This window comes from Lithobates pipiens, unplaced genomic scaffold, assembly GCF_037356315.1.
Source record: "Lithobates pipiens isolate NorthernLeopardFrog02 unplaced genomic scaffold, aLitPip1_a1.2 Scaffold_8, whole genome shotgun sequence".
Lineage (NCBI taxonomy): Eukaryota > Metazoa > Chordata > Amphibia > Anura > Ranidae > Lithobates > Lithobates pipiens.
Genome location: NW_027507903.1, coordinates 390,797,123 through 391,085,480, shown reverse-complemented (window position 1 = coordinate 391,085,480; position 288,358 = coordinate 390,797,123). Strand labels below are relative to the sequence as shown.

Here is a 288,358-nt window from a genome sequence, read left to right as displayed (position 1 = left end):
TATCTACAACCAGAGCCACAATGAGTTTCACTAACAACCATTTAAGAAAAATCAGTGCGTAAAACTCCATACGAAGCACTTTTCTGTGACTACATATTGGAACAGGGCTCTTGTGTTTGGGGCATTGTGTAACCAGATTCACTTTAATGAAATGGTCTAGAAACTACTTGATGGAAACTCAATATTTTTGAAACATTTCTTAATACACATAGACATTGAGATTAAAATAGTCTTTGTTCTTGGTCTGACAATTTTGAGCTCTGTTTAGGGTTAGATGGGTTAGATGTGGATTTGTGTGGCACTGCCCTATTTTCATTTGGCCCACTGGAATGTGCTCCTCCCTCTTAATAACAAAGTAAAACATTTCTGATTACTGACTGGTTAGCTCTCTCTTGTGTTCCATTGCTGGTGAGAAAGTGCTTCCTGTTTTGGGCAATGTGGGAACTGGGTTAAATCTTCCAGATGAAACTAGGAGCATCAGAGTGGCCACTTCTCTACTTTTAATGCTTTTTTTTTTTTTATTCTTTATTTATGGATTGCAGGTAATACGGAAGTAAATTGTAAAAGAAACAATAGTCACCCAGTTCTCTTATTACATTGAATAAAATATTCATTACATGGTGGGGAGCATTTGGTAGCATATCGTATTACATCAGTATCAGACCTAGAGGCCATAACACCAATTGTCTTCTGTGGTCCTCCCGCCTAGTACTTTATACTAATTCGGCTCCTCGGAGTGGTCCCCGTTAGGCCGACCCAGAGGGGCCTTCGTCAATGGCTTGGTATCACTCGCAGAATGGAAAGCCCAGTCGGGGCCACACCCAAGGCCGACAGTCTTTAGTAAGAAAACTGGTTAAATAGTACGATAAGGCCCTTGCAATCACCAGTTATTTTTATTGGGATTGGGGGGTAAGGGAGAGGGAATGGGAGGGGGTAAGGGAGAGGGAATGGGAGGGGGGTAGGAAGGTAGAGGATAAGAGAAGAACAAAAAAAAAGGGGGGATGGGGTAAGTTGGATCAAAAGGTAGGAAGGGAACAAAGAGGGTGGGGTCCTTAGGTGGAGAGAAAGACTGGGGGGACCCTGGTGGCATGCCCAGACCGGGATCATCCCTCTGCTCTCTTGCCAAGGCTCACAAATAAGTTCTGTATGCATCGGAATACCTAAACAGGTTCCAAGGCATCCATCAAGCGGTGTGTTTCTCCTCTCTATCACTCAGGGATGATGTAAGCTGTTCCATTCGATAGATGTCGCAAACTCTTGCAAACCATTGAGATACTGTCGGGGCGGCCTGCTGCTTCTTTATACTAGGTATACATGCCCTGGCTGCATTCAGGAGGTGTTTTAATAGCGACTTACGAAATTTCTTACCCGAGAGTGGAGTCAGGTTAAGGAAGATCGCTGCTGGATTATCCCTAAGATCAATAGCTGTGAGGTCAAGTATAATCTTGATGACTTGCCCTCAGAAATGGGACAATTGCAGGCACTCCCAGAATATATGAAGCAGCGTACCCGCGTGCGCGCTGCATCTCCAACACACTGGACTGTGCCTAGTGAACATGGCTGCCAGGACTGTGGGAATCCTGTACCAGCGAGTCAAAATCTTATATGTGATTTCTTGGTATTTGCTGCACAAAGAAGACTTGTGTGCAAAAAGAAGTACCCGAGTCTTTTGTTCCGTTGAGAATTTGACATCAAGGTCCCTCTCCCACTTTCTGATAAACGGCGGGTCTCCCCGAGATAAAAGGTCCAGTAGAATCAGTTACGATTGGGAAAGAGATCCACGGATCGGCCCCTCACCCAGACACAGGTCTTCGAATGGTGTCAAGGGTCTGCGGAAGTCCTCACTGTTAGGTAAGGACTTCAGAAAGTGAGAGAGCTGGGCCAGTTTCCACCTGCCCATGGTAGTGTTCCCCAGCGGCTCATACATAGTCAGGACATTCTTCCATGCCCTCGAGCCCAGAAAGTGGGAAGCTCTTATCAGGTCTTGGTCTTGATTGAGGCGAAAGGACCTGTTTACCGTACCCGGCTCAAAGTGTGGGTGTCCAATGATAGGAGTCATGGGCGAGGGAAAGCTGGGCATCCCTGCCAGGGAGAAGTATCTGGCTATTTCCCTTAACGTAGGCTCAATAAGGGGGTGCGCCAGCGTTAACCCTATAGAGCCAGGCCCACTCCAGGGTAATCCCTCAATAGGGAAGGGTATGGATTCTCGCTCAAGACGAACCCACAGCTTGTCCTCCAAGTGCCTGCACCAGTCAACCGTCCTGTTCATATGAACAGCTGTATAGTACCAAGCCGGGTCTGGGAGTCCAATCCCTCCCCTGTGTTTCGGTCTAAGCAGTAAGGTTCGGCTGAGCCTCGGGGGCTTGCCTTGCCATACATATCTGATAAAGATGGATCGTAGTGCCCTGAAGAATGACTGGGGGATCCGTACTGGCAAGGCCTGCATAAGGTACAGAAGTCGCGGCATTACATTCATTTTGAGCACATTACATCTTCCAAACCAGGAGGTTGCCAAAAGTGACCATCTCTCCAGGTCTGAGGTAAAGGTTTCCAGGAGGGGCTGGAAATTCAGTCGGAAAACATGTTGCGGGTCTGGGGGTATCCTAGTCCCCAGGTATTGTATGGCCTGAGGTGCTCAGCGAAAGGGGAAGTTATTGCTCATACGCGTCTGAACGTTGGGAGGTATGGAGACATTAAGTGCCTCCGATTTCTGCAAATTGATTTTGAAGTCAGATAGAGCTCCATATCGTCTTATTTCTGAGAGTAGAATCGGTAGCGTGGTGTGCGGCTCTGAGACGTAAAACAAGAGATCATCAGCAAAGGCAGCGACCTTGTGATGATATGATGAGGTTTCCAATCCCTTGATATCCGCGATAAGTCTAATATGATGGAGTAGGGGCTCAATAGAGAGTACAAACAGGAGGGGGGACAAAGGACATCCTTGCCTCGTCCCATTGCCAATAGTGAAGCGAGACGAGGCAATCCCATTGACCCTGACCACCGCTGTCGGCGAGGAGTATAGAGCCGTTATCCAAGAGAGCATGGGAGGAGGGACCCCCAGGCGTCGCAGGGTGGCTAGCAGAAAAGGCCAGCTCACCCTCTCAAACTCCTTTTCGGCGTCAACTGATAGCAGCATAAGCGGAACTTTAAGGCGCCTGGCTCGTTCTATGACATTCACAGTCCTGGTGGTGCTGTCTCTGGCTTCCCTGTTACGAATAAACCCCACCGGATCTAAGGGTATCAGGCGTTGAATAGGTGCCAGTCGTTCCGCCAATATTTTAGTAAACAGTTTCAGGTCACAATTCAGGAGGGAGATAGGTCTGTAACTAGCACAGAGAAGTGTGTCTTTCTCTGGTTTGGGTATGACCAAAATGCTTGCCTGCAAAAGTTCTGGCGGGATAGGCTGGCCCTTCAATATGGCATTAAAGGCCGAGACAAAGGGTGAGGCCAGCAAGGAGTGCAATGTCTTATAGTAAGGGACTGTGAATCTATCCGGGCTAGGCGCCTTGCCCCTGGGGGAGTCCCTCAGGGCAGCTGACAGTTCCTCCGGTGAGATCGGTTGGGAGAGCGACTCCATCTCCTCCGGCGTAAGGGAGGGGAGGTTCGCTGAAGTCAGATACGCTTCGATGGCGGTTGATTGGACCTGAAGGGTGTCCACTGACGCCTGAGGGTGCAGGTTGTAGAGGGCCTCATAGAAAGAGCTAAGGCATTCCGCAATGTCCCTGGAATCATGAAGTTTGGCGCCTGCGGGGGGGATATGGCCGGGATGAAAGACGCGTTCCATTGGGCTCGTAGGGCATTCGCTAAGGACCTACTACATTTGTCCCCATACTCGTAGTACATTCTACGCACCCACATGAGTCTATTTTTCGCTTGAAAGAGGGAGAATTCTCTAATTTGCTCCCTGAGGTCCTTCACTTCTGCATCCAGTGTGCCAGTCGGCAGAGATTTGTGTCTCTGTTCACACGCATGTAATTTAGAGATAAGGTCAGAGAGAGCTTTGGTTCTAGCAACCTTGAGTCTGTGCCCATGCTTAATAAGAATGCCCCTAATGTAACATTTATGGGCAGCCCAGACCGTAAGAGGGTTGGGGTCTGAGTCCTGATTGTTCTGAAAGAAGCCTTTTATTTCCCGGAGCAAATCTGAGTGGGTCTCTGTGTCCTTCAGAAGAGACTCATTTAGTCGCCACCATGACTGGCCGCGCGATTCCGGTTGAAGCTTCAGCGCCAAGGAAATTGGTGCATGGTCGGACAAAGCAATATGTCCGATCTGAGCATCAGAAACCAGCGGGAGGGCGTTGTGGGCTACCAAGTACAGGTCTATGCGCGAATAGGAGCCGTGAACAGCAGAGAAGAAAGAGTAGTCTTTTTCCTGCGGGTGGAGGGTGTGCCAGACGTCTATCAGTCGGTGAGAGTGGATCAGGTCTCTTATTTGGGCACGTGTTCTCACAGATAGAGCAGAGGTGCCCGTCGATGAGTCCCTGCGGGGATCTAGGGTGAGGTTAAGATCTCCCCCAACAATCAGGGTGCCTTCCGAGAATGCAGCCAGGGCAGCAAGGCACGCATCTAGAGCAGGCAGCTGGCCAACATTTGGCATATAAAGGTTAGCAAGGGTAAAGGTTTGCGAGTATAGTGTACCCTTAAGGAAGAGGTATCTCCCTTCACTATCAGTCTGAATGTCCAACAGCTTCCATGGTAAGTTTTTAGTTAGGAGGATACACACCCCCTTCGATTTTGATGCAGAAGAGGTGCTATGGTAGACTATAGGGAAATGTTTGCTTTACAGCCTTGGTATTTGGTCGGTCCTGAAATGGGTCTCCTGCAGGAAAGCTACCTGGGGCTTCATTCGCCACAGCTCCGCTAGGCAGCTGGACCTTTTTTCAGGTATATTTAGCCCTTTGACATTCCAGGAAACCAGCTTCAGGGCCATAGCAACCTCTGTACCAGTCTTGGGCTCACCACCAGGGTCCGGAATTAGGGAAAAATCAAAGGTTAAAGAAAAGGTGGAACAAAGAGGGCGGGCGGGGGGGGGGGGCTAGAAGGAGTCCCAACTTAAAAAAGGGAAGGGACAGGGGTAGAGGTAAGGGCAGATCGGGGAAATTCTAATGCTCTTAACGGAGAAAGCCTGCCGGCTAAGGCAGCGAGGCCTATTGGGGGTAGGAGTAGGTCACTGTAGAGGGAGGAACTCATCAGTGCGGTACCCCTCCAGTAGCCCTTGGTCATTGCAGCCACATGTGGGCCTGGAGAACATTAAAACAAAGTAAGAACAATTAACTATAACAAACATTACAGTGCAGAGTATACTAGTCCCCACACCACCCAGGTTCCAGCCCCCCTCCCTCCCCCCAATCCCCCCCCCTTGCCACGTGGAGGAGGAGAGAAAAAAAAGGGGGGGGAGCACCCCCAGTCAGGCAGGTCCACAGGTCTCATGGCTGTTCAGATTGGTATTCCGCCTCTTCCAGAGGTCCCTGGGTGGCCGACCATTCCGCGACACTCAGTTCTGTAGGCAGCAATAAAGTAATGGGGGGGGGAAGATCGCCAGAGGGTGAACGGGCAGCACGGGCAATTTTCCTACAAAGGCTGCTGTCTCACTGATGGTGTCCTAGGGGGCCTGTAGACCGACAATTACGCAATAGTCATAGGCAGCCGTCTCCAGGCCAGGCCCTTGTCTAGGTGCTGGTTTGTTCGGGCCCTTTGATCCTCTCTCCCCTCCCTCCCCCGGGATCCTCTGTGGTGAACTCTGGTAAGGATGGAACCGGGTGTCTCTCGGGTATAATAGTAAACAAAAAGCAATGTTCTCCAGGCGTCAAAATATGGGGGGAAGCATTACTCAGGGTTCACGATCTTGAGGTGCTTGCGATCTCCGGCGGTGGGGTCGGCGGTTTCTCCTCGACCTCTGAGGCCTGGCCGGTGGGCTGAACTCGGCGGCTGCAGTGCTTTGGGGGACAACAAACACCAGCCAATCAGGTATAGCGATCGGTGGTAGACCCAGCACGTCCAAGAAAGATAGAACCTCAGTGGGGTGTTGTAGTGTAACGGGCCTACCATTTTTGCGCACTATGAGATGAAATGGGTGACCCCACTTGTAGGGTATCCTCTGTTCATTCAACTTCTCCAGGAGGGGCCGTAGGCAGTGTCTCATCTGAAGGGTCCTCCGAGAGACGTCCGGCAGTAGAGTAATCTGCGCACCGTCAAAGTCTATGCTGCCTTTGCGCCACACTGCTTGTAGAACATCCTCTTTTATGGAATAAATATGGAGGCAGAACAGAACGTCACGCGGCCTGCCCTCAGTGGGGCCTCTGGCTCCCATGGTCCTGTGGACTCGGTCAATGGTGATCTCTGTATCAGCAGGGCGGTCTAGGCAAGCATTAAAGATGGCCGTGACCGTTACTTTAAGGTCAGCTTGACCAGTAGCTTCAGGAAAGTCTCTGATCCTAATATTGCGTCTGCGATTGCGATTTTCAAGGTTGTCTACCAGCAAGTGCAGCTGTGTGACTCTGTCAGTCAGGGTGTCTTGTGTGCCTTTCAAGCCAGTTAAATCAGTGTTCAATGAGGTCACATCACTCACTAAGGTTGCCACTCGGGTGTTCGTGGCCGCCACCTCCTGCTTAACTCCCGCTATCTCGTTCCGCAGCGTTGTCTTAATCCTGGCCGCCAAGCAGCTAAAGTCCTCCTTTGTGGGAAGATTCTGCAGCAGGGTCCACACTGTTCTGTCTCCCAGGAGGGTGGAAGGATGAAACACCTGCGCTCCCCCCTGCATGTCTGTGGCAGAGACTAGCTGGCTGCGCGGCTCCATAATGGGGGAACCGCTGTGGGACGGCCCCTGTGAGAGCTGCAACCCACGGGGAAACCATGGCGGTAGGCCGCTATGCTCCAGGCTGCCCAGGGATGCCAGGGACAGTGAGCGGGGGAGGCATGGAGATAGACGCTGGGCGGGGAGAACGGAGGCAGGTCGTGGGTGTGCTGTGTCCCTCTCTCACCTTCTCCTGGCGGCGCTAGGCTGGACACGCAGGAGGCTGCGGGTGCCATCTTGGCTGGATCGGGCGTGGAGGCCGGAGTCTGGAGCGGGACAAGGTATGTGTCCATACCACCGTTAGATGCGTCTCCGCCGGTACGGCTGCCGGTCATCCGCGTGCTGCAAGGCCAGGGGTGTTGAAATGTGCGGCTAGACTGTAGTGTAGGGCTACGGAGGGGTCACGGACCGGGAGCTCACAAGATGTGCGTCCTCACTCCTCCATGCCGAGACCACGCCCCCTACTTTTAATGTTTTCAACTCAGTCAAACCACAGTACTTTACTTTGTTTTAGTACATGTACGTGCTTCCTAGTTTGACCAAGGTGAGAAGCAGATCATCTACAACCAGAGCAACAATGAGTTTCACTAATAACCATTTCAGAAAAATCAGTGCGTAAAACTCCAAACGGAGCACTTTCCTGTGACTACATATTGGAACAGTGCTCTTGTGTTTGGGGCATTGTGTAACCAGACTCACTTTGACGGAATGGTCCAGAAACTACTTGATGGAAACTCAATTTTTTTAAACATTTCTTATACACATAGACAATGAGATGAAATTAGTCTTTGTTCTTGGTCTGACAATTTTGAGATAGTAATACGATATCCAATAATTATTTGTGGTAGAGTTGATTAAACAAAATGAACTTTACTTTTACATGGGTTCTTTTTATGTCTGCAGATAAGTAAAAAAAAGCAATGTCTTGTATTTTACAAGAATATCTTGTATTTTCATTGCTATAGAACTCTTGATTCAGGTTTCTTTCAAGAAATTTTAAAGCATGCAAATATTTATTGATTCTTAGTTACAATGCCTTTTTGCTTAAATCTAACTGACAACTTGGTCCATATATTATTTTTTATTTGTTGCGCTATAAACAAAAAAAAGAGCGTCAATTTTGAAAAAAAATGCATTCTTTTTTACTTTTTGCTTTAATAAATATCCCCCAAAAATATATATATATATATATATATAAAACATTTTCTTCAGTTTAGGCCTATACGTATTCTTCTACATATTTTTGGTAAAAAGAATCTCAATAAGCGATTATTGATTGGTTTGTGCAAAATATATAGCGTTTACAAAATAGGGGATAGTTTTATGGCAATTTTATTAATACATTTTTTTTACTAGTAATGGCGGTGATCAGCGATTTTTATTGTAATTGCGACATTATGATAGACACATCAGACATTTTTGACACATTTTTGGGACCATTGACATTTATACAGCAATCAGTGCTATACAAATGCACTGATTCCTGTGTAAATGACACTGGCAGTGAAGGGGTTAACCAGGGGGTGGTAGTGTAGGGGGCTAAATGTGTCCTAGGGGCGTGTTACTAAGTGTGGAGGTGTGGCTATGTGTTATTGAACATTGATCTCTGCTCCAATCACAGGGAGCAGAGATCAGTGTCCCTTGTTGCTAGGCAGAACGGGGAGATGCTGTTTACTTCTGCATCTACCCTTTCAGCTGCCCCGTGAGATGATCGTAGGTAACCCTGTGGCGATTGAGTCCGTGGGACCCGCAGTTGGACTCACGGGGGTCCCGACCAGCACGTGCGCACGCCGCCGTCAGCACCCATGTGATGGCACGGCAGCAATTTCAAATGGACGTACCTGTATGCCAACTTGCCTGTACATGCCATTTTGCTGACGTACATCATCGTGCGCCGGTCGGAAAGCACTTAAAGGAGCAGTGATTTTAATGATGCTTAAAGTGAAACAATGACATTGAAGAATTCCTTTAAATATAGTGCCGGGGGGTCCCCTCGGGTTGGATTCACACCTATACATTTTTAGTGCTTTTTGCATTTTGCAGATTTGCACTACAGTCCATTTAACATGGTTTCCTATGGAACATATTCTGTAGTGCAAATCTGCAAAACGCAAAAAGCACAAAAAATGCATAGATGTGAATCCAGCCTTAATCTGGCAGTAAAGTGGCACATCTGTACTGTGTACAGAACCTGCTGCAGCAAAACTGACATTTATCAAGAAAAAAAATGACAATACATCTTCTGCCAAAAGAAAATTATTTTGATACTTTTGTCCCATCTTACATGACCCAAAACAAAGTTCTCTCTTGTGTTCCATTGCTGGTCAGAACGTGCTTCCTGTCTTTCGGCAATGTGGAAACTGGGTTAAATCTCTATTTTTAATGCTTTCAACTCAATCAAACCACAGTACTTTGTTTTAGTACATGTAAGTTCTTCCTAGTTTGACCAAGGTGAGAAGCAGATTACCTACTACCAGAGCCACAATGAGTTTCACTAACAACCATTTCAGAAAAAACATTTCTGTGACTGCATATTGAAACAGTGCTCTTGGGTTTGGGGCATTGTGTAACCAGATTCACTTTGACGGAATGGTCCAGAAACTACTTGATGGAAACTCAATTTCTTTGAAACATTTCTTAATACACATAGACATTGAGATGAAAATAATCTTTGTTCTTGGCCTGACAATGTTGAGATGTGTTTAGGGTAGATAGTAATACGATTTCCAATAGTTATTTGTGGTAGAGTTGATTAAACAAAAGGAAATTTGCTTTTACATAGGTGCTTTTTATGTCCACAGATAAGTCAAACAAAAGCAATGTCTTGTATTTTACAAGAATAATAGGATTTTTTGTACTCACCATAAAATCCCTTTCTCTGTAGTTCACTGACTGACACTGCTCCTCTCTTAGACCATTGGGTTGTTAGGCAACCTTCAGGAGAGGACTAGACATAACATGTTAACATGTAATAATAAAACTAGAACTTTCTAGTTCCACCCAAGGGGTGGTCCCTTAGTTAACAACCCCACAGCCTGCATTGCAGCTTCAGTTTGTCAACAAGCAGTATAACGTAGAGAAAAATAGGAGGGGCTGGTGCTGTGTCAGTCAGTGAACTACAGAGAAGAAGATTTTACGGTGAGTAAAAAAAAATCCTATTTTCTCTTACGTTCACCAACTGACTCAGCTCCTCTCCTAGACCATTGGGACATCCCCAAGCAGTGCTAAAACGAGGGGTGGGAAAGCAGCATAAAACTTCACCCACAATGGCATTTGGGAACTAGTATAAAAACTTTACCCACAAAAACAACAGCGTGTGGGAATAACCAAAAGTTTTTTAAACCACAAAAAAACAGGGTGCTCCTCAACTGAGAGTCACTACCTCCAAGCCACACCAGAACTGCGGCAACAAATGCAACAGTGCTGTACTTAAAGGTACGTGTAAGTGCAATTGCAATTATACAGTCGCTTGCAAAATTTGCGGCCAAAACAGGCATCAGCCGATGCACTGACATCTACCTTGTAGAATTTTGTACAAGTGTGAACAGATGAACAAGTCGCTGCTTGACACACTTGAGCGACAGGCGCTTGATGTCGGAAGGCCCAAGACATTCCGATCGCCCTTGTGGAGTGGGCCATGACCGGAAAGGGGGGCACCTGCCCCTTTAAGGAGTAGGCCTTTACTACAATCTGTCTGATTCACCTGGAAATGGTGGCCAACAAGACCGCCATGCCTTTTTTGGACCAGCCACCGAAACAAACAAGGAGTCTAACTTCTGAAAGGGAGTCGTAGCAGTGCCAAGTGCTAGACCTTAGTAGTTCAAAAAACATGGATCAATAAAGTGACTAGTGCAAATACCACACACGGCATATATATATATATGGTGATTAATAAATATTCATGACAAGAATATGCAACCCAAAAAAAACACGTCCGTAAGATAAAGTGCTTGGTGCCAGTAAATCCAAACGATGAATTAAACAATAAAGCAGTCCAAATAGTGAAAAATTTGTAAATGCTGCTGGGGCAACATTCAGACATAAAACATTCCAACATAGTGTGCTGTGCAAATCATGCAGGCTAATCAGTGCCACACTCCTTCTTTTCCCTCCGTTGGATAAGTGGATGGATGTCCCCTTACCTTACAGCTGTAAGGTTACAGCCTGTATCAACATGTATTAACCTCAATAGGGGTTTCCTCACATCTTATACCACGGTGTCTTGAGACGAATATACCTCACAAAGTACAAAAGATGGTACTGGATAGTGTAGTAAGTTTTAAACTCCAATGTTTATTTGATAAAAGAATTATCAGGTTACTCACATTTAGTATTACAAAACAGGCATCAGTGTAATCAAAGACGAGCGGCTGGCTTGGACGTCACTTCCGGTGTCTCTCTCTCTCTTTCCGATGCGTGTTCATCACCGTCACATGACTTCATCAGGGAATAGATAGAGAGAAGGAAGTGTCCCTTATAAACGCTAATTTGATTGCTACGGCGGCCATTTTATTGGAGTCCGGTAACCGGAAGTTCCATCGCGGCCATTTTCTTGTATATCATGCACCAATAATGTGCTTAGACAATAGTAAATTAAAAGCAAAATAGATTAATTGCCATGGCCACCATTTTATTATAGTCTGATGACTAAAAAGTTCAACATTTTTTAAAACTATATTGTGCGCCAGACATGCTATAAACATGAAAGGTCTTTTTTGGAGAGAGGCAGGGAGAATTACCCAGCAAGAAATACCGAAAAAGGGAGATATCCAAGAAGAACTCCAGAAAGAAGAGAGGACGGAGAGGAGGTAAGAGACTTAAAAAAAAAAGAGAATAAAAGGAAAAGGAATCTTCAATCTTAGTGGTAAACAATTAACGCATGAAGAGATCGGAACATTGGATAAAGGCCTCAAATATGCCCCGGTAAAAAATCTGGACAAGTTTCAAGCATATATAGGAATACAAAAATATGTGAGGAAACTGAATATTAAAAAATATATTTCCAATAACCCTTACAGACCCAAAGCAATCAATGGAAGTGATGATGTTACACACAGTACTTTGAGGAATAAATCCATTTTTAATCCGTCAGTAAGGATAGTAAGCATGCTGATGTATTTAAAAGAATTGTGACTGATGAGCTAAAGACATTGAGAATTAAAAAGAAGGAAGAACCCAAACATATAAAGAATGGGATTCAGAAATTGATCAAAAGAAAGGATTTAGTAATTTGCCCTGCGGATAAAGGGGGAGGTATTGTAGTGCTTTCTAAAGAACAATACAGTCTCAGCATGGACTCTCTCTTACCAGGGCCGTCTTTAAGGCAGGGCAAAAGGGTCAGCTGCCCTGGGCCCTGTCATTGTTGTGGGGCCCAAAGTAGCTGCCTCATACTTGCCAACTATCCCAGTTTAAATCTCCTTGTCCCTTGAAGTTTTAGCCCTGTTGTTGTGTACAGATGACTCACCTGCAGACCCTGTGTTTACATGTAAATAACTGGCATTCATATGTAAATAGCAGTGGCATTACTAAGCAAATAGCTGTGGCCAGCTGCATTGGTATGTAAATAAAGGTGGCATTCATATGTATATCATGCTTCCCTGCAGTGAGAAGATGCTGTGCTGTAACCTCTAGCAATCAGTGAACAGTATTACTGTACAGTAATCTCTAGCAACGAATTAACAAGCAGAAATCATTTGCTGTAACCTCTAGCAACTAATCAGTGAGCCGTAATGTGTGCTGTAACTTCTAGCAACCAGTCAGTAAGCAGTAATGATATGCTGTAACCTCTGGCAATCAATCACAATTGCTGCCTGATCTGATAGAGTTAACTGATTTTAAGTCCAGCTTCTATTTATTGTATGTCTCAGAGCAGGTGGAGAGTGAAATTGCATGGGAGGGGGCCCCCCAATTTTTTTTTGCCCGGGGTCCAATCAATATTAAAGACGGCCCTGTCTCTTACAAGATGCCAACACCTATAGTCACCTATTAGGCAATCCAATGCATAAGTGTAGAAAGGCACTGGAACAAGTGGTAAACTTAGGCCTAAAAAGACAGATTTTGAATAAAAAAGAGGCAAAATACCTTATACCCGAATCATGTCACACTCCTATCACACTCCTATCATTTATTCTGTCCCGAAGATCCATAAAGATCCATAAAGACCAAAAGAACCCTCCACCAAGACCCATAGTAAATGGGATTGACTCACTGACATCATGTATGGGGCAATATATTGATTTCTACCTTCAACCTGCAGTCCAAAAAACTCAAGCCTACTTAAGGGATACCAAACACATGTTACAATTATTGGACAACTTACCTATAAGTGAAGAACCATGGCTATTGGCAACGGCAGATGTATCCTCGCTGTATACAGTTATCCCGCATGCGAAGCGGTGAAATGGGGCCTAAGGAAACATACATCTCTTCCCTGTAGTCAGAGGAAGTACATCATCAAATGCCTCGATTTCGTTTTAAAAAATAGTTATTTTTGGTATAATCTAACCTATTATTTCCAAAAAACGGGAGTGGCAATGGGAGACAAATTTGCCCCCAGTGTAGCGGGTCTATTCATGGCAAAGTGGGAGGAAGAGGAAGTATTTATGGATGTACCAGAAAACCTCCATATATACAGAAGAAACAACAACGATAGAAACATCCATCTCACTTGGGAAATAAGCGATAAACAAATTAATTTTCTAGATCTTGAAATCATACAGAATAATAACACTCTTTCCTCTAGAACACATTTCAAAGAGGTTGATAGAAACAGCTACTTACCACTGGAGAGTTGCCACCACTGGAGAGTTGCCACCACAGGAATTGGATATTTAATATACCGAAAGGACAGCTTATGCGGATACGTAGAAACTGCATGGACAAGACATCTTTTAAATCACAAGCGGACATTTTGAGGTCCAAATTTTTAGAGAAAGGCTATAACAGTGAGTTTATCAACAAAGAAGATTAAAGAGGTTGCAGACATAGATCGGAAAGCATTAATGGAGGATAAACCAAAACAGGAGGCTCCATTGGATTCAGTACCTATCATCCTGGATTATAACATTCAATATAAGGATGTAGAAAAAATAATTAGACGTAATTGGAATATCCTGCTGGCAGACAGACAATTACAGCAAATACTTCCCCCAAAGCCAAAATTTGTGTATAGACGGGCCCCGACTATCCGTGATAGGATAGTGAAAAACATCCCAGATCCCCCCCAAAAATAATTTCACATTTTTTTCAGGGAAGGGTTTTTTTCCTTGCAAATGATGCTTTGCGTGCACAAAAAACAAATGTCAAAATTTGAAAAGAAAAAATGTCACTTCCACATCTACAGGAAATTTGTATGAGATTAAAAATTTAATTTGCTGTAATACTGAAGGGGCAGTTTATGCACTTGAATGTAGTTGCAGCCTCCAGTATGTAGGCCGCACTAAGAGACCTTTGAAAATCCGGTTGAAAGAACGTGTACAAAACATTATAAAGGGGTTCGACAAGCATAGTGTGTCAAGACACTTTGCGACTGTTCATAATAGGGACCCCTCTCAGTTAAAATTTTGGGGTATAGAATCCTACGTTAGACATTGGCGGGGTAGCCATAAAGTAAGAACCTTAAGCCAACTTGAATCCAAGTGGATTTTTATTTTGGATACCTTTGCACCACAGGGCTTAAATATAGACTTCGACCTAAATTGTTTTATTAGTGATTTTTAGAAAAAGCATCTTTTGGTTTTTATACACACTCTCTATTTTTATACATTTTATATATATACTACCTTAAACTTATTCTCTGAATTTATTTAGACCAAGCTCCCAGAAATGGTGATAAATACATTTATATATACCATCATAATGATGATTACTTTGACAACATTAGTTATTATATACGTTGCGTGGGTCTCTTCCCCCTTCTTTTTTTTTTTTTTAGTGTATATATTGTTTGATATTTTTTATATATATATATATATATATATATATATATATATATATATATATTTTATAACATTTTTTAGCAATTTTTAGTGTGTATCCAATTAGTTTATTTTCTTTTAATAATTTTAAATAAAGGACATTTTTTAGCATTTATATGTATGTAATAGGATTATACACACTTCCGGTGTCACCAAACCTCTGACCGCTATACCATATATATATGTTTTCTTATATATCATTCTAAAACGTGGTTTATAGCATGTCTGGCACACAATATAGTTTTAAAAAATGGCAGGAATTTTACTTTTTAGTCATTGGACTATAATAAAATGGGGGCCATGGCAATTAATCTATTTTGCTTTTAATTTACTATTGTCTAAGCACATTTTTGGTGCATGATATACAAGAAAATGGCCGCAATGGAACTTCCGGTTACCGGACTTCAATAAAATGGCCGCCGTAGCAATCAAATTAGGGTTTATAAGGGACACTTCCTTCTCTCTGTCTATTCCCTGATGAAGTCACGTGACAGTGACGAACGTGCGTTGGAAAGAGAGAGAGAGACACCAGAAGTGACGTCCAAGCCTGCCGCTCGTCTTTGTTTACACTGATTCCTGTTTTGTAATACTAAACGTGAGTAACCTGATAATTCTTTTATCAAATAAACATTGGAGTTTAAAACTTACTACACTATCCAGTACCATCTTTTGTACTTTGTGAGGTATATTCGTCCCAAGACACCGTGGTATAAGATGTGAGGAAACCCCTGTTGCGGTTAATACATGTTGATACACGCTGTAACCTTACAGCTGTAAGGTAAGGGGACATCCATCCACTTATCCAACGGAGGGAAAAGAAGGAGTGTGGCACTGATTAGCCTGCATGATTTGCACAGCACACTACATTGGAATGTTTTATGTGTGAATGTTGCGCCAGCAGCATTTACACATTTTTCACTATTTGGACTGCTTTATTGTTTAATTCTTCGTTTGGATTTACTGGCACCAAGTACTTTATCTTACAGACTTGTTTTTTTTGGGTTGCATATTCTTGCCATGAATATTTATTAATCACCATATATATATATATATATATATATATATATATATATATATATATATATATATATATATATATATATATATATATATATATATATATATATGCCGTGTGTGGTATTTGCACTAGTCACTTTATTGATCCATGTTTTTTGCACTACTAAGTTCTAGCACTTGGCACTTTATCTCATAGTGGAACTGCCTTTTCAGCACATGTGCACTTTGATTTCATATATATGTTGTGAAGTATTACTAATATTTGGCCATTACTTTGTTACCATTTTAATTGAACTGGGCACGTTTTATATAGTGGACTATTATTATTCATTTAATGGTAACTTACCCTCCAGCACTTATCATTAATTTACTTTTTTCAAATTTCTTACTTATTCGCATAATTCCCCCTCACCTCCCCTCCCCCTCCCTCCCATCCCCCATACCCTTATACGGTGCAGCACTACCACACTTATACACATTTATCCTATTAGGGTAAGAGTTTACCCTTATCCAGTGCATGCAGCAGTACTCCATCTCCCTTTGTATTGTTTATGTTTGGCCAGCGCAGAGGTACTACACACATTACAGGGCTGATATTTGTCCTTTAATGGTGCTTAACGCCAATTTCTGGTCTACTCCTTTCTGAAGAAACAGCAGGATCCTTGAAATAGTAAAGGAACGTGGATGCCATCCTTTCTCCTCACACATGGAGATGTAGGCCTTCCAGGCACAATGGAGTCTGCGTACCAGGGACGCTGGGGCAATCAGTATTACTGGAATCCCCATGGCCTCCACTCTGCGGAGCAGACTTGGCAACAGTTTCAGCAGAGGAAAGGCATGGATCAGCTGGTACTGATCCCACGGAGCAACCAGTGCGTCTGACGCGTCTGCCCAAGGATCTCTTGTCCTGGACACCAGTCTCTGTGCTTTCTGATTGAGACGGGAGGCCAGAAGATCCACGTCTGGTGTGCCCCATCGCAGGCACAGTAGCCTGAATACCTCTGGGTGCAATGCCCATTCTCCTGGGTCCAGCATCTGGCGACTTAGATAGTCCGCCTGCCAGTTCTCCACTCCTGGGATGTAAATGGCCGACAGAGCCGGTACATGCCGCTTTGCCCACTGAAGGATGTGAGCGACCTCCCGTGCGGCGGCTGAGCTTCTTGTTCCTCCTTGGTGATTGACGTATGCCACAGCCATGGTGTTGTCTGACTGGACCCTGATCGGATGCCCTCGAAGTCTTATCAACCATGTGGAAAGGCATAGCCTGATCGCTCTGAGTTCGAGCAGATTGATCGGCAACTTAGATTCATCCACCGACCAGAGGCCCTGGGTTGACTATACACCCATTACTCCACCCCAACCGGATAGGCTGGTGTGCGTTCTGATCACTGTCCATTTCAGAGGTAGGAACGACTTCCTGGACTGAAGTGTCGGGGACCTCAGCCACCAGAGCAGGGAATCCCTGAATAACTGGCTCACCTGAATCTGCTGATCCAGGAACAAAGGAGATTTGTCCCATTTTGTCAAAATCTCCTTCTGCAGAACTCTGGTGTGAAACTGGGCATATGGTACTGCCTCAAAGGAGGCCACCATGAGCCCCAGGACTCGCATGCAGAAGCCTAGCGATCATCAACAGTTTTACCGCGGCTCTGAGAGTCTGCAGCTTGTCTGAAGGGAGAAACACTCTCGCTTCCATGGAGTCCAGCAGTAAGCCCAGGTAGTCCAAATGCTGAGTCGGCACAATCACTGACTTTTTTAGGTTCAACAGCCACCCAAATTCCTGCAGGGTCTGCATGGTGATCGCCACATCCTCCTCTAACTTTGAGGTGGAAGATGCTCTCCGGAGGACATCATCTAGGTACCCCGCGATTGCGATCCCGCATTGCCACAGCAACTCCAAAACAGGAGCCAATACCTTGCTAATGACTCGGGGGGCCGATGTCAAACCAAAGGGGAGAGCCACAAACTGGTAGTGGGTAGGGATGAGCCGAACACCCCCCGGTTCGGTTCGCACCAGAACTTTCGAACGGACCCCACGTTCGAAACGAACGTTAGAACCCCATTGAAGTCTATGGGACTCGAACGTTCGAAATGGAAAGTGCTAATTTTAACGGCTAATATGCAAGATACTATCCTAAAAAGGGTTTGGGGACCTGACTCCTGCCTCAGGGGACATGGGTCAATGCAAAAAAAGGTTTTAAAAACAGCCGTTTTGGCGGGAGCACTGATTTTAATGATGATTAAAGTGAAAAAAAAAATATTCCTTTAAATATGGTGCCTGGGGGGTGTCTGTAGTATGCCTGTGAAGTGCCACGTGTTTCCCGTGTTTAGAACAGTCCCTGCACAAAATGACATTAAACGGAAATAACACCATTTAAAACTGCTTGCGGTTTTAATGTTATATCTGGTTCCTGCAATATGGTTGAAAATCATTCAGAAAAATGGCATGGGTAGCCCTCCCTGCCCATTACCAGCCTATTTGGGTCTTGTACGCATATTAAGGGGAACCCCATACCCATATTAAAAAAAGGAAATGCGTGTGGCCCCCAGGCCCTATATACTCAGAACAGCAGTATACAGGCGGTGCAAACAAGACAGGGACTGTGTAGGTTTGTTGTGTTAAGTTGAATCTGTTTGTAATTTTCAACTGGTACATTTTTAAAGTGTAGCTCCAGTCAAAAAAAACTATTTTTAAGCTTTTTGGAAAACATAGGGAAGGGTTATCACCCCTGTATAATTTGTTTTGTCGTAAATCTTTTTTCATCTCACTTGCTGCTGTCTGATGTTTGTAAGTTGGATGTTAGTAAGTAGGGGCCTGCCCTATATGCTCTGCAGAAATGGCGGAACAAGGTGTTGGTTTTGCCACAACATTGTAAGCCCTGAAAGTGACTCTTCGTGGGCGCTGGAGCGCCCTGCTGTGAACGATTATATCAAGAATTGTAATTACATGCCATTGTTGAACAGTGGTAGAAAAAAACACTATAAGTCCTCACCGTTACTCTGGGTGGGCACAGGAAGGGGCCCTCCTGTGAAATATTATATCAAGAATTGTAATTACATGTCCCTGTTAAACAGGGGCAGAAAAATTGGGCCTTAGGCACTGGTGCCATCACACTGCAACCTCTGCCATATACTCTAGTTTTATTGCAGGAATTAGCCCTGCTGCAAAGCATTGCATCAAAAATTGTACTTAAACGCCCCTGTTAAACAGGGGCAGAAAAATTGGGCCTTAGGCACTGGTGCTGGTGCCACCACACTCCAACCTCTGCCATATACTCTAGTTTTATTGCAGGAATTAGCCCTGCTGCAAAGCATTGCATCAAAAATTGTAATTAAACGCCCCTGTTAAACAGGGGCAGAAAAATTGGGCCTTAGGCACTGGTGCTGGTGCCACCACACTCCAACCTCTGCCATATACTCTAGTTTTATTGCAGGAATTAGCCCTGCTGCAAAGCATTGCATCAAAAATTGTAATTAAACGCCCCTGTTAAACAGGGGCAGAAAAATTGGGCTGCTGGCATCACCCAGAACCAAAAATGTTCTTCCAACATATCAGCGGAGGAGGAAGAGGATAGACAATCAACATAACAGGACAGTCACTCAGCATCAGCATAGGCAGTCTTGAAGGGATGTGGTATTTCAAAAAAAATTATTCGGTTACATCAGCTTCAGGTGCTTGGTAGCTGTGGGTGATCCAAGACTGATTCATCTTGATGAAGGTCAGTCGATCAACTGATTCGATGGACAGGCGCACCCTGTGATCGGTAACAAAGCCACCAGCAGCACTGAAGGTGCGTTCCGAAAGAACGCTGGATGCAGGACAGGCCAGTAGCTCAATTGCATACTGTGCAAGCTCTGGCCAGTGATCCATCCTCAAGACCCAGTAAGCCAGAGGATTTTCAGTGGGAAAGGTGTCCAAGTCTGACCTTGCCCCTAGGTATTCCTGCACCATGTAAATTAGACGCTGGCGATGGGTGCTGGAACCAATCATACCTTGGGGCTGCGGACTAAAAAATTGTCTGAAAGCATCAGTCAGACGGCCACCTTCTCCACCACTCCTTCTGACTGATGCCTCAGCAACACGTTGTCCAGGACCAGGAGTTTGTGACCTCCCAGTCTCTGGGAACGCGTTGCACAGAGCTTTCTGCAAGGCCTCCCGGAGATGTCTCATCCTCTGCTCCCTCTGCGATGGCAAGATAAGGTCGGCAACCTTACCCTTGTACCGTGGATCAAGGAGAGTGGCCAGCCAGTAATGGTCCCTCTCCTTGATCCGAAGAATACGATGATCCTTCCGCAGGCTTTGCAGGATCAGGGAGGCCATGCAGCGTAGGTTAGCTGAGGCATTCGGTCCGGAGTCCTCTGGGTCACTAAGGACAACATGATCCGCAGCTACCTCCTCCCAGCCACGTACAAGTCCACGTGTTTCTTGGGACTGTAAATCATCCCTATAAGACTGCTGCTGCTGATGCTTATGCTGAGTGCCAGCCTCCACCTCCATGCTGACACAATCATCCTCCTCCTCCTCTTCCTCCTCCTCACCCTCTTCCTGTGTGATGGGTGGCACAGCAGGAACACTGTCTGGATAAAGGGGGCCTTGAGAGGCAAGGAAGTCCTCCTCTTCCTGCCTCTGTTCTGCCTCAAGTGCCCTGTCCATTATTCCGCACAGCGTATGCTCCAAGAGGTGGACAAGAGGTACAGTGTCACTGATGCATGCACTGTCACTGCTCACCATCCTTGTGGCCTCCTCAAATGGTGACAGGACAGTGCATGCATCCCTGATCATGCCCCACTGGCGTGGTGAGAAAAAACCAAGCTCCCCTGACCCTGTCCTGGTGCCGTAGTCGCACAGGTACTCATTGATTGCCCTCTGCTGCGTGTGCAGCCGCTGCAGCATGGCCAATGTTGAGTTCCATCTGGTGGGCATGTCACATATAAGGCGGTTCTTGGGCAGGTTCAACTCCTTTTGGAGCTCAGCCAGCCGAGCACAGGCATTAAATGATCGGCGGAAATGCACACAGACTTTCCTGGCCTGCTTCAGGACATCATGTAAGCCGGGGTACCTGCCCAAGAACCGCTGCACCACCAGGTTAAGGACGTGAGCTACACAGGGCACATGGGTCAGTTGTCCCTGTCAGAGGCCGAAGAGGAGGTTGGTGCCATTGTCGCAAACCACCATTCCTGGCTTAAGCTGGCGTGGCGTCAACCACCTCTCGGCCTGCCCCTGCAGAGCTGACAAAACATCCGCCCCAGTGTGGCTCCTGTCCCCCAAACAAACCAGCGCAAGCACGGCATGGCATCGTTTTGCCTGCGTACTTGCGTAGCCCCTGGAACGCCTACGGAGCACCGCTGGTTCTGAGGACAGAGCACTGGAAGAGGCCATGGAGGAAGAAGAAGAGGAGGGGGTGGAGGAGAGAGGTGTGTCACAACCAATAGTAGCATTTTGGAGGCGTGGTGGCGGAACAACCTCCAACACTACTGCACCTTGTCCTGCATCCTTCCCAGCAGCCAGAAGAGTGACCCAATGGGCCGTGAAAGACAGGTAACGTCCCTGTCCATGCCTGCTGGACCATGAGTCAGCGGTAATATGCACCTTACCGCTGACCGCCCTGTCCAGCGAGGCAAGGACATTGCCTTCCACATGCCGGTAGAGAGCCGGAATCGCCTTCCGTGAGAAAAAGTGGCGTTTGGGGACCTGCCACTGAGGAACCGCACATTGTACAAACTCACGGAAGGGGGCCGAGTCTACCAACTGAAAAGGCAGCAGTTGAAGTGCTAGCAATTTAGCCAAGCTAGCATTCAACCGCTGGGCATGTGGATGGCTGGGAGTAAACTTCTTCCGCCGGTCCAGCAGCTGGGGCAGGGACATTTGCCTGCTATAATCGGATGTGGATGTACCACTAGCAGAGTTCCCGGAAGCACTTGGCTGTGACACACCTAATTCTACACCTTCATTCCTCTCAGAGCAGGTTTCAGAGAGGACTGAAGGTCTAGTGGGGTTGGAGATGCCAGCTGATGAGGAGCAAGGAGAGGTCCGCTTTGTTCTTTGGTGTGGGTCTTTGAGGTACGCTTGCCAACGAGCTGCATGGCAGGTCAACATATGTCTGGTCAAGCATGTGGTGCCCAAGCGGCTGATGTTTTGGCCACGTGAGATACGCTTGAGACATATGTTGCAAATAGCAGCGGTGCGATCTGATGCACTCGTCTCAAAAAAGGCCCACACCAAAGAACTTTTAGAATAACGCGCAGAGGAAGCGCTCTGCGCAGGCGGAGCTCTGCGGTGTGATTCAGTTGGTGTGCTGCCCCTAAGCTGACCCCCGGAGGGCATCCTGCCTCGTTGGACATGTGCCTCCTCCTCCTCCTCCTCCTCCCTCCTTCCAGGCACCCACGTGGAGTCAGTGCCCTCATCATCCCCTCCCTCTTCATCACTGTAGCAAACCTGGCAGTATGCTGCAGCTTGTGGAACATGACTGCCAGATTGCTGTCCTTCTTGAGCATCCCCTCTCTCTGCGCTCACGCTACTGCCTTCCTCTAGCTGAGTGTCATCATCAGAGCCCACCAAACACTGGGCATCCTCCTGGAGCATGTACCCAACACTGTGCTCAAAGAGTTCAGGAGACTCCTCAGGAGGACGTGGTGGGTCTAGGGAAGGAGTCACTGATGATGACATTGAGAGGAGGGAAGACGATGTGTTGGCAGCTGCTTTGCTACTACCCTGAGACTGGGTGAGAGAGGATGAGGAGGATGAAGAGGGCTTGGTCATCCACTCTACCAAGTCATTGGCATGTTGCGGTTCAACATGTCCAGCTGCAGAAAAGAAGGACAAGCATGTCCCATGGCCACGTGCTGATGACAATGCACCGCGTCCATGACCAGCACTGTTGTCTCTAGACACAGAGCCTGCTTGCCCTCTTTTATCGGCTCGTGCCTGTCTGCCTCTCCTTGCTGGCCTTCCAGACATGGTAATGGCCTGAAGGGAGTTGGGTAAAACAGTAGTTGGGTAGTTTATATTGTGCTGGAGGCACACAACACCCACTAACTCCTGCAGATGCCTTTTTTATAGAACAGCAGAGATAAAGGGGTATATACAGATGTATACTGTGCTGTGCTGGAAGCACACACAACTTCCAATAACTCCTGCAGATGACAATTGGGCCCAAATAGAGAACAGCTATGTAGGTGGATTATAGCGGTATGTACTGGGTACAGAGCACGCAGACAGCACGCACTATCTCCTAACACTACTGACTGCAAGCTCTATTATTAACCACTTCCCGACCAGCGCACGACGATGTACGTCGACAGAATGGCACGGGCAGGCATATTGGCGTACATGTACGTCCAATATTCGTTGCCGCCGTGCCATCGGGAGCGCGCCGCCGGCGGCGCGCTCCCGCGCTGGTCGGGACCCCCGTGAGTCCGGTCGCGGGACCCGCGGACTCGATCGCCGCGGGCATCCCCGCGATCGTCTCACGGAGCGGCCGAATGGAGGAAATGCTGTATAAACAACATTTTTCCATTCTGCCTAGCAACTAGTGACGCTGATCTCTGCTCCATGTGATTGGAGCAGAGATCAGTGTACACTAAATGAAAGCCCAACCCCCCCACAGTTAGTAACACACCCCTAGGAACACTTAACCCCTACACGGCCACCCACTGGTTAACCCTTTCACTGCCAGTGTCATTTACACAGGAATCACTGCATTTATATAGCAGTGATTACTGTATAAATGACAATGGTCCCAAAAATGTGTCAAAAATGTCCGATGGGTCCCCCACAATGTCGCAGTCACAATAAAAATCGCAGATCGCCGCCATTACTAGTAAAAAAAAAAATAATAAAAAATTATTAATAAAAATGCTATAAAACTATCCCTATTTTGTAAACGCTATAACTTTTGCGCAAACCAATCAATAATCGCTTATTGCGATTTTTTTTACCAAAAATATGTAGAAGAATACGTATCGGCCTAAACTGAGGGAAAAAAATGTTTTTTTATATATTTTTGGGGGATATTTATTATTACAAAAAGTAAAAAATAATGCGTTTTTTTCAAAATTATCGCTCTATTTTTGTTTATAGCGCAAAAAATAAAAACCGCAGGGGTGGTCAAATACCACCAAAAGAAAGCTCTATTTGTGGGAAAAAAAGGACGTTAATTTTGTTTGGGAGCCACGTCGCACGACCGCGCAATTGTCAGTTAAAGCGACGCAGTGCCGAATCGCAAAAAGTGGTCTGGTCTTTGACCAGCAAATTGGTCCGGTCTGAAAGTGGTTAAAGATGGACCACTAGCTATATAGGTGAGGTGAATATCACGGTGTATACTGCGTTCAGGGCACGCAGACAATAACCAGAAAACAGCAGAGTTAAAGGGGTATATACAGATGTATACTGTGCTGTGCTGGAAGCACACACAACTTCCAATAACTCCTGCAGATGACAATTGGGCCCAAATAGAGAACAGCTATGTAGGTGGATTATAGCGGTATGTACTGGGTACAGAGCACGCAGACAGCACGCACTATCTCCTAACACTACTGACTGCAAGCTCTATTATTAAAGCTAGATCACTAGCTATATAGGTGAGGTGAATATAGTGGTGTATACTGCGGTCAGGGCACAGACAATAACCACTACACAAGAGCAAGATAGGAAATCAGCCAAAAACGATTGGTGTGTAACTGTGTTGAAGGTACACAGAACACCCACTGCTTCAGATGCCAACACACTACACGAGGCCGCCTCAAAGGCGGCCTTATATAGTGTGGGGCGTGCACTACACAGCCTGAGCTATGATTGGCCACAGGCAGGACGCCCGTGGCCAATCATGGCTCTCCTCGCTGCTGGCGCTGCGATTGGCCAAGCATGCGGGGTCACAGTGCATGCTTGGCCAATCATGAGCCAGCAATGCACTGCGCCATCGCAGTGCATTGTGGGCCACACGAATTTTGCCGCGAACGGCCCAAACGTTCGGAATTCGCCGAACGCCCTAACGACCATTGTTCGAGTCGAACGTACGTTCGACTCTAACACGAAGCTCATCCCTAGTAGTGGGCTTCCCCAACTGCAAATCGCAGAAACCTCTGATTTCGAGGGCATATGGGTATGTGCAGGTACGTGTCCTGGATGTCCAAAGATGCCAGGGAGTCCCCTTGATGGAGTGCAGCGACTACTGAGCGAACTGATTCCATTCTGAACCTCTGTACTTTTACAAAGTCATTGAGGGCTTTCAGGTCCAAGATTGGATGTACCCCTTCCCTTTGGGGACTACAAACAGGTTTGAGTAGAACCCCTAGAAACGTTCCAGTTCCGGAACAGGTACTATCACCCCATGACTCAGCAGGTCCCTAACTGCCCCCAATAGGGCCTCCCAGCAAGCCAGGACTACAGGTATGCTGGAGGGGAAGAATCAGTTTTTCGGCCAAGAGAGGAACTATCCTGTAGCCTGAGGAAATCAGATCATAGACCCATTGGTTGGACAGCCGAGAGGCCCACCAGGCTGCAAACTCCCGAAGACGACCCCACACCCGTGTTGCGGGCGGGGGCAAACCTTCATGCGGTAGCACTTTTGCTTGCAGGCTTGTTAGGTTTGTGGTTCCAGGGACGCTTTGGTCCTTCATAGGTCATCCTGTCGGGCTGGGGGCGCTTTGCCGAAGCCCCGGGCGGACGAAATAGCAGTTTGTGGGTGGAAAATGAGGGCCCTTGCCTACGGCGTGGCTCCTTAGCCTTCCTGGCCTGTGAGGGTAGTGTACTCTTACCACCTGTGGCATTTTTTATAATGTCATCCATCCAAAAGCCAGTCACCAAGGAAGGGAAGATCCGTCAGGGCTTTTCTAGATGCCTGGTCAACAGACCAGCATTTTAGCCAAATCAGGCACCACTGCTGACACTGAAGCCCTGGACAACAGAGGGAGAGTGTCCTGGACCGAATCACACATGTACTTAAGGCCTTGCACTAACTGGTCTGCTAGTTCCACTCAGACAGGAGAAGCCTGTTCTCCCAATTTGTGGTGCAAACGTTTTGCCCACTTAGTGAGTGTCTGCGACACAAGTGCGGATGCTAGTACTGGTCGCATAGTTGACCCCACAACCATAAACAAGGAATGAGCCACTGCCTCGGCCTTCCTGTCCATGGGATCTTTACAGGCCCAGAGTCCCCTCTACCGGGATCATGGTTACCTTGTTTAACCTGGATACTGGAAGGTCCACGACCGGAGGAGCCAACCACTTTTTGAGAAGGCTCTCCTCAAAGGGGTAACGCACCGCCATGTATTTGGGGACTGAAAAGGTCAGTTGAGGTTGACCCCATTCCTTGTAAATTAACTTATCAAAATAAGTCAGATATGGGAACACCTTAGGTGAACGGGCTGGCTTACAGGACCCAAAAGGGACCACTACATTAGCAGAGGGATCTGTTGGCTCCTGAATTTTCAGGGTATCACGCACAGCTGTGATAAGTGCTCCAACAGTCGCTGTGTCGCGCACGGACCCAGACTCATCCTCACTGTCCGATCGGTCCTGGTCAGCGTCATCTGAAACGACAGAACAGAGGTCACCAGCCTTAGCAGGGCCCGAGTCTGCGTCAGAGCTCTCCACGGAGGATGGGGGGCAGGGGCTGGTTTTTACCACCTTTGCGTCCATGCATCGCCTCCATCTTGGCAATGAATGAATTGAGGGCTGCCGACAAAGCGTCTAGAGGCACTGCCCTGTCTGCAGGTGAACCGGTTGCAATTGCCTGGATTTCAGGGGAAGAAATACCAGTTTCTGAAGCCATGCTGACCCTACCCTGTCTGCCACTTGTTGGGGACTTAGGACAGTGATGCTCCCACCCTCCTAACTGCTGCTGGCTGAGGGACTCTTTCCTGCAGGACTCACCACCCTGACTGGTTCTCAGCTAATAGTGCCTGTGTCAGCTCCCAGGTGCATAGGAGACCACACCGCATTGCGCAGAGCTGCTCTGAATGGCGCTGAAACTGACCAAAAATGTGTTCAGACTTCAAGAAAATGGCCGCGGAGAGCCCAGTATAAAGGACATAATCACAGGGAAAACACCCGCCGAACTAAGCTGCTGCTTGGTCACACAAAAAATGGCCGCAGAGTACTGTATACCATGAGGGACAGTGAAAAACAAGCAGAGAAATGGCGGTAAAACAGCTCTACAGCGATCAACAGACACACATCCAGGGCACAGCCAGCCAGCACAGAACCCCCAGGTGAAAGCCCCCTGGAGAGCCCGTCGATGGCACACACTGCTCAGCAGCCCATTCAGCATTCCCCACAGGGAAGGGGGAGGGAAGATAGGAACAGGTAGAGAAGAGAGGGAGATGAGGGACCCCCGAATCGACCTCCCAAGGAATGCCCAGCTGTTCAGCCCCACGAGGCAGGGAGAGCTGTACTTACCAGTCCTGAAGAGCTGGGAGACATTCCATCACAGTCCCACTCTCCGATCAGTATGGGGTGGCTGCTGGCCTGGCACACTGTGACGCAGACATCAGTAGCCCGGTCATATGTGTGCCCCTGAGCAATTACGCTCACCGACCACCCCTGGAGCTGAGGCATATCGTGGCCAACCCAGCGTGGAGCTCTGGTCTACACACGCTTGCTGGCCAGGCTGGGGAGACTACAAGGATAAGAGTATCCAGCCTGTCACCCAGCCAGCTGTTGATAGATCATAGGATCTTTAATCTTGCGCAAAAAGCAAAGCTGCTGCCGAAAAAAACACGGACCGATTGGCCCGCAAGGTTCCTAGGTCCTTCTCCTTCACTAGGCAGAAAAAAACTGAAGCTGCAATGCAGGCTGTGGGGTTGTTACCTAAGGGACCGCCCCTTGGTCGGAACTAGAAAGTTCTAGTTTTATTATTACATGTTATGCCTAGTCCTCTCCTGAAGGTGGCGCAACAACCCAATGGTCTAAGAGAGGAGCTGTGTCCGTCGGTAAACGTAAGAGAAATCTTATATTTTCATTGCTATAGAACCCTTGATTCATATTTCTTTCAATAGGTTTTAAAGCATGCAAATCTTTGATGATTCTTAGTTACAATGGCTTTTTCATAAACCTAACTGCCAGCCTATCTATATATTCATTTTCAAAATGTTCTTTAAATGAAAAGTAAAAAATACACAAAGATCTCTTATTCCTTTTCTTCCTGGAAAAGTTGTCAGGATACAAGGAGTATGCTGCGGCATCCAGGAAACTCCCAGGTTCAACGGGCTGACTTGCATTATCACTGTGTCCTCAGCAATCAGTGGGGTGGTGTCATGGCACTCATATGTAGAGGATCAGTACTTGGAGTGGTCCCTGTCATTGGCAGGTATATGCATTACCCAGGATTCCTTCTATAAGCAGGGGGCCATTAAGTGTTCCCAGCATGAATACAGCAGCTGCATTCCTGCCTCTAGGATCTGTGTTTGCTTAGTAGGCTTATCGATTGTGGAACATGTCTAGAATATGCAATACGTGTGGTGCAATACGTATGTGCAATACGTGTGGTGTATATATGAGGTCAGCACAAGGCATTTGACAAGCCATCATGCAGACTGTTAGGGGGTAATAAAAACATATGGAGATGACTATGCTCTCTGGGGGATTGATGTATATTGCAGCACTTTATCAATGTTTGGTGTAATTTCCAACCCTTTTCTTTCTGTTCGGAATAGATAACTTTATTTTATCAGCATGACTTACTTTCTGTATGGCTGGGTTTTGTTCATTAGCCACATTGTGGAATCACAATGATCTGGTGTGGAAAGCTGCATTGTCAGTATTCCTATAGCAGTGATTAACCTTTTAGGGTTTTTTCTCACCTAACAGAAACAGCTATTACTTTGACAGCTTAGGAAATGCCAGCAGCTGCAGTTTGAATTGGGAAAGTTATCTTTTTTTAAACTTTATCTCTTTATTAATTTTCTTTCCCATTTTAAACATAACATTACATACAACCTTATCATATAAAACCAGAATGTCATACATATTACATATAGCCCTTTTACATCCTACCATTCCCCACATTCATCTCATTCCCCCACTCAGTCCACTCCTTACACTCTTCCTTACCCAACCACTCCCCCCCTCATTCAAGCACACTTCTCCCACTATTCCTTGACAAGCTACTATTCCTCTTTTTAAATATAAACCCCTTCATTCATTTTCTCATACCACATCTTCCAAATCCTGTCAAATTTTTTGATGCCACCCTGTCTTATATAGGCAACCCTTTCCTTAGGAATAACCCTATTCATATTCTGTACCCACTCTCTACTAGTAGGGGATGTTGGGGACTGCCACTTCTGGGCTATCAATTTCCTAGCTTGAAAAATGGACCTTATTTTCGCCAGTTTGCTATCTTTGGGATCACCACCCCCATCAGTCCACCCCAACACGCACCCTATTGGTTCCATTTCTACTTCTATCTCAAATACCTGATTAATTATCGTCCCTACCTCTCTCCAATAGCGGTATAGCTTGGGGCATCTCCAAAACATGTGTATCATATCTGCCTCATTCCTTCCACACCTAGGGCAAGCCGCATCGCGCCTTCTACCAAACAAAAAGAGCCTCTTGGGGGTGTAATATGCTCTATATAACAAAAACAAGTGAGAAAGTTTTTGAGAGGGGGAAATGGACACCCAAGGTGCCAACTCAAGAATCCTCTCCCAATGATCTTCCGAGATGCTCCCCACATCTCCCTCCCATTTTCCCCTATTCGTTTGCTCCTGCCCTCTTACCTGGGTCTTCCTACACAAATTTACATAGGCATTAGATATTAACCCTTTCCCTGATTTTGCTCGTAGTATGTTTTTAATTGCTGGTATCTCACACCATCTTATTGCCTCTTCCCCGAACTGTTTTCCCAACGCATGTCTAATCTGTAAATATCTAAAAAAAGACTTCCTCGGAATAGCAAACTGGTCTCTTAACTCTTGAAATTGTTTCAGGTTACCATTCTGGTAAATCTGATGAATAAATGTTATGCCTTTCCTTTCCCATTCCCTTATTTGTCCTATTTTCTGTATTTCGTCTAGGTTATTGTTATCCCAAAGGGGAGAATACTCTGTAAATCCCTTATATCCCATTACTTTTTTAGTTACCTCCAATACCTTTATCATAAGCCCCAGGGTAGGGCCGCTAAAAAATAGTTAAATGGATGTGGGAGAGCAACTCCCCCTCCATCACTGGGGAGTTGTAACATTTTTAAACCAATACGTGCTTGACCCCCTTTCCAAATCAATTCTCTAAATATGGAATCCACCTTATAAAACCATTTTTTGTGGATCCATACTGGAGAGTTGTGTAGAACATATAGGAGTTGTGGTAGAACTATCATTTTAATTAGGTTGCATCGGCCTGCTGCTGATAGAGGTAATCTCTTCCAGATATTGATTTACATAGCAAAGGGGCCAGATTATCCACTATATATTGTTTGGAGTCTTTAGTAATATATATACCTAGATATTTCATTTGTGTCACTATCTGAATATGTGCCGCTTCAGAAGGTAGAGGACTGTTCAGGGGATCAATAGGCAATATACAGGATTTCTCCCAATTTATCTTTAATCCTGCAAGATGTCCAAAATCTTTAATTCTACACATTACCTCCCCAATAGAATGCTGGACATCCCCAAGAAGCAGGAGAAGATCGTCTGCAAATAGCACTATTTTTTCTTCCTCATCTCCTCTCCTAAATCCCTTTATCCCGATATTTGATCTAAGGGATATGGCCAGGGGTTCAATTGCCATGGCAAACAAGAGAGGGGACAGGGGACACCCCTGTCTCGTTCCCCTCTTCAACTGGATCCCTGCCGAACTACCATTGTTTATTCTTATCCGTGCTTCCGGGGACCCATATAGCATTTTCACCCACTTTATAAATACAGGGCCCACCTGAAATTCCCTCAAGACCCAACACAAATAGCTCCACTCTATGGTATCAAAGGCCTTGGCAGCATCTAAAGATAGGACGGCTCTCTGGCCCTCACCCTCCACTGGAATTTGAAGGTTTAAGAAAACCCTCCTTATGTTTATACTTGTGGATCTACCCGGAATAAAACCTGATTGATCAGGGTGGATAAGGTTTTCTATCACTTTATTTAATATAGCTGCCAAGACCTTTGCTAGGATCTTTACGTCCAAATTCAACAAAGAGATAGGTCTATATGACGAGGGGTTGAGGGGATCTTTATTTTCTTTCGGTATCACTATTATGATTGATTCCATCATTGAAGACGGAAGCTCTCCTGTTTGTAGTGCCCAGTTAAAAACTTTTAACAATTCAGGCAGTAACACCTCGCCAAGGTGGCGATAGACCTCCACCGGGAGGCCATCTGGGCCTGGAGCTTTTTGACCTGCCATTTCCTGCACAATGCGCCGGATCTCTTCTATCGTTATCGGGCCATCGAGTATATCCCTGTCTTCCCTAGAGAGGTGAGGTATTGTCAGCCCACTAAAAAATGTATCCATTTCTTCCCCCTTCTCATCCTGGTTCGAGTGGTATAAATCCTCATAATAAGTTCTAAATCTCTCCAATATTTCTATCCCATTTGTGGATATCCCACCTTCTACCATTCTGATCCTTGTTACCATGGAGGGTGACGAGTTTGTTTTTACTAAATGCGCTAGCATCCGACCAACCCTTTCACCTTCTCCAAATACTTGTTGTTTTTGAAATATATATTTATTTTCAGCTTTCTCCAGTATTATATGACGGTATTCCTGCTGGGCACTCAACCATTGTCTCTGATTATCAATTGTTGGAGCATTTATATACTGGATTTCTAACTTCGCCACTCTCCTTAGGGCTACTTCCTCCCTTTCCCCCGACTGTTTTTTTATTTTAGAGATCTGCTGTATCAGGAGACCTCGAAGGTAGGCTTTTAATGTATCCCACACCATCCCCTGCGAGGCCGTATCTGTATTCCAGTCAACGTATTCCTTTAATGCATCAAGTAAATCTTTTGGTTCTCCCATAAGCTCCAACCATAGGGGACTAAATCTCCACCCTCGTTGCTGATTTCCCTTCTCCATCTCCAGGGAGGCCATCATTGCCGAGTGATCAGAGAGACTCCTTGGCATATATTTTATTTTACTTACTAATCCCACTGCCTCATCGTTCCCTAGGAACATATCTATCCTTGACAGGGTTGAATGTGAAGCGGAAAGACACGAAAATGACCGGGCTAGTGGATTCTGGATTCTCCAGAGGTCTTTCAATCCCATTTCTCCCATAAACTGTAAAAAACGATTTTCCGTTGTACTTCCTTGTTGTGTCCTCCCCTTGGGGAGTCTGTCTAATGCTTTATCAATAACCATATTAAAATCCCCTACTATCATCAGTGGGACCCCCGGTTTATCCAACACAAACTCAACCAATGCATATAGAATATCCATGGAAGAGGGCGGCGGTATATAAATATTAGCCAAAATCAAAACCTTTTCCCCTATCTTACCATATAAAAAACCATACCTCCCCTGTTCATCAACCTTGACCTGAAAACAATTAAAAGGTGTCCCTACTTTAATCAAAGTGCTAACCCCCCTAGAAAAGGAGGTATGTATCGAGTGATATTGATTAGGGTATTCACCCCAATTTAACTGTAAGCTGGAAACATTTGTGAAATGTGTCTCCTGTAAACATAAAAATGTTACCCCTTGTGACCTTGCTATTGACCTGACCACCATCCTCTTCCTTGGGTCTCCCATACCTCTTACATTCCAAGAATACACAATAAAACTTTCCCCCTTTAACACTGTGGGTTCACTCATTACACGTTCTAGTGATCATCCTTATTACACAATTCATATACCCCATCTTTAACACTCAACTTTGTATGGTTATCTCTTACCCCTTGTTTCCTTATAGTTAAATACTCATTATACAGTGCTCTTAAAGTGTACTCCATCTTTAACACTCAATTTTATGTGGTTGTCTCTTACCCATCGTTTCCCTGTGTTTAGGTGTTCATTATATAGTGCGCCTAAAGTGTGCTTCCTCCCTCCTTTCCTACATCCTATATAACCCTCCTCCCTTATGCTCCTCCCCCCCTCATTCCTCCAATCACACTCACCATTCAACCCACACACTTCTCCCATTGCCTCTCTAGGCACCCCCTGGGGCCTTCTATTGTGACCTTCCCATACGAAAACTTCACTCCCCCTTCTACCGTGGGTTCCTTTCCTCCCTCATCCCCATCTCTCTCTCCCCACCCCTGAAACCCTCCAAACATCCAATATATCCCACCCAATACACATTTGGGGAAAGCAAACCACCCACCCCCCCATATAAAGGGGCACAATGTTCATCACTCCCCTTCTTCTCTAGCTCGCCCTCCCGCTCCCTCCCCCATCATGAATAATGGAAACAGCTTTTTCTTTTTGCCCTCGCCTCCCTCCCCCCCCACACCAACAAGCGACCCACCGTTCTCCCCCCTCTCCCCCCCAAACAAAGGGGGGAAGGGAGAGGGGGGAAAAACTGAAAAAAAAATAAGGAGAAAAATCATCAGTCCATCAGCACCATAGTCACTAAGAATGGGACTCCAACCACTCCTCAACCCCTCTAGGGCTGTTAAATATCATAGGGCCTCCAGGTGTATTTAATCGCAATCTTGCTGGATATAGCAAAGCGTAAGTCACATTCTTCTGGCGGAGTTTATATTTTACTTCCCCAAATTTAGCTCTCCTCCTTTGCAAGTCTGGCGAAAAGTCTGGAAAAATCGACACTCGAGAGCCATTATATGCAATCTTACCCATCTCTCTGGCTTTACGTGTAATAGTTTCTTTATCTTTATAGAACAATAATTTGGCCAGGATTGGTCTTGGAGGGGCACTAGGTTGTGGGGGTCTTGCAGGGACCCTGTGTGCCCTTTCAATAGCTAAAAATGGTGAAAATGTATCTTGACCAAACACCTCTCCAAACCATTTCACTAAAAAGGCTATCGGGTCCGGTCCTTCACATTGTTCCGGTAAGCCCACTATCCGAATATTTTTCCTCCTCATCCTATTCTCCATTTCATCCAGTTTGGATTCATGTCTGGTTAACTGTTCTTGCATAGTCTTAACTACTCGTATCAGAGGGTCCAGATCATCTTCAACCTGACCAATCCGGCCCTCCAACGCTGCCGTCCTTTCTTGGATTTTTTGAATATCTTGTCTGACATAGGACAGTTCCTCCTGGATGGAGATGAGTTGTACACTCACCCCTCCCAGGGACTCTTTACAAGTGTTAACTGCCATCAAGACTTCTTTTAGTGTTGGCTCTGGTTCCAGCTCCACCCCTCCCCGAGCCCCCTCTTCAACCGGAGCAGATGCTCCTTCCAAGATTGCAACTGTGGCCTGGCCTGGGATGTTTTCCATATCTTCACCTCCTACCAATCCCGTCCCAGGGAAGTTTAACCCATGGCTTTTCCTCGTGCCCTTGGCACCTGACAGTCTATTAGTTTGATTTTGCTGTCCTTGTTGAATACCCTTCGGGGAGGTCTGGCCAAGCCCCTGACTCGGATTGTGGGCGTATTTCTCAAGTTTCGCAGCCGCAGCTGCCTGACTTGCTTTAGTCGCACGATGCGACGGCATGGCGACTCTAGCTCTACACCAAGGCAGGAAAAATAAAGACACTGGCTAATTTGCCTGGTAGGCTGTAATAATCATCAATACTGTAGAGGAAAGCAATTTTTCATCATAGGTTTTTAACTCCTCCAGTACATACGATACAGTTCTTTATATTGTTCTCTTGAATAGAGACTTTAGTTGCCTAGCTGAGAAGAAAAAAAAAAAAAAAAAAGGGAGAAGCAAACAAGCAGGTATGTGAGAGGTACTTTTAAAAGTCTGATGAGCTTTAAACTGCTAGATGGCTTCCGTACAATATTGTGCAGTCCCAGCAACAACCAAACTCTGGGGAGGAACAGCGTCCAAAGAGAGAAATATAGACTTAACAGCAGCAGCTCCGCTCAGAGTTTATACCTCCCAATAGGTTCTTTATAGTGGGTTAACAACTCCTCCAGACAACCATGAAGCAAAAAAAACAAAAAAAAACAAAAAAAAAAACCCTCGGGTCTTCACGTTATTTCTCAAACAGTCCACTTAACTATCTGGGTTGGAGCAGGGGGGAGAGGGAAGAGAAAAAGATCAATGTATAGGGTGGGAGTTATAACAGCTATTCCACGTCCTTCCATAAGTATACAATTTAATTTATCTTGCAATGTTCATTGGAAAATACTGACTCACCACCCTATTATACAGGAAGATTTATACAAGAAGCTTTCCTCTCCTCAGCTGTTTCTCACCCTTCCTTTATGCTCGTCTGCATTTTGTTTGTTGCTCCAGTCCTGTCTCCTCTCCTTCTCCCCTAAGCAGAGAGTGTGCAAAGAGCATGCAGCCACCCTGATCGCTCGGTGTATATTCCTCAGCCTCTCCACTCACAGCTCTCTGATCTCAGGTGCTTCACACGAGGTAGGCAATAGGGCTGACCCCCCTCTCCGGGTCGCGGGTTCCGCCGCACAACGAAGCGGCCGGCAGAGACAGAAGGGGCATCCGTGCGGCTTAGAGTCCGTGCGGCTTAGAGTCCGGGGTTCCGGCCGCCATCCGTCCATAAGCAGCGGGGGTGGTGGGGGAAGGAAACGCTTAGTACGATCGCATGGGGAGGAGAGCGAGACACCGCTCACTCACACGCACGCAGCCTCCTCCCTCTGCATCCGGTCACGCCCCCGTGCTCTCTGGGGGGAAAGTTATCTTTAACCCTTTCATGACTAATGGCGCGTATACACGAACAGACTTTTCGACATCAAAGGTCCGACGGAACAATTCCAGCAGACCATTCGATCGTGTGTGGGCTGCAGTAGACTTTTGATTTGCAAAAATCTAACAGACTTTAGAACATGTTTCAAATTTTTCCGCCGGACCCAGTTCCGATGTAAAATTCCGCTCGTCTGTATGCTGTTCCGACAAACCAAAAACGACGCATGCTCTGAAGCAAGTACGAGACAGAAGCGCTCGGTCTTGTAAAACTCCAGTTCGTTTTGGAAGTAGCACATTCGTCATGCTGCAAATTCTGTGCTCCTTTAAATGCAGCGCATCTTCTTTATAATGCTAGAAGAACGAAGTTGCTTTGCTGCTCATATTCACTCACACAGAGTTCTCACAAACACATTTCTGGATTATTTCTCCTGATCTCATGAATGATATTGTATATTTTAAAGCCCCATCTCAGTAATAATGTATTTTAAACTATTTTTTTGTAGTCCTCTTTTATTTTTTTTATTTCATCTAGATTTTTAGTATGATTATTTCCAAATTATTTTCATATTTTATTTTTCTGTCAAGTTAACACAAAAAACATTTTCTTTTTATATATTTTTTTGTGTGTCATTACAATAACATTATATATTTTTATTTTTGGAACCTCAAGGAGGTTGGTGTCCCTTGTTCATTTCACATTGTCTTTTAGGAATGTATTTGACTAAAAACACATGTATATTTTCAAAATATAATATCCATTTATTCTGGTTAACAAAATAAAGATGAAGGCAACGCTGGAGAAACTTCAGCAATTTGTGTAGCCTTTTGGCCCCATGGCAAACATTAAAGTCTGTGGAGAAGAAAATTGGGATATTGAGAAGTACATATAATGGGGAGCACAATCTGGTCCATGAATCCCAGAGATCAAGAGCAGCAGCAGATGGTATATATGTCCCCAGGCTGTGGTACAACAGGCTGCATCTTTGGTCAGACCAGACTGAAGCCAGGTCATCACTTTCTTCTCTTCGCTCCACCCTTCACTGCACCCTTCACTGCACCCTTCCCTGCAGCTTGCCTGTGAGGCTGTGTTTCTGGTGGTGTACTTGTGGCAGGAGGAGGAGGAGGAACAGGAGGAACTTGATCCAAGATTTGGCTTGTGGCAGTTAACTCACCACTCAGCCCCTTCTGAAAGGCTGAGAAAATGAGTCGCTCACATTGGAGGCATTGGCCCCTCTCTAATTTCTGCAACTGGCTGGCTATAGGCCTCTTCAGCTTTGGGTGGGCTCCTTAGGACATTTGTAGCCTCTCTAATGAGGCGCAGTGATTCATCCTGTGTGACTGTCCCCTTCTTGGGCCTTTTTGCCTGAAGACGGAGGGGAGACACCTGCGACTGGGTGAGGCTCCTACTGGGCCCGTCCACCTCCTGGCTGACAGTGGGCCCAGCCTCCTCCTGCCTGCCACTTTCCACAACTTCCTCCTGGCTGATCTCATCCTATGTATAAAAAAGGGACATAGTTTTAGTTTTTTGTTCATCAATCATAAACAATTTTCAGCTCATGACTTTACAATTCTGTTAATACATATAAAAGAGTATCATTCTGACCCCAGTATTCATTGTTTCTGCTGGTGACAAACAGTTTTGGCCACTACTGTAAATTGAAATGTATGCTTAATTTTTTTGGTAACATCAATAATATTGTTTAAATTATAACATCTAGTTAACATCATTAATATTAGGACAATAAATATGTATTGTAACAATATACCTGGCTCAAGCTGGGTGCATCCGCTTCTTCCATGATGGAAGGCCCAGGCTGCTCATCAGCCTCTGCTGGGGTGGAGGGAATGCTGCAGGGAAGGCTTGAAAGCAATTCCCTGGCCTCAGTCGCCAAGAAAACGCAGTTTGTCAAAGTACCACAGCCTGGGTACATATACAGCATCTGCGGATGCTCCTGATCTCATGGAATTCATGATTTTATTCTGCTCCTTTCTGTACATATTTCTCAATATGCCAATTTTCTTTTCCACAAAGTCCAAGTTTGCCTCTGGGATCCAAGTCTGCACAAATGCCAGTCCAGCATTGCTTTCCTTACTTGTTTATTATAGTAAGCACTGTGCTTTACTTCCCACAGATTTTTCATCTCCTTGTACTTATCTATAAATTGGGTCAAGAATTCTGGATCTTTAAATTTCTTATTATTGATTTTTTTGAAAGACAATACACAAGACCGAAACAATAATGTTAGCCCAGACTCTCCTAATCTTAGCCCAATATAGACCTCAATCTACAAGCAGTATATGCCACTGTTTTTGGGATATTTTTTAACTTACCTTCGTTTTCCACGCTCGCAACTTCCGTTCCTATTTACTCCTCGCATGTATATACAATGCGCATGCGTAAAACCCCGCCTGTGTAGCCCGCCCATGACGTTCTTTTTCTAAAATGTTTCCCTACCCTTTTTCTCTACGTACAGAACGTATGTACGTATGTATGTACGACAGTAGCATATTGGCTATATATATACAGTGCGCATGCGTGAACCCCACCTGTGTGGCCCGCCCATGACGTTCTCTTGGTAAACTTTTTTCCCGCCCTTTCGCTGCGCACAGAACGTACATAAGTACGTACGACAGTTGCATGTTAGCTTTATTTTCACTGTGCATGCTTGAACACCTGCGTTGCCCACCCATGACGTTCTTCTTCACGAATATTTCCCGCCCCTTTTTCTCTACGGTGCGCAGTAGGAGAAACATGGCGGATACACAGCAGGTGGATATTACTGACTCCAGTAGTGAGGAAACCCCGGAGCCACAAATGTCCCGATCCGGGAAGAGGAGATTTAAGGCCTCCAATATGGCCTTTGAAGAGATGGTGGAGATGGTGGCAATCTTGCGGAGTAAGGATTATGATGGGAAGCATGGACCATACACCCATCCGAACTTGCGCAAGGCCAGAATCATGGCCAAAGTTGTAAAGACCCTGCAAAATCTTTTTGGGGTACGACGGTCAAAAGACCAATTGAGGAAACGGTGGTCCGACCTTAAATTGAGGGAGCTGGATCTGTACAGAAGAATAAAGAAAGTAATTACTTGTCATGTGTTCCTATTATGATTGTTGCATACTGATCCATGTGCTTTTCTTTACCTTTGTACAATTTAAAATTGGTGCTTTCATGTTGGTGGATACAGTAATTGTATCGTTTATAACAAACCCTCGTTCGTTGTTCATGGGAAACATTATTTATGATACAGGGTTTAAACATCAATTTTGTTCTTGGTAATTTGTCTTAAGAAAAAAAAGATGAGGGCATTGTTTTTTAGATGTGTTTGAAACTACAATGACTAGAAAACAACATTCAGTGGAATTTAAGGAGAGGACACTTGGCAGCTGGTTAACACATCTGCACTCATGAGCAAAAGTGTGGGACACCAGAGAACATTTATTAGGGTAAACCACACAGGGGTTCCATGGTATACTTGGGGGGGGGGGGCATCTGTGAAACCTGTCCAAAAAAGGTAAGTATTGTAGTTGTTTGCAAAGTGAATTTTAATCATGTCTTCAACTTTTGCATCTCTTCTTAAACAGACAATTGTACAACACTTCTAAACAATGTTTCATCTTCCTAGTTCTGGCCTCAAATATCTGTGTGCTAAGTATACCTTTTGTTTTATTTAATTCTCATAGGGGAGAAAAGACTCAGAAAGCAGGATCCCAGGGACCGCCGACCTTGCCAGCATTAATGAGAGATTAGCCCCATCCCCCCCATGGATGTGCATGTGGAGGAAGGAGAGGTGGAGGAAGGAGAGGAGATGGGCACCCCACCAGGTGAGTGTCTAACACCATAGCTTCAGGTAATCGACGTATGCCTGCATATTTCTAAACACATGTTTTTACATCTATTTTAGGTGATGTTCTGGTTGGGGAAAGGGACCCATTTCCAAGCACCAGTGCCCCCCCCCGAGGATGTGGAGGAAGGAGAGGTGGAGGAAGTAGGGGAGATGGCCACCCCACCAGGTGAGTGTCTGACACCCCAGCTTCATTTAATCCATGTATGACTGCATATTTTTTACAAATTTTTTTATCATCTATTGTACGTGATGTTCTGGTTGTGGAAAGGGCCCCATTTTCCAGTGACAGCGCACAAAGGCTGATTGGGGCTGGAATGGCGAAATAGATGCCATGCGAACTAGCCTGGATCTCATGAAGAATCGGCTTGACAATATGCAGCAGGAAATGAAGAACATGATCAATATTTTGGGGAGAATATAATCCCTTTCTCCAGAATATCGATCATGTTCTTCATTTCCGTTATAGTTTTTAGTAACATTGGAACTTACAGAGTTCAAGATTGTGGCTGATTGTTGTTCGATTTTAACAATATTTTTTTTAAAATACAAAAAAGTTTTAAAAAATATATAAAAAAGTAAAAAAAAAAAATATATTGTGGCAACACGCAGGTAAAATCACCTGGTTGTATCCAGGATGGGAAATATGTGTGCCCTAGATTCAGGCTTTATGCAGACTTGTACAATTAGAGGGGAAGAGTTAATGAGCCCAGCTGAAGTAAGTGGGCTCATTAAGACCTCTACAAAAAACCCCAGCATGCTTAGGGAGATGCTCCATCCTGGAACCAGTTTTGTGTTGTATAGACTGGGGAGTGTGACACCTGTTCTGTGCGGTGAGTTAATGCCTGTGTGGCAAACCTCTACAACAGAGACAGGGACTGGTGCAGCACAAGGCTGCACTCAGTTGTTAGACAGGGAATCTAAGTGTGTAATTAGAGGTCAAGCTGACCAGGATTTATTTTCATGTTTTATTTTGTTTGGCTGTTATATGTTTCACTGCATGTAGCATAAATAAACCGCATCTTTTGTTTTTTGCACCTACAACGCTGTCTGCTGTGCCTGATTTTTGTGTTGTGAACCCATCCAGGGGGTCACACATACCCGCTGCCGAGCTAACCCCTCACAATATATATATATATATATATATATATATATATATATATATATATATATATATATATATATATATATATATATATATATATATATAAAATAAAAATAAAAACATTTCAATTAAAATGTTTGAAAAAGAAAAAAAATCAATTTTTATCAAAAAAAATATATTTTCTAAAAAAAATATTAACAGGCACATGTGAATTTGGCCATATTAAAAAGTTTTAAAATCAACAATGTGTGGCGTCTTCTTTCAATGCTCAATACCAGTTTGGTAAAAGTGATTTGGTGTTTCCAGTGACAGTGGGCCTTATTTAATAAATGAAAATACACTTGGCACTACAAGTGCACTAGGAGAACATAGGAGACAGCCCAAACGAAAAGCAAGCAATAAAAACATTTCCTGATTTTATCTTCTTTATTTATTTTTCTTTTGTAAAATTAAACATTGTGTGGCATCGCAATGGCCCCCCTACCCTTAAAATAAGTCACACATTTTTCACGAACCTCACGGACACTTTGGGGGGCCAAGCCAGTACGGCCAGTATCCAGGCCAGTCATATTTTCGGGAACAAGTCCGGCCTCAGGCCCAAATGAAGAAATTATTTAAATAATTGTGCAAGATGCAACATGTAAGGACAAGATGATTAAGTTTGTATTCCGCCATGTGTATGGGAGTAAGAAAAACGCGGAATCGGCTGGCCACTATTCCGAAGGCATTTTCCACAACTCTTCTCGCTCTGGCCAGCCAGTAGTTAAAAACCCTCCTCTCCGGGGTGAGGGTTCTTTGGGGGGAATGGCCTCATCACGTGCTCGCCCAGACTGAAAGCTTCATAAGCAATGAAGGGGAGTCCTTCCACATTATCTGTATCAGGTGGCAATCCCAGGCCACCTATCTGGAGACGCTGGTAAATCTCCATCTGGGCGAAGACTCCTCCATCCGGCCGTTCTTCCCCACGTCTACATATAGAAATTCATATTTTGCCAACACCACCGCCATTAACACAATACTATAAAACCCCTTATAGTTGTAATAGTATGACCCCGAATGGGGTGGTGGCACGATGTGGACGTGCTTCCCATCTATTCCCCCTCCGCAGTTTGGAAAGTCCCAACGGGTGGCAAAATGGGATGCCACAGTCTGCCATTCCTGTGGCGTTGAAGGAAACTGGGGAGTCAAAGCAGAAAAAAACAAAAAAAGTACTTTTGCACATTAAACATTGCATTACATTACATTACAGTACATTACAACAAAAACATTCTTTAACAACATCAGTCTAACCTTTTTAATAAAAGCTTATTTAACCACTTGGCAATTTCTGTCAGCAAATATATGTTGGCAGAATGGCTCGGCTGGGCAAATTAACGTCCCCATACATTACTTTGAAATGCATGCACGAATGCCGCAAGCTCCGTGACCGTACTGTGAAACACGCAGACTCGATTGCCGCTGGGATACACACAATTGTTGTCACGGAGCTGAAGAACAGGGAGATGCCGATGTAAACAGCATCTCCCCCTTCTGCCTAGTGACAGGACACCGATCGTCTTCTTCCTGTCATCAGGAGCAGTGATCAGGGTCATGTCACTGCTAGCCCATCCACCAGACAGTTATAAACACTCCCCTAGAACACACTTAACCATTCCTCCGCCCCCTTGTGGTTAACACCTTCACTGCATGTGACATTTTTACAGTAATCAATACAACTCCGACGGAACGCTGTTGGAAACTCCTTCAGAGTTCAGTCCGCTCGTGTTTACAAGTTAAAATCCCTATTTTTTGCTAGAAAATTACTTAGACCCCCAAACATTATATATATATATATATATATATATATATATATATATATATATATATATATATATATTAGCAGAGAATCTAGAGAATAAAATGGTGATTGTTGCAATATTTTATGTCATGCAGTATTTGTGCAGCAGTTTTTTAACACAACTTTTTGGGAAAAGGGAAATTTTCATGAATTTTAAAAAACAAAACAGTATAGTTATCCCAATTTTTTTGTATAATGTGAAAGATAATGTTACGCCAAGTAAATAGATACCAAACATGTCATGCTTTATAATTGCATGCACTTGTAGAATAGCCACAAATGTTGGTACCTAAAAATCTCCATAGACTACGCTTTAAAACAAATTTACGGTTACCAGGTTAGAGTTACAGGAGCTCTAGCACTGACATTTTTTTTGCTCTCACTTTGACGATACCTCACATGTGTGATTTGAACACCGTTTACATATATGGGCGCGACTTCCGTATGCATTTTCTTTGCTGCGCAAGCTCACGGTGATGGAGGTACTTTAAAATAGTTTTTTTCTTATTTATTTTTATATTATTAAATTGTGTTTTTTTTTAAAAAAAAGATGTGATCACTTATTTCTGTCTGTTTAAGTAGAGATGGCCGTGCGGTTCGCAGTGAATTTTGCGTGTTCGCGATTTGTGAAACCAGTGGACTTCTGGCGCTGTTCGCCCACCGGACATATGCGTTTACATTGTGAAAGAATTTGGACCATTGATGACACATCCATCATGGGGTACAGGACAGCCAATTGAGACATTTCAGCACATGGACAATTGGACATTCCACTACCTTATAAATAGACCTGCTCTGGCGGCCATTTTACATTCTGTCTTATGTCAGTGTAGGGAGAGGTTGCTGTGTGGAGCAGGGACAGACTGTAGTGACACAAATCACTAGCTATTAGGTCCACAAAAGTCCTTTTAAGGACTGGTATAGGTGTACAGTATATAGGGTTCTGGTGCACTGATGCTGACTGCTGTGCTGGTGATTGCTAAGTGCACTGCTGACTGATTCTGCAGCTGTCTTTTGTCAGTGTAAGGACAGGACGCTGTGCGGAGCAGGGACAGTCAGTTTAATTACTAGCTATTACTATTAGGTCCACAAAGGTCCTTTTAAGGACTGGTATAGGTGTACAGTATATAGGATTGTACATGTATAATATACTTTCTTTCAAATATAGAAAGCCTATTATACTTGACTGCTGCCCGATTCTGCAGCTGTCTTTTATCAGTGTAGGGACTGAGGAACAGTCTGCAAATCACTAGCTACTAGGTCCACAAAGGTCCTTTTAAGGACTGGTATAGGTGTACTATTTGGTGTGCAGTATAAAGGTGTGTAATACAGTGATACTACAAAGAGTGACAAACGCAATTAAAAAAAGTATTATAACTGGTGTGATAGACCAGTGGGCCCCAAAAACGACAGATTGAAGCAAAGTGTTATATACCTTCTTCCACATACATACTGCACTTCTCTAGAGACTTTTGTCACAGGGTCATTTACAAAATGACAGGCAGAGGAAGAGGCAGGCCCTTCAGCAGGGGTGGTAGGGGTAGGGCAGGAGCAACAGGCTTGAGCCAAAGTGGCAAATTGCAGAAGGTGCGTGCAATTACGTCAAAGGATGCACCAGACTTGGTTGAGTGGCTCACTCAGCCTTACTCTTCTGCACCCTCCTCATCCTCTCAATCTGCACCCTCTTCACGGTTCTGGTGTCAGTGCTCTCTATCTTGGTGCTGGTGTCAGTGCTCTCTATCATGGTGCTGGTGTGGTGTCAGTGCTCTCTCTCTATTTCGGTGATGGTGTGGGGTCAGTGCTCTCTATCTCGGTGCTGGTGTGGTCTCAGTGCTCTGTATATCGGTGCTGGTGTGGTCTCAGTGCTCTCTATCACAGAGCTGGTGTCGGTGCTCTTTTTCACGGTGCCGTTGTGGTGTCAGTGCTCTCTATCTCGCTGCTGGTGTCAGTGCTCTCTCTCTAACTTGGTGCTGGTGTCAGTGCTCTCTATCACGGTGCTGGTGTGGTGTCAGTGCTCTCTATCTCTGTGCTGGTGTGGTCTCAGTGCTCTCTAGCTCGGTGCTGGTGTGGTCTCAGTGCTCTCTATCACAGAGCTGGTGTCAGTGCTCTCTATCACGGTGCCGTTGTGGTGTCAGTGCTCTCTCTCTAACTTGGTGCTGGTGTCAGTGCTCTCTATCACGGTGCTGGTGTGGTGTCAGTGCTCTCTATCTCGGTGCTGTGTCAGTGTTCTCTCTCTATCTCAGTGCTGGTGTGATGTCAGTGCTCTCTATCTCTGTGCTGGTGTGGTCTCAGTGCTCTCTAGCTCGGTGCTGGTGTGGTCTCAGTGCTCTCTATCACAGAGCTGGTGTCAGTGCTCTCTATCACGGTGCCGTTGTGGTGTCAGTGCTCTCTATTTCGCAGCTGGTGTCAGTGCTCTCTCTCTAACTTGGTGCTGGTGTCCGTGCTCTCTATCATGGTGCTGGTGTGGTGTCAGTGCTCTCTATCTCGGTGCTGGTGTCAGTGTTCTCTCTCTATCTCAGTGCTGGTGTGATGTCAGTGCTCTCTATCTCTGTGCTGGTGTGGTCTCAGTGCTCTCTAGCTCGGTGCTGGTGTGGTGTCAGTGCTCTCTATCACAGTGCTGGTGTGGTGTCAGTGCTCTCTATCTCGCTGCTGGTGTCAGTGCTCTCTCGCTATCTCAATGCTCTTGTCAGTGCTCTCTATCACAGTGCTGGTGTCAGTGCTCTCTATCTCGGTGCTGGTGTCAGTGCTCTCTATCACGGTGCTGGTGTGGTGTCAGTGCCCTCTATCTCAGTGCTGGTGTGGTCTCAGTGCTCTCTATCACAGTGCTGGTGTGGTGTCAGTGCTCTCTATCTCGGTGCTGGTGTCAGTGCTCTCTATCACGGTGCTGGTGTGGTGTCAGTGTTCTCTATCTCGGTGCTGGTGTGGTCTCAGTGCTCTCTATCACGGTGATGGTGTGGTGTCAGTGCTCTCTATCACTGTGCTGGTGTGGTGTCAGTTCTCTCTATCTTGGTGCTGGTGTCAGTGCTCTCTATCACGGTGCTGGTGTGGTGTCAGTGCGCTCTATCTTGGTGCTGGTGTGGTGTCAGTGCTCTCTTTCTTGGTGCTGGTGTGGTCTCAGTGCTCTCTATCACAGTGCTGGTGTCAGTGCTCTCTATCATGGTGCTGGCTTGGTGTCAGTGCTCTCTATCTCGGTGCTGGTGTCAGTGCTCTCTATCACAGTGCAAGCGTGGTGTCAGTGCTCTCTATCTCGGTGCTGGTGTGGTGTCAGTGCTCTCTATCTCGGTGCTGGTGTGGTCTCAGTGCTCTCTATCTCGGTGCTGGTGTGGTCTCAGTGCTCTCTATCACAGTGCTGATGTCAGTGCTCTCTATCACGGTGCTGGTGTGGTGTCAGTGCTCTCTCTCTAGCTCGGTGCTGGTGTCAGTGCTCTCTATCACGGTTCTGGTGTCAGTTGTCTCTATCACGGTGCTGGTGTCAGTGCTTTCTATCTTGGTGCTGGTGTCAGTGCTCTCTATCTCGGTGCTGGTGTCAGTGCTCTCTATCTCGGTGCTGGTGTCAGTGCTCTCTATCACAGTGCTGGTGTGACTGCTCTCTATCACGGTGCTGGTGTGGTGTCAGTGCTCTCTATCTCAGTGCTGGTGTGGTCTCAGTGCTCTCTATCACGGTGCTGGTGTGGTGTCAGTGCTCTCTATCTCGGTGCTGATGTCAGTGCTCTCTATCACGGTGCTGGTGTCAGTGCTCTCTATCATGATGTGGTGTGGTCTCAGTGCTCTCTATCAAGGTGCTGGTGTCAGTGCTCTCTATCACCGCAGTGGAGCCCTGCATAGGTGGGGGTAAGGGCCGGGCAGAGGGAGGGGCTCAAGCACAGGTTCGCACACTGGGACACTGGCACAGGACTGCACTGCCCTGACTGTGGCACTGATCATCTCCTGCACCCTCTTCATAGCCTGCTCTGACCTTTCCTCTCCTCGTGGCCTTCATGCGCTCCTGAATTGTCAAAATTTCAAAGATAAAAAAAGAATGCTTGTCGTTGTCAATCCCAGATTCACTTAATACTTTTGTTATGTCAGTGTCCATGTGCTGGGACTATGTGTGCACAGCTAGTAAGTATTTTATGGCTGAAAATATGACCTGTAGGTTTTTTAAGGTTCGCCTTTCATTAAAGTCAATGGGGCCCGCCGCGGACTTTGCAGTTCGCAAACTTTTGGCCGTGTTCGCGGTTCACGTAACGTCCCTTCGGAAGTTCGTCCATCACTAGTCACAAGGAACGTAAACATCCCTTGTGACAGTAATAGGTGGTGACAGGTACTCTTTATGGAGGGATCGGGGGTCTTAAAGACCTCTGCACTTCAAAGTATTCAGATCACCAAAAACGGTGTATCTGAATACTGTATATTTTTTTAAAATCTGGCACCATTGGCAGCCAAGTAAACAGGAAGTGACGTCATGACGGCACTTTCATGTTTACATCCAGGAGACTGGAACGAAGCCTTTTTCGGCTTCATTCCAGTCTGTCACTAGCCGCTGGAAGCGGCGGATGTTCGATCGGGCCTTCCAGTGGAGCGGGAGGCGGCAACGTCCCCTCCCGCTCCTCCGGTATAAAAGCCAAGTGGCTTTTTAGCCGTATTGGTTGTTATACCTGGAAAGCCGACCCCGAATGCCTGCAACTGCGGGAATCATCCCGGTATAACCCCTGAAAGCCGAGTACGCACATCTGCACACGCTCGGAGGGAAGGGGTTAACTTACTATATGGCTCTAGTACCAATTGCACGCATTATAATACTTTTTAACAATGTGGAGATATCCCTTAGATTTGCAGTGTCTCTGTTTAGCAGGGATTACTTTTACTGCAACAGATCTTTGTGCAGCTGGCAGTCTAATCCCTCTATGCTGTTAGTCCTCACTGCAGGTTATAGCTGGAGCCTTCACGTGGATTGTAAGCCATTCTGCGCACCTCTTACAGCTGTACACTACCTACCCTTATGCATTTCTTACTGTCATTTATTTGCCAAGATGTGTGCTTACTGTTGAGAACCAAAGATTGTCACTTCACTCTTGTAGTCAACTTTCACCAAAAAGGCAAGGGGCATTTTGTCAGATAAGTTTTTTTCTTTTGGGTGTATGGGAAGCTAATGGTTTCTTGCTATGAAGCGCTTCCTGGTCTGCATGCACTATAATATGGCCCTTGGTGCTCATGCCTTGCATGGAAAAAAAAACTCTGTATGAATGTGCTGCTTTGTTCAGGCAGCCAGGGAGGAGGATGACAACAACCAACAGGTGGTCACAAGTAGCCAATATACTCTAAAGGAGTTTGTTACAACTCTGCCTGTGCACTCTGACAATATCAAGCTTTTTTTCGCTCCAGGACCATTCAACTGGCCAATTAACCTTCTTCAAACAATTTGCAGGAGGAAGATGCGGAGGAGGATGAGCAATATGCAGATTTTTGCATCGCCTTTTTGTAAGTTTGTTATGCCGCGTACACACGGGCGGACTTTTCAACATCCAAAGTCCGACGGACTGATTCCGTCAGACTATTCGATCGTGTGTGGGCTGCAACGGACTTTTGATTCGCCAAAGTCTGACGGACTTTATAATATTGAACATGCTTCAAATTTTTCCGACGGAACTCCGCCGGACCCGGTCCCTTCGAAAAATTCGCTCGTGTGTATGCTATTCCGACGGACTAAAACCGACGCTAGGGCAGCTATTGGCTACTGGCTATGAACTTCCTTATTCGAGTCCAGTCGTACGTCATCACGTTCGAATCCGTTGGAGTTTGGTGTGATTGTGTGTGGCCAAGTCCGCTCATTCGAAAAGTCCGTCAGAACTCTGTCGGAACTCCGGCAGAACTCCTTCGGAAGTCTGTTGGACATAAGTCCTCTCGTGTGTACGGGGCTTTAGGATGCCTAAAATGCAAGATTCCTCAGAGGTACCTTTGATGCAAGTATTTTTTAGCACTTGTGTGTTGGGAGTGTGTTGCTTTTTACCTAGGATGTCTAAGCTAGAAGCATGTTTTAGAAGTGGTGTAAAACTGAACAGACAACTTGTTGTTCAATTCCCTTTAGATTTACCAAAACCATGTGTAGTGCAAGGCTTGCCTGATTGCATAGAAATTGAAACTCTTAAGGTTTTACCTTATATTATATGGCTTTGGTAAATCTGAAGGACAAAAACTACAGAAAATTGTATAGTGTGTATCTAGCTTTAGTGGTTAGCACTTCTACCTTGCAGCACTGGGTTCCTCAGTTCAACCATGACACTTCTGCACTACAGTTTGTCAGATTGGGTACTTATGAGGAAGAGGTTTTCCAGCATAAGGAGTCACCTATTTTGTTGACGTGACCTTCATGAGATTAGCACTATGCATGGAGTTGCCTTTGGGAGATGTAGTGTCCTTCAGGGGTATACTCAATCATAGTGATTGGGTGTGTCCTTGCAGGTTGTGGCATCTTCTAGTGGTAAGTTTATGTGTTAGTATTGTCCTTAGGAGGTATATTCCCTTGCCCCTCTTCCAATGCAATGAAAGTTGGGGCAGAGAATATTGATACTACCCTAAAGTATGATTCTGATATATGAGAGATCGTGTCTGCACGGTGAGAGCTGAAACTGTGCAAACTTCAGTTAAAAGCAAAGCTCTAGGATTGCATTTAGTCTGGCCTCCTACCTCAGACTAAATGTCTGTCGAGTAAAAGACTGCAGTTCACGAGTTGGTGTATTCTTAACCCTAAAGGGGTTTGCTCCTGCAGTCCCTACTTGGATCTGAGAAAGAACTGAAAGGAAAGGAGAGTCCTTTATTCAGATTGTGTCATCAATACATACCCTATAGGTGCCTGACTGCTCCTCTTCTGATAAGGGGGCACAGCGTTGGTCTCGGATGCTTGGACCCTTGAGACAAGCTATTCCAGCCATGTTTGGTCAACCAGTCACCTTCAAGCCTCTGTGTCAGGAGAAATCCTTTGCTTCGGCAATACGTTTTGCTAGCCAAGACCAAATCTTACCTTCACAGGGTATTGTTGCTCAGAGGGATGTCTGTTTCCAATTCCCCAGAGCTGTTGTATCTCTGTTTATACATTATGCTGCTTACGTATCTGCTGCTTGGATGCTCAACCCACTGCTTCTCTAGATAGAGATCCCTTTAAGACAACAGAGCGATTTTCTCAGAACCCAAGAGTTCATCTGGCTAGTGTTTCAAAAGGGTTCATCTGACCCCTACCCAAATTCTTGTGCATCTGAGAGCCTAATTCATCATGGTTCAGGATACATTGGGGGATATTTACTAAAACCTGGTGCAGCTCTACAGTGTAACCAGCTTCTAACTTAAGCTCGCTCCATGAAGCTTTGCCAATAAAACCTGGAAGCTGATTGGTTACCATGCACAGCTGCACCAGATACTGTGCGCTCCAGTTTTAGTAAATCTCTCCAGCTGTTTTTGCCACTAAAGCACACTTTCCTCTCTTCATTTATCAGCGTGTCAATGCCTGTTGCTAATTTGGACCATGGTTGGACATGTAACCATCTTTTCATGTCTAGTAAAGTCAGATGAAGCCTTGGCTGCTGGCACAGTAGTAAGTCTTCTGTGCTGCAGAGTTATGGCCAGTGGAATGCTCCAGTTGGGATGTTGTTTTGAACATTCTGGCTTTCTGGTTAGACCTTATATGCTCCCTGTGCTTTTCGTCACCTGACAGTAGTAGTCTCTGACAAGGCTGAACAACATCACCGTGGTGTTCTACATCAGGGGCAGGTTGGAACCTGCAGTGTCAGTCTACTAATAGAGGTAGAGATGACTGTGACATTGGTGGAAAGGATTCTCTCTAACTTTTTTTTTAGCAAGTCTACATTCAGAAACCCTGGAAAGAGTCCATATTTGGTGGCCCAATTGGGCAACAAATGATTCCTACATCCAGGTTCCTTCAAGTGGACTTCAGCTCTGGATAGGATTCTAGAGTAGATCTGCTAGTATCTCCCTAATATTACTAGCCGGAAAGTATTTTTCAGAGGAGCCTGGGTCAGCAAACCTTGGGTGCTGTGACAGGTCAGGAAAGATTTCACCAGCTGTATGCTTTTCCTCCACTCCAACCCATGCAGTCTTTTTGGGTCTATCGCTGAAGCCAATGGAAATCATCACAATAATTCCACATTAGCCAAACAGGCATTGGTTCCTGCTTTGAGTAACGGGTTATTAAAACCCAACCCTCTTGGATTAGATCTTCTGTCGCAATACTCTACCCTTGATAATCTCTTTTCCAGCTTTTTGAGGAAGAGACTAATCAGCCTTGGCTGTGTTTCTCAAAGCATATATCTATAAATTCTAAAATATGATTTGAACAAAACGTCTTCATTTTGCACTGATTTGTTTTCTTTTGCTTTCGTGCTCGGGTCAGATACATGCTGGACTTGAATCTCTTAGAGGATTGAGCCATGATGATAAATTTCAAATGGCTACATCCTCAGCCAGAAAGCCTGTCAGGACCAGTGCATTTAGAACCCCTTGGCAGCTTGCTGCTACCGATGGGATCTCTTTCAGTCCAGGTTGGAGTAAAGGCTTGGTCATGAAAGCAGACTCTCTAAAGCACCATACACATGATCAGACTTTGTACAAACTTTCCCGTGAACTTTTGTACAAAGGGCGTTGGCCGTCAGTTTGTATTGCATGCACACGATCTGACTTTTTAGGCAACACGAAAAAGTCAGATCGTGTGTAAGGCCTTAAGGGTTTTTTCCTCAAGCAGGAGGTTTGTCAGGATCTACACCTTAGGATCTGAGGCATCCTTGTTGGAATTCTGCATAGTACGTGTAGTGTTTATACCTTTACTGCTTTGCAATCCAAGGTGCCTTCAACATTAAAAGAATGGTATTCCCCATGTGCAGTACCACTGGGGATAACTGGTTTCATGTCCTGGATATTGGGATACTCCGGGCATATGCACAAGCTACAGCTTTGCATAAAGCAGAGTTCCGTTTAAAAAGAAAAATGAAAAGGCAGCAGCTACAAATGCTGAAGACTTTTAACCGGTTCCCGACCAGCGCACGACGATGTACGCCGACAGAATGGCACAGGCAGGCATATTGGCATACAGATACTTCCAATCTTCAATGCCGCCCTGCCATCGGGAGCGCACCGCGCTGGTCGGGACCCCCGTGAGTCCGGTCGCGGGACCCGCGGACTCGATCGCCGCGGGCATACCCGCGATCGTCTCACGGGACGGCTGAATGGAGGAAATGCCGTGTAAACAGCATTTCTACATTCTGCCTAGCAACTAGTAACGCTGATCTCTGCTCCATGTGATTGGAGCAGAGATCAGTGTTCACTTAATGAAAGCCCAACCCCCCCACAGTTAGTAACACATCCCTAGGAACACTAACCCCTACACTGCCACCCACTGGTTAACCCCATTCACTGCCAGTGTCATTTACACAGGAATCACTGCATTTATATAGCAGTGATTACTGTATAAATGACAATAGTCCCAAAAATGTGTCAAAAATGTCCGATGGGTCCCCCACAATGTCGCAGTCACAATAAAAATTACTAGTAAAAAATAAATAAAAAAGATTAATAAAAATGCTATAAAACTATCCCTATTTTGTAAACGCTATAACTTTTGCGCAAACCAATCAATAATCACTTATTGCGATTTTTTTAACCAAAAATGTGTAGAAGTATACGTATCAGCCTAAACTGAGGGAAAAAAAAATGTTTCCTGACAGACTCCATGGCAGCCTACGTATGGGTTTACCCCGCCTCTCCTACCTCATAGGACCCCACTCCCATAAATCTTTGCTTCTAGTCAGAGACTACGTTCCCTTTTTGTCCTCCTCCTAGGACCAAGGTTTTACCTTATGAAGTTGGATCCAGGCCGGCTGGTTTGTGCACGAATTTCAGGATGGCGGTTCTTTCTGGAGCCCAATTCCCCAGCTATTAGCAGGGTGGGCACGGGCGATTTGATGCAATGCCATGAAGAGCTTACTAACCAGCCATTGGCTGGCAAGCGGCAATTTGGCCAAACGTCCTTGCTATTAGCGGGAGCCTCCCCCCCCCCATTTATGATGCCCTGGGTGCACTATGAGTACTTCAAGCTTCCAGTACCAGGTCGGATCAGGTGTTGTGTGGGACTGGTAATGTATACACATTTTATCTATGGCAGAAAGTTTTTGTGTGTTTGTACCATTTTTCTGTCTGTGGTCTTCCTGGTTATGGCGCTGGGACGCTCCTGCGTTCCATCTCGCTGCTTCCTGCTTCGATCTGCGCAGCTGCCGAGTCTCGATTGAGATCGAGGCTTGGTTTGCGCAGGCGCGGTCGGGGCAAGATGGCGGCAGCCGCGCATGTGCACGGGCGTTGTACGGCGGCGTCAGTCTCGGCGCAAGTACGCTGTGGGCGCGATGACGTCATCACTCGGCGGCAGATTCAAATAGCTGTCAGAGACAGCTATTTGATTGGGATGCTTTTGAGCTCAGGCTGTGATCCCGGTGTCTGCTCTCTGTTTTCTCAAGGTATGTCTCCCTTTTTTCTCATGGTCAGTTGGGTCTACCCTGTTTTATTATACTCTGCAAACACTGTATTTGTTTTTTACTACCTAGCTGTTTGAGTCTGCTTCTATGGATGTATCGCCGCCCCCCAGTGGCAAACCCTTATGCCGCAGGTAGGAATGATTCTTTTTCTTTTCATTCTGCCTGTATTGCTTGGGTTAGGATCAGGATGACTTTGTTTTGCATGTTTTTTCTTTCCAGCCCTTCCAGGTCTGAACCTCAGTTATCAGCACATAAAGATTCACAAAATCACCATTCCACGTCAAGTTCTAGACATATTAGGTCACCATCCAGACACCGTAAAGAAAGGTCTAAGTCTGAGTCTGATCGCCATTCTCACCGCCATGCCAGCCGCTCAGAGAGAAGAGCCTGCTGGGGATGTAATGCTCAGGTCCCAGAGGGTAAATCCCTCTGCGAGCTATGTTATGGAAGAGCCATGAAGGAAAGAGGAGCTGGGGACCAGCAAGTGGAAGCTCTGGTCAGGAGAGTAGTTCAGGAATCACTGAATAAAGCAGATTCTGATCAACCGTTTAACCCTCCCTCCGGTACGGTTCTAGCCACTGATATTTCGGATACAGAGGTTCCTGGTCCCTCTCGTCATAGTCCCTCATTTTCCGGTTCTTCCGACAGTGAGACTGAAGGTTTGGAACCTGGTGCCGGTTTTGACTTTTCCTTAGTTCCGCAGTTGGTCAGGGCGGTCAAGGAGACATTGAGATGGGAAGATCCTGTAGAAGCTCCCTCTAAACAAAGGAAATACTTTAAACATCTCAAAAAGGAGCGCCCAAACTTCCCCTTCTTGGGTGAACTTGGCGAAATTATCATGGACGAATGGAGTAAAGTTGAGAGGAATTTCAAAAATGTACCCATTTAAGAGCAATGAGGTGAAACATCTAGAGTCTGCCCCTCTCATTGATGCAGCCTTGATGAGGCTAGTGAGACATGTTACACTTCCTCTGGAAGATACTGTGTCCTTCAGGGATGGCCTAGAAAGAAAGATTGATACGGACTTGAAACGTATTTATATAACAGCAGGTATGGCTTGTAAACCAGCCTTAGCCCTGGCAGCGTTATCAAAAGCCTGGACGGATGAAATTGGTGCAACCCTGGCCAGTATGTCCGAAGAGTTGGTCAGGAGATCACCAATACATGAGCTGAGACTCGCTTCGGTTTTCCAGGGGGAGGCGTCCCTTGATATTATTCGCCTTGTAGCATGTGTTATGCTTTCCTCTGTTACGGCAAAACGTGCCCTGTGGCTTCGCCCCTGGGTTGCTGATCCTGCCTTCAAACAGGCATGGTGCAGAATTCCCTTTGAGGGATCTTCCCTTTTTGGGAACAAATTGGATTCTGCCATTACACGCGCTACAGGTGGTAAGTCGGGGTTCTTACCCCAGGATCGTCGTCTCCTGGGTCAGAGGAGATCTCAATATAGGTCAGATCCAGAACGCGCTAGAGATGCCCGTCGCTACAGGACTGGTCGCGAATTTAGAAAAAATTGGAGGAGAAATCAGCCCTCTGGCCAGAAGTCCTCAAAGTCAGCTACATCTGGGGGACGGGAGCCTTCCAAGTCTTTTTGATATAGAGCCTGTCCAGGCGGAGCGGGTTGGGGCCCGGTTACTCCTTTTCCAGCACGTCTGGGCAGCCTCAGTCAAAGACTATTGGACAATCAAAACAGTGTCAGCGGGCCATTCCTGGGTCTTCAGCAGCCCGCCCATACACCGGTTTGTTCTGACAGTTCTGCCACACTCAGAAGAAAAGAGACAAATTCTCCTGTCTTATACAGAATCCCTGTTGGCCCAAGGAGCCGCCATTCGGGTTCCAACCGAGGAAAGGTTCAAAGGGATTTACTCCCCCCTTTTCATGGTCCTCAGAGTGGTTCCTGGAGGCCGGTCATCGATCTGACACACCTGAACACATTTATAAAGAAAGAAAGGTTCAAGATGGAGACATTGCTAACAATACGCCAGACGATCCAACCAGGCGATTGGCTTATTTCCATAGACCTGAAAGACGCTTACTTTCATGTTCCTATCGCAAAGGGAGTTTCAGAAGTATCTCCGCTTAGCAGTGGGTCAAACACACCTTCAGTTTACATGTCTCCCATTCGGGCTTACAACATCGCCTCGAGTGTTTTCCAAGCTCTTACTGGCTATCGTGGCTCTAATCCGGGTCAAAGGGATTCGATTGCACCATTACTTGGACGATCTGCTCTTACTCTCTCAAAACAGAGACCATCTCTTGTCACATCGAGATCAGGTCATTTCTACCCTGACGGAATTCGGGTGGCTATTGAGAAAAGAGAAAAGTCATCTAATCCCAACTCAGTCCTTAACGTTTCTTGGAGTCCGATTCAACACAGTAAAGAGTACAATCTCCTTACCTCTAGAGAAGATTCCGGTGATTCGCGACAGAATCTATCTTGCAATGTCATCTCCCCTTCTCAGGGCCTCACAGTGTCTGATAATAGGTACCATGGTGGCCACAGCTCCAATGGTGAAATGGGCGCAATGGAAAATGCGACCCTTTCAGAAGGGCTTTCTCCAACAGTGGGATCCGAACTCCCCAGATCATCTGGTTCGGATAACCCCTTCAATGAGGGAGAGTCTTCCTTGGTGGTTACAGCAGAAGAACCTTCTGAATTACCATTCAATAGCCCCGGTCTCCTGGGTAACGGTGACAACGGACGCCAGCAGCAGAGGTTGGGGTGCTCTATGCTTGTCGGAAGTAGCCCAAGGCATGTGGGACTTCCCATCCCAGAAGGTAGTCTCAAATGTGCTGGAACTCCGGGCCGCCTACCGTGCTTTACAGGCTTTTCTCCACCTGACATCAGGATCCTCAGTCCTTCTAAGGATGGACAATACAACGGCTGTTTCTTACATCAAAAGACAAGGGGGCACCGCAGTCTTTCCTTGCTGAGGGAAGTAAGGCCAATCATGGCTTGGGCCCAGTCAAATCTGTTGAATCTAACGGCAGTCTATCTTCCGGGAATTCAAAATGTCCAGGCGGACTTTCTATCAAGGTTTTCCCTGGACAACAACGAGTGGTCTCTCCACATCGAGGTGTTCAACTGGGTTCTGCCTCTGGGAGTTCTACCAGAGGTGGACCTGTTTGCCTCCCCATGCAACTTCAAGCTGGAGAAGTATTACACGAGGTGTCGTTGTCCTCAGGCCTTCGGAGTGGATGCACTGACGGACCAGTGGAGGTTCCACAAGGCTTATGCCTTTCCCCCAGTTCCAGTCATTCTCCGATTTCTGTCCAGGCTCAGATGGGAAGAAGTCGAAGTAGTAGCGGTTGTTCCATACTGGCCCAACAGACCATGGTTCCCTCTCTTATTACAACTCAGCTACCAGGATCCAGTTCTGCTCCCTCTCAGGCCGGACCTCTTGTCACAGGGAACAACCCATCACCCTTGCCCATCTCATCTCCATCTGATGGCTTGGTTTTTGATAGGGAAAGGCTGGAGGCATTAGGCTGTCCTGACACAGCCATTTCTACTCTACTAAATGCCAGAAGACCAGGTACCAACAAAGTTTATCAGAGGATTTGGGCAAAATTTGCGGACTATGTGTCTACATCCAACGGCTCATGTAGAGATCCGAAGATACGGGATGTTATTGGTTTTCTACAAAAGGGTCTAGACTTGTCCCTATCTGTAAGTTCCTTGCGGGTTCAGGTCTCTGCGATCTCTGCATTTTCAGGTATCTCATGGGCCAAGCATCCTCTCACTAGGCAGTTCTTCAAAGGGGCAAGAAGACTCAGACCTCAGAGAATGCCAAGGTTTCCAAAATGGGATCTTCCTGTTTTGGATTTTTTCTCAGAAATGCATATGGGACAAGCATCTATTAAGGATCTCTCTCTTAAGACTGCTTTTCTTGTGGCCATAACATCGGCCAAAAGGGTCTCTGAGATTAGTTCCCTAGGCTGCAAGGAGCCATTTATCACCTTTTTCCCAGATCGGGCAGTCCTGATTCCTATGTTAGGTTCAAATCCGAAAGTAACAACCGGTTTTCACGAAAATCAGGAAATTGTCCTTCCAATTTTCCAGGCAGATGAAGACTCCAATATTCATCCTCTAGATGTTGGAGAAGTCTTAAAGCAATACCTAGAAGCCACAGCTCCTTTCCGGAATTCTGACCACTTATTCATCTACTTTTATGGGAAGAATAGAGGTTTACGTGCTTCTTCAAGAACTATAGCATCTTGGATTGTCCAAGCCATCCAAAGGGCGTATAAGGCTAAGGGTCTGGCTCCCCCAGAAGCGGTTACTGCTCATTCTACCAGGAGCGTTTCTACATCGTGGGCAGCTTCCCGTCATGTTTCCCCGGAAGTGATCTGTAAAGCGGCCTCATGGTCGTCGATTAATACTTTTATGACACACTATTGTGTAGAACCGGCTTCCTTGTCTTCGGTTAATTTTGGCTTGAATGTCTTATCTGTTGACGGTGCCAATTAAACCTTCTTTTCTTTAACCAGCAATTGCCCACCCGGGTGTGTATGGCTAGTCATTTCCCATACGTAGGCTGCCATGGAGTCTGTCAGGAAAACTGAAAATTTATATCAAATACTTACCGTAATTTTTCTTTCCTGATGGACTCCATGGCAGCAGGAGTTCCCTCCCATTTGCTGGAGTAGGCTAAGTTACGGAACGTGGTCTCTGACTAGAAGCAAAGATTTATGTGAGTGGGGTCCTATGAGGTAGGAGAGGCGGGGTAAACCCATACGTAGGCTGCCATGGAGTCCATCAGTAAAGGAAAATTATGGTAAGTATTTGATATAAATTTTCTGTTTTTTTTATATATTTTTGGGGATATTTATTATAACAAAAAGTAAAAAATAATGCGTTTTTTTCAAAATTGTCGCTCTATTTTTGTTTATAGCGCAAAAAATAAAAACCACAGGGGTGATCAAATACCACCAAAAGAAAGCTCTATTTGTGGGAAAAAAAGGACATCAATTTTGTTTGGGAGCCACGTCGCACGACTGCGCAATTGTCAGTTAAAGCGACGCAGTGCCGAATCGCAAAAAGTGGTCTGGTCTTTGACCAGCAAAATGGTCCGGTCTGTAAGTGGTTAATAAACCAACACTTATCTGTCCCAGGGTCCAGCGATGTGGGGGAATGAAGCCACATTCATCTCCCCCTCCTCTCTGTGGCTTCACAGCCGGGCATGCTCTGCTCATGCACAAGCGGCGCATTGTGACTTGCCGGGCAATAATCTGGAACCTGTGACATGTCCCAGATGATTGCTGAAAGGGAGGGGGGAGAGGTGAATGGACTTCTGGAACTGCAGAGCCCCAGGAGAAAGTGGGAGCTGAAACCCTCTAAAAAGAGGGTTTTTGCTCCCCTCACAAAAAAATGACATGCAATATGTGGCATGTCAGAGGGTCACCTTCCCTTAAAGCAGTGACAACACACTCAAGGAGTTAGTTCCCAAACGTATGTTGCCTGGAGTCTGTCAGGAAAACTGAACATTTGCTATCAAATACCATCATTTTCTATTCCTGATGGACTCCATGACATCATGAACCCCCTCCTGATGTCATCAGTAGTCTAGATACAGAACCTGGCCTCTTGCGTAGCCTCAAAATTTACGGGAGTAGGTTCCTATGGGGTAGAAGCGAGGCCAGAGCTACCTAAATGTATGCTGTCATGGAGTCCATAAGGAAAGAAAAAATATATTAAAAGTATTTGATAGAAAATTTTCTGTTTTCTTGCATGTTAGGCTACTTTCACACTGAGGCGCTTTACAGGCGCTACAGCACTAAAAAAAAGCAACTGTAAAGAACCTCACGTCAGTACTTTCACACTGGAGAGGTGTTCTTGCAGGACGGTCAAAAAAGTCCTGCAAGCCGCATCTTTGCGGGGCTGTAGGAGCAGTGCATTCACCGCTCCTAAAGCACCCCTGCCCATTGAAAACAATAGGGCAGCACCGCCAAACCGCCGTTGCATCAGCATTTTGCAGGAGGTTTTAACACATTTTCAGCCGCCAGCGGGGGTTAAAGCCACCCTGCTAGCAGCCAAATAGCACCACTAAAACGGAGCTAAAAATAGTGGCGCTTTACCGCCAGCATCCACCCCAGTGTGAACGTAGCCTTACGATTTTAGTAATACACCTTTCACACTGAGGCAATTCACCTGAAAACTGCCTACCATTCTCTGCAGTGTGTGCTTTCACACTGGGGTGGGTGGTGCACTTGTGGGATGTTGGGAAAAGTCCTTCAAGCAGCATCTTTCAAGCTAATAGTGCTCCAAAATGCACCGCCCATTGAAATAAACAAGCAGTGCTGCCAACGAGCCTTAAAAGTATTTTGAAAGCGCTGCAAAGGAGGTCTTTTTTTTTTTAAAAAAGGTCCCGATGTCATGTGACCTTAAAAAAAAAAAACAGGCCTATTTATTTTTTTTGTTGATTTTTCCTGAGAGCTTATCTGAAATTTATTTGGTCACATGGTTTGAAATATATTTAGGAAGGAAGTAGGACTCTCAGTTGTTTCCAAGCTTACCAGAGCCATCGGGAATCCCAGAGGTGATCCGATGTGGCCATTCACTGGGCAGAAAGTGGACGAGGGCAAGATGGCGCCCACTAATCACTATGCCCTTGGAGGACTGGAGCGACCTCTAACATCACTTCAGATTCTCGTGCATGTACCAAATAATTTTTTTTTAAGCAAAAAAACGTTTTATTTTTTATTTTGCTTTTAAAAGCTAAATGAGAGAACTGGGGTCTTTTTAATCCCAAATCTCTCAATAAAAAGAGGATCTCTCATGCTTATTTCTATTACAAGAAATGTTTGCATTCCTTGTAATAGGAATAAAAAAATTAAAATAAAGGGAGAGTGAAGAAAGGAAAAAGCATTGTTTAAAGTACCCCATCCCTCTGTGCTCAAGTACAGAAGCGAAACGCATATGCAAGCCACTCCCGTATATGTAAACTGTGTTCAAAAGTTAGAGCGAGAGCAATTATGCTAGCGCAAGACTGGCTCTTGTAACTCTAAACAGGTAACCTTTAAAAATGTTTAAAGGGTTGCCTATGGAGAATTTTTTTACATATCATAGTTTGTTGCCATTCCAGGAGTATACGCAATTTTAAAACATGACATGTTGGGCATCTATTCACTCAGTGTAACGTTTTTCATATTATACAAAACATTGGGGTAACTATTGTGTTTTGCAATTTTTTTTAGTTCATTAACCACTTCAGTCCCGGGAAGGATTTGCCCCCTTCCTGACCAGATCATTTTTTTGTGATACAGCACTACGTTGCTTTAACTGACAATTGTGTGGTTGTGTGATATTGTGCCAAAACAAAATTTGTCCTTTTTCCCCCCACAAATAGAGCTTTCTTTTGTTGGTATTTGATCACCTCTGTGGTATTTATTTTGTGTGCTATAAACAGAAAAAGAGCAACAATAATATTTTGTACTTTTTGCTATAATAAAAATCCAAGAAAAAAAATTGAAAAAAAACAACAAATTTCTTCAGCAGTTTAGACCAATCTATATTCTTCTACATATTTTTGGTTAAAAAAAAAAAAGCGTATATTGACTGGTTTGTGAAAAAGTTATAGCATCTACAAAATCGTGGATAATTTGATATGTATATTTTTACTACTAATGGTGGCAATCTGTCATTTACCAGGACTGCGACATTGCAGTGGACTGATTGGACACTTTTGACACTATTTTGTGACCACTGACATTTATGCCACGATCAGAGATAAAAATAGCCACTGATTACTGTATAAATGTCACTGACAGGGAAGGGGTTAACACTAGGGGGTTCTAACTGTAGAGGGGATGGGACTGACTAGGGGTGGAGACCAATCGGTGTTCATACTTAGTAAAAACACATGATCTGTCTCCTCATAAGCGATTGCAGGTGCCCGGCGGTCAACGTGTGCACTCCTGCTGTGATGTCTTAAATCACTGTAGCTGTATGTCGCTCCTTTACGCAGCCGTGCCAACCTGCCACAGTGTAACTGCGACGGCAGGTCGGCAAGCGGTTAAAGTGTATTTTTTCCAAAAGAATTGCATTTGAATAATACTGTGATACATAAAATAATTCAATGATCACCATTATATTCTCTAGGGTCTCAGCTAAATGAAAATATATAATATTGGGGGGGGGGGGGTCAAAGTAATTTTATAGCAAAAAATACTAATTTTAACTTGTAGACAAAATTCCAGAAAAGGCCTAGTCAGCAAGTGGTTACACAACCAAGCTTTAAGTACTGCAGTAGAGCAACATTTGGGGGATTTTCTTACTCTTGTCATTTAGCAATTTGGGGTTTCATATTTACAGGTGAGACTTTAAAAGTGAATGGCTGCATGAATTATTATAACCTATAACACTTTCTTCCTATGGCTTTAAAGTTTCACATCATGCCAAAAACTTTTACGCTAACTTCCAACCACTTTTAGCATTCATAGAACTGCTTAGTTGGTCTCTTTTTTCCCACAAATAGAGCTTTCTTTTGGTGGTATTTGATCACCCCTGCGGTTTTTATTTTATGCACTATAAACAAAAATAGAGTGACAATTTTGAAAAAAAAGCATTATTTTTTTACTTTTTGTTATAATAAATATCCCCCAAAAATATATAAAAAAAATTTCCCCTCAGTTTAGGCCGATACGTATTCTTCTACATATTTTTGGTAAAAAATAAAAATAAAAAAAAATCGCAATAAGCGATTGATTGGTTTGCGCAAAAGTTATAGCGTTTACAAAATAGGGGATAGTTTTATGGCATTTTTATTAATATTTTTTTTTACTAGTAATGGCAGCGATCAGCGATTTTTATTGTGAATGCAGTGATTCCTGTGTAAATGACACTGGCAGTGAAGGGGTTAACCAGTGAGTGGCAGTGTAGGGGTTAAGTATTCCTAGGGGTGTGTTACTAACTGTTGGGGGCTGGGCTTTCTTTTAGTGAACACTGATCGCTGCTCCAATCACATGGAGCAGAGATTAGCATCACTAGTTGCTAGGCAGAATGGGGAGATACTGTTTACAACGGCAGCTCTCCGTTCAGCCGCCCCATGAGACGATCGCGGGTATGCCCGTGGCGATCGAGTCCACGGGACCCGCGACCAGACTCACAGGGGTCCCAACCAGAACACGAGTGCGCCGCCAGCGATGGCAGGGTGGCATTAGAGATTGGACGTACCTGTACGCCAATATGCCTGCCCGTGCCATTCTGCCGACATACATCGGCGTGCGCTGGTCGGGAACCGGTTAAACACTTCTGCCTTGAAAGAATTTACCCCCTTCCTGACCAGAGCACTTTTTGCGAATTGGCACTGCGTCGCTTTAACTGACAATTGCACAGTCATGCAACGTTGTACCCAAACAAAATTGCCACCCTTTTTTTTACCACAAATAAAGCTTTCTTTTGGTGGTATTTGATCTCCGCTGCAGTTTTTATTTTTTCCGCTATAAACAAAAAAAGAGCGACAATTTTGAAAAAAGGCATTATTTAAAAAAAAAATTCTATCATATCCCCTATATTATATATATATATATATATATATATATATATATTCCACAGTTTAGGCCAATATGTATTCTTCTACATATTTTTGGTAAAAAAAAAATTGCAATAAGCGTATATTGATTGGTTTGCGCAAAAGTTATAGCGTCTATAAAATAGGGAATAGATTTATAGCATTTTTATTATTTGTTTTACTAGTAATGGTGGTGATCTGAGATTTTTATCATGACTGCGACATTATGGTGGACACATCGGACAATTCTGACACATTTTTGGAATCATGGACATTAATACAGCGATCAGTATGACTAAAAATGCATTGATCGAACTGTGTTCTCTGGGAGGTGATTCTAACTGAAGGGGGAGGGACGAACTACAGGAAGTAACAGATCGTGGTTCTTAGCTACTAGGAACACACAATCTGTCACTCCTGTCAGAACAGAACAGGGAAGTGTGTGTTTAAACACACACTCTTCCCTATTCTGTTTCTCCTCTTCACGATCGCTCGTGGCCGGCGGGCATCGCGACCGTCAGCCATGAGCACCGGCACCCCCAATGTGCAGCGCGTGCCTGCTATCCGGACTCCGTGAGCCCACATACAATTACATGGTTTCACACGGGGAGCCAACCTGACTCAGTAAAACTGTGGCAGCTGGTCTGGAAGCGGTTAATTAAATGTGGAAAATTCCACTACCTTTTCCAGCTTACATATGTACTCCTTTTATTAACCGTTTCAGCCCCCGGACCATTTGGCTGGCCAAAGACCAGATCACTTTTTGCAATTTGGCACTGCATAGCTTTAACTGACAATTGCGAGGCCGTGTGACGTGGCTCCCAAACAAAATTGACGTATTTTCCCCATAAATAGAGCTTTCTTTTGGTGGTATTTGATCACCTCTTTGTTTTTTTATTACTTTTGCACTATAAACAAAAAGTGACCCGGAGAACTGGACACTGTGTGCCCCGATCGATCACAGGAGCCCAGTGGTGATCGAGGCTGCCAGGCACTCACATCGGCTCGGGGAGCAAGCAGGGGCGCACGTGCCCCGTAGTGGCCACAGGGCGAAGCAACATTACATAACCTTGTTTTGCCCAGCCGTGCCATTTTGCCACAGTACAACTGTGGCGGCTGGTCAGCATGTGGTCAAGATGAAAAGCTGCTTGTTAATTTTCAATAAAATGCCTACTTTTATGCAGAAATTGGTCCTGGTATCACTTGTGGATTGTGAAACCCTGTCCCTTTCTCCTTCCCCACATAGCAAACATTATCTTTACTGAATCTTGACTGGTTAATGGGGTAAATGACATTGCAGGTAGGATAAAAAAAAAAGGTTCTCAAACAAGACGTGAAGATAGATGCATTAGAACAATCTCTATATTCTAGCTAGAGATGAGCCCTCTTTCATACCATCTAATCAAATTCCTATTCTTCAGCCAAGGAGGAACATTCAATACTTTCATCCAAACCTACATGACCCAAATCAAAGCTTGCTGGTAAAGAAAAAGCGTTTCCTAATTTGAACTACAGGATAACTAGGTTAATCCTTCCAAATGTAGTATCATGGTGAGCACTCCCCTCTAGTTTTAATACTTACCTTATTTCTGTACTTTAGTCTGACCAATGTGAGCAGCAGATTTTGTACAATCCAAGCCACAACACCTTTTCCTAACAGCTGCTTCAGAAAAAAATTGTGTGCAATATTCCAAATGGAGCAGTTTTCTGTAAATACAGTGCGCTCCTGGTTTGGGGCATTGTGTAATCAGATTCACGTAGACAGAATCATATGGAAAATGCAAACATAGTTTAAGGCGTGTAAGTTCTTTAAAAAAAAAATTAGACTATTGACTTAATGATATGTTCTGTAGCTGATCATTTTGAATTTGATGAAAGGGAAGACAATCTTATGATTGTTTTTTTGGGTGGGTATTGCAGAGTATTAACGGGTATTGCAGAGTATTAGCTGGTATTGCAGAGTATTGGCGGGTATTGCAAAGTATTGGCGGGTATTGCAAAGTATTAGCTGGCATTGCAGAGTATTAGCTGGTATTGCAGAGTATTGGCGGGTATTGCAGAGTATTGGCGAGTATTAGCTGGCATTGCAGAGTATTAGCTGGTATTGCAGAGTATTAGCGAGTATTGCAGAGTATTGGTGGGTATTGCAGAGTATTAGCTGGTATTGCAGAGTATTGACAGGGAATTGAGGGGTTAAATTTCATTGAGTAGCGATGTGGGCACTGCAGATGCAGCCCACAGCGCTGCTGACACCGATCTGTACAGATAGGGGGAGGGAGGAACCGGCATCATAACATGACGCCGATTTGTTTACAAGTGATCACTCCGTCATTTGACGGAGCGATCACATGGTAAACAGCCACGATGAGCTGCCGTTTACCGTGAGACCTCGAGAGCGGAATTCTGGGAGGACGTCATATGACGGCCTCCCAGAGTTAAACAACCGCCCTGTAGCAGTCATTCAGCTATGGGCGGGTTGTTAAGTGGTTAAACACACACTCTTCCCTATTCTGTTTCTCCTCTTCACGATCGCTCATGGCCGGCAGGCATTGCGACCGTCAGCCATGAGCACCCGCACCCCCAATGTGCAGCGGGTGCACGCGTGCCTGCTATCCAGACTCCGTGAGCCCACATTTAATTACATAGTTTCACATGGGGAGCCAACCTGACTCAGTAAAACTGTGGCAGCTGGTCCCGAAGCGGTTAATTAAATGTGGAAAATTCCACTACCTTTTCCAGCTTACATATGTACTCCTTTTATTAACCGTTTCAGCCCCCGGACCATTTGGCTGGCCAAAGACCAGATCACTTTTTGCAATTTGGCACTGCGTAGATTTAACTAGGACAAAGTGTACCTATTTTACTCCCCTTAATCGAACTGTATTGATTGGTGGTTATATGTTATGTTGTCACTGTCTATCGGAGTGTTAGAGATAAGAAAGGGAAGAATAGTGCTGTTCACAGGTATATGTAGTACATCTGCTAGATAAAGTCGTTTAGAGGCAAGAGGGTATAGGCACATGTAGAGAAGACTGGCCAGTCATTATGGGCATTAAATTAAGGGAATGAAGGGTACGAGACCCTCAAAAATGCCCAGCGCAACAGAAGCACTATATATGAACCAAAGGTGTGGTTGCCCCTATACTGAGCCCCTAGATTAAAGGTTAAAGTGGACAGGGATCCACAATGGGTAACTGGCTTACCACCAAAGTCCACAGGGACAAAGAATCATGCAGAGTATACAGCTAGAGAAACAGCTATCTATGTGAGCAGGATGGATCAAGGGTGACAATTAACACTAGACAGAAAGGGACTTTTTGATGTTAAGTTGTGGGATGAATTTGGGGTCAGGCACTACAACTAGTAAAGTCAAGAAACAGTAATGAGAGTTAAAACAGAATGCTTTATATGTTGTCAGAGAGGGAAGATGGGATAAGCACGTACTATGGCTGCCTGTCTGATCATAGAAGGTACATTATGTGAAGTATGGTATTACAATACATTGGATGCAAAGGATATCAGAGTAAAATAAGGAAAGCAGAAGTTTAAGCAAGGAAGTATTAAAGTTAAAAGAAAGCGAGAGAATGATATGCATGTGTTGTGTACAAATGGGAATAATATAAGCGATTTTAGAGAAAGATATTGGTGTATGTGTGTGAATGCTGGAAACTTTAGTTCTATCGCTTGTATGTGTCATGTACGCAGATGTGGCCCCCTCCTTTGTGCTCTCATGAAAGAATGTAGGGAAGAGAGGTTGGTGATAAGCTGGAAAGACAACATGCTAATTTCATTTTTTTTGACAAAACATTTATAACAAAATGTGCCGGGTTAACAAATCTAATGATAAACAATGTGATCACAATTATTTTTGTATCTGTTTTCCAAACATGGTAAAATGAAGGTTACATTTAACTGTGTCTTACACAAATTGAATATCCTGTGATAGTGGAAACAGTGCATCAAAAAAAAGAGAAATTGAGTAAAATTAAGTAATATGTCCCCCTTTAAGGACATTTATCTGTGCCTATATATATATATATATATATATATATATATATATATATATTAGTGTGTGATATTGAAATTATCATATGAGTATTCATTTTTAATATGAGCTTAACAATTTTATTATTAAATACAGATATATTGAAACTGGTTTAGACAACCTTTGGTTGGAAATAAAATCCAGGTTAATGGGGAAATTAATGGGGAAATTGGTAAACAAAAATGGGATTATTTTAGATTAAGATAACAATTTTGTAATTTTACATTTATTGAGTGGAAAGAAAAAAATATTAAGATGATGTTGTTAATTGAAATACAGCTGCCATAATGTTTAACAAAGCAGAGATGGATGGGATACATAAAATGTTTTTCTACAGAAATTAAATCTTAAAGTCTGATAATAACTTGATGTGCGGTCCATGATGTGAGAGTAATAATAACATTTAAATAGAACAGACCCATCACATCAAGTCCACACACCTTGTTAGGATAGATGGCTCCTGCAGCCAGTTGTTTTATAGTTTTTGATGTGGCGGAGCACTTTGTTTTTATATATTTTTATTTTTGAAATCCAAAGCAGACTGTGTGGATTGTGAAATGATGTGCCCATTTTCCTTGTAAGTGCAGTGGGTATAAGTAGAAGAATATTTTGTAGTTATGGACATCTCTGCATGACCGCAGGGGTATTGTTATAATTTATTATAATATTGCCAGGAAAAAGTTGTCTTTTTGAAACATGAAACTGGAGTTCTTACAAACAGCATGATAGAAAACAAGCCATTGTTATATTTATGCAAGCTGGACCCAGTAATGAAGGGTTCACCCCGATATATCAGAGCTGTAGCTTTTATGCAAAGTTTCTATTAGACAAAGTTACAGACATTATTTTGGTCAAATAGTTAATTTTTAATGGTCCGACATTCTGCACAGCAAATATATAGCTAACTAAATGTTTGTCTAATGAAAGGTTCAAAAAATGAATTGGTTTTGTTTGTTTATGTACAAATCTAACAATGAAAAATGTGTATATTTGAATCCAGCCACCTTATTGCCTCTATTGGAGGAAGCTGGAGACAAAGAAAAACCACATGTGTTAAATTGAGGACGTAGGAATGAGCTGCTGTGAGCCCAGTGCAGGACACACTCCCTGGAGACCCAAGTATTTACTTTTTTGTAGTGTTATTTCCGGTTTTATACAGAGGATGGCCATACTGAGGATGCAGTTTATCACCCAGAAGGATACTCTGTATTCAGTCATTGGATCCTTTTTCCCCAGCTCAAGAAGCAGAGCTCCATGTTTTAGCAAAGCCTGTGAGCTATAAAAAGAGTATATATTTATATAGTCGAGATAGAGAGAGCTTTTGGTTCCATTTGAAGGACCAGAAGTTTGTTTTTACTTCGGCAGGTAAACCAATCAAGCATGCCAAGTTAATTTGATCTGCTGTTTTCAGCCTTCCAGGTTCTTGCTGAGGTAGCCATACTAACAGTAAAACTCACACATGGAAGCAGACCACGCAACTCTAAGGATGCTGCATTTACAGCCCCAGACACTTGCTGGGTCTGTGCAACTCAGATTCCACCCTAGTTCTGGCCCAGTATAGCTGGGATTAATAATTTAACTTTAAGGACCCCAGAACGAGAAGAACAAGTGGTCCACAGAGGGCAACTTCTTACAAAACAAGACTTTGGAAAAGGTGATCATTTATGTCTGCCAGACACTCTTTTCTCTCCAGCTTGACACGTGGACCGTGTCATCAATAACAAGCAGTTATGGCTGCCTTAGTAAATGAGCGTGGGATAGAGCCAGGGTTCACCACAGTTTGTTTTTATAACATACCACTTCTTGTTTTACCTGTTACCAAAAGCTAAACATCCCTTCCAGATATAACAAAAAGATACATCCAGATGCCTATGTCAGAATCTTTCGAGTATGTATTTTGTTTGTATGGGCATGTTTTCTGGATGTCCAGTGGCAAATGCCACTGCAAAGGCCACAGTATTAAAAAAAAAAAAAAAAAGCGTTCTCAGAAGTAGTTTGTAAGTACAGAATCTACAAAGAGCAACAGGGAAAATAATTTTTTATAGCAGAGTCCTTATTAGAAGTTTTGAAATTTTATTTTTACACCCCCTACTGTCTACAATGTAGTGGACAAAGTAGAGTAAGAAACTAGAAAACTTTTGGCTGAATGTTTTCTTATATTTTATCAAGCCCCTAAGAGGATGTTAGACTCTTTCCCCATGGGATTTGGTTTGGGAGTGTGTTACTCACTTGCTTATATTTTGTCTCAGCAGCTGAAGTCCTCCATTCGGATCTCAGAGAATGTTGCTGATCTTTTAAGGTTTTTGACAAACTCATTTATGTGTTTTCTCCCCAATTCCAGATCCTAAAAGTTTGGAAGGATCTAAAACTAAAGCCAGGTGACTTGTGGATCGTTAAGAGACATTTATATATAAGGAAATGTTTGGAGACTCAATGCAGCATCTATTTCGTGTACAGTTTTGCAAAACTTGAAGTAAAAGTCACCTGGATCCACACCAGACACTGCAAAAATTGTTAAATTAAAGAAATCTCTGTGTTTGATTTGTTTCCCTCTTGCGATCACAGTCTAGGGTACGTTTTGGTTCAATTACTTTAATGGTAAGGGGTGTGTGTGTGTGTGTGTGTGTGTGTGTGTGTGTGTATATATATGTATATGTATATGTATGTATATATATATATATATATATGAAAAGTAGTTTAGCCATGTTGAAGTCATATTTGTCTTTTGTACCTTCTCCATTTATGTAGAATTGTCTGTGTTTACATATGCTGATAAGTCAGCATACCAGCAATTAAGCTAGAAGGCCATTCTAGCCACAGGAGTGTACACCCAGTACTCTGTAAATATGTCTTATCAATCATTTGTTTTTCACAGTGAAAAGTCATTTTGTAATGGAAAAAAGCTGCTCAGCTATTATTTTCTCCACAATGGAGTTTTTGCCTCTTTGGCCAGGACTACCTCCACCTAAGCGTGTGGAGGTTCCAGGTTAAAGGTGATAGCAGGTATGGTTAGTGATCAAAATATTGATCAAAAGAGAGGAGACTAATGGAAATTTGTAAGTTCTGTATATAAGTGTATTCTATTTTGTATGTGTTGCACAATGCCCTCACTGTGCACAAGGCACTAATAATGTTTTCAATACATGTTTTTCATTCTTTCGAGTCCTGATTAGAATTAGTCTGCCTATGTAACGCCCCTTGTTACTATAAACGTACAATTGTAATTTTAATGTTATACCTACGTAATCATGTGTATAAAAACCTTCACATGCGTCATAATAAAAGGAGAACGGTTATTTGGAAAGCTGCTGCGCGTATCTTTTGTGTCTGTTCCCTACTGCAGTAGTTATTAATTTGGAACCACTAATCAATATGAGGATAGCAGTTGCCCATCTACAAAATATCCATTTCAACGCCAATATGCCTGCCCGTGCGCTGGTCGGGAATCGGTTAAAGTGGTAATTGAACCCAAAAGCAAACATGTATTCTATTGTAGCTTACCAGGGCCAAGATGGGGTAGCTGCATTCATTTTCTTTTTGTTTTTTTTCCCTCCCTTATTTTCACCTGGTGATCTAGCCAGTAAGTCTGTTTTTTTTTTTTCAAAAGAACAGGCTCTCGTGCAGATATAGCAGAGGGTTGAGACAAACCATCTACCACTGACAGGGGTGCTTACAATGATCTACTTTTCTGCATTTCCCCCCTCCTCCATCTTAATTCAGAAAATGTGCAGTCTGATGTGTTGTGCTACATTTCAGATGTGTTCCATACAGAAAAAAAAATGTAACGTTCTACTTTTGTTGACCGCACAGCATTGGTGTGAACTACAGTCAATGGAATATATGAAAAATATGGTTGTATGCATTTTTGATCCAGTTGAAAAATGTACTTGACTGCATATGGTGTGAACCAGTCCTAACTGCTTCTGAAGTATTTCTAAATCTGCTAATACATCTGCCACCTATTAGTGCTGCCTCATCAGTGCCCATCAATGAAGAAAATGTACTTATTTACATTTTATAACAGAGACAAAGAAAAAAAAAATTTTCTTCACAATTTTCGGTCTGTTTTTATTTGTTTAGCAAAAAATAAAAAGTCCAGTGGTGCTCAAATACCACCAAAAGAAATCTCTATTTGTGGGAACAAAATGATAAAAATTGGGTACAGCGTTGGATGACCACGCAATTTAATTTAAAATGCGACAGAGCTGAAAGTTGAAAATTGGCCTGGATGGGGGAAGTGCCCTGTAATGAAGTGGTTAACCACTTAAGGATCACCGCATGGCAATGTACATCGGTGCAATGGCACAGACAGGCACAAGCACGTACATGTACGTGCTCGCCTTCCAGCAGGTGGGGGGTCCGATCGGACCCCCTCTCGCTGGATGCGGCAGTCCGTTTCGCTGCAGGAGCGATCCGGGATGAGGGGATGGCCGTTGGTTTCTGGCCATCCCCTCTCGATCGCTCTCCTGGCGAATGAGAAGCTTCCGGAGCTGTGTATAGTAAAACACAGGCAGGGAGGAAGTGATTTCATGCTCCTTGGGGCGGTCTTTTTGACCGGACTACAAGGAGAACACAGAAAGTAAGTGTGCACCAACACTACACTGACATGTAGGTACACATAGGCACACAAATCCCCCCCGATCGCCCCCCTCCCAGTCACAGTGTCACTGATTGCAGCGATCATTTATTTACTGATCACTGCATTTAGTGTCAGTTGTAACAGTAAAAACTGTAAGGGCAGTTAGCGTTAGGTCCAGGGTCGCCCCCTACCCCCCCCCAATAAAGGTTTAACCCCCTGATTGCCCATAGAGTTAACCCTTTCACTCCCTTTTCCCAGTGTCACTAAGCGATTGTTTTTCTGATGGCTGCATTAGTGTCACTGGTGCCGCTAAGTAGCTAGTTATTATTTTAGGTTCACCGCCAGGTTTTTATAGCACTAGGTACCCCGATATACTACCCAATAATGGTTTTAACCCCCTGATTGCTCCTAGTTAACCCTTTCACCCCCTTATGCCAGTGTCACTAAGCGATCATTTTTCTGATCGCTGCATTAGTGTCACTAGTGCCGCTAGGTAGCTAGTTATTTTTTTAGGTTCACCGCCAGGTTTTTATAGCGCTAGGTACCCCCATATACTACCCATTAATGGTTTTAACCCCCTGATTGCCCCTAGTTAACCCTTTCCCCAGCGATCACCGTATAAGTGCCACTGGTGACGCTAGTTAGCCAGTTCGTTATTTAGGTTCCCCGTCAGGTTTTTATTTAGCGCCACGGACCCCCATATACTACCTGATAAAAATTTGAACCCCCTGATTGCCCCTTTCACCAGTGATCACCGTATAAGTGTTAAGGTTTAGTTAGTTTGCTTTTTATAGCATCAGGGCACCCACCATTTATTACCCAATAAAGGTTTAACCCCCTGAGCACCCGGTGGGTGATATCAATTTAGGGTCAGGGTCTGCGTCGCCCCAGGCAGCGCTAGGTTAGTGCCAGTACCGCTAACACCCATGCGCAAAGCATACACCTCCCTTGGTGGTATAGAATCTAAACTGATCAATATCTGATCTGATCAGATCTATACTAGTGTCCCCAGCAGTTTAGGGTTCCCAAAAAACGCATTGTTAGCGGGATCAGCCCAGATAGCTGCTAGCACCTGTGTTTTGCCCCTCCACCCAGCCCACCCAAGTGCAGTATCGATCGATCATTGTCACTTACAAAACACTAAACACATAACTGCAGCGTTCGTCAGGCCTGATGCCTGCATTCGCTAACAGTTTTTTTTTGGTAGCGTTTTATATTTAAATCCGGAAGGCAGTGCTTGGTTTTCGGGGTCCCGTACATGGCTAGGCTCCCAAAAAGTCCCCCACATGTGGTATCCCCGTACTTGGGAGAAGCAGCAGAATTTATTTTGGGGTGTAATTTCACTTATGCCCATAGCATGTGTGAGCAATATATCATTTAGTGACAACTTTGTGCAAAAAAAAAAAAAAAATAATTGTAATATTCCTGCAACTTGTGGCAAAATATAAAATATTTCATGGACTCAACATGCCTCTCAGTAAATAGCTTGGGGTGTCTACTTTCCAAAATGAGGTCATTTGGGGGGGGGCTTTGTGCTATTTTGGCATTTTATGGCCTTCGAAACTGTGATAGGTAGTGAGGAGTGAAATCAAAAATTTGCACCCTTAGAAATCCTGAAGGCAGTGATTGGTTTTCGGGGTGCCGTACACGGCTAGACTCCCAAAAAGTTCCACATATGTGGTATCCTCGTACTTAGGAGAAGCAGCAGAATTTATTTTGGTGTGCAATTCCACATATAGCTATGGCATGTGTGAGCAATATATCATTTAGTAACAACTTTTTGTAAACTTTTTTTTGTGTCATTATTCAATCACTTGGGACAAAAAAAAAAATATTCAATGGGCTCAACATGCCCCTCAGCAATTTCCTTGGGGTGTCTACTTTCCAAAATGGGGTCATTTGGGGGGGGGGGGGGGGTTGTACTACCCTGCCATTTTAGCACCTCAAGAAATGAGATAGGCAGTCATAAATTAAAAGCTGTGTAAATTCCAGAAAATGTACTCTAGTTTGTAGACGCTATAACTTTTGCGCAAACCAATAAATATACGCTTATTGACACTTTTTTTTTTTTACTAAAGACATGTGGCTTAATAAATTTTGCCCTAAATGTATGACTAAAATTGAGTTTATTCGATTTTTCTTATAACAAAAAGTAGAAAATATATTTTTTTCTCGAAATTTTCGGTCTTTTTCCATTTATATCGCAAAAAATAAAAATCGCAGAGGCGATCAAATACCATCAAAAGAAATCTCTATTTGTGGTAAGAAAAGGACACAAATTTAGTTTGGGTACAACATTGCATGACCGCGCAATTACCAGTTAAAGCAGTGCAGTGCGAAATTGTAAAAAGACCTCTGGTCCTTAGGCTGACAATTGGTCCGGGGCTGAAGTGGTTAAAGTGTATTTTTTCAAAAAAATTCATTTGAAAGTCCCCTGTGTCAAAAAAATATATTTTTTTAGATTTTTGTACTCACCGTAAAATCAGTTTCTCTGAAGTTCACCGACTCACACAGCTCAGGGGGCGGTCCCTCCAGTAACATTCCCTCACCCTGCTTCCTGCAGATCAATACATCAACAAGCAGTATAACATAAACCAATAGGAGGGGAGGGTGCTGTATCAGTCAGTGAACTTCAGCGAAAAGTATTTTACGTTGAGTACAAAAATCCTATTTTCTCTTTTGTTCACTGACTGACACAGCTCCATTAATCTTGACCATAGGGACATCCCCAAGCAGTGTCATAACAAGCGGTGGGAACAGCATAAAAAACTTCACCCACAACCAGAAGTGCCCCCTAACAGGGGAGTCACCGTCTTATCTAGCTGCATCAGAACTTGCGGTCAACAATGCACTATATTCAAAAGCAACTGTATTTTCTTAAAAAAACACAGAAAAAAAAGGAGTGCAGAATAGTATTACACGGCCGCCTGCAAAACTTTATGGCCAAAGCAGTCATCACACAATGCCCTTACATCCACTTTGTAGAATTTGGTAAAGGTGTGAACGGATGACCAAGTCGCCGCCTTACACACTTGAGTGACGGACGCTTAATGTCAGAAAGCCCAAGGAGGTTCCAATTGCCCTGGTGGAATGGGCCGTGACAGGAAAGGGGGGAACCTGCCCCTTCAAGGTGTAGACCTGTACCACAATCTGTCTGATCCACCTAGAAATGGTGGCCGAGACCGCCATACCTTTCTTCGGACCAGCTACCAAAATGAACAGTCTGACTTCTGAAAGGGAGCAGTGGTAGACAAATACATCCTTAGAGCCCTGACCACGTCCAGGGAATAAAAGGGACACATCTTTAGGATGTGTCGATTTAAGACACAGATGGTAACACAATGTCTTCATTGATGTGAAACGCCAAAACCACCTTCGGCAGAAAAGAAAGTTGCGGACGCAACACCACCGTATTCTTATGGATAACCAGATAGGGCGACATGCAAGACAAGGCCACCAGTTCCGAAACCCTCTTAAGTAATGGCCACTAGGACGACCACTTTCTGGGAGAGTCTACAAAGTAATTTTCCTGATGTTCTCAAACGGCAGTTTCTGAAGCACCGATAGCACCGGGTTCAGATCCCACGTGGGTAAAGGTGGACACACTGGAGGGACTACATGCCAGACCCCTTGAGTGCTCACTAGAGAGTGAGACGCCTGGGGTCATTGGAAAAAACAGCCGAGGCTGATATTTGTCCCTTAATGGTGCTTAAGACCAATTTCTGGTCTACTCCTCGCTGTAGGAACAGCAGGATCCTGGAAATGGAATAGGTGCGCAGACGCCACCCCATCTCCTCACACATGCAGATGTAGGCCATCCAGGTACGATGGTATATCTTCCGAGAAGATTTCCGTGCCCTCAACATAGTTGAAATCACAGAGTCCGACAGGCCCTGGTTCCTTAGCACCTGGGTCTCAACAGCCATGCCGTTAAAACCCAGCGATGGTAAAGCAGGATGGAGAATCAGACCTTGACACAGCAACCAGGTGAACTAGGTCGGTGTGCCAGGGATGCAAGGCCAATCTGGGACAATCAGTATTACTGGAATCCCCTTGGCCTCCACTCTGTGGAGCAGACGTGATAACAGTTTTAGCGGTGGAAAGGCATAGATCAGTCGGTACTGACCCCATGGAGCCACCAGCACAATTGCCGCGTCTGCCCAAGGATCTCTTGTCCTGGATACGAATTTCGGCACCTACCGATTGCACAGAGCCTGAACACCTCTGGATGCAACGCCCATTCTCCTGGGACCAGCATCTGGCGACTTAGGTAGTCCGCCTGCCAGTTTTCAACTCCCAGGATGTAAATGTCTGACAAGGCCGGTTCATGACGCTCTGCCCACTGAAGGATGTGAGCGACCTCCCGTGCTGCAGCCTTGATGGTTGACATATGCCACCGCCATGGCGTTGTCTGACTGGATCCTGATTAGATGCCCTCGTAGTCTCATTGGCCATGTGGAGAGGCTCGCTCGGAGTTCAAACACGTTGATCGGCAACTTGGATTTCTCCCCCGACCAGAGGCCCTGGGTCGACTGTACTCCCAGTACTCCACCCCAGCCGGTCAGGCTGGCGTCTGTTGTGATCACAGTCCAATGTAGAGGTAGGAACGACTTCCCGGATCGAAGTGCCGGGGACCTCAGCCACCAGAGCAGGGAGTCCCTGACTGACTGGCTCATCCGAATCTGCCGATCCAGGGCTAACGGGGATTTGTCCCATTTTGTCAATATCTGGAAACTGGGCGTACGGTACCGCCTCAAAAGGAGGCCACCATGAAGCCCAGAACTCGAATGCAGAAGCACAGCAACTACCACCTGCGGTTCATCAATAGTTTTACCCCAGCTCTGAGAGTCTGCAGCTTGTCTGAAGGGAAAAAAACTCTCGCTTCCATGGAGTCCAGCATTAAGCCTAGGCACTCCAAGTGCTGAGTCGGTATGAACTGCGACTTTAGGTTCAACAGCCACCCAAATTCCTAAAGGGTTTGCATGGTGATCACCACATCCTCCTTTAATTCTGAGGCGGAATCGGCTTTCAGAAGATTGTCTAGGTAACCTAGGATTGCGAACCTGCGTTGTCGCAACAACGCCAAAATTGGAGCCAATGCCTTGGTAAAGACTCGGGGTGCTGAAGCCAAGCCAAAAGGGAGAGCCACAAACTGGTAGTGGGCTTCCCCAACTGCAAATTGCAGAACCCTCTGATGCCTAAGGCATATGGGTAGGTGTAGGTAAGCATGAAGTGCAGTGACTACTGAGCGAACTGATTCTATTCTGAACCTCTGTACTTTAACAAAGCAATTGAGGGCTTTCAGGTCCAAGATTGTAGTCCCCAAAAAAAGGAAGGGGGTATGTCCAAAGATTGGAGTAGAACCTCTGGAACCTTTCCGAGCCCAGAAGAGGCACTATCACCCTGCGGCATACCAGGTCTCTTACTGCCCCCAATAGGGCCTCCCGGCGAGCCAGTAGTAAGGGTATGCTGGAGGGGAAGAATCTGTTTGATGGCCAAGAGAGGAACTATATCTTGTAGCCAGAGGAAATCAGTTTGCAGACCCATTGGTCGGATAGGCAAGAGGCCCACCCGGCTGCAAACTCCCGAAGGTGACCCCAGACCCGTGTGACGAGCGGGGGCAAACCTTTATTTGGGAGCACTTTTGCTCACAGGCTTGCAGTTCCAGGGAAGCTTTTGTCCTTTCGTGGTCATCCTGTCGGACTGGGAGCGCTTAATCAAAGTCCCGGACGAACGAGAAAGCCTCTTTTGAGAGCAAAATGAGGGCCCTTGCCTGCGGCGTGGCTCCTTAGTCTTCCTGGCCTGTGGGAGCAAGATACTCTTCCCACCTGTGACATTCTTAATGATGTCATCCAACAAGGCTCCAAAGAGCCGCCTACCAAGGAAGGGTAGATCAGTCAAGGCTTTTTTAGATGCCTGGTCTGCAGACCAACATTTTAGCCCAATCAGGTGCCGCAGCACCTCTGCTGACACTGAAGCCCTGGATAGGAGGGGAAGCGTATCCAGGGCCGCGTCACAAACGTACTTAAGGCCATTCACTAACTGGTCTGCTAGTTCCACGCAGACGGGAGTAGCCTGCTGCTTCTCCAATTTGCGGTGCAAACATTTAGCTCATTCAGTAAGTGTCTGTGACACAAGTGTTGTGGCCAGTACTGGTCGCACTGCGCCCCCACAACCGTAAACAAGGAACCGGGATCCTGTTTCCTTTATTTAACCTGGATACTGGGGGGTCCACGACTGGAGGAGGCTTAAGAAGGCTCTCCTGAAAAAGGGTAACGCACCGCCATTCTTTTTGGAACCGACAAGGTCCGTTGCAGGCTTCCCCATTCCTTGTATATGAACTTATTGAAATAAGTCAGATACGGAAACATCTTAGGTATATGGGCTGGCTTACGGGACCGCTACTTCAGTAGAGGGACCTGCTGTATCTTGAATTTTCAGGGTATCACGCACAGCTGTGCTAAGTGCTCCAACTAGCGCTTTATCTGGACGGGAACTCATCCTTACTGTTCGATCGGTCCTGATCAGCGTCATCTGAAGCAACAGAGCAGGGGCCGCCAGCCTCAGCGGGGCCCGAGTCTGCGTCAGAGCTCTCCCAGGAGGATGGGGGGGACAGGGGGCACTTTTTACCACCTTTGCAGCCGCACGCCACTTCCACCCTGGCAACGAACATTTCAAGGACCGCCGACAAAGCGTCCAAAGGCACTGCACTGTTTGCAGATGAGCTGGTTGCAATTGCAGGGAGTTCTGGGGAAGAAACACCAGTTTCTGAAGCCATGCTGACCCAACCTGTCTGCCACCCATGGAGACTTAGGACAGGCTAGCTGCTGCAGACTGAGTGGACCCCACTGCAGGACTCACCACCCTGACCGAGTTCTGCACTGTTCAGCTACCAGTGCCTGTGTCAGCTCCCAGATGTCCTGAGTGAGAAACTGCGCTGTTTTGAGAAGCAGGGACCAGCGCTGAGCATGGCTGAAAATGGTGGCAGAACAGCGCTATGATGATCAGCACAGGGAGACCACAGACACCCAGGGACACAGCCACCCAGCGCAGCCCCTCATCCAAGGTGACAGCCCCACAGGGGACCCCAGGCTACAGGTACACACACCGCTCGGCAGCCCATCATGCAGCATTCCCCATAGGGGGAGGGAAAATAGGGACAGGGAGAGAAGAGAGGGAGCCCCGAATCGACCTCCCAGGGAATGCCCAGCTGCTCAATCCCACCGAGGCAGGGAGAGCTGTACTTACCATCCGGACAAGCTGGGGACATCACATCACAGACCCACTCTCCGATCAGTACGGGGTGGCTGCTGGCCACGGCACACTGTGACAAAGACATAAGTAGTCCGGTCATATGTGTGCCCTGGAGCGTTACGCTCACCGGCCACCCCTAGAGCCTGAGGGGCATGTCATGGCCGACCTAACTAGGGCCTGCACACGCTCAATGGTCAGGCTGGGGAGACTACAAGGATAAGGTTATCCAACCTGTCACCTAGCCGGCTGTTGATAGTAGATCACAGGATCTAAAAATCTTGCGCAAAAGGCAAACTTTAGCAAAAAAAATCCCAGGACTGATGGTCCCACAGGGTTCCTAGGTCCATTTCATTCCACTAGGCAGAAAAAAAAAAACTGAGGGGATGTTACTAGAGGGACCACCCCCTGGGCTCAACTGTAAAGTTCTGTTTTTTCACATGTATAACATGCTATGCCTAGTCCTCTCCTGAAGGTGGCTTAACAACCCTATGGTTAAGCTTAATGGAGCTGTGTTAGTCAGTGAATGAAAGAGAAAAAATGATATAATATTATATATACAATGCCTTGCAAAAGTATTCGGCCCCCTTGAACTTTTCAACCTTTTGCCACATTTCAGGCTTCAAACATAAAGATATAAAATTTTAATTTTTTGTGAAGAATCACCAACAAGTGGGACATAATTGTGAAGTGGAACGAAATCTATTGGATATTTTAAACTTTTTTAGTAAATAAAAAACTGAAAAGTGGTGAGTGCAAAAATATTCAGCCCTTTACTTTCAGTGCAGCAAACTCACTCCAGAAGTTCAGCGAGGATCTCTGAATGATCCAATGCTGTCCTAAATGACTGATGGTGATAAACAGAATCCACCTGTGTGTAATCAAGTCTCTGTATAAATGCACCTGCTCTGTGATAGTCTCAGGGTTTAAAGCCGGATTTGGATACAAAAAGATTTCCCAAGCTTTAAACATCCCAAGGAGCACTGTGCAAGCGATCATTTTGAAATGGAAGGAGTATCAGACCACTGCAAATCTACCAAGACCTGGCCGTCCCTCTAAACTTTCAGCTCAGACAAGGAGAAGACTGATCAGAGATGCAGCCAAGAGGCCCATGATCGCTCTGGATGAACTGCAGAGAACTACAGCTGAGGTGGGAGAGTCTGTCCATAGGACAACAATCAGTCGTACACTGCACAAATCTGGCCTTTATGGAAGAGTGGCAAGAAGAAAGCCATTTTTCAAAGATATCCACAAAAAGTCTCGTCTAAAGTTTGCCACAAGCCACCTGGGAGACACACCAAACATGTGGAAGACGGTGCTCTGGTCAGATGAAACCAAAATCGAACTTTTTGCCCACAATGCAAAACGATATGTTTGGCGTAAAAGCAACACAGCTCATCACCCTCAACACACCATCCCCACTGTCAAACATGGTGGTGGAAGCATCATGGTTTGGGCCTGCTTTTCTTCAGCAGGGACAGGGAAGATAGTTAAAATTGAGGGGAAGATGAATGCAGCCAAATAGAGGACCATTCTGGATGAAAACCTGTTGGAGTCTGCAAAAGACCTGAAACTGGGACGGAGATTTATCTTCCAACAAGACAATGATCCCAAACATACAGCAAAATCTACAAAGGAATGGTTCACAAATAAATGTATCCAGGTGTTAGAATGGCCAAGTCAAAGTCCAGACCTGAATCCAATCGAGAATCTGTGGAAAGAGCTGAAAACTGCTGTTCACAAAGGCTCTCCATCCAACCTCACTGAGCTCGAGCTGTTTTGCAAGGAAGAATGGGCAAGAATTTCAGTCTCTTGATGTGCAAAACTGATAGAGACATACCCCAAGCGACTTGCAGCTGTAATCGCAGCAAAAGGTGGCTCTACAAAGTATTAACGCACGGGGGGCGAATAATTTTGCACGCCCCACTTCATTTTTTTTATTAGTTAAAGTTTCAAAAATCTAATAGATTTTGTTCCACTTCACAATTGTGTCCCACTTGTTGGTGATTCTTCACAAAAAATATATATTTTTTTATCTTTATGTTTGAAGCCTGAAATGTGGCAAAAGGTTGAAAAGTTCAAGGAGGCCGAATACTTTCGCAAGGCACTGTGTGTATATATATTTGGGGGTTGTAAGAAAATTGCTAGCAAAAAATACAGATTTTAACTTGTAAGCAACAGGGGTCAGAAAAAGGTTTAGTCTTTAACCACTTGAGACCCGCGCTATAGCCGAATGACGGCTACAGCGCGGATCTCCTTTTCCGGGACTACGTCTATTGACGTAGTCCCGTGCACGAGCGGCCTGCGCACCCCCTGAGGGGCACGCGCGGCGCGCTCTGTGATCGGCGAGTCTACGAGACTCGCCTGATCACCGATCCGTGCAAGGGGTCGATCCCGACCCCTTATCACGTGATCAGCTGTCAGCCAATGACAGCTGATCATGTGATATAACGGAGCTGGTAATCGGCTATTACTCCTCGCGCTGACAGCGCGAGGAGAAAAAAAAAAGCCGATCACCGGCAGCCGTGATCGGGACATCAGTCCCGATCACGGCCAGGCCTGCCAGTGCCCACCTGCCCCCTGCCAGTGCCCACCTGCCCCCTGCTTTGCCTGCCTGAATAAAAAATGTGTCCCCCCCCGTCAGTGCCACCCAGCAGTGCCCACAGTGCCTCCCAGCAGTGACCACAGTCTGCCTCAACAAAGGTGCTGCACCCCAGTGCCACATATCCGTGCCTAGCAGTGCCGCCCAGCAGTGCCACCTATCAGTGCCCATCAGTGGTACCTATCAGTGCCCATCAGTGCCACCCATCCAGGCCACCCATCCGTGCCATCTTATCTGTGCCCGTCTTTGCCCACCAGTGCCGCCTTAACTATGCCTATCAGTGCCCACCAGTGCCGCCTATCAGTGCCCACCAGTGCCGCCTATCAGTGCCCACCAGTGCCGCCTATCAGTGCCCACCAGTGCAGCCTATCAGTGCCGCCTCATCAGCGCACTTCAATGAAGGAGAAAAATTACCTGTTTGCAAAATTTTATAACAAACTATTAAACATGATTTTTTTTTTTTTTTGCATCTTTTTTTGTTTGTTTAGCAAAAAATAAAACTCCCAGCTGTGATTAAATACCACCAAAAGAAAGCTCTATTTGTGGGGAAAAAATGATAAAAATTTCATTTGGGTACAGTGTTGTATGCCCGCGCAATTGTCATTCAAAGTGCATCAGCGCCGAAAATTGGTCTGGGACTGAGAGGGGTTTAAGTGCCCAGTAAGCAAGTGGTTAACCACTTGCCGACCGCCTTCTGCATATATACTGTTTCAAAGTGGCTCGGCTGTGCAAACCGACATACTTGTACATCGGTCTGTGCATGTGGTACTATGGGCGGGAGCTCGCTCGATTGTGGGTCCAGTGGACTGGATATCCACCAGCCACCTATGATCGCCGTAAAGAGACAAACAAGGCAGATCCCTGTTCTTATGATAAGGGAAAAGAGAGAGATCAGCTGTTCTTAGTTATCAGGAACAGTGATCTCTCTCTAATCCCCAGTCAGTCCATTTCTCTGACAGTTAGAAATCACCTCACCAAGGAACACTTAACCCTTTGATCTTCCCTGCCAGTGCCATCTATATAGTGATCAGTGCATTTTTATAGCACTGATCACTGTATTGGTGCCACTGGTCACCAAGAAGTGTCAGAGTCAGATTTGTCTGACACAATGTCGCAGCCCTGCTAAAAATCACTGATCCCCGCCATTACTAGTAAAAACACAAAAAAAGCCCTAAATCTTTCCCCTATTTTTTTTTAGACGCTATAACTTTTGGGAAAACCAATCAGTATACGCTTATTATGATTTTTTTTTTTACCAAAAATATGTAGCAGAATAGATATTGGCCTAAAATGATGAAGACATTTTTTTGGATTAGATATGTATTATAGCAGAAAGTAAAAAAAAAAAAAATGTTTCTTTCAAAACTGTCAGTCTTTTTATATCGCAAAAAATAAAAACTGCACAGGTGATCAAATACCACCAAAAGAAAGCTCTATTTGTTGGAAAAAAAAAGGACATTCATTTTGTTTGGGTACAATGTTGCACAACCATGCAATTGTCAGTTAAAGAGACGCAGTGCTGCATCGCAAACAATGGCCTGCTTATGTGGTTAAACTGACCTCATTTGCAGATTGAAGTTCATTCCTTTGATCTAAAAGAACAAAATGTTACAATGTTCCTCTTCATCACCGCCTAAGTGATGTTTAAGTAATATTTTTTGACAGCTGTCAGCAGAGCATGGCTCTGCGCTGAATCGGGAAAATGCTGTCGCGAGGGGGTAGAATTGCGATCTCGATTCTTTAACGATTAATCGTGCAGCTCTACAGTATATATAGGAAAATTGATCAATTCTGATCTACTACATCTCATTTCTTGAGGCCTTTAAAATGCCAGGGCAGTACAAATTCCCCATAGTCTGAGGCATGGCAAGTTTTTTGAAGTTACAATTACAATTTTTTGGAAAATGGAGTAACTTTTTTTGTAAAAAACATACTGTCACCAGTACAGTATCATATGACTGGCATGGCGATGATCAGGGATACTGACTGGTGACAGTATGTTGACAAAATAAACAATTTTTTAATTCAAATTCTTAAACTTTTTTTTTTTTTTGATGATGATCATTGTTAGGCCCCTTTCACACCGTCGGACCTGAACGGGCACTCCACGTTAGTCTATGGAGCAACGGATGTCAGCGGCGACATGTCCGCCGACATCTGACCCAGTCCGATCAAAATCAGACGGATAGCCCTACGTTCGCATCCGTCACTGGTAGATAGGATGAGATCTGATGAAAACAGACATGCTGTTTTCGTCTGATCTCTCCATTGCAAGCAGCGGCGCTAGACAAGCCCCTCCCCACTCAGTGAGCAGAGAGGCACCTGTCATCAGCCGGCTCAGCGGTGCGAGTGGATCCACCTGGTATGAATGAGGCCTAAAAGCAAATGTTTTGAACTGTCATGAATAGGTTACATTCATTACAGCTGTGATTACCATCGATCTGTAATTGGATACAGCTAATCAAATGGTACAGTGTGCGGTGATTGGCCCAGGTACCATGTGACAGCTGTGGGCCAATCACAGCATCAGTCAATAGGAAACACAGCTGTTATGAAAGAAATTCATTCATGACAGCTTTGTTGACATTGCGATCACATTATCCCGGCGGCTGAGTACTGGGATCTGCAATCTGCAGGGTTGGTGTGATGCATGCCTCTAACCCGGAACAGGCTGGATCATGTACATATACGTGTCTGTGGCGGCCGCCCGCAGTAATATGTGCTGTCAGCAAGTGGTTAAGATGGTCACAATAGTTAATGTACACAACCCTTGGCATATTTAGGATGTGCAAGGTCATCATTTGTTTTTAATATATGATTTCTGCTAACAAAAGTTCTTATTGTACACATAGGTTTCAAATGCATTGGAATATCATGCAATCAGTATTCATCTATTTCCCCAAGAATTAATAGCATCAATGAATGTTACTACATGTACTAAATTTATCCCACTGGTTGAATTTGAAGAAACCCCACACTGAATCTTTATATGATATATGACAGGAAAATGTCTTACCTGCCACTGCTCTCAGCTTGACCTATGCCTTTTATGGGAAACCATAGTATTATTTACACCAACAATCAGTACTAATGACCTTGAGATAAAGTCACCTCCAAAAAATCAACTATTCTCTCATGGCTGAAGAAAAAAACAAATATACATTTGCAAACACCACCTGTTTTAAAGGTTGCCTTTGGTACTTTTGAAATATTATACTTGTTTCATGAAAAAAAAATTACCCAGAAATTACATGTACATTCACTTATAACAACATCATGCTCATGAACATTGCTTCTACAAATCATACACATCTATATATGCTGGATTTAGGTACATGATCAATAAAAAGTAGAATCATTTAAAAGGAATATTTTCTTAAAGCGGGAGTCCTCCGGGAGTCGGCGTTTTTTTTTTTTTTTTTTTTTTTTTAAAGCCAGCAGCTACAAATACTGCAGCTGCTGACTTTTAAAAAAGTGACACTTACCTGTCCAGCGCGCCCACGATGTCGGCACCCGAAGCCGTTCTCTCGATCGTCTCTCGGGTGCTGCCGCCGCCATCTTGGGTATGGGAATCAGGAAGTGGAGCCTTTCGGCTTCATTTCCCGGTTCCCTACTGCGCATGCGCGAGTCGCGCTGCGCAATAAGGATGGACCTGCTGCCTCTGGGATCTGTGTGTTTCCCAGCAGGCAGCGGGGGACTTTCGGAAAGGGGCGTAATCTACGCCCCTTTCCGCAGAGAGCTATCCCGGAAGTGGGTGCAGATACCTGTACTGTACAGGTACCTGCACCCCCCTCCCCCCTGAAAGGTGCCAATTGTGGCGCCGGAGGGGGGGAGGATTCCAATGAGCGGAAGGTCCACTTTAGGGTGGACCTCTACATTAAGCAAATCACCACTGCTTCTCGGTTTTTATATTTTTAGAAGTGTTTACATTCAGGATAACCGAGTAAAAAAAAAACATAACTTGTAGTGGCAGCTTTATTTTACAAACTCTGGGAAATGTTATTTTAGTGAACTGCTGATCATGCATTCTATTAAAGCTGAACTTTTTTTTCTTTTACTGAGTGGGTAAGAATTTACGTTTAGTTTTCAATTCCTTCCTGGGTATATCCTCCATCAATTTCTGTTCCTGTGATGCCCGAACAAGTCGAGTGTACCAATATCACAGGGAAAGAAAGGCACAGACAGCAACACAAATTTGTCACATGTAACCTTTCCTTGCTCTTAAAATGTTGTTTTTTTGTTTTGTTTTGTGTCCTGACAAGAAGTGAAGTCTCCTGATTAGAGGCACAAACTGTAATAAAACTCCCAAACTGTGTCTCTACACTCTTCCCCAATTTATCTCAAAAAAATAAAAATAAATATTGGCTGAAGTGGTTTTAAACTTATGTGAACCTGCATAAAACCTTAACAAAAAAAACAAAACAAATCATCCCATAAACAAACAAGAAAATGATGATAGAACAATATAAAGCACATTGCATTACATGTATGGTAGAAACTAGGGTATTATTGTAGTTCCCTTTTGATAGGATATTGATATGTTGAACAAGAATTTCCAGTACAGGGCTGTTTATAAACAAACCACTAAAAACTGTTAGGGCCGATTCACACAGCGATGCGATGCGAGGCGACACGGCTCGCCTCGCCTCGCAAGTCGCCCCCATTCAGTACTATGGAACCGTTCTGAGAGGAGCGACTCGAGTCGCTCCGACTCAGAAAAAAGGTTCCTGTACTACTTCTGGGCGACTTCGGGGGCGACTTGCATTGACTTGTATACAGAAGTCCTCTGCAAGTCGCCGCTGAGATCCCCGCAGGTCGCGGCGAGGCAAGTCGGAGACGCCTCGCCTCGCTGTGTGAACCGGCCCTTACGAGACAAATGAAACAGAAAATTTCCTAACATTATTAGGTTAAATAATTGATTTAGGCACCAGTGTCTCTCCTAGTTTTGGACTTAAAATAGCTATGTAGCTTATGATCTAGAGCTCCTGGCAAGTTACTAACAATCAGGCAGTAAGGCCAGAAAGATTCACAGTCTAAGGAATAATGAACAGTCATGGGTCTTCTGAGCCAAAAAATAAAAGTAATTCATGGCAAAAAATAAAGATGAAGAAGTAAACACAGAGGTCTGTAAAAACATCTGCCATCTTGCTGTATGTATCCAGGGAGCGACTGATCAGCTCAGATGGAATCCCAGACAATAAAAGTGCAGCAGTGAGGACAGTGGTCTTCGTTTTTTTCTCCCCCTAAAAAAATAAAACAATTAAATGCTTACAATTAGCATCTGATTTCACATGAAGCTTTAATCTTTTTTATCACATTGGCATACAATCAATTACAGCTACAAAATTTGGACTCCACTAGATCCAATAAAAATACAATACAAGATAAAATAAATGTATAAGAATAAACATTATATATCAGCAGTAGAACCACAGAAGTGGACATATTAGATGGTTAAAAACAATGAATGCACTGTCATTTAAAACACCTACAAGATTCAATTGCAGTGAATATTAGTTAAATGTGCTAAAATTCCACATAATGTAATAATAATGTACCTGCGTCCCAAAAGTTTCAATACTGGAAATAAAATGTTTTTGGAGGCACTGGGGACTTTCATGGTACCACTAGTATTCACAACGCTATATGTAACTTTGTGTAATAAAATATGATTTTAAATTCCATATAGTATTGAGAATACTAGTGGTGCCATGAAAGTCCCCAGTGCCTCCACAAATTTGCAGTACATGTTAGGCAAGTATCAAATTCACTGCTTTATAAATGTGCTAAAACAATCATACACACACTATCCCTCACAACTGTGTATCACCGCTTAATTATACTATAAAAGTGAAACACTTAACCTAAGCCGCTACTATATAAAGAATAAATTATGTACAGTATTTCCTTTCTAAATTGTGGAAAAAAGCAGCGCTAAATATAGTGTGAATACACAGATAACCACGTGGTATTAAATGCAAAACACACTATGTGCCCAGTACTTAACGAATACACAGTGATCAAATCGTAAATAGATTGTAACAAAATAAATTATCACAAATTAAATGTAGCACCATGAATTGTAGCCAAATAAACAGTGAAAAAAACAAATTCAAAATAGCAACCTATATAAAAAATTACCCAGTGAAACTCAATAACTGCCCAAAAAGAAGGAATGAATAAATAAATATTTCAAATTAAATAACACAGTGTCCATCTTTTAATCAAACAAGGTCCATCAAAGTGAAAACCTTCCAGTAAAGTCTGTAAATAATGCCCCAAAAATATTGAGCAACGAAAATAAATAAAAAAGTGATGACCAGTGACTCTTCGATAAAATAATCTTGCAAGCGCATCCACCACACCACAGTGTCTGCGACTTCACTCCCCTTATGCGATTAAACTCACCAGCTGAATATGCCTTATACTCTTGTGTTTGGCTGATATCATGTTTCCCTCTTTACAGGGGTTAAGTGGGAGATCTCTAGATTCCAGTTCAAGTGATAGCTGTAATTTCCTTGGCCGTTCACACAAGTACGCTCATGCAAAAAAAGAGATCGCCTCCAATAGTGTAATAAAGTAGGGCTGAAACAACTAATCGATTAATCGACAACTAATCGATTATGAAATTAATTGATTACTATTTTCATAATCGATTAACCCCCTTGTGTTACTGGCCGATCAAAAAAAAATAATGAGCCCTTTATAGTACAAAAATATAATCACTACTGTAAATATTACTTTCACTGTTCTACGGTAAAAAAATGAACCCCCTTGATTACCAGTGATTATCTGCTTTTTTGTAATATAAAGGGCTAATTTTAACCCCATTATGTTACTACACATCTTAGGCCTGGTTCTCATCTATATGTTTCTTGGTGCTTTTTGCAGAAACGCACTACAGTTCATTTACATGGTTTCCTATGGGACACGTTCATATCTGTGCTTTTTTCAGCCGCTGCATATTTGGAAAGGGTCAGGGACTTAACGCAAAACTGTGTTTTTTGGTTCAATATACTTCAATGGAGAAGCTGCAGAAAAGAATATAATGCGTTTTTGCAGCAATTTGTGTTTTATAATCTGCCCAAAAAAAACGCAAATTGCAGTAAAACCACGAGCGCAAAAATCAAAACGCACAGCAAAAAGCACTGCAGAAACAGATCAAAAGCAAAAACTGCATAGGTGTGTACTGAGCCTTATCCTGGCCTCATGGATCAATTTCTAGGTGAGAATATTCAGATGAAAAATCTTTGTACATTCGCTGAATGAATTTTGTTTGAAATTTTCCCTTCATTTCTGACAAAAATCACATACACTGTCTGAAAATTCCTTTGATCAAGAAGTTTTCTATTTCCAAATTTTCCCATCACTGTGGTTGAAAATGAACGTCAAATTTGACCCACTTTTTTTTTTTTTTTTTTTTTTTTTTAAGGTTATTAACCGATTAATCGAAACAATAATTGGCCAACTAATCGATTATGAAAATAATAGTTAGTTGCAGCCCTATAATAAAGTCAAAAAAATGTTTAATCACACATAAAAATCTCACTTCAATGCACTCACATGTAAAACTTAAGTAACACGCCAAAAGTAAACTTCACATAACTCTATAAATCTGTTTACTGGAACATGGATGGTCACGGCGGACCCAGGATATGCGAGACAATCAGAAGTTCTCTCACCACTCCTTATCTCGATCCCGCTATTCACCGAGCGATATAAAAGGAGTTCAACGTCCTGTGTCCCTCCTTATCTCCGCTCCTGCTATGCCCCGATCGGTACAATGTGTTCAGCGTCCTGTGCTTGCTTCAAACGTTCGCCAAGTAGCCACGCCCCAATATGCTGCATCAAAAAGTTTACTTATTCATGGGATTGGCTACTTGGCAGGGCAAACTTTCTTTAATTTCCCCAGAAGCTCCACCAGTGGGCTGAAAATGACTCCCGCGCATGCGCATTTCCTGTGTCCCCATTCCATCAATGCGCCAGTATTTACAACTCAATGCGTAAGAGACAATAGTTCATACATAACTCATTGAAGATGTCAAATATAACAGCGCACCATCAATCCAATTCAGAACACAATTAAACATCACACTAAAAAGCTTGTTGTGCATATATAAAAGGTGAGTAATAGCTGAGAAATCACAAAAGATCAGCCACCCAACACAGATCAATTTACACTGACCCATATAGCGCTGAATCTCTGTAATCCAACCCCGACTTCACTAGTATTATAATTTAAATATTACACTACTTTTATATATTGCATTTATATAGTAAAAGAGCTCAATCTAACACCTAGCAGATAATCTATCATTCCTCATCTCATCCATATTTGTAAATTAATGCTTCTAACAACATGATATACCTACGGTATGGGAAAACATATACTCAAGGTAATATCATATAAAGGGTGACTCTCAAGCAATTATCACCAATTCTATATACCCAAGGAGTATGAAAAATATATTTATGGGGAGGAGCTAAGCGAAGCTGCTGAGCAGACATGGATGCTTAGAGCTCCACTGTCACCGGGACAAAAGCAGCCTTCTCTCCTCCAGTCACGGAGGAATACTGAATCTCCACAGTAACCTGCCTACTATTTAGCCTGCAGGGCACAAGCACATATAATGTTTAATGGGAAAAAGACAAAGCTTAACCACCTCAATACAGTGCACTTACACCCCCTTCCTGACCAGACCAATTTTCAGCTTTCAGCGCTCTCACAGTTTGAATGACAATTACTCAGTCATCCAACACTGTATCCATATGAAACTTGCGTCCTTTTTTCCACACAAATAGAGCTTTCTTTTAGTGGTATTTAATCACTAGTGGGGGGGTTTTTTTTTGTGCTATAAATAAAATAATACGTACATTTTGTGAAAAAAATGCCTTTTTCTTTGTTTCTGTCATAAATTTTTGCCAATTAGTAATTTTTCTTCATAAATTTTGGCCAAAATTTATACTGCTACCTATCTTTGGTAAAAATAACCCACATTAGTATATATTATTTGGTCTTTGTGAAAGTTATAGAGTCTACAAACTATGGTGCCAATCACTGAAAATTGATCACTTCTGATCAGGCCTTCAGTACATCAGGTGTATCTCATTTCTTGAGACACTAACAAATTAGACATTCCAAGGTATTAAGTAAGTAGCATGGTGAGTTTTTTTAAGTTGTAATTTTTTCCCACAATTCTTTGCAAAATGAAGATTTTTATTATTATTTTTTACAAAATTGTCATATTATTTCTCACACACAGCATATGCATACAACAAATTACACCCCAAAATACATTCTGCTACTCTTCCAGAGTATGGCGATACCACATGTGTGAGACTTTTACACAGCCTGGCCACATACAGAGCACCAACATTGAAGTAGTACCTTCAGACATTCCACGAGCAAAAATGACGCATCTCATTTCTCAACCACCTATTACACTTTTGAAGGCCCTGGAGTACCAGGACAATTGAATTTCTCATAAAATGACCCCATTTTGGAAAGCAAACACCCCAACGCATAATCTGTGAGGCATAATGAGTCTTTTGAATGGTTAATTTTTTTCCAGAAGTTTTTGAAATATGTGGAAAAAAAATTAACACACTTTTTTTTTTACACAAAATTGTCAATTTATAAGATATTTCTAACACATAGCATGTATATAGCAAAAATTACACCCCAAAATACATTCTGCTACTCTTCCAGAGTATGGCGATACCACATGTGTAGGACTTTTACACAGCCTGGCCACATAGAGAGGCCGAACATTGAAGTAGTATGTTCAGGCGTTCTAGGAGCATAAATGACACATCTCATTTCATTCCTACCTATCACACTTTTGAAGGTCCTGGTCCACCAGGACAGTGAAATTACCCACAAAATGACCCCATTTTGGAAAGCAAACACCCCAACATATATTCTATGAGACATGGGCTGCAAATAGGTACTCGGGTACTCTGATGGCCTGGTGACAGGTACTCTGATGGACTGGCACAAGTGCACAGGTACTCAGATAGACTGGGACAGGTACTTGGGTACTCTGATGGACTGGCACAAGTGCACAGGTACTCAGATAGACTGGGACAGGTACTTGGGTACTCGGATGGGCCGCGACAGCTACTTGGGTACCCCGATGGGCCGCGACAGCTACTCGGGTACCCCGATGGGCCGCGACAGCTACTCGGGTACCCCGATGGGCCGCGACAGCTACTCGGGTACCCCGATGGGCCGCGACAGCTACTCGGGTACCCCGATGGGCCGCGACAGCTACTCGGGTACCCCGATGGGCCGCGACAGCTACTCGGGTACCCCGATGGGCCGCGACAGCTACTCGGGTACCCCGATGGGCCGCGACAGCTACTCGGGTACCCCGATGGGCCGTGACGGGTACCCCGATGGACTGTGACGGGTACCCCGATGGACTGTGACGGGTACCCCGATGGACTGTGACGGGTACCCCGATGGACTGTGACGGGTACTCTGATGGACTGTGACGGGTACTCTGATGGACTGTGACGGGTACTCTGATGGACTGTGACGGGTACTCTGATGGACTGTGACGGGTACTCTGATGGACTGTGATTGACAGGTACTATGAGGGTTGGTGACAGGTCCTCTTTATTGGGGGGGGGGGGGAGGGCAATCAGTGTGCTTGATGTGTACTGTAGGCGGTAACGACACGATCGGTGTGTGAGGAGGAGAACCCGGTAACATCTCGTTACCGCGGTTTGTTTACATTTTAGTGATCGGCTGTGAAAGGATCACAGCCGATCACGTGGGTAAAGAGCCGGCCAATGGCTGTTTACCAGCGTCTGTGACAAGCAGTGTTCCCGGGGAACACGCCGTCGACGTGCACGCGCTCACTATCGCACGCATGCACCGTGCACAGTCGGGGTGTGATCATCTGTGATCGCCCATGACTTTATCACGGCTGATCACGTGGTAAACAGCCATAACCAATGGCTGTTCTCCCCCTTAGGTGGTGAGCGGTGTCTCCGTGACACACCGCCACCGAAGAAACAGGGATGCGCTCGCATGATCGCACGCATTCCCTGTTTAAATGGGAGCCCGTCATATGACGGCCTCCCGCCACAATAGCTGCGCCGCCTGGCCGTCATTTGACAGCCGGCGGTTAGCAACTAGTTAAACAATCGGGCAAAGAAAACCTGACTAAAAACACTTCTAAAATGGCAGCAGCACAATCCTCCCGCTCTGCATTACCTCAGAGGCAGAAATTAAAAAGGGAACCCTTAGGGCCGGTTCACACAGCGGGCGATGCGAGGCGACACGACTCGCCTCGCCTCGCTCCCGCAAGTCGCCCCCGTTCTGTACAATGGAACCGTTCTGAGAGGAGCGACTCGAGTCGCTCCGACTCAGAAAAAAGGTTCCTGTACTACTTTTGGGCGACCTCGGGGCGACTTGCATTGACTTCTATACAGAAGTCATCTGCAAGTCGCCGCTGAGGTCGCGGCGAGGCAAGTCGGAGACGCCTCGCCTCGCCTGCTGTGTGAACCGGCCCTAACTCTTCTCCCTCACAATATATTGACTCTGACCATGAACTCAGAATGACCCCAATAAAATTACAGAATATCCCTAATGGCTCAGATCTTCTTAGTCAGTTCGAACGTGTCTTACAAAAAGCCCTCCAAAATACCTCAGACACAATAACTGAAAAACTGACAAGGGAAATTCGTGAGGTAGGGCGCCGCACATTAATATTAGAACACAAAATGGAGGAAATAAATGATATCACCAATACTCATGCTGATGAGTTAGAAGCCCTTCCGTTTACACACGCTTAGAAGATTTTGAAAACAGAGCCAGGAGATCTAACTTGCGACTCCGTGGTATACCAGAAACCAGGAGTTAGCTCCATCAATTTCCATTGAACACTTGGAGATTGACAGAATCCATAAAACTCTAGCCCCCCAAAAAAGGAAGATGGTCCCCCCAGGGATACTGTAATAAAATTACAGAACAAAGGAGCAACTAATGGAAGCAGCATGTAATAAGGATGCATTGACTTTTCAAGGTCATTGTTATCAAATATTCCAGGACCAGACTCCAGACTCTCCTCAAGAGAAAAGAGATGAAACCACAACTACAGATACTCCAATACCACCACATCCCATATCATTGATGCTTTCCATTTGCTCTTCGATTCACTCATAAAAGGTACCATATACACCTGCAAGAAAATTGACGCCCTTCTAACTGCAATCCATGAACTTCGATTGACAATTCCAGAAAACACAACAGAAGGATCCAAACGTCGAGCATCATCAAACTCACCCAATACTGAAGAAAATCCTATTCAATAAGCCCGCTCCAGTACCAACAAGCGGAGCCGTTTTGCATCACCTCCACCAAATCCTGAAGAACAAATGGACTGAAATCTTCTATGATGATATTGCACATATGAAACTTCTTACTTATTGTCACTAAATTAATGGTGACAAATCCTAGGTAATCTCAAAGGATAAGATCAATCTTTCCCCTGATGAGAGCTTTATCCTTACAAATTCATAAATATAGAAGTTTATTAAGTTTATTGTAATATTCCACAGATTACCTATCTTTAATGCACTAACACCATTCTTTAGGTTTATTAAGTTTAATATACTGCCTTTGCTTATAGTGTATGAAACAACGCAGTTACAGGTAAACACTCCTAACAAATGTATTATTAGTGACTCGTATTGTTTTATAATTGTTTGTATAACCTTTGAGGAGGCTGCCTTTGTCCCGGAGACAATCTACTGCACCTCTCATCTGATCCTCGAGTAGCCGAACTTACTGCCCGGACACTCTTTGGACTATTTGTACCCAATGGCTGGTGATATTTCACACATAGGAGCTACATTCCTCTATATTTCATAACTTCTCTTCTACAGATCTAAAACCAGAAATTACTTTCTCTACTTACTCTATTTAAAGCTCTCTTCATCTTTTTTCCCCATCCTTCCCTATCTCCACCCTTTTTTTTTATTTATTTTTTGCTCTAGAGTACTACCCTATTGGACAATAACTTAAGAGGTTTTTATTATTTCATTCACATTTTATAAAATGTCTACGTTAGTAAACGTACTAACTCTTAATGTCCAGGGTCTCAACACACCACAAAAAAAAAAAAAAAGAACAAAAGCCTTTCACTCTCTCGTCACTTTCTGCACATGTAATATGTCTGCAGGAAACGCATTTTTCAACACAATCCGCCCCTAAATTTATAAATCGCAAATATTCTCAAGTCTATATGGCCACGGCCTCTACGAAACAAAGAGTGCTAATTGCATTCCATAACACTATCCCCTCTACATAAGGAAATAAAGGCTCCTGAAGGATGTTATATAATAATTACTGGTCTTCTGTTAAGACAATGAAATAACCATAGTTTCATACTACGCCCCCAATATAAATCCTCTTTTGTTCCGCTCACATCTGTTCTCAGTAGTGGAATCACATAAAAAGGGTACCCTCATGATGTGTGGGGACTCAAATCAAGTAATATACCCAATTCTAGACAAATCCCCTATACCACTACAACCTCAACGCCTTAATTTCACACAGCTCCTTGATCAACATGCTCTTATTGAGTCTTGGTGTGAACAAAATCCTAAAAGACAATATACATTTTATTCTCATCCCCACAAAACATTTTCTCATATAGACCACCAATTTGTCCACTTTGGCACTTCACCACAAAAATACAAAATTCCTTAATTATCCCATGTGCATGGTCAGACCACAAATGCAGTAATGTAAAACCTTCTCATCCTTGATCCCAAGGCCTAATTACCGATCCTGGAGTATAAAAGACAATTTATTAGTTGGCCCAACATATCGTCTAAAAATTGAAAAAGCCATTCAAGATTACATTGCAAATAATTTACCAACAGATACATATCCACTGACATTATGGGAAGCTCTCAAACCATCCATTAGAGGAGTCTGTATCAGCCAAGCATCTTACCACCGCAAACTAAAACAGCAAATTTACAACAATTTAGAGGAAACTTTTTATAAAGCCTCTGAAGAGTTCCAAAATTTGCCTTCTCAATCTACTAAACTAGCCTATGATGCAGCAAAGTTAGAACTGGACCTCTTTTTGACAGACCCGGCGGTACAGACTCTTCACAAAACAAAACATACACTATATATGAAAGCAAACAAACCAATCACATTCTTAGCATTAACACTACGCTGAGCTGACCACATTCTAAAAACAATTTGACTACAATTAACCAAGAACACATTCTAGTAATCCACAGAAAATACTAAATGAATTCCACAGAAAATTCAAAGATTTATACCAAAATACACATACATTCGACCCAAAAAGCTTAGACAATCTATCCAACTTCCCTTCCTTTCTGCTACTCAACAAGAAAACTTCGATAAAACAGATCACAAATTTGGAAGTCACATCTGCAATTAAATCCTTAAAACTGCACAAACGCCCAGGCCCTGATGGATTCTCAGCCACCTTTTATAAACACTTTACTACACTACTATCCCCACTTCTGAAAACGCATTTAATTCTCTCTTAGAAGGATATTCCAGTCACACGGAATGCTTACTAGCTTCAATATCCATGATTCCTAAACCACAAACCGACGACATGTCATGGTCTAACTATAGGCCAATCTCAATACTCAACATAGACATTAAAATATTAGCCAAGATCCCATCTAACAGACTTAACCCAATTATCAGAACACTGATTCATAAAAGATCAAACTGGTTTCATTCCCTCCAGACAAAGAGGTGATAACATTTGTTGTGCTACCCTACTAGCACATATAGCCAGAACTCGCAAAATCCCTGCTTGCTTCCTCTCAAATCGACATACAAAAGGCATTTGACACTTTGTCATGGTCTTAACTTATTGCCATTCCTCATAGATGGGGATTTGGAGAATGGTTCCTGAAATGGATTTCCTCTCTTTATCAAAATCCAAAAGCTTATGTATCCTACTTGGGTTACCACTCCAACCCCTTCCACATTGAAAGAGAAACCAGGTAAGGTTGCCCATTATCCCCTCTTCTATTCTCCTTAGCAATTGAACCCCTAGCCCAACTCATTAGATCCAATATAAATATAAAAGGCTTTGAACTAGGTGGTCACCAGCACAAATTATGTATGTATGCAGATGAGGTCTTAGTATTTCTAACCTCGCCCATTCTATAAGCCCCAAACATCATTGAAATACTAAATTCGGTAAATTATATGGCCTCAAAATTAACCAACATAAATCACAAGCCCTAAATATTTCATTATCACCTGAATTACAAAAACAATTACAAGACTCCCTTCCATTTAAATGGTCAACAAAACATATATCATACTTAGGGATCTCATTAACTGCTAATCCAGCTGACTTATACACTACAAATTATCCACCCATGCGAACTCAACTAACTGCCTTAATGAAAAAATGGTCTTCTTTACCGTTAGCATGGATGGGTAGAATCACTGTGATTAAAATGTCAATACCTCCTAAAATTTTATACCTGTTCCGAGTTCTCCCTATACATGTTCCTGCTCATTTTTTCCGTATACCATCTAATGATCAGCACCAGTGGTGATTTGTGTCGGATTTTCACCACCAATACAAGGATATAGAACAGATCTTTAGTAAGTATTGGTATATTCTCTGCAGAGATAAATATCTTGGTGAGGTGTTGCCAAAGTGACCAAATTTTATTTACAGACCTGGTGATAGAGTGGTAAGAAAAATACTTGAGCCACCCATTAAGCAATCTATCTCCAGTGATCTAAAAGGTTTTTATGCATGTAGGAGGTGCATTTGTTGTAGGACAGTGTGTCATGTTAATAGGGGTATCACCACTATTACAAATAGAGAAGGAGAAAGGTTTGATATTAGGGAATTTATGACTTGCAATATGACACATGTGGTATACTTGTTATGGTGCCCTTGTGGGATGTTTTATGTGGGTCGCACCAAGTGGTTGTTAAGGGTGAGTATCTCTGAACATCTAGCAAACATCAGGAAAGAGTTCCAATACCAGTGTATCATTGCATTTCAAGGAACATCATCAGCAGGATCCAAGCTTACTTCAATTTTGTGGCATTGATTGTATTCATCCCTCTTGGAGAGGATCCAATCGGGTCAGGGACTTATTCCAGAGGGAGACCAGATGGATTTTCTTGATGAAGTGTTTCTCTCCAAGAAGAATGAATATGGAGGTAGATTTAAATTGATTCATTAGCAATTGTTGATTTCTCATTTTTCTAAGATTTTGCATCTTTAGTGTTACATTTTTAAAGTTTCTTATTTATTTATATTTATACTTCTATTGTTAGTTTACTCTTTTATTTTTACTTCTATTCTTAGTTCTTTCTTTTTTAATTTTCATATTTATTTCTATTTCTATTTTTATTTTAATAACGGTGAAGTTACTATCACCATTCATTACATTTTAAAATGTTTTATTTGATATATATGCATGTGTACATATATTATATATGCAGGTATACATTTTTTATATATTTCATACTCCTTGGGTATATAGAATTAGTGATGATTGAGAGTCACCCTTTATATATTACCTTGGGTATAGGTTTTCCCATAGGTATATCATGTTAGAAGCATTAATTTAAAAATATGTATGGATGTAGATGAGGAATGATGATTAGATTATCTGCTAGGTGTTAGATTGAGCTCTTTTACTATATAAATGCAATATATAAAAGTAGTGTAATATTTAAATTATAATACTAGTGAAGTGAAGTCGGGGTTGGATTACAGAGATTCAGTGCTTTATGGGTCAATGTAAATTGATCTGTATTGGGTGGCTGATCTTTTGTGATATCTCAGCTATTACTCATCTTTTATATATGCACAACAAGCTTTTTAGTGTGATGTTTAATTGTGTTCTGAATTGGATTGATGGTGCGCTGTTATATTTGATATCTTCAATGAGTTATGTATGAACTATTGTCTCTTTTGCATTGAGTTGTAAATATTGGTGCATTGATGGAATGGGGACACAGGAAATGTGCATTCTCGGGAGTCATTTTCAGCCCACTGGTGGAGATTCTGGGGAAATAAAAGAAAGTTTGCCCCCCAAGTAGCCAATCCCATTAATAAGTCAACTTTGTAGTGAAACATGTCGGGGCGTGGCTACTTGGCGAACGTTTGAAGCAAGCACAGGATGCTGAACACCTTGTACCGATCGGTGCATAGGGGGAGCGGTAGATAAAGAGGGACAGAGGACGTGTAACTCCTGATATCGCTCGGTGTATAGCGGGAGCGGGGATAAGGAGTGCTGAGAGAACACCTGTGTCTCGCATATCCTGGGTCCGCTGCGACCATCCAGTAAACAGATTGATAGGAGTTATGTGAAGTTTACCTTTGACGTGTTACTTAAGTTTTACATGTGAGTGCATTGAAGTGAGATTTTTATGTGTGATTAAAAGTTTTTTAGACTTTATTACACTATTGGAGGCAATCTCTTTTTTTGCATGAGTGCGCTTGTGTGGGACAGCCAAGGAAATTACAGCTATCTCTTGAATTGGAATCTAGGGATCTCACACTTAACCCCTGTAAAGAGGGAAAAGCGATATCAGCCAAACACACGAGTGTAAGGCATATTCAGCTGGTGAGTTTAATCACATAAGAGGAGTCACAGACACTGTGGTGTGGTGGAGGAATGCGCTTTCAAGATTATTTTATCGAAGAGTCACTGGTCATCACTTACTTTATTTTCGTTGCTCAATATTTTTGGGGCATTATTTACAGACTTTACTGGAAGATTTTCTCTTTGATGGACCTTGTTTGATTAAGAGATGGACACAGTATTATTTAATTTGAAATATGTATTTATTCATTCCTTTTTTTTGGGCAGTTATTGAGTTTCTCTGGGTAATTTTTTTTATATAGGTTGCTATTTTGAATTAGTTTTTTTCACTATTCAGGCTACAATTCATGGTGCTACATTTAATTTGTGATAATTTATTTTGTTACAATCTATTTACTATTTGATCACAGTGTATTAGTTAATAAGCACTGGGCACAGTGTGTTTTGCATTTAATACCATGTGGTTATCTGTGTATTCCCACTATATTTAGCGCTGCTTTTTTCCACAATTTATAAATGTGCTGTTTGGCTACAGAGAAAACAATCAGAACTCAGACTTGTAGCTTTTTTGGCCACTGGAAATCTAGGGTTCTAAAAGTGCTGAAAGACTTCCAAAGAAATCTGAGTTTCAGAGAAACCTGCTTTTGTCAGACTGTCTGATCTGGGATCGATTTCAGAATACAAGCATAAACCAATTTGCTCCAGCAAGGTAAAAAATTCCTTCCTGAACCCCCCCCCCGGATGCCAAATCGGATATTCCCTCAATCAACTTTTCCTATAAATGTAAGTATCCAGTTATATTATTATGTACATTCAGGAAACAATCCAGGCCTTTTTTAACCACTTCCCGACCAGCGCACGACGATGTACGTCGACAGAATGGCACGGGCAGGCATATTGGCGTACAGGTACGTCCAATATTCGATGCCGCCGTGCCATCGGGAGCGCGCCGGCGGCGGCGCGCTCCCGCGCTGGTCGGGACCCCCATGAGTGCGGTCGCGGGACCCGCGGACTCGATCGCCGCGGGCATCCCCGCGATCGTCTCACGGAGCGGCCGAATGGAGGAAATGCTGTGTAAACAACATTTTTCCATTCTGCCTAGCAACTAGTGACGCTGATCTCTGCTCCATGTGATTGGAGCAGAGATCAGTGTACACTAAATGAAAGCCCAACCCCCCCACAGTTAGTAACACACCCCTAGGAACACTTAACCCCTACACTGCCACCCACTGGTTAACCCTTTCACTGCCAGTGTCATTTACACAGGAATCACTGCATTTATATAGTAGTGATTACTGTATAAATGACAATGGTCCCAAAAATGTGTCAAAAATGTCCGATGGGTCCCCCACAATGTCGCAGTCACAATAAAAATCGCTGATCGCCGCCATTACTAGTAAAAAAAAAAAAAAAAAAAATTATTAATAAAAATGCTATAAAACTATCCCTATTTTGTAAACGCTATAACTTTTGCGCAAACCAATTAATAATCGCTTATTGCGATTTTTTTTACCAAAAATATGTAGAAGAATACGTATCGGCCTAAACTGAGGGAAAAAAATGTTTATATATTTTTGGGGGATATTTATTATTACAAAAAGTAAAAAATAATGCGTTTTTTTTTAAATTATCGTTCTATTTTTGTTTATAGCGCAAAAAATAAAAACCGCAGGGGTGATCAAATACCACCAAAAGAAAGCTATTTGTGGGAAAAAAAGGACGTCACTTTTGTTTGGGAGCCACGTCGCACGACCGCGCAATTGTCAGTTAAAGCGACGCAGTGCCGAATCGCAAAAAGTGGTCTGGTCTTTGACCAGCAAATTGGTCCGGTCTGAAAGTGGTTAAAGCAATCTGCTGAGGCTGTTAGATTCAGCTCTTGAGGGAGTCCATTCCACATTTTCAAAGCTTACTGCGAAGAAACGTTTCTCCATATTTGGTGATTAAATGTCTTTTCCTCTAGATCAGTGGTTCTCAGCTCCTGTCCTCAGGACTCACCAACAAGCCAGATATTAAGTATTACCTTGGGGAAATGCAGACTAGAATACTGCAATCACTGAGCAGCAAATGACATAACCTGTGATGTAATTCAGTTTCATAGTTCGTAGTATTGAATAAAGACACCAGTCCATCCAGTTCAACCTGAGTGTCTACACTTGTCCCTATCCCTGTACATTGCACACTCACATCGGTCCCTACCCTCAAGGAGCCCACAATCCAAGGTCCCTATTCATATATTAAGGCCAATTTTGGACAGAAGCCAATTAACCTACCTGCATGTCAGTTATCTTGCAAACCTGGCCTGTTAGTGGGTTCTGAGGACAGGAGTTAAGAATCACTGCTCTAGATATAAAGAGTGCCCTTTTGACCTCTGTGATGACCTTAAAAATAATAACTCAACACCAAGTTCACTACTGGGGGGCGTTGCCGCATATGAGCCTGAGGAAGTGTTCCTGTGGAGCTCCATCAGACCTGCTTCATTTCTCGCACCCGCAACAGCCGTTTGGGGGATAATTCAATATGCCCCCTAAGCTGAAGACATCCCCACAGCCACAGCAGACCCCTCGGCATTGCTTCAGCTCTTTGGATGTGTACTTTGCAGAGTGCCACTGAGGCACCGCTGGATCATCCAAGATGGCACTGGGTGAGCACTCTCATGCTGCACGTGCAGCCTCTCCAATTCCTTCTTCACAACTACAACTACCAATCGCTGGTGTTCCTCCACGGAGATCCCACTCCTCCCTCGCCATGGCAACTTGAACACCACAGAGGTCGAAATAGGCCCTGAGATGGCCCCTCTAGGTTGGCCTCACAACTTTCTTCACAAGTGGCACCCTGAGGGACTTTCTCAGACTTTTATGACCTTTACAGTTAACCTTTAGGCTCTCCCCTTCTGCTGCTGTGGTATATTGCTATGACCATGTAGGATACAGGTGTGCGCCTTTCCTGTGGTGGGTCCTCTGCTGGAATCCCACCTGATGCCATACCACCTACCCACAATAGGTCAACTCTTTCAAGTTATGTCACCTAACTGGGACCTCACGCTGCTCACTGCCATCCATCTTTGGTCTTGGCCAGAGGGCAGAGTGCCCCCCCCCCCCCGATTAGTAGTGACTGGAAACTTTGGAATACCCTTTAGGCATTATTTTCTTTATGCGTTATTACGGTTTCTCGTTTCCCAGGTTTTTCAGTTTCAATAATTTTGAGTAAAAACACCAAGAGCAAAGTGTAGACCAGCGAACAATCCTTGCATGCTGTGTATAGACAAGAAATGGTACATAAGTGGGGAAAATGGAACAGAAAGTCTTCGCAATTAGGTAGGTTTTCTCTAAGCTCACAGGTGAGCATTTGGCCCCCAACAGAAGTGGACAGGAATAACATGTTTTGCGTAAGAACATGTATAGCACAACAAGAACATTATAAACACTGAAAGGTGGTCAACCATACGTTTCGAGGTTGAGACCACCTTAAAACATAATCCCAGGAGGTAGGCCCACCAGGTAGGAAAGTCCACGTACAGTGATCATGGTTTACGAAGTATTACTAATTACCAAGCATTGTAATGGTCCCATAGAAGAGACTCCGTGCCCTCAAATGTAAACATCAGTAACTTCAAAAAGAAAGGAAAAACAAAATAAAAAAGGCTAAGAAAGCGTGATGCCAAGGCTGGCAGGAGTCAAGGAAACAATGAAAGAGCTAAGAAGAGAAAAAGAAGAGAAAGAGAAATGGATCTGTCCGGAGATCCTGCATTAACTTATTTGTGCGATTAGATTCATTCACCCAGGACCTGCAAGTAAGCAAGCCAAAGGGACCATATTTTGTCAAAAATGTAATGTTTATCTCGAAGGACACTCACAATTTTTTCATTCAACAAGATCCATGTGAGATTTTGTTTTACTATTGCAATGGTTATGACAGGGCTTTTCCATGTGGTCGCTATATCGATTTTGGCTGCTAAAAACAAAGTCAATCAACCAATTGCTGACCGCCTTTCACATATATACTGCGGCAAGGTGGCTCGGCTGCGTAAACCGATGTACCTGTACGTCAGTCTGTGCATGTGGTACTGTTGGAGCGTGCCTGTCCACCAGCCACCCGCGGTAGAGGCAGAACAGGGATCTGCCTATCAAAACAAGAGGGATCCCCATTCTGACAGGGGACAACACTGAGATCTGCTGTTCCTAGTGATCAGGAACAGCGATCTCGGTTTTCCCAGTAAACCGAAACCCCACACAGTTAGAACACACCCAGGGAACAAAGTTAACTCCGTGATCGCCCCCTAGTGTTAACCCCTTCTCTGTCATTTATACATTGATCAGTGCAATTTGTTTTTTTTTAGCACTGATCACTGCAATAATGTCACTGGTCCCCAAAAAGGGTCAGATTTGTCCGCCACCATGTCGCAGTCCCGTGAAAAAAATAGTATTTTTGTACTCACCGTAAAATCCTTTTCTCTGAAGTTAATTGACGGACACAGCACCTTTAATCTTGACCTTAGGGTTATATCGCCACCTTCAGGAGAGGACTAGGCAGAACACATAAAAAACAGCAAAACTGTACAGTACTGCCCAGGGGGCAGTCCTACTGGCTATAACCCCTCACTCTCCTACTAGCAGCTCAGTTTGTCAAAAAGCAGTACAAACATAAATAGGAGGGGAGGGTGCTGTGTCTGTCAATGAACTTCAGAGGATTTTACAGTGAATACAAAAATCTTATTTTCTCTTTCGTTCATTGACGGACACAGAGCCTTTAATCTTGACCTTAGGGTTGTCCCCAAGCAATGTCAAAAAGGAGGGGTGGGAACAGAAATAAAATAAAACGCCACCCATAACAAAAAGAACTCAATAGAGGAGTTGAAACCTTAAACGGCCACCTGCAAAACCTTGCGGCAGATGCATACATCCGCAGATGCGCTCACATCAACCCTGTAAAATTTTGTGAAAGTGTGAACGGACGACCACGTCGCCGCCTTGCACACCTGGGAAATGGACGCTTGATGTCGGAAAGCCCAGGAGGCACCTGGTAGAATGTGCCGTGACAGGAAAGGGAGGGGGCAGCCGCCTCCTTATGGCATATGCCTGAACCACGATCTGTCTGATCCACCTAGAAATGGTGGCCAACAAGACCACTAGGCCCTTCTTCAGAACAGCCACTAATACAAACAGGCAGTCCAACCTCCAAAAAGGAGCTGTAGAAGATACACCCGCAGAGCCCGGACCACGTCCAAAGAATGCAAAGCAAATTCTTTGGGGTGTGACGGCCGAGGACAGAAGCACAATGTCCTCATTTAGATGAAAGGCCGAAACAACCTTTTTGGAAGAAACAAAGGCTGTGGGAGGATTCCTCCTCGTGGAGGATCAAGTAGGGAGACTTGCATGACAAGGCCGCCAACTCAGAAACCCTTCTTGCAGATGTAATAGCCACTAAAAAGACTACTTTCTGAGAGAATGTCAATAAGGGAATCTCCCTAATGTTTTCAGATGGCGGTTTCTGAAGCACCGAGAGGACCAGATTAAAATCCCACGGAGGCAGTGGTGGTCGAACTGGAGGGGCCACACGTCGAACCCCCTGAACAAACGTACTCGCCAATGAATGAGTCGCCAAGGGTCGCTGAAAAACACAGCCAAAGCTGATATCTGCCCCTTAATGGTGCTTAATGCAAGTTTCTGATCCACTCCTCGCTGCAAAAACAGCAGGATCCTGGAAACTGAATATGTACGTGGATGCCACCCCATCTCCTCACACATCGAGATGTAGGCCTTCCACGTATGATGATAAATCTTCAGAGAAGGGGACTTGCATGCCCTCAGCATAGTGGAGATTACCGAAGCCGACAGTCCTCAGTCCCTTAGCACCTAGCTTTCAACAGCCATGCCGTTAAAACCAGCGACTGTAAAGCAATATGAAGTATTGGACCTTGCGACAGAAGGTCCTCCCGCATCGGCAGCTGTCAAGGAACATCCGCCACCATTTTGACTATGTTGGCGTACCAAGGACATCAAGGCCCATCTGGGACAATCAGAATCACTGGAATCCCCTTGGCTTCCACTCTGCGTAGCAGACAAGATAGGAGTCTGAGTGGGGGGGGGGGGCATAAATCAGCCAATAATGCCCCCATGAAGCCACCAATGTGCCTGAAGTGTCCGCCCAGGGACCTCCCCCCCAACCAGTCAGGCTGGTGTCCATTGTGATCACTGTCCAATGAAGAGGAAGGAACGACTTCCCGGACCGAAGACCTTACCAGAGAATGAAATCTCTTACTAGCTGGCTCACCCGAATTTGACATTCCAGGGATGTTAGAGATTTGTCCCATTTGGACAGGATCTCTTACTGCAAGACTTGAGTATGGAATTGAGCATACGATACCGCCTCGAAAGTGGCTACCATTAGACCCAGAACTCGCATGCAGAAACGCAGCAACGACCACTGGCAGGACACCAACAACTGCACCGCCGATTGAAGAGTCTTCAGCTTGTCCGAAGGGAGAAAAACTCTCGCCTCTAAGGAGTCTCGAATCAACCAGAGGTGCTGAGTCGGCATCAACACCCACTTCTGGAGGTTCAAAACCTTACCAAACTCCCGGAGAGTCTGTATGGTGATTGCCACATCCTCCCTTAATTCTGAGGCAGAGATCCTCCAGATAACTCACGATTGTGATCCCTCGTTGCCTTAGCAATGCCAGAATTGGGGCTAGCACCTTGGTGAAGACCCCTGGTGCTGTCGCTAGGCCAAAGGGGAGAGCTGCAAATTGGTAATGCTCGTTCCCGACCAAAAATTATAGAAACCACTGATGCCTGACGCATATGGGGACATGCAAGTATGCATCCTTTATGTCTGAAGATGCCAACAAATCCCCCTGATGGAGTCCAGAGACCCCCAATTGAACGGATTCCACCCTGCATCTTCACAAAGCCGTTGAGGGCCTTGAGATCCAGGACCAGACAGACCCCTTCCTTCCTTGGGACTACAAACATATTGGAGTAGAATCCCTGAAACCTTTCCAGCGTCGGTACAGGTACTATCACTCCACGCAGCAGCAGGTCCTGTAATGCCCCAAACAGGACCTCCCAACGAGCCGGAAGATGATGAAGGTTGGAGGGAAAAAATCTGTTTGGTGGACAAGAAAGAAACTATCTTGTAGCCTGACGAAACCAGTAAGCAGACCCACTGGTCAGAAAGGAGGGAGGTCCGCCGTACTGTAAACGCCCGAAGGCAACCCCCCCACCTGAGAGTCGGGCGGGGGGAAAACCTTCAGGCAGCAACAGATTTGCTCGCAGGCTTGTTCAGCACTTTGTCGGACTGGGAACGATTACCTGCCGACCCGGGAGGACGAAAAATCTGCTTTTGAGCGGAAAAGGAGGGCACCTGCCTGCGGCGTGGCTCCTTACCCTGTCTGGACTGTGGGAGCAAAGTACTCTTTCCCCCGTAATATTCTTAATAATGTCATCCAGCGAGACTACAAATAGCCTCTCACCTTGGAAAGGCAAATCCGCCAGCGCTTTCTTAGATGCCTGGTCTGCAGACCAGCATTTAAGCCAAATCAGGTGACACAGCACTACTGCTGATACTGAGGCTCTAGAAAGCAAAAGGGGCTGTATCCAGGGCCACATCACAGACATACTTAAGGCCATGCACCAACTGGTCTGCCAGTTCCACGCAGACCGGGGAAACCTGTTCCTTCGCGGTGCAACAACTTAGCCCATTCAGTAAGCGTTTGTGACACCAGGGCAGTGGCTAACACTGGCTGCAATGCTGACTCCACCACCGTAAACATGGACTGACAACCACCACGGCCCTTCTGTTGGCAGTCCTTGAAAGAGGGGAACCCTGCCACCAGAATCGCGATTACCTTATTTAACCTGGATCAGTCTCGGGACTGAAAAGGCTCGCTGCGGGCTTCCCCACTCCTTGTAAACTTATCAAAATAAGTTAAATATGGAAACACCTTAGCAGTGCGGGCCAGATTGTGGGACCCAAAAGGGACCGACACCTCTGCAGATGCCCCGCCGTATCCTCTATCTTTACGGTATCCCGCACCTCTGTGATAAGTGCTCCTACTAGCGCTTTTTATGAAATGTCAGAACAGGGGTCACCTGTCACAGCGGGACCAGAGTCTGAATCAGAGCTTTCCCCAGATGGTGGGGGGAGGGTTTTTTTTTTACCCCCCTTGCGCCCACACGCCGCTTCCACCCTGGCAACAAAAGACTCCAGAACCGCTGACAGTGTCCACAGGCACCGCAGGTGCAGGGGAACCGGTTGCTATAACAGGGATGTCTGGGGAATTAGCGCCAGCTTCCGACAACATGCTGACACACTCTCGCCTGTCACCCTTATGAACCTAAGGCAAGCCACAAAAAATGCCCACCCTCCTAGCTGCTACAGACTGAGGGGCCACCCGCAGGACACACCACCCTGACCCCTCCCCTCTGCCTGCCATGAGGTGTTCCGTTTCAGTTTTACACTGTTCCAGGTTTAACCAGCCCCCAGCGCTAGAGTATAACAGATCTGAGGCTACTAAAAAATGGCCGCCGGCCTCCTCAGTAAAAGCGTTCAAAATCACTGGAAAAATGGCCTCTGTTAAGCACATGGCTTCAGCTACAAGAAAATTGCCGTGGCCACCGGAAAATGGCAGCGGCTTCTGTGGCGGCCAGTCCCCACATGGCAGCACACAGACACCCCAAACCGACAAGAAAAAAAAGGGAAAAGGTGAGCAGACCACCAACCGCCCCGTGCAGCCCCTTGCCAGGACCCAGAGACTCCTCAGAGGACCCTCGGCCAGGTACGTGCTCCGCACCCCCTATGCCCAGTCACACAGCGGCCCCTTAGCATGGGGAGGAGGGAAAGGGACAGGGAGAGAGGAAAGGAAGAGTGAGAAACCCCCTAGTTGACCTCCCAGGGAATGCCCAGCTGTCCCATCCCGCGGAAACAGGTGGCACATACTTATACTTACTCCTCCTGCCGGGACTGATGGACGCATTCTACGGACAGACCCATCACCCGAGCAGTACGGGGTAGCTGTCGGCCATGGCACACTGACAGACAGCAGTAGCCCGGTCATATGTGTGCCCCGGAGCATATAGCCAGGCTGGGGGGGGGGGGGGGGGGAGAGGAGGACTACCAGGATCTATATTATCCAGCCTGTCACCCAGCCCGGCTATTGATTATAGATCACAGGAATCAAAAAGCAGAAAAAATTCCAAGGACCATTGGTACCCACAGGCAGCCAGGTCCTTCTCCTATACTAGGCAGAAAAAAAAACGGAGCTGCTGGTAGCAGAGTGAGGGGTTATAGCCAGTAGGCCCGCTCCCTGGGCGGTACTGTACAGTTTTGCTGTTTTTATGTGTTCTGCCTAGTCTTCTCCTGAAGGTGGAGATCTAACCCTAAGGTCAAGATTAAAGGTGCTGTGCGCATCAATGAACGAAAGAGAAAAATCGAAGATTGCCGCCATTACCAGAAAAAACTGTTAAAAAAAATTAAAGTCCATAAATCTATCCCATCATTTGTAGATGCTATAACTTTTGCGTAAACCAATTAATATACGCTCACACTTTACACCAAAAATATTCAAACAAATTCATATTGGCCTAAACTGATGAATACATTTTATTTATTTTTTTTGGACATGCATTATAGCAGAAAGTAAAAAATATTGTGTGGTGATCAAAAACCACCAAAAGAAAGCTCTATTTGTGGGAAAATAAGGACGTCAATTTTATTTGGGTACAGCGTCGCATGACCCCTCAACTGTCAGTTAAAGAGACGCAGTGCCGCATCACAAAAAATGGCCTGGTCATTAAGTTGGTAAATCCTTCCGTGGCTGAATTGGTCAAGGTCATTATATTTTCAAACTGCGTTTTTTGAAGCTCCAACACCAGGTTAAAATCTCATGGAGGTAACAGTGGACGCACCAGAGGGACTACATGTCGTACCCCCTGAACAAAGGTACTCACTAAGGAGTGCGATGCCAGGGGGTCGCTGAGAAAAGACAGTTAAGGATGAAATTTGCCCTTTGATGGTGCTTAATGCCAATTTCTGGTCTACTCCCTGCTGAAGAAACAGCAGGATCCTGGATATGGAAAAGGAACGCAGATGCCATCCTTTCTCCTCACACATGGAGATGTAGGCCTTCCAGGTACAATGGTATATCTTCCGAGAAGAAGATTTCCGTGCTCTCAACATAGTTGGGATCACCGAGTCCGACAGACCCCAGTTCCTCAACACCTGGCTCTCAATAACCATGCTGTTAAAGACCTCTCGCAACGGCAGTCACCAGGGAGCGTCTGCCACGAGACGCAACAGGTCTGCGTACCAAGGACGCTGAGGCCAATCTGGGGCAAGCAGTATTACTGGGATCCCCTCGGCTTCCAGTTGGTAACAGTTTCAGTGAAGGAAAAGCGTAGATCGGCTGGTACTGATCCCACGGAGCCACCAGCACGTCTGACATGTCGGCCCACGGATCTCTTGTCCTGGACAGGAATCTTGGCACCTTACAATTGATATGGGAGGCCAGCAGATCCACGTCTGGTGTGCCCCACCTCAGGCACAGCAACCTGAATGTCTCCGGATGCAATGCCCATTCTCCTGGGTCCAGCATCTGTCGACACAAATAGTCCACCTGCCAGTTCTCCACTTCTGGGATGTAAATGGCTGACAGGGCCGGTACGTATCGCTCTGCCCACCGAAGTATGTGAGCAACCTCCCATGCAATGGCTGAGCTTCTTATTCCTCCTTGGTGATTGACGTATGCCGTGGCGTTGTCCGACTGGATCCTGATCGGACACGCTTGCAATCTCAACGACCATGTAGAGAGGCACAGCCTGATCGCTCTCAATTTGAGATCGACTGATCGAGATTGATCGGCAAATTGGATTCTTCCGTCGACCAGAGGCCCTGAGCCGACTGAACCCCCATCACTCCACCCCAGCCGGATAAACTGGCGTCCGTTGTGATCACCGTCCATTTCAGAGGAAGGAACGAATTTCGGGACTGAATCACTGGGGACCTCAACCACCAGATCAGAGTCTCTGACTGACTGGCTCACCTGGATCTGTCGATCCAGGGACAACTGAGATTTGTCCCATTTTGTCAGAATATCCTTCTGCAGGACTCTGGTGTGGAACTGGGCATAGGGTACTGCCTCGAAGGATGCTACCAGGAGTCCCAGTACTCGCATGCAAAAGCGGAGCGAAGACCACTTGTGGTTCATCAGAAGTTTTCTGCAGCTTGTCTGAAGGGAGAAACACTCTTGATTCCCTGGAGTCCAGCAGCAAGCCTAGGTACTCCAGGCGCTGGGTCGGCACAAGCACTGACTTCTTTGGGCTCAACAGCCACCCAAATTCTTGCAGGGTCTGCATGGTGATCGCCACATCCTCTAATTCTGAGGTGGAAGATGCCCTCAGAAGGAGATCGTCTAGTTATCCCACAATCGTGCTCCCACGTTGCCGCAGCAACGCCAAAACTGGAACCAATACCTTGGTAAAGACTCGGGGGGCTGAAGCCAGACCAAAGGGAAGAGCCACAAACTGGTAGTGAGCTTCCCCGATTGCAAACCGCAAAAACTTTCGATGCCGGAGGCATATGGGTATGTGCAGGTATGCATCCTGGATGTCCAAAGACACCAGGGAGTCCCCTTGATGGAGTGCAGTGACTACTGAGCGAACTGATTCCATTCTGAACCTCTGCACTTTTACAAAGTGATTGAGGATCTTTAGGTCCAAGATCGGACATACCCCTTCCTTCTTGAGAACTACAAACAGATTTGAGTAGAATCCCTGGAAGCGTTCAGATTCCGGAACCGGTACAATCACCCCGCAATTCAGCAAATCCCTTACCGCCCCCAAGAGGGACTCCCGGCGAGCCAGGGATATGGGTATGCGGGAGGGGAAGAATCTGTTTTTTGCGGCCAAGAAACTATCTTGTAGCCTGTGGAAATCAGATCGCAGACCCATTGGTCGGATTAACCAGGAGGACAACCGGGCTGCAAACTCCCGAAGGCGACCCCCCCACCCGAGACATGGGTGGGGCAAACCTTCATGCGGTAGCACTTTTATTCGCAGGCTTGTGGTTCCAGGGACGTTTTTGACCGTGGGCGTCCTGTCGGGCTGGGGACATTTAGTCGAAGCTCCGGGCGGGCGAAAAAGTCGTTTGTGAGCAGAAAAAGAGGGCTCTTGCCTATGGTGTGGCTCCTTAGCCTTCCTGGTCTGTGGGAGTAAGGTACTCTTACCGCCAGTGGAATTTTTAATAATATCATCTAATGAGGCTCCAAAGAGCCGGTCGCCAAGGAAGGGAAGATCCGTCAGGGCTTTCTTGGATGCCTGGTCAGCAGACCAGCATTTTAGCCAAATTAGGCGCCTCAGCACCACAGCTGACACTGAAGCCCTGGATAGCAGAGGGAGAGTAATCCAGGGCCACGTCACACACGTACTTAAGGCCTTGCACTAGTTGGTCTGCTAGTTCAATGCAGAGAGGGGAAGCCTGTTGCTCTCCCAATTCGCAGTGCAAAAGTTTTGCCCACTCAGTGCAGATACCAGTACTGGTCGCACAGCTGACCCCACAACCATAAACAAGGAACGAGCCACTGCCTTGGCCTTCCTGTCCGTGGGATCCTTGAATGCAGGAGTCCCCTCTACCGGGATTGTGGTTACTTTATTTAACCTGGATACTGGGGTGTCCACGAACGGAGGAGCCGACCATTTTTTGAGATGGCTCTCCTCAAAAGGGTAACGCACCGCCATGTATTTAGGGACCGAAAAGGTCAGTTGCGGGCGATCCCATTCCTTGTAAATGAACTTGTCAAAATAAGTCAGATACGGGAACACCTTAGGTGAACGTGCTGGCTTGCGGGACCCAAAAGGGACCGGTACATCAGCAGAGGAATCTGCTGGCTCCTGAATCTTCAGGGTATCTTGCACAGCTGTGATAAGTGCTCCAACAAGCACTTTGTCGTGCCCGGACGGGGACTCATCCCCACTGTCTGAACGTTCCTGGTCAGCGTTGTCTGACAAGACAGAGCAGGAGTCACCAGCCTCAGCAGGAACTGGTGACTCCAGGAGTCTGCGTCAGAACTCTCCCCAGAGGATGTAGGGGGCAGGGGCCTCTTTAACGCACCTTTCTTCCCACGCACCGCCTCAATCTTGAGTTGAGGACCACCGTCAGGGTGTCCATGGGCACTGAGCAGTCCGCAGGTGACCCGGTTGAGACTGCCTGGATTTCGGGTGAAGAAACAACAGTTTCTGAAGCCATGCTGACCCTACACTGTCTGCCACCCAAAGGGGACTTAGGACAGCGACAGTCCCACCCTCCTTGCTCCAGCTGACTGAGGGGCACTTTCCCGCCAGACTCACCACCCTGAGGAGTTCTGCGCTGTTCACAAGTAGTGCCTGTAGACCCTGAGTGCTCCCAAGAGCAGAGGAAACAAACGCTGTGTTGGTGGCAGCCACCAGAATGATCGCTAAACATTCTAAAAAAAACTTGCTCAGGCTTCAATAAAATGGCCACCCAGCATCCAGTACACAGACAGGAAACACAGGAAAAATGGCTGTGAGAGCACCCAAGCCATGCTGCTGCTAGAGAACACTGAAAAAACGTGTTCAGGCTTCCAGAAGATGGCCGCCAGTGTCCTGAATAGGAGATCACTTGGAAAATGGCAGCTGAAGCCCAGGAGGGCATGGCGCCTTGCCCACACCTAAAATGGCCGCCAGCAGCTCCATGAGGTACAGAAAGAAAGCAATGTGACAGAGACACAGCGCCGCACCCGACCACAGCAGACCCTCACAGGCACCTTCTGGGAGCTTAATACAGAGAACCCAGGACACCGCTAGCCAGCCAGCCAGCCCCCCCACCTCAGGTGAGAGCCCACAGAGAGCACACATACACTGCTCAGCAGCCACATGCAGCATCCTCCCAGGGAGGGAAGATTGGGACATGGGGAGAGAAGAGAGGGAGGTGAGGGACCCCCGAATCAACCTCCCAGGGAATTCCGAACTTCTCAGCCCCGCCAAGTAAGGGAGAGCTGTACTTGCCAGTCCTGAAGAGCTGGAAGACATTCCATTGCAGAACTACTCACTGATCAGTATAAGGTAGTTGCTGGCCTCGGCATACTGTGACACAGATATCAGTAGCCCGATCATATGTACGCCCCGGAGCATAAAAACTTACCGACCACCTCTGGAGCTGAGGTTTCGTCGTGGCCTGCCGAGCCGTAGCTGCGACCTGCATGCGCTCGATGGCCGGACTGGGGAGACTACAAGGATAAGGGTATCCAGCCTGTCACCCAGCCGGCTGTTGATAGCTGATCACAGGATCATTCACCTAGCGCAAAAAGCCAAGCTTCTGCATAAAAAAATGCAGACGTATGGGCCCGCAGGATTCCTAGGTCCTTCTCCTTCACTAGGCAAAATAAAACTGAGGTCTGTCTGGCAGACTGGAGGGTTGTAGCCCAAGGGACCACCCCTTGGGCAGAACTAAGAGTTATGAGTGTTGTGTTACAACTATGCCTAGTATTCTCCTAGTGATAAGGCCAACAACCCATTTGGTACAGAGAGGAGCTGTGTCGGTTGGTGAATATAAGAGAAACTTTTTGTGCTGCCAGAGGGGGCTAAAAAATGGGCAGGCAGCGTTGAAATCCGCTATTAAAATGGTTGCACTCTTGTTGTAGTGAGAGCAGTCAAGGCCCATCTGAAGCAACCACTCAGATAAGGAAAACTAATGTTTGTGGTGCTACCAGGAGGTCTCAGAAAAGGGCAGATAGCTAAATAAACTGTCTTAATGTTGATTCGTCAAGTTATTATTCAGGCTTGCGGTTTGAAGAAAAGGTTTTCTCCTTTAGCGTGCACTTTACCAGAGCAGTAAGCGCTTCATGGGCGGTGCGTTACCAAGCTTTTATCACTCAGATTTACAAGGTCCCTACTTGGTCATCTAGACCACAATACAACCTCATCCTTAATAAACCAATATAGCTCTTTACAAGAAAGAGCAGCCAACTCTGATATATCTTCTGCATGAAGAGTGGCACCCAAGAAAATAATTTTTCTTAGTCAAGAGGACCAAGGAAATATCTCGTATTGGCTCAATAGGCTGCCTCTGTAAAGCCGACAGGACTAACTTAAGTCCCAAGGGTTCGGGGGAGACCTAACTGGAAGATTAATCCACATTACCCCCTGAATAAAGTTAAGAACCAGAGAGTGTGAAGCAAGTGGTCATAGAAAAAAAACACAGATAAAGGTCGACATCTGGCCTTTGATAGCACTCAAGGCCAGCTTCATTTCTAATCCTATCTGTAGGAATGCAAGGATCCTACCTATGACATATTTCCTGGGGTTCCAACCCCTGGATTCACGCCAGAAAACATATGCCTTCCAGATTCTATAGAATAGGACTCTGGAGGCCGGCTTCCTAGCATTAACCAAAAAAGTAGAAAAACTACTGAAGCTAACAGCCCACAATCTTTCAGAATGTGGGTCTCAATAGTCAAATCACTAAATTTAGCATTTGTAAGGTAGGATGGAATACCGGACCTTACTACAGAAGGTCTGGCCATAGCGGTAGGGTCCAAGGGTCCCCTACTGCAAACCAAGATCTCCTGGGCCACAAGAATCACCTCCTTCCCTTCTTGCTTGATCATGCGAGAAGACACAGAAGTAGCAGAACCGGAGGGAATGCATAGATCAATGAAAAACTTATCACACTGAAAAACCAAGGCATCAGTTCCATATGCCATCGGATCCCTTGTCCTTGACACAAAGTTGTCAATCTTGTTTTTGAACCTGGGCGCAAACTGATCCAAGTCCAGAGCGCCCCATTTTTGGCATATTATGAACCATTCTCCCTGGAACAATTGTGGGTGACTCAAGTAGTCCGCTTGCCAATTCTCTATCCCTGGAATGTTAAAATTGCTGATGGGAAAACAACATTCTTTACCCAAGATGGAATATGATCCACCTCTCTTTGGGCCGCACGACTTCTGGTGCCCCCTTAGTGATTGATACAGGCCACAGCTATGGCCTTATTGGACTGGATCCAGATAGGACAATTCTGTAGTCCGAGCGTCCAGGCCCAGGTGTAATGCCCGAATCTCTAGAATTTTGATGGGCAAGTTTATCTCTGATTTAGACCATTTCCCTTGGACAGATGCTTCTTCCAGGACTGCTCCCTAGCCAAGAAGGCTGGCATCTGCTATTAATACCTTCAAAGTAACTGGTAGAAAGGATTTTCCTGTCTGAAGACTCTTGGATATCAACCATTCATTGAGGCTCTGATGCACACTGGGGGATAAACGCATTTAAGTTGACAGGATACTGTTTTACAGCAGTCTTGAATGAAACTGCTCATAAGGAACGGCCTTGAAGAAGCCACCATCTTTCCCAAACAATTCCATGCAAAGTCGAATAGAAGGATTCTTCTTTGTCTTTATCAACTGAATCAGTTCCATTATGGAACTGATCTTTTCCTGGGGCAAAAACACTCTTCTTGAGCTGTATCTATGATCAGCCCAAAGTACTGCCATCCCCTTGATGGTTTTAAGGAGGATTTATCTGGGTTGAGAATCCAACCTAGGTATTCCAGGTAGCTGACTGTGGCAACAAAATTTTGGATTTAATCGGGCTACTGATTGATCTATCAAGAGTAGATCGTCTAAGTAGGCTAGTATTGTTATACCTCGAGCCCTTAACATGGCTAAAGGAGCAGCCAGGACCTTTAGTAACACTTGAGGTGCAGTAGCTAGACCAAAGGCAGAGCTACAAACTGGAAATAAAATTTTCTACCTCGAAGCGTAGAAATTTCTGGTGAGCGGGGAAAATCGGCACATGGAGAGAAGCATCCTTGACGCTAGAAGTTCTCCCCCCTGTAGGATGGAGACTACTGATCGGATTGACTCCATGCAAAAAGAATGGATATAAAAAAACTGGCTTAGATCTTTGAGATCTAAACTGGGTCTGACATCCCCGTTTGGTTTTGATACCGTGAACAGGTTTGAATAAAACCCCAAACCTTGCTCTTCTAATGGGACCCCCAATATCACTCTTTGAGACAAGAAATGATCCAAAGCTAGAAAGACTTCTTTTTCACTGGATCTCTGGGAACATTTGATCTGCGAAAACGAGGAGACGGGAACTCTAGTTCGTAACCTAGAGAAATTAAGGAAGCCACCCCTCTGTCATAACATTGTTCCTGCCAGACCTTTGAAAGCTGTAGAAGCCTTCTCCCCACTCGAGAGCGGGGCGCACCGTCATGAGGAGGCTTTATTCTGTTTTGCGGGTTTCTTCCCCCAGGTCCATTTTTAGCCCCGTTACGGATCCTAAGGTTAACCTCTTGAAACCTGACGGTGGAGGACCTTGACACTGCCTGGAGGCAGATGTCCCTGGCACTGGAGAAGAAGCACATTTAATACTTAAACTTCTCCTTAACTTTTCCCATTAGAAATTCTTTGGATATATTAATCCAGATCGTCTCCAAATAACCATTCACCTTAAAAGGAAAACAGGCAAGGAAAAATGGTTCTATGCACATGTACCAGCCCTAGCATGAACCGTCAGGCCTGGAGAATAGAATCTTTCATAGCGTCAAGTGTAAAAAAAAAAAAAGAACGCTTCTGATATGCCGGCCAAATCCTGGGCCTTCTGATCAGGAATAACTGAGTCCTTTAAGGACAGACACTATGAACGCTGCCTGCGCAGGTTGAATGACTGAACCTGCAAGCGAAAATAGGATTTTTATATACAGCTTACCTGTAAAATCCTTTTCTTGAGAGTACATCACGGGACAGAGGAGCTCATTACATATTGGGTTATATAGGCACCTCTGGTGATTGGACACTGGTTAACCCCAATTAAGGAGAATTCCTCCCCTATATAACCTCTCCCATATGGGAGGCACCTCAGTTTTGTAGCAAAGCAATAGGAAACCACGTAAAACCCAAGAGGGACGGGAGCCCTGTGTCCCGTGATGTACTCTTAATAAAAGGATTTTACAGGTAAGCTGTATATAAAATCCTATTTTCTTGATCATACATCACGGGACACAGGAGCTCATTACATAGTGGGATGTCCCAAAGCAATGCTCAGATTGAGGGGAGGGAGACTCAGATCATAATTATAGACCACCATGGACCAGAGGACCTAAACTGCAGCCTGCAGTACACTGCACCCAAAGGCGATATCCTCCTGCCCTCTGACATCCACCTGATAGAATCTGGTGAATGTGTGGACTGATGACCAAGTTGCAGCCTTACAGATCTGAGCCAGGGAGGCCTGGTGATGCACTGCCCAAGAAGCACCTACAGCCCTAGTAGAGTGCGCTTTTACTTGAAAAGGAGGGATTTTCCCTTTAACACTATAGGCCTGAGAAATAATCTGTCTAATCCATCTTGAGAGAGTGGATTTTGATGCCGCCTGGCCCTTCCTAGGGCCTTCTGGCAAAATAAATAAGCAATCAGTTTTTCTTATCTGAGAAGTTGCCTGGAGATAGATCCTGATTGCCCTTACCACATCTAAGTGTGCATAGACTCTTCTTCTGCGGACTGTGGATCCGGAAAAAAGGATGGTAGGATTACATCTTGATTTAAAATGGAATCCTGAAACCACCTTAGGCAGAAAGGACCTGTTGGGACACATTACCACCCGGTCCTTATGAATAATTAGATACGGCTCTTTGCTGGAGAGAGCTGCTAGTTCTGACACTCTTCTAGCCGTGGATATGGCTACTATGAAAACCAATTTTTTAGTCAAAAGAACTAACGGAGCCAGATGCAAAGGTTCAAAAGGTTGCCCCTGCAAAGCCGAGAGAACCAAATTCAGATCCCATGGGCATACCGGAGGTTTGACTGGCGGCCTTATCCGCATAGCCCCCTGGATGAAAGCCCGCACCAGGGAATGCGATGCAAGTGGCTTCTGAAAAAACACTGACAAGGCCGAACTCTGCACCTTGATAGTGCTTACGGCCAAATTCATTTCTAGGCCTGACTGGAGGAAGGCCAAGATCCTGCTAATGACATACTTTCTAGGATGCCATTCCCTGAGTTCACACCAGGAAACATATGCCCTCCAGATTTTGTAGTAAATAAGCCTGGAGGCCGGCTTTCTGGCATTGACCAGAGTAGAAAGGACTGGCCCCGAAAGCCCACGGTCTCTCAGAATGTGGGTCTCAGCAGCCAAACCGTCAAATTCAGACTGTGCAAAGCAGGATGGTAAATTGGACCCTGTGAGAGCAGATCTGGCCGGAGAGGGAGGATCCACGGCCTGCCTACTGCCAACTTTATGATCTCTGCGTACCACGGTCGCCTGGGCCAAGCCGGGGCTACCAAAAGAAGCGACTTTGTCTCCCTCTTGACTCTTCCCAGGAACCGCGACAGAAGAGGGCACAGGGGGGGGAAGGCATAAATCAGATTGTACTGATCCCAGGGAACTGTCAGAGCATCTGACCCCTGAGCAAGTGCATCTCTTGTTCTTGACACAAATTTGTCCAGTTTTCTGTTGAACCTGGACGCAAACAGATCTACGTCTGGAGTACCCCACCTGTGACATATGTTCCGAAACACGTCGGGGTGCAGAGCCCATTCTCCTGGGCACAACTGCTGGCGGCTCAAAAAATCCGCCTGCCAATTTTCCACTCCTGGAATGAAGACTGCAGAAAGGCATGGAACATGCTTTTCTGCCCAGACAAGTATGCGATTCACCTCTTCTTGCGCAACCAGACTCCTGGTACCGCCCTGGTGATTGATATAGGCCACTGCTGTGGCATTGTCGGACTGAACCCGAACAGGGAGACCCCGTAGTCTGAAAGACCAGTTTATGAGAGCCATATAAACTGCCCGGATCTCCAAGACATTTATGGGCAATAGCTTCTCGATCGCAGACCATCTCCCCAGCGAGCACGTCTCCTCCAACACTGCTCCCCAGCCTGTCAGGCTGGCATCTGTCATAATAATCTTCCATGGAAGAGGAAGAAAAGTTTTGCCTTTCAGCAAATTCTCGGTTTTTAACCACCAGACGAGACTCTTGTGTGTCCCTGGGGATAGACGCATAGGAAGATCCAAGGACTGGGGCTTCCTGTTCCAAGCCGCAAGGATGCATCTTTGCAGAGGCATTGAGTGGAACTGGGCGAATGGAACGGCCTCGATAGAGGCGACCATTTTCCCTAACAGTCTCATGTACAGCCGAATGGGGGGGGATCTCCTGCCCAGAATTAGGCACACCAGATCCCCAATGGCCAAGGCTTTTGGCCTTGGAAGAAACACCTTGCCCTGAGCGGTGTCGATAAGCATACCCAGGTATTCCAACCTGGTAGCAGGCTGTAGGGACGACTTTTCTAGGTTTATAATCCAACCTAGGTGTTCCAGGTGTTCTAGCGTTCTGGTAACACTGTGGTTCAGGAGCGCTACTGTTTTCTCCATGAGAAGCAAATCGTCTAGATAAGCCATGACGGCTATACCCTGAGCTCTTAGGTTTGGACCCAAGAGAGGGTCCGGAATCTTTGCGAAGACTCGAGGGGCCGTAGCGAGCCCGAACGGCAAGGCCACAAATTGAAACCGGAGCCGCTCTACCACGAACCTTAGATACTTTTGGTGTGCGGGAAAAATTGGCACATGGAGATATGCATCCTTGATGTCTATTGATGCCATAAACTCTCCCCCTTGCAGGGAGGAGACCACCGTGCGAATTGACTGCATTCGGAAGGACCGGATGCGTAAAAACCGGTTCAGATCCTTCAGATCCAGGATAGGTCTGACACTTCCATTTGGCTTCGGAACAGTGAAGAGATTCGAGTAAAACCCTGAACCCTGTTCTTTTGGGTCCACTTCTACTATCACCCCCTGGTATAGTTAGTGATCTAAGGCCAGAAATAGCGGTTTTTGCTTTACTGGATCCCTGGGGATCCTTGACCTTAGAAAGCGAGAAGGTGGAATCTCCTGAAACTCTAGCTTGTAGCCCAGAGATGCCGAAGAGATCACCCACTTGTCCTGGATCTCTTCCCGCCAGGCTTCCGCAAACTGCAGGAGCCTTCCCCCCACTCGGCCGAGCGGGGGCGCCCCTTCACAAGGAAGCTTTTGGGCTCTGCTTGGGAGGCTTTCGCCCCCCAGGATTTCTTCTGCCCCTTGGCCCGGCCTTGAGCCTTTCCCATAGAGGAGGGTTGAGAAGGCCGTCACCACTGCTTCGAGCTTGATGCTCCGGGAGAGAGAGAATGCCTAAATGATGGACGTTTGCTCCTTTTGACTGGAAGGAGAGTAGATTTACCCCCTGAAATATTTTTCACGAATTTGTCCAATTCTTCTCCAAACAAATGTTCCCCTTTAAACGGGAACCCAATCAAATGCTTTTTGCATGATAGCTCAGCTGCCCAATTCTTTAGCCATAGGGCCCTTCGCATGTGTACCAACAGGAGAAACAAACGAGATGCTTGTTGGACAGAATCCAAAATCGCATCAATCATGAAACACAGAATTTAAGGCATTTCTGCATAATTCTCCACTTCCCCACTGGGAAGGAGGCCAAGCAATTGTTTAACCTGTTCCCTGAGGAACTGACACAACCCCACGGCTGCAACTGTAGGTTGCACTACAGCGCCAGTCATGGAAAAGAAGGCTTTTAATAATGTTTCCAGCTTCTTATCAGTTGGATCTTTAAATACCTGAGCATTATCCAAAGGACAGGTCATGTTTTTATTCACGCAAGAAACAGCCGCATCGACAGATGGGACCCCCCCATTTCTTGGTGAAACTTTCCTCCAGAGGATAATGCATAGAAAACCTTTTATGAGGAGCAAACAGTTTATCGGGATGTCCCCAATCCTCATACAACAATTTATCCATTAAGGGATGAATTGGAAAGGAAAAAGCAGTCTGTGGGACTTTCCTGACTCCCAGGGAGGAAACAGAGGATGTAGCGACCTCAGCAGCAGGCATTCTGAATGTGGTACGCACCAACTCAGTATAATACTGCACCTGTTTTCTGAGCGCCTGGGAGGAGGGGACTCTCTCCTCTTCCTCTGATTCATCCGACTGCTCAAGATCCCTGTCCCAAGATAGGGATCTCTCCTCATTGTCAGAAGTGTCATCTGAAAGAGGAATCTCAGCAGAGTGAGGGGATCTACCCCTTTTCCTGCCATCTTTGAGGGAAGCTGAAATAAAATTCATGATTCTCCCTTCAAAACCCTCCAATGTAGCCCTAAGGGAGTCCTCAGTGACGTATACCGGGGCTGAGACATTAGGAGAGGCTGCAAAACCTGACAGGGGCACTGACTCATCCTGTGAGGCTGGCTCCAGTCTTGCCGGGGGGGGGGGGGGGTGGTAACTTGCAGGCATTTTTAGAACCCTTGGACCTAGGCGGTGATTTACCAGTGCCCTTGTTACCTCCCCCTGAGACCCTCTTAAGAGGAGACATAGTCCTAAGCTACAAAGCAGTGGTACTAGTACAAAGTGCAATCACTGTTGTGCTTAAAGTCTCACAACAAATATATATGCTTAAACTGCACAACCTGATGCTGAGTAGGTCTCTAAGGTTTGCCTGGATCCAATCCCTTGGGATGCTTACTGCCCACAGCTCCTGTGTCTCCACTTACAGCCCCCTGATGCTCTGGGCTTTTTAAAACTGCCGCCTGGCGCCTGCGCAGTACAGTGCTGTGCACACCGACGTGCACGGCTCGCAACCACACTCCCCTCTCCTCCATTAGCCTGGGAGCATGCTCGGCGCGCATGCACGAGGACCGCCGGTATCCAGGGGGGGAATCGCCATTGGAGCTGCGTGGGACCCTCAGACTACATGGGACCCCTGTATTACCTTTATTGTGGCAGGGATTGCAGTGGAGACGTGAGTCATTTGGAAAACCAGGCTTCACTGAGCGTGTGTACTGAAAGGCATGTAAGTATGCATCAGGCTGCTCGTACTCCCTCTAGTGGTGGAAACCAGGTAAGACATACTACTACTCAAATGAAGAAATCCATAATATAATTTATATAGGATTAAACTTCCCTTACCTGTCCTCGCCGCAGGAATTGCTGAAAACAGACAGATTCCAGCCTTCACCCATCATGGCAGGCAGAGTTGTGCCAACCTTCAGGTTTTTTGGGGTTCTTTCTCAGAAGAACCTCCTACCTGGACCTTGTAAAAGACTCTACTAGAAACTTTCGTGCCACTAAGTAAATAGTACACCAAGTCCGGTTTTTCCAGAGCCCAGTCTTCCAATAGGAGAGGACTTACAGGCCAAACCTCGTTTCTTCGGATGACGAGGCCCGGGTACCATATCATCTTGGGAGTCAAAATATCGACCCGAGATATGGATCCGGTCTGTTATAGGGACCTGCACAGAGCTTTCTTCATAGCACATGTTTTACGTGACCAACCACCATAGACACTGGCGAAAAAAACTGAGGTGCCTCCCATATGGGAGGGGTTATATAGGGGAGGAATTCTCCTTAATTGGGGTTAACCAGTGTCCAATCACCAGAGGTGCCTATATAACCCACTATGTAATGAGCTCCTGTGTCCCGTGATGTATGATCAAGAAATATCGGGTTTTTTTGGGGGAACTCCCCATAAAACCCTTCCTCCATAGAAGGAAGTATTGAGAACTTTTTCAGAGGAAAAACCTGTTTATCTGGGTGCCCTCACTCAGAATACATAAGCTTTCTTAACCATGAATGGATAGGAAAAGCATGAACAGATTGGGGGAGGGCTTAGTGAACCCAAAGCAGAAGTGGGCTCATCAACTGACTGCATTACCGGCAGCAAAAATGTGGAGCGGACCAATTTAGTGAGCGACTAAACAACCTTTCCTGTGTGCCTGATACTCCACATCAGGTTCTTCGGAAGAGGAGACATCAGCCTTTTTCTGGTCCTTAAGAGAAATTCGTCACCTCTCGCTCCGAGTTCCTCAGTATGAGGGTCCTGAGCAATGGAAGGGGATCTGTTACGCTTAATCCCACTCTGGGATGCGATTAAAGCATCAAACTTTTGCTTCAAGCTTAAAAGGTTGAAGAAAAAAACCTCCTTAGAAATATACACAGGGGCTGCAGTGTTAAGAGCAGCTGCAACACTTGCCCCTCCTGACAGCTTACTCTGACCCAGTGTTGATTTAGTCGACAAACATTTTCGTCGACTAAAATACGACTAAAACAATTGAGATTACTAAAATACACCTAAACGGCATTTTAGTCAAAAGACTAAAATGGGACTAAAACTAAAATGCCATTTTAGTCAAAAGACGAAGACTAAAACTGAAATTAAAATTTGACATCAAAATGAACACTGGTCTGTAGTGCATGTTCATACCTCAATACCATAAATAATAACATTAGATTTTTCACTCCAGCAGTATATAATGAGTTTGGAAATTGTAGAGAAATGCTTAACCACATGCCGACCGGTTCCTGTATTTATACATCGTCAGAATGGCATGGCTGGGCAAGGTAACGTACCTGTACGTTACTTTGCATTTCCCGTGCGCCTGCCACGAGCTCAGTGACCGTGCCTGCGGGACTTGCGCATCGATCGCTGTTTTAATGCCAATGGTCCCAAAAATGTGTCAAAATTGTCTGATGTGTCCACCATGTCAAAGTCACGGAAAAAAAAATTGCTGATCGCTGCCATTACTAATAAAAAAAAATATTTTTTGGGGATAGTTATTATAGCAAAAAGTAAAAAATGTGTTTTCGAAATTGTCGCAGAGATGATGAAATACCACCAAAAGAAAGCTCTATTTGTGGGGAAAAAAAAGGACGTCAATTTTGTTTGGGTACAACATCGCATGACCGTGCAATTGTCAGTTAAAGCGAAGCTGTGCCAAATCAGAAAAAGTGCTCTGATCAGGAAGGGGGTAAATTCTTCCGGGGGTGAAGTGGTTAAATAATGCATTACAATTTAACTCTGCCCATAAGGAGGTCTGCTCTTTAATCTCTAGCGTTTGATAGATCACCCCCAATAAGGCATCCACCTCCTCAAGTGAGAGCCTGTAACTGGATGACCTTGCCCCTTGGCTCGGAGTATCTTTGGATAATGCTGCCTCACTTAGCTCATCCAATGGATTTGATTCTCTCTCTCCACCCACCCCAATTCTTCACCCACCTCTGGGGCTGAAGTGGGGGGGGGGGGGGGACAGCGGCTGGTTGTTTTGGGGTTTCAAGGTTTGACAGCATCGACTTAGCCTATACTATAGCCTTCATTTCTTTAAAGCCAGAAATCAATTCTTTGCATGTCCCCGTTGCCTCCTTGTAAACCAATTTATCAATACAGGGTTTGCAAAGGGGCTTGTTCCACCTTTCTTTAAATTTGTTTGTACACAATGGACACCTCTTCTTCCTCCTTGATCTCTCTGGTTCTTTTGAGACAAGAGAAGGAGAGAAGGGAAGGAAGGCAAAAGGAAAAAAAAAAAAAAAAAAAAAAAAAAAACACATGACAAGCTGCTGTCAGATACCTTAGCCAACCAGTGGGTGTACAACACCTATGTGCACCCCCCACCAGCTGCTGACAGGATTCACATGACACTTTAGCCTGGATCCCGGCACAGTAAGGGGGGGGGGGGGAATGGGGATGAGTGCAGGCATTGTGTCCATGTTAAATGTTTTTAAAAAAAATTCCCAAATATGTGAAACATGTGACGTGCATTTGTATTCAGCCCAAGTTAATACTTTGTAGTACCACCTTTTGTTGCAATAACAGCTGCAAGTCATTATGGGTATGTGCCTACCAGCTTTGCATTTCTAGAGAGTGCAAAATAGCTTTTCAAAATAGCACAATCTCTGTCAGATTGGATGGAGTGTGTCTGAACAGCAATTTTCAAGTCTTGCCAGATTCTCATTTGGATCTGGTCTAGACTTTGACTGGGCCAGTTTAAGCCCTTGTACACATGATCGGAGATTCCGACGGAATGTGTCCGATCGGAGCGTTTTGTTGGATATTCCAACTGTGTGTGGTCTGCATTGGACTGTTTCTGTCGGAATATCCGTTGGACCAAATTTTCCAACTTGCCAGAAATATTTTCCGACAAAATGCTCAGATCGGACATACTCCAATCATGTGTAGAGAATTCCGATCGGACAAAGTGCCACGCATGCTCAGATCAAATTCCTACATCAAAGCTATTGGCTACTAGCCTGAACATAGTCCCATCGTAACGAAATTACGTCATCACGTTCTGAAAGATCGGATTTTCCGACAACTTTGTCCGACCGTGTGTATGCAACAGTTTCGGACAAGATCCGTCGGACAAAATCCGACGGATTTGATTGTCGGAATCTCCGACTGTGTGTACAAGGGCAAACACAGCTTTCATCTAAACCATTATATTGTAGTTCTGGCTGTAGGTTTAGGGTCATTGTCCTGCTGGAAGGTGAACCTCCATACCAGTCTCATTTTTTTTGCAGACTCAAACAGGTTTTCTTCTAAGATTGTCCTGTATTTGGTTCCATCCATCTTACCATCAACTCTGACCAGCTTCCCTGTCCCTGCTGAAGCAGAGCATCCCAACATTATGCTACCACCACCACGTTTCACAGTGGGGATGGTGTGTTCAGGCTGATGGGCAGTGTTAATTATCTGCCACACAAAGCATTTTTCTTTTAGGCCAAAAAGTAAAAATTTTGGTCTTATCTGACCAGAGCACCTTCTTCCGTATGTTTGCTGTGTCCCCCACGTGCCTTCTCGCAAACTGCAAACGGGACTTCTTATGGCTTTCTTTCAACAATGGCTTTTTTCTTGCCATTTCTCCATAAAGGCTAGATTTGTGGAATGTGTGACTAACCGTTGTCCTGTGCATAGATTCTTCCACCTTAGCTGTGGATCTCTGTAACTCTTTCAGTTACTATGGGCTTCTTGGCAGCTTCTCTGATTAATGCTCTCCTTGCCCAGACTATCAGTTTAGATGGATGGCCATGCCTTGGTAGGTTTGCAGTTGTGCCATATGCTTTCCATTTCTGGATTATGGATTGAACAGTGCTCCATGAGATGTTCAAAGCTTGAGATATTTTTTTTTTTTTTTTTAACCTAACCCTGCTTTAACCATTTGCGGACCTGCCGCCGTAGTTATACGGCGACAGGTCGGCTCTGATGCGCAAATTGCTGTAGGTGTACGTCGCTTCGTGCAATAGATACAGTGGGCAGGTGGTGTCAGAGCCGATGCTTGTGGCCGGTGGCAGCAATGTCCACCAGCCACCCGTGATCGCTCGACAGAGAGCCCGAACAGGGATCTGTCAATCTAAACAAACAGATCCCTGTTCTGTCAGGGTGATTGTCCACTCCTAATGATCAGGAACAATGATCTCTCTGTACTCCCTGTTAGTCCACTCCCCCAGTTAGAAACATCTTCCAGGGAACGCATTAAACCCCTTGATCGCCCCTTAGTGTTAACCCCTTTCCAACCAGTGTCATTTATACAGTAATCAGAAATCACTGTATAAATGTCACTGGTCCCAAAAAAAATAAAAAATAAGTGTCAATGTCTGATCTGCGGTCCCGCTAAAAAATGCGATCACTGCCATTACTAGCATAAAAATATATATATAATAGTAATAATAAAAATGCCATACATTTATCCCCTATTTTGTAGACGCTAACATTTGCACAAACCAATCAAAATACGCTTATTGCGATTTTTTTTTACCAAAAATATGTAGAAGAATGCATATTGGCCTAAACTAATGAAGAAATTGTTTTTTTACTTTTTTGGGGATAGTTATAGTAAAAAAAAAAATCCCTTTCTTCTTCATACGTTTTTTTTGTTTATAGCGCAAAAAACGTTTACAACGGCATCTCTCCGTTCAGCCGCCCCGTGAGACGATTGCAGGTATGCCCGCGGCAATCGAGTCCACGGGACCCGCGACCGGACTCACGGGGGTCCCGACCAGCGCGCGAGCGCGCCGCCGGCAGGGCGGCATTAAAGATTGGACGTACCTGTACGCCAATATGCCTGCCCGTGCCATTCTGCCAACGTACATCGGCGTGCGCTGGTCGGGAACTGGTTAAACGGGGCAAATCCTTCTGGGGCTGAAGTGGTTACACTTCTCCACAACTTTATCCCTGACCTGTCTGGTGTGTTCCTTGGCCTTCAGGATGCCATTTGCTCACTAGGGCTCTCTAACAAACCTTTGAGGGCTTCACAGAACAGCTGTATTTATAATTATATTAAAATTACACACAGGGGGACTGTATTTATTAATTAGGAGACTTCTGAAGGCAATTGGTTCCACTAGATTTTAGTTAGGGGTGTCAGGGTTGGATACAAACGCACGCCACACTTCAGACATTTGTAAAAAGAAGTAGAAAAACATTTATCTTCCACTTCACAATGTGCCACTTCATGTTGGTCAATCACATAAAATGACAATAAAATACATTTACGTTGGAGTGCGCAAGCGCGGGACTTCCGGGAAGCAGCCCTGAACGGGAGCTCCGCACCGCTCCGGCCATCCGCGGCTCACTACAGCTACAATACCCAGCGGACACCTCCGGGGAGACCCCCCCCCCCCCGTACACCGGAAGATCCAGGGCAGCTTTCTGAATGCAGGGGCAGCCCGCTAAGAAGGACGTTAGCCGCAAATTACATTTCGGCCTGACGGACCATCAGCCTTCCAAGATGGCGACCGCGAAAATAACATGCGGTGAGGCCGCAATCCCCACAAACAAGGAGAATCCTGGGATGACTCCATCAGCGCCCGTGAGTAACCTACAGAACCTATCCCCCTCTCCTGCATCCACGGAATCCCTCCTGGGCAGGCTACAGACTGAGAACCCATTCTCCCCGCTGTCTAATGCTCCCAGCTGCATGGCTGATTCGCCACAAGCTTCTCCCATTCAGCCCATCTACCCCCCTGACGTGACACAGCTCCTGAACAGTTTCTCTGACATGTTGGCTATGGGACTGGCCCAGAATGCTGCACAAATTACCTCAGCTATTAAGGCTGACATTCAGAGCTTAGGAACCAGAATCGATAACATTGAGCAGGCAATGGATGAAAACTCAGCCCGCACGGTCCAGAATACTGCATGTATTCAGACACTCCAAGACCAGCTTGACTCTGCCCTTTCAAAAATCGACAATTTAGAGAACAGAAGCAGGCGATACAACTTTCGTATCAGAGGAATTCCGGAATCGCAAGAAGATGTTCATGACACTGTAAAAGCCCCGATTAGGGAAATTATCCCTGACATCCCAGACCAGAGGCTTGAACTGGACAGAGCACACAGAGTTCTACAACCCCCCCACCAAGATGGCCTCCCTCGAGACATTATTGTCAAGCCACATTTTTATGGGGTTAAAGAGGAAATAATGAAAAAATCACGCAACAGAGGACATCTTTTTCAATGGAGCCAAAATTCAAATTTTTGCAGACATCTCCCCCACTACAATCCAAAAAAGGAGAGCGCTAAAACCCCTGCTTGAGGTTCTCTCACAGAAGACGATTAAATACAGATGGGCCTTCCCCTTCCGCCTTCAATTCCACTACAAGGAAAAATCCCACAGCTTCACGAACTTCCAAAATGGCGAACGCTTACTCCTACACCTAGGGCTCATCGCTCAGGAGTCCATTTCTGAACAAATGGAGACACGTCCGAGCTCTTCCAAAAGACCCCCACCATCAAGCCCACTGACCCCCCTATGGATCAAGCAGCAACCAAAGAGACAGCGGGATACCATTCCCCCAAGATGATCACACCCCCGTTTTGACCTCCAAGGGTCTGTTTCTTTCTTTGCACCTCACATGGTTCCCTGGACAGTGATGTCCCCACCTTTGTGACTTTTGAGTCATCCTGGAACATTTTGTAACACCCCCCTCCCCCCCTCCTCTTTTTCCTTATTGACTATTGTTTTCCATCTTTTTTGAGGACTCCGAGGTTCCCCCAAATCGCTTTTTATGGAAGGCCTTAGTCTCCCTACCCTCCCTTCCCCTTATCCATTATCCCCTTCACCTCTACAGAGGGTCCCCTCAAGTCCCTATTTGCCTGTCTCGAGTTAGGTGACCTCCATCTTGTCCAAGGGACTTAGGTGATCCCCTCATACGGACCTCACCCGGTATTATGGATACTATATTGAAGTTAGAATGGTTCTTCCTATATGTTATTTACTCGTTCATGTTAACTTTGTTTCGTTTCAGGTGTCACTTTTTAGATGGCGAGAGCCGCACGGCCGGAGCGGGTCTGCTTGCCACTCCACCTGCTGTGACCCTGGGGCTTAACCCCCCCTTGGTGACATCAGGACCGCAACCCCTTTGCGGGTTGCCCTCCTACCGATCCCGATTATTCCAAGGGCATCGGAGCAGGTTTGGACCTGCAATCCCCCCCCCCCCCCCCCCCCCGGGGGAGACCAGCCGCTTTTCTCGTCTGGGCTCTCCCTCCTCTCCTTCCTTTTCTCGCTCTCTTTCTATTCTTTCCTTCTTACTGGTTCTTTTGTTTCTCTTCCCCTTCAGGTGCCTCCAAGGAGAGTGATTTGGCTATCACCTTATAGGATACTGGGTCGCATCCACCGGCTCGGGACCATTGGTTTCTCGGATCAGGTAATTACAGACAGCATGTATTCGCGCTCTTTCTCTCATGTCCATGGCTGACGACACTCCCAAACAACACCCTCTTAAGATTGCATCCCACAATACTCAGGGTTTAAACTCCCCTATGAAAAGGCGCAAAGCACTTCATAGCCATCATTGTAAGAGCTTGGACATCGTCCTCATCCAGGAGACGCATTTCCCTAAAAGCTTTAACCCTTCCTTTCTGCACAGAAACTACCCTACTTTCTTCTTAGCTAATGCAGATGATAAGAAGAGGGGAGTAGCTGTCCTTATCTCGAAACGCACTCCTTTTTCCCTATCCCAGGTGGTCAGGGATGGGGAGGGAAGATATATACTAGTCAAGGGACATATTAATGGCTCACTCTTCTCTATCGTGTCATATTACGTCCCCAACAAGGGCCAAGCTAAATTCTTCTTTTCTATGCCGACCCTCCTCTCCCCTCATTTGGAGGGGAAGGTTATCATAGGGGGCGACTCTAATGTCTCCTTCGATCATATGCTGGACAAATTCGCCCAGTATAGGGCTATCTTGAAAAGGCCATCCAAACAGAGTCTCAGCATTGCTAGGCTCTTTCATGCCTTGGGTATGATTGACTCTTGGAGAGAACTTAACCCCTCAGCCCAGGACTTCACTCACTTTTCTGCCCCACATAGAACCTACGCCCGCATTGATCACATTTTTTTACATTCCTCAGATATCCACCTAGCTTCTCGCGCTGTTATAGTTGAGGTTCCCTGGTCGGATCACTCATTGGTTTCCCTGACACTTTCGGGCTGCCTATCCCAAGCAAATGCCCCACAATGGCGATTGAAGGAAGCATTACTATCCAACCCAGCTCATCGTACTGCCCTGGAAAGGGACCTCAAAGAATACTTCCGCTTAAATGACTCTACAGACATCTCCCCCGGGGTACTTTGGGGGGCACACAAAGCTGTAATGAGGGGTAAATTTATACATCTAGCTTCACGCCTCAAACGCGAAAAGCAAATCGACATTGTTTACCTTTAGAAAAACTTCCAGGCCTTAAGCAAAGCGCATAAGAAACATTACACTGCCTCTTTCTTGGCTCTTCTGGATGCAGCTAAACTTGCCCTTAACACTGCCCTCACATCTAGTGCTGAAAGACATATGCAATGGGTGAATGGCAGATTTTACCTCAATTCGGACAAATTCGGCCCTCTCCTCGCCGCAAAGCTATCTCCCAAATTTAGAACCCAGGCTCTCCCTAAAATCAAATCCCTTTCCGGCTCCCTAACACAAAACCCAAAACACATCTTGAATGCTTTCCATGCTTTCTACTCAAAGCTTTATACTAGCCAAGAACCTAATAACTTTTCTGGACAATATCCCTCTTCCCAAGATCTCAGACGCACACTGTTCAATGATGGAAGCCCCCATTTCAGAATCCGAAATTTTAGCGGTCATTAAAACCCTTAAGAAAGGCTCTGCCCCGGGTCCTGATGGGTTCTCCACACCTTATTACAAGACCTTCTCTGAAATTCTGTCCCCTTATCTGGCCCGGTTCTTTAACTCCCTGAACCCCGCATCTCCCCTGGATCCTGAAGCCAACCTAGCATACATCTCGGTCATCCCTAAACCGGGCAAAGACCAGAGCCTAGTTAGCAATTACAGACCCATCTCATTGATTAATAACGATCTAAAAATCATGACGAAAATTCTTTCGAACCGTTTGGGGTCATTTATTGGGGCATATGTCCATAAGGATCAGGTAGGCTTCATTCCAGGGCGACAAGGACCGGACTAGGTAAGACGAGCGGTAGACGTCATTTCCCTGCTTAAATCGGGGTGGGATGGGGGTTCCCCACAGGAAGGCTTCCTCCTTTCTATAGATCTGCAAAAAGCGTTCGACACTATAACTTGGCCGTACTTATTTGGCGTGCTAGACAGATGGGGCTTTGGCCCTCACTTCACTCTCCTCCTAGAAGCCCTTTATTCCCAACCTAGGGCACGGGTCAGACTTCAGGGCCACCTTTCAGAACCCTTTTCGATTCAGAAAGGCACTAGACAGGGCTGCCCGCTATCCCCCCTCCTCTTCGCCATCGGCATCGAAACTTTAGCCATCTCCATCAGGAACCACCCAGACATTCAGGGAGTTAAGTGCGGACATTCAACACATAAATGCGCCTTGTTTGCGGACGATGTCCTCCTCTTTATAACCTCTCCCCTTACCTCTACTCCTAACATCCTCCAACTCCTCCGCACCTTCGGAGAGGTTTCAGGGTTGCATGTTAACATGGCCAAATCGGTAGCCCTCAATATATCTGTATCCCCAGACCTTGTTCACAGGCTCAAGGAGCACTTCCCATTTTCCTGGAGTAACTCTTCCATTCCCTACTTAGGGGTTCAGCTCACACCCTCCATGGCACAATTGTACAAACATAACTACCCACCCATGTTTTTGAAACTCAAGAAGGACCTTGAGCAATGGTCCCTCCACAAGCTGTCGTGGGTCGGGAGGGTCAACTCCATTAAGATGACTCTCCTCCCTCGGATACTGTACCCTCTTCCGCTCCCTACCGATACCGGTACCCAAATCTCACATACATACCCTACAGTCTGCGATCATAAAATTCATCTGGGGTAAGTCTAACCACAGACTCCCTAAGACAACGTTGTTCAGACCTAGACGGAAAGGCGGACTTGGGCTACCTAACCTCTGGTGGTACTACCAGGCAGCGCAACTCTACCAGATATCTAACGTGTACTCGAGAGGCTTCCTTCGCTCTATGCGACACGGTATATAAATCCAACATCCTCACCTCTAAATGGCAGCCTCTCACTCATCTTTTCAATAACCCCTCATTCCCACCAGGGATGGATATCAGGGCATTCCAGTGGTGGATAGACAAAGGCCTTTACAGAATAGGACACTTTCTCAATCCATCCGGGCCGCTCAAACTTAGTCACTGCATCTCTAAATTGGAAATGCCGGACTCTGAAAGATTTAGGTTCCACCAAATAGCACATTTCCTTCACACTCTGACTTCCCACCATCCCCTCCCCCTCCATGTCTCCCCTTATGAACTTTTGTGCTCGTCAGCCACGGACATGAAGGGGGGCATCTCCCTGATCTACTCCGCTTTAGCCGATCCAAAGGAAAAAGCGCAATACATGCTGAGCTGGGAACGTGATTTGGATATCGAGTGGGACTTAGACTCTTGGCACTCCCATTTCACTACTTCCTTCAGGGGGATCCTTAACACATCCCTGATGGAAGCAGACATTAAAAAGTGCTCACCCGCTGGTACCTGGTCCCGACACGTCTAGCTAAATTTTTCCCCCAGTCGTCACCCCTTTGTTTTAGGGGATGTGGCCACCTAGGGTCGCTCCTCCACATTCTATGGGAATGCCCCAGAATCAGAAACTTCTGGAACAAGACTTTTGGCCTTATTCGTAAAGTTACTGGGCAAGCCATTCCTCAATCTCCAGCAATCGCCCTCCTGAATCAACAGATACCCAAGATACCCAAAAATAGTCGAGTTCTGATCCATTTTATCTTTATTGGAGCTAAATTGACGATAGCCAGATCCTGGAAATCACCTAGGGTTTCCTTCCCTTCGCTTAAACAAAAAATTACTTGGATATTGTTTCACGAAAAAACGTCTAGCTCCATCCTAGACAAAATGGACAAATTTAAAAGGGTATGGGAACCTTGGGCCAACTTTGTTGGGATTCTCCTCTAAGACCGGGTTCATGTCTCTTTTCATACTTAGCCCCCAGTTCCGCCAAGTACATTGGCTCCCATACACTCTCCTTGGCTTAGGCACCCTTCTCTGAAACTTTCTTCCCTTTCCTTTCTATTTCTTAATCTTTCTCTCCTCTTTGTCTCCTCCTCCCTCAAGCCCAGCTGGTCTGGGAAATGGGGAATATTAGTTCTCAGGTTAGGCCTTGGTAGGCTTTTTTCTCAATGACCATAAAATGGATAGTTGCGCATTACTTGTCTGAATGCTCCTGGGTCTCAACTTTACACGTTGCCTTCAGCTATGGTAGCATCTGAGACATTCAGGGGCCCATACCAGGTTCAATTGTCTTCTTTTTGGTATAATATTGATCCAGACATATTTTTTGCTAAAGTTGGGCAACAAGGCCCCCCGTTCCTTCTTCAGGTGTGGAGGGCCCCGAGGCTCCAGCACAGTGTGATCCCAGTTGGGGTGTCGGTGCCTCGGTACGCCTACCGGATATTTTCAATAGCTTTCGTGTCAATTTTCTTTTTTTAGATGGAGGTTTTGTTATTGTCCGGAAGCCCTATTGTTACCTGTCTTTCGGTTTTTATGGCTTGGGACAATGGTTGACACCCACCGAACACCCTGGATGTTGTTTAACTCAGGACTTCTCCCTCTCCCGGAGGGGTCCTGAATTTGTTTCTTGTATATTGTCATGCCTGTCAAGCATTTTACTGCCTGAAATCCCCTGCGCAGGAGATAAGTATATATTGTATTCTCATTTCTTCAATAAATTTTTTTTTCAAAAAATAAAAATAAAAAAATACATTTACGTTTTTGGTTGCAACGTGACAAAATATAGAAAAATGTCAAGGGGTATGAATACTTTTTTCCAAGGCACTGTACATTAATACAAAGCAATAAAAAATACTTACCTTTGGAAAATATTTGGACAGTCCCATGAATGCAAGTTGCAATGTGAGGAATGGAGCAAATATTGACTGTAAAAGAAAAAAAATAAGTCAGAGCCAGTTAGAAGAGATGATGATTAAAGCACCACTGATTTTTCTAAATAAATACTGCAAAAAACAGTAGGTATTGGCATTTCCCACTTAATAAAGGAACACAAATGAGCTTCTTCAAAACATTATATGTAAATATAGATGTACATTCCACACTATGAAATAAAAGCCATATAATGATCCAAAAAGGTGAAAGGAATGGCAGACCCCAATAAAAAAGTCATAAAAAACAAAAAAAACGCACCACACCAAAAAGTCAGACATAATAAGGCAAGTAATAGGAACAGTGCAAACCAAGGCAAAAAAAATAAAATAGGATTTTTGTACTCACCGTGAAATCCATTTCTTTGAAGTTCATTGACACACACAGTTCCAGTAATCTTGACCGTGGCTGAGATCCCTGACAATTCGGTTCGGGAAGTCGTTCCTACCTCTACATTGGACAGTGATCACAACGGACACCAGCCTGACCAGCTAGTAGGGTAGAGTACTGGGAGTACAGTCGCCCCAGGGCCTATTGTCGGGGGAGGAATCCAAGTTGCCGATCATGTGCTCGAGCTCCAAGCGATCAGGCTATGCCTCTCCACATGGCCGATGAGGCTAAGAGGGCATCCGCCTTCAGGAGAGGACTAGGCAGAACATGCAATACATGTGAAAAAACAACAGAACTTTACTGTTCCGCCCAGGGGGCGGTCCCTCTGGTAATAACCCCTCAGCCTGCTTCCTGCAGCTCAGTATGTCAACAAGCAGTATAACGTAAAACATAGGAGGGGGGGTGCTGTGTCTCAAAGAACTTCAGAGAAAAGGATTTTACGGGGAGTACAAAAATCCTATTTTCTCTTTCATTCATTGACGGACACAGCTCCAGTAATCTTGACCGTAGGGATGTCCTCAAGCAGTGTCATAACGAGGGGTGGGAACAGCCACAACCAGCGGTGCTCCCTAAACAGGGGAGTCGTCATGTTAACTAACCACATCAGACCTTTCGGTCAACAAATGCAACAGTCCATTAACACTCAAAAATAACTTTAACAGAAGAAAGAGTGTAGCATTGCAACATTAAACGGCCGCCTGCAAAACCTTGTGGCCAAAGCAGGCAGACAATGCGCTTACATACACTTTGTAGAACTTTGTAAAGGTGTGAACGGATGACCAAGTCGCCTTACACACTTGAGCGACTGACGCTTGATGTCGGAAAGCCCAAGAGGTCCCAATTTCCCTGGTGGAATGGGACGTGACAGGAAAGGGGGGCAACTGCCCCTTCAAGGTGTAGGCCTGGACCACAATCTGTCTGATCCACCTGGAAATGGTGGCCAAGACCGCCATCCCTTTTTTCGGACCAGCTACCGAAACAAACAGAGTCTGAGTTCCGGAAGGGAGCCGTGGTAGACAAATATACCCTTAGAGACCAGACCACATCCAGGGAATGGAGGGCCACCTCCTTAGGATGTGTCGGTTTAGGACACAGATATGGTAACACAATGTCTTCATTGATCTGAAAAGCCGAAACCACCTTCGGTAGAAAAGAAGGTTGCGGACCAAACACCACCTTATCCTTGTGGATAACCAGATAGGGCGACTTGCAAGACAAGGCCAACAGTTCCGAAACCCTCCTGGCCGATGTAATGACCACTAGGAAAACCACTGTCTGAGAAAGAGTCAACAAGGGAATTTCCCTGACGTTCTCAAATGGCAGTTTCTGAAGTGCCGATAGCACCAGGTTCAGATCCCACGGGGGCAAGGGTGACGCACCGGAGAAACTACATGCTGGTCCCCTTGTACAAAAGTGCTCACTAGAGAGTGAAACGCTAGGGGTCGTTGGAAAAATAACAGCCAAAGCTGATATCTGTCCCTTAATGGTGCTTAAAGCCAGTTTCTGGTCTACGCCTCGCTGTAGAAACAGCAGGATCCTGGAAACTGAATAGGTGCGGGGACGCCACCCCATCTCCTCACACATGGAGATACAAGCCTTCCATATATGATGGTATATCTTCCGAGAAGATGATTTCTGTGCCCTCAACATAGTTGAAATCACAGAGTCAGACAGGCCCCGGTTCCTTAGCACCTGGCTCTCAACAGCCATGCCGTTAAAACCAGCGATGGTAAAGCAGGATGGAGAATCGGACCTTGAGACAGAAGGTCTTCTCGCATCTGTAGCTGCCAGGGAGCATCTGCAACCAGGTGAACCAGGTCGGCATACCAGGGATGCCGAGGCCAATCTGGGGCAATCAGTATCACTGGAATCCCCTCGGCCTACGCTCTGTGGAGCAGACGTGGTAACCGTTTTAGCGGAGGAAAGGCGTAGATCAGTCAGTACTGATCCCATGGAGCCACCAACGCGTCCATCCAAGAATCTCTTGCCCTGTATACGAATCTCTGCACCTTCCGACTGAGTCGGGAGGACAGGAGATCCACATCTGGCATGCCCCACCGCAGGCACAGAAGCCTGAACACCTCCGGATGCAACGACCATTCTCCTGGGTCCAGCATCTGGCGACTTAGATAGTCCGCTCGCCAGTTTTCTACTCCCGGGATGTAAATGGCCAACAGGTCCGGTACATGTCTCTCTGCCCACCGAAGGATGCGAGTGACCTCCCCCATTTGTCGCTGAGACCTTAAAAGGTTTGCGCCAAAAAAAAAACCCGTTCCAGTAAGGGGATCTCTGATATCACCGACTGGGATAACAGCTGATCCAGAGGCCAGAAAGAGCCTCTTCTTTCCTCTTCCCTTTTTTTTTCTTCTCCGGAACCTTAGGAGCATTCTTTGAGGAGACAGACACTCTTGCATAAACACTGCCGCATCAGCAGCTCCAAGGACCCCACAGGCAGCACCCAAACAGGACCAGAACCTCGGACCCTCAGATCGAAAGCTGACTGGGCCATCCGGCTCTTGAGACTCTAGATGTAACCTAGAGAAGAAAATCGCAGAAATCCCTTAGCTCTTAACATTGCTCCTGCCAGACTTAGAGAATCGCAGGACCTTTCTCCTCACCCGAACGAGTGGGGGTACTCCCTCATGAGAAGGCCTTAGTATTCTGTTTTATGGGCTTTCTGCCCCCAAGATCCTGGTGCTGCCCCTGGGAACTAAGGCATAGGAGAGGCTGTGCGATTAAAGGAGAACTGTTTGAACCTCCTTTTACTGGTAAAGGGAGCTTTATCTCTTTTGGATGTATTGATCCATTCTAATAGTTGTACCCCAGGAAGGGACACAAACTGGCTGGCTGACTGACTTTCAGCTGGTGCTTCGGCTGATTAATATTTCAGCCACGGACCTCTGCAAAAATGCACTAGTCCAAGTATAAGCCATAGCATCTGTGAGACACAGTGCGTCAAATACACCAACCCCTTGGGGGTACAAATGAACCCTATTAGAGGTGGATACCTCCCTCAAGAGCCTGTGCTGCAGGCAACAAAAGGGTTAAGTAAGGGAGTAGACAGACACCTGACTTGTGCGGCTACTCCCTCCCTGTTAGAAGCCTCTGAAGAGGAAAGATAAGCATCTTCCAATATCTGGGAAGATCTACCTGATCCCCAGCCTCCTGCACCTCAACAAAAGGGCCCAGAGGACTAGATGGGAATCTGATATATTTAGTCCTACTATGAAGAGACATTATAGCAATCATTTTTTAAATGGTAGAAGAAAAACCCTGTTTGTATGAAATACACAAGGACAGAAGTGTTCTACCCTTGACGGCTCATCTGACTGGCCGTATTTTTCTTTTTACCTCTCAGGGGAGGAAGACATTCTTTTTGGAAGGGTTTTTAGTTTGTTGTATACCCTTAACCCCTTAGAACCCTTAGAGGAGTTCCTGGTCCCTTTGTCACTCATAGCTTACAGTACAAAGCAGAGGCAGTACCAGCAAAATAATGTTACACTTGCTAGGCTATAGTACAGTACAATAACTGCTATTAATCCTAGCTATACAGTACAATGTTGTCAAAAGGGAAATGCTTGTGTCATCAAACCTGACCAGCAACCACTCTGCTCTGTCCCTCCACTGCCAGGCAGCAGCTTCTGTTGTAGAGCTCTAAACTACTTCCTCCATGTGTGGCCGGCGTCTGACACCGTTTAGCCGCGCCCCCCCCCCCTTCCTCTTTCAACAGGGAAGTGTGTGAGCGCCGGCATCATGGCAGGTGGCGGCGGGGGGGTAAATCACCTGTTAACCACTTAAGGACCGCCGCATGTAGATATACGTCGGCACAATGGCATGCACGGGCACAAGCACGTACCCGTACGTGCTTGCCTTGCAGCGGGAGGGGGTCCGGTCGGACCCCCTCCCGCTGGCTTCGGCCGTCCGTTTCGCTTCAGGAGCGATCCGGGATGAGGGGATGGCCGTTTGTTTCTGGTCATCCCCTTTCGATCGCTCCTGGCGAATGAGAAGCTTCCCCTGCCTGTGTTGTGTAAACACAGGCAGGGAGAAAGTGATGTCACTCTCCTCGGGGCGGTCTTTTTGACCGGACTGCAAGGAGAGGACATAGTAAGTGCACCAATCACTACACTGACACGTAGGTACACATAGGCACACAAATCACCCCCCCCCCCCGTCACTGATTGCAGTGATCATTTATTTACTGATCACTGCATTTAGTGTCAGTTGTGACAGTAAAAAGTGTCAGGGCAGTTAGTGTTAGGTCCAGGGTAGCCCCCTAACCCCCCAATAAAGGTTTAACCCCCTGATTGCCCCTAGAGTTAACCCTTTCACCAGCGATCACCGCATGAGTGTCACTGGTGACACTGGATAGCCAGTTAGTTATTTAGGTTCCCTGTCAGGTTTTTATATATCATCCGGACCCCCATATACTACCTAATAAAGGTTTTAACCCCCTGATTGCCCCCAGGTAACCCTTTCACCCCCTTTTGTCAGTGTCAACAAGCAATAGTTTTTCTGATCGCTGCATTAGCGTCACTGGTGCCGCTAGGTAGCTAGTTATTTTTTTTAGGTTCACCGCCATGTTTTTATAGCATTAGGTACCCCCATATACTACCCAATAAAGGTTTTAACCCCCTGATTGCCCCTAGAGTTAACCATTTCACCAGCGATCACCGTATAAGTGTCACTGGTGATGCTGGCTAGCCAGTTAGTTAGGTTCCCCATCAGGTTTTTCTATAGCGTCAGGGACCCCCATATACTACCTAATAAAGATTTTAACCCCCCTGATTGCCCCTAGTTAACCCTTTCACCATGATCACCATATAAGTGTTACGGGTGATTCTGGTTAGTTTTCTTTTTATAGCATCAGGGCACCCACCATTTATGACCCAATAAAGGTTTAACCCCCTGATCACCCGGCGGGTGATATCAATTAGGTTTTAGGGTCAGGGTCTGCGTCGCCCCAGGCAGCGCTAGGTTAGTGCCAGTACCGCTAACACCCACACGCAAAGCATACACCTCCCGTAGTGGTATAGTATCTGAACAGATCAATATCTGATCAGATCTATACTAGCGTCCCCAGCAGTTTAGGGTTCCAAAAAAAAAAAAAAAAAAACACATTGTTAGCGGGATCAGCCCAGATACCTGCTAGCACCTGCGTTTTACCCCTCCGCCCAGTGCAGTATCGATCGATCACTGTCACTTACAAAACACTAAACACATAACTGCAGTGTTCGCAGAGTCAGGCCTGATCCCTGCGATCGCTAACAGTTTTTTCGGTAGCGTTTTATATTTAAATCCTGAAGGCGGTGCTTTGTTTTCGGGGTCTCGTACACGGCTAGGCTCCCAAAAAGTCCCCCACATGTGGTATCCCCGTACTCAGGAGAAGCAGCAGAATTTATTTTGGGGTGTAATTTCACGTATGCCCATAGCATGTGTGAGCAATATATCATTTAGTGACAACTTTGTGCAAAAAAAAAAAAAGTCTAATATTTCCGCAACTTGTGGCAAAATATAGGCAACATGCCTCTCACTAAATAGCTTGGGGTGTCTACTTTCCAAAATGCTGTCATTGGGGGGGGGGGGGGTTGTGCTATTTTGGCATTTTATGGTCTTCGAAACTGTGATAAGTAGTGAGGAGTGAAATCAAAAATTTGCACCCTTAGAAATCCTGAAGGCAGTGATTGGTTTTCGGGGTGCCGTACACGGCTAGGCCCCCAAAAAGTCCCACATATGTGGTATCCCCGTACTCAGGAGAAGCAGCAGAATATATTTTGGGGTGCAGTTCCACATATAACTATGGCATGTGTGAGCAATATATCATTTACTGACAACTTTTTGTAAACTTTTTTTTTGTCATTATTCAATCACTTGGGACAAAAAAAAAAAAATATTCAATGGGCTCAACATGCCCCTCTGCAATTTCCTTGGGGTGTCTACTTTCCAAAATGGGGTCATTTGGGGGGGTTTTGTACTGCCCTGCCATTTTAGCACCTCAAGAAATGAGATAGGCAGTCATAAATTAAAAGCTGTGTAAATTCCAAAAAATGTATTCTAGTTTGTAGACGCTATAACTTTTGCACAAACCAATATACGCTTATTGACATTTTTTTTTACTAAAGACATGTGGCTGAATACATTTTGGCCTAAATGTATGACTAAAATTTAGTTTATTCGATTTTTCTTATAACAAAAAGTAGAAAATATCATTTTTTTTCAAAATTTTCAGTCTTTTCCTTTTATATCGTAAAAAAAAAAAAAATTGTAGAGGCAATCAAATACCATCAAAAGAAATCTCTATTTGTGGGAAGAAAAGGATGCAAAATTTTGTTTGGGTACAACATTGCATGGACGCGCAATTACCAGTTAAAGCAGTGCAGTGCGAAATTGTAAAAAAACCTCTGGTCCTTAGGCTGACAATTGGTCCGGGGCTTAAGTGGTTAAACGGGCTGAAAAATTGGGCCTTAGGCAATGGTGCCATGACACTGCAACCTCTCCCAGATACTCTAGTTGGAGTGCAGGAATGACCCCTGCTGCAAAGCATTGCAATTGTCATTACACGCCCCTGTTAAACAGGGGCTGAAAAATTGGGCCTTAGCCACTGATGGCGGCACCCAGAACTAAAAATTTTCTTCCAAGCTATCAGCAGGATCATTGAGGAAGAGGACAGTTAGTCAACATAACAGGACAGTCACACAGCATAGGCAGTCTTGAAGGGATGTGACATTTCCAAAAAAATTATTCGCTTAGATCAGCTTCAGGTGCTTGGTAGCTGGTGGTGATCCAAAGCGGATTCATCTTTATGAAAGTCAGTCGATCAACCGAGTCGGTGGACAGGCACACCCTGTGATTGGTAACAAAGCCTCCAGCAGCACTGAAGGTGCGTTCCGAAAGAACGCTGGATGCAGGACAGGCCAGTAGCTCAATTTCATACTGTGCAAGCTCTGGCCAGTGATCCAGCCTCAAGACCCAGTAAGCCAGAGGATTTTCGGTGGGAAAGGTGTCCAAGTCTGACCTTGCCCCTAGGTATTCCTGCACCATGTAAATCAGACGCTGGCGATGGTTGCTGGAACCGATCATACCTTGGGGCTGCGGACTAAAAAAATTGTCTGAACGCATCAGCCAGATGGCCACCTTCTCCACGGCTCCTTCTGTGACTGATCGAAGCCTCAGCAACACCTTGTGCAGGACCAGGAGTTTGTAACCTCCCAGTCTCTGGGAACACGTTGTACAGACCTTTCTGCAAGGCCTCCCAGAGATGTCTCATCCTCTGCTCCCTCTGCGACGGCAAGATAAGGTCCGCAACCTTACCCTTGTATCGTGGATCAAGGAGAGTTGCCAGCCAGTAATGATCCCTCTCTTTGATCCAAAGAATACGAGGATGCTTCCGCAGGCTTTGCAGGATCAGGGAGGCCATGCAGCGTAGGTTAGCTGAGGCATTTGGTCCAGAGTCCTCTGGGTCACTAAGGACAACATGATCCACAGCCACATCCTCCCAACCACGTACAAATCCATGGGTTTCTTGGGACTGTAAATCATCCCTAAAAGACTGCTGCTGCTGATGCCAAGTGCCAGGCTCCACCTCAATGCTGACACAATCTTCCTCCTCCTTTGTCATGGGTGGGACAGTAGAAACACTGCTTGGATAAAGGGGGCCTTGAGAGGCAAGGAAGTCGTCCTCTTCCTGGTTCTGTTCTGCCTCAAGTGCCCTGTCCATTATTCCACACAGCGTATGCTCCAAGAGGTGAACAAGAGGTACAGTGTCACTGATGCATGCACTGTCACTGCTCACCATCCTCATGGCCTCCTCAAATGTGCCCCACTGGAGTGGTGAAAAAAACCGAGCTCCCCTGATCCTGTCCTGGTGCCGTAGTCGCACAGGTACTCATTGATGGCCCTCTGCTGCGTGTGCAGCCGCTGCAGCATGGCCAATGTTACATATAAGGCGGTTCTTAGGCAGGTTGAACTCCTTTTGGAGCTCAGCCAGCCAAGCACTGGCATTATATGATTGGCAGAAATGCACACAGACTTTCCTGGCCTGCCTCAGGACATCCTCTAAGTCCGGGTACCTGCCCAAGAACCGCTGCACCACCAGGTGAAGGACGTGAGCCACACAGGGCACATAGGTCAGTTGTCCCTGTCGGAGGGCGGAGAGGAGGTTGGTGCCATTGTCGCAAACCACCATTCCTGGCTTAAGCTGGCGTGGCGTCAACCACCTCTCGGCCTGCCCCTGCAGAGCTGACAAAACATCCGCCCCAGTGTGGCTCCTGTCCCCCAAACAAACCAGCGCAAGCACGGCATGGCATCGTTTTGCCTGCGTACTTGCGTAGCCCCTGGAACGCCTACGGAGCACCGCTGGTTCTGAGGACAGAGCACTGGAAGAGGCCATGGAGGAAGAAGAGGAGGGGGTGGAGGAGAGAGGTGTGTCACAACCAATAGTAGCATTTTGGAGGCGTTGTGGCGGAACAACCTCCAACACTACTGCACCTTGTCCTGCATCCTTCCCAGCTGCCAGAAGAGCGACCCAATGCACCATGAAAGATAGGTAACGTCCCTGTCCATGCCTGCTGGACCATGAGTCAGCGGTAATATGCACCTTACCGCTGACCGCCCTGTCCAGCGAGGCATGGACATTGTCTTCCACATGTCGGTAGAGAGCCGGAATCGCCTTCCGTGAGAAAAAGTGGCGTTTGGGAACCTGCCAATGAGGAACCGCACATTGCACAAACTCACGAAAGGAGGCAGAGTCTACCAACTGAAAAGGCAGCAGTTGAAGTGCTAGCAATTTAGCCAAGCTAGCATTCAACCGCTGGGCTGGGAAATTTGCCTGGTACAATCGGACGTCTGTGTACTGCTAGCAGAGTGCCCGCAAGTACTTGGCTGTGACACACCCAATTCTACACCTTCATTCCTCTCGGTGCAGGTTTCAGAGAGGACTTAAGGTCTAGTGGGGTTGGAGATCCCAGCTGATGAGGTGCAAGGAGAGTTCCGCTTTGTTCTATGGTGTAGGTCTTTAAAGGTACGCTTGCCAACAAGCTGCATGGCAGGTCAACATATGTCTGGTCAAGCATGTGGTGTCCAAGCGGCTGATGTTTTGGCCACACAAGATATGCTTGAGACATATGTTGCAAGTAGCAGCGGTGCAATCTGATGCACTCGTCTCAAAAAAGGCCCACACCAAAGATCTTTTGGAATAACGAGCAGAGGCAGCACCCTGCACAGGCAGAGCTCTGCGGTGTGATTCAGTCGGTGTGCTGCCCTTAAGCTGGTCCCTGGAGGGCATCCTGCCTCATTGGAGATGTGCCTCCTCCTCTCTCCTATCAGGCACCCACGTGGAGTCCGTGACCTCATCATCCCCTCCCTCCTCATCACTGGAGCAAACCTGGCAGTATGCTGCAGCTGGTGGAACATGACTGCCACATTGCTGTCCTTCTTGAGCATCCTCTCTCTGGGCTCACGCTACTGCCTTCCTCTGCTTGGTATCATCATCAGAGCCTTCAAAACGCTGGGCATCCCCCTGGAGCATGTACCCAACACTGTCCTCAAACAGTTCGGGGGACCCCTCAGGAGGACATGGTGGGTCTAGGGAAGGAGTGACTGATGCCATTGAGACGAGGGAAGAGGACACGTTGGCAGCTGCTTTGCCAGTACCCTGAGCCTGGGTGAGAGAGGATGAGGAGGATGAAGAGGGCTTGGTCATCCCCTCTACCAAGTCTTTGGCATGTTGCAGCTCAACACATCCAACTGCCGAAAATAAGGACAAGCATGTCCCATGGCCACGTGCTGATGACAATGCACCGTGTCCACGAATAGCACTGTTGCCCTCTTTTATTGGCTAGTGACTGTCTGCCTCTCCTTGTTGACCTTCCAGACATACTAATCGCCTGCAGGGAGATGAGAACACCAGCAATTGGGGGTAGCTTCAGGTGTATACTGTGTAGGAGGCCCAATACACCGACTAACTGCTCTAGATGCCTGTGGTATAGAAACAGAACAACACCAGCAACTGGAGGTAGCTTCAGGTGTATACTGTGCAGGTGGCACAATACACCAACTGTTACTGCTCCAGAAGCCTGTGGTATAGAAACGGAACACCACCAGCAATTGTACAGGTGGCACACTACACCCTCTGTAAATGCTGCAGATGCCTGTGTTACAGAAACAGAACACCACCAGCAATAAGGGGTATCTTCAGGTGTATACTGTGCAGGAGGCACACAACACCCACTGTAACAGCACTAGGTTCACAAGCAAAATGACACTGTCCCTGCCTATCCTGCTCTTCCCCTGCACACCAACACACTACGCAAGGCCGCCGCGCTGGCGGCCTTATATAGTGTGGGGCGTGTACTAAACCTCCCTGAGCTATAATTGGCCACAGGCATCCTGCCTGTGGCCAATTATGGCTCTCCTCACTGCCGGCGCTGTGATTGGCCAAGCATGCGGGGTCACAGTGCCTGCTTGGCCAATCATGAGCTAGCAATACACTGCGATGGGGCAGTGCATTGTGGGCCGTGTGCGCCACACGAATATGGCGCCAACGGTCCACAAAGTTTTGGGTTCGCCAAATAGGCGAACAGCCAGTGTTTGAGTCGCCACAGCACCACTGCTGACATTGAAGCCCTGGACAGCAAGGGAAGCGTATCCAGGGACGCGTCACAAACGTACTTAAGGCCGTGTACTAACTGGTCTGCTAGTTCCACGCAGACGGGAGTAGCCTGCTACTTCTCCAATTTGCGGTGCAAAAGTTTTGCCCATTCAGTAAGTGTCTGCGACACAGGTGGTGTGGCCAATACTGGTCATATTGCTTACCCCACAACTGTAAACAAGGAACGGGCCACTGCCTCTGCCTTCCTGTCAGTAGGGTGCTTAAATGCAGGAATCCCCTCTACCGGGATCATGGTTACTTTGTTTAACCTGGATACTGGGGGGTCCACGACCGGTGGAGCCGACCATTTTTTAAGAAGGCTCTCTTCAAAGGGGTAGCGCTCCGCCATTCTTTTAGGGATCGAAAAGGTCAGTTTTGGGCTTCCCCGTTCCTTGCATATGGAACTTATCTAAATAAGTCAGATACGGAAACACCTTAGGTGTACGGGCTGGCTTACGGGACCCAAAGGGGACCGCTACTTCAGCGGGGAAACCTACTGTATCCTGAATTTTCACGGTATCACGCACAGCTGTGATAAGTGCTCCAACTAGAGCTTTGTCTTCCACGGACCCGGATGGGAACTCATCAATGTCCGATCGGTCCTAGTCAGGGTCACCTGAATCAGAGCTCTCCCCGGAGGAAGCACACCACCTCCACCCTGGCAACGAACGTTTCAAGGACCGCCGACAAAGCGTCCAAAGGTACTGCATTGTTTGCAGACGAGCCGGTTGCAATTGCAGGGAGTTCTGGGGAAGAAACACCAGTTTCTGAAGCCATGCTGACCCACCCTATCTGCCACCCTTGGGGACTTACGACAGGTGCACAATCCCACCCTCCTAGCTGCTGCAGACTAAGGGGCCCCCACAGAAGGACTCGCCACCCCAACCGAGTGCTGCACCGTTCAGTTACAGGTGCCTGTGTCCAGCATCAGCTCCCAGGTGTCTTGAGGCACATGCAGACTTCCAGACACCCAGCGGGGAGACCACAGACACCCAGGGACACAGACACCCAGCGCAGCCCCCAATCTAAGGTGAAAGCCCCCCAGGGGACTCCTGGCTACAGGTACACACACCGCTCAGCAGCCCATCATGCAGCATCCCCCATGGCGGGGGGGGGAATAGGGACAGGGAGAGAAGAGAGGGACACCCTAATCGATCTCCCAGGGAATGACCAGCTGCTCAATCCCGCCGAGGCAGGGAGAGCTGTACTTACCATCTGGACGAGCTGGGAACATCCCATCACTGACCCACTCTTCGAGCAGTACGGGGTGGCTGCTGGCCATGGAACACTGTGACAAGGACATCAGTAGTCCGGTCATATGTGTGCCCCGGAGCGTTGCACTCACTGGCCGCCCCTGGAGCCTGAGGGGCATGTTGTGGCCGACCCAGCACGTAACTAAGGTCTGCACACGCTCGATGGCCAGCCTGGGAGACTACAAGGATCTAGAGTATCCAGCCTGTCACCCATCTGGCTGTTGAAAGGCAAAATTCAGCAAAAAATCCCAGGACCGATGGTCCCGCAGGGAGCCTAGGTCCATCTACTTCACTAGGCAGAAAAAAACAGCTGCAAGAAGCAGGCTGAGGGGGTTATTACCAGAGGGACCGCCCCCTGGGCAGAACTGTATAACATGTTCTACCTTGTCCTCTCCTGAAGGTGGCATAATAACCCTACGGTCAAGATTAATGGAGCTGTGTCAGTCAGTGAACGATAGAGAAATTTAGCTTTTTGGCCACAACCATAAACACTACAATTGTAGAGGAGTCAACAAGGCCTATGATGAAAGGTACACTATTCCTACTATGAAACACAGAGGTGGATCACTGATGTTTTGGGGATATGCAAGCTACAAAAGGCACAGGAAATTTGGTCAAAATTGATGGCAAGATGAATGCAGTAGGTTGTCAAAAAATACTGGAAGAATATTTGCATTCATCAGCCAGGAATCTGCACATGGGACGTACTTGGGCATTCCAACATGACAAAGATTCAAAACACAAAGCCAAGTCGATCTGTCATTGGCTACAGCAGAATATAGTAAAGGTTCTGGAGTGGCCATCTTAGTCTCCTGACTTCAATATCATTGAGCCACTCTGGGGAGATCTCAAAACGTGCAGTTCATGCAAGACAGCCCAAGAATTTACAGCAACTTCCTCTTGGCTTTCTGCTAAGAGGAATGGGTAGTGTTACCATATGAGAGGATAAAGAGCCTCATACACAAATACCACAAAAGACTTCAAGCTATTATTGATGTTAAAGGGGGCAATACACAGTATTAAGAACTGGAGTATGTAAACTTTTGATCAGGGGCATTTGGCTAGTTTCTGTTATGATGATTTATGGTGATCAGCCCCATGTACTGTAATCTCCTTGATGGTTTTAAGGAGGACTTTTCTAAATTGAGAATCCAGCCTAGGAATTCCAGGTAGTTTACGGCTGAGATTAAACTTTGGTTTAGACCGGTGACTGATTGATCTAATAAAAGCAGATCGTCTAGAGAGGCAGGATAGTTATACCCTGAGCCCTTAACCTGGCTAAAGGAGGTGACAGGATCTTTGTGAACACCCATGGTGCAGTGGTTAGACCGAACGGCAGAGCCATAAGCTGAAAATGGCAATTTTCTACCTTGAAGCAAAACTTCTCATGAGTGGGAAATATCGGCACGTGGAGATATGCATCTTTGATATCGATTGATGCCAAAAATTCCCCTCCTTGCAAAATGGAGACAACCAATTGGATTGACTCCATGCAAAAGGACCGGCTATTTAAGTGCCGGTTCAGATCTTTGAGATCTAGAATGGGTCTTACCTCCCAGTTTGGTTTTGGAACCTTGAAAAGGTTTGAATAAAACCCTGCTCCTCTGTGGGAACCTCTGATATCACCTTCTGGGATAAGAGATGATCCAGAGCTAGAAAGAAACTTCCTTTTCCCTGGATCTCTGGGAACTTTTGATATTAGAAAACGAGGAGATGGGAATTCTCTGAACTCTTGTTTGTAACCTAGAGAAATTGAGGAAGCCATCCATCTGTCTTGACATTGCTCCTGCCAGATCTTTGAAAATTGCAGAAGCCTTAAAAGGAGGCATTAGTATTTTGCTTTGCGGGCTTTCTGCCAAGTCCTCTTTTGGCCCTGGGTCTGCCCCTGTGGTCTTCCTCTTGAGCTTGACGATGGTGGCTGTCAAGACTGCCTAGAGGCAGATGCTCCTGGCACTGGAGAAGATGCACGTTTTACACAGTACTTCGGCTGACCAATTTTTCAACCATAGGACTATTTATTTACTGGAGGAGATTACAGCATCAATTGCTGGAACCCCCCATTTCTTATAGAATTCTTTCTCCATAGGATAAAGTGTAGAAAACTTTTTTGGAGTAAAAAAAAAAATTCTTATTCAAGTGTTCCCATTCAGAATACATCAGCTTTTTTAGCCATGAATGGATAGGAAAGGCATCCCCAAATGGAGGAGGCTTTAGTGATCCCAAACCAGGGGTGGGCTGGTCATCAATAGACTGCTCTATAGGCAGCAAAAAGTTGAGCGAACCAATTTAGTGAGCGTACCAACAAACTTTCTTGTGAGACTACACCCTCTATATTGACGATAGCATCTTCCTGATCTTTGGGAAGAACTTCCTGATCCCCTGCCCCTTGCACCTCAGGATGAGGGTCCTGAGCAATGGATGGAGATCTGCTACGCTTGGATCCACTATAGAAAGTGAACACAGCATCATCTTCTGTTCCAAACTTGAAATGGTAGAAGAAAGAATATATATATATATATTATATATATATAGGGGCTGAAGTTTCCAGCGCTGCTGCAACACCAGTCTCCCCTGACGGCTCACTCTGACCAGCCTTATCCTTCTCAGAGGAAGATGACATTTTCTTCGACATGGATTTAGGTTGTTGTAAAACAATCGATCCTTTAGAACCCTTTGATGAGTTCCTTGTCCCCCTTCCACTCATAGCCTGATGCACAAAGCAGAGGCACTACCCATCCAGCAACAGCAAACAGTGTGCCTTTAAACGCTTGCCTCCACGTGAACCTGACTTCGGAGAACACCGACATCATTTTGGCTCCACCTCCTTTTTTCAAAAGGACGGGTTTCCCTGTGCGAGCGCTGGACTACAGGTACCCTCGAACCCAGAGAGAGCCTGGAACCGGGGGTTTACAAAAGCCAAGTGGCCGCTACGATTTCCCTTTCTATTTTTTTCTTTTTAAATGGATCCGGGCGCTTTTCCTCCGATGAGGGGGGGGGGGGGGATTCCAGCATAGGGGGGCAACAGGCGGGGAGACAAATCCCCTTTTAGGCTTACCGAGAAGTGTTTGGCTCCTGACACAGTGTTTCCAGCATGAGGTGGTGAGTAGGGATGCACCGAAATTTCGGCCGCCGAAACATATCGGCCGAAAATGGCCTTTTCGGCATTTTGCCGAAAGAGAATTCTTGCCGATAATGGCGCCGAAAATCGCGCATGCGCAGTAGCGGTGGGAGAAACTTCGGATGACATCACTCGTTCTGTGGGCGGCTTGCACGTTCCTCGCGGATAAGACGCCGCACTCGTAAGCACGTTCCCTGCTGAGACGCTGGCACCTTCCCCGCGGACGCTCCTCGTGCTTGTGAGACGCTGCTGGGACCCGAGAGACGCTGCTGGGACCCGAGAGACGCTGCTGGGACCCGAGACGGCTTCATAGGGGGCTGCACATACTGAAGTACAACAGTGGGCACTGGGCACTGTCCCTCCTGGATGGCTACCATTACTACTATTCGCCGGTGAGCAATGCATTGCCTTTTTGCCTTAAACTGCCAAACAATCCAACTAATTTATTTTACTATACTACTGAAACTGTCATAGCAGTCAAACAACATGTATTACTTTTGTGCCATGCAGTATGGTATTAATTAAATGTCTTACAGTACATCGTGATGTAGCAAAAAAAAAATAAAAAATGTAAACTGATTTGAAATGAAATGGCATGCTATTTATTATTCTGTAGTACTAGTATACTATAAAATGTATGCCCTTGTTGTCATTGAATTTGTCATTTGGTATAGTATAGCACACTGACATGACATGATTTATCATTTTTTTAAAACATGACAGACAGTACACAATATAATATATTATATTTAACAACTATATATATATTATATATTTTATTGTACAACAAGCACATGAAGTTATAGTATTATATTATACTGCAGAATAGCGCCCAAAAAATTAAATATAGCATGAAATTGCAATTGCAATTTGCATGCAAGCAATCCATTCCATTTGCAATGAAATTTAATCAGTGCAATTATATTATCTTTTGGTACAAGTCAGGATATATACTGCAGTGCAGACATATTAACTACCTTGCATGGCAAGAGCTGCAGCGTTTAAAAAAAAAAGTGATAGTTTGTTATTTTTTAAAGCTGCCTCCTGGGGTTTAGCTTTAAAATTAATTTCGTCCTTTTTTTTCTTTTCCCCCTCAGATTTCACTCCCACTATAGATCATTCTATGCTATTATTCTGCGCTACCAGCAAAGGTGGACCATGTCTGCAGTGTGGAAATATTTTAAAGTTTCTGATAAAGACCCCAAATTTGCAATCTGTAGTCTTTGCTCAGCAGAAATTTCAAGAGGGGGTACAGTGCCAAGGCATTTTTCAACAACAGGTTTGATACACCATCTGAAAACACGACATCCAGTTCAGCATTCAGATTACAAGAAAACAGTGCCACTTCCAAAAAGTGACTCAGGCTCAACACCATCTGTGGCCACGGTCTTTGAAAAGGTTAAAAAATTTGCAAGTGACAGTCCCAAAGCTCGTGCCATAACAGATAAAATTATGGAATTTATTGCATTAGACGACCAGCCATTCTCTGTTGTTGAGGACATTGGATTCCGTAGGCTTATGCAACATATTGAGCCGCGTTACTCACTACCAAGCAGACGCTACTTTGCAGATACCTGTCTACCTGAATTGTTTTGCAGTGTTAGAAAACACATTCAAGAGCTCATGACTACCAACATCATAGCAATCAGTTTTACTACCGACATTTGGAGTTCAGACGTCAGTCCAACGAGCATGCTTAGCCTGACAGCGCAGTGGATAGATGACAAATTTCAATTGCAAAACATCCTACTTAACGCACGTGAGTTTGTTGGATCACATACTGCAGCAGCAATAGCTGACACTTTAAAATCCATGCTTGACACTTGGCACATTGAGAAGTCTAAAGTGCATTTGATTGTACGAGATAATGCGCGGAACATGGCAAAGGCAATGGAGGACAGTGAACTTAAAAGCATACCGTGTATGGCACACACGCTGCAATTGGCTGTGAATGAAGGATTGCTGAGTCAGCGCACCATATCTGATATTGTATCAAAAGGAAGAAAAATTGTGGGTCACTTTAAGCATTCTCCACTTGCTTATTCCAGATTACAAGCTTTGCAGATACAGTTTGGAATGCCACCGAAACGACTGCAGCAAGATGTAGCCACTCGTTGGAACAGCACCTACTATATGCTGCAAAGTCTTTTTGAACAAAAGCGTGTTTTAGCTGCATACATTGCAGATTACGAGCTGCCGGCAACACTGAGTGCACATCAGTGGATGTTAGTTGAAAATAGTTTGTCTCTTCTATCTCCATTTGAACAGTTAACAAAAGAAATAAGCTCAACTAATGCTTCCATTTCTGAAGTTATTCCCTTGATTGCCGCACTGAAGCGTCTGCTAGGAAAAGAGATAGAAACAGACCATGGCGTAAAAACGGCTAAAACCACTCTACTGGAGGCTGTTACCAACCGGTTTCAAGACACCGAGTCCAACCCTCTGTACTGCATTGCAACAGTTCTAGATCCTCGATTTAAAGAGCATTATTTTAATGTTGAGAAAAAGCAGCGTGCACGGGAAATGATACAGGCACAAATGGAGGTGGTGGAAGCATCCGGTGAAGGAGTTTTGAGGTGTAGCACAGAGGAACGCGAGAAGAAACGGTTGCATACAAGTGAAGAGGAACACGCTCCCTCCATATCTGATATGTTTGAAGAAATTTTACATGAATGCACCCCGGTCCATAGCAGTGCAACAACAAGTGCAGCTACCCAACAGCTGGACATTTATTTAGCGGAACAGCCTATCGCCAGAAGTGACAATCCCCTTGTGTACTGGCGCATCAACAAACAACGTTTTCCTTTGCTTGCACAGATTGCACGCAGATATTTATCTGCCCCAAGCACCAGTACAGAGAGTGAGAGACTATTCAGTCTAGCATCTCATATTCTTGACGAGAAGAGAAACCGTCTCTCCTGTGAGAAAGCGGAGCAACTTTTGTTCTTAAAGCTAAATCTGCCACTTATACTGAAATAGATTTATAAATCCATAGCATAGACCAATTCCTTTACCATGTTGTTGAACATAGTAAATGAATTGGCATTGGACTGTGCTATTTGGACAATTGGAACATACAACATAGTATGACTGACTACCAGTATGTTCCAGTTGTCTAGTTGTGCCATACTGCCATTAGTTGTTTGTTCATTGTAGTAGTTCTACAGTTTTTGCACTTCTTCAATTTAAGAGATCTCCAGTTTTAGTACTGTACACAGTCACACACATCATACATAGTTTGTTGCTGTTGGGCCAAACTATATCTCTCTGTCCCTAAGCTTTCAGCCCGCTGCATGTGCAAAACTGTATGTCCTGTATTTGTGGCTGTCCACATATTCCAGTACTATACACTATACCACACTGTGTTCCAGATATGGGCAGAGACTTCCAGAAACAGACTAGTCTACATTGCTTGCTGTGATTGCCCGAGCACCGCTGCTGTAGTCCAGACTGTAGACTGTGTTCCAGAATGTCTCTGCTCATACCCGGGGGCCGGAAAACAGTGTGGTCTACTGTATGACTGTGTATGTAACCCGCAGCTACATACATACACTTTTATCGCACATGCAGCCGCTGACACCTTAGGGAGAGAACTTAGGGGGGAAAAAATAAATTACTACAGTTCTCTCAGGTTGAAAATATTATTGCATTTAGCATACTTATACATTACTGTGAAACAGAATAACAGCCTTCTGCCATTGTTATTCTTCATAGTTTGTTGTTGGGACAAAACTGTCAGTCATTGATTGTCCCTCCCTAAGCTTTCAGCCCGCTGCATGTGCAAAACTGTATGTCCTGTATCTGTGGCTGCCTACATATTCCAGTACTATACACTATACCACACTGTATTCCAGATATGGGCAGAGACTTCCAGAAACAGACTAGTCTACATTGCTTGCTGTGATTGCCCGAGCACCGCTGCTGTAGACCAGACTGTAGACTGTGTTCCAGGATGTCTCTGCCCATACCCGGGGGCCGGAAAACAGTGTGGTCTACTGTATGACTGTGTGTGTAACCCGCAGCTACATACATACACTTTTATCGCACATGCAGCCGCTGACACCTTAGGGAGAGATAACTGAATTACTACTAGTTCTTCTGGTTTAAGTTGAAAATTAATAAAGTCTAAGACATTAAGTCTTCTTAGACTTAGTCTTAGTCGTTTTATTTTTATATTATTTTATTTCATTTTTTTTAATTTATTTTGTTATGGTTCAATGTGCACTGACTGCAGTCTACACTGTAGGATATGCGGTAGTAATTTATCATTTAATTTTGTATTTTATTTGATTTTATGATTTTATCTTCTGTGTCCACTGTCCAATTTATTTGGGTTGCTTTATTAAAGTACTGTTATTTTCCATTACTGGACTATTCTTTTATTCATAAAATTAATGATTCAGTTGAATATGAATACTATAATGAATAATACTATATAAGGCGATTTTATATATCTTTTTTTTTTTTTTAATATATAAAAAAAGCCATTTTCGGTTTCGGTATCGGTTTCGGTTTTCGGCCTAGTGTATTTTTCATTTTCGGTTTCGGCACCAAAAAACCCATTCGGTGCATCCCTAGTGGTGAGTGCTCAATACAGCCCCCAGTGATGACACATAGGCATGACAACATTATTATTTTTAAAAGGAGACAGTCGTAAGAAAATTCAAAAGATTTCTTAGAAAACTCCACTTACCTTTGATGTCGCAGGGTTTTCTGTGGTAAACTAACAGACCCAATCTTCACCCTTCACGGTGGGTTCCGGTAAACCTTCAGGAGCAGGGGACCCTAGAGGAAACCCATAATCCTGGACCTGCAACAGCACCCTGCCAGTAAAAACTTTAGGGCCTCGCTACCAAAAAGTACTGGATCCCAGGGTCCAGCTTTCTAAAAAGAGAAGCATTCACAGGCAAAAACCTAGTTTCTTTGGATACGAAGCCCAGTTACCATTCAATTTGGCCCAAAAAAGGACACTTTTAATGGATCCGGTCAGCATGGCTAACCCCAGCAAGGATTGCTCCTGTGGAGATCAGCACAGCACATCTTTACTCGTGACCAACACCTTAGACACTGGTGAAAAAAATGGAGGTACTTCCAGTAGTGGGAGGGGTTATATAGAGAAGGCAATTCCTGTCTTAGGGCGTGCCAGTGTCCATCACCTGAAGGTGGCTTATAACCCCCATAGTAACTACTATGGCTCCGTGTCCCCTGATGTAGGAAAAGAAAAATATGATTTTTTTATAACAGCTTACCTGTAAAAATCCTTTTCTTTGAAGTGCATCATGGGACACAGGGCCATAGTAATTACTATGTGGGTTATAGGCCACCTTCAGGTGATGGACACTGGCACACCCTAAACAGGAAGTTGCCTCCCTATATAACCCCTCCCACTACTGGGGGTACCTCAATTTTTGTAGCAAAGCAATACACGTGTATACCAGAAAGAGGGGAGGGACTTGTCACGTGATGTACTGCAAAGAAAAGGATTTTACAGGTAAGCTGTTTTTATTATTTTCTTAATCGTACATCACAGGACACAGAGCCATAGTAATTACTTGGTGGGATGTCCCAGAGCAATGCCAACTGAGGAGAGGGAGACAACAGAATTAGGGCAACATAAGACTAGAGGAGTTATACTGCTGTCTGTAGCACACTACGCCCAAAAGGCAATAGGTTCATGCCTTTTTACATTCACCTGATAAAATCTGGTAAATGTATGGACCGACGACCAAGTTGAGGCCTTGCAGATTTGAACCATGGAAGCTTGGTGATGCACCCCCACAAAGCACTAACTGTCCACGTGGAGTGAGCTTTTGATTTGAGAGGGTGGAATCATCCTCTTTAAACCATAAGCCTGAACAGTTACTTGTCAAATCCATTTAGAAATAGTAGCCTTCGATGCTGCCTGTCCTTTAAGACCTTCAGGCAACACACACAAAACATCAGTTTTTCAAATCTGAGCAGTCGCCTTTAAGTAGACCTTGACTGTTCTCACCACATCCAGAGAACGTAGTGATTTCTCTTGCATAGAACAGGGCTCTGGAAAAAAAAATGAAGGTAGAACATCCTGATTAGGATAAAAACATGACACTACCTTTGGTAGAAAGTTAGGATGAGGACACAATACTACCTTAACCTTGTGAATAATATGGCTCTTTGTAAGAAAGAGCAGCCAACTCTTATACCCTTCTTGCAGAGGATATGGTTAGCAGAAAAACTAGTTTCCTTGTCAAAAGCACCAAGGGAATGTGTTGTATCGGCTCAAAAAGGCTGTTTTTGTAATGCCGACAGAACTAAATTCAAGTCCCAAGGGTTCAACGGTGACCTAATGGGGGGACTAAGCCGCGTTACCCCCTGAAAAAAAGCAACGAACCAAAGAATGCGAAGAAAGTGGTTGTTGAAACAATACCGATAAGGCTGAGACCTGGCCTTGAAAGTACTCAAGGCCAGTTTAATTTCTAAACCCATCTGCAGAAAAGATTCTACCTATTACTTGTCTCCTGGGGTGCCAACCCCTGGATTCAACCCAGGAGACATATGCCTTCCAGACTCTATAATATGCGATTCTGGAGGCCAGCTTCCTTGCATTAACCCAGGTAGATACCACTGAACTTAAAATACCAAGTTTCTTCAGAATGTGGGACTCAATAGCCAAACCATAAAATGTTGTGTTTGTAAGGTAGGATGTAATACTGGACCTAGCGAGAGAAGGTCTGGATGTGGTGATAGGGTCCATGGGACCCAAACCACCATCCTTATGATCTCTGCATACCAAGATCTCCTGGGCCACAAGAATCACGACTTCCCTTCTTGTTTAGTCCTGCGAAGAAATCGTGGACGCAGGCAGAATAGAAGAGAATGCATAAATCAGTGAGAACCGATTCCACGGGAATAGAAAGGCATCTGTTCCGCACGCTAGCGGATCCATTGTCCTTTGCTCTACATCTGGGATCCCTCATCTTTGACATATTGACAGGAAGATTTCAGGGTGAAGGAACCATTCTTCCTGGAATAACTGCTGGAGATTCAAGTAGTCCGCCTGACAATTTTCTATTCCTATAATGAAGACTGCCGATAGGCAAAGTACATTGTTTTCTGCCCAAGATAGGATTCGCTTCTCTTGGCCACACAACTTCTTGTGCCCCCTTGTGACTGTTACAGGCCATTGCTGTGGCATTGTTGGATTGGATCCTGGCAGGACAATTCCGTAAACTGAAAGTTCAGGCCCTTAGGACCAAGTGCTCTGCCCAAATCTCTAGAATGTTAATGGGGGAGGCAATTTTGTGATCTGGGCCACTTCTCCTGGACAGTTGCCTCTTCCAGGACGGCTCCCCAACCCAAAAGATTGGCATAATAGGATTTTTGTACGCACCGTAAAATCCTTTTCTCTGAAGTTCATTGACGGACACAGCACCTTTAATCTTGACCTTAGGGTTATATCGCCACCTTCAGAAGAGGACTAGGCAGAACATGTAAAAAAAAACAGCAAAACTGCACAGTACTGCCCAGGGAGCGGTCCTACTGGCTATAACCCCTCGCTCTGCTTCCAGCAGCTCAGTTTGTCAAAAAGCAGAACAAACAGATAGGAGGGGTGGATGCGGTGTCCGTCAATGAACTTCAGAGAAAAAGGATTTTATGGCGAGTACAAAAATCTATTTTCTCTTTCGTTCATTGATGGACACAGCATCTTTAATCTTGACCTTAGGGACGTCCCCAAGCAGTGTCAAAAAACGAGGGGTGGGAACCGCAAGAAAATAAACTTCACCCATAACAACCAGAACTCCTCAACAGAGGACTGGCAACCTTAAAACAGCCGACTGCAAAACCCTGCGGCCGAAGCAAGAGCCCAAACCACGTCAAAAGAATGCAAAACCACCTCTTTGGGGTGTGACGGCCGAGGATATAAGGACAAAAGCACAATGTTCTCATTTAGATGAAAGAAACAACCTTTGGAAGAAATGAAGGTTGCGGATGCAGGCACCGCCGTATCAAGTAGAGAGACTTGCATGACAAGGCCACCAACTCAAAAACCCTCCTGGCAGATGTAATAGCCACTAGAAGACTACTTTCTGAGAAAGTGTCAATAAGGGGGATCTCCCTGTTTTCAAATGGTGGTTTCTGAAGCACCGAGAGCACCAGATTCAAATCCCACAGAGGCAGCGGCGGTCGAACTGGAGGGGTCACATGTCGGCCCCCTTAACAAACACACTCACCAATAAATGAGTCACCAAAGGTCGCTGAAAAAAAAAAAAAAAAAAAAAAAAAAGGACGGCCAAATCTGATACCTGCCCCTTGACGGTGCTTAATGCAAGTTTCTGATCCACTCCTTGCTGCAAAAACAGCAGGATCCTGGAAATTGAATATGTACATGGACGCCACCCAATCTCCTCACACATGGAGATGTAGGCCTTCCACGTATGATGATTAATCTGCCGAGAATATGACTTCCGTGCCCTCAGCATAGTGGAGATTACCGAATCCAACAGACCTCGGTCCCTTAGCCCCTGGCTTTCAACAGCCATGCCGTTAAAATCAGTGACGGTAAAGCAGGATGAAGTATTAGACCTTGCGACAGAAGGTCCTCTCGCATTGGCGGCCGCCAAGGAACATCTGCCACCATTCTTACTATGTTGGCGTACCAAGGACATCAAGGCCAATCTAGGGCAATCACTGACCGGAATCCCCTCAGCCTCCACTCTACGTAGCAGACGTGGTAGAAGTTTGAGTGGGGGGGATATAAATCAGCCGATAATGCCCCCATGGAGCCAGCCAATGCATCTGCCGTGTCTGCCCAGGGATCTTTGGACCTGGCCACAAACCTCTGTACCTTCCGATTGAGTCAGGAAGTCAAGAGATCCACATCTGGTGTGCCTCACCTTAGGCAAAGGAGCCGAAATACCTCCAGATGCAGCGACCATTCCCATTAGTCCAGCAGCTGACGACTGAGGTAGTGCGCCTGCCAGTTTTCTACGCCTGGAATGTATATGGCCAACAGAGCCGTCACGCGCCACTCTGTCCACTGCAGGATGTGAGTGACCTCCAGTGCTGCAGCCGAGCTTCTTGTCCCTCCTTGATGGTTGACATATGCCACCGCCGTGGTGTTGTCCGACTGGATCCTGACTGGACATCCCTGCAGCTTCTGTGACCATGTGAAGAGGCACCGCCCAAAGCTCCAGCACATTGATCAGCAGGCGGGATTCTTCTTGCGTCCAGCGACACAGGGCCAACTGCACACTCCAACCCCCTCAGCCGATCAGGCTTGCTTCCGTTGTGATCACTGTCCAATGAATAGGAAGGAATGACTTCCCAGACCGAAGGGCCGGAGATCTCAGCCACCAGAGAAGAGACTCCTTGACTAGCTGGCTCACCTGAATTTGACAATCCAGAGATTACAGAGATTTGTCCCATTTGGACAGGATCTCTTTCTGCAAGACTCGAGTGTGGAATTGAGCATACGGTACCGCCTCAAAAGTGGCTACCATGAGACCCAGAACTCACATGCAAAAACGCAGTGACAACCACATGCGGGACACCAACAACTTCACCGCAGCTTGAAGAGTCTGCAGCTTGTCTGAAGGGAGAAAGACTCCCCTCTGAGGAGTCCATAATCAAGCCCAGGTACTCTAGGCGTTGAGTTGGCACCAACACCGACTTCTGGAGGTTCAGTACCCAACCAAACTCCCTAAGAGTCTGTATGGTGATCACCACATCCTCCCTTAATTCTGAGGCGGAAGCTGCTCTCAGGAGTAGGTAGTCCAGATAACCCATGACTGCGATCCCTTGTTGTCTTAGCAATGTCAGAGCTTTTTACCAGTGGATGTTATGCCCCAATAACCAAGATTCCCCCATGGGTTTGATTTACTTATTTAAATTCATTTTATTGATTTCCACTGTTTATGCACCTTGGGATATACTATTGATCTGCTACTAATTATGTATAATTATGTTACTATAATATGAAGTATATACATTAATGCTTATATAATATGAATTGACTATGTTACTATCATATATATTTTTTATGTTTTTTTTATTTTATTTTATTGTATATTTTTCTGTATATATTTATGTATTATAACATTGACGTATTGTTAACTTATTATAGTATCTCTCCGTGCATCGCCAATAAAATATTATTTTATTGAATGATTTAATTGACCCTCAATGTCTTGTTTCATATAAAGTCCCATTGCTGCCCCCCTTTTTTGCCCCTTTTCCCTTCTTTGTGTCTAAATATCAGGGATGGAGCTCGGTGTACCGGATGGTCACGGCTCATATAAAGTCCCACCTGTATCCTTTCTATATAAACTGATTAGGGATGGAAACAACACATTCGTCTATTAGGTTTATTCTTTGGTCATATGCAGGCATGATATCCATTTTAGCCAATACTATTATATACTATATTGGTCAGCACCCTGTGCCCTTTAGGAAGCCATTTATTATTATTTTTTATCTTTTCCTCTCTCTGAGGGGTGGCCTCATCTACCTCCGGGAGTTGCGACATACACCGCGGCTATCCCCCACCCACGTGACCGTCAGGTCTCTGGTGGGGGGGGGCTCGCCTTCGCTGTGCGTCGACGTCACGCCCACACGCCTTACGTCCGGCGTCATTTGTGACGCTGAACACTGACGTGTTTGTTTTTCCAACTCCGCTTAGCACGAGGGCTGTTGGGCTCTCTCATGTGAGCGCAAGTCATTCGGATGCGGGTACTCTTGCTCTCTGAGCTGTGCATTTCCAGCGTGACGTTGGTCACATCCCCGCCGGTGCTGCAGGCTACTTTCATCACCTATCTTCCATTGAAGGATATTCTTTACTTCAATAAGTTTCTTACACGCATCACCCCTACACAACACACAATCCTTATTTCAGGTAATTTATGACCTCTTGTTTTGAGTCTCTTATTTTCGTGGTGATATAGTCACTGTGGTTTGCTCCAGTTCTGTGTTCACTTCTTACACATTCTTTTATCACTTGGGATGACTATTCTTATCCAATATTCACTGGTTCACTTATTTTTCCTTGTCTCTCCATATATTATTACCGTTTAACCCCCCTCTTCTCCCTATCCCATTTCACATTCATTACATTATCCCCCTTTTTTTAGTTCCCTTAGCTTCCCTCCACCACACCTACTCGGCTTGAGTAAACTCCAGTCACATTTAGGACCTTCTCACTTCCTGGCCTGCTTGCCGGCTTCTTGGATGTCACCTCAACTCCCGGAAAGATGCAGATTCCCCCTCCACAGTGCCTCTGATGTAAAACCTTCACTACCATGAGATCTATATGCATTGTTTGTTATTCTATAGGTAAGAGTGGATGGGACCACTGTGTATGCTCCCTCTTTTCCTGCATAATCAATTATTATCGATTTTTAATACTTAGTATATTTGTCACAGGTACCCCCAATTTTTATAGCGGCTCCTGATGAGTGGAAACAGTCCACGAAATGCGTCAAGCTTTTTACCAGTGGATGTTATGCCCCAATAACCAAGATTCCCTCATGGGTTTGATTTACTTATTTAAATCATCAATTCATTTTATTGGTTTCCACTGTATATGCACCTTGGGATATACTATTGTTCTGCTACTAATTATATACAATTATGTTACTATAATATGAAGTATATACATTAATGCTTATATAATATGAATTGACTATGTTACTATCATATATATTTTTTATATTTTATTTTATTGTATATTTTTCTGTATATATTTATGTATTATAACATTGACGTATTGTTAACTTATTGTAGTATCTCCCTGTGCATCGCCAATAAAATATTTTATTGATTGATTTAATTCACCCTCAATGTCTTGTTTCATATAAAGTCCCATTGCTGCCCCCCTTTTTTGCCCCTTTTCCCTTCTTTGTGTCTTAGCAATGTCAGAATTGGGGCTAGCACCTTGGTGAAGACTCTAGGCCAAAAGAGATTTACAAATTGGTAGTGCTCGTCCCCGACCGCAAGTCGCAGAAACCTCTGATTCCTGACGCATATGGGGACATGCAAGTATGCGTCCTTGATGTCCTGGGATGCCAGAAAATCCCAGATGGAGTGCAGTGACCACTGAGCGAACTGATCCTGAACCTTTGTACCTTCACAAAGCTGTTGAGGGCCTTGAGGTCCAGGACCGGACAGACCCCCTTCCTTCTTTGGGACTACAAACAGATTGGAGTAAAATCCCTGAAACCCTTCCGGCATCTATACAGGTACTATCACTCTGCGCAGCAGCAGGTCCTGTACTGCCCCAAACAGAGCCTCCCAACGAGCTGGAAGAAGATGAAGGTTGGAGGGAAAACATCTGTTTGGTGGACAAGAAAGAAAAACTCTTGTATCCTGATGAAACCAGTTTGCCAACCCACTGGTCGGAAAGTAGGGGGGTCCACCGGGCTGCAAACGCCCAAAGACGACCCCCCCACCCAAGAGTCGGATGGGGTCAAACCTTCATGCGGTAACAGATTTGTTTGCAGGCTTGTTTGGCTTGTGAAACCAGGGACGCTTCTGTCCCTCTGCAGGCACCTTGTCGAACTGGGAAAGCTTATCTGCCGACCCGGGTGGACGAAAAATTAGCTTGAGCGGAAAAGGAGGGCCCTTGCCTACAGTGTAAATAGTGAAAGGGACCTTCGCACTACTATTTAACAGGTAAAATTAATAAGCAGGGTGAATATCCCTCTTCATAAAAAATCTATGTATATAAAAATCAATATATAAAAAAATGAATATAATGGGTCATAAACAAAAGTGCACGTGCAAATGTTATAATAAAGGTGCTAGAAATGCAGCTGAAACTGATAGCATACACAAACTATCTAACAAAAATAAAAGTAAACAGTGAGTCCTGCGCAAATCTTTCAAAAGTCCTATATAAAGGGCTAATAAGATCAAAGTAAATGTAAACCCAAAACTTAAAATATATAGAAAGCCGGCAAAATAAAGAAGTCCATATGGTGGATATCAGCGTCTAATTCACTGGCACCAGTAGTGAAAACGCAGGTAAAAGCAGTATTATAAAATCCAGGGGCTAAAGGGTCTCAGAACTCTCACCTCCAAGTGTAGAAAAATAGGCACATCAAACCAAGCAGACCACCTCCACTTTCGTTCCCAGCCACCAGGGGGTCCTTAGCTACAGCCAACTAGGAAGCAGTGATCTCCACATTGGGCCACAAGGGGGCCAGATAATGCATGTAGACTGTACTGTTGTTACGAGGAAGGTATCCACAGGTGTGTGCAGCTCAAAAAATAATAAACATGGAGAGAGGGAAGGCTCTGATAGTGTAGTAATTTCTCAAAATAGTGAAGTTTAATTAACCACTACAATACAGGGCACTTTCACCCCCTTGCTTCCCAGCCCAATTTTCAGCTTTCATCGCTCTAGCGCTTTCAGTGACAATTGCGCGGTCATGCTACACTGTACCCAAATGAAATTGTTATCATTTTGTTCGCACAAATAGAGCTTTATTTTGGTGTTATTTATTCACGACTCCGTTTTTTTTTTTTGCGATATAAGCGCAAAAAAAGCGGAAATTTGGAAAAAAAACAATATTTTCTTTTTTCTATTTGAAAAGAAATCCAATAAAATCAAATTTTGTCATAAATTTAAGCCAAAATGTATTCTGCTACATGTTTTTGGTAAAAAAAATTCCGTTAAGTGTATAATAATTGGTTTGTGTGATCACGGACATATGTACGCAAATGATCATGTACATATGTGTGCAGATAATCATTGGGACATGTGATTTTAGTGGGACATATGTGGGGGACATGTTTTTATTATTAGGGACATGTGTTTTTATTATTTGGGGACATGTATGTTTTGGGGACATATGTGGGGACTGTGTTTGTACTGTGTGGTGTGTTGTGTGTTTACACTACACTGATGATCAGTGAGTAAAAAGCTGTAAAAAGCAGCCCATACTCACTGATCATCAGCCGGCTGCAGCGTTCTGCTCTCCTCTCCTCAGCGGTGACTTCCGTGTGAGGAGAGGAGAGCCGATTGCCTAGCAACCAGCTGTTTGTTTACATCACATGACGGCCGTGATTGGACACGGCCGTCATGTGATCAGGAGGGCCAATCACAGAGCCCTCCTGCCGATCTGAGATGTGCCGTGTCCGGGTGACACGAGCACATCGGGATCGCGCCGCTGCGCGGGCACGCGTGATCCCGCTACTCCTGAAGGACGTTCCTGAATGTCCTATCAGGAGTAGACGGCTCCCACCCGGCCGTATATATGCATTGGCTGGGTGGGAAGTGGTTAAAAGTAAAAAAAAAAATAAAATAAAAAAATCGGACTCTCACATTTAAACAAAGAACAGCACATAAAGCAAAATGGTGTTTTGGCATTTTCCGCCAGTCCTACTTCACTTCCGGTACGACGTACGGCCACTTGCCTACAGTGTGCCTCCTTTTTGGATTGTGGGAGCAATGTACTCTTAACCTCAGTAACATTCTTAATAAGGTAATCCAGTGAGGCTTCAAATAGCCTCTCTCCCTGGAAGGGCAAGTCCGCCAGTATTTCTTAGATGCCTGGTCCATAGACCAGCATTTCAGCCAAATTGGGCAACGTAGCACTACTGCTGATACTGAGGCTCTAGAGAGCAAGGGGGGGGCATATCTAAGGCCACATCACAGACATACTTAAGGCCCTGCACCAACTGGTCTGCCAGCTCCACGCAGATCGAGGAAGCCTGTTGCTTCTTCAATTCACAGTGCAACAATTTAGCCCATTCAGGATTGAAAAGGCCCGCTGTGGTTTTCCCCACTCCTTGTAAATAAACGTACAAAAATAAGTTGGGTAAGGAAACACCTTAGCAGTGCGGGCCAGCTTGTGGTATCCGAAAGGGACCGACACCTGTAGATGCCCCCGGCCGTATCCTACATTTTTAGGGTATCTCGCACCGCAGTAATAAGTACTCCTACAAGTGCCTTTTCCTATGCTGACCCAGACAGAGTCATCCTCACTGTCCGAACGGTACTGGTCCGCATCCTCTGATACATCTGAACAGGGGCTGCCTGTCACAGCGGGGTCCGAGTCTGAATCAGAGCTTTCCCCAGAAGACGGTGGGGGGAGGGGCGTTTTTTATCCCTCTTGCGCCCGCACGCCACTTCCACCCTGGCAATAAAGGCCTCCAGGACCGCCAACAGAGCATCCACAGCCACCAGAGGTGCAGGGGAACCAGCTTCTGACGCCACGCTAACCCCCACTCACCCGTCACCACTTAGGGACCTAGGGCAACTCACACAAAAAGTCCACCCTCCTAGCTGCCATAGACTGAGGGGCCCCCCGCAGAACTCACCACCCTGACCCAGGTACTGCGCTGTACTGCTGCTGTCCGCTCTCCCCTGTGTCATCCACGAGGTGTCTGCGTGGAAAGCACGCTGTTCTAGAAGGAAACAAGCACCCAGCTAAAACTACCTGAGGCTACTAGAAAATGGCCGCTAGCCGCCCCAGGAAAAAGGTCTGAGGGCGCCAAGAAAATGGCCAACGAACTACTAGAAAATGGCTGAAAGGCAAAAAACTGGCTGTTCCACATGTGACACAGCACAAACACCTCCCCGTGGCCCAGAAACAGGGAAGAGGACGAGCGGCAGATCCAACACCCAGCGCAGCCTCCTGCCAGGACTCAGAACACCCCCGGAAGGACCCCCAGCCAGGTATGTGCACCGCTCGCCCATGTGCCCATTCACACAGCGGCCCATAGCATGGGGAGGGAAGGGACAGGGAGAGTGAGACACCCCCCCCCATTCTCCCAGGGAATTACCAGCTGCTCCAGCCTTCCGAGACAGGTGGAACCATACTTATCCCCTCCTGCAGAGACTGCTGGACGCATTCCATGGAAAGTACCATCACCCGAGCAGTATGGGGTGGCTGTCGGCCGGGCTACTGCTGTCTGTATCACAGTGTGCTGCGGAGCATTTAGCTCACCGGCCGCCCCTGGATCAGACGGTGCATGTCGTGCCCCACCCAGTGCATAGCTCACGCTCGATGACCAGGCTGGGGAAGACTACCAGGATCTATATTACCCAGCCTGTCACCCAGCCTGGCAGTTGACTGTAGATCACAGGAATCAAAAATGCAGAAAAAAATAAAAAAATTCCTAGGACCAATGGTCCCACTGGGATCCAGGTCCTTCTATACTAAGCAGAAAAAAAACCGAGCTGCTGGATGCAGTGTGAGGGGTTATAGCCAGTAGGACCACCCCCTGGGCGGTACTGTGCAAGTGTTAGTCCTCTCCTAAAGGGGCAATATAACCTTAAGGTCAAGATGAGCTGCTATGTCCGTCAATGAACGATAGAGAAAAAAAGTGTTCTGTGACGAACACGGAGTTCTTACACCGTAAAGTAGGTAATATAGGAGTGCATTTTGTGACAACCTCTACTCTACATCAAACCTGAAAAAAACTCTACTCTACATCAAACCTGAAAAAAAAATTCTGACTGCAAAAGTTAGCCATAAGTAATTCCATATTCAAAGGTTTTAAAATGTCTATGTAAATCTAAACAAACTATATGACATTAGGTGTGCTAAAGCACTGTATATAAACCCATTGCGGCGTAATGTGAACAATGCTTTAGTAGCAATTTAGCAGGTAACCTCCAGCTTTTTAGAGTAAATTTTTTTATTTACCATTTTGCGCACCTTCAGTTTTCACCATTTCACAAAAAAAAAAGCGCAGTTAAAAATGTACAGAGAGGGAAAAAAAGTATTTGATACCCTGCTGATTTTGTACGTTTGCCCACTGACAAAGAAATGATCAGTCTATATTTTAATGGTAGGTTTATTTTAACAGTGAGAGATAGAATAACAAAAATAAATCCAGAAAAAACGCATTTAAAAAAAAAAAAGTTATACATCGATTAGCATTTTTTAGGGCACTTTCACACTGGAGGGGGGGCGTCGGCGGTAAAGCGCCAGTAGTTTTAGCATCGCTTTACCATAGCTTTAGCGGCGCTTTTCAGCCACTAGCCACCCTGCTAGCAGCCGAAAAAAGGGTTAAAAGAGCCAGTAAAGCGCCGCTGCCGAAGCACTTTGGCAGCGATGGCCATTGATTTTAATGGCAGGGGAGTTTTAGGAGCGGTGTATTTTTCAGGCACTATTTTTAGCCCAAAAGCACCTGAAAAACACCCCAGTGTAAAAGTGGCCTTAGTGCTTGGTGGCAAAATATTGTTGGCAATCACAGAGGTCAGACGTTTCTTGTAGTTGGCCACCAGGTTGGCACACATCTTAGTCCTTGTACACACCGTCAGACATTCCGATCACCAAATCAGTTGGATAATTTCCGACGGATTTAGCCCGGAACTGGTGTAGCAAACACACGGTCGGCAAAGTTGACGGAATTTCCGGTCGACAAGAACGCGGTGTAAACCGCGTACGATGGGACTAGAAAAGGGAAGTTCAGCACCACGTGTAGCACCCTTTGGGCTCCTTTTGCTGATCTCGTGTTTATCGCGTGTTAGTAGAAGTTTGGTTGGAGACGATTCACGCTTTTCAGATTTGTGCTTCAGATCGTTCCTGCTCTTCAGTTTGTGCTTGTGGGTGAGTATCTGCTTATCAGTGCGTGTATTTAGTTCGCATTTGTTGGTCATTGCGGACTATATCTTGGTATAGTACGCCTTAATTTTCAGTGCTTATTGTCTGCTCATTTCCGGTTTTCAGTTTGTTCTTTCAGGCCTTGTTGTTTATCAGTGCTTTCTGTTGTCCGTTCTGACCAGTCGACCGTTTTGAAGCCATGTTTCGTGTAAGTACTCGTCGTAGAGTTTGTGCTGTGCAGGTGCTTGGTGTTGGGCTTTTAGGTTTGCACAAGCCCAGTCCATGAACAGGGCAAGGAGGAGTTCATGGAGCAAGAATTGGTTGCTCCAACGTGAACATGCCTTCGCTTCGCGAGATCCCAGGCTCTGCCCCAGGCTCTGGGAATCATTATTTCAGGGACCTGTTCTGCCATCAAACAGGTCCTGCAGAAGGACTATATTAAGGTAAGTTTTCTCCTTTAACATCACATTCTATGTATTTAATGTTTGCTAATGTATTGTATTTCTTTCCTCCTTCCCTAATTACCATGATTGCAATATGCTGTAATTGATATGCTGTGCCTCTTTGTCCTCATGCATGTGGAAGCTTTTAAAGTTCCTTTTTTGTCCTTCATACATATTTGCCTTCACTAACCTCCCCAGCATGCTGTTCTGGGCCCATACACCTATAGCCTAGTCATTTAGCAATGCATTTTTTCAGCTCCATAGTATTGCTTTCCCCTAAACACCCCCTAAAATGTGTACAAATGTTATGTGTGTGCTTAAATTCATGCAGAGTACCAGAGGGTTTTTTTTGGTGGTCCAAACTAATTAGGAACCTCCCTACCCCCAACTGCTAGATCAGCTGATAGCAATCCTCTATCTGCTGACTTTGCCAAACCCAATACAACACTATACCTACCTCTTTTGTGGTCAGATTTATGGATGAATTCACCAAAGCATGTAGTGCAAGGGCCTGCCTCAATACTTTCAAATGCTACTGTTTAAATTTTTTCTCCTATTATTATCTTGATAGGCAATAGCAGAATGTAAAAATGTGCTTCCATTTGTTGATTATTTTTATTTTTTTGTATTATGACACTTCTTACCTGTCCGGTGGGCTGCCAATAGTGTAAGTAAGGAGGGGTTGGCATCACACAATATTTATGCATTCAGCTCTCAATAAAGTGGAGAAAAACATCCCCCCCTAATTTTTTGCAACGTGCCACATCAGATGGGGGGGGGGGGGTGAGGAATCTGATAAGGGGACCTTATACTTTTGGCTTTAAATACTGATTTCCAAAAATGTTATACTGAGCTTGCTGTTGTCTAATCTGCTTGCAATGTTGATGTGCAAAATTACTATTTTTCTTCTTGTTTGACTCCAGTTTCCTTCAGCGCCACAGGAATGGCAGACTGTATCCTCCCACTTTGCCACCCATCGGGGCTTTCCCAATTGTGGAGGTGCAATTGATGGGAAACACGTCCGCATCGTCCCAGCCCCCAACTCGGGGTCCTGCTATAATTACAAGGGGTTTAATAGTATTGTGATGTTGGCGGTGGCGTCAGCGACATATGACTTCCTGTATGTGGACGTGGGGAAAAATGGTGGAGTGTTCGTGCAAACTGAGTTCTACTGGCGTCTCCAGAGTTGCAGTCTGGGCTTGCCACCTCCAGAGGAGAATGTGGAAAGACTCCCCTTCGTTTTCATCGCGGATGAGGCGCTTGCTCTAGCAAACCATCTGATGCAGCCTTTCCCGACGAGGACCCTCACCCTGGACCAGAGGATCTTTAATTTCTGGCTGGCCAGAATAGTGGAGAACACTTTTGGGATAATGGCCAGTCGGTTTTGCCTATTTTTGACTCTAGTCGCCATGGCGGAAAATAAACTCATATTGTGCTTTCTGCACAATTTTTTGAAGAAATACTCACCAAACTATGTTGCCTCAGTTGGGCCTTATGCAGACTTACCTGAACATGCCAACCTGACGGCCCATGAAGGCCGTCCTGGCTTGCCCCCCCAAAGCTGCCGGGAGGTCAGAACAAGATATATGGAGTACTTTGTGGGTAGGGGGGCCATTGATATGCCAGACAATGTCCAAGAGGCATTTTTTTAATACATTTTTCTTTCAAACTGCAATAATCTTTGTTTTCATTTACTGCTTGGGTTTATTTTAGGTCTCCTAGGGTATTTTGTTTTTTTTTGGGCCTTTTTCTTCAACAGTGCAAACCCAATTTCTGTGCAAGATGAGGTAACAGTCTCTTCTTCAGATATTATTATGTTGTGGGTCTGCCACACACACACACACACACACACACACACACACACACACACACACACACCTTGTATTTGTTGTTAATGTATGTAGTGCATTACTGACAAAAATATTGCTAATTTTCAACACCATGACAGAAATGTGTGGAGTGATGAAAATGGCATGATTGAGGCAAATTAAAAAGCACTGTGGGTATTTTTTACTAAAGGCAAATCCACTATGCACTACAAGTGCACTGCAAAAGTGCACCTGAAACTGCACTTGGAGTGCAAACTGGATTTTCCTTTAGTAAATAACACCCATTGTCACAGAAAACAACAACTTTACTACAAATACTGCTTTTGCGCATTGAAAAGGGAAGAAACACATTGTTGATAATTAAACTTTTTTCTCAAAGCACATTCACGTGTGTTTATAAAAAAGGGTTTTACAACAACCCAACAAACATATTTGGTGTATGTTAACGGTGATGAGATTGCGCTATGGTTCATTTTAAAAGATTATTAATTATAAAGCTACCTCTACCGTAATAGTTTACCCGTATGGTCAACTGTACTATATGCAAAACAAGAAAGGTAGACTTGGCGCTATACCTTTAAAATAGGAAAATGTGTAATAACTCAATTTGCTAGTATTGAATGACCGTAAATGGATTTATAAAAGTATGGCAAAACAAAAAAAATAAAAAAGACCTTTATAAGTGAATTTTTTATATTTCTTGCTACTCGTGATTAAAATTAATATACTATTAATAAACAATTAGTGTACTTATGCTTCTACAAAAATGATTAAATAATTATACATAGTTCAAAATTAATTTGTAATCCAGCGCAAACACATAGTTATATAAACATGTAAATATATAAATAATTAAATATGTATAAAAGTGACAATTGGTAAAAGTACTGCACACACAAAGAAAGAAGGTGACTTGTGCAAAGATCCTTATATTTCCACAATGGGACAAACTTCTCCCGGTGCACTTTTCAGTGCTCAATAAAGGGATTGCCCTCACCAGAAATCCTACCCCTGTTGGGGTGGATAAGCTTCCACAGTATAAGCCCTGTGCTGCTCTCTGGCGTTATCTGGCTTTATCCTGGAAAGTGCTTGTTTATCCGGTAATGTTAATTCCTCAGCAATTTTCTAATACTGCGATTATAAATCTAAATAAATGTGAGTAGTTTTCGTATTCAATAAAAGGTGTTGTGTTTACATACTACACCATGGATTTGTCCTTTTCTCCACTATACATATAAAACGAGGAATTAACATTACCGGATGAACAAGCACTTTGTGTGCACATGCACACAAGCACATGGTGTGCTTGTGTGCACATGCACACAAGCACATCAACAGGGGTAGGATTTCTGGTGAGGGCAATCCCTTTATTGAGCACTGAAAAGTGCACCGGCAGAAGTTTGTCCCATTGTGGAAATATAAGGATCTTTGCACAAGTCACCTTCTTTCTTTGTGTGTGCAGTACTTTTACCAATTGTCACTTTTATACATATTTATACTTGTTTAATAATTTTTGTAGAAGCATAACTACACTAATTTTCTATTGATGGTATATTGATTTTAGTCACAAGTAGCAAGAAATATAAAAAAATTCACTTTTCTTTTTGTTTTGCCATACTTTTATAAATTCATTTATGGTCATACAATACTAGCAAATTGAGTTATTATTACACATTTTCCTATTTAAAAAGGTATAGCTCCAAGTCTACCTTTCTTGTTTTGCATATTTGGTGTATATAACATTATTTTTGGCAACATTAATATAACTTGCCGTTTTTGTGGAAACAGGCATGTATCAAAGCTTAACAGGGCGGCACAGTGGTGTAGTGGTTAGCACTCTCACCTAGCAGTAACAAGGGTCGCTGGTTCAAATCCCAACCACGACACTACCTGCCTGGAGTTTGCATGTTCTCCCTGTGCCTGTGTGGGTTTCCTCCGGGTACTCCGGTTTCCTCCCACACTCCAAAGACATGGAGGTAGGTTAATTGGCTTCTGTTCAAAATTGGCCCTAGTCTAAGAATGGAGATTATTGGATTATGGGCTCCTTGAGGGTAGGGACCGATGTGAGTGTGCAATGTACAGGGATAGGGACAATTGTAGACACTCAGGTTGAACTGGATGGACCGGTGTCTTTATTCAACATTACTATGCAACTATGTAACATACAGAACACAGGAACTTACAAAGTTCAACTTTAAAAAGTGAGGACAATAACAGACATGAGTACTGTGTTGATATTGCCTTCATCACGTGGGTTGTCACCCCTGGAAAAGCCACAATTTGGAAGAAGCACACAAATTGTGAATCAAACTGGTAATTTTCCTCCTGATCCCATGCCTAATGTCAACATGTGCCATCTCCCATCATGGGGGATCAATGTATGTGTTTTGGGGGTGCAACCCCTTCATCTCAGCCACTTTAGTAGCAAGGAAGGGGTTACACCCACAAAACGTGTACATTGATCCCCCATGATGGGAGTTAGCACATGTTGACACACTGTGTGCATCTTCCAAATTTGGCTTTTCTAAAAATATAAAAGTGTTTTTTTTTTTTTATGAAAATGGATGCTAGCTATTTTTGGGTGTTTCAGATTCTCCCTAAAACATTAATGATGTTCTTCATTTTTTGGTGAAAATCATTGATGTTTTTCTTGATATTATCTAAATCGCGATTGCACCCCATTATCTCCCCGATGAGGATCTGGGCACTTTCACTGGTAAAATGTGATTCTTCTTTCACAACATCCACATCACCTAAAAATAAACCAAAAAAAAAAACAGTGTATTATAAATATGCAGGCATACATTGATTACCTTACCTGAAGCTGTGGTCTCAGATACTCACCTGTTGTGGTGCCAATTTCTACAATCTCTCCTTCTTCCTCCTCCTCTGCTTCTGGTGTTGGCATTTCCCCTTCTTTGGGAGGTGTGGGGTCCCTGGTGTCCTTAGACGTCCCGAGTCTTCTCTCCACAATTGAGAATGTAAAAAAGGAATACTTAGCACACAGATATTTGAGAGCAGAAATAGGAATTTGAAACATTGCTTGGAAGCGTCATACAATTGTGTTTTTTGACAGAGTTGAAAGCTGAAAACATTGACACTTTCTAAAGCTGGAATACTTACCTGTTTTGTGAAAGTTTGACAGATGGAGACACCCCTATAGTATGCACTGGAGCACGGGTGTGGGACATCCTAATAAAAAGGGTGTTCTGGTGTCCCACACTAGATCTCCTGAGTCCAGATGTGTAAACAGCTGTTGAGTGTCCTCTCCTTTACACCAAATCAAGTTTGCATTTCCATTCTATTACAAACCCCTCTAGACATCGTATTTGAAGTGGGCGAACGAACAATGTTTATTAGGAACAAATGAACCCATGAACATGAAAGTGGCAATTTTAAAAACTGTACAACATTAAATCAAAGCACACGGAGCAGTATGCAAGCAATAATAATAATAATTACACACGACAATTACTTACTTTTTTGAAGAACTCGCTTGGTCCTTCTGTACTGAGCATGGTCCCTCAGTTACCAGGTCTGACCATCGTTTCCTCAATTGATCCTTGGATCATCATACCCCAAAATTCTTCTGAAGACTCTTCACAATTTTAGTCATGATCTTGGCCTTTCTGATATTGGGTTTGGGTAAGGTCCATACTTCCCATCATAGTCGTTCCTCTTCAATATGTCCACCATCTACAACATCTCTACAAAGGCATATTTGAGGCCTTAAATCCTCTGCTCCGGGATAGGGACGTTTCTGGCTCAGGGCTTTCCTTGTCCTCCTCCTCCTCCTCATTAGTTGAATTATTAGAGCGCACCTGCTGTGTCTCCGCCATGTGCTCTCCCCACTGCCTCGAAAGAGAAGGGGCGGGCAATAGACTAGAAAGAACGTCAGGGGCGGGCAGAGTTTCACGCATGCGCACTGTATATAAAATGCAACACGCGTGTGTTGTATGTACTATCTATGAGCAGAGGAAGGAGCTGAAGCACCGATCGGTAGAACAAAGGTACAATTTTAACTTGGTACATCACTAGCCTATACTGCTTCTAGATTGAGGCTTATATTGGGACAAGATTAGGAGAGTTTAGCCTGACAGAGTTTGTTTTGTGTTGTCTCTTGCAGAGAAGATGGATCCCTTCAAGGAACCACATTTTCTGGGGCTAATCATTGATATGCTCAGGGAGCTGCCCTGCCTACGGCAGATGAACAACCCTTTTTATAAGGACCTAAAAAAGAGGAAGGCAGCACTGAAGAAACTGCTTGGTTTGGTGAAGATCATGCTCCCCAGGGCAGACATGACCTATGTGATGGCCAAAATTGGTGCCCTGAGGAGTACATATCAGAGAGCGCAAGAAGTTCCAGGAGTCCATGAGATCAGGAGATCCAGGTGACATTTATGTCCCCAGGATGTTGTACTATGAGAGGCTGTATTTTCTGGCAGACCAGAGGGAACCCAGGCCAGCACTCTACAGTCTTCCTTCAAGGCTTCTTTCACCCCCAGCTGAAGCTTCCAATGTCCAACCTGGGCCTTCCAGGCAGCAACATGTGGTGGGGCCCAGCTTGAGACAGATATAGCATTGTTCAACATATTTCTTGTCGTACATTTAATGTTAACTAGATGTTATTATTGATCACTAAGTTGTGATTTAACAAAGTGGTTTACATATCAATAGACAGTAGTGACCAAAAATAATTGGGGCAAGAATGAAAAATGCTGGGCTCAGAATGATAGTCTGTTCCATTTATTAACATTCAATTTGCAACAGTCATGAGCTGAAAATTGTGTGATTGATGACCAAAAAACTAAAACTATATCCCATTTTCATACACAGGAAGACCTCAGCCAGGAGGAGGCTGTGGCAAGTGGCAGCCAGGAGGAGGCTGTGGCAAGTGGCAGCCAGGAGGAGGCTGTGGCAAGTGGCAGCCAGGAGGTCGCCCATCACCCTCCTCCTCCACCTCCTGTCACAACTACAAGAGCAGAGCCACAGCCTGGAAGGCAGCCTGGAGGGAAGTGCCTAAGGAAGACCAGAGAGTTGATGGCCTGGGTTCAGTCTGGTCTGACAGAAGATGCAGGCTCTTGTATGACCACAGCCTGGGGACATAGATGTCATCTGCTCTTCCAGATCTTTTGGACCAGACTGTTCTCCCTTTAGATATGGACTCCTCAGGCCACCAATTTTGCATTTAAATAATTGATGTCTGCCCTGGGGGCCAAAGGCTTCGCCAAATTGACAAGTTTCTCCACCGTTGCCTTCCCATTTGTTTATGAAACCTAATAAATGTTTTTGGTTCAAGAAATACTTGCCTATGTGTTTTACTTCAAAAAGGACAGTTTATTTGTGCGTAGGCAGGTACATTTCAGAAATACAAAGTCAAATTAACAAGGGGCACCAACATCAAACAACCTTCTAGAGATTAAAAAATAAAACAATAAAATAAAAAGATAATAATGGGAGTTGTGGTAAGTTGACACATAAAATTCACCCAAAAAAATGACGAATATGAGCGAGCAAAAAAAAAAAAAAAAAAAAAAAAAAAAAAAAGGAGGAGGAGATCTTGATTTAAAAAACCAACAAATTAAAAAAATAAATAAAAAAAATAAATGATTGGGGAGATCTGACGAATTAGAAATACTGTATTCATGAAATCAGGAAAAATCAAGAAATACATTTTGGAGAAGTGTGTGTGAATATGAGCAGCAAAACAACTTCATTCTTGTAGCATTATAAAGAAAAAGAGAATGCTATGTCAATTACGAACCCTAGTTTTACCCGACCGAGCGCTTCCGTCTCAGAATTTATTCTGAGCATGCGTGGCACTTTGTCCGGACTAGGCTACACGCGATCGGAATTGACGTGCATCGGATCAGGTTGTCTGAAAATTTTATATCCAGCTCAAACTTTGTTGGTCGGACATTCCAATGGAAAAAGTCAGATGGAGCCCCCACACGGTCGGATTATCCGACAACATGGTCCGATCGGACATTTTCCGTTGGAATTTCCGACTGTGTGTACAAGGGCTTAGGAGGGATTTTGTCCCACTCCATTTTGCAGATCCTCTCCAAATCATTATATTGAGGCTGACGTTTAGGAACTCGAACCTTCAGCTCCCTCCACATATTTTCTATGGGATTATACTGGCTAGGCTACCCCAGAACTTTAATATGGTTCTTGAGCCACTACTTTGTTGCCTTGGCCGTGTGTTTTGGGTCATTGTCATGCTGGAATACCCATCCATGACCCATTTTCCATATCCTGGCTGAGGGAAGTAGGTTCTCACCCAAGATTTGATAGTACATGGCCCCATCTATCATCCCTTTAATATGGTGAAGTTGTCCTGTCCCTTTAGCAGAAAAACACCCCCAAAGCAGGTTTCCGCCTCCATGTTTGATGGTGGGGATGGTGTTCTTGGGGTCATAGGCAGTATTCCTCCTCTTCCAAAATATGGCTGATAACATTTTTACCCAGTTCTCTGAATCATTCAGATGTTCATTATCAAACTTTAGACAGGCCCATACATGTGCTTTCTTGAAAAGATTAAACAATAAAAAAACAGCGCATCAGAGAAACTCGTGATATGATGTGAAAAAACACATAATCATTTATTAAATAAAAAAACAACAAAGACATCTGATCCTCCTGGGATCTTAAAAGCATTGAATCAATCACAACAATATAAAATGACAGATGCTTGGTAATAAGTTACCCCTGAAGTCTTCTATTTGTGACTTTAAGATGATAACTGGGCTGCACTGCCAACAGTCAACTACACATAAGAACTTGGTGACTGAGTAATCCTCTCCCAAAAGCAGGGGGAAACACTGAAGTTCGTGAACAAGTGCAAATAAATGGAACTATGTTCCAGAAGTCACTCACTTTGTTGATGGATGGACTGTGGGACTGGGGCGCCGCCGTGCTGAGCTTGAGGAGTGGAGGGGAGGGGAAGTATTCAATCCTGCTCCCTGTGATGTATTAGGCGCTAGGACGGAGGTGCGGTGCACGCTGAAAACTATGTATCCAAATTGGACACAAAAGTAGCGTCCGCCTGGCGTGGTGGAAGGCTTGGAGCGCAACGCACTGCGTGTGATGCCGCTTGTCCGAGCGGCTGTTTGTCACGTGGAGGGCTCCGTGGAGAGGAGAGTTGCCATGCCGACCGGCCTTACATGTTTCGCGCGCATGCGCTTTATGAAAGCTGGGCTCAGAAGCAATCACATTTCACCTGGCTAAAGACATGGCTCCCATGACCACTGTTGAAAAAGAGGGGTTTAAAAAACTCATTCAAACCCTTGAAGCACTTTCAAGTGCCCTCTCGTACTTATTTTGCAATCCCTGGTCTGTACGTCAAATGTCCTGAAAGAGTTGCAACGGTATTGCGAGATGTACTTAATTTTGCACCAACTTCAGATTTATGGTCCAGCAGAGCAATGGAACCATACATGAGTTTAACAAGCCATTTCATTAATGATGATTTTGAGATGACAATTCGGTGCCTACAAACTTTTTCCCTGAGGACCACACTGGCGAAGCTTTGGCGCAGGGATTAAAGGATGCTCTCATCAACTGGAAATTGGAGGAGAAGAATCTTGTGTGCATCACTACAGACAACGGAAGCAACATTGTAACGGCCATATCCATAAATCACTGGACGCGATTGCAGTGTTTTGGCCATAGGCTCCATCTCGCAATAGAGAACGCAATGACGGACCCACGAATTGAGCGTGCTATGGGTTTGTGCAAAAAACTTGGGTGTTTTAGCTATAGTTGGAGGAGGAAGAGGGAGTTTTCTGAGGCACAAAAACAACTCTGTTTACCAAACCACAAGCTCAAGACAGAGTGCCCAACAAGGTGGGGATCTAGGCAGGCTGTTGTGAGGATACTTGAGCAGCAAGCTGCCATCACCCATGTCCTCTCTTCTGACCACAAGGCTAGGCACCTCTTGCCAACATGGCAAGACCTAGAGATCCTGGAGGCTGTGGACAAGACTCACCCCACTGGCAGACATCACAGATGCTCTTTCAGGAGAGCAGTATGTCAGTGTCTCTTCTGCGAAACCTGCTCTACACCTATTTCAGTCTTCTGTTTTGGCTGTTAAGGAAGATGACTCTGATCTTATTTGCACAATGAAATCAAAGATAATGGGGTATCTGGAAGAAAAATATCAGGACCAAAAAACAAGACCTTCTCGTCATCCCAGGTTTAAGATGACTTACGTTAATGAAGATAACAAAATTGCGGTCCAGAACAGAAGAAAAGATGAGAGGGTCAAAGCTAAAAGCCCCCCTACAACTCCTAGTGGTCAATGTCATACAAAGAAGGCTCGAAAGAGCTTGGGTAGCTTTTTCAAATCAGCAAGTAAAGGGGCACCAGATCCAGCCTCAGGCTCACAGCAACAACAATCCAAAAGCTTGCCCTTGGAGCTACACTCTTATCTGTTCTTAGGCAACACCGACAGTGAAGATGATCAGTTAGTCTGGTGGAAGACTCACAAGGAGCAGTATCCGAGATGGTCTGCGCTGGCCAGAAAATACCTTTGTCCAAAACAAATAAATTATACCCCTAATCGTGTAATCCAAAAATATTAGAAGATGATTTAAGTAGCGCTCATAATATAACAAGTGTAAAAAAATGTGAAATGATTCAATCCATCACCCCGTGATGCAGTGATAAAAAGAACTAAAAGTCCATTGAACAGAATCTTGAAAATCGCAGAAGGGAATCAGTTTTCAAAAAAATCCTTCAGACTTCCACCACACCAATGTGCTTGTGACACCTCACCCAATAGAAACGCACTTACCGACTGATGTTGCCTCCCACTTTCGTGTTTGGCAAAAAAGCAGCGTAGATACCCCTTGGGTCTATCTCTCAATCAGTACAGGCAAGGCTCATCCATATATGAAAAGTGAAAATACAATGCTTCACATTGCGTGATAACGTTTAAAAAATTTATTCAAACACCACACACATCACTTCAATAGATCAACTCACACTCTCACTAAAAAATGCCAGCATCAATAAAAAAGTATCACAGCACACTTTCACCAAACGATCGGGTGCTGCACTGCGGATTTCTCTATACTGGCGATGAAAGTCAGATATAAAGCCAACTTGGTGTTGATTAATGCTCCCCTGATCCTTAATTTTCTTTTTTAGGCAGTCCCCCCTTGGAATCTCAGCAACTTCCTGAATGATTTCATTCAAGGGCTCTTCTGCATAGCCCTTTTGTAAAAAAATTTACTTTTCAGAAGACTCGCCTATTGGTGATAGTCAGTTAGTCCTGTACAGTTACGTCGGACTCTTAACATTTGTCCCCTAGGTATATTTTTAATCCATAGTGGATGATGTCCACTTCTAATAGAAAGGTAGCTGTTGCGGTCTGTGGGTTTGAAGTGAACCTTAGTGCTCAGCTTATTATCGACCCTAAAAATTGCCAGTATAAAGAGAGAATATCTACAAAAAACATTGGCATATTTTACACCAAGATCAACATTTAGGAACAATACCTCACGATTAACCTAAATTCATTTATAGGCGAGCTCAAAACTTTGGTGACCAGGTAGTGAGAAAAATCCTGGCCCTCCAGACCGACAAGCTTTAAAGATTGATTTAAGAGGCTTCTATGCCTGTGGAAAATGTGTTTGCTGTAGGATCGTTAAGACTGTGATAAGGGGGAAGACCAGTATCACTAATGGAGATGGCGAGTCGTTTGACATCAAGGAGTTTGTGTCTTGCAACTCCTTGCATGTGGTTTACCTGATGTGGTGCCCGTGTAATTTGTTTTGTTTTATGTGGGGAGGACAAAAAGACTTTTAAAAGTCCAAATAGCAGAACATCTGGCAAATATTAAGAAAGGGTTCCGGTATCATAGTGTGTCACTACACTTAAAGAGAGACATAACCAAGACCCTTCTTTATTACAATTTTGTGGAATAGATGTCACCCATCCATCATGGAGGGGATCCAATAGGGTAAGAGATCTGTCCCAAAGTGAAACCCGATGGATTTTCCTGATGAGGTGTTTGGCTCCAAAAGGGTTAAATATTGAGGTAGACCTATATTGTTTTATTAACAATTTTTAGGTAGAGTCTCTGAATGGATTATTAAAGATTAATACCGGATACTACATAGAAGGACAAGGTTTCACGGTTCAGTATAGTTGGTTCATCATTTTGAGCAGTGGTATATTGTATATTGGTGAGGATTTGTTTATTATTTTTATTTTCTTAAAATTCTCACAATTTTTTATTGCTTATATTTTCATTCTTTATATTATTTTTCTTTTGTGTTTTTAGGTTTATTTTTAATTTTATTCTTGTTTTTATTTTCATTTTTGTTCTTTTTTGGTTTATAGCACTATCATCCATATATGGTGTAGCTGTGATTGTGACAGATAGATATAGAGTTCTGTGACATTATTTAGGGATAGAGTTAACCGTTGGCTTAATGCTTTATTTATTATTTATTTTGTATACAACGTTCGTTATATAATTAGAATGTTTTGTATATTTTAAAGTAAAGTAAGCACGTATCGCATCGACATCGTAAGCCGTGGTGGTCAGAAGAAATTCTGTAAACCGGAGTAGGGCTAACGATGTTGAATGCGAACGTAGCATCAGGTTTTTACTCTGGAATGTAAGGGCTGTTGCATTGCGGCTATGGGGACACAAAATGGTGAACCCATGTGACTAGGGAAAGGAGGAGTATAAGTGGGTGGTTGTGTCTCTGTGTGGCCAATCCTAGGAAGAAGTCAGAGTGACGAAACATGCTGGAGGTGTGGCCACACAGAGACAAACGTTACTGAGAGAAGGACGCCGGTGCTAGTGGCTGATTCTAGTTTACCGGGAGTAGTGACTGGGAAGTGGTGAGAGCTCATAACACACGTTTTTTGGGTCCCGCTATATCAGCAGTGCGGCACCTATTCATTTGGTGAAAGTTTGCTGTGATCCTTTTTTTATTGATGCTGGCATTTTTTAGTCAACATGTGAGTTGATATATTGAGGTGATGTGTGATGTGAAGCATTGTATTTTTCACTTTTTATATATGGATGAGCCTTGCCTGAACTGATCGAGAGATAGACATTGTCAATACATTCACAACCTGAACCCTGGGTTGTTTTTTCAAAGCTGCACAAAGTGAAGAGGCACCAGTTCCAGCCACAGGCTCACAGCAACAATCTGAACACTTGTCCTTGGATTTACACTCTTATCTGTTCTTAGGCAACACTGACAGTGAAGACGATCTGTTACCTGAATGTTTTTTGAAGTAATTGTAATTTCTTTATTTCACATTTTGTTTGATTGAAGCCAGAGTATTATGGCTTAAGTTATTTTAGACCAAAGGACTGTTCCCAAATCCCCCTTGGATGGGACTTTTAAGGCCACACACTAAAGTGCGTTAGAAAATGTATTTATTTTTATATAAAAAGATAGATCATACAACAATGATCAATGGTTAAAGGCATTAACCATGTAGTGGCATTAACCACTACATTAAACAAATTATGCTTTTTAACCATTGATCATTATGTGATCTACCTTATGTAAAATAAATCAAATTTCTAATGCACTTCAGTGTTTGTCTGTGGCCTTAAAAGTCCCATCCAGGGGGGAGGAACAGTCCTTTGTATGTTCTATACAATCCAGGGATGTGGCCACTACATGCAAAATCACGTTCATGTGTTAACCAGTGTTATAGTGATGATCTCCCTTTTCTGTATGGCTTATTTTATTGCCATTTGGTTTGATAACCTAATGTTCCCAGAGATTGTAAATTTTTCAAATAAAACAGTTTTTTGAGAATCGTGAGAGAATCGTGATCTTCATTCTAAGCAAAAGACTCGCGATTCTCATTTTTCCCCAGAATCGTGCAGCTCTAGTATGAACCCACTAAGAATGATTTTGGTGCATTTTTAGCAGAAATATTGTTTTGATTGATTTGAAACATTTGCGCAAATATCGGGATCATTAAAAAATCTGTAGCGCCTTATTTTTTATTCTACTGGCCATGTGCTTTCAAAAAAAATATATGGTTTGGGGTGGGTCTTTTACAAACAACGCTGAAAGCTGTAAGTGAAAATTTAAAACCTCCAGATTTTTTGAGAAATTTTTGCGTACATCCGATTTCTCAAAAAGGCACAATTTAAAAAGTACAAACATTTGTTACTTTTTGACTCAATACAGGTTTAGCTTTTATATTTTACCAGAAATTTAGTAAAATTTGCTGCATTTGTATCTGCGAATGATGTTAGAGCATTTTTAGCAAAAATAGGATTTTTTGTACTCACCGTAAAATCCTTTTCTCTGTAATTCACCGACGACACAGCTGCTCCTCTGTAACTAAACGGGTTGTATAGCCTGCCATTAGGAGAAACTAGGCAAAAAGTGTTACACAATATACAGAACTTTAATCCCGCCCCAGGGGGTGGGCCCCGTGCTATCAACTCTTCCCACTGCTCCTAGCAGTTTCAGTACATCAACAAGCAGTATAACGTAGAAAAAAGGAGGGGTGGGTGCTGTGTCGGTCGGTGAATTACAGAGAAAAGGATTTTTGAGTACAAAAAGCCTATTTTGTCTTGTATTCACCGACCGACACAGCTCCTCTCTAACTAAATGGGACGTCCCCAAGCAGTGCCAAACGAGGGGTGGGGAAAACAGCATAAAAACTTCATCCACCATGGCAAGTGGGAACTAGTGAAACTAAACCCACAAAAAAACAACAGTGGGTGGAAAAATACCACTGAATAAAAATCGGGTATCTTCAACAGGAGTGATCCCCAAGAACGCAACATTGCAGAAGTAATGCAACAGTGCATTAACCAAAACAGTACTGCGTTTTTATCGAAAAACCAGGAAAAAATTCAATTGCAACTACACAGCCGCCTGCAAAACTTTGCGGCCAAAACAGGCATCAGCCAATGCACCGACGTCTACCTTGTAGAACTTGGTAAACGTATGGACAGACGACCAGGTCGCTGCCTTACACACCTGAGCGACAGACGCTTGGTGTCAGAAGGCCCAAGACGTCCCGATTGCTCTCGTAGAGTGGCCCATGACTGGAAAGGGAGGCACCTGCCCCTTCAAGGCATAGGCTTGGACTACAATCTGTCTGATCCACCTGGAAATGGTGGCCGACGAGACCACCATGCCCTTCTTAGGATCAGCCACTGAAACAAACAGCGAGTCTGACTTCCGAAAGGAAGCTGTGGCAGACAAGTACACCTTCAGAGCCCTAACCACATCCAGAGCGTGAAGGGCCACCCTCCTTGGGGTGCTTCGGCTTAGGACACAATGATGGCAATACAATGTCCTCATTGATATGAAAGGCCGAGGCCACCTTATGTAGAAAGGACCACCTTATCCCTGTGGATGACCAGATAAGGCCGCCAGTTCTGAAACCCTCCTGGCCGATGTGATGGCCACCAGAAAGACCACCTTCTGTGAAAGGGTCAGCAGAGGAATCTCCCTGATATTCTCAAACGGCGGCTTCTGAAGCGCCGACAACACCAGGTTCAAATCCCCCGGAGGTAACGGAGGACGCACCAGAGAGACTACATGTCGCACCCCCTGCACAAAGGTACTCACTAATGAGTGAGACGCCAGGGGTCTTTGAAAAAAAAAAAAAAAAAGACAGACAGCCAGAGCTGAATTCTGCCCCTTGATGGTGCTCAACGCCAACCTCTGGTCTACACCTTGCTGAAGAAACAGCAGGATCCTGGATATAGAGAAGGAGCGCGGATGCCACCTTTTCTCCTCACACATGGAGATGTAGGCCTTCCAAGTACGATGGTATATTTTCCTGGAAGAAGATTTCTGCGCCCTCAGCATAGTTGGAATCACCGAGTCTGACAGACCCCTGTTCCTCAATACCTGGCTTTCAATAGCCAGGCTGTTAAAGCAAGCGATGGTAAAGCAGGGTGAAGGATTGGACCTTGAGATAGGAGGTCCTCTCTCAACGGCAGTCGCCAGGGAGCGTCTGCCACCAGGCGCACCAGGTCTGCGTACCAGGCCCGCTGAGGCCAATCTGGAACCAGGATTACTGGAATCCTCTCGGCTTCCACTCTGCGAAGCAGACGTGGCAACAGTTTCAGTGGAGGAAAGGCATAGATCAGCCAGTACTGATCCCATGGAGCCACCAGCGCGCGTCCGACGTGTCTGCCCACGGATCTCTTGTCCTGGACACGAATCTTGGCACCTTCCGATTGAACCGGGAGGGCAATAGATCCACATCTGGTGTGCCCCATTTCAGGCATAGCCACCTGAATATCTCTGGATGCAATGCCCATTCTCCTGGATCCAGCCGGAACGTGTCGCTCTGCCCACCAAAGTATGTGAGCGACCTCCTGAGCAGCGGCTGGACTTTTTTCCCCCCTTGGTGATTTATGTACGCCACAGCCGTAGCGTTGGCTGACTGTATCCTGGTCGGACTCCCTTGAAGACACGTCGACAGCCTGATCACTCTCAATCCGTGCAGATTGATCAGCAACTTGGATTCCTCCGTCGACCAGAGGCCCTGAGCCGACTGAATCTCCATCACTCCACCCCAGCCGGACAGACTGGCGTCCCTGGTGACCACCATCCATTTCAGAGGAAGGAACGATTTTCCGTCCTGAATCACCAGGGACCTCAACCACCAGATCAGGGAGTCCCCTGACTGGCTAGCTCACCTTGATCTGCCGATCCAGGGACAACGGAGATTTGTCCCATTTCGTCTAGATCTCCCTCTGAAGGACTCTGGTGTGGAACTGGGCATAAGGTACTGCCTCGAAGGCAGCCACCATGAGCCACAGCACCCGCATGCAAAAGCGGAGTGATGACCCCTTGCGGTTCAACAGTAGTTTGACCGCTGATCTGAGAGTCAGCAATTTGTCTGAGGGAAGAAAAACCCTTGCTTACCTGGAGTCCAATAGTAACCCCAGGTACTCCAGACGCTGAGTCGGTACCACCACCGACTTCTTTAGGTTCAACAGCCACCCAAACGCTTGCAGGGTCTGCAAGGTGATCGCCACATCCTCCTAACTCTGAGGCGGAAGAAGCTCTAAGGAGGAGATTGTCTAGGTAACCCACGATCGCGATCCCGCGTTGTCTCAACAACGCCAACACAGTTCCAGTCTTTGGTAAAGACTCGGGGGGGTGATGTCAGGCCAAAGGGAAGAGCCACAAACTGGTAATGGGCTTCCCCGACTGCCAAACGCAGAAACTTTTGATAGCGAAGGCATATTGATATGTGCAAGTAGGCAACCTGAATGTCCAAGGACGCCAGAAAGTCCCCTCGATGGAGTGCAGCGACTACTGAGCAAACTGATTCCATTCTGAACCTCTGCACTTTTACAAAGTGATTGAGGGCTTTCAATTCCAAGATTGGACGTACCCCTTCCTTCTTGGGAACCACAAACAGATTGGGGTAGAACCCCTGGAAGCGTTGCAATTCTGGAACTGGTACGATCAACCCCCTGATTCAGCAAGTCCCTCACTGCCCCTTAACAGGGCCTCCCGGCGAATCGGGGAGACGGGTATGCTGGAGGGGAAGAATCTGTTTGGCGGCCAAGAGAGAAACTCTATCTTGTAGCCTGTAGAAATCAGGTCGCAGACCCATTGGTTGGATAACCGGGAGGTCCAACGGGCTGCAAACTCCTGAAGGCGACTCCCCCACCCGAGATGTGGTTGGGAGCAGACCTTCATGCGGTAGCACTTTTGTTCGCAGGCTTGTTAGGCTTGTGGCTCCAGGGATGTGTCTGACCGTCTGTGGGCGTCCTGTCGGGCTGGGGTCATTTTGCCGAAGCACCGGGCGGACGAAAAAGCTGCTTGTGAGCAGAAAAGGAGGGCCCTTGCCTGCGGCATGGCTCCTTAGCCTTCCTGGCCTGTGGGAGTAGTGTACTCTTACCACCCGTGGCATTTTTAATGTCATCCAATGAGGCTCCAAAGAGCCAGACGCCAAGGAAGGGAAGATCCGTCAGGGCTTTCTTGGATGCCATCATCATTGGATCATCATTTCAGCCAAATAAGGTGCCTCAGCACCACAGCTGGCACCGAGGCCCTGGATAACAGAGGGAAAGTATCCAGAGCCACGTCACAAACGTACTTAAGGCCATGCACTAGTTGGGCTGCTAACTCTACGCAGACAGGGGAGGCATTCTGCTCTCCCAATTTGTGGTGCAAACATTTTGCCCACTCAGTCAGTGTCTGCGACACCAGTGCGGATGCCAGTACAGGTCGCACGGCTGACCCCACAACCGTAAACAAGGAACGAGCCACTGCTTCAGCCTTCCTGTTCGTAGGATCCTTGAATGCAGGAGTCCCCTGAATCGGGATCGTGGTTACTTTATTTAACCTAGACACTGGGGGGTCCACAACCGGAGGAGGCGACCACTTTTTGAGAAGGCTTTCCTCAAAGGGGTAGCGCACCGCCAAGTTTTTGGGAACCGAAAAGGTCCGTTGCGGGCAACCGTGCTGGCTTGTGGGACCCAAAAGGGACTGGTACATCAGCAGAGGAATCCGCTGGCTCCTAAATCTTCAGGATATCATGCACAACTTTGATAAGTGCTCCAACAAGCACCCTGTCGCGCCCGGACCCGGAATTATCCTCACTGTCCGAATGGTCCTGGTCAGCCACATCCGATAGGTCAGAGTAGGGGTCTCCAGCCGCAGCAGGGCCAGAGTCTGCATCAGAGCTTTCCCCAGAAGAAGGGGGGCAGGGGCCTCTTACGCGCATGTTTCCCGCCACGTGCCACCTCTATCTTAGCAACATAGGAGTCCCGTCAGGGTGTCCATGCGCACCGCACTAACCTCAGGTGACCCGGTCGCTATAGCCTGGATTTCGGGGGAAGAAACACCAGTTTCTGAAGCCATGCTGACCCCATCCTGTCTGCCACCTGCAAGGGGACTTAGGACAGTGAAGGTCCCTCCCTCCTGCTGCCGCCGCGTGGGGGGTGCTTAGAGCTAGACTCACCATCCTGGGGCATTCTGTGAATGCCAACAACAGTGCCTGCAAGTCCCTAGGAGGTTCCCAGATGCAGAGAGGAGAAAAAATCCATCCAGTGTCCCTCACACACAGGGAATACAGGAAGTGACAAGAGAAGCACATTGCAAGCTGTCACAAGAGGCCAGCAGTGAAGAAAGCATTTCACAAAATGGCTTCCAATATAATCCATAGGAATCCCAGGGAAAATGGCTGCTGAAGCTCCCCAGGGGAATCTATAGCTTTCCCAAATCCAAGATGGCCACCGGATTGGCGCCATGAGGTGAAAAGAGCAAGAAATAAAAACGAACTGCCTGCTAACACACACAGACATCCTCCACAAAAAATGCCTTTTTTGGACCCCCAGACCTGGACCGAACAGCAACTGCACAGAGCCCTACAGGTGAGAAAACAGCGACACACACACACCGCCCTCAGACACCCCCCTCAGAGGGGGGGGGGAGGAGGGGTGATAGGGACTTGGGAGAGAAGATAAGGAGGTGAGGTGGCCCCCAGATCAACCCCCCAGGGAAACGCCCAGCTGCTCCCCCCACCGAAGCAGGGAGAGCCGTACTTACCAGTCCTGAAGAGCTGGGAGACATTCTGTGGTAGCCAACTCCAGCGCATTTACAGGGAAGGTTACTGGCCCGGTATACTGTGATCCAGACATCAGTAGCCCGGTCATATGTATACCCCGTAGCATTGAAGCTTACCGACCACCTCTGGAGCATGAGGTATGTTGTGGCCTGCCGAGCCGTAGCTGCAGCCTGCTCACACTCGATGGCCGAACTGGGGACCTACAAGGATTTCATTAACCAGCCTGTCACCCAGCCAGCAGTTGATAGAAGATCTCAGGATCTCTCATCTTGCGCAAAAAGCAGCAAACCTGCAGTAAAAACATGGACCGAGAGGGCCGCAGGGTTTTCCAGGTCATTCTCCTTGCTAGGCAAAATAAAAACTGAAGCTGCTAGGAGCAGTGGGAAGGTTTGATAGCACGGGGCCCGCCCCCCTGGGGCGGGATTAAAGTTCTGTGTATTGTGCAACAATTTTGCCTAGTTTCTCCTAATGGCAGGCTATACAACCCATTCAGTTACAGAGAGGAGCTGTGTCGGTCGGTGAATATAAGAGAAACATGGATTGGATAAAGTTTTGCGCAAATATGGCGGGGCCTTAAAAATCAGTAGCACCTTTCTTTTATTCTACTGGCCCTATGCTTTCAGAAGATATACAATTTGGGGGGTCATTTACAAACTCCGAAAACTTTAGAGGAAAAATTAAAACCTCCAGATTTTTTGAGAAATTTGGTCATTTATAGTTGTGTACGTTCAACATTTACGTTTCACAAAAAGGTGCAATTTAAAATGTACAAATATTTATTACCTTATATTTAGTAGGAATTTAGCAGGAATTTTGTAAACTATACTGTGTTTATAACGGCCAATAAGGATTTTAGAGTATTTTTAGCGAATATATTGTTTTGGTAAACATTTTGCAAATATTGCAGGGCCTTAAAAATATCAGTAGCGCCTTCTTTTTATTCTACAGGTTATAGCCAGGCTGCTCTGTGCAAATCCACCGCAACAGAGCAGATAAGTATAACGTTTGTTATTTTTATAGGAAAAAAAAAAAATAAGCCTTTACAATTACTTTAAGTGCTTGTAGACAAGAAGTGGTTGATAAAAGCAGGATTGGATCAGCAGCTCTGAGGTGAGCAATGTAACGGTTAAAAATTATTTATTTTTTCATAAAATACTTTATCACTTTTTTTTGCTCACCTCAAAGCTGCTGATCGCATCCTGCCTTTATCAACCACTTCTTGTCTACAAACACTTGTAAAGGCTCGTTTTTGTTTTTTTTTCCTATAAAAATAGCAAACGGGTTATACTTATCTGCTCTGTTGCAGTGGAATTTCACAGAGCAGCCTGGCTTTTCTTCTCGGGTCCCTCTTCTATGATCCTGGCACTTCCCTCCTGTTCAGTGCCCCCACAGCAAGCAGTTTTCTATTGGGGCACTCCAACCGAGTCACAGCTCCCTGTGTCCATTCAGTCACGGAGCCCCGACCTGGCCCCCTCTCACCCGATTGGCTAGCTGACTGAGTGCAGGAGCCAATGGCGCTGCTAATATCTCTCAGCCAATCAGGAAGGAGAATCTCGGATGACCCATGGAGATCACTGGACAGAGAGGGACCTCAGGTAAGTGTTAGGGGGGCTGAGGTGCTGCTGCACACAGAAGGCTTTTTATCTCAACTGACAACTCAGGAAAACAACTGGTATACAGTTGTCACCCTATTACAACTAGTGCTTGAACAAGAACCTTCATGGCAGATTCACCAGGCATTATTTTAAATTTAAGATACTGTAAATATTTTAAAAGATTTGAAAGAACTTTTGAAATACCATACCATGCTAAAGCTTGTATAAAATTTTACTGACTAGGTATCAATCGGAAAAAAAGCAACATTGAAAATCAAAAGCTGAGAAAAATAAGAAAAAAACAACACGCAAATTACAGATTTCCTTTGGATGAACCTAGAACTTGTTAAAGCATCATTAACTTACCAAATATTTGCAGACAGACATTCTTACAAACACAGCAAGAATGGCACTTCCCACAAGTCTAAAAACACGAAAAGAGTCCATTTCATCTACTCCATTGGTACTGTCAGGAACTGGCTTCTCACTATTGAGATGGTTTCTAAGTTTCATTGCTTCATCAAATCTTGTTAAGTACTGGTTCAAGCCTCTTGGTGTAGACTCTGAAGTAACATCTGCTCTGTTTCGGAGTCCATTGCTATCTTTTCTAAAATCAGAACTCTTGCTCAAGTCCTCTACAAATGGTGCCGTGCCTTCTCCATAAGAGTGCTCATTTGAGGTGCCAGTATCACCAGAAAATGCAATCCCTCTCTTAGGCATCGATGACTGTAATGGTAGAGAGTTGGGTTTGTCAAGTCTTTCAAGTCGAAGTTCATCTAAAAAAAAAAAAAAAAAAACATACCAATCTTAGCAGTGCTTTGAACGAACAGCCAAATAAATTGTAGTTCAATGTGTGTTAATACAGCATACAGTACAATGATTAGGGGAGCTTGCAAGACAGCATGACAAATGGTAAATCAGCAGCACCCTGTGGTTTTCAGCATCATGCCTATGCAGAAATACTGCTGGCCGGATTCAACAGGTCTGTTTAATTAAGTTGAATAAAAGGAAAGTAAAAAATATATCTCTGTGCTGAAGTGGCCGCTAGCACAGATAATATACCCAACTTATAAACAGAATTTCACAAAATGTGTAGTGTTTCATCCAATAGGATTTTATCAAGGGGTCCCCTGATAACATCCTATTGGCTGATTTAATATTTCTTTTCACTTTTTATCACTGTCTGTCTGGTGCTAATAAAGGGCTTACCAATAACTGTTAGTAAGAGAAAGCATATAAATTTAGCATTTGAACTTACAAACACTAAGATTTGAAAGTCAATGTTTCCAGCCACCAACCTATCCCTAATCCATAAGGCTGAATTACATTTTAGCACTGTGGGGGTAGGACCCTGTGCTACCTGGAGGATTGCTGGTTTACACCAGATTTTGGAGAGACAGGCACGCTGATTGCACAGCTGTGTGCTGGGCTATTTAGTTTTGACCTGGCTATGGTTCAGTGTTCCACCCCAACAGACAGGAAGTCTGTGCATAGGAGTCAGGTGGACTACCATTCCTCAGAGGAGTCAGAGGCTGCATGGGTGTAGCCAGAGCATGCATGTCTGCAGGAGGCAGACGTACTTGGTGAGAGAAGCAAGACATTGATCAGGAGTGAGCTAGGAGAAAGCTTAACTCTAGGAAACTCTTTTGGGTCTGAGGAGCAGACCTAAGGCCTAGGCTAAAGGCCTGAATCAGCCGTATGGGAAGAGTGTTGTTAAAAATACAGTTTTGTACTGGCGTACTGACTGGAAAACGCACCTACCGTTTGAGTCTGATAGCCCCAATCTTACAGCACCAATCTGCTGTGCCTTATAAAAAAAAAAAATAGGATTTTTGTACTCACCGTAAAAAACCTTTTCTCTGTAATTCACTGACACAGCTCCTCTCTTAGCCATTGGGTTGTTATGCCACTTTTAGGAGAAGACTAGGCATAACATGTTATGAAAAAACACAGAACTTTTAGTTCTGCTCAAGGGGCGGTCCCTTAGGTAACAACCCCCCAGCCTGCCATGCAGCCCTCAGTACGTCAACAAGCAGTATAACGTAAAGAAAATTAGGAGGGACGGGTGCTGTGTCAGTCGGTGAATTACAGAGAAAGGGATTTTACGGTGAGAACAAAAAAAAAAAAAAAAAAATCCTATTTTCTCTTATATTCACTGACACAGCTCCTCTCTTAGCCATTGGGATGTCCTCAAGCAGTGCCAAAATGAGAGGTGGGAAAACAGCATAAAAACTTCATCCACCATGGCAAGTGGGAACGAGAATAACTTTACCCACAAAAATGATAGCGTGTGGGAAAAAGAAAAAAAAAAAAACACACCACAAAACACCTCAACAGAGAGGCATCACCCTCAAACCCCAAAACTGCGGTAACAAATGCAACCAACAGTGCATTAAAAAGGTACTGCGTTTTTACCAAAAAAAATAAAATAAAAAAAAAATTGTATATGCAATTGCAACTATACAGCCGCCTGCAAAACTTTGCAGGCCAAAAACAGGCATCAGCCGATGCACTGACATCTACCTTGTATAATTTCCTAAAGGTGTGAACAGACGACCAGGTCGCCGCTTTACACACTTGAGCGACAGATGCTTGATGTCGGAAGGCCCTAGACGTTCCGATTGCCCTTGTGGAGTGGACCGTGACAGGAAAGGGGGACACCTGCCCCTTCAAGGCGTAGGCTTGTACTACAACCTGTCTGATTTACCTAGAAATGGTGGCTGACGAGACCGTCAAGCCTTTCTTTGGACCAGCCACCGAAACTAACAAGGAGTCTGACTTCCGGAAGGGAGCCGTAGCAGACAAATATACCCTCAGAGCCCGAACCACGTCCAGGGAATGGAGGGCCAGCTCCTTTGGATGTGTTAGCTTAGGACACAGATGGTAACAAAGTCCCCATTGATGTGAAACACCGAGACCACTTTCCGCAGAAAAGAAGGTTGCAGACGCAACACCACCTTATCCTTGTGGATAACCAGACAGGGCGACTTGCAGGACAAGGCCGCTAGTTCCGAAACCCTCCTGGCCGATATGATGGCCACAGAAAGACCACTTTCTGGGAAAGAGTCAGAGGGATCTCTCTGATATTTTCAAATGGCGGTTTTTGCAATGCCGACAACACCAGATTCAGATCCCACAGAGGTAATGGTGGACGCACCGGAAGAACAACATGCCGGACCCCTTGGAAAAAAGTACTCACTAGGGAGTAAGATGCCAGGGGTCACTGAAAAAAAAAAAAAAAAAAAAAAAAAAAAAAAAAGACAGCCAAAGCTGATATTTGTCCTTTATGGTGCTCAAGGCCAATTTCTACTCCTTGCTGAAGAAACAGCAGGATCCTGGATATAGAAAAGGAGCGCGGATGCCATCCTTTCTCCTCACGCATGGAGATGTAAGCCTTCCAGGTACGATGATATACCTTCCAAGAAGAAGAAGATTTCCGTGCTCTCAGCATAGTTGGGATCACCGAGTCCGATAGACCCTGGTTCCTCGACACCTGGCTCTCAATAGCCATGCCGTTAAAGCCAGAGATAGTAAAGCAGGATGGAGAATCGGACCTTGAGACAGGTCTTCTCGTAACGGCAGTCGCCAGGGGGCATCTGCCACCAGGCGCACCAGGTCTGCATACCAGGGACACTGGGGCCAATCTGGGGCAATCAGAATTACTGGAATCACCTCGCCCTCCACTCTGCGAAGCAGACGTGGTAACAGTTTCAGCGAAGGAAAGGCATAGATCAGCTTGTACCGACCCCACTGAGCCACCGGCGCGTCTGACGGATCTCTTGTCCTGGACACAAATCTCAGCACCTTCCGGTTGAGATGGGAGGTCAGAAGATCCACATCTGGTGTGCCCCACCACAGTAGCCTGAACTCCTCCGGATACAATGCACATTCTCCTGGGTCCAGCATCTGGCGACTTAGATAGTCCGCCTGCCAGTTCTCCACTCCCGGGATGTAAATGGCTGACAGGGCCAGTAGTACATGTCACTCTGCCCACCGAAGTATGCGAGTGACCTCCCGTGCGGCAGCCGAGCTTCTGGTTCCTCTTTGGTGATTGACGTATGCCATAGCCGCAGCGTTGTCCGACTGGATCCTGATCGGACGCCCTTGAAGTCTTAACCAAATGGAGAGGCATAGCCTGATCACGCTCAGTTCAAGCAGATTGATCGGCAACTTGGATTCCTCCGTCGACCAGAGGCCCTGGGTCGACTGAACTCCCATTACTCCACCCCAGCTGGATAGGCTGGCGTCCATTGTGATCACCGTCCAATTCAGAGGTAGGAACGACTTCCCGGACTGAAGTACCCATGAACCTCAGCCACCAGATCAGGGAGTCCTTGACTAACCGACTCACCTGGATCTGTCGGTCCAGGGATAACGGAGATTTGTCCCATTTTGTCAAAATCTGCAGGACTCTGGTGTGGAACTGGGCATATATGATACTGCCTGGAAAGAGGCCACCATGAGTCCCAGAACTCGCATGCAGAAGCGCAGCGATTACCACTTATGGTTCATCAGCAGTTTTACCGTGGCTCTGAGAGTCTGCAGCTTATCTGAAGGAAGAAACACTCTCGCTTCCATGGAGTCCAGCAGCAAACCTAGGTACTCCAAAACGCTGAGTCGGTACGGTCACCGACTTCTTTAGGTTCAACGGCCACCCAAATTCCTGCAGAGTCTGCACGGTGATCGCCACATCCTCTTCTAATTCTGAGGCGGAAGATGCTCTCAGGAGGAGATCATCTAGGTATCCCACGATCGTGATCCCACGTTGCCGTAGCAACACCAAAACAGGAGCCAATACCTTGGTAAAGTCTCGGGGGGCCGATGCCAAACCAAAAGGGAGAGCCACAAACTGGTAGTGGGCTTCCCCAACTGCAAAATCGCAGAAACTTCTGATGTCGAAGGCATATGGGTATGTGCAGGTACGCATCCTGGATGTCTAAGGATGCTAGGGAGTCCACTTTATGGAGTGCAGCGACTACTGAGTGAACTGATTCCATTCTGAACCTCTGTACTTTTACAAAGTAATTGAGGGCTTTTAACAGGTTTGAATAGAACCCCTGGAAACGTTCCGATTCCGGAGCAGGTACCATCACCCCACGATTCAGCAGGTCCCTTACCGCCCCCAAGAGGGCCTCCCGGCGAGCCAGGAGTATGGGTATGCTGGAGGTGAAGAATCTGTTTTGCAGCCAAGAGAGGAACTCTATCTTGTAGCCGGGAGGAAATCAGATCGCAGACCCACTGGTCAGACAGCCGAGAGGCCCACCAGGCTGCAAACTCCCGAAGGCAAAACTTCATGCAGTATCACTTTTGCTCACAGGCCTGCGGTTCCAGGGACACTTTTGTCCTTCAGTGGTCATCCCGTCAGGCTGTGGATGTTTGGTCAAAGCTCCGGGCGGACGAAAAAGCCGCTTGTGAGTGGAAAATGAGGGCCCTTGCCTCATCCAAAGAGGCTCCAAAGAGCTGGTCACCAAGGAAGGGAAGATCCATCAGGGTTTTTTTGGATGCCTGGTCAGCAGACCAGCATTTTAACCAAACAGGTGCCTATGCACCACAGCTGACACTGAAGCCCTGGATAACAGAGGGAGAGTATCCAGGGCAGCATCACAAACGTACTTAAGGCCTTGCACTAGTTGGTCTGCTAGTTCCACGCAGACAGGAGAAGCCTGTTCTCCCAATTCGCGGTGTAACAGTTTTGCCCACTCAGTGTCTGCAACACAAGTGCGGATGTCAGTACTGGTCACATGGTTGACCCCACAACCGTAAATAAGGAACGAGCCCCTGCCTCAGACTTCCTGTCCGTGGGATCTTTAAATGAAGGAGTCCCCTCTACCGGGATCGTGGTTACTTTGTTTAATCTGGATACTGGGGGGTGCACAACCAGAGGAGCCACTTTGAGAAGGCTCTCCTCAAAGGGGTAGCGCACCGCCATGTATTTGGGGACTGAAAAGGTCAGTTGCGGTCGGCCCCATGCCTTGTAAATGAACTTGTCAAAGTAAGATACAGGAACACCTTAGGTGAACAGGCTGGCTTGCGGGACCCAAAAGGGGCCGCTACATCAGCAGAGGGATCTGTTGGCTCCTGAATCTTCAGGGTATCACGCACAGCTGTGATAAGTGCTCCAACAAGTGCTTTGTCGCACACGGACCCGACTCATCCTCACTGTCCGAACGGTCCTGGTCAGCGTCATCTGAAATGACAGAACAGGGGTCACCAGCCTCAGCAGGGCCCGAGTGTGTCAAAGCTCTCCCCAGAGGACGGGGGGCAGGGGCCGCTCTTTAGCACCTTTGCGCCCATGCACCTCCTCTTGGCAACAAACGAATTGAGGACCGCCGACAAAGCATCCAAGGGCACTGCACATTCTGCAGGCGAACTGGTTGCAATTGCCTGAAGCAGGGCTCGACAAACCCCAGGCGCCAGGTCGCCAATGCGACCAGAAATCGCGACCTGGCGCCTAAGCTGCCACCAGCCCACTCACTATCGATGCCCCAGACATGCAGCAGCATTAACACTGACTGCCGTCCTCCTCCCTCCTTCACACTCTGCAGCACCACGCTGTGTGTGAAACTGACACGCAATGGAGAGAGGAGGATCTGTCAGCCTGATGTCGGGGTGGGCGGGACCCGGTCGGGGTGGGGGCGGGACCCAGCAAGCTATCAAACACCAGCCAATGGGATCTGGGCGGGCCGCTACGTGTATGTGGCCCGCCCCTTTTCTTAAGCAGCCCAAGCGTTGGCTGGTGTTTGAAAGCTGCTGAGTCCCGCCCACCCTGGCCGGGTCCCGTCCACCCTGACAGGCTGAAATCTGACATATCCACCTCTCTGTTACTTGTCAGTTTCACACCCCGGCAGGGTCCCGCCAGCTCCTCTGTTACATTTCAGTAACAGAGTGCTCCGTGTGAAACCTGCCAGTGCCAATCAGTGCCACCTGCCACCAATCAGTGCCAACCAGTGCCACCTCCAATCAATACCACCTGCAACCAACCAGTGCCACCTGCCAGCGCCAACCAGTGCCACCGCCAATACCACCTGCCACCCAGTGCCACCGCCAATCAGTGCCAACCAGTGGCACCTGCCAGTGCCACCACCAATCAGTGCCACCTGCCAGCGGCAACCAGTGCCATCCGCCACCGCCAATCAGTGCCACCTGCTAGTGCCAACCAGTGCCACCGCCAATCCATACCACCTGCAACCACCACCCAGTGCCACCAATCAGTGCCACCTGTCAGTGCCACCTGCCAGTGCCGAGTGCCACCGCCAGTCAGTGCCACCTGCCACCGCCGATCAGTGACACCTACCAGTGCCACCTGCCACCACCTACCAATGCCACCGCCAATCAGTGCCATCTGCCAGTGACAACTAGTGCCATCGCCAACCAGGGCCACTGTTGTTAGAAAAGTTTTAAATGTTTATTGTGTGACTATTAGAAAAACAATAGTCCTGAGACTGATTTGTTAAAAAGCTTACTTCTGAGCACATTATTGTATTAACTCATTGTATTGTTTTGTCCTAATTAACTCCATAGTAAGTAGGATGATTAGATTTAACTAAATATGATAGCCTAAGAATGTACGGGAATATGGATAGCTTATAAAGTGCCAGCCTGTGCCATGACACGTTATTTATGTTCCCTCAGCCAATAGAAGCACGGAGATGTTATTCTTGTGGGATATGTGAGGGCGGAACACTTTCTTTTGTTGGGACTTTTTCTTCAGCTTTCGTCCTGTAAGCATGTCTCCCTGTTGTGGGCCACATCAGAAATAAATTGTTTGCTTCTCAGAACACCCGGAGTTTTTACTGATCACAAGGGAAACTAACATTTTTGGTCTTTCGAGCCGGGAGCAACACGCTGGTTTTCAGATCAGACGGCCCGACAACACTTCGGTGAGTATTGGACTTTGAAGCTCACCGAACGCTTACAAGTCCCCCCAATCAATGTTATTTGGTGAAAAAGGGGCGGGGTCATAGATCTGAATTCCACTGTCTGTTTCCGAACCTTGTGTGATCCAGTCCAGGTGTTTGAGAGGTAAGATAATTTAAATTATTCTTAATTCTTTCTAAGAGTCTTTTCTTCTCTTTCTCTTTGCTTCTGGTTTAATGTGTTGTAATTGCAGACATTGGTATTGATCGTATAATATCTAGATGATCCAGTGCTCGTAGACAGAGACACTTGGGGACGTTGTCTAAGGTAAAAAATTACGTCGCCCGCTGTCCGGACAGATAACAAAAAGATTTGAGGTATACCGAATGTCAGAGGTTGAATGCCTGACTATTTTAAGCGCTGTTTAGTTAAGTGATCTACAAAGATCGCAAGGCTAATTTTCTTCTGTGTGTGTTTACTTTATCTTTGTTCATGTTTAACCCTTTTTGATTCTCTCGATAGTGTGGGGAGTGCTGATGTTTTTTTTTTCTCTTGTATTGACATGGTTTTTGTGCTGCATATTTCTAAGCAGATAAGAAATTATTCTTCACCTAAGCACTGCACTCCCCCTCCCCCTCCCCTCATGGAAGGATGTTTTCTACAAGAAGTTGTGAATGTTAACCCTTGATTAGCTATGACAATACAGAAGGGTTATATTGTATATATTGAAACTTAGCATAAAAGAAAAAGAAGGTAGATGGCATTTTGGAGTAAATAGAATGTTGTAGAATTATCAGGTGGCTTGATGAATGTGAAAAGAAATGAAAAAAAAAAGGCTGAGAATGTTTTCATTGCTATGAAGGTCAAGAAGCTGTTTCTCAGAAACAAGAAAATGCAGATTGCCTGACAGAGGTTAATTTGTGCATCTGTGAAAATATTAGGACTTTTGGTGGGAAAAAGAGTTTGAAAAATAGTCTTAAAGTAAATATTTATATTGGATTGGAGTTATTTTTAGAATTCATAGACTTTCAACTGTGAAGTGTTAATGATGCAATGCTGTTTATATTTGGGTACATTTATAAGTCAAAAGGCTAAGTTCTGAATCAGAATATTAAAAAAAATTAAAAAGAAAGAAAGTTCTATTTTGGGGCCCTGTGGATAAGCTTAAAATGTCAGGACCCAAAGTTCAAAAAAGGTATGGGTTGGAAATGGCGAGTATTGGCTTCAGCATGCTAAAATTAGGGTAGAAGGGAAAAGAACAAAGGAAAAATGCCAAGCCCAATTGCCCCTAGTGGACAAAGAGGATGATCTCCTCTGCTGTACCCAGAGACCACCTCCCTATGGTGGTCCTCCCCCTCAGGTGCAAGTAACTGCCCAGAGTAACACCTTCCCTGTGACATCCACCCCTGTCAAAGGAACCGCCTCTGAACAAAACCCCAACTCCACTTCCTCAATCTCTCCAGACAGTAGTTCAGTCCTGGAGATGAACAGATCGATCCTTGAAACATTAACTGACGCCATAACTCATGTACTAGGTGCCCCAGCAGGAGCCAAGAGACTAGGTAAACCTCCTATTAGGTATGGTGTGGAGGACGGTGAGGAATACCCCTTGATAGAGGTCCCAAACCCAAGGGGAGGACAGAATGATGCACTGGGCCAGCCATATCCCTTGACTATGACTGTTTTTCGACCATGGACTGACAGTGATATACAAAAGGCTACAGAACACATAAAACATCCAAAATTAGGTCCAGCTGAATTCATTGAAAACAGAGGGATTACGGAACAGTTATAAATTGAATGGGGTGGAAGTAGAGAGCCCTGAGGAGAGTATTAGGGTCAGATTGGGCTTCGGTAAAGGGGGATTGGGACCCCTGCGCCCCAGCAAATGCACATGGACGGGGGGATCCATTGCCTCCAGAAAGCCCAGACTTAGGAAACAGGTTGACTGCCCTACTGAACAGATGCCAGCCTAAATGGGTACAACGGACTGATTGGCAAAAAAATAAATAAATATGACAGTACAAGAAGACAAAGAAAGTGTCAGTGACTACCTAAATAAATTACGAAAGATTTTTAGAGTGTTCTCCGGGCTCCCCCGAAGCTGAAGATGTGTATAGTGCATATCAGCAACAGCTAAAGATTGCTTTTTTAAATGGATTGAAACAGGATCATAAGGATTACATTGTTAAAAACATGGTTACTTACCGAACTGCATCAGTTTTAGATGTTTTACAATATGCTAAGCATTCTGAGAAGTATTTGAAAGCAAAAGCAAAAAAGAATGTGAAAGTAAAGGTTCTTATGCAAGGTGATGAAAGAGAGGAGGATGCAGAAGAGTACACTGCTGAGGCAGAACTAGAGGGGTCTCATAGAGGAAGGATTACTCTACAGAAATAGACAGTGCAACGAGAGTACTTCCACCCTGTGTACAAGCACTGGTAGCATCAGCGGTGTAGTGGTTAGCACTCTCGCCTAGCAGTGAAGGGGGTCACTGGTTCGAATCCCAATCATGACGCTGCCTGCCTGGAGTTTGCATGTACTCCCTGTGCCTGCGTGGATTTCCTCCGGGTGCTCTGGTTTCCTCCCGCACTCCGGAGACATGCAGGTGGGTTGATTGGCTTCTGTCCCGGTTTGGCCCTGGTATATGAATGGGGATGTTGGATCCTTGGGGGTGGAAAACGATGTGGGTGTACAGGGGTAGAGGCTAGACACTCACTCAGGCTGAACCGGATGGACTGGTGTCTTTATTCAACTTTACTAACTGAAAAGGTACCACATGCAGTGTTTGTTATCCTGTTACAGCAAAAGAATATCACATTTGAGCCCAGCACGACACCTTTCCTGTATGACAATACTCTTGACACAACCTCACTTAACAATACAGAGGTGTACTACATTAAACCCATCCACGCTACTACCACTTCCTACTGACGGGTATAAACATGACTGCACTGTTGCCATCACTGAAAAGGTACTGCCACGAAGTGATCTGAAAGATGTACCATTATCTAACCCTGACATGATACTTTTTGTTGATGGTTCTAGTAAGAAAAATCCAGATGGCACAAATGCAACAGGATATGCAGTAGTGACACAGGATGAGATTTTGGAAGCGGGACCACTACCAAAACATTATTCAGCACAAGTTGCAGAACTTGTAGCACTGACAAGAGCATGTATACTGTCAGAAGGAAAATCTGTAACCATATACACCGACAGTCAATATGCCTTTTCAACAGTGCATGTTTTTGCACAACAATGGAAAAACAGGGGGATGGTCACCTCCAGTGGTAAACCAATTTCACATACGGACTTCATTTTAGAACTCCTAGATGCAATACAGTTACCAAAAAAGCTTGCAATCTGTAAATGTCAAGCACATACAAAATATACGGACCCCATCTCAAAGGGAAATAAAAGGGCAGATGAAGCTGCACATAAAATAATGACGAGAAATCATAGTGATAGATCATACAGTCCTTACTGATATGCAGCAAAATGCCCCCCCCCCCCCCCCCTGGGGAAAAACAATATTGGAAAACAAAGGGTTGCACAATAATTGATGATATTTACACATCACCTGAAGGGAAACCGGTATTACCAAAATCTTTATTTAGGTATGCAGCAGTATTGACACATGGAGTAACGCATGTGTCAAACAGGGGGATGACTGAGATGTTAAATAAAGTATGTACAGCCTATGGAGTCACAAATTATAAAAAAAAATAAAAAATAAAATAAAAAAAAAAACTTTTTGCTCTCAATGTCTTATATGTGCAAGACACAATGCTCAGGGAGGTATAAGACCACAGAAAGGGAAGTTCCCTACACCACAATATCCATTCCAACACATTTGCATGGATTTTATTGAATTAGACAAATGTGAAAGGAAGAAATATTGTTTGGTACCCAGGCACCCTGACCAAATGGGAGGAGATATTCCCGACAGGAAGTGCAGATGCACAGACTGTAGCCAAAGCATTACTAAGAGATATTATTCCTAGATTTGGAATCCCTGAAAGGATTTACAGTGATAATGGACCCCATTTTGTAATTAACAAATATACAACATTTGATAGAAGTGATGAGAATTAAAGGGAAATACCATTGTGCCTATCATTCCCAACCAGCTGGATTGGTAGAAAGACATAATGGCATTCTAAAAAGCAAACTGAGAAAAGTTATGGAAGAAATAGGTAAAAATAATTGGATGTATTGCCTACTAGTAGCTGTGACCAGTATGTATATCACACCCCCAAAAGAAGATGAAAAGGTGCATGTGGGAGATTGGGTCTCAATAAAAAGTAATAAGAAAAAAAAAGCAGTGGTAACTCCCCAAGGTGGGATGGTCCTTTCAAAGTCCTTTTAACTACCGTATATACTCGAGTATAAGCCGAGATTTTCAGCCTCTTTTTTGAGGCTGAAAGTGCCCCCCTCGGCTTATACTCGAGTCATCGCTGTCTGCCTGCTCGATCAGCGTGTCGAGCAGACAGACAGCGGCCATTCTATAATTCAAAAGCCGCGCCTCCGGCTCCGCCTTCGCCTGTGATAGGCGGAACACTGAATTTCCCAGCAGCCTGTGTTCCGCCTATCACGGACATCGTCTCATCCTCGTACTACGGACGAGGATGAAAGGATGTCCGTGATAGGCGGAACACAGACTGCTGGGAAATTGTGTTCCGCCTATCACAGACAGGGAGGCGCGGCATTTGAACAGGGGAATGGGCGCCGACGAAGAGCGGTGATCCTGGGACGGGACCGGACGGAGGCTCGGCTCGGGACGGGACGGGACCGGACGGAGTCTCGGGACGGGACGGGACCGGACGGAGGCTCGGGACGGGACGGGACCGGACGGAGGCTCGGCTCGGGACGGGACGGGACCGGACGGAGGCTCGGGACACAGGTAGGCTGGACACACAAGGCCACACACACACACACACACACACACACACACACACACACACACAGGGATGGATGGATGGATGGACACACACACAGGGATGGATGGATGGATGGACACACACACACACACACACACACACACAGGGATGGATGGATGGATGGACACACACAGGGATGGATGGATGGATGGATGGACACACACACAGGGATGGATGGACACACACACACACAGGGATGGATGGATGGACACACACACAGGGATGGACAGGCATATCTCACCCTCGGCTTATACACGAGTCAATAGGTTTCCCAGTTTTTTGGGGGTAAATTGGGGGCCTCGGCTTATACTCGGGTCGGCCTATACTCGAGTATATACGGTACCCCTACTGTGATAAGGATTGCAGAGAGGTCTACCTGGATTCACCAGTCCCATTGTAAAAACGTTTTACAGGCAGAGTAGGGCCAGTTGGCTACAAGAGGTCCAGAAAGTCCGGCTACAAAGGGAGGTCTCACACAAGGTGGGACTTGTCTCAAACCGGTGAAGTCTCCCTCCCCTTCCAACTCCCCTATCCTATCCGCTGGAACTCTGTAGCTGGTTAGGATGAAAGGGACAGTAATTATCCTTGGGTTACTGGTGACACTAGGAGAGGCATCCATAAGAGGGGGTAGGCGCTATGGAAGAGTAGAGGAACCTTTGGATTGGGAAAGAACAGGAAAAGCATTAAATCTAACCTTTATAGAGGGAATAACTAGCACTATACTGGTAGACTTCTGTCAGATTGCAGATTGTGGGGATACAACTGGGGCTAGAGGACTTCTATGGGCAGATAAATATATCTGCTGGCTCTGGAATAAGGCAGGATGTCAAGCATGGGATCAGGCCCTGTGGACTACAGCGCATCAAGATTGGGGGTATAATCAACCAGGGGCTAAAAAGAGTGGTATAAAGGAGAGACTCGTAATCACAAAAGCGGCCAACTCCCCCTGCACAAATAGTAAGAACTGTAACCAACTATTAATAACATTAAAGGAGCCGAGGAAGGAAGATCAGCGGTTGTATTCCATGGGAGCATGGGTGTCAGGAACTGACCCCTCAGGAACATTTTTCCCTGAGGTATTACTACCTAATAAAATTAAACAACAGGAAAAAGTAGACTCAGAAGGGAAAGAAGAAGGCCATACTAAAATAGAAGTTCTGAGTATAACTATAAGATTCACTAACCTAACAATAGAAGATGCCATAGCTTTGGAGACGGGCTACCAAGAAAAAAATGAGTGGTTAGAATGGTTGAGGTACACGGTTAGAACTCTGAAAAAGGAAAACTGTTTAGTTTGTGCCGGAGCCAGACCACATTTAGCAACAGTTCCTTTTCCTCTAGATCACAATACAGATCCAGAAGGTTTAAAATGTATGTTGCAATTGTATAATAAGAGCTATAAACCTGAAATAAATTCTACTCGTCACACATTGAGTTTTTTGTTTCCCCCAGTACAGAGACCTCAGATACCTCCAACGGTTACCGCTTATCCGGGCAACTTTACTTGTTTTGCACTCCCAGGGAACCGTAGCGCGGTGGATCTTGGGTCACTACCTGATGACTACTGTGTGGAGAGGATTAACACGGACAACGGTGACTGGGTTGGACATGACATTCAGAGAGCTGGTGTCTGGTGGATGTGTGGGGATAAGAAACTGCGAGCTAGACTACCGGCCAATGCCCAAGGGGATTGCGCTATGGTCCAGCTGGCTATGCCCCTGAGAATCCTGTCAGAATACCCGTGGACTAAGAGTCACCGACAGTATCGTAGGGACACCTCTCCCTTGGGGTCATTTGACTCTCAGATCTACATAGATGAGATTGGGGTTCCTCGCGGGGTGCCGGACGAGTTTAAAGCCAGGAATCAGGTGACAGCTGGGTTTGAGTCTCTTCTCTGGTGGGTGACTATAAATAAAAATGTTGACTGGATTAATTATATATATTATAACCAACAACGATTTGTAAACTATACTAGGGATGCTGTGAAGGGCCTAGCAGAACAATTGGCCCCCACATCTCTAATGGCCTGGCAGAACTGAATGGCTTTAGATATGGTTTTAGCTGAAAGAGGAGGGGTATGCAAAATGTTTGGTAGCATGTGTTGTACATTTATCCCCAACAATACAGCTCCTGGAGGGACCGTGACCAGAGCCTTGGAAGGACTGACTGCGCTATCGAATGAATTGGCGGAAAACTCAGGTATTAATGATCCATTCACAACTTGGCTTGAAGGATGGTTCGGTAAATGGACTGGATTTATCACATCATGTTTGATCTCAATCGCTGTGGCTTTGGCTGTTTTGGTCACTTGCGGATGCTGCTGCATTCCCTGTATTCGAGGACTTTCACAAAAACTCATTGAAACTGCAGTCTCAAGAACAATGTATCAAACCCTCTCTACCTCTGAGGAGACCTATGTGGACATTGAAGCTCAACTTAATGACATACAGTCCGAAAGTGTATAACACAGGGACTTTCATCGAAATATGTGGAGATAAAATAGTCACACAAAGAGGAGGGAATGTTAGAAAAGTTTTAAATGTTTATTGTGTGACTATTAGAAAAACAATAGTCCTGAGACTGATTTGTTAAAAAGCTTACTTCTGAGCACATTATTGTATTAACTCATTGTATTGTTTTGTCCTAATTAACTCCATAGTAAGTAGGATGATTAGATTTAACTAAATATGATAGCCTAAGAATGTACGGGAATATGGATAGCTTATAAAGTGCCAGCCTGTGCCATGACACGTTATTTATGTTCCCTCAGCCAATAGAAGCACGGAGATGTTATTCTTGTGGGATATGTGAGGGCGGAACACTTTCTTTTGTTGGGACTTTTTCTTCAGCTTTCGTCCTGTAAGCATGTCTCCCTGTTGTGGGCCACATCAGAAATAAATTGTTTGCTTCTCAGAACACCCGGAGTTTTTACTGATCACAAGGGAAATTCCTAACAGCCACCTGCCATCTACCAACCAGGGCCACCTGCCATTTACCAACCAGGGCCACCTGCCATTTACCAACCAGGGCCACCTGCCATTTACCAACCAGGGCCACCTGCCATTTACCAACCAGGGCCACCTGCCAGTGCCAATAGTGCCACTTGCCAGTTCCAAACCAGTGTCACCTGCCAGTGCCATCTGGCAGTTCCACGTGCCTTCCAGTGGCAACCAGTGCCACCTGCCAGTGCCAGCCAGTTCCATCTGTTGCCAGCCTTACTCTTTCTGGTCAGCCCATACCCCTGATGTAACAGCGTTTCAATGGAGTTATTGACTGGGTGCTCCATTGTGAGTTAGGGATAGGGGGTGAAAATGAGTGGCCTTACCCGGGAGCTGAAAAAAAAACTGGCTCCTAACTTTTTTTTAACTGGCTCCTAAATTCAAAGCAAATTTGTCAACCCCTGACCTGAAGAACACCAGTTTCTGAAGCCATGCTGACCCTACCCTGTCTGCCACCTGATGGGGACTTAGGACAGTGATGGTCCCACCCTCCTAACTGCTGCTGGCTGAGGGGCTCTTTACCGCAGGACTCACCACTCTGACTGATTCTGCGCTGTCCAGCAAGTAGCGCCTGTGTTCTCTGTCAGCTCCCAGGTGCAGAGGAAATCACACTGTCATCCAGAGCTGCTGCTTATGGTACTGAAACACCAATCTACAATGTGCCCAGGCTCAAAGAAAATGGCTGCCAAGCGTCCAATATAAGGACATAAAGCACAGAGAAAATGACCGCCGGACTACAGGAAAGCATGCTGCTCCTAGAGACTGCTCAAAAAAACATGCTCAGGCTTCAAGAAAATGGCCACCGGGCGTCCAGTATAAAGGACAAAACCACAGGGAAAATGGCCACCCAAGCTACATGAGAGCATGCTGTTCCATGCCCTCACCTAAGATGGCTGCTGAACACTGAATACCATGAGGGACAGTGACAAAAAATGGCGGCGGACAGCGCTGCAAGGATCACAGACACAGCCTCAACAGACACTCCCAGGGAGAGAAAAAACACACATCAGGGCACAGCCAGCCAGCGCAGCTCCCCCCCAGGTGAAAGCCTCTGCACATGACACACACACACACACACACACACACACACAGCTCAGCAGCCACATGCAGCATCCCCCATAGGGAGGGGAGGAGGGAAGATGGGGACAGGGAGACAGAGGGAGGTGAGAGACCACCCAGGGAATGCCCAGCTGCTCAGTCCCACGATGCAGGGAGAGCTGTACTTGCCAGTCCTGCAGAGCTGGGAGACATTCCATCACAGACCCACTCTCCGATCAGTACGGGGTGGCTGCTGGCCATGGCACACCGACGCAGGCATCAGTAGCCCGGTCATATGTGTGCCCCGGAGCATTAAAGCTCACCGACCACCTCTGGAGCGGAGGTACGTCGTGGCTGGCCCAGTGCGTAGCTCTGACCTGCACGCACTCGCTGCCCAGGCTTGGGTAGACAAGGATAAGAGTATCCAGCCTGTCACCCAGCAGCCTATTGATAGCAGATCACAGGATCTTTCATCTCAAAAAGCAAAGCTTATGCAGAAAAAGAACACGGACCGATGGGCCCGCAGGGTTCCAAGGTCCTTCATAGTTTCATAGTTAGTAAGGTTGAATAAAGACACCAGTCCATCCAGTTCAACCTGAGTGAGTGTCTACCCCTATCCCTGTACATTGCACACTCACATTGGTCCCTACCCTCAAGGAGCCCACAATCTAAGGTCCCCATTCATATACTAGGGCCAATTTTGGACAGAAGCCAATTAACCTACCTGCATGTCTTTGGAGTGTGGGAGGAAACCGGAGTACCCGGAGGAAACCCACGCAGGCACAGGGAGAACATGCAAACTCCAGGCAGATAGTGTCATGGTTGGGATTTGAACCAGCGACCCTTTTTACTGCTAGGTGAGAGTGCTAACCACTACACCACTGTGCCGCCCCTTCTCCTTCACTAGGCAAAATAAAACTGAGGGCTGCATGGCAGGCTGGGGGGTTGTCACCTAAGGGACCGCCTCTTGGGCGGAACTAAAATTTCTGTGTTTTTTCATAATATGTTATGCCTAGTCTTCTCCTAAAGGTGGCGTAACAACCCAATGGCTAAGAGAGGAGCTGCATCAGTTGGTGAATATAAGAGAAATACATTCCGCATTGTGTTGCATTGCATTAAGGCAGCCCATTCATTTTTAGTGGCTTCCAACACAACACAATGCAGGCAAAAACAGACGTGTCACTTTTTGTGATGTGACACATGTGGGGTGTGGTATGACTTAGCAGTCACAGCTACTGCACAGTCATGAAATGCATTATTTTTTTCCAGCCCAAGCTTTTTAAAATTTTCAGGCAATTAAAAGTTTCTCAATCATCAAAAACAATGAGTTACTCGCAAACTTCTGCTGGTCTGGAATACTTCCGATTCTCATGCTAATCATTGAACATTTTTGAGTTTTAGCAAATAATAAAATTATACAAAATATAATTCCAACCAATGACAACTACATTAATAAAGCTGATAAACACAGACCTAATCATTAAACTTCGTATTGTCAGGTCTGCTATCCAAAAGGCTTGCGTCTTCAAATGGTAATAGATAAAAAAATAAAAATAAAAAAAGAGAACTATACTATATAACAAAAATGGTTGCACATGTGAATAATGCCGTAAAATGTAATGTTTGTGAATAATGCGAAATTACATACTTTAATAAAATAACTCATGAAACTAACCAAGTGTGAATGCATATAAATCCTCAATATCATAGACATATCGGTGGACCTAGTAAAGTCAATGGAAGTGCACAACTCAATGTGTAATGGTGCTTGAGAAGCCTGCAAACTGACAGAGGGATGCAGTTCACCATTTACCAATAGCACTTTACATGTATTCACACTCTATACAAAGTTAGTTTCATGAGTTATTTTATTAAAGTATGTCATTTTGCTTTATTCATGAACATTACATTTTATGGCATTAGTCACATGTGCAACCATTTTGGTTAAGGCATGTATCTATTCATTTATTTACATGCTCTTAACATGATTTGATTCACAATGTTTTACATAGTTTTGAGCATCTTTATTATACGCGTTTTATTTACACTCTTGTGGTAATTTTTACATTATACATCACCACCATTTTCTATGGTCATTGGTTGAATTTTTACTTTCACGTATTCACATAGATGTTTTTCACTATTACACAGCATTCATTTGTATACATATAAATATATTTTTTTTACTACTTCACTTTTTTCATTCTTATTCACTGAGAGATATAGATATGTGTATGTATGTATGTATAGATATAGATATAGAGATAGAGAGAGATATAGAGAGAGAGATATAGAGAGAGAGAGAGAGATATAGAGAGAGAGAGAGAGATATAGAGAGAGAGAGAGAGATAGAGAGAGATATAGAGAGAGAGAGAGAGATATAGAGAGAGATATAGAGAGAGAGAGAGAGAGAGAGATATAGAGATATAGAGATATAGAGATATAGAGATATAGAGATATAGAGAGAGAGAGAGAGAGAGATATATACATATATACATACACATATATATATATATATATATATATATATATATATATATATATATATATATATATATATATATATACATACACACACACACACACACACATATACACATATACACACACACATACATACACACACACACTATTTATTTGTGATACTACAGTGTCTTGCGAAAGTATTCGGCCCCCTTGAACTTTTCAACCTTTTGCCACATTTCAGGCTTCAAACATAAAGATATAACATTTTTATTTTTTGTGAAGAATCACCAACAAGTGGGACACAATTGTGAAGTGGAACGAAATCTATTGGATTTTTGAAACTTTTTTAACTAATAAAAAAATGAAAAGTGGGGAGGGCAAAATTATTCGGCCCCCTTGCGTTAATACTTTGTAGAGCCACCTTTTGCTGCGATTACAGCTGCAAGTCGCTTGGGGTATGTCTCTATCAATTTTGTACATCGAGAGACTGAAATTCTTGCCCATTCTTCCTTGCAAAACAGCTCGAGCTCAGTGAGGTTGGATGGAGAGAGTTTGTGAACAGCAGTTTTCAGCTCTTTACACAGATTCTCGACTGGATTCAGGTCTGGACTTTGACTTGGCCATTCCAACACCTGGATACGTTTATTTGTAAACCATTCCTTTGTAGATTTTGCTGTATGTTTGGGATCATTGTCTTGTTGGAAGATAAATCTCCGTCCCAGTTTCAGGTCTTTTGCAGACTCCAACATGTTTTCATCCAGAATGGTCCTGTATTTGGCTGCATCCATCTTCCCCTCAATTTTAACCATCTTCCCTGTCCCTGCTGAAGAAAAGCAGGCCCAAACCACGATGCTGCCACCACCATGTTTGACAGTGGGGATGGTGTGTTGAGGGTGATGAGCTGTGTTGCTTTTACACCAAACATATCGTTTTGCATTGTGGGCAAAAAGTTCGATTTTGGTTTCATCTGACCAGAGCACCTTCTTCCACATGTTTGGTGTGTCTCCCAGGTGGCTTGTGGCAAACTTTAGGCAAAACTTTTTATGGATATCTTTGAGAAATGGCTTTCTTCTTGCCAGAGTAAGACTGATTGTTGTCCTATGGACAGACTCTCCCACCTCAGCTGTAGTTCTCTGCAGTTCATCCAGAGCGATCATGGGCCTCTTGGCTGCATCTCTGATCAGTCTTCTCCTTGTCTGAGCTGAAAGTTTAGAGGGACGGCCAGGTCTTGGTAGATTTGCAGTGGTCTGATACTCCTTCCATTTCAAAATGATCGCTTGCACAGTGCTCCTTGGGATGTTTAAAGCTTGGGAAATCTTTTTGTATCCAAATCCGGCTTTAAACTTCTCCACAACAGTATTACAGACCTGCCTGGTGTGTTCCTTGGTCTTCATGATGCTCTCTGCGCTTTCAACAGAACCCTGAGACTATCACAGAGCAGGTGCATTTATACAGAGACTTGATTACACACAGGTGGATTCTATTTATCACCATCAGTCATTTAGGACAACATTAGATCATTCAGAGATCCTCGCTGAACTTCTGCAGTGAGTTTGCTGCACTGAAAGTAAATGGGCCGAATAATTTTGCACGCACCACTTTTCAGTTTTTTATTTGCTAAAAAAATTTAAATTATCCAATAGATTTTGTTCCACTTCACAATTGTGTCCCACTTGTTGGTGATTCTTCACAAAAAATTAAAGTTTTATATCTTTATGTTTGAAGCCTGAAATGTGGCAAAAGGTTGAAAAGTTCAAGGGGGCCGAATACTTTTGCAAGGCACTGTATATCTTTGTGCTTACATATTGTATTATCACAATTTGTTTTAGTTTGGGATTGATGGTTCAATCACCTGTAAACAAATGTCGGTTATATATCAACATTTCCTTTCCTCACAAGATTGGCTAACTCACTGGCTGATGATACCAATCAACTAATTAATCAACACTTCAGTCACATGTTTTATCACAAATAGTATATATTTGTTAGCATTTTTAGTGATTAGCTATGAGTAAGCTCTTTTTGGTTCTGTATTACTGTATTATTGCTGTGACATGTACAGTGTGATCCTGATGAATAAAGGCACAAGAAGTTTCATTTGGAGTACGGCTCAGAATTTTCTACTCACCTTGAAACATGGACTACAGAAATACACATATTTTGAAAGAAAATAATATTTCAACAATGCTTATGCAGCATTTTGAGTCAGTGATTATTGCTCTTTATTAATACGCAACGTAAAAAAAATTAACTTTAGTACTTCTTTAACCTGTTCCCACCTGGCATATTGTACAATCACTGCTGGGCAGAACTGTTCTTGTTTTGGGAGGATGTCATATGACATGCTCCCATTCTTGGCGCACAGCAATCGGTGTCCCTCAGACACCGCGAAACACCATTCAGTGTAGAGCCAATGACGCTGGCTCTTTACCATCTGATCAACTGTGCCCAATCACAGCTAAACACCTGTAAACAAATGTTGGTTATATATCAACATTTCCTTTCCTCAGCATGGTCACTGTCTGAGGAAAATAATGTGGAAAACATCATGGGACACAGAGCCTTAAGTAATTACTTACTGGGTTAGGGTTGACCTTCAAGTGTTGACACTGGTATACCCAATACAGAAAGTTGACTCCCCTATATAACCCCTCCTTCCAGGAGTACCTCAGTTTTTGTAGCCAAACAATATACTTAAACCCCACAAAAAAAAAAAAAAAAAAAGGAGAGAAGAAGAAGGAGGGGAGGGACCTCTGTATCCCACGATGTACTTCAAGAAAGGGGATTTTACAGGTAAGCCGTTCTAAAAATCCTATTTTCTTTATCGTACATCATGGGACACAGAGCTTTAAGTATTTACTTAATGGGACGTCCCATAGCAATGCTACTTGAGGGGAGGGAGACACAACCCGTAGGGCACCCCCAGACCTGAGGACTTATACTGCTGCTTGCAGCACACTGTGCCCAAAGGTGATATCCTCATTCCTGCCTAAATCCACTTGATAAAATTTGGTGAATGTATGTACCGAAGACCAAGTTGTGGCCTTGCAGATCTGAGCCATGGAGGCCTGGTGACGCACTGCCCAAGAAGCACTAACCGCTCTGGTAGAATGCTTCATAGTTAGTAAGGTTGAATAAAGACACCAGTCCATCCAGTTCAACCTGAGTGTCTACAATTGTCCCTATCCCTGTACATTACACACTCACATTGGTCCCTACCCTCAAGGAGCCCACAATCCAAGGTCCCCATTCATATACTAGGGCCAATTTTGCACAGAAGCCAATTAACCTACCTGCATGTCTTTGGTTTGTTGGAGGAAACCGAAGTACCCAGCGGAAACCCACGCAGGCACAGGGAGAACATGCAAACTCCAGGCAGGTAGAGTCGTGGTTGGGATTCGAACCAGCGACCCTTCTTACTGCTAGGCGAGAGTGTTAACCACTACACCACTGTGCACCTTGACTTGAAAAGGGGGAATCTTACCCTTTAAATCATAAGTTTGAATAATAACCTGCCAAATCCACTTAGCGACAGTGGTTTTTGACGCTGCCTGTCCTTTCTTACGACCTTCTGGCAGAATAAATAAGACATCAGTGTTACGAATCTGAGCAGTTTTCTTTAAATAGATTTTCACTGCCCTCACCACATCAAGACAATGTAATGACTTTTCTTCCCTGGAACATGGTTTTGGGAAAAATAATGGTAGGACAATATCTTCATTCAGATGAAAGCCTGAAACCACCTTTGGCAAAAAAGCCTGGACGAGGGCGTAACACCACTCTGTCCTCATGAATAATAAAATATAGCTCTTTATAAGAAAGAGCAGCCAATTCTGAAACCCTCCTTGCTCGAGATATATCTACCAAAAAGATCAGCTTCCTAGTCAGAAGGACTAAGGGAATATGCTGTAATGGTTCAAATGACTTTTTTGTAATGCTGACAAAAACTAAAATTCGAGTCCCAAAGGTTTAAAGGTGATTTAACTAGCGGATTAATCCGCATCACCCCTTGCATAAAGCCCCGAACTAAAGACTGCGTAGCAAGCGGTCTTTAAAATAAAATTGATGAGGCTGAGCCCTTAATAGTACTCAAGGCCAACTTCATCTCTATGCCTAACTGTAGAAAAGCAAGAATTCTGCCTATGATATAGCTCCAATGGTGAAAACCCTTGGATTCACACCAGGAAACATAAGCCTTTCAAACTCTATAATATATAGTTCTGGAAGATGGCTTCCTTGCATTAATCAAAGTCAAAATAACTGACCTGGAAAGTCCACGTCTCTTCAGAATGTGAGTCTCAATAGCCAGACCATTAAATTTAGCATTCGCAAAGTAGGATGGAATATCAGCCCCTGTGAAAGCAGGTCATGGACACTCTACACACATCTTTACGATCTCTGCGCACCATGACCTTGTGGGCCATGCTGGTGCTACCAGAATGACCAGCTTTCTTTCCAGCCTGATCCTGCAAAGAAGTTGTGGCAGCAACTCAATAGGTGCGAATGCATAGATCAGTGAAAACTAATCCCAAGGTGTCACCAACGCATCTGTTCCGCACATGAATGGATCCCTTGTCCTGGACAGAAAGTTGACTAACTTCATGTTGAATCTGGACGCTAGAATATCTACGTACGGAGTCCCCCATCTTTGGCAAACAGCCCAAAAAAGGCAGGGCAGAGAGACCATTCCCCTGGGAATAACTGCTGGCGACTTAAGTAGTCTGTCTGCCAATTCTCTACTCCCAGGATGAAAACTGCCGATAGGCATGGGACATACTCTTCTGCCCAAGTTAAAATATGGTTCACCTCTCTCTGAGCTGAGAGACTCTTGGTGCCCCCTTGGTGATTGATATAGGCCACAGCCATGGCATTGTAGGATTGGATCCTGACAGGATAATGCCTTAACCCGGAGGTCCAGGTTTTCAAAGCTAGACACGCTGCCCAAATCTCTAGGATGTTGATGGACAGGGTTCTTTCGGATCGCGACTACTGTTCCAGGACAGTTGCTTTCTCTAGTACTGCTCCCCAGCCTGAGAGGCTGGCATCTGTCATTACCACTTTCCAGATAACTGGTCTGAAAGATTTTCCTTTCAGCAGATTCTGGGTTGGTAACCACCAGCTAAGGCTTTGGGACACAGTTTGGGGATAGCGGCACTGGCAAGTCCAAAGCTTGCGTCGTTTTGTTCCAAGCAGACAGGATACTGTTTTGCATTAGTCTTGAATGGAACTGTGCATAGGGAACTGCTTTGAATGAAGCTACCATCTTTCCTAACAACCTCATGCAAAGGTGAATTGAGGGATTTCTTTTTGCCATGCCCATCTGTAACAGCTCTTGTATGGAGTTGATCTTTGCCGGAGGCAAAAACACCTTTTCTGGGCTGTGTCTATGATCAGGCCCCAAATATTCCAGCTTTTAGTGGTTTTAAGGAAGATTTCTCTAGGTTGAGAGTCCAACCCAGACTTTACAGGTAACTGGTTGTAATGCGTACACTCTGCTCCAAGAGAGCCACTGACTGGTCTATTAACAATAGATCAGCTAGGTACGGCAAGACTGTTATCCCCTATACCCTCAGCCTGGCTAGAGACGGGGCCAGTACTTTTGTAAACCCCCGTGGTGCTGTGGCTAGTCCGAAGGGCAGGGCTACAAACTGAAAAATTGTTGTTCTACTTCGAATTGCAGAAATTTCTGGTGAGCAGGAAATATGGGGACATGCAGATATGCATCTCTGATGTCGACGGATGCCAAAAGTCCTTTTCCTTGTAGGATGGAAACTACTGACTTAATTAACTCCATGCGAAAGGAGCAGATCTTTAGGAACAGATTTAGATTCCTTAGATCTAGAATGGGTCTGACATCCCCATTTGGTTTTGGTACTGTAAACAGGTTTGAATAGAACCCCTAACCTTGCTCTTCTGTGGGAATCTGTAGGATTACCCTCTGTGCCAATAATCGGTCTAACGCTTGAAATAGGGATTGCTTTTTCACTGGATCCTTGGGAGCCAGCAGCCCCAGTCCGGGAGAAAGGCACTACTTCAAGTAAGGAGCCATTTGGCTGTACATTTTTTATTTTTAATAAAACTGTATTACGCTATGGAGGCTTTCCATCTGTTTTTTTATATACCGCACCTACCGTACTTGTGTGTGAGGAGGAGGGCTGAATCTCTCTACAGGTCAAGGGCATGTGAGCAGGGACAATCCTGCAGAAGCAAAAGTTGACTTACTTTTTCAGTAAAGTGGTCAATAAAATCTGGTAAGCTGAACCATCTACTATCACTTATTTGGTGTGAATGATCAAGGCTGTGGTGAAGGATCACGTACAAAGTTGAGACCACCTTTTTCTACACGAGAGATTTAACACACACACACACACACACACACACACACATTTTTTTTTTTTTTTTGTGTGGACTATCACATCATGGAAGAACTTTTTTTGATATAATTTAAATTGAAGGACTTTCTTATTGTAGTTATTGCAGCAAATGTCACCTCAGGCGTTATCACATGAATGTGTTTTTTTTTTTTTTTTTTTTTTTTTTTTTGTGTTGTTTTCATGATGGTGAATGCACTTTAACTAGTTGCACATATGTTATGTATTAATAAGTAGCCAAATTATTGATTATCAATAAGAAGGTTATTTTTCACGTTGGTGATTAATATTTTTTGTTAATTAGTGCCCCCTACATGTTATTCATATCTTGAATTGAGAAGTGTAAAATTGTATTCTTTTTTCAGGGGAGCAGCAATAGAATATTCTTGAGTTTTTTCAAGTATATATAATTTTTTTTGCCGCAGGGTTTCTTTCTATTTTTTACATTAACTTAAAAAGGTACTGCGCTTTGTTTTTTTTTGGTAAAAACACGAAAAAAAAAAAAAAGGAAAAAATTGCATACCAAAATTGCAACTATACAGCCGCCTGCAAAACTTTGCGGCCAAAACAGACATCAGCCGATTCACGGACGTCTACCTTGTAGAACTTCGTAAATGTGTGGACAGATGACCAGGTCGACGCTTTACACACTTGGAGCGACAGACGCCTGGTGTTGGAAGGCCCAAGACGTTCCGATTGCCCTTGTGGATTGGGCCATGACCTGCCCCTTCAAGGCGTAGGCTTGTACTACAATCGGTCTGATCCACCTGGAAATGGTGGCCGACGAGACCACCATGCCTTTCTTTGGACCAGCCACTGAAACAAACAGTGAGTCTGACTTCCAGAAGGGAGCCGTGGCAGACAAATACACCCTCAGAGCCCGAACCACATCCAGAGCGTGAAGGGCCACCTCTCCTTAGGATGTGTCGGCTTAGGACACAAGGACGGTAAGACAATGTCCTCATTGATGTGAACGCCGAGACCACCTTCGGCAGAAAGGACGGTAGCAGACGCAACATCATCTCATCCTTGTGGATCTCCAGATAGGGCGACTTGCAGGACAAAGCCGCCAGTTCCAAAACCCTCCTGGCAGATGTGATGGCCACTAGAAAGACCACTTACTGGGAAAGAGTCAACAGGGGAATCTCCCTGATATTTTCAAACGGCGGTTTTTGAAATGCCGATAACACCAGGTTCAGATCCTACGGGGGTAACGGTGGACGCACCGGAGGGACTACATGTCGCACCCCCTGAACAACCGTACTCACTAGCAAGATGCCAAAGGTCGTTGGAAAAAAAAGAAAGAAAAAAAAGAAGGAGACAGCCAAAGCTGATATTTGTCCTTTAAATGGTGCTTAATGCCAATTTCTGGTCCACCTCTTGCTGAAGAAACAGCAGGATCCTGGATATAGGAAAGGAGCGCGGACGCCATCCTTTCTCCTCACACATGGAGATGTAAGCCTTCCAGGTACGATGATATATCTTCCGAGAAGAAGATTTCCGTGCTCTCAGCATAGTAGGGATCACCGAGTCCGACAGACCCCGGTTCCTCAACACCTGGCTCTCAATAGCCATGCCGTTAAAGCCAGCGACGGTAAAGCAGGATGGAGAATCAGACCTTGAGACAGAAGGTCCTCTCGTAAAACGTCAGTCACCATGAGGCGTCTGCCACCAGGCGCACTAGGTCTGCGTACCAAGGATGCTGAGGCCAATCTAGGGCAACCAGAATTACTGGGATCCCCTCGACTTCCACTCTGCGAAGCAGACGTGGTAACAGTTTTAGTGGAGGAAAGGCGTAGATCAGCTGATACTGATCCCACGGAGCCACCAACGCATCTGCCCACGGATCTCTTGTCCTGGACATGAATCTCAGCACCTTCTGATTGAGACGGGAGGCCAGAAGATCCACGTCTGGTGTACCCCATCGAAGGCACAGCAGCCCGAATACCTCTGGATGCAACGCCCATTCTCCTGGGTCCAGCATCTGGCGACTTAGGTAGTACGCCTGCCAGTTCTCCACTCCCGGGATGTAAATGGCCGACAGGGCCGGTACATGGCGCTCTGCCCACCGAAGTATGTGGGCGACCTCCCGTGCGGCGGATGAGCTTCTTATTCCTCCTTGGTGATTGACGTATGCCACTACAGTGGCGTTGACTGGATCCTGATCGGAGGCCCTTGCAGTCTCATCGACCATGTGGAGAGGCATAGCCTGATTGCCCTTAGTTCGAGCAGATTGATCGGCAACTTGGATTCCTCCATCGACCAGAGGCCCTAAGCCGACTGAACCCATCACTCCAACCCCAGCCGGATTAGCCTGGCGTCCGTTGTGATCACCATCCATTTCAGAGGTAGGAACGACTTCCCGGACTGAAGCACCGGGGACCTCAGCCACCAGATCAGGGAATCTCTGACCAATTGGCTCACCTGGATCTGTCAATCCAAGGACAACGGAGATTTGTCCCACAGTGTAAGGTAAAATAAATACAGCCGAGCACATGGGCAGAAGCGAACGTATACGTGAGTAGCGCCCAAATACGAAAACGGTGTTCAAACCACACATGTGAGGTATCACCACGATAGGTAGAGCGAGAGTAATGAAACAATGACACAATTAAGGCATACTATGAAAACAATTGAGAGTGTGGTGGGAGATGTATATCACTGCAAAAATGACACCTAGGACACTAAGATGGGATATCAATCCCAATGACAGTATTGAAGGTCCAGCTCTTATGGAGGAATTGTACTCCAACACTTTAACAGTTGTGAAAATGATTATTGCATAAAACTGTTAAAAGGAGACAGTACAAACCGAAGGGGGCTGAGGCTAGCATAGCTGAGATTAAGAATCAGTTGCTACCCCTTCACCAGCCATAAGGAATATAAAAAGGATAAAGAAAAAACTCCAGGAGATAATAAAGAAATATGATACTGAAATACAGGCAAAAAAACTGGGAAAAAAAAATAATCAAAAGGGATGTTCTGGATTACAATAATATGAAGGTTTACAAATAGAAAATAGTCCTTTTGGATCCAAGTGAGATGACACACTAATGGATGACAGTCCAGATGGATCTATGGAAATAGCAATGGTGGGACCAACAGGTAATACACATCAATAAATGCCCAGAACTAATCCAGTGTAAAGGAATCGCCAACAAACCAAACCATTGAATTGGTACCCAGAAAGACCAAAAGCTAGGAGGGTCAACTATCAAGAACCCCCAGAGTATGAGACCCCCCGAACACACCAATGTATAATAAACCTACTAATAATAGGTTCTCAACATTGAGGGGGTAATCAGTATGATACATACCCCCAATATGGGAGAGACCCTATGGAGGAAAGAGGTCCTCAATATAGGAGGGATTTTAGGGAAGAAAGGGATTTTCCCAGGGGTGACCCATGAGATAGAACACCAGGAAGGTGGAAGGCTCACGTTTCTTACAGGAACCCTGGATGGAGAGGAATGAATGGGAACAGAGGAGGTCCTCGAGGAGGATATCGCAGGATAATGGGAGATCAAGTACAAGATGGATACCAGGGTCATGTAGAACATGGCCATCCCAGGACAGACTGGGACAGCAACCATGGAAGAGAGATGGCACCAACACAGAGAATTGCAGGAAGAGGAAACAGACCAGTGGAAACAGAAGAGGGAAGAAGAAAACGAAGAAGAGAATACTAGGAAAGGGAATATATATCCTTTAGTGTTGTTCAGTTTACCGATGATTAAATTAAAATCTTAGATTTGGGACTGAAATTCGCTCCAGAAAAACCTAGACCCCCGGGAACCAATGCCTAAGAGCATTCAAGAAAACGGTTGGAGACAATCTAAGAAAAACTAGGAAAACAGAATAATAAATTAAAAAAAAAAAAAATAATCTGGAAAACTATTCAAGCATTGGGCAAAAGAATTGAAGTTGTAATACGACAAGGGGGGAGGACTGGCGATTTTAAATAAGAGAGACTATCAAGAAGAGATGGAGAATTTATTTAAGATAGGACATAACTATAAAAAAAATAAAAAAAAATTAAAAAAGGGAACCCCAAACTAAAAATACGAGAATAAACTGAAGGCCTTTGTAAAGAAAGGAAAAGACATTGGAATACTTAATGTCAAAGAAGCTGAATATTTGGTATCCAACTCTACCAAGACCCTGGTAATCTATCATACATCGAAGAATCGTAAGAGGCTAGAAAAGCCTCCTGCGAGACCAATTATTGGTGGGATAAATTCAGTGTTCAAGACTGGGCGAGTACCTGGATACATTTCTTAAACCACTGGTAAGCAAAGGCAAATCTTACCTACGCGATAGCTCTCAGCTTTTAGAGGAACTTCAAGAGATAAGTGGGATTCTGAACTACCTATTAGCTACTATTGACATGAACTCTTTGTACACAAGCATTGTACAAAAGGATAGGGTATTGGGTGTAGAAAAAGCTCTACATGAACACACAGCCATAAAAACAGGAACAGATCAACTACATACTTGAAGGTCTCCAGCTTGCTATGGGGTGTAATTATTTCTGGCATGACCAGAATTATTACGTTCAGACAAAAGGAAAAGCGATGGGTGCACTTTATGCCCCGAGTGTAGCGAACCTCCTCATGAACATGTGGGGAGAGGAGTATGTTTATGCAAAGAAAATTCCCCAATTGAAATTCTACCGCAGGTACATTGACAATCTCATATTATGGGACAGTACATCTGAGACTTTTGAACAATTTCTGAAAGATCTGAACATCAATAGATATGGCATTACATTTACTGGAAATGGAACAACCAAAAGATTGATTATCTAGATCTAGAGATCTTCAAGAAGGGGGATAATTATGTATCAGAACCTTTTTTAAAGCAACCGATAGGAACGGCTATATACCAACGTCTAGCTGCCATCATCCTAAGTGGAAAGGGAATATCCTTAAGGGCCAGTTAAGACTGCGCAGAAATTGTGATACAATTAAAGATTTACAACTGCAGGTTGACATTTTAATTGAGCAATTTCAGGAAAGGGGTTACACTCTAGAGTAGACCAACTGTTAAAAATGAAAACAGACATAGCAAGCATGGACAGAAAAAATGTATTCAGTAAATCAAAAAGAAAGGAAAATCAAAAAAACGGAGATGGCCTTCATCACAGGGTTTAATACCCAATACAAAGCTTTTGAGCCTATCCTGAAAGAGGACTGTGTCTTATCAAAAATATTGCTCAATAAACCAAAGTTTGTGTATAGGAGAGCTCCTATTCTCTGGATCCAATTAGTTCACAACGTAATTAACCCACCAAAACCGATAAAAATCTTCTCAGAAACGAAGGGTTTTTATAAATGTAAAAAGATGCTTACCGTGTAGGGTTAGTAAAAAACAACCCCGAAAAAGGGAAACCTTCAAGTCTAAAACAGACCATACAGAGTATTGTATAAGGGAACCGATTACATGCCACAGCACTCATGTGACTTATGTAATTGAGTGCCCGTGCCGCTTTCAGTATGTAGGCAGAACCACCCATCCCCTTTTTATGCTTTTACAGGAACACATTAACAATATCAGGAAGGGGTTCCCGAAACACAATCCATTACGTCTCTTTGATGACTTACACCATAGAGACCCCACTGGTTTGATATTCTATGGGATTTACTGCATCAAAGACCACTGGATAGGTGGAAATAAAACTACTTTGATATTGCAAAATCAAACGGCCTGGAAATATCGGTTGGAATCTCTTGCCCCTAGGGGCCTCAACTTAGATATAGATTTGAACTGCTTCATAGCCAATCCATGATGGGGTCTCTTTTGGTTAAGAGTTAGAGAATTGCAGGAAGGACACACTTAATACTCCCCTTTAACCTCCCTGGCGGTGATCCAGAGTCTGGCTCGGGTTGGGATTTCAGCACCATGAGCGGTAACCCCGAGCCAGACTCGGGATCGCATCGCTGGATGCAGGGAGGACACGGAGAAGTTACTTACCTTGTCCCCTGGATCCAGCGATGTCCTCCACGCTGTGTGATCGAGCTGTCCTCTGCTCGATTCACACAGTGCCCGAGTGCCGCCGAGCTCCGTTCCCTGCGACGTTACGGCGCACGGGAGCGGAGATCAGCGCCAAATTCAAAAAAGTAAAAGTACACAAAACACACACACACACACACACACACACACACACACACACACACAGTACTGTAATCTGTATAAAAAAAAATTACACACCCCTTTGTCCCTAGTGGTCTGTGCAGTGCCCTGCATGCTCTTTTATATTATAAATACTGTTTTTTTCTGCCTGGAATTTGGAGATTGTCTATAGCAACCAGAAAGTGTCCCTTTTTCAATGTTTTAGAATTTGATTACATTATTGAATAATTTTTATTATTATTTATATTATAAACTTTATCATACCCGGGACGTCTGCTAGACTCTTGTTTGAACAGATTTAAGAGTTATTCCTAAGAATTACAGGACTACAATATAAAACGCCAAGTTTCCATGCAAAATAATTGTACCGCTTTCAGCAGCTAAAACCAGAACGAATCATACCGCCAGGGAGGTTAAGCCCATTCTGATGACATCTAGTACATTAACAATATCTACTCTCTTTTTCACGTGGATATCACCAGTCCTTCCCTCAATATTTATTAATACGAGTTCTGCTTGTTTGTATTGAGGGGTGTGTGTCTCTCCCTAGATTGCTTAACTATATACTTTCTTAGGTATTCAGTTAGAGGTTATTATCCTGGATCAGTTAGTATACCAGGGCTTGACAAATCCCAGGCGCCAGGTCGCCGTTGCGACTAGAAATTGTGCCCTAGCGCCTGGGTTGTTGTCACCGACAGGTGCCTCTGTTGCTCTGTGTCTGGTGCCTCCAGACACAGAGCACTGTCTGGTAGTTGGGATGGAGCAGGAAGAGCAGCTCAGCAGCCTCTGACATCCTCCTCCCTTCTCCACACACTGTTGGCAGAACAATGCCGCAGTGTGTGAAACTGTATGTAGAGAGGATCTGTCAAAATTGAGGCCGAATGTCGGGGTGGGCGGGACCCAGCTTTCCAACACCAGCCAATGGGATGGGATCTGGGCGGGCCGATACGTGTATGCGGCCCCTCCCCTTTCTTAAACAGCCCAAATATTGGCTGGATAGCTGCCGGGTCCCGCCCACCTCTGACATCACGCTGAATTTGTCAGCTCCTCTCTCTCGCCAAACAGTTTCACACAGTGCAGCACTGCAGGGAGCATTCAGTTTCACAGTTACACTATCGGCTGTGAAACCTGCCAGTGCTACCTGACAGTGCCACCTGCCAATGCCAGTTAGTGTCACCTGCCAGTGCAATTCAGTGCCAGTTAGTGCCAACTGCCAATGCCAACCAATGCCACCGGACAGTGCCAACCAGTGCAATCCAGTGCCACTTGCCAGTGCCAACCTGTGCCACTTGCTAGTGCCACATGCAAACCATTGCCACCTGCCAGTGCAATCCAGTGCCACCTGCCAATGCCAGTTAGTGCCACCTGCCAGTGCAATCCAGCCAATTAGCCCCCCGTCATTCTGGGATTACGGTATGCTCCCTATTGTCTGCCTGGTATTAGGCTGTGCTATGTCATTGGCAAAATATTTTCTGCTAGGATGATTGTTAGGGCACTGTAGCCACTCCTCTATTCATGTGGCTGTGGTTCCAGGAAACCCTTGTGGAAACCCTGAGCACCCACCAGGACCCACATGGGGAGTGACACTGGATACCACTAATTTTATCTAGTTATGGATGTGTGACCCCAGGCCTTGGGCTAGGTTGCATGCATCATAACAATATTTACACTGGACCACCAGGGACGCCACCAGACCACCAGGGATGCCCAGCACGAGGTATGCCACCCTAGACCACCAGGGGTTCCAGTCAGTGCCCACAATGGATGCCAGTGCCCACAATGGGCATCACTGATTGGCATGCATTATTGTTTGGCACTGATTGGCATCCATTAGTACAGTATAATATAATACAATGCCGCCTATCAATGCCCATCCGTGCCGCCTATCAGTGCCCATCCGTGCCAGCTATCCATGCCACCTATCAGTGTCCATCAATGCCACCTCATCAGTGCCCATCAGTGTAGCCCCATCAATGCCCATCAGTGAAGGAGAAAACTTATTTACAAAGTTTTGAAACTAAAAAAAAAAAAAAAAAAAAAAAAAAAACTTTCAAAATTTTCGGTATTTTTTTTATTTGTTTAGCAAAAAATAAAAAAAGTAGAGGTGATCAAATACCACCAAAAGAAAGCTCTATTTGTGGGAAAAAAAATTATAAAAATTTAATTTGGGTACAGTGTAGCATGACCGCGCAATTGTCATTCAAAGTGCGACATCGCTGAAAGCTCAAAATTGGTCTGGGCAGTAAGGTGTTTAAGTGCCTGGTATTGAAGTGGTTAAAGTAAATGTTTACTATCACCAGCTTCCTGTTCAAGAGGAGAGTGTCTATCACTCTGAGCAAGCTTTGCTCTTAACCACATCAATACAGGGCACTTACAACACTCCCTTCCTGCCCAAGCAATTTTTCAGCACTGTCACACTTAGTTTCTATCAGTAAATTAAGTAATAAGTCATTTTTCTCATTCACTGATGGGCGCTGATGAGGCAGCACTGATAAGGTGGCACTGATTAGGCAGCACTGATGAGAAGGCACGAATATGCTGCACTTATGGGCACCGATATGTGGCACTGGGCACAGATAGGCAGCACTGGTGGGCATTGATGGGCACCAGTGACGGGCATTGATGGGCAACACTGATAGCCAGCACTGAGGGCCACTGATTGCTGGCACTTGTGAGCACTGATTGGCATTGATTGCTGCCAGTGGCATTGCTGGCACTTAATTGTAATCAGGGCATTGATGATCAGTGTCCCGATTACATCCCTAGATGTCCTCTGTGAGGAGATGCCGCTGATTGGCTCTCTTCTCTTCACACGGTCAGCGTGAGGCGAGGAGCACCGATTACCGGCATCTCTGTTTTTACATGCAACTGGCTGTGATTGGACACAGCCGATCAATGGTTAAAGAGCCTGCGCCTCTTTACACAGATCGGGTTTGCAGCGTGTCCTAACAACACGTCGCAGCCACAATCCTTGTTGTGGAGGGGCGTAATACGACATACACCCAGAACAAGAGCTGCGCCGCCCAGCCGTCATTTGTCAGCTGGGCAGAGGTTAAGGATCTGGCGTTCACTAAGCAGGCCATCAAATGAAAGAATCCCGGTCTGGGATGCAGCATCGGACCCTGCAAGAGAAGGTCCGGGAACTTCCAGGGAGGCGCTACTGAAAGTGCCTTCAAGGTCGAAAACCAAGTCCTTCTTGGCCACCATGGGACCACTAGGAGGACATTGCCTGAAACCTGGCTGAGTTTCTGAATGACTTGCGGAATCAGTGCCACAGGGGGAAAAGCGTAAGCCAACTGGAAAGTCCAATTTTGTGCTAGAGCATTCAAGCCCTCTGACTCTCTTTCCTGAGACACAAAAGAACCTCTTTACCTCCCTGTTCTTTTGATTGGCAACGAGGTCCATCTCTGGGCAGAAAAAGTACTTAAAACACTTTCAGGTTCCATTCTCATTCTCCCTGTCTGACAGGGTGGCGACTGAGGAAGTCTGCTTCCTGGTTGTAGGTGCCCTTATGTGGACCAATGACAAGGAGATTACCCCATGCTTGGCCCAGGTCAGGATCCCCTTCGCTAAGGCTAGAAGGGTTTGGGACCTGGTTCAGATAAGGCAAGGTCGTAGCGTTGTCTGAACAGACCAGGACTTCTTGTCCTGTTATCTTTTTGAAGGCTTTTGGGTCTTCGCCCACTGCTCGGAGTTCCCTGAGATTGGAAGAGGATCTAGCTACTTCTCTCTGTCCTTGGCTTTCCCTAGGTGAGCACCCCATCCATGGGTACTTGTGTCTGTGGCGACGTTTAGTGTATCCCACTGACCCCAGGATCTGCCTTTTTCCAAATTGCCTGGGACTGACCACCACACCAGGGAGAATTTTACCCGACGAGTAATGATTAGACTTTCGTCTAGGGATTTGTTCTTTGTCCCAAGAGGAAAGCTAGAAGGATTGCAGATCCCTTGAGTGCAGTTGCACCAAGACTACTACTGGAATGCTGGCTGACATGAGACCCAGGGCACTGAGGATCTCCCTCCTGGAGCACACAGGGGTTCCTATCAGCATTTTAAAAGGCCAAGACGACCTTTTCCATCTTTTCTCTTGGTAGGAAAAGCTTTTGAGCCTGAGAGACCACGCGGAAACCCAGGTAGATCTGGACTGGACCCGAGCTGCTTCCAGGGAGGATTTTTCCAAGTTTACCAGCCAGCCCAGTCTTTTCAGGGCAGACATCACCTTCTGGGTATCAGTTTCCACCTGAGCAGCTATTGGACCGGAAATGAGGCAGTCGTCCAGGTAGGGCATCATTGCTATCCCCTGGAGGTGTAGATGGGCCACCGCCTCTGTTAGAATCTTTGTGAAGATTCTTGGACTTGCCGCTAGCCCAAAAGGAAGTGCCTTGAACTGTCAGTGGAAAACTCCTGGGTTACTGCCGTGAATCTCAGGAAGGCCTGGTGTTCTGGGAAAATGGGAACATGTAGATAGGCATCCCTGAGATCCAGGGTGGTCATAAAGACAACCTTCAGTAGGTTTTTCTGAACTGAGTAAATACCCTCAATGGAAAACCTTTTGTATTCTAGGAATTTAAGTTCCTGAGATTTATAAGACAATACTTCCCTGAAGGCTTGGGTACCACAAAATGTGGATGTAAAAGCCTTGGTAAAACTGGCTTTACCTGTTCTACTAGTACTGCATCCTTGGGAAGTGAGCATAGGTGGGGGCTCTGATGGGAATTCTAGGTGGTAGCCTTCCCTAAGCAGACTGATGTAAGGACCGACTGAAATCTCCTCCCACTGAGCTATGAAATGAGACAATCTGCCCCCTACCCCGAGTTCAGCGTCACTTGGGATCTTTTGTGTTTTGGCCTGGGAGAGGAAAAGAGAAAAATTACCTTTTAGCCCGTCTCTACCATAACCCGACCTACTGCTGGGTTCCTTTTCGGACTTTTGTTGATTTTGGCTTGAGGGGCCTAGGAAAAAAAAAAAAAATTCTGTACTTCTTCCGTTTGGGTTTGACAGAATTCCCTCTTTCTGAGGGCCTAGACAAAGCATCATCAAGGCCTGAACCAAACAACAAAGATCCTTTGAAGGACAAGCCACACAACTTGGCCTTAGAGGTTAGGTAACCTTCCCAGGCTTTAACCCAAATGGCCCTTCTGGCCGAGTTAATCAGTGCTCTTGTTTTTGCAGATGCCTTAACAGAATCCACAGCTGAGTCAGCCAGAAAGGCAACAGCCTTCCCTATCACTGAAAGGGAATCTAAGATATCCTGAGACTTATTTCCTTGGGAGAAGCGTTTAACAAGGTTCTCTAACCAGAAGTCTGCATTTCTGGCAATGCAGGTGCCATAGCCGAGGAATTGGCCTCCCAGGCTTTTTTCAGCAGGGACTCTAACTTTCGGTCTATTGCATCCCAGATGCTCCCAGAGTCCTTCGAAGAAGCAGTCAGACTTTGTCACCTGGGAGAGGGCAGAGTCCAACTTGGGGATCTTTAAATAAAAATAAAAAAATTCCGTTGCCTCCTCCTCCAAGTTTTAGAACTGACCAAACTCCTGTCAGGAAATTTCCACTCCTGAAGAACCACGTCTTTTAGAGACTGATGTAGGGGAAATACCCAACCTGGCTTTTAACCAAACCCCTGTACATCTTATCCTGTGCAGAGGTTTCCTTAACTGGTTCAGGGATTTCTTCAGTGGCATAGATAGCCTGGAGGAGTCCCTCCAAGTCAAAGAGGTGACTTAACTTGATGTTTTCTACATCACTATCCGGACCTAAGCCGACCTTCCTCATCTGAAGAGAGCTCAGAGTTCACATGGCGCTCCGCTTCCTCTATCTTATCCTATTCCTTGGGCTGAGCCAGGGGAAGCCCTTAAGAGAAAGGTAAAGAGCTACTTAATCTTGGCTTGGATAATAAGCTCTCCTGTGATGAGGGACCTTCTTTATGTGTGGGTTCCTCTGAACCTACTACTAGGGATGTGTGAGTAGAGGTGCGGAAAGATTGTATAGTGGCCAACACGTCCCTTTGTACAGACTTGAGGAAATCTTTAATTAATCCTGAGGCCTCTTTCCCAGCCAGTTTGTTAATACACCTATAACAAAAAGGCTTGGAGTGGGATTTTAACAATCGTTCCCCGCAATTACCACACTTTTTACTGGCACTGGTGCTAGCGGATGAGGAAGATGGTTTGTCAGAGACCTCCTGTGCTATGCCTGGGGAATCTGCAAGAAAAGAGGGAACAAGTCATAGTCACTCTTCCTGCCCCCTGTATCATGGCTGCAGGACATTAAATGGTAGAATGAGACAAGTCAGTCTAGTGGCTATTGCCTACAACTGGGCTTGTGTCAACAGACATTAAGATATAAGGGATCCTGACAAATGTCATAATGAATCAACAAAGGAGGAGAACAATTGTTCTGTATGGTACAAGTAGAGAGTAGAAAGTGGGTAAAAAAGAAGAAAAAAAAAAAAAGGGGGGAGAAGAACAAAGAGAAAATAGGGAATGGAAATAGGGGGTACAGAGGGAAAGGAGACAGAAAAAAGGGGAAGATCTGCTGAGGAAGCATGTGTAGGAAAAAGTACCAGTAATGGACCATCTCCAAGAGCCCTGAATCAAGGTCAAGTTGAGGATGGCCCTGCTGGATTCGATGGCATAGCAGCAAGGTGGTTATATTTAATCAAAAGGTATCATCAAGTGCCAACATTTCCTCCATTCTCATGTCATTCAGTGGAAACCCATAAGGACAGTGGTGGGGTAGTGGTAGTTTTCTAATATATTGGGATGAGCTGCCGTGCTGCGGATAGGAAGAAACGGAGAAGGTCTCTTTTTTGTGAAACTATAGAGCCAGGGAGGATAGAGATAAGAGCAATCGCTGGAGCGTTAGAGGTTCTTCATTGATAGTACTATAAACATGAAATACCTGATTCCAGAAGGGACGTATCCTCTCACAGTCCCACCAGATGCCAAATCACAATGTCAGCAGGAGGCAGGGGTGGATGGGAAGATTCTGTGCAATATTATCTGGTCTCTGTATCAACTGGCTAAAATTTTGAAAATTATTTTCTTGTGAGTAGTCGGAAATGGTAGATTTGTGAGTAAAAGGAAAGTTTGCCATTCCACCCTCGAAATGTCCTGTCCCAAGTCTGCGGACCATCTTCTAGTTTATGTGGGTAAAACCCAATGTGTAAGGGCTTGGATCAAGTCATATATGGAGGAGAGTAGATGTCTGGGAATATCCTGCAGGGAGCACAGCACCTTAAACGCAGTGGATGGACAATCTATTTGGGAAGAAAGGAACAGTTGTTTTGTAAAGGAAGATAAATGCAGGGAGGTTAGCCAGTCACGTGAAGCCACAGGGAAGGCAGGGGTACCCAGGCGTGGTTGAATAAATGCACGGGCCTAGAGCCAAGCAAATCGTTGAAAGGAGCCTAATGTAGGATCCCTCATACCCTGAGAGAAAGCGGGATAGTCAAATAAAGATATGAAAAGGAGAAGGGTTTGAGCACAACCCTCTCCTATACCACAGTTTAAGAGCAGCTATTGCCAGTGGTGAGGAAGAGGCCAAATGGGAGAGGGCTCCATTGTACCCCCCATAGTAGGGCTCTTAGATCAACAGGAGCTGGGTCTTGTTCAACAATTACCGAAGCTTTTGGAAAAGACGAGGGAACCATTCAACAGTATGTGCCATAAGTTTTGTTTAGTTCCCTTTAGTGCAAGTTTATAATCCGGCAGCCCAGTGCCACCCTGAAGCTTTGGAAGAGTTAACAGATTATATTTAACTCTAGAAAGACTACGATTCCATATGAATCTAATAGAGAGAGAGAGCATAGAGAGACAAAAAAGGATTTGGGTACAAGAATTGGTATTGTCTGGAAAGGGTACAATAGATAGGGTATGCATCTTAAGGGTATTAATGCGACCGAACCAGGGCAGAGGTACCCCCCCCCCCCCCCAGGACTCCAGGTCTTTTCAGATAAGAGAAAGAAGGGGAACACAGTTCAAGGAGAACAGATATCAAGACTCCCAAGTACGAAATGCCCTTGGTTTGCCATCAGAATGAGTTGTTTGTGCGGAGGGAGGGCAATGGTGTGTAACCATGTGGGCCAGGACATTTCCCTAGTTTCAATCCCTTGATTGCACCCAAAAATTCAGGTTCAGTCAAAGGTTTGTCCAAATCTATGGAGTCCTGTGGGTCAATTTCAGGCAAGGCTGCTTCAGTAATATAAGCCCGCATGTCAACTGCAGAGGAGGGATTACGGTCATGTAATCGGGGCGACAAGTTAGAGAACTGGGAATAATATTGTTTAAGCCAGGAATGAGTTAGGAATGCTTTTTGTATTAAAAAAAAAAAAAAAAAGTCTTGTACCGATTGGATGATGACTGGGATAGAACGACATGGAGGCCTAGGGTGTATTAGCTGTGCCAAATGTTGGCTGCACTTATTGGCCAAAGAGTAGTAGTAATTACGGGCCCTATCACGGCCAATTAGGGTATGGGAATCTAGCATGACGAGCATTGGATAACTCAAAGAAAGTGAGCTAATCCAAATCCCCACTTATGAAGCTGTTCAAGTTCCGTGATAGGGGACAACAAGCAACGAATGTCATCCATGCTGATTTTTTTTCAGGCGAGAAATGTGTTGGATAAGGACACCCCTAACAATGCACTTTAAAGCTTACCACTGTATGAGAGTGGTAGTGTCCAAGGCATGGTCAGACACAAAATTTCAAACTGTTTTAATGACCTCCGCTACGCACACCGATTCTCGCAATAGATTGTCATTGAGTCGCAAGGATGCCCCTTTCAAGCCTTCGGAGGGAGAAGGATGAGTAAACTGGAGCATGGCCAGACCAAAAGATGTGACCCATGGAGGACTGGAGAGGTGTCTAGCAAGGATTGGGAAATTAAAAAATAATCCAGTCTGCTGTATGGAGTTGTGAGTCACGGAGTAGTGACTAATCTCGCTCTACAGGATGTTGTATGCGCCAGACATCTACTAGGTGTGTAGAGTGTAGTAGGGATTTGATGTTTGAGAGTGCAGCTGTGGGAATGGATGACTTACCAGAGGATGTGTCCGCAGACGGAGAAAGGACAACGTTGAGATTCCCACTGACAGCGATACACGGACCTCCAAAGGAATAGACAGTCTGGTGAGAATGGAGGAGAGGAAACAAGCCTGGTCCAGGTTGGGAACATAAAATGTTGGCCACTGCAAAAAATAAAATAAAAAAATCATAAATTTTTAGTTTAAGAAATATGAAGCGGCCGGCTTCATCAATGAGAGAGTCAAGAACCTCGGAGGTAAAAGACTTCTGTAAAGTGATGACTCCTTTAGATTTAGATGGGGGGCTAGAACTGTGAAACCATGTATGATAATAGTGGTTACGCAATGCTGGGATGGAGCCTGTGCGGAAATGCTTCTCCTGAAGTAATAATTTGCAAGAGTGCATTTTATGAAAGCGATGGAGAATTTGGCTCCGCTTCTCTGGTGTATTGAATCCTCTACAATTGAAAGTTGCTAAATTAACAGGGCAATTAGCTGCCATGGTACATAAGGTAAATCAAGGGAGGAGTTAAAAGGGGAAGATGAAGTATGGGCTTCTATCAGACCAACGTCACCAGCAGAAAAACGAGGAGCAGAGGGGAAAGAGAAGGTAAAAAAGGTCAGCAGAAGAGAGAAAATTTTGTGATAAAGTCTCAGTCCCCATGGCCATTAGAACTACAAGGAAAATGCTATGTAGGACAAAATGGAGGCTGAGACCAATAGGCCTCATTCACACAAGCAGATCCGCTGCTACCGAGTGCACCAGCTCAGCAGGAGAGCTCTCTGTTGATCTCTGCTGAGCCGGCGGATGCCAGGTCCCTCTCTGCTCACTGAGCAGGGAGGGGCTTGTCGAGCCCCACTGGTTGTAAAGGAAAGATCGGACGAAAACGGACAGCATGTCCGTTTTCATCAGATCTCACCCGATCTGCTAGGGACGGATGCAAATGTAGGGCCATCCGTCTGATTTTAGTGGATCGTATGTCAGCAGGCATGTCACCTCTGACATCCGTCACTCCATAGACTAACATGGAGCGCCCACTGCCACGTCATCAGTGCCACATATTAGTGCCAACTGTCATCAGTGCCATCTGTCATCATTGCCACGTCAGTGTTGAGTGTCATTGTTCTGGTGCTCCAGGTCCTTCAAAAGTGTAATAGGTAGTCAACAAGTTAGCTGTGTAATTTATGCTCCTAGAACATGTGATGGTGCTCCCTGCATGTTGGGCCTCTCTAAGGCTGGATTTACACCTATGCATTTTTAGTGCTTTTTGCATAGGTATGAATCAGGCCTAAGTGGCCAGGCTGTGCAAAAAGTCCCACACATGTGGTATTGTAATACTCAGGAGGAGTAGCAGAATGTATTTTGGGGTGTCATTTGTGGTATACACATGCCATGTGAGAGAAATAACCTATTACAATAACAAGTTTGTGGGGGGAAAAAAAAAAAAATCTTAAATTTTGCAAAGAATTGTGGGAAAAAGTGACAACATCAAAAAGCTCACCATGCATCTTACTAAATACCTTGGAATATCTACTTTCCAAAAAAATTAGAGTTACGCTTACCGGTAACGTCTTTTCCAGTAGTCTTTCAGGACAGCCACTATGAGAGAGATAGACTCCTCCTCTTCCTCTGGAAACACTGCGCCAGCCCATAAATTCTTACTTCCCCTGCCGGACCTCAGTTTATATCGAGAATACCTCCGGCCAGCTGGGGAGACACAAGAACACATTAATAACATATTTATCAAATACCATTATCTTGCTGCGCTCTGGTCTTTTGTAAGACTCCCCCCAATTTTCGGGTGGGAACTAGGGCTGTCCTGAAAGACTACTGGAAAAGACGTTACCAGTAAGCGTAACTAATTTTCCCTAATCGTCTTTCAGGACAGCCACTATGAGAGGATAAGCGAGCACTTACCAGTTAGGGTGGGACTACAGCTTGCAAAACCTTTCGCCCAAAGGTCTGCTCACCTGCCGACACCAGATCCACTCTGTAGTGTTTTACAAAAGTGGAATAGCTGGACCATGTTGCTGCTCTGCAAATCTGCTCTGGCGTTGCTCCCGCTCTTTCTGCCTGGGAGGCTGCCATAGCTCTAGTGGAGTGTGCTTTAATACCCACTGGGATTTCTTTCCCTGCAACTAAATAAGCCTGCTCGATGGCTACTCTGAGCCACCTAGCAATAGTGCGCCGGGACGCCTTACAACCTTTCCTGGCCCCGGAAAACAAAACAAATAAGGAATCTGACCTTCTAAATGACTTGGTCAGTTCCAGATAGTGTAGGATACATCTCCTAACATCCAAATAATGGAATTTTAGTTCCTTCTCACCGGAGGGATTGGGACAAAAAGAGGGCAAAACAATTTCCTGGCTTCTATGAAAGCTGGATGCCACTTTCGGCAAAAAGGCTGGAGCGGTCTTTAAAACTATCCGATCCGGAAAAATAACGCAAAAGGGAGCCCTGACTGATAAGGCCTCCATCTCACTAACCCTCCTGGCAGTTGTTACTGCTACCAGAAACACTGTCTTCAGAGTAAGCTCTCTCAGAAAACACTCCTTTAAAGGCTCAAAGGGGGGTCCAGTTAAGCTCTGCAAAACTAAAGATAAATCCCATCTGGAAAAGGACAGACCCTGGACCGGTCTCTGTCTGGACAGGGCCCTAAAGAACCTGACTACCCATGGGTTGGCAGCCAAATGATCTTCTAAATAAACACTGAGGGCTGATACTTGACCCCTAAGGGTACTAATGGATAAGCCCTTATCTGCCCCACATTGTAAAAATTCCAACACTGCGGAGGAGCTCCGTACTGGGAAAGAGCTCTCTGCGCACCACTTGTTGAAACGCAACCAGACCTTTTCATAGATATGGCGAGTTTCCTTTTTCCTACTGTCCAGGAGGGTAGAAACTAGTCTCTGTGAAAATCCCTTAGATTCTAATAAACCCTCCTCAGTAGCCAGGCCGCTAACTTCCACTGGCGTACCTGTGGGCAAAGGACTGGCCCCTGAGAGAGGAGATCGTCCCGAGGGGGCAAGAGTAAGGGAGGTTCTACCGCCAACTGCTTTAGCATTGAGAACCATGCTCTCTTGGGCCAATGTGGAGCCACCAGAATCAGAGATGTGCTTTCCATCTGAAACTTTCTCAGAACTGCTGGCAACAACGCTGGAGGTGGGAAGGCATAGCAAGTTCTGAAGTGCCAATTCTGGCTCAAAGCGTCCACCCCTAAGGCTCCTTCTCCCCTTTTTTAGGGAGAAAAAACAGGGTTTTTGCATTGTTTCTGGACGCAAACAGGTCCACCTCCGGAGACCCCCATCTCTTTATTATGAGATTGAAGACCTCCTGGTTGAGAACCCAATCGCCCTCCCTCAGCCTCTTTCGGCTGAGAAAGTCTGCTACCACGTTTTTCTCTCCGCTCAGAAAAACTGCTGAGAGCGAAAGGGTGTAGGTTTCGGCCCAGGACAGGATCTCTGTCGCTAAAGACAACAGGGCTCCGCTTCTCGTGCCACCCCGTTTGTTCAAATAGGCCACTACGGAAGAGTTGTCCGACCGCACCTGAATGTGGTGACCCCGGAGCTCTTTTTTGAAGAATTTGAGGGCTAGTCCCACTGCCCTTAATTCTTTCCAGTTGGACGATCGAGTCAACTCGCCGTCCTCCCAAGTGCCCTGGGCTAGAAGGGAACCCAAAATGTGCCCCCCAACCTTTTCCACTTGCGTCTGTGGTTACTACTCGAGAAATCGGGATGAGCCACAGACGACCTTGCGACAGATTTGTCACTTTCCTCCACCACCAGAGGGATCTCTTTACCTGGTGTGGAATATGTACTAGGGTGTCTAGGGCCTCCTGACTGTGGTCCCACACCCCTAGGATGAAGGTCTGTAGGGGACGAAAGTGTAGCCCTGCCCACTGCACTGCTGGAAGGGTGGATGTAAGGAGACCCAGTACTGACATCAGAACCCTTATGGAAACCAGCTGGTTGCTCTGAAGAGAGGCCACCGCACTGTCCAGTTTTTGTACCTTTTCTCTTGGTAGAAAAACTCTCAACAGTGTTGAGTCCAACAGGAAACCTAGATAGGAGATCTGTTGTGAGGGGATCAAGCTGGACTTTTCCAAGTTCAGAAGCCACCCCAGGTCTGTAAGGACCCCCTTGGTTAGATCGAGATCCTTGACCAACTGTGTTGGGGATGCTGCAAATAAAAGCAGGTCGTCCAGGTAGGCAATTATACATATCCCCTGGAGCCGAAGAAAGGCCATGGCTTCTGCCAGGACTTTGGTAAAAATGCGGGGTGCAGAGGATAGCCCAAATGGCAGGGCCTGAAACTGAAAGTGTACTGTTTCTCCGCCCAGATCTATGGCAAGGCGTAGAAACCTCTGCGAGGCTTCCGCTATAGGGATGTGTAAATACGCGTCCCTTAGGTCCAGAGATACCATGAAACAGTTGTGGGGCAGAAGCGCCTTTACTGAAAAGATCGATTCCATGCGGAATCTTTTGTATGTCACTGAAGCGTTCAGGGGCTTTAAGTTCAGAATCAACCTGAACTTCCCTGAGGGTTTTTTCACTATGAAGATGTGAGAATAAAAACCCCTTCCCTCTTCTGCTTTTGGGACCCTGAGAATAACATCCTGATTCTCCAATTCCCTCAGAGCTTCTAGCAAGGCCTCGGCCTTTACCATGCACCTGGGTAGATGCGTGACAAGGAGCCTTTGAGGGGGTGGTCTTAGGAATTCCAAGAGGTACCCCCTTCTTATTACCCCTAAAATAAATTGATTGGGGGATATTGTCTCCCACTGTGGAAGAAAGGCCCCCAGTCTTCCTCCCACTGTAGCTGGAATGTCACTGGGTTTTATGGGGCTGGATAGGAGGGCGAAAAATCGCCCCTCCTCTGCCCCTGCCTTTTTGGGGCCAGGTTTTCTTTTTCCCCTCTGGTTTAGAGGTTTCCCTACGCCCCTGCGGACGAAACTCCTTTTTTGTTGGTACGGGGGTTTTCCGTTTGAGAGGAAAGGACTTTTTCCTGTCCGCTGTCCGGTCTAGAACCGTCTCTAGCCCTGGGCCAAAAAGGAGGTCCCCCGTGAGGGGTATCCCACATAGCTTTATCTTGGAAGCATTATCCCCTGGCCATGTTTTTAACCAGAGGGCCCTTCTGGCCGAATTGGCTAGAGCCGCCGTTCTGCCCGACATGCGGACGGACTCAGCAGAGGCATCTGCTATGTAAGTGATCCCTCGCAGCATAGTAGGGAAGGATGACAGAATGGTTTCCTTATCTGTGCCTGCCTCAATATGTTGTTGGATCTGTGAGAGCCAGTGCTCTAAATTGCGAGCCACAACTGTAACTGCCATTTCAGGCTTAAGATTGCCGATAGCCGAGTCCCACGTTTTTTTAAGCAGAGAGTCAATCCTTTTGTCCATGACATCTGCCAAGGCCCCCATGTCTTCAAACGCCAAATCTGTGTGTCTGGAGACCTGGGAGAAAGCGGCATCCAATTTGGGACTTTTATTCCAAAGGCATGCCGGGTCCTCTGAAAATGGGAACCTTCTATTGAGGGATCTAGATAAAAAGGGTTTTCTCTCCGAATCCTGCCACTCCTTTTTAACTGTTTCCATTAAAACTTCGTGCACTGGAAACACCCTTCTTTTTGGCTCCCCCAAACCTGAATACATTTGGTCATGCAGGGTTAGGGGCTTTTTATCCGTCTGGATACCGAGGGTTGCATAAATTGCCTTTAAGAGGTCCTCTACCTCATCAAGGGATAATTTATATCTGGAGGCTTTCCTGGACCTGTCCTGGTCCTCCCCCTCGGAACCCTCCTGGGAATCGGAAGAGGAACTGTCTGGAAGTTCCCTACCTGTCCCTGAAGGGCCTGCAACCTCTGTCCCCCCTGTACTAGCAGGTTGGACCGGAGCAGAGCTCTGTGCTAGAGGTGGGGTTGTATCCTGGGAAGATGGACCCGTGGGAAGCTGACATTTTTCAAAAAGGGACCTAAAAGAAGAGAAGGTGGACGAGAGCTCTTTAACTGAAGCTGCTAGTCCTGACTCCTGCTCAGATTCCCTTTCCCTAACGAGGGAGTCAATACACCCCTTGCACAACACTTTGGTCCAAGATTCCCCTAAAATGTCCCTACAGGAGGCACACTTCTTTTTAGAGCTATGCGTAGACCTAGTTTTTTCCGTAGCTTTCTAAAAAAAAAGAAGGAAAAAAGAAAAAACAGAAAAAGACAAAGTCAATCAAAAGCTCGGGATACAACCCTGGGAGTGCACTAGACCCTTTTTTAAACGAAGGGATCTGAGCCTCCCCTCCCCCCTGGCCACCCAGGGGGGTCTGTCCCCCCCCCCCCCCCATGATAGAACCATACATTGGGGTGGGGGGAACCTAGATAGAGAGTACCCCTCCCCAGGGTGCTCTTACCTTAGGAATGCTGGAGATAGAGTCTGTCGTTTGAGCCTCAGCTTCCGACATGACTGCAGGTGGCTGCTTACTACAGAGTTCCACGCTGCCTGTGCGCGTTCTGAACTCATCTCCAGCTTGTGCCCGGCCCTCCTATCAGCTCCACGACCCGGAACCGGAAGTCGATCGTATTCGAGGTCAAGCCTTCGTTTCCGCCGGATACGACGTCGTTCGGCCCGCTCGGTTCAAAGAAAAAAAAGGGGCGGACTGTACCCATGTACAGGGAAATCTTCCGAACGGCTTGCCAGCTGCGTCCCTGTAGACGCGATAGGAGTCCCCCACGACCTGAAGCCGCGCTCGACTCGGAAGGGGTGGCAGTACCTGGTGAGGTAAGTAAACCGTTCGACCCGTCCGACACGCGGACGTTGGTTTCGAACGGTTTGAACCCAGCTTTCTCCAAACGAAGCCCCTGCTTCTTTCAACTGGGTTCTCTTAACGACAAAACGGCCACAGCCTCCCCGACTGATCGGCCTGGTTCCTTGCACAGTGTCTCCCCGCCGGAGGAAACACTAATAACTGTGGTCCGGCAGGGGAAGTAAGAATTTATGGGCTGGCGCAGTGTTTCCAGAGGAAGAGGAGGAGTCTATCTCTCTCATAGTGGCTGTCCTGAAAGACGATTAGGGAAAATTGGGTAATTTGGGGGGCATTTGTACTTTCCTAGCTTGTTTGGGTCGCAAGAAATGAGATCGGCCACCAGTATATCAGGTGTGATAATTTTTTTATGGATTTGCACAACAGCTTGTAGACTCTCTAACTTTCACAAAGACCAAATAATATCCACAAATTTGGGTTATTTTACCAAATATATGTAGCAGTATAAACTGTGGCCAAAATTTATGAAGAAAAATAAATTTGCTAAATTATATCACAGAAACAAAGATTATAGCGCAAAAAAATAAAAAACCCAGGAGGTGATCAAATACCACCAAAAGAAAGCTCTATTTGTATGAAAAAAAAAGGACAAAATTTTTTTATTTGGGTACAGTATTACATGACTGAGTAATTTTCAAAGTGTGAGAGCACCGAAAGCTGAAAAATTGGTCTGGTCACGAGGAGGGTTTAAGTGCCCAGTGGTCAAGTGATACTAAAGGATTTTTTTTTTTTTTTTTTTTTTTTTTTTTTTTTAAACAAACATGTCATACTCACCTCCACTGTGAAGCTCGTTTTGCACAGAGTGGCCCCAAACATCCATTTCTGGGGTCCTTCGGCAGCTCTTGAGGCTCCGACCCATTAGAAGCACTCTCCCGAGGGGGTTACCTTGTGGGCGCACTCCCGAGTCCAGCATTTAGCATCCACCGAGGCCGAATGCAGGACTCTGCCGTGCCCACATCATTGGATTTGATTGACAGCAGCAGCGGGAGCCAATGGCTGCGCTGCCATCAATCTATCCAATCAAGAACCCATAGAGAGGGGGGCAGTGGGGATGCGCCAACTGAAATTCATGGCTCAGGTAAGAAAAACGGGGGGGCTAGGGGCCCGGTGACTGCAAGGTGTTTTTTCACCTTAATGCATAGGCTGTGGCCCCTTTAATGTCGAAATTGCTGGCAAAAAAAATATATGAGTACACCCCTCTAAGTAAGAATGTCCATATTGGGCCCAATTAGCCATTATGCGCCGATGTCATGTGACACATTAGTGTTACAAGGTCTCGATGTGAATGGGGAGCAGGTGTGTTAAATTTGGTGTCATCGCTCTCACTCTCTCATACTGGTCATTGGAAGTCCAACATGGCACCTCATGGCAAAGAACTCTGAGGATCTGAAGAAAATAATTGTTGCTCTACATAAAGATGGCATAGGCTATAAGAAGATTGCCAAGACCCTAAAACTGAGCTGCAGCACAGTGGCCAAGACCATACAGTGGTTTAACAGAACAGGTTTCATTCAGAACAGGCCTTGCCAAAGAAGTTGAGGGCACGTTTCAGTTCGCGTTGTGCGCTATACAAATATTTCACTCACTCACGTGCTCTGCATCATATCCAGAGGTTGCCTTTGGGAAATAGACATATGAGTGCTACCAGGATAAACTTACCGGTATTTGGTTCAGATGGTGTCAAGCGTGTGTGAGACATACAAAGACAAGCGTTTAGAATACAATCAAGCATGGTGGTGGGAGTGTCATGGTCTGGGGCTGCATGAGTGTTGCCAGCACTGGGGAGCTACAGTTCATTGAGGGAACCATGAATGCCAATATGTACTTCGACATACAGAAGCAGAGCACGTTCCCCTTCCATCTGAGACTGTGTCGCAGGGCAGTAATCCAACATAACAACCCCAAACACACCTCTAAGACAACCATTGCCTTGCTAAAGAATCTGAGGGTAAAGATGATGGACTGGCCAAGCATGGGCTCCCTTAACCCTTCCCCACCCCCTAGTGGTTAACCCCTTCACTGCCATTTACACAGGAATCAGTGCATTTGTATAGCACAGATTGCTGTATAAAAAACAATGGTCCCAAAAATGTGCAGACACGCCATAATGTCGCAGACACGATAAAAAATTACTGATCGCCGCCATTACTAGTAAAAAAATATATAATAAAAATGCCATAAAACTATCCCTTATTTTGTAAATGCTATAACTTTTGCGCAAACCAAACGTTTATTGTGATTTTTTTTTTTTTTTTTTTTTTTTTTTACCAAGAATATGTAGAAGAAAACGTGTCGGCCTAAACTGAGGAAAAAAATGTTTTGTTTTTTTATATATTTTGGGGGGATATTTATTATAGGTAAGCTCTAACGAGCAGGGCCCTCTTATCCCTCCTGTATTGATTTGTATTGTAAGTGTACTGTCTGCCCTCATATTGTAAAGCGCTGTGCAAACTGTTGGCGCTATATAAATCCTGAATAATAATAATAATAATAATAGGAAAATGTAAAAAATTATGCGTTTTTTTCTAAATTGTCCCTTTTTTGTTTATAGTGCAAAGAATAAAAACAACAGGGGTGATCAAATACCACCAAAAGAAAGCTCTATTTGTGGGAACAAAAAGGACATTAATTTTGTTTGGGAGCCACGTCGCACGACCACTCAATTGTCAGTTAAAGCGGCAGTGCCGAATCGCAAAAAGGTCCAGGCTTAGGTGGTTAAAAACTGCAGGATAATGGTGTTGTGGTAACTTGCCCAAATAAAAAATAAAATAAAAAATAAAAAAAACAACCATAATATTATTCTTGATATCACTAGAAAAATAAAAATAAAAAAACCTTTGAAATTGTGTTTGCAATAACTCCTTCAGTATCACCAGCAAAGCAGCTTCATTATTTTCCATTAAAGAAGAGAATGTGCGCTGCATTTGGAGATTTCATAATTTTGACACACAAATGTTAATTCTCCATTAGGAACGCTAGTTTACAAGACCGACCACTTCTGGCTTCTCCTTGCTTCGGAGCATGTGTGTTTGTACTTTGGACTTTTGTCCGACGGACTTGTATACACACACTCTGGAAATCAAACAACCCTTGTTGGCGGAAAATTTGAACACATGCTTGTCCGATGGAGCATACACGCGGTCGGGTTTTTCCGCCAACAGACTGACATCGAACATTTCCCATCGGAAAATCCAATCGTGTAAACGGGGCTTTAGTCTTGAAGAAGTGAACCTGGCAAAGGTTGTCACGGACAAAAGGAAGGATCAGGATTTCTTGAGCCGGAGGTCCTATGGACCCGGTCCAGTTCAATGCAGTCCTCTTTGGGGTGTTGTAAAAGTTTGTTAAGGAGGCCATGTGTAAATCCTTTGGTTCCACAGAATGTGGATGTTATTGCTGTGATTTCCATTTCCAATATCATCCTATTGGTAAGAAAGTTTCTATAGCATCACAGTGTGGGAGTTAAGGATTTCTTCATGGGACTGTACAGCACTATGCAGACCATCAGTGGTAGGTTCCATGTCCTCAAAGCGAGCTCCAATGTCTCGCTTAAGCTCAGAGATTTCCTGCATATAGGTCTTCTCAATCCTTTTAAACACACAGTTCAAAATCAGCTTTGGTAGACATTGACATGATGTAGCTGTGAAGGCATTTAATTTGGGATTCCATGTCCCAGCCATCTCCAGAGCCCTGGAAAGCAGTGGAGTGGCTCCTGGAGGAGCGATCTGGGCCCTCTGGAGAAGTGTGGCTGGTGCAGGTGCTCACCTGAGAGTCCAGGGCAGATTCGGAGCGGGCCGGGGAAGGAGGCGCCATCTTGGATTCGGGCCGGTACTGGGCCACGGACAATGATCAGGTAAAAAACTGCCCAAATTGCCTGCTGGGCGAGGTCCTCTAGTGCCCTTCTGCACTTGTCTTTCCCCATTAGGCTGGTTGGAGCAGAGTTCAAAAATGCTGGGAAGCCCTGTAGAGCCACGGGATCCAGAAGCTGCAGCAGAAAAGTCTTACTGCTCCATGCGGCTAGCCACGTCCCCTACATTGAGCACAGTTTAGAAAAGCTTGCTCTATTGAAATGTAATGTTCTAATACTCCCCTCGTGTCTCCTTTCATACGATTTATGCAGAACCTAATAATCTTGTGGTATTTACAAATCTGCAATCAGATCTGTATCATTTGTAATTAAAAGATCTAGCAATGTGTTACTCCTAGTAAGGGAATCCACCAATTGGGACATGTAGAACATTTAAGAAATGGCATGCCTTTAATGAGTGGGCTGTCCCTTCCTCCCAGTTTATGTCGCGATAGTTCAAATCCCTCATTATGACAATTCCCTATCTTGAGGACACTTCTAAATTGTGAAAGGAGATCAAACTCCACCTCTTCCCTGAGGTTAGGGGGCCTGTAACAGACCCCCACTAGGAAATAATGTATAAACAAACATTCTTGTACAACAAAAGGCTTTTTTTTTTTTTTGACAAAAAAAAAACAAAAAAAAAAAAACAACTGTTGCTGTACCTGCTTGTGTAACTGTAATGTGAGCAGCAGTTTTGCTGCAATGTGTTAGTGTATCTAAATCTGCTAGTAAATTTTACACTCCCCCAAACTGACAATGTTGCTGTCCATATGTGCCTCCTGTGCTCCTTTATCAAGAGTGGAGGCAATATAAGGCCTCTTTCACGTGGGGCTGATTATGCTTACCGATCCCCTGGTGATTGGAGCAGAGTGGGCGAATGGCACATCTGTGTCTGCTCATTTTCAGAGTGGACACAGAGCCCGCTCTGCTCTATCAGCAGCAGAGAGCAAACTGGCTGCGGTTACCATTCACATGACCGCCCTCCATTCTGATCCACCTAAACTGAAGAGGCCTGATCCACTTTTCTTTTTTCTTTTTTTTTAGTAGACTGGAATCGTACATGGAGGTAGGTGGGTGTAAACTGACACAAAACCATTTACACCTGCCTGCCCATAGGAATGCATGGACTTTCCAATCAAGTCCGTCTGAAAACCTGACTGAGGAACTTATCAGATCACCAATGTGAAATGGGCCTAATACAGAAGATATGTAACTGGTCAGATCATTAGGTGAAAAACTGAGAAAAAAAAAAAAAAGCTTAATAAAGCTAAATGCAGCCACCACATCTAATGATTGGTAAGCTGAAATATATTACATTTTTGGCTTTCGGTTTAAATACCATTTTAACAGCACTCAACACAGGACACAAGTAATGACAACAGGCATTCAGACACACATGTATTCTCTAATACTGCATTTTTTATTTATTTTTTTGAGAAGTATTTTCTGGGTGAAAGAGCTGCATACAGCCAGCCAGACATTATGTAGCACACATATGGTGGATTGCATCGACATTTGACCACGCATGCGTGACCGCCCAATGTATTTTCCAAATGTTACGTCGTTAAGGTTTCTGAAAATACGTCAAGACATGCATGCGCGGTTTAATGAGAATACAAACAAGCATTAGCATTTACAAGAGCATGCAGCAATTCACTTGTATGGTAGGCACTAATCACAGGCAGTGAAACATTGCCCGATCTCTGCTGCCAAACATCGGGGCAATGTCTCACTGCCTGTGATTAGCATAGCGCTGCGCCCACTTCCTGGTGGGCTCTGCACGTATTCCATGCAAACACGCCTGAGCTCATCCCTAGTAGGCAGTACATGGTGCCCCCTGTGCATGGGAAAGACCCAGGAAATCACGCATGCCTGCTTCTCTGCCATACTTCTGTCCATCCGTGAATCACTGTCAACCCATGGCCCACCCACAGGGCGAGTCTGGTGCTATTACTGAGCCCCCTGTCTGATATCAATGTCATTAGAGCCAAGGGAGAGGCTGGTGCAGAGAGAACTAGGAAATATGCTGCCTCTAATGTGGCACTCACCACTGCTGACCGGCTTATGTATCCCCATGATCCTGTTCATCCTCTCCTCCGAGTTACTCATCAGCTTCCTCCGCCGGATCTCCGCCCTTCGCTGGGACACGGACATCTTCTCTGGAGCCGAGTCTCCGCTGCCGTCTGGACCTTCCATACCGTTACTAGTGCCTAAAACCACCTCTCCACCCTGTGTGATCATCTCTACACAATGAGTTCCTCTGTCAACTCGGTAACGGCTCACTCTGATGACATCACTATCTGCGCCTATCCGCATCCACCTTGTGCTTGTCAATTACGTATAGGAAGGGAGCCGGAGAAAAACATTAGCTGCGTCATATATAATAAAGCATCGATCTTCCCTCTCCTCGGTGCCTCCACTCTTCTTCATTTTTACTAAAGTACATAACCAGGCTCCCAAAGTGTGACTAGTCTACTGTGCATTAGTACTAAAAGCTAGGCCAATGCAATGGCACTTTCCCAGGCCAATGTGAATTCACCCTTCAAGGGGGGTTGACAGTGGGGCTGGTGCACAAAACTTTTAGGGGGGGGGGGGGGGGGGCGCAAACAAACTGAAAAATACTCAACCCCCCATCAATTGCAGCCTCACTGTGCCCATCATATGCAGCCACTTGTGCCCAGTATACAGTCACTGTGTTCATCATATGCAGCCACTGTTCCCATCAATTGCAGCCACTGTGCCCATCAAAGCAAATGCAGCCACTTGTGCCTATCATATGCAGCCATTGTGCCCATCAAACGCAGCCACTGTGCCCATCAAACGCAGCCACTGTGCCCATCATATGCAGACATTGTGCCCAGTATATGCAGCCACTTGAGCCAATCAAATGCAGCCTCTTGTGCCCATCAGATGCAGCCAGGCTCGGCTGTCACTTCACTAAACCCCCCCCCACGCAGCCGGTCCTGCGGCACTTACCACTAGTGTGGCAGGGCTCTGCTCCTCGGCGGGAAGCGGCAGCTGCGGCTCCTGTGTCTTCTCGGCTCATCTTCAGGCTTTCTCCGCCGTATCTCCTCTTCCACCAAAGGGTTAGTCATCCAATAGGATCGCCTAATTCTTTGGCCAGTTGGGAGACAGGTCTCGCTGACCTGCCTGCTGATTGGCAGGGAGGAACGTTAGTGTCAAAATAGCGAAAATTAATTCGCTATGCCCATGGGCGTCTGCAGAACTTTTTCCAAGGGGGGGCATCATTTCAAGGCCACTCATGCTCCGCCCCTTTTCGACAATCTCATGAAAATCTTTCCACTGGTAATACATATGTGTTATATAACAGATAATTCATCTTCACTTTGTATTGGAAGTTACTCTGGCAGCTGTGTTCCATGCCCATATAGCCTAGAGAATGTACATCTTTTTACATTGCAATACATCTGTTGTGGCCATATTTTGATCTCATACTGTCACTGTATAGGCTGTTTTCATCAAGATAAAAATATGGCAACAACAGATGTATTGCAATGTAAAAAGATGTACATTCTCTAGGTTATATGGGCATGGTACGCAGCCACCTGCGTAACCATATATATATATATATATATATATATATATATATATATATATATATATATATTCAAATTCCAGTTAATAGTGGTAAGTGATCAATCATCAAGGGGGACCTCAGGAACTCAGAACGTGGGGGGGCACCTTCTGCAGAAAGAATACTCTAAGGTAAGGGGGGTGGGTTACTAATATAAGGAGAAAACCCTTTATATCAGTGCCCCTTACATTATCGTATTCACTCCCCCCTTCCATCAGTGACCCCCGACTGGCCTGGCGATGCTTTCACTGACCTCTCAGGTGCACTGTGCAGGGCTCAGTCAGTCGACTCCAGCTTGGAGGTTTTATCCTATAGTCTCCTGTCCACAGTCCACACAAGTCTGACTTCTCCCATGACCCCCATCCCGGCGGTGCTCCTACTCTTGACTCCTCTCCAGACTCCCTCAGAGACTGCAGACATGATACAGGAGATGGTCAGAGACTGCAGACTTGATGCAAGAGCTTAATGCAGCCTCACCAGTGCCCATCAAATTCAGCCTCACTGTGCCCACCAATGCAGCCTCACTGTGCCCACCAAATGCAGCCTCACTGTGCCCACCAAATGCAGCCTCACTGTGCCCACCAAATGCAGCTTTACTGTGCCGTGAATGCAGTCTCACTGTGCCCATCATTGCAGCCCCTCCTGTGCCCCATGTCCCGGTCTGCAGTCCCTGTCTGTGGGAAGGTGTGTTGTTGATGCTCGGTACAGTACCTTGCATGCCAGCAGGATATCCATGACGGCCAGCAGCAGGCAGGGTCTGTTCTCGTTTTGGATGGGGACGGTGCTCCTTCCAGAGGATCTGTCTGCTGTGAGATGGAGTGGTCCCTGGCCACCTGCACCTTCAGCTGTCCTCATTTTCCAGCCCCAGTCAGCCTGCCCTCTGGTCCTGGGGAAGTGGAGAGCACTGAGTGGGAGAGAAGGGGGAGCAAAGAGTACTGGCGGGGTTGGAGAACACATGGGTGGGGGCAAAGAGCGAGGGGGAGTGGAGATCACAGGGGTGGGGAGCAGAGAGCGCTGGGGGGGAAATTGAGAGTACTGGGGGGGGGGGGCAACAAGAACAGGGGTAGAGAGCACAGTAGACTGAGAGCACTGGGGGGGCTAAGAGTGTGGGGTGGTGGAGAGCACTGGGGGGGGGGGGCTAAGAGTGTGGGAGGGCAGAAAAACAGGGGTGGAGAGCACGGAGGCTGGAGAGTACTGGGGGGGTACAAAGAGCAGGGGGGAGTGGAGAGCAATGGGGGGGAGCTTGAGAGCACCAGTGGGGGCCAGAAAGAACAGGGGTGGAAAGCACGGGGGACTGGAGAGCACTATGGGGGGTCGAGAGCACATGGGTGGGGGCAAAATTCAGGGGGAGTGGAGAGTACAGGGATGGGGAGTGGAGAGTGCTGGGGGGGAGCCAAAAAGAACAGGGGTGGAGAGCACGGAGGGTAGAGAGCACTGGGGGGGGGCTGGAGAGCACCAGGGGGGCAGGAAGAACAGGGTTGGGGAGAATTGGGGACTGGAGAGCACGGGGGTGGGGGCTGGAGAGTGATGGGGAGAACTGAAGAGCACTGGGGGAAGGAGAAAGAACAGGGGGGAGAGCACTGGGGGGAGTGGAGAGCACTGGGGGGGAAAGAACAGGGGGAGAGAGGAGAGCGCGGGGGGGGGAGGAGAGCACTGGGGGAAGTGGAGGGCACTGGGGGAAGAGCACTGGGGGGGAAAGAACAGGGGGGAGAGCACTGGGGAGGAGAACGGGGGAGAGCACGGAGGGGAGAGGACTGGGGGGAGTGGAGAGCACTGTGGGGGGGGAGAACAGGGGGGAGAGCACTGGGATGGTGGCTAGAGAAGGATGGGGAGAGCTGGAGAGCAGCAAGAACAGGGGAGGAGAAAACTGGGGGGGGGGGGGGGCAGGAGAGTGTGGTGGTGGAGGAGAGCACTGTGGGGGGGGCAGGAGAGTGTGGTGGAGGAGAGCACTGGAGGGGGTGGCAGGAGAGTGTGGTGGTGGTGGAGACCACGGGGGGGGGGGCAGGAGAGTGTGGCGGTGGAGGAGAGCACTGGGGGGGGGAGAGTGCGGTGGTGGAGGAGAGCACTGGAGGAGGGACAGGAGAGTGCGGTGGTGGAGGAGAGCACTGGGGGGGAGGAGAGTGCGGTGGTGGAGGAGAGCACTGGGGGGGGGCAGGAGAGTGTGGTAGTGGAGGAGAGCACTGGGGGGGGGGGCAGGAGAGTGTGTGGTGGTGAAAGAGAGCACTGGGGGGGGGCAGGAGAGTGTGGTGGTGGAGGAGAGCACTGGGGGGGCAGGACAGTGCGGTGGTGGAAGAGAGCACGGGGGGCAGGAGAGTGCGGTGGTGGAGGAGAGCACTGGGGGGGGGGCAGGAGAGTGCGGTGGTGGAGGAGAGCACTGGGGGGGGCAGGAAAGTGTGGTGGTGGAGGAGAGCACTGGGGGGGCAGGAGAGTGTGGTGGTGGAGTAGAGCACTGGGGGGGCAGGAGAGTGCGGTGGTGGAGGAGAGCACTGGGGGGGCAGGAGAGTGCGGTGGTGGAGGAGAGCACTGGAGGGGGGGCAGGAGAGTGCGGTGGTGGAGGAGAGCACTGGGGGGAAGAGTGCGGTGGTGGAGGAGAGCACTGGGGGGGCAGGAGAGTGTGGTGGTGGAGGAGAGCAATGGGGGGGCAGGAGAGTGTGGTGGTGGAAGAGAGCACTGGGGGGGGCAGGAGAGTGTGGTGGTGGAGGAGAGCATGGGGGCAGGAGAGTGCGGTAGTGGATGAGAGCACTGGGGGGGCAGGAGAGTGCGGTGGTGGAGGAGAGCACTGCAGCCCCCCCCCCCTCGATCCTCCTATTCAGGCACTGTAGCACGGATGGGCATCTACTCCTCTGGTTTACAGCGCTGGATGGCTGTGTTCGGCAGCCGCTCTGTAACACAGTCCCGTCCCCCCAGACCGGCTTATGTGATAGGCGGGACGTGATTCTCTCTACTATCACACGAGCTGGTCTGGGGGGCGGGACAATGTTACAGACGGCCGCCGAACACAGAGCCAGTGATGTGAACCAGAGGAGAGAGCGGAGGATACAGCATGGCGGCGGCAACACCTTGGGGATTCCAGGGGGGGGCACTTGACCCCCCTTGCCCCCTGCTGCGGACGCCCATGGCTATGCCCCACAACAGGATGGGATCGGGACACAGTGCTCTGCGCCCACCCTATTTTGAAGCTATTTAGAGCCTCTGGCTCTAATCACATGCTTCAAAATACACCCCCCCCCATCCCGCCACAGTATTTCATGTGTCTGGCGTCCTGAAAGGGGCCAGGCACATGAATAGGGGGGTGGCAGAGGTGTCGCCATTGGCTGGGGTCATTAAAGGGATCAGGAAGCTATAAATGGGGTAGCATTGGAGAGGGGGACAGTATTGCTTTTTCTTCAAAGCCCATTTCCAGGAAAAAGAGAACCCCCCCCTTATGCCGCGTACACACTGTCGGAGAATCCGTCGGAATGCGTCTTATCGGACCATGTCGTCAGATAATCCGACTGTGTGTGGTATGCATCGGACTGATTCCGTCCGAATCTCCGTCGGACCCAATTTTCCAACATGTTGGAAATATTTCCCGACCAACTGGGCCGGTCGGACCTAATCCGATCATGTGTATAGCATTTTGATCGGACCAAGTGCCACGCATGCTCACATTCAAATTCCGACACGGAAGCGCTCGTTCAGGTAAAACTACTGCTCGTAAGCGATATAGCACATTCGTCACACTGCAATGTTAAAAATTCATTCATCAAGCGCATTCTCTTGTTCTTTAACAATGCTGCAAGAACGAACTTCTTTTGATGCTCATAGTCACACACACTTCTCCCGAACGGATTTCATTACTCTTTTTTAACCATTTCAGCAATACAATTTTAGTTTGCGTCACATCTACACAATTTTTGATTTGTTTTTTTATTTTTTGGATGTTTTTAGGGGGGGGGGGGATTCCCTAAAAATCTCCTTTAAAGACACTTTGCTCATTTCTCCTTATTTATTTTTATTTTTTTTGTGTGTGTAAACTTACAACAACAACATTATTGTATTTTTTATATTTTCTTTTTCTTTTTTAATCTACAGGAGGTTGTTTAGTGTTGGTACCCCTTGTTATTTAGTTCACTTTGTATTTTGGAAATGTACCTGTCTGCTCACAAATAAACTGTACTTTTTGAAGGAAAACACATTACACAAGTATTTCATCAAAGAAAAAATAATTTTATTTTGTTTGCTAGAAAATAAAACTAGGAACACAGCACTGGAGAAACTTCTTAACTTTGGTGCAGCCTTTGGCCCCCAGGGCAGACATGACTAAATGAGATATTAAAAAATTGGTGGCCTGAGGAGTAGATATCTCAGGGAGAGAAGTTTGGTCCCGAAGTCCTAGAGAGCAGGAAATTCAGATGCCATTTCTGTCCCCAGGATGTGGATCTTCAAGAGGCTGCATCTTCTGGCACACCAGACTCAACCCAGGCCATCACTCTCTGGTCTTCCTTTGGGACTTCCCACCAGGCATCCTTCCAGGCTGTGGCTGGGCTCCTGTAGCTGGGGCAGGAGAAGGAGGGCATTGGTGGGCCTCCTGGCTGCCACTTGCCACAGCCTCCCCCTGACTGAGGTCTTCCTGTGTATGAAAAGGGGACATAGTTTTAGTTTTTTGCTCCTGGCTTTTGCTAATTGAATGTTACCAAATAGAACAGACTATCATTCTGACACCAGCATTTTTCTTTCCCGACCCAATCATTTTTGGTCACTACTGTCTATTGAGATGTAAACCAATTGGAGAAATCTCAACTTACTGATCAATAAGAACATCTAGTTAACATCATTAAATGTAACACAAGAAATATGTTCAACAATGCAATACCTGTCTCAAGCTGGGCCCCACCACATGGGGCTGCCTGGAAGGCCCAGGTTGGACATCAGAAGCCTCAGCTGGGGGTGAAGGATGCCTTGGAGGAAGCCTGGAGAGTGGTGGCCTGAGTGGTGGCCTGGGTACCCCTTGGTCTACCAGAAAATGCAGCCTGTCAAAGTGCACCATCCTGGGGTAATAAACAGCATCTGTATCTCCTGCTCTCAAGGACTCCAGGTGCTTCTTTCTCTCCCTGAAATATGTAAGCTTCATGGCCACAATTTTGCGATTCAGATAGGTCATGTCTGCCGTGGGGACCATGATCTGCAACAAAGCAAGCAGTTTCTCCAGTGCTGCGTTCCTCTTTGATCTGTCATTATAAAACTTGTTGTGGAACTGCCACAGGCAGGGCATCTCCATGTACAGTTCTATGAATATCCCCATAAAGTTGGCATTGTTGAATGGATCCATTTTGTCTGCAAGACACAACACAAGACAAACCCTCAAATACTAATAATGCAATTAAAATCCCTCCTAATCTTCTCCCAACATCGGCCTAGATACAAGCAGTCTAGTCTAGTGAAGCACCAAGTTAAAAATGTTACCTTAGTTTCCACGTTCGCCGCGTCCGTGCCTCACACTCTCCTCCTACGGACGATACACATGTGTTGCGTTTTATATACAGTGCACATGCGTGAAACTCCACCCGCCTCTGACGTTCTTTCCAGACTATTCCCCGCCCCTTCGCTTCCCGCGCAGTGGGGAGAGCACATGGCGGAGAGAACGCAGGTGCGCACTAATAGTTCCACTAACGAGGAGGAGGGTGAGGAAAGCCCGGAGCCTGAAACGTCCCGATCCAGGAAGACAAGATTTAAGGCCTCAAATATGTCTTTTGGAGAGATGTTGGAGATGGTCGACATATTGAACAGGACCAACTATGATGGGAAGTATGGACCTTACCCAAACCCAAATATCAGAAAGGCCAGGATCATGAATAAAGTTGTGAAGAGTCTTCTGAAGAATTCTGGGGTACGCCGATCCAAGGATCCACTGAGAAAACACTGGTCAGACCTGAAACTGAGGGAGCACGAGCAGTACCTAAGGATCAAGCGTGTTCTTAAAAAAAGTAAGTAGTTGTCGTGTGTTCATATGATTATTCTTGCTTGCATACATGCTCCATGTGCTTTGATTTCATGTTGTGCATTTTAAAATGGCCACTTTCAAGGTCATGGTTTCGTTCGTTCGTATGAAACATCGTTCTGCAGGGAAGTATTCCAGCTTAACAAAGTGTCCCCAATAATGTTCTCACCTTGTAACTCGGCCCAAAAACACAATTGTACAACACTTCCAAGCAATGTTTCAGATTCCTATTTCTGCCCTCTGTGTGCTAATTAATCTTTGTTTACATTCTCATAGGGGAGAGAAGACTCGGCAAGTATGAGGACACCAGGGACCATGAGGACACCAGGGACCACACCCCTCCCAAAGAAGGGCAACTTCCAAAAGAAGAAACAGAGGAGCAGGAGGAGGAGGAAGGAGAGATCGTGGAGGTTGGACAAATTGTCACCACAACAGGTGAGTGTCAGAGAACACAGCTTCCGGTAAGCTCATCAATGTTGTCATGTACCTTAAGGCAGAGCCCGGAATGCAGGGAGCGGCTTCTCGTAGACCTCTGACTCGGGAGACCCTGGTAGTAATGACAGGGGCTCGGGAGCACAGAGGGGCACAAGTGCCTGACTGGATGGTTGATGGTGGAGGTGTCCTGTAGTCCAGCAGCGGAATGTAGGCAATGGTAAGGTTCAGCAGAAGGATTACTGTAGTCCGGCAACGGGATGCAAGTGGTCGCAGGGTACAGCGAGCAGCGGGAGGAGTTCTGTAGTCCGGCAGCGAATGCTGGTGCAAACTGGATACAGCGGGAAGTGGGAAGAGTCCAGCAGTCTGCAGCAAGAGGTTGGAGGCAACAGGGCACAGAGGGAGCAACAGCCGGATACGGTGGTGGACTGGGAGGTGTCCTGTAGTACAGCAGCGGTAAGACAGGCAACTGACAGATAACAGATGGTATAACAGTCCAGGTCAGGCACAGGCAAGCAGATCAGGTACAGAAACGGAATCCAGAAGAGTAGTCGGGTACAAAGCAAAATGTCGGGGGGCAGGCAGCAAACAGCGGAGTCGGGAACAAGCCGGGTTCAATACGGATCAGGATACGGATTCAGATTCAGGTTCAGATGCAGGATACCAGGATACACAGGAACGCTGTTGATCAGGCAGCAAGGCAGTGAAGCAAGGATCCACTTTAAATAGCGCTATTGGCGCCAATTGCGTCAAACGGGCGTGCGCGCTCCCGCGGTAACGCTCTTCAAACCGCACAGAAGATCTTCTGCAACTTACGCCGCTCGGATGCCTGTGAGAAGGATCTTCCTGACAAATGTATATCAATATATTTGGATTACATGGTGTGTTTGTTTGCTTTGTTTTCTAGGTGATGTGGAGGAAGATTCCCGTTTTACCAGTGAAAGTGCCCAGATCTTGATCGGGGAGATAATGGGGTGCAATAGGGATTTGGAAATTGTACAACAAAACATCAATGATGTTAAAAATAAAATGAAGAACATCATTGATGTTTTGGGGAGAGTGTGTAAACTAAAAACCTAGATAGGGTTTTATTTTTGCTTTTCAACATAAAAATGTTGTACCGTATATACTCGAGTATAGGCCGACCCGAATATAAGCCGAGGCCCCCAATTTACCACAAAAAAACTGGGAAACTTATTGACTCGTGTATAAGCCGAGGGTGAGACATGCCTGTCCATCCCTGTGTGTCCGTCCATCCCTGTGTGTCCGTCCATCCCTGTGTGTCCGTCCATCCTTGTGTGTGCAGCCTTGTGTGTCCAGCCTACCTGTGTCCTGAGCCTGCGTCCCGAGCCTGCGTCCCGAGCCTGCGTGCTTCTGCCATGCCAGGATCGCCGCTCTTCTTGTCTGACAGACGGCGTCGGCGCCTCGGTGGCCATTCCACTGTTCAAAAGCCGCGCCTCCGTCTGTGATAGCTGGAACACTCAATTTCCCAGCAGTCTGTGTTCCGCCTATCACGGACATCCTCTCATCCTCGTCCGTAGTATGAGGATGAGCGGATGTCCGTGATAGGCGGACCACTGACTGCTGGGAAATTGAGTGTTCCGCCTATCACAGACAGGGAGGCGCGGCTTTTGAATAGTAGAATGGCCGCCGTCTGTCTGCTCGACATGCTGATCGGGCAGGCAGACGGCGATGACTCGAGTATAAGCCAAGGGGGGCACTTTCAGCCTCAAAAAAGAGGCTGAAAATCTCGCCTTATACTCGAGTATATACGGTATTTTGCATAATTAAAAATTTGGAAGATGCACAGAGTGTGTAAACATGCGCTATCTCCCATCATGGGGGATCAATGTACATGTTTTGTGGAAAGTGTCTGAGATGAAGGGGTTGCAGCCCCAAAGCATGTACATTGATCCCCCATGATGGGAGTTAGCACATGTTGACACACTGTGTGCATCTTCCAAATTTGGATTTTTCAGGGGTCACACCCCATGTGATGAAGGCAATATCAGCCCAGTTTGTACATACTCATGTCTGATATTGTCTTCACTTTTCCAAGTTGAACTTTGTAAGTTCCTGTGTTCTGTATTTTACGGTTTGATACATGCCTGTTTACACAAAAAAAACAAGTAAAAAAAAATGATTAAACTCTGTTTTGGATACACAAAATCTCTTGGTTTGTTGTAAAAACCTTTAATAAACGCACATATGAATGTGCTTGTATTAAAAAGTTGAATTCTCAACAATGTGTGGCTTCCTTTTTCATTGGGCTTAAAATGTATTTGTAGTCAAATTTGAGTTTGTGCTGATAAGGAGTGCGATTTAATAAAGGCAACTCCACTTTGCACTCCAAGTGCAGTTTCAGGTGTACTTTTGCAGTGCACTTGTAGTGCATAGTGGATGTGCCTTTAGTAAAAAGCACCCACAGTGATGTGTAAATTTGGACAATCATGCCATTTTCCTGCCATGGTGCTGAAAATTAGCATGATTTTGGTCAGTAATTCACTACATATATTAATTACAAAAACAAGGTGAGTGTGTAGCAGACCCACAACATAATAAGATTATCTGAAGAAGAGACTGTCCCCTCATCTCGCTCTGAACTTGGGTTTGCACTGTTGGTGAAAAGGCACAACTATAATAAAAAAGCCAAAGTGGGAGGCCACAGTCTGCCATTCCTGTGGCGTTGAAGGACACTGTGTAGTGACACAAGAAAAAAAACTAGTAATTTGACAAATCAGCATTGCATGCAGATTAGACACCCACATTTTTTGGCAAAATTAGTATAACATTTTTTTAAATGAGTATTTAAAGCCTAAAGTATAAGGTCCCCTTATGAGAGTCATATCCCCCCCATCTGATGGGCCCTTGCTAAAAAATGAGGGGGGATGTTTAGGACAGGTAATGCTCTCCACTTGATTGAGAGCTGAATGCCTAAATAATGTGTGATACTTTGTGAAGCCCCTCCTTAGTTACACTATTGGCAGCCCACCGGACAGGTAAGAAGTGTCATAATAACAAAATGGAAGGACATTTTGACATTCTGCTATTACATAGCAAGAAAATTAATGTGTTTAAAAAATAAAAATAGCATTTGAAAGTATTGAGGCAGGCCCTTACACTACATGCTTTGGTGAATTTGTCCATAAATGTGATCATGAAAAAGGTATTTAGAGTGTGTATTGGGTTGGGTCAAGTCATCAGATAGAGGATTGCTATCAGCTGAGGTATCAGTTGGGGAGAGGGGGGTTCCTAATGAGTTTGGCATAACTCAAAAAAACAAAAAAAAGGTCACTTTGCATGAATTGAAGCACACACATCACATTTGTAGACATTTTAGGGGGTGTTTAGGGAAAAGCAATACTATGGAGCTGCCAAAAGACATTGTTAAGTGACTAGACTATAGTTTTATGGGCCAAGAAGAGCATGGTGGGGAAGTTAGTGAGGCAAATCTGCATGAGGACAAAGGGGCAGAGCATATGAATTAGAGCATATTGCAATGATGGTAATTAGGGAATGAGGAAAGAAATGCAAGACATTAGCAATCATGAAATACATAGAATGTGATGTTTAAGGATAAAAATTAGCATAATATAGTCCTTCTGCAGGAGCTGAATGATGGCAGAACAGGTCTCTGGAATAATGATCCCCAGAGCCTGGAGGGAGATGCCTGTAGAGAACTTGAGGTCCTGAAGGCTTCTCCCTGTCGCCAATTAGCGCAACGTGGCGATGAGCCTCTGCTCCGGAGTGATGGCTTGCCGCATGCAGGTATCCTGCCTGGTGATATAAGGGGTCAGCAAAGCCAGCAGACGGTGAAAAACGGGGTCCGTCATCCTGAGAAAAATCCAGAAACGATCAGGATTATTCTCGTGGATCTCACGGAGCAAAGGCATGTGGGAGAACTGGTGACGCTGGCGCAACCAATTCTTGGTCCACAAACGCCTCCCCTCCCTGTTCACGGAGCGGGCTTGTGTCAAAGTCAAAGTAAGAACCCCAACACGAAGCCCCTGCACAGCACAAACTGTACAATGAGTACGTAGACGAAACATGTTTGGAAAACGGTCGGCTGGTCAGAACGGACACCAGAAAGCACCGATAAACAGCAAGGCCTGAAAGGACGACCTGAATAGCAGAAGCAAGCAGACAATAAAAAATGCCTTTCAAAGCGTACTGTACCAAGATATAGTCCACAATGAGAAGCAAATACTTAATGACTGCACACACTGATTATCAGATACGCAAAGACAAGCACAAACTGAAGAGCAGTAGAGATCTGAATCACTAATCTGAAAAGCGCGAATCGTCTCTCACCAAACTTCTACTACAACACGAGATCAGCAGAAGGAGCCCAAAGGGTGCCGGACGTGGTGCTGAACTTCCTTTTTCTAGTCCCGCCGTACACGGCTTACGTCACTGCGTTCTTGGCAACCGCTAAATCAGACAACTTGGCCTGACCGTGTGTATGTAAAAGTTTCGGACACAATCCGACGGACAAAATCCGACGGATTTGGTTGGCAAAATCTCAGACCGTGTGTACGTGGGCTAATATAAGCCCTGGTTCACACTAATGCAATTGTATGGTAATGCAATCGTATGGCGTCAATGTTGGATTAACAACATCTCGAAACTAGAGTTGCCACCTCATGGGACCAGAATAAATAAATACCGTTGTTTTTGGACCATAAGATGCACTTTTTTCCCCATAAATATGAGCGAAAATGTCCCTACATCTTATGATGGGAATATACGACAGGCACCGCCGCTAGCACCGCCCCCTGCCACCACTCGCATTGCCTCCTGCCGCCACCACCGGCAGAGAGGCAGGAGAGCGGGGACAGGCTTTCAAACCCCCCTGTGGGCCCCCGGGGCAAGACAGAAAACAATGACCATTCTGCATTTCTATGGCAATGGTCACTATGCATTTCTATGGCAATGGTCACTCTGCATTTTCTATGGCAATGGTCATTCTGCATTTTCTATGGCAATGGTCACTCTGCATTTTCTATGGTAATGGTCTGCATTTCTATGGCATGGTCACTCTGCATTTCTATGGTAATGGTCACTCTGCATTTCATGGGCACTGGAAAATATTTTAGTACACTATTTGGTTCAGAATATTTTTTTTTCTTGTTTTCAACATCTAAAACCTAGGTGCGTCTTATGGTCAGGTGCGTCTCATTGAACGAAAATTACGGTATAATCAAACTCTACACATGGATAAAATGGCAGCGACCCTTTATTATTGGCATAATAAATACGATTTACCAATAATAGTTTATTTATAACCATATTACTAAAATTACATCATTAACTTACAATATCTTTTACATATCAATAGTTCAGCCATCAAAGCTCAAATTATAGTTAAACCTTTAACTACTTCCCGACCGGCGCACAACGATGTACGTCGGCAGAATGGCACAGGCAGGCAAATTGGCGTACAGATACATCCATTTGTAATTGCCGCCCTGCCATTGCACATGCTGGTCGGGACACCAGTGAGTCCGGTCGTGGGTCCCGATCGCTGCGTTGATGCCTAGCAACCGGTGTCACTGATCTCTGCTCCCTATGATTGGAGCAGAGATCAGTGTTCACTAACACACAGCCCAACCCCCACAGTTAGTAACACACCCCTAGGGCACACTTAACCCCTACACTGCCTCCCCCTGGTTAACCCCTTCACTGCCAGTGTAATTTACACAAGAATCAGTGCATTTGTATAGCACTGATTGCTGTATAAATAACAATGGTCCCAAAAATCTGTCAAAAATGTCTGATGTGTCTGCCATAATGTCCCAGTCACAATAAAAATCGCTGAGCGCCGCCATTACTAGTAAAAAAATAATTATTAATAAAAATGCCATAAAACTATCCCCTATTTTGTAAACGCTATAAATTTTGTGCAAACCAATCAATAATCGCTTATTGTGATTTTTTTTACCAAACATATGTAGAAGAATACGTATCGGCCTAAACTAAGGAAAAAACTATTTTTTTATATATTTTTGGGGGATATTTATTATAGCAAAAAGTAAAAAAATAATGTTATTTTTTTCAAAATTGTCACTCTATTTTTGTTTATAACGAAAAAAAAAAAACACAGGGGTGATAAAATACCACCAAAAGAAAGCTCTATTTGTGGGAAAAAAAGGACGTAAATTTTGTTTGGGAGCCACACCGCACGACCGCGCAATTGTCAGTTAAAGCGACGCAGTGCCGAAATCGTAAAAAGTGGTCTGGTCTTAAGCCAGCAAAATGGTCCGGTTTAACACCAATACACGGCCCCTTACATCAGAAGGGGCCAGCCACATAACAAGGACCACGACATGGGGGGGGGGGGGGGGGAGGGATGCTTGAACTGCTGGCGTTATTCTAACGACCGTTAAATTTCTTCTTTCTTCTCATAGGTTCCTCTAGTCACCTAACCTTCTCAGAAGCTTCCAGAAGTTTTAAATAAAATGTTTCTTTCATTCATTGACAGACACAGCTCCTTTAATTCTTGACCTTAGGGTTATCACGCCACTTGAGGAGAGGACAAGACAGAACATGTAACACATGAAAAAACAGCAAGATTGCGCAGCGCTACCCAGGGTGTGGTCCCTCTGGTTATAACCCCTCACTCTGCTTCCTGCAGCTCAGTTTTTTTCTGCCTAGTATAGGAGAAGGACCTGGTTCCCTGAGGGGAACATTTGGTTCTGGGATTTACAAATTTTGATCCTGTGATCTACTATCAACAGCTGGATGATAGGCTGGATAATATAGATGCTTGTAGTCTCCCCAGCTTGGCCATCGAGTGTGAGCAGACCCTAGCTATGGGCTGGGTCAGCCACGTCATGCCTCTTCTGCTCCAGGGGCGGCCAATGAGCTACTGTATATGCTCCGGGGCACACATATGACTGGGCTGCTGCTGTCCGTGTCACAGTGTGCTGTGGCCAGCAGCCACCCCATACTGCTCAGGTGATGGGTCTGTGGTGGAATGCATCCAGCAATCCCGACAGGAAGGGCAAGTACAGCTCTCCCTGCCTCGGCAGGATAGAGCAGCTGGGCATTCCCTGGGAGGTCCACTAGGGGGTCTCTCGCTCTCCCTTTCCCTCATTCCCTCCTCCCCCTGCTGGTGCGGCTGTGTGACTGGGCATGAGGTGCGGTGTATGTTAGGGTCCGTTTTTGTTTTTATGTCCCTTTTTACTGTGCTGTGAGGTGCCTGAGTAAATTTACCTCAGGAGAGGCCGCCACCATTTTGTGGAGGCCGCGGCCATTTTCCTGTAGTCTTATGCAGTGTATGGCTGTTAGCCATTTTATTGGTGATTTTTGTACTAGGGACAGCCGATGGTCATTTTCTTGTAGTCTCTGCATTTTTACCTCTAGTGCTGTGCACCTCAGAACAGCGCAGTTTTCACTCTGAGCACTTTGTGACTAAAACAGGGCAGAGCAGTCAGCGGCAACACAGCGCAGCACTTGGTCAGGGTGGTGAGTCCTGCGGAGGGGCCCCTCAGCCTGTGAGCAGCTAAGAGGGTGGGATTTGTGTACCTTGCCTTAAGTCCCTAAGTTGTGGCAGGTGAGTGAGGGTCAGCATGGCATCAGAAGCTGGCGCTTCTTCCCCAGACATCCCTGCTATTGCAACCGGCTCACCTGAAAAAAATGTGGTGCCTATGGACGCTTTGTAGGCAGTCCTGTTGACCTTTGTTGCCAGAGTGGAAGCGGTGTGCAGGCGCAAAGGGTGTAAAAAAACTTCCCATGCCCTCCCCCCCATCTTCTGGGGAGAGCTCTGATTCAGACTCGGGTCCCGCGGTGACTGGTGACCACTGTGCTGATGTGTCAGAGGATCCGGACCAGGACCGTTCGGACAGTGAGAATGACTCTGTGTCATTGTGTGTGAAAAAGCACTAGTAGGAGCACTTATCACTGCGGTGCAGGATACCCTGAAAATACAGGATGTAGCAGGAACCACTCCTGAGGTGGCAGACTCTTTTGGGTTCCAAAAACCGCCACGCGTGCCTAAGGTGTTTCCATATTTAACTTATTTTGATAAGCTCATCTACAAGGAATGGGGAAGTCCGCAGCGGGTCTTTTCAGTCCCAAGAAGAATGGCGGTGTGTTACTCCTTTGAGGAGAGCCTCCTGAAAAAATGGATGTCTCCTCTGGTCGTTGACCCCTTGGTATCCAGGTTAAATAAAGTAAACACGATTCCGGTAGAAGGGACTCCTGCCATCAAGGATCCTGCCGTCTGGAGGGCCAAAGCAGAGGCCCGGTTGCTCCCACAGTCCAGGAAGGGTAAGGAGCCACGCCGTAGGCAAGGGCCCTCTTTTTCCACTCAGAAATGGCTTTTTGAAGGTTTGCCTTTGCCCAACTCTCGGGTGGGGGATCGCCTTCGGGAGTTTGCAGCCCGGTGGACCTCTCTACTGTCCGACCAGTGGGTTTGCAAACTGGTTTCATCGGGATACAAGATAAGAGTTTCTTTCTTGTCCAAACAGATTTTTGCCCTCCAACCTACCTCTACTTCCAGCTCGTTTGGAAGCCCTGTTCGGGGCAGTACAGGACCTGCTACTGCGCGAGGTGATCGTACCTGTACCAACTCTGGAAAGGTTTCAGGGATTTTACTCCAATCTGTTTGTAGTCCCCAAAAAGGAAGGGGTACGTCCAATCCTGGACTTAAAGGCCCTCAACAGCTTTGTGAAAGTTTCAGGATGGAATCAGTTCGCTCCGTGGTCGCTGCACTCCATCAGGGGGACTTCCTGGCCTCCCTGAATATCCAGGATGCTAATTTACATGTACCCATATGCCTCAGACATCAGAGGTTGCTGGGATTTGCAGTCGGGGTAGAGCACTATCAGTTTGTGGCTCTCCCTTTTGGCCTGGCGTCAGCACCCCGAGTCTTTACCAAAGTGTTAGCTCCAATTGTGGAGCTATTAAGGCAACGTGGGATTGCAATCGTGGGTTACCTAGACAAACTCCTCCTGAGAGCAGCTTCCGCCTCAGAATTAAGGGAGGATGTAGCGATCACCATGCAGACTCTCTGGGAGTTTGGTTGGGTGCTGAACCTAAAGAAGTCGGTGTTAGTGCCAACTCTTGCTGGGCTTGCTGTTGGACTCCTTAGAAGAGTTTTTCTCCCTTCAAACAAGCTGCAGACTCTTCAAGCTGTGGTGAAGTTGTTGATGAACCGCAGGTGGTCATTGCTGCGCTTCTGCATGCGCGTTCTGGACCTCATGATAGCCACTTTCGAGGCGGTACCGTACGCTCAATTTCACACTCGAGTCTTGCAGAAGGAGATTTTGTCAAAATGGAACAAATCTCCATTATCCCTGGATTGTCAAATTCGGGTGAGCCAGTTAGTCAGGGATTCCCTTCTCTGGTTGCTGAGGTCTCTGGCCCTTCAGTCCAGAAGATTGTTCATTCCTCTCAATTGGACGGTAATCACAATGGACGCCAGCCTGGCTGGTTGGGGGGGTCCTGGGAGCACAGAAGGCCCAGAGCCTTTGGTCGCGGGAAGAATCCCAACTGCCGATCAGTGTGCTTGCGCTACGGGCGATCAGACTTTGCCTCTTCACATGGTCAATGAGGCTATAAGGGCGTCCGATCAAGATCCAACCATCAATGAGGAAAAAGGAGCTCAGCTGCAGCACAGGAGGTCGCTCACATCCTCCAGTGGGCAGAGCAACACATTCCGGCCATATATATCCCGGGCGTAGAAAACTGGCAGGCGGACTACCTATCATCAGATGCTGGACCCAGGGGAATGGTCATTGCATCCAGAGGTATTCAGACTCCTTTGCCTAAGGTGGGGCACACCAGATATGGACCTCTTGGCCTCTTAGCTCAATTGGAAGATGCAGAGGTTTGTGTCCAGGACAACAGACCCCTAGGCGGATGCATCAGGCGCGTTGGTGGCTCCATGGGGGCATTATCGGCTGATTTATGCCTTCCCCCCACTCAGAGTGGAGGCTAAGGGGATTCCAGTAATACTGATTGCCCCAGATTGGCCTCGGCCTCCTTGGTACGCCGACCTAGTACGTCTGGTGGCGGATGTTCCTTGGCGGCTACTGCTGCGAGAGGATCTTCTAGCGCAAGGTCCGATACTTCATCCTGCTTTACCGTCGCTGGTTTTAACGGCATGGCTGATGAAAACCAGGTGCTGAGGGCATGGAAGTCTTTTTCTCGGAAGATTTACCATCGTACATGGAAGGCTTACATCTCCATGTGTGAGGAGATGGGGTGGCGTCCACGCACTTATTCAGTTTCCAGGATCATGCTGTTTTTGCAGCAAGGAGTGGATCAAAAACTTGCCTTAAGCACCATCAAGGGACAGATATCAGCCTTGGCGACTCACTCATTGGTGAATACCTTTGTGCAAGGTGTTCGACACGTAGTCCCTCCAGTTCGACCACCGCTACCTCCGTGGGATCTGAATCTGGTGCTATTGGCGGTTCAGAAACTGCCATTTGAGAACATTAGGGAGATTCCCCTGTTAACACTCTCTCATAAAGTATCCCTACCTGGTCATCCACAAGGATAAGGCGGTGCTACGTCCACAGCCCTCTTTCCTTCCAAAGGTGGTTTTGGCATTCCATCTAAATGAGGACATTGTGTTACCTTCCTTATGTCCTAAGCCGACACACATGAAAGAGGTTGCCTTACATTCCCTGGATGTGGTACGGGCTTTAGGGGTGTATTTTTCTGCTACAGCTCCCTTCCGGAAGTCAGACTCTCTGTTTGTCTCTTGGTGGCTGGTCCAAAAATAGGTCCGGCGGTCTCGTCATCCACCATTTGGTGGATCAGACAGATCATGGTTCAGGCCTATGCCTTAAAGGGGCGGGTGCCCCCTTTTCCTGTCTCGGCTCATTCCACCAGAGCAATTGGGACCTCCTGGGCTTTCCGACATAAGCACCTGTCTCCCAGGTGTGTAAGGCGGCGACTTGGTCATCTGTTCACACTTTCACTAAATTCTACAAAGTTGACATAAGCGCATCTTCGGATGCTTTCTTTGGCCACAAGGTTTTGCAGGCGACTGTGTAAGGTTGCAATTGCACTTTTTTTTAAGTTACTAGTTTGTTGTAAACGCATCTTTTGATGCACAAGTTGGCAGCTAGTTTTGATGGCAGACATTCTGTTGAGGTGTTCCCTTTGTTGTGGGTGAAGTTATGTTTTGCTGTTTCCACCCCTCGTTTCTTGACACTGCTTGGGGACGTCGCTAAGGTCAAGAATTAAAGGAGCTGTGTCCGTCAATGAACGAAAGAGAAAATGGGATTTTTGTACTCACCGTAAAATCCTTTTCTCTGAAGTTTATTGACGGACACAGTACCCACCCCTCCTATTTATGTTTGTACTGCTTTTTGCCAAACTGAGCTGTGGGAAGCAGGGTGAGGGGTTATAGTGAGAGGGACCGCCCCCTGGGCGGTGCTGTGCAGTCTTGCTGTTTTTACATGTTCTGCCTAGTCCTCTCCTGAAGTGGCGTGATAACCCTAAGGTCAAGAATTAAAGGAGCTGCGTCGATGAACTTCAGAGAAAAGGATTTTACAGTGAGTACAAAAATCCAATTTTTTTGTTAACAGGTAACCCATTAAATGAATTTCAATTGAACTGCCTTTTTGTTTCAGTCCCTGTTCCCATAGGCAAGGTTCGCTATTGAGCTTCTCCTCCCTTTCATCCCTTTTGCCCAGGTTCACACTGACAGCGGGAATTAAATCACTCACTCGATTTCATTCCTGCTTGTCAGTCCCTACTTCAGGGCAATTTCAGAGACATCTGTGTGCAGGTTTCTGTACAGATGTCTATACAAAGCACACCCCAAAGTCGCCAAAGTAGTACCGAAAATACTTTAGAAATTGGTGCATTGCCCCAAATGCGGCGTGGCACCGATTTGGACGGGCCAGCGTTGGGAATAGCTGCCAATTTGGCATGCAATTTGACATGTCAAATCACTGCAATGTGAATCAAGGCTAAAACCCAAACACATATTTGTTACACAGGTTTTGTGGCTAATTAAGGTGGTAATTAACACTTGCCGACCGCCTTCCACAGATATACAGTACTGTGGCAAGGCATCTCGGCTGTGCAAACCGAGATACCTGTACGTCGGTCCGTGCATGTGATAGTGTGCACACGCGCGGGTCCAGAAGGGGGATTTGCCTATGTAAACAAGGCGGATTCCTGCTCTGACAGGGAACTCAGAGATCTACTGTTCCTGAACACAGTTAACCCTTCGATCGCTCCCTAGAGTAAACCCCTTCTTTGCCAGTGTCATTTATACATTGATCAGTGCATTTTTTTTTAGCACTGATCACTGGTCCCCAAAAAAAGTGTCACTTCGGGTCAGATTTGTCCACTGCAATGTCGCAGTCCTGCTAAAAATTGCAGATCACCGCCATTACCAGTAAAAACAATAATAAACATTAAAATTCTCTAAATCTATATCCTACTATAACTTTTGTGCAAACCAATCAGTATACGCTTATTGGGATTTTTTTAACAAAAATATGTAGCAAAATACATATTGGCCTAAACTGATTAAGATATTTGATTTTTTTTTTAACAAAAATTATGTGTATTATAGCAGAAAATAAATTTTGTATTTTTTTTCAAAATTTATGCTCTTTATTGTTTATAGGCCAAAAAATAAAAACCACAGAGGAGATCAAATATCACCAAAAGAAAGCTCTATTTGTAAAAAAGGGCATACATTTTGTTTAGATACAACGTCACAGGACTGTGCAATTGTCAGCAGGGCCGGTGCAAGGATTTTTGACACCCTAGGCGAAACCTAATTTTGCCGCCCCCTCTGGCTCCGCCCCTGGCTCCACCGACTTTGCCAGGTTAAATGGTTTAATTCAACCCTCTAACTGCTACATCTGCAAGACAGCTCGTTCATTTGAAAAAAAACAAAAAAACAGACGTACTAGAAGGATCACCAGGTGACTATAAAAGAGTAAACCTAAAAACAAAACTAATGCAGCCACCCATCTAAGAATTGGTAAGCTGCAGTATAATAACTATTTTGAGAGAGAGAGAGAGAGAGAGAGAGAGAGAGGGGGGGGAGAGAGAGAGAGAGAGGGGGGGGGGGAGAGAGAGAGGGGGGGGGAGAGAGAGAGGGGGGGGGAGAGAGAGAGAGAGAGAGGGGGGGGAGAGAGAGAGGGGGGGGGAGAGAGAGAGGGGGGGGGAGAGAGAGAGAGAGAGAGGGGGGGAGAGAGAGAGAGAGAGAGAGAGAGAGGGGGGGGGAGAGAGAGAGGGGGGGAGAGAGAGAGAGAGAGAGAGGGGGGGGGAGAGAGAGAGAGGGGGGGGGAGAGAGAGAGAGAGGGGGGGAGAGAGAGAGAGAGGGGGGGGAGAGAGAGAGAGAGGGGGGGGAGAGAGAGAGAGGGGGGGAGAGAGAGAGAGAGAGGGAGAGAGAGAGAGAGAGAGAGAGGGGGGGGGGGGTGAGAGAGAGAGAGAGGGAGGTGAGAGAGAGAGGGGTGAGAGAGAGAGAGGGGTGAGAGAGAGAGAGGGGTGAGAGAGAGAGGGGTGAGAGGCTCATAAAGAGGGAGACAGAGAGGCGGTGAGAGAGGGGGTCAGAAAGAGGAAGAGAGGGGGTGAGAGGGAGGGAGGTGAGAGAGAGAGAGAGAGAGAGAGAGAGAGAGAGAGAGAGAGAGAGAGAGAGAGAGAGAAAGAGAGAGAGAGATCGAGGGGGGAGGTGAGAGAGAGATCGAGGGGGGAGAGAGAGAGAGAGGGGGGTCAGAGAGGGGGGAGGTGAGAGAGAGAGAGAGGGAGAGGGGGGAGGAGAGAGAGAGGGAGAGGGGGGAGGAGAGAGAGAGAGAGAGAGAGAGAGAGATAGAGAGAGAGAGAGAGAGGTGAGAGAGAGGGGGGGCAGAGAGGGAGAGGGGGGAGGTGAGAGAGAGAGAGAGAGGGGGGGTCAGAGTGGGAAGAGGGGGGGAGGAGAGAGAGGTGAGAGAGAGGGGGGGTCAGAGAGGGAGAGGGGGGTGGTGAGAGAGAGAGAGAGAGGGGGGTCAGAGAGGGAGAGGGGGTGGTGAGAGAGAGAGAGAGAGGGGGTCAGAGAGGGAGAGGGGGGAGGAGAGAGAGGTGAGAGAGAGGGGGGGTCAGAGAGGGAGAGGGGGGGGTCGGAGAGGGGGGAGGAGAGAGAGAGGGGGGGGGGGGTCAGAGAGGGTGAGGGGGGGAGGTGAGAGAGAGGGGGGTCAGAGAGGAGGGAGCAGGGTCGGGTCTGGTCAGGGAAATTGATCACTCACTTGGAATGGGCTCACTGGTTTATGCAGCAGTTTCTCAGTGTGGCTGTTGGCTCGGCTGCTTGTTTTTAATCTTCCCGCCCCCCTCCCCTTCACAGACAGAGCTCACAGGAGGGACGAGGCTGGAGAGGAGTGTGAAGCTGCTCGGGGCACAGATGCTGGAGGTGGATTGGATGGAGCACACAGGAGGGGCGGGACTCAGGAGAAGTGTGTAGCTGATGTCATGATGTCAGAGCGGAGAGGGAGAATGACTGCTGGACAGTGGACACACAGGGCAGAGAGCGCTCCTACGGGGGAGGGGGGGGGAAGGTGTTTGTTGGACACTTCAGAGCAGAGAGCCGTGCGGGGACGGGCGGGCGGGGGATGGTGCTGCTTGACTTGACACATGTCAGAGTGGCTGGAAAGTGAAGGAGGGAGTTAGAATATCCGTCGGCCGGGCGCCCTAGGCGGTTGCCTAGTCCGCCTAGTGGTAGCACCGGCCCTGATTGTCAGTTAAGTACCGTATTGCAAAAAATGGCCTGTTCATTAAGGGGACAAATCATTCCGGGGCTGTGGTTAAGCTCAATTGGTGCCGTATCTGCAATAAATTAGCCCCAGAACCTATGTAATTCATTTGTGTTCGTGTTTAAAGAGGAAGTAAACCCTGATGAGTTTACTTCCTCTTTCATTCCCTGCAAAGGTAAAGCATAATGGACTACTATACATCGCATAGTAGTCCATTATGTGTCACTTACCTGACACAGGAGCCAACAAAGTCACAGCTGTCCCCTGTAGTCCGGCGCATCCATCTTCTCGGTGGGTCTCGCTGCTCCGCCGCTGTCATTCGGCGAAGCTGCGATGACGTCATTCCCGCGCATGCGCACGGGAGCCGCCACTCGCGGGATATCACCGTTGGCCGCGGCGTGCTCAGTGCTAAGTGCTTTACCATGCGCTGTAGACAGCGGTGCCTGTCTTTCGGCAAATATCTCCTAAACCGTGTAGGTTTAGGAGATATTTCTCGGACCTACAGGTAAGCCTTAATCAAGGCTTACCTGTAGGTCAAAGTTGGTTGTAAGGGCTTACAACCACTTTAAAGAGATGAGATGGCAACCCTACTCGAAACAGATCTCAAAACTCAGTGCGATTGCCAGAATTACATTGCATAGTGAACACCCATGCGATGCTATTCAGCTGTGGAAAAAAAAGGATCCTGCACTGTTTTGGTGCAGATGCGATTTGAGCCATACAAAATGTATGGCTCAAATCGCACCACACAGACATTGCATGTGATGCGCACAGGAATGTGTTGTGCGATTCCTGTGCATATCTCATGGGGTGTCTGCATCGCACAAGTGTGAACCCAGGCTAAATGCCTTTTCTAGATGTGGCCACGTGATTCTGCAGTCCCTGAGTCACTCATCTGTTAGATGTCCACATGACCACCTGTGTAATGTAGACCCTTCCAATCAGGCCAAACTGGGACAAAAAAATAGGTCTGGGCATTTTAAACTGGGCAGCCCAATCTCTAGGAGGAGTAGGGCGGAGATGTGGGGCAGGTGTTTGCGGGGGTGGTTGGTGACCAGATTTTTATCCCGAGAGACATCCCAATGCAGCAAAGAGACAACCCCACCAAGCAAAGGGACATCCCCAATCCAGCAAAGAGACAGCCCGGATCAACAAAGAGACGGCCTCAGACCAGTAAAGAGACATCCCCAGATCAGCAAAAAGACATCCCGGATTAGCCTCAGACCAGCAAAGAGATGGCCCCAGTCCAGAAAAGAGACAGCCCCAGACCATTAAAGAGACAGCCCCAGACCAGTAAATAGACAGCCCCAATCCACCCCCTTTCCCCGCCACTATAGAGCAGCCCGGATTAGCCTCAGACCAGCAAAGAGATGGCCCCAGTCCAGAAAAGAGACAGCCCCAGACCATTAAAGAGACAGCCCCAGACCAGTAAATAGACAGCCCCAGTCCACCCCCTTTCCCCGCCACTATAGAGCAGCACTTTGGATTGCCTCCTCCCTTATCACAGTGGTGGTGTCATCTTCCAATTCCCTAAAGGGTCACACCAATAGTTGGATTTTCACATTTCGCTTATCAGATCACTAGTTCCACTTTGGACTTTGTTTTCTATTGTGCACTTGGGAGAGTGTTTGGAACAATCACCGGAGAAGCAGCAACAGACTTTTGTTTGTTTTTTCTGTTTTGTCCATTTTTGCTTTTGGGTGGATTTATTAATTTTCACTTAAGATTTATATCTATGATACATGTAATTATGTTTACACGTGTTTATATTCAACGTTTAACTTAAGTGCCACACTTTTTTCCTTATAGAACTTTAGATGCAATATACACTGGAATAGTTTAGGGTTTTCACTATGCTCACCTTCCTCCCTGTGCAGCCATCACAGTGTCCCAGCCGGTGTTAGGAGGGAGGCAGCAGTTGTCCTTGAGTGCAGCTATATCTCCAGCGCAGCCAGCCTGCGAGGTGTTGCAGCTATATCTCCAGCGCAGCCAGCCTGCGAGGTGTTTGCCCCCTGCAGGTGCTTCCTGCATGTCACAGGAGCCTTCTCTCCCGCCTTCTTCTGCACCTGGTAAATTCTGATTTACGAATGCCCGTATAGCAGGAGGTGAGCAGCGGCCACGGTCTGTGTTAGCCCAGTCCAGACTGCAGTCCCCGCTTGCCTCCCCCTGTGTGGCCCAGTCATCAAGAGGCCACGGCTCACTGGGCAAATGCCCGGTGTTCCCTATGGCCAGTCCGGGTCTGCTTCCTATTGGCTGTCCAACTGCGGAGTTCTCTCAGGAGAGTAGTGACATCATCTCAAGGGGACTGGCCAGAAAGGGAGTATCTACAGCAGTGATTGTCAACTTATGAGCTAAAAGGGGCCTCAAATGTGGCCCTGACCACGAAAGGGCCACACAAAATGTTCAACATATGTAGTGCTTAAGAGGTCTGTCAGAAACTGCAGACATAATAGAGGAAATGAGGGTGAGAGAGCGTGGACATACTACATTTTTTGCTGGGGATATACAGAACACAATATGAAACTGGGAACATGTTACACGAGGCTAGTAGAGATTAATTGTATTATCCTAATCAATGTTCCCACTACAAGCTGCTGAGATGCGAGGGTTGAACATCATATACCAAAGACTTGCATGCGACTCTTAGGCCACAGGTGGAGCACCAGGGATCTATAGAGCTTGATTAAGGCTCGTTCACAGGGCCTAGCAGGACAAAACATGCATCACAAAGGGTATTTGCTTTATTTACTTCCATTCACACCTGAGCGATCCGAATTGCAGGCAGAATTGCCACGAATCAAGATTGTAAGTAGCATGTGCGATGCCATTACTTCTTAACCACTTGACCACTGGGCACTTAAACCCCCTTAATAACCAGACCAATTTTCAGCTTTTCGTGCTCTCACATTTCGAATGACAACTCAGTCATACAACACTGTACCCATTTGAAATTTTTGTCCTTTTTTTTAACACAAATAGAGCTTTCTTTTGGTGGTATTTAATCACCACTGGGCTTTTTATTTTTTGCGCTCTAAAAGAAAAAAGACCGAAAATGTCTGTAAAAAATTAATTTGTCTTCATTTCTGTTATAAAATTTTGCAAATTAGTAATTTTTCTTCATATATTTTGCCCAAAATTTATACCACTACATATCTTTGGTAAAAATAGCCCAAATCGGTGTATGTTATTTGGTCTTTGTGAAAGTCATAGAGTCTACAAGCTATGGTCCCAATCTCTGAAAATTGATCACACCTAAAGTACTGATGGCCTATCTCATTTCTTGAGAGCCTAACAAGCCAGGAAAGTACAAATACACCCAAATGACCCCTTTTTGGAAAGTAACCAGTCCAATGTGAGTGTTTTTAAGTTGTAATTTTTTCCCGCAATTCTTTGCAAAATCAAGATTTTCTTTTCTTTTTTTCACAAAATTGTTATATTAGCAGGTTATTTCTCACACACAGCATAGGCATAGCACAAATTACACCCCAAAACACTTTCTACTACTGCTCCTGAGTATGGCAATACCACATGTGTGAGACTTTTACACAGCATGACCACATACAGAGGCCCAACATGCAGGGAGCGCCATCAGACATTATTGGAGCATAAATTACACATATAATTTCTTGACTACCTCTTACATTTTTGAAGGCCCTGGAGAACCAGGACAATGGAAACACCCCAAAAATGACACCATTTTGGAAAGAAAACAACCCAATGTATAATCTATGAGTCATATTGAGTCTTTTGAACATGTCATTTTTTTCTACAAGTTTTTGGAAAATGTGTAAATGTGTAAAGAAAATGAAAACACATTTTTTTTTACACAATGTTGTCTAATTACACAATATTTCTAACACATAACACATGTACATACCAAAAATTACACCCCAAAATAGATTCTCCTAGGGATACCACATGTGTGAGACTTTTCCACAGCGTGGCCACATACAGAGGACCAACATGCAGGGAGCACCATCAGGTGTTCTAGGGACATACATTTCAAATCTAATTTGACTACCTATTACAATTTTGTGAGGCACTGTAGTGGCATGGATAAGCATGAATGGGGATGGATGAGCCGTGCATGGGGATGGCTGAGCATGAATGAGTATGGCTGGGTACAGCTGAGTATGGCTGAGTATAGATGGGACGGCTGGGTATGGCTGAGTATGACTGAGCACGATTGAGTAAGGCTGAGGAAGGCTGGGTATGGCTGGGTATGACTGCGTACAGCTGGGTACGGCTGAGTATGCATGGGTATGGCTGGGTATGACTGAGTACGATTGAGTATGGCTGGGTATGGCTGAGTATGACTGAGTACGATTGAGTATGGCTGAGTATGGCTGGGTATGGCTGCGTACGGCTGAGTATGGCTGCGTACGGCTGAGTATGGCTGGCTATGGCTGAGTATGGCTGGCTACGGCTGAGTATGGCTAGGTACAGCTAATTTTGAATGGGGGTGGATGGGATGGCTGATCATGGATGGATGAATGGATTAGTATTGCTGAGAATGGATGGATGAGTATGCTGAGTATGGATGGGTGAGTATGGATGGATGGATGAGTATGCTGAGTATGGATGGGTATACAAAGTATGTATGGATGGGTATGGAGAGTATGTATGGATGGATATGCAGGTATGGATGGTTATGCAGAGTATGGCTGGGTATGCAGGGTATGGCTGGGTAGGCAGGGTATGGGTGGGTATGCAGAGCATGCAGAGTATGGATGGGTATGCAGAGCATGGAGAGTATGGATGGGTATGCTGAGTATGGCTGGGTATGCAGAGTATGGCTGGGTATGCAGGGTATGGATGGGTATGCAGAGTATGGCTGGGTATGGTTGGGTATGCAGAGAATGGATGGGTGAGCATGGATGGATGGATGGATCTCTCACTAAGCAGCGCTGTGGGCACTACACATGCAGCCCACATCGATGCTGCCGCCGATCTCTCCGCTCTCTGCTCACACTGGACAGAGGGGAGAGAGGACCTGGAAATCACGCTGGTTTGTTTACATGTGATCGATCTGTCATTTGACGGAGCAATCATATGGTAAACGGCCGCCATCAATGGCCATTCACCGGAATCAGTGATGCGCCGGGTCCTCTGGACCCAGCGGTCACAGAAGTTTTCTTGTGAGTGCCCCAGGGGGCGCGCGAGAGGGGAATTCTTGGAAGACGTCATAGTACGCCTTCCCAGGGTTAAGCAGCCACCCTGTAGCCGTCATTCGGCTATGGGGCGGTTGCTAAGTGGTTAATGCCACCCTAATCGTGGTGCGATTTTGCCACGCGATAAATCGCAGCAAATCGTAATGCTTCTGTTTGAGTGACAAGCGCCGCACATTGCGATTTACTGCAATTGCAGCACGATTTATCACACGACAATCACGAAAAAAATCGCACTGCAAGTGGGATGCCATTGGGAAGTAATGGCATTGCATAAGCATCCTGCGATTTAGAACTGCGGCAATGGTCACCAGTCCTCAGGAAGGATGTACTGGAACTGAAGAGAGTCCTGGGAACAATAAAGTTAATAAGAGAGCTATGAGGAATGATGGCAAACATTAAATGTATTTTTCCTGGAGAAGAGATACATAGGAGGATTTATCACAGAGGTATAATAATATTTGACTGTATCATTCAGGAAAAATTGTTTAACTTTGATGCCTCGTACACACAATAATCAGATTTTCTGACAACAAAACCTTGGATTTTGTCTGAAGGGCGTTGGCTCAAACTTGTCTTGTATACACATGGTCACACAAATGTTGGCCCACAATTACGAACGTAATGACGTACTAAACATACTACAAGCTGATAAAAAGGAAGTTCACTAGTCATGCGCCACCCTTTGGGCTCCTTATGCTGATCTCGTGTTAGTACGGGAGAAGTTTGGTGAGTGTCGATTCGCGGTTTTCAGCCTTGTGCTTGTCAGTTCATTTCTGTTTTTCAGGTTGTGCTTGTTGGTTCATTTCTATTTTTTAGTGTGTGCTTGTCAGTTCGTTTCTGTTTTTAAGTGCATTCTTTTTGGTTCGCTTCTGATTTTCAGTGCATGCTTGTCAAGTCGTTTCTGATTTTCAGGTCGTGCTTGTCAGGTCCTTTCTGATTTTCAGTGCGTTCTGTCAGTTTGTTCTGAACGGTCGTTCGTATAACAGCCATGTGGCGTTCTTGTCAGAGAGGTCATGCTACTATTTTTGGGCTTGGAGTCATTACTTTGACCCAAGTCTGATCCAGGAACAGGGGGAGGAGGAGTTCTTGGACCAAGAATTGGTTTCTTAATTGTGACCAATTCTCTCATGTGCCTTTGCTGCTGGAGCTCCGGGAGAATAAGCCTGATGATTTCAGGAATTATCTCTGGATGACAGACCCCTGCTTTCACCATCTATTGGCTTTGCTCTCCCCCTATATTATTAAGCAGGACACATGCATGCGGCAAGCCATCACTCCCGAGCAAAGGCTCCTCATTCGGCAGCGGGGAGAAGTTTCCAGGACCTCAAGTTCACGACTGGGATCTCCCTCCAGGCTCTGGGAATCATTATTCCAGAGACCCGTTCTGCCATCATTCAAGTCCTGCAGAAGCGCTATATTCAGGTATGTTTTATCCTTTAACATCACAATCTATGTATTTAATGTTTGCTAATGTATTGTATTCATTTTTTCATTCCATAATTACCATTATTGTAATATGCTGTGAATGTCCTCTTTGTCCTCATGCATCCTGTAAGCTTATTGTTGGATAGCAACATGGTTTAATATCATACTTCTGGTATTTAATTTCCTGGTTGATACAGCCAGGGGGCCTAAGATCAGAATAACAATGGCTTGGCTCAAGCCCACCTGCTGTGATATGTGTGATTACAGGCTTCAAAGAGAATAAGAGCTAGATAAGATGGCCCAGGGCTAATAGGGATGATTCATGGAAAAACGCTGCCCCTAGTGGAAAATACAGCATGCTTCCTGGAGAATGGGCAGATATTTGAAGGACTACCTCTTGCCAATATCTATTGGATGGAAGGCAAATGGGGATGGCTATGAGTGGGTGTTTATGTTTTGAGTAAAAGGGAACCCACACAGGCAATCTCTCTCTCTTCCTCTCTCTCTTCTAAGGCTGGTCGGCTGACTCGGCTCGAATCTGCTGGCTCGGCCATCTTGAGACCTTGCTCTAATGCTGCCATGGGGCATAAGCCATTTGGCCCAGAGCTCTTTCAACATCTTGAGACCAGCCGATAGGAGTCTATTTTAGAAAATGTGATAAATATATTCTTGTATTGTGTTCTGATTGTAAGCTCTATAACATTGTAATCTCTTTTAATACCTTTATGTTAGTTTTCCTAATTCTGCTGTTTAGTATATTCCTGTTCTCAAGGGAAATAAATGTAACATTGTTTACTAAGCAGATGTGCTCGTTTTATCATTGTGCTTATCAGACTAGCTAATTTATAGGGATAGGCAATTTAATACATGTATGCAATAGTTATGTAGAATATAATAGATTGTATAATATTGCACAGGTTACATCATTTGGCACCCCTGAAAGCGTGTAAAATGTTTTTCTCTTATCTTCTTCCAGGACAGCCTGAGACATAGGGCTCAGGAAACGCATTCACCCAAATGGTTAAGAGGCGATCCTCCAGGCCTTCCCCTTCAGTTTCCGCAAGAACCGCCGAAAGGCTCTGAAAGACATAACACACTGGCATAACATTAGTATATCCCCTTTGCACCAGCTATAAAACTCTGGGTAGGAAACCAGGCTGTCCAGGAAGACTCCTAGAAAAAGAGTTACCGGTAAACTCCAGTTTTCAGTTATCTTCTTCCAGGCCTCTGAGATGATAAGCAAGAAACTTACTCTGTTAGGGCAGGACCACTGCCTGACGGACCTTTCTCCCAAATGCCTGCTCTTTATCAGCTACCAGGTCCAATCGGTAATGCTTTGCGAACATGGAGTAGCTGGACCACGTTGCTGCTCTGCAGATTTCCTCCGGAGTGGCACCGGCTTTCTCTGCCCACAAAGTTGAAACCGTCCTAGTTGAATGTGCTTTAACTAGAGGCGCTTGTCTCCCTGCTAACATGTATGCCTCTAAAACTGTCATCCTAATCCATCTGGCGATGGTGGATTTTGATGCCTTAAATCCTTTGCGTGACCCTGAAAAATTCACAAAGATTCTGTCTTCCTGAAGTCTTTGCTGATATCTAAATAAACTAAAAAGCTATGCCTGATGTCAACTAAACTGAATTCTCCTTCCTCATCACCTTTTGAGAAGTGAAATGTTGGCAAGATAATGTCCTGAGTTCTATCGAAAGTAGAAGAAACATTGGGGAGGAAACTAGGATCTGTTTTAAGCACAACCCTATCCTCCAAAATCAACAAAAAAGGCTCTCTAATCAAGAGCGCCTGCAACTCACTCACTCTTCTGGCTGAGGTAATTGCAATCAAAAAAGCGGTCTTTAGAACTACCCATTTAACATCAGATTTCTCCAGAGGTTCTAAGGGACTCTTTGTAAGTGCACTAAGTACCAAGGATAGATTCCCAAGAGGGACAGACTCTGACCGTCACTGGCCTGGACCTGGAGAGGGCTTTAAAGAAACTCTTTACAAAACATTCTTGTTGCAGGGGGACCTGAAGAAAAACACTAAAAGCGGCAGCCTGCACCTTCAGAGTGCTGACCAAAAGCCTTAATTCCACTCCTGCCTGGAAGAAGTCCAGCACTGCCAGAATTCCTGGTTCTTCCTGCCCCTGTTTGCTAACCAGGAATTAAACCTCTTCCGCATCTTGGTGTAAATAGCCCTGGTTACTGGTTTACGGCATTCTAAGAGAGTCTTGATGAAGCTTTCTGAAAAGCTTTGGGCTCTTAACAGCTGTTCCTCAGATACCACGCTGTAAGTCTGAGGGTCTCTATTTGAGGATGCCGGATAGGACCCTGTGTAACCAGATTCTTCCTCATTGGAAGAAGAATTTGAGAATATATGGCCAACCTCTTTAGGACTGCAAAACAGGCTCTTCTTGGCCAGAACAGGGCTATCAAAATGAGATCTGTTTCTTGGGTCTGAAATTTCTGGAGGACCGCCATGACTAGCCTTACTGGAGGAAAGGCATAGCAAAGGTTGAAGCGCCATGCATTGGCAAAGGCATCCATCCCGCTCACTCAATCCCGCGAGTGCAGGGAGAAGAACTGAGCAACCTTCTTGTTGTTTTCTGAGGTGAGCAGATCCACCTCTGGTATGCCCCGGGACCTCACAAACTGCTCGAACACTTCCTGGTTGAGAGACCATTCGTCCTGTTTTACCCGCTGACGACTGAGAAAGTCTGCCAGAAACGTCTGAATCCCCTTTAAATGTACCGCTGACAGCGAAGCCAGGTTTGATGTGGCCAAAGCAAAAATTTTGCCTGCTATTATCTGCAATGCAAGTCTCCTGGTCCCCCCCCTGCTTGTTTATATATGCGGCAGCGGCTGCATTGTCTGACCTCCTTGAAGATGCTGTCCCTTTAACCTTTGCTGGAAGGCTACTATCGCCCTCTGCACTGCCAGTAATTCCCTCTGATTTGAGTTCTGTCTGGCTTCCACCTGAGACCAGAATGCTTGAGCCAGATCCTTTTTCAGGTGTACACCCCAGCCAAAAGCACTTGCGTCTGTTGTCAGCACCAGAGCCGTCGGCCTGAACCATAACAGACCCCTGTCCAATTTGTGAACGGTTCTCCACCACCACAGTGTCCTTTTGACTCTGGTGAATATAGGCATAGGTTGATCCAACCCTTGCTGGCTGCCATCCCAGCTCTACAGAAGGAGAGCCTGCAACCGGTGCTGCTGAAAAACTGGATGTCATTAACCCTATCACTCTCATGACCTCCCAGACTTGGGCTTTCTGATTGGTCTGAAGCTGCATTACTGCTAGACGTACTTTCTCTAGCTTTTCTGATGGGAGAAAGACCTTCCTCTCTACCAAAGAAATTCTGTAACCCAGGTACCGTACTTCCTGGGTTGGGATCAGCTGGGATTTGTCCAGATTGATCAACCAACCAAGAGAACGCATGAATCGCTGTGCCTCCTGTAGGTTTTCTTCTAGCTGCTGGTAAGACTGGGCGACAAACAGAAGATCGTCCAGATAGGGGATCACTGTGATGGCCCAGAGGCACAGCGGAGCTAGGGCCTCTGCCAGGATCTTCGTAAAAATCCTGGGAGAGGATGCTAGGCCAAATGGCAATGCCCTGAATTGGAAGTGGAGAATTTCCGAGTCCACCCTGACTGTCAGTCTGAGGAATTTTTGGAATTCCCGATGTATCGGCACTTGCAAATATGCGTCCCTGAGATCGATCGGGAAAGCTAACGGGAAACAGGAGTTTTGTTACCAAGAAGATATACTCCATCCTGAAACGCTTGTATCTGAGAAACTTGTTCAGGAGCTGGAGATTGAGAATCACCTGAACTTGCATGATGGTTTTCGAACTACCAACACATGGGAATATACCCCCTGTCTGCGTTCCGCATTTGGTACTCAGCTGATGACCTGTTGATCCAACAATTCTCCCAACAGTAAACTCATAGCTTCTGCCTTCTCCCGGCCTCTGGGTAACAGGGTTACTAAAAAGGTAGGTAGGGGAATGGCATTGAACTCCAAATTGTAGCCGTTTTCTATTATCTTTAATATAAATGGGCTTGAAGTTGCGTTGGTCCATTGTAGGAGGAAATCCCCCACTCTTCCTCCCACCGGAACACAAGTCACTGGAGCTTTGTGGTGGTTTGAGGAGGATTGAATAGTATTCCTCCGCTGCCACGTCCCTTGTGACCCATCCAGTGTTTTTTAGGCTGACCCTCTCCTGCTGGGTCTGTTGCCTAAAACCTCGAAAAAGATGTCTGCCCTCAGGTTTCTTCTTTTTCTCTGGAAAAGCTTTCTTCTTATCCTGGGTACACTCCAGGGCCTCCTGGAGCCCAGGACCAAAGAGGTGATCACCTGAGAAAGGCGATCCACAAAGTCTGAATTTAGATGCTGCATCACCCGACCAGGCTTTTGACCATACAGCCCTTCTTGCAGCATTAACCAAAGCTGAAGACCTGACCACTAGCTTTACCGACTCTGCAGAAGTGTCGGCTAGGAACCCAACTGCATTCTAAATTTCTAGCAACACAGGTAGCTGCAAGGGCTGGTTTAAGCCCAAAAAAGGAGGCATCCCAAGCCCTCTTTAGCAGCACATCATGCCTTTTGTCCATGGGGTCCTTAAGGGATCCCAGATCATCGTTGGCCAAATCAGTCTTTTTGGAAACCTTCGCTTGTGGGGCATTCCAACTTGGGAACCTTGTTCCAAGGCTGGGCTGTGTCTTTTTCAAAAGGAAATCTACATTTGAGACTGCCTGAAAAGAATTGTCTCTTCTCAGGGTGCTCCCACTCCAGCAAGATCACTTCTACTAGAGACTTGTGCACTGGGAAAACTCTGGATTTTTGGGCAGAGATCCCTGATACATGAGGTCATGCTTAAAAAGCTGCACCGACTCCTCTCTGATCTCTAGGGTGTCATAGATCGCTTTTAATAAGTCGCCACATCGTCCAATGTCAATTTGTACCTGGACCCTCTGGAGCAATCTTCCTCCTCTTCAGTATCAGACCCTGAGTCTGCTTGAGAAGAGGCAAGTGATCTGGGCTCCCTCTCCCTATCTTCTGTATCCTCCTGACTGGGCTCAGACAGGAAGGGCAGACTTGCTGCTCTAGATAAGGGCACAGAGGACCCTGCATCCTATCTGGATGCAATTTTGTCCTTTACTGACATAAGGATCTTATGACACTCTGTCATGGAGTATTCCTTAGTTAAATTGACACACTTGGGGCAAAGCGGTTTCTCCCAATTGAGACTGAGTTTTGTCCCACAAACGGCACACTTTCTCCTGGGAGGCTGTATCTGAGATCTGTCCTGTGCTTTATCCAGAAAGCAAAAGAAAAGACAGAAACAACCCATGAGAGCCTATCCCCAACCCTCCCTACCACTGTGCTCAGGGGGAAGGAGAGAAGTGCCCAGCCCTTCACCTGGGGTTCCCCATCCAGAGAATGGCTTTGGTCACCAGGACCCTACCCGAAGGGGAAGGCCTGGAGGACCTCCTCTTAACCATTTGGGTGAATGTGTTTCCTGTCCTGGAGGGAGGAGCCCTATGTCTCAGAGGCTGTCCTGGAAGACTCCTAGAAAAAGAGTTACCGGTAAGTCTAATGCCGCGTACACACGACCGGACTTTTTGAGGGACTAGGTCCGACGGACTTTCGGCGGAGATTCTGACGAACTTTCCGAATGAACAGACTTGGCCACACACAGTCACACCAAAGTTCGACGGATTCGAACGTGATGACGTACGACGGGACTAGAATAAGGAAGTTCATAGCCAGTAGCCAATAGCTGCCCTCGCGTCGGTTGTCATCCGTCGGACTAGCACACGCACGAGCGGATTTCTCGGTAGGAACTGGGTCCGGCGGAGGTCCGGCAGAAAAATTTGAAACATGTTCCATTTCTAAAGTCTGTCAGATTTTTGCAAATCAAAAGTCCGCTGCAGCCCACACACGATCGAATGGTCCGCCGGAATCGTTCCGTCAGACCTTTGATGTCGAAAAGTCCGCGCGTGTGTACGCGGCATAACTCAGTTTTTTTACACAGAATCCACAAAAACCTAATATATTTTTGTCCTAAGTCCCTGTAACTAGAACTGAAGGCCGTCTTTACCGTGCATAAAGATTTGCGCTGGTCGTGAAGCCGCAAGCCCTGCTTGGATGGTCCTGAAAGTTCTATGAAATATTTCAGTGAGCGGACGCGCAAAAATCTGGTGAAATTTTTTTGTCTGATTTATGTGTATGTGTTAAGGTTTATTGTATTGATAGACCTGTAGATGGCCAAGAGTACTGGTGAGAATGAGGGTTTGATCAACCCTGGTTATCTGATGTAGCCTGCAGATTGACAGAATAAATCACATATCCTTAAGGGAAAAGTGGGAGAAATATAGATTTTTATTTTTTTTTATTTTGTTTATTAATTTTTTAAATTTTTTCATTATTTAGTTTATTTTTATTTTGCCCCACGTGAGTGTGAAATAGCTCTCTGTTCCAATAGAAGTTCAATGTGGCCTGCGATCTAAGAGGGCTAAGAATCAGTGGTATAGTAAGGCATTGATTAAGAGTCTGCCTTGTGTCTTGGATTGTGTCTCCTGATTGTGGGACTACAGGTAAAAAGTTAGCTTTTTAAACACTTTTATCTGTGTCTGTGTGTTTTTATCTGTCTGTCTGTGTATCTGTGTGCATTGTGTAAGCAACTGGTTGAGCAACTTCAGTGTAACTAGTTGAAGATTAGCATATCAATGGAAGTCATTGAAGGTTTCATTAACAAGCACGCCTGTGTTAGATTTGAGTCTATACCAGAAAATTATTTAACAAAACAATTCAGCGACCTTTTGAGCCAATATAATACACATAATGATCTTGTAAATAAACAGTTGAAAAAAGGCAGCACATCCAAGCTGGCCAATATTATATGCATGTTGTTGAAGATGAACGTCGTAGTGGGAAAAAAACAAGTCCAAGGGTGTGTGGAAAAAAAACAATTCTTGGAACAAGTAGAAAGTGTAACTGAGATTATAGTAGCAATGGTTGCAAAGGCAGATGCAAATGTTGCTGATCGCATTGAACAATTGAAAGAGGGGGTAAGGTGCGCTATGGAAGCTAAATTATTGCTGAAAATTTTAAATAAGATCAAGTATGTAAGAACATATATTAAAAAAAAAATGTATAAGGGGAAAACTAAAAAAAAAAAATGTGAAAAGATATATGTGAACGACAGGGGGGAGCTGCTACTACCATATGTGACCAACCTAACAGATTGGAAAAAGACATAAAGTGCTGAGGAGGTAGCTACGGCGCTCGCCTACTTAATTTGTACACCTGTGCCATATAAAGACCAATCTAAACGAGAAAGTGTGACTGAATAAATGTGCCTATCACCCAAATTACTCAGTTGTGGTTTTCAAATTGCATGCAAAATACAAATATAGGAAAAATTTATACAAATATGCAATATTAAAATATAAACATATGTAGTCACTAGAAAATTGCAGTATTAGAAAGTGCATATGTGCATTCTGAGGACCACAGTTTATACTATCAAGAAAGTGCTATGTGCTTATATTAGTGCAAAAAACATATTGATACCGTACTTTATGCTTTAGCTTCCTTCACAAAGCCTCCCAGAGCGTGAAATCGCAAAAATGGAGAAATGGAAACATAAAATAATAAAATAATCCAAAGGAATTCAAAACAGTCCAACAGCAGAAATTAACATCAGAAAGTTCCTCTGTGATCAGATCAAAGTGACAATGTGCTCAGTGCTTAGTGTATTCTGGATTGCAACCGGTGCGATTTCCATGCATAGGACAATATTCCGCACTCACCAGCTCCCCTGCCCCAATAGGGGTTAAATCGACTCCACAGTGTGAGCCCGTGTCGCTATATAGAGCTGCTCCGGTTACCATCCAGTTACTTTCCTCATTGTAAATAGAAATAAAACGTACATAGTGTAATCCAGTTTAAAATCCAATTTTTTTTTATTGTATGCAAAAGTTGCTACTCACATAAATAAGAGAGAAAACAGCGCCTCAGTAATATGCCTTTAAAGCCTGTTTGTATTCACCGCCGCCGCCTTGTGAGAGAGAGTCATTGTCATTGGACGTCGTCTGGAGCGGCCATCTTGGTGCTCCTCTCTCTTAATATAGGGTGTATTGTTTATACGGCGCATGCGCGAGCGCATGAATGCCATTTTACTTGCTGGAATAAGATGCTAGGATGATGTGCCTGATGTTGTGAACTGAAAGGTAATGTGGCGCATGCGCGAACCAACAAACCCTGATGTTTATACTAGAATTCCGAGGAAAAGGCACGGACAGCATTGTGTCATAATCCTGGGTATATTAAATTAGCTGCTTCATAATATAGGTATGTGGCAGTGGCGAATACAAAATAACAATGAAGAATGCAAAGGTAAACATGAAAATTAAAATTAAAAACCCCATTGTTAATATCCAATGCAACTTAGCATAAAAGGTGGGCGCAATTAGATAGTATCATGAATATGAAAAAATACATTAAAAAGAATTAAAATACAAAATTAAAAATTACAAAGAAATCAGAATATACTACAATATAAATAAAATTAAAAATGATTATATTGGAACCCTGCATTGAACAATTAGTGACTGAGAAAAATGTATTGGAACAGAGATTAGAGCAAACGTGTAAATTAAGAGAAAGTTGTATTGCCTCTTTGAATCAAAGAGAGGCTAAGAATTTGCATGTTATAATACTGCTTAGGGAGGAATTAGATAAAGCCGAATGTGCAATGGTGGAGGTACCCTTCGTACATGCTCAGTGCACAACAAAGATAGAAGTGAAATAACATGCAAAAAAAACAGACGCTCTTATTGCTGCAAGGGATGTTACTATGATAGAATGTTGGAGATTTAAATAAAAGTGCAATAACTGCACTTGAAATTGATTCAGGAGTTGAAACAATGGAAACTTCTGAAGACTCCTCAGACGATGAAAGTGTAAAGTCTGTTCATAGTAATGTTATCCAACAATATGAGTTTCTAGCGCCATATGCTCAGAGAAGGGCCTATGCAAGGAGACCAGAGTTAAAATGTTTTTTGTGTAAAACGGGGGGTCACATTGCTAAATATTGTTTGAGGGCTAAGAATAATATGCAAAGGAAATACCCTAAAATGATCCCAAGGCTTTATGAAGTGTATTCTGCCAGACGGGGTAGCAATCCAAAGCATGGAGGCCATAGTAATCAAACCCATTTGCATTTTAAGACCCAAATGCGGAGACTACAAACTGAAAATCATCAATATGTAGAACAATTGCATAAAGTCAAAGTGGAGGTAGCTGCATGGTTATTCAAATATAGCATTGGGGGAAACAATGTTAGCAGCACTTAGTGAGCTGCATGTATGCTAAAAAATTTCTGGTCAATGTTTCCTTGTTACAAATAAGGTTTAGATGTCAGTTTCATGTTTGGAATATGATAGAGGACAAGGATAAGCCTATGAATATTTTTTTTTTTCTATAAACATTTTTTTTTGTTGTTTGTTATGATTATTTTTTTTCCTCTTCTCTTATTTTTCATATTTTTTTTAAAATAATTTTACATTTTTGCTTTTTTTTGAAATTTTTTCTTTATTTTAATTTTTGTAATTTTTTGGGTTTTTTTTTTAATTTTCTTAATTTTTTTAATTTTTAAAGTTGTTTTCTTTTTATTATTTTTTTATTTTTATTTTTTAAATACATTTTTAGTTTTTTTGGTTTTTATTATTTGTATTCATTTATTTTATTTTTGTTTTGTTCAGGTGGAAAAATGATTATGTTTAGTCCACCTGAAGGGGGGGGGGGTAAATGGATATACCCTTAATTAGCAGCTGAATAGATGGTCATGGCATACGTCCTCCAACTGGATACAAAAGTTGGTAGGAAGCCATTCTAGCTGCGGGAGTTCGTTTTTCCCTAAACACAGCCATCAACATGACTGGATGAACATTCCAATATTTGCCCCATGGGCTAATCTACCATTCTGGCTTGTAGGTAGTTGGACGCAAATTGCATTGCCATTTTTCCTGAGTAATATGGCCAAGTTTACCAATATTGCCTGTTTAGTATAGGAATATATGTCAATAGTTCCCCTAGCATTACAATTAATGGGCAAAGGCTTTGGGGACTTAAAAAGTCAATTGTCATTATAATTGTGTGTAATCACTGTCTTTGTGTTCCTTTTCCAAAGACCAGTGAAGAAGCTAAACTGGTTTGGATACTAATATTTGTGTTTTTTTGCAGGTCCTTCAAAGTGAGAACAACAGTGGGCACATTTAGTAGAACAGGGGTTAGGTTATTGTAAATGCATAATCGATTATCACATGGTACAAGGAGCTCATTAATTAGTAATCGTTTGCAAACAATTAAAAAAATAAACAATAGTATTAAAGAGTTAAGTTTTTTTTAGGTGGAAAAATTGTTAGGTTCAGTCCACCTGAAAGGGATGTAATTGGCTATGTCCTAAATTAGCAACTGAATAGATGGTCATGGGATATGTCCTCCAGCTAGATAAAATTAGTTTTTTTAATACAATAGTTGATTCGTATTAAGCCATTTTAGCCTCTGGAGTTCATTTTTTTCTGTTTTACGTTCATTCAGGTGGAAAAAGTTACAAGGTTTACGCTTTGTCCACCTGCAGAGGTCTTAAGATACAGATAAATGCATTGGGTTTTTTTTAGTGTTTAAATTGAGAATTTTTGAGAAACAACATTGACATTCATTTATTTATTTTTTTTGATCATATCATGGGGATCCATTTTAGAGTGGGTTCATCCTAAAGAAATCATGGTTGTATTGATAATTAGTTTTGAGTTGCAGAAGCCGGGAATAGTAGTTTCCTGGGTTCCAAGGAGGGAACTATGGGTAAATATAGTAAGCAAGCAGATATTATGAATACAAATTTGATTCTGCTCTTGTTTTTCACTTCCAGATTCCTGGTGGAGTGAGATTGGAGAGGTCTCTGGAACATGGATGACAGATGGTCATCTGGTTGGCAGTTTGTCTGTGCCACACCACACTGCACATTTGTTTAGATAAACATCAGGAGAGAAGGGACAAACGAAAAGATTCAGTTTAATACTTGTTTTTTCTTGTGGACAATTTAGTGCTAATGCTGAATCTCAAAGACTGCCTATCAACAAGATTTATGAAACATTGTTGCCGGAGTCTCTCCTGATGAATGCAAACATGCTAGTAATACATGTGCAATGGGTTGGAGGTTGGGGAAGGAATATAACATATACAATCTGTCAGAACATGAAATGAAAAATATGTTTTTTTTGTTGGAGGGAGGAATTGAAAGAAGAAGAAAATGTTTTAATGTATGACATGTATTGACGTAACAGAATTAATATGGTGCAGGTACCCAGGAGGCTGGCACTGCATAATAAGGTGTCTGTTGGCCAGACTAGAGGGCCCCAGATGACACATCAGTAGGGTGAAAACTTCCTCGTAGGGGTGGTGTCTCAATCCTAGCCGTCTCATAGAGACACTCTCGGTTACTGGATATGTGCTAAATACACCTGGTTGATGTCTCACGTGAGTGGTTGAAACCCTGCACAGGTAATGCCAGTAACTACACACAGGAGCATGCTCCGTTAGATAACGTGAACAAACGGTGGCTACCAGGGTACAGTATGCTTTCACCACATGGCGCTACAACATCTCACAGTGGTTGATAAAAACCTATTACCCTATATGTGCTGAGTATACACTGAACCAAGTGCGGTCATTGTACCAGTGACTTACTCCCAGAGATGTGTGGACACAGAATGAGGTTCATGCAGGACGCTTATTTCTGAGGAGTAACCCAAAAGAGGAGGGATGTATTCAGCACTATTTTGGGGGAATATGAGCTGGGATGGGTGTTGTTAATGGAGTGGACATCCGTATCCTGAGGAACAAACTCTCAGCCATAGCTTAAGTGGGGCTTTGTTGCTCAGAGAGATTGGTGGTATCCTTAATAGCATTCAACAAAGGCACAAACATCCAGGTTAAAGTGGCTCCAGATTTTGTCAACCGTGTTGAGAGGTTGGTGTGATGGTACAGGACAGAAAGCTGTCATGGGCTCTGGCGTGCACGCAGTGGCAGGCGGAATTATCAACCAGCATTAAGCTGATTGTACAGTCTCTGTATGGGGGCAGTGGCCTGATGAGTTAGCATCACCGCTCAGTAAGACTTTGCCAAAACATGTTGCTTACACTAATCCAAAGTGGTGGGCTGTACTAGTTTGGATTGTGAAAGGTGTTATGCTGTATGATTCCATATAGAGAAGTGCAGAATCGGTCTATATATTTGGTGGGATCAATGGGCTTACTGACTGGGGATTCTATCTTGCTGCATTTAAGACTAAATTACCCACATACGATCAGAGAAGATGGAAGCTGGAGGCAGGTTGATATTTCCCTTGGTCGAAAGCATGACCATGATGCCCTTTGCATACCAGGTCAATACACAATAGTGAATGAGAAATGTTGGGAAGATAGTGTTCTGGATGGAGAGATCATTGCTGGGAAGAAAGCACCTGTGTATAATTTGGGACATAGACAAGTTTGTTTCTTTGTCCCAAAGGATACGGATGTAACATTAGTTACATAGTTACATACATAGTTAGTCAGGTTGAAAAAAGACACAAGTCCATCTAGTTCAACCATAAAAAAAATAATAATAATAATAATATCATACAATCTCATATACCCAATTCTATATTTGTAACTAGGGTGTTCCTTGAACCTGATAATAGGTAGATGTGCATGATATACCCTGGGCATGGTCACGGAAATCCAGGCATAGGGATGGAATTATGTGGGTTTTGTCATTGTTTCAGATTTATATGTGTTGTTAGAAGTATATAGAAGCAAGAAACAAAAAGATCCGGTTAAATGGCCATTGAAAAAACATTCCCAGTTAAAATCAGCACAAAGAAAATTCCTCTTGGAAGGGTTAAAACTAGCCATGGGGAATAATTACTTTTGGTATCAAGGGACTCATTATAATCAAATAAAGGTAGTCGCCATGGGAGCATGCTATGCTCCCAGTGTGGCTAACCTAGTTCTAAATAAGTGGGAACAGGAGGTCATCGAAGTACAGCAATGTAGCAGTCTAAAATTATACAAGAGGTACATAGATATCGTAATAATATGGGAGGGGCCTCTGGAGTCTTTGGTAGAGCTTCTAGAAATGATGAATAACAACAGTTATGGATTGAAGTTTATGGCTACATATGATTACTCATCCATCAATTATTTAGATCTAGTGCTAACTGTAAAGGGAAATAGAGTGAGCACACGTACCCATTTTAACCCTTTTATGACTATTTCAAGCCTATTTTTGGCATTTGGTGTTTACAAGTTAAAATCCATATTTTTTTCTAGAAATTTACTTGGAACCCCCAAACATTATATATTTTTTTTTAGCAGAGACTCTAGAGAATAAAACGGCGATTGTTGCAATATTTTATGTCACACGGTATTTGTGCAGCGGTGTTTTAAACACAACTTTTTGGGAAAAGAGACACTTTCATTGCTAAAAAAAAACGAAACAGTAAAATTAGCCCAATTTTTTTGCATAATGTGAAAGATAATGTTACGCCGAGTAAATAGATACCAAACATGTCACACTTTATAAATGCACGCACTTGTGGAATGACAACAAAGTACGGTACCTAAAAATCTCAATAGGCGACGCTTTAAAAAAAAATTCCGGTTACCAGGTTAGCGTTACAGAGGAGGTCTAGTGCTAGAATTATTGCTCTCGCTCTGATGATCGCGGTGATACCTCACATGTGTGATTTGAACACCGTTTACATATGCAGGCGCGACTTCCGTATGCGTTTTCTTTGCTTCGCAAGCTCGCGGGGACGGCGGGCACTTAAAAAAAAAAATTTATTATTTATTTTATTTTAAAATTACAATATTGTTTTAAAAAAAAATAAAAAAAAATTTGATCACTTTTATTGCTGTCACAAGGAATGTAAACATACCTTGTGACAGTAATAGGTGGTGACAGGTACTCTTTATGGAGGGATGGGGGGTCTAAAAGACCCCCCATCCCTCCTTTACACTTCAATGTATTCAGATAGCTGAAAACGGCGATTCTGAATACCGTATATTTTTTTAAAACCGGCGCCATTGGTAGCCAAGTAAACGGGAAGTGACGTCATGACGTTGCTTCCGTGTTTACTATTAGGATACTGAAACTAAGCTAATTACGGCTTCATTCCAGTTCCTCCCCAGCAGCCGGAGGCAGTGGATGTGGAATCGGTGCTCCCGATTGAGCGGGAGGCGGCGGGAGGGACGTCCCCTCCCGCTCTTCTGGCATAACAGCCGAGCGGCTTTTAGCCACATCGGTTGTTATGGCTGGATAGCCAATCGCTCGCTGGAAAAAACGGTACCGGGATGATGCCTGCAGGTGCGGGCATCATCCCGGTATACCCCCGGAAGCAGAGTACGCACATCTGCATATGCTCAGCGGGAAGGGGTTAAAGAAACAGATAGAAATGGATATGTATCTGTCCAAATTTGTCACCACCCTAAATGGATCACAGCAATCCCTAAGGGCCAAGACATGAAGATTAGGAGGAATTGTGATAATGTAGAAGACTACAAAGTCCAATCCTCCATCCTCACAGAAAAATTTATTGAAAAGGGCTATCCACTGCAAGCCTTATTACAATGTTGCACACAAGTCTTAAATATGGACAGGACAAGTCTCCTAACCACAAAAGGTAAAAAACCCTTTAGAGGGGATTTAGCATTTCTAACTGGCTTTAATCGCCAATATAGGGAGGTAGAAAAGATTTTTAAACAATTTTGGCCCATCCTCTTAAAAGATAAAGATTTGAAATTAATATTGCCCATGAAACTCAAATTTATTTATAAGAGAGCTCCAGGTCTGCGAAATAGAATTGCACCAAGATACCAGACCCTCCTAAAATGATTTCTACATTTTTGGATATGTAGAGCTTCCATTACTGTACTAGGTGTAAAGCATGTAAAATTACGAAGAGACCCAAAAGAAAAATAGAAAGTTTTCAATCTGTGCTTACTAAGAAAAAATTTAAAATCCAACCATTAATTACAAATTACAAGCGATTCTGAAAATGTTACGTATGTAATACAATGTCCATGTCCCAAACAGTACGTAGGTAGAACCACACGCAAGTTACGTATTAGGATCAAAGAACATTTAACAAACATCAAAAATTGGTTCGAGAAACATAATCTTTCAAACCATTTCAAAAGATTTCACAATAAAGACCCCACTTTAGCTATGTTTTTCCGTATAGATAAGATTTAAAAAATTGGAGAGGTACTAATCTTACGAAAGTGGTTTCACAAAATGAGACAAAATGGTTATACACTTTAGACACTTTGCAACCTGCAGGTTTAAATATAGATGTTAAAAAGTGAAAAAAGTCAGGTAGAATTGGCGCTATACCCTTGAATAAAATGTGTGTCACTCTATTAACCACTTACAGACCGGACCATTTTGCTGGTCAAAGACCAGACCACTTTTTGCGATTTGGCACTGCGTCGCTTTAACTGACAACTGCGCAGTCGGACGATGTGGCTCCCAAACAAAGTTGTTGTCCTTTTTTTCCCACAAATAGAGCTTTCTTTTGGTGGTATTTGATCACCCCTGCGGTTTTTATTTTTTGCGCTATAAACAAAAATAGAGCGACAATTTTGAAAAAAATATTTTTTACTTTTTGTTATAATAATTATCCCCCAAAAATATATAAAAAAAATTTTTTTTTTCCCTCAGTTTAGGCCGATACGTATTCTTCTACATATTTTTGGTAAAAAAATCGCAATAAGCGATTATTGATTGCTTTGTGCAAAAGTTATAGCGTTTACAAAATAGGGACAGTTTTATGGCATTTTTATTAATAATTCTTTTATTATTTCGTTTTGTCTAGTAATGGCGGCAATCAGCGATTTTTATTGTGACTGCGACATTATGGCGGACACATCGGACATTTTTGACACATTTTTGGGACCATTGTCAGTTATACAGCAATCACTGCTATATAAATGCAATGATTCCTGTGTAAATGACACTGGCAGTGAAGGGGTTAACCAATGGGTGGCAGTGTAGTGGTTAAGTGTTCCTAGGGGTGTGTTACTAACTGTGGGGGGTTGGGCTTTCATTTAGTGAACACTGATCTCTGCTCCAATCACATGGAGCAGAGATCAGCGTCACTAGTTGCTAGGGAGAATGGAGAAATGCTGTTTACAACGGCATTTGTCCATTCAGCCGTCCCGTGAGACGATCGCGGGTATGCCTGTGGCGATCGAGTCCTTGGGACCCGCGACCGGACTCACTGGGATCCCGACCAGAATGCGGGCGCGCCACCGACGGCGCGCTCGCGATGGCAGGGCGGCATTGAAGATTGGACGTACCTGTAAGCCAATATGCCTGCCCGTGCCATTCTGCTAACGTACATCGGCGTGCGCTGGTCGGGAACCGGTTAATTAATAAAATGATTCCTAATCCGTGCAATTGGTTAAACAGTTATACATCCATACCAATGAAGGTTGTGAAGCAATAAAAAAAAAAAAAAAAAAATTGGTAATATACACCTAGTGAAAAATACTGAAATAAATAAATAAAAGCAATATTATTATCCTATAAACATAAAAGTCCTTTGTAATATATTAAACAGTTCATAATCCAAATGGTGCCTCGTGCAAATATCCAAAGAAAATCCCCGGAGCGCTTTGGTGAAAATGAATTATAATGCGCTCACCAGATCTTTACCCCTACTGGGGGAAAACCGCCTTCACAGTGTATAGCCCAGTGTATAGCCCCTGTGTCGCTCTCTGGCATCTCCCTGGGAATTTGGTTATTCATCCATCCGCAGTTTAGATTCTCATTTAAACGTTACATGTAAAAAGGAGGAGAATCCATAGTGTAGTATGTCTTTAAGAAAGGTTTATTGAAAACAGAAAACTTCTCACATCTTATCAGAGCAAGATTCACTATAAGAAATCCTCACACCTCCTGTTGATGACGTCAGCACGACGAAACCGGTAGGCGTGGCTATAGAGAAGTGACCTCTTTTGAATACACCGTAGCAGCTGGTGGTGTGAGGATTTCTTATAGTGAATCTTGCTCTGATAAGATGGATCTCTAGAGGTTCTGATAAGATGAATCTCTAGAGGTTAAACCTGCTAAAGCTTCACCTAACCTTTCTTTTTAAATAAAGTGGTCAAGGTGAGTTGGTGAGTAGGCTACTTACCATAATTCACTAGGTGATGTGTTTGTCCATTCCTCCGAAGCGGTGATGGGACACAGCATTTATTCCTACTTCATTTTCACTATTTTCTATGCATATGGACAATTTGTTTACTTTTTATATATGTTCACTTTTTTGAGTTGATTGATCTTATGTATTTAATGTATATTGCAGTATGTATTGAATAGTAAGATACCTGCAGTATTAAGTATTTATTTTTATTACTTTATTTAGCGCCCCCTTTATCATTCACAACCCACAACTCACAAAGTCAAGTTTCTTTGCACTTTGAGGGGAGCAGCTTATATATCTATTCACATATTTGTAGTCTAAGCGCGGGGTATTCCAATTTTTTTTTCTTATAGAGAAGGGTCTCCCACTTATCGATGCAA

The 288,358-nt window shown here is 45.4% G+C and overlaps 1 protein-coding gene across 4 annotated transcripts; it reads right to left on the bottom strand.

The window, feature by feature from the left end:
• Positions 1 to 83,568: 83,568 nt before the first annotated feature.
• On the bottom strand, positions 83,569 to 241,749 carry CAMLG (calcium modulating ligand). 4 transcript variants are annotated; one of them, XM_077473944.1, is made up of 6 exons: positions 241,458 to 241,749; positions 228,772 to 228,918; positions 224,605 to 224,682; positions 188,291 to 188,700; positions 133,501 to 133,566; positions 83,569 to 86,033 (listed from the first exon to the last, which is right to left on the bottom strand). In XM_077473944.1, exons 1-6 carry the CDS (start codon positions 241,723 to 241,725, stop codon positions 85,842 to 85,844), a joined length of 1,161 nt encoding a protein of 386 aa, XP_077330070.1. In that variant the 5' UTR covers positions 241,726 to 241,749; the 3' UTR covers positions 83,569 to 85,841. The 4 variants fall into 4 exon arrangements, with proteins under 4 accessions (XP_077330070.1, XP_077330071.1, XP_077330072.1 ...); XM_077473945.1 differs by lacking the exon at positions 224,605 to 224,682 and having other exon boundaries at positions 241,458 to 241,747; XM_077473946.1 differs by lacking the exon at positions 228,772 to 228,918 and having other exon boundaries at positions 241,458 to 241,745.
• Positions 241,750 to 288,358: the final 46,609 nt, after the last annotated feature.

Excerpts from the sequence above, each read along its gene's own strand:
- CAMLG (XM_077473944.1), bottom strand. The coding sequence starts at position 241,725 with ATGCGGATAGGCGCAGATAGTGATGTCATCAGAGTGAGCCGTTACCGA. Across the intron at positions 188,701-224,604 it reads TGGTAGAGACGGGCTAAAAG|ATGAACTTCGACTTGAAAGA; the intron begins GTAATTTTTCTC and ends TTTTTTTTTTAG. Across the intron at positions 86,034-133,500 it reads TGTCCAAATATTTTCCAAAG|GGGGAGAAAAAAACGAAGAC; the intron begins GTAAGTATTTTT and ends TTATTTTTTTAG.